The following is a 227,498-nucleotide window of genomic DNA, read 5'->3' on the forward strand; positions in this document are numbered from 1 at the left end:
TTGTTTCTAGCAACCTAAATAGTTTACCTGTGGCCAATACACCTCTTTTATCAAAACATAAACTTCCAAAGCCACCTTGGGGACTTGCTCATTCATGGAGAGAGTTAATTATGGCAGCCATGAGTAATGTATGGCGATTCTGATGGGTTACAAAAAACAATCCTGCCCATGTATCCACCATTAAGCTAATGTTCCCAAGTTTAGTTCTCTGGGCAGCATTGTTTCAACTGATCATAAGAAATTCAGTAGTAGATGCTAACCAGATACTGACTTTAGTCTGCAGTAAGATTTATTGACCTGAATAAATACTAACCAAATCAATACCAAAGTCTGTATGTAATACATTTTTAAGGTCAGAAGGGACCATGATGATCTAGTCTTTACCCAGCGATTCCTGCATCAAGCCCATAACTTCTGGTTGAACTAGAGCAGATTTTTTAGAAAAAACAACCAGTCTTGAATTTAAAAGATTTCAAGTGACAGAATATACAACCTCCTGAGGTAAATTACTCCAATGTTTAATTACATTCAGTGTTAAAAACATATGCTTTATTTGTAGTCTGAATTTGTCCAATTTCAGTTTCCAGCCATTGGATATTTACCTTCAGGTATAAAGAATCTTAATATTAATGAGTGGGAAGTATGCAATATAGCAGTACACTATTATAAGAAAGTTTAGTAAGGTAACACAGCAAGTAAACTTATTTTAAAAGAATGGGAACACAGAAATTGCCACACCAGATGAGACCAGTCATCTTTCTAGTTCAGTATCCTGTCTAACAGTGGCTGGTATCACATACTTCAAACAAAGGTGGCTGGATTCCTGTAGTGGACAACTATGGAACAATTTACTCATAATAGAAGAAAAGGAGTACTTGTGGCACCTTAGAGACTAATCAATTTATTTGAGCATAAGCTTTCGTGCGCTACAGCTCACTTCATCGGATGCATACTGTGGAAAATACAGAAGATGTTTTTATACACACAGACCATGAAAAAATGGGTGTTTATCACTACAAAAGGTTTTCTCTCCCCCCACCCCACTCTCCTGCTGGTAATAGCTTATCTAAAGTGACCACTCTCCTTACAATGTGTATGATAATCAAGGTGGGCCATTTCCAGCACAAATGGGGGGGGGGGGGAGAAAACCTGGATTTGTGATAAACACCCATTTTTTCATGGTTTGTGTGTATAAAAACATCTTCTGTATTTTCCACAGTATGCATCCGATGAAGTGAGCTGTAGCTCACGAAAGCTTATGCTCAAATAAATTGGTTAGTCTCTAAGGTGCCACAAATACTCCTTTTTCTTTTTGCAAATACAGACTAACACGGCTGTTACTCTGAAACCCATAATAGAAGTTTCTTCCTAATTGTGGAGAGACAAGGCAGGGGAGGTAATATATTTTATTGGAGCCACAGCTACCTGGTGAAAGAGATGAGCTTTCGAGCTCCAGAGTGTTCATCTTCCCTCAGTCCTGGTCCTGCAAGGAAACCTGCACAACACCTTTAAAAGATGAGCCTGGGAGCTTAAGTATAACTCGGCTAGACACCAGAAATCACGGACCCTGGTTTTAGGTCTCTCATTACAACAATCTGTAACCCTCTAACTCTCCTTTGTCCCATGACTGCAGAGGTGTCAATAGCCCACTTCATTTTCTTGCAACATGTGTTAACTCCTTATGCTTAACAATCTCTTCCACCTTGTTTTTAGCTGTCATGCTCTGAGTACCTTTCCCAGACCTAAAGAAGAGCCCTGTGGACTTTGAAAGTCTCTCACTAACAGAATTTGGTCCAATAAAAGATATTAACTCACCTACCTCATAACTCTCACCTCCTGAGACCAACAGGGGTACAACAACATTCCTAATTCCACGCAATTAGTGGCTGGTTTATGACCTGAAACGTTAGTTTATAACTTGGGTGGTTGTGCTGCTGAGTTTATGCGGGCATTGAGAGGGGGAAATAATCTCTAATATACATCCACAGAAATGCTGAAGTCATTGGGACGCTTGGTGTAAGCATTATGCTCTATTCGTAAACATTTGCAGCATTTGACTTTGGCTGTAAGGTTTTCGGGACAGAGACCTCTTGTTCAGGTCTACACAAATAATAAATACTCAGAAGAGATGCTATTTAGTACCAGATTCTTAGTCTGAACACAAAGGCCCGTTCCACTGTGCTGCCACTGAGGTAGATTTCAACAGGCAATATTCTGAGGTTTTTCTTCAACCAGTGGAAGGAAGTTTATTGAGACTCGCATTTAACAGTCTTGCCAATGTGCAATAAAATTGCAGGTGTTTGATCAGAAGCACATAGAAGATCAGGGTTGGAAGGGACCTCAGGAGGTCATCTAGTCCAACCCCGTGCTCAAAGCTGGACCAATCCCCAATTTTTGTCCCAGATCCCTAAATGGCCCCCTCAAGGATTGAACTCACAACACTGGGTTTAGCAGGCCAATGCTCAAACCACTGAGCTATCCTTCCACCCCCCCAATCATGAAGGGGGTTCACAAAAATCTCTATTATAAACAGGAAAGGACTGTAGAGAAGAAACTTTCCAAGTTTCTCAGTAGTGCTTCCCTACCCCAAAACACAAAAGACAGGCGAGGTACAAATGAGCATATCCACCTGAAAAAAGTCACAGGCGGCCATTAATCACACAGTTATTTGAAGCGTGGATGGAAAGGGTCAGACACCCTGGGGCCGTGGCACCTGAGCCACTGAAACCGAGATAGCAGGTCTGGATAAAAGCTGGGTTCTCCCAAGCTCTCCAATCTTGCGGCCTACAGGGAGATCAAGTTAAACTACTCCAACTCAGTGCTTCTATATCCTGGGAAATTTCCCCAAATCTGGGAATTTTTAACGGCATGTGCCCTGCAGTTTCCCAATTTGCCCTGCAATTTCCCAATCATGATATAGAAGCACTGCTCCAACTTCACCTAAAAAGCCCAGGTCCCAAGGCATCCTAGTACAACGGTGCTGCAAAAACCTTGTTTGATCCCCTGCCTCTGAGAGGTTGCTTGTACCATGATTCATAGGGATTTGGATTATCCTGTTGTGGAGGAGGAAAATAATTTGTGTGTGTGTGTGTGTGTGGGGGGGGGGGGTGTTGCATTCAGAAATTAGCTGGATCCAGCAGGGTACAGATACCAAATCAGAGATCTTGCAGTTTCCTTGGATCGAGGTGTGCTTAGGGGTCCTGACCGCTCTGGAGGAATATTAGAAGCAACACTTTTCTGTACTCTGAGGGCACAAGCTGGGTTTGCAGCTAAAACTTGGCAGGATCCAGGTTCAGAATCAGAGAGATTTGTTAGTTTTTGCTGTGCTGGGAAAATTTAGAGTCCAGATTATTAAAGTACAGGACTGGCTACCTTATTCTTCGCTCAAACAGAAGTTTGGACTAAGGATTGTGACCACACATTGTTGGAATCAAGGTGCCAGATCCAGAATTTTGTGCTTTAGGGTGTGTGCGTGCCCCTACACTTGTTCTCTATTTAAGCATCAGAATTTGGGTAGTTGGGGCCACAAATGAGCCGGATCTGGGTATTTTTGTGATACTGTTGCCAGGGGGGTGGGGTGGGGGAAGTTTTTTTGGGGGGACGAACAGGGATAGCTAGGCTTGTTCTCCGTTGAGGCAGTGCAAATGTGAGGGGTTGGCTGGGTCCAAAAATAATCCGGCTGTGGCCGGGTCCAGGTGGATCCGTCTGTTCTCCCTTTCCCTTGCAAGGCTCAGTTCCGCAGGGATCCGCAGCACGTGGGCGCGCGTTCAGCCCGGCAGCCGCCTCTGGCAGGGGACGCGCCGGAGCCGCGGGGGTCCCTGGCCACGTCCTCCAAGGGTTAATGGCGAAACCCCACGCCCCCTTTGACGGAACTGCACCAACCTCACCAAATTTGAAAAGGCTGCCGCCAGGGCTTAGCTCGCAGAGAGGACTTGACTTCCCTTTAAAAGCCAGGCGCAGCAGCTCGCCGGCGGTGCCCTGCGGCGAGCTCCTGCCCCTAGAACCCCAAATTCTCAGGCGCCCCCCCCCCACCCCGGCTAGTCGCATGTCACTGTGACCCCCCCAGTCCGCCTCTCGGTTGTCTCTGTAGCCGCAGAGATGAACCTGGCTCTCTTCCTGCCCTGGTGGGGCTGTTTCCTTGGATGTACCCTAGGGACCGGTTTCCTCTATCCGTTCCCAGCCTCCACGCTGCAGCACAGCTACCCCGAGCCCAGCGCAGGATCCGCGGGCAGCGGCTTCGCCAGCCGCCGGTGAGTAAAATGCGCCCGGCCGCCTGCAGCGGCGGGCCCGGGGGCGTTCGCCTCGTCCCGCACTGAGCCGCGGGGCTGGAGCAATGGCCACGGCCACCGGGGTCGCCGTAAGGCGGCCCCCTTATCTCTCTCCGTGAAACCTGAGTCCCCGTTGAATGGAAACTTTCCCCGGTGCCGGTACCCGCCCCCGTGGGGAAGCACCGACTTCTGTAACGCTCAAGTGTCCCCTTGACCTCTGCGGCTGGGGGTTATCTCCCGCTGGGCATCTAAAAAACGCGGCTTTTGGTGTCTCCCCAGCAAGCTGATGCATTGGAAGTAGAGAGTAGAAACTCCTGTGTTAACGAGCCTTTCTGTCCCGGCCCCCCCCCCCAGCCCCCCCGGACTCGCCAGTAGGAGGCAGCCCATCCCAGAGGGAGCCCACGAGGTGGTTCTCCTACTCGCCGGAGACCCGAGAAGCCGAGCATTTAGTTGATCTGATCAACATCATTCAACATGTACCAGAAAAGCCAAGTTCTTGTTAAAATCAGCCCTGCTCAACCGCCCCAAGAGACCAGGTTTAAATGGCCAAGGAAAACAGGAGATTCTTTAGGGCGACTAAGTGAGCTGTAGCTCAGGAAAGCTTATGCTCAAATAAATTAGTTGGTCTCTAAGGTGCCACAAGTCCTCCCTTTCTTTTGACTCATCCTGTCCTGCAAAAGCGCATGGTGCATTTTTATGCACCCTAAGAAACGTCATACCTGTTAGAATCAATTAGTCTTTGTTTAGGAAGCCCTAATTAAACTGAGGACTTGGGCACCGTAAATAAGACCCTCAAACCAGGCGTTGAGGAATTCTGAATGAAAACATAACCCCAAAAGGGTTTGGAACCACAGTCTTCTGATATCCCCAGACTGTGTCCACTAGGCTACACGGAACAGTAGCTTTAAAAATGACTGAAATGTAACATGTTATGCCAGTAGAGGGAACCATTATAGTCCTGGGTTGTTCAGCTCAACAAAGAAAAACCCTAATTACAGATTTTATACAAGGGCTATAGCGTTCAAAGGGGATCCAGTCTCCAGGTAAAGCAAAACAAACCCTGAAACAGTTTCACATGAATTTAATGTAAATCACCGTTAATTTATTACGTCTTGCTGCTTTAACAGAGAAAACAGTTTAGATTTGTGTCCCCCTCCCCCTTTCTCCCTAAGCTTCTCTAGAAGTAAAACAGCTGTTCAAATGAATGAGTAGCTCTGTACAGTAACACAAAGTGGCTCAGGAGGCTTTCAAAAGTATCTTGATTTAAATCACTTTTTAAAATTCAGTATTGTATCTGTTAACCCCTTAAAAGCAGAGCATGAGTGGTAAACATTCAGCATTTGTAAACCCTGCTTTTCTCTTTGCTGTGCCAGTGCAAATCCCGAGTGCGGATGAGTTAACACTAGTGTAAACAGGAGCTCATACCCATGTCGTTTATCCTGGCTTTAAAGCAGGGTAGGCTGCAGCAGTGTGTCTATATTATAGGCTTGGATCAGTGCCCCCACCCCCAAAAGCATTGACACGCATGACTGTAAGCATGGCAGGGCAGGGAACATGTCTTACTCTGTGTTTGTAAATGTAAAATTACAGGACAAACATAATATAAAATTATGGAACTAATGTAAGAGACGTGTTTCTCCATGACATGACTCTCTTCTAGCCTAGGACCAACACAACTGCAACCACACTGAATAGAACTAATATAACATTATTAAGAAACGTTTATGTGGAACTGTTCCAGAAATGGCATATTCATCCAATGGGAAATTTTGACCCTTCAAAACTAGTTCCTGTTGGAAAGTGGGACAGCGAGTCACAATATCGAACCGTTTCATGCATTAAAAAGTTTCAAATCTGAAACGGTTAATTCATTTTGATTACAAAAAAAAGGTGTGGGTGTTTTACATTTTTGAAATTAGACTTCTCATTTAGCATCTCCCTTTGGAAAATAACTCTCTCGTTGAAATCGACATTGTACTATGGAAAGCATCTGCTCTGACAAAACTACTTTTTCCATTGGGAAAAATTTCGATGATCTCTAATGTTGGGATTGTTTTGGGAGACTTGTTTCTTAATGTGAAATTTAGGTTGGGATAGCTGTGGTCTAATGGATCAACATGTTGTGGGGACTTGCGATGTAGGTTCCGTTCCTGACTTGTCAACCCATCTATCTGGGTTTTTATAGTGTCTCCACTGCTGTGGTGTCTGAGACCCTTGAGTCATTCAGCAGTTGGGGTCTCTACTAAGACTGCTACATTTGTGGTGATATGTTTGTAGTCTGAATGCATGGCTGCTCAGGGACTGGAGTATAGCCCCCAAGAGCCCGGTGCTGAGCTACTGCAGATCCCAGGGACTGCATCTCTCCGGAGATGGCAAATGTCCATCATGTGGCAAGAGCTGTTGGTCACAAACTACTTGGTTTATACTCAAACAGGAAACCAAGCAGTAAAAGGGATCTTTAGCTTATTGCCAAGCCATTGAGCCCTCCTGCACTAGTTTCCTGTATCAGTACAACATGGCAACTTTAGCCTTCCTCTGACTTTTGTATTCCGTGCTGGGGCTTTATGTGGAAGATGACTAAAATGGTCTAACAAATTTAACTGCAAGAGCATGAAGATATAGGAATGGCATTGGAATTCCAGACAATGTTTTTTCCTTTTGTTGTTCCACTAAATCATGTTCATTTAGGAAAACTCCTACTGTCTTGGCCTTCTAATTGTTTGATGAATAACTTCCTTCCATGTACATTTCATTCTCCTGCACTAAGGAAAAGGCGTTGGAGCAGCAGAAACACGTATGGGTGGGGGAAGGAGATGGGGCACTCCTGCTTTTCTTAACTAAAATAGGCCTGTCTTGCCTTTTCAATCACTTTATTTGTTTGTTTTTCTGAAAACCTGCATTTGTTGATATTTGTAGGCTTCAAATGTAACAAATGGCATTAGAGATTTAAAAACAGCAATGATAAGAGTAGTGCTAAGCCACTAGAACATAGCCTAAAATAAAGAACAGTACAATATTAAATAATGTGACTGATGCATTGCTCCAGGATTATATGTGTGCAAACTTGCATGGGAGAAAAGAGATTTAGGTTCCAATTCGACAGCCATTCAAACATTTGTCCAAGTCTATCCATCTTCAGTAAAGCACTCAGGCATGTACTTAATATTCTGTTCATTTGCCTTGCTAGGGCAAAGGAAAAGATAAAAGATGTCTCTTTGGGTCAAACTAGCCTCTCAGAATAGGCAAAGGAAGGGCATCTTAACTGAGTATGGTTTATTAGTTGGTTGTGGGTTTTAGTGGTTAGAGTAGAACACTGGGTTCTGGGATTCCTGAGTTCTAGTCCTAGCTCTAGACCTATTGTCTGTCTTGGTAAAGACACTTCACTCTTTTTGTTCCTCAGTTTTCCCCATCTGTCAAATAGCCCTTACCTCATGCAAAGGGTGTTGTGTGAATTCAGGGACTTCCTCTTGAGAGGTGATGAAATCCCCCAACTCTCATTTTTACGTGAGTGGATGGCACTTAGAGAGCCTTGTACGCTCAGGCTTGATGTTTGGGTTGAGCTTCTGGGATAAAGGTGCTAGGCCGTGTGTATCTGGATTGTATGAAGCGTCTAACAATCAATACAGCACTAAATTTTACAATACCTAAAGCTAGCAACCTAGGCCTAGTTATCTCTAAAATCTCAGTTCCTGCTTATTAGATCAGATTTATCTTTTACTACAAATTTACACAATGCCTTGCACAGTGGAGCCATCATCTGATGTAGGGCCTTTAGGTGCAACTATAAAATGAAGATGATGGTTGTGGGTGGGTGTATTACCATAACACCTAAGAGCAGCAGTAAAAACACTTCCCCCAGGGCCAGATATAGGGGGCAGGCGACCTCCTGGGGTGCCGGACTTGCAGATCCTAGCATGCAAATTTATCCTCTTATATGGCAGACAAATCATGCATGCAAATTGTGCATTGAAATCATGAAGAGGGCTCCAAATGCAATAAAAATAAGGTATTCAAAAGTTTAACACATAGAAGGAGGGAGGGCCTTGCCTGGGGCACCATTTGGTCTAGCTCTCCAGGTCACAACTTATGAAATTGAATAATGTACTTGAGAAGTTCTGGTTTGATTGGTATTACATTTTTTTTCTACTATTAAAATGAATATACACATAGAAGCAAAGGAATAGAACTAGATGAAGGTGTAACTTGTGCAGTGATTTAGGGCTGAATATCTGAAAGCGGCCACTGATATTTAGGTGCCTAATGTGAAACACTTTTTGAGCCTACTTTTCAGAGGTGTCGAGCTTCCTCCAGCTTTAGAAACAAAGGAAAATAATTGTTTCCCTTCAAGAAGGACTTTTCTGCAGAGGCCCACAGGAGGGATGGTGTTGAGGCATCTATCGAAGGCAGCTGTGTGATGTTCGAGATAGGAGGATCTCTTTTCCATGTCCCCAGGGTCAGCATTAGACTTGCTGGGGCATAGGGCAGAAACTAAGGAACCGGAGCCCAATCATATAACGGCTTTGCAGGCCTCCTGTGACATGGGGCCTCAGGCGATTGCCCTGCTTCCTATCCGCTAATGCCAGCCCTGCACGTCCCATAAACTGTTCAATGAAACCATGGGGCATTAATTGAAAAGGTTTGGGAAGCTCAGTTTGAATATCCTAACAGCCAGCTTTCAAAACTCCTAGTGTTCCACCATCACAGCAAACTCTTTGAGGGAGAGATGAGCACTCTATAGGCTGAGCACTACTCTTACCATCTATAGACTGCAGCCGGTATGTGCATTCTGAGAGAGCTCTGGGCATGACTCTGTTTTGCTGGGGGCAAAGGAATAGAGCTGAATAACTACACCCTTTTTTAATATTAGTTTAAAGTACCCTGGGGCTGCTCCATGCTATCATATGGAAATGTATACATTCAGTTCTAATCTTGGCTATGCACAGTCAGGGCTCCAGTGTGTGTCTAACCCATGCATAGCTTCTCCTGCCTCTGTGAAAGTGGGTTGAGACGTTATTTCTTTGCTTCTCTACAGAGCTAGCCTTTCGTCAGGCTGTCCAAGCACATCACATACATTAATAGACTGACTCTTGCCTCATGGCTGTGAAGTAGGTGAGTAGTACTGGGCACGCATAGAGATTGCATAACCTTCCTTGTAACACGATCCGCTGGTGAGTCTGTGGCAGGGCCAGGATCTTCTGAGTCCCATTCTTGTACGCTTCAGCCCTTGAGCTGTTCTTTCACGTGCAGGTATGGAAAGAGGAACCTTGGGCTTCGTGTCTCTTTCTGAATGGGGTATGTCACAATAAGGATACTATAGAAATGATGAGCCAATAATAAGAGGGAAACACAAATAACCAAGTGACAGGAGCAGCAGAATTAATAACTTTAGTGTAGGACATGATGTTTCAATAACCCTAAAATAGCTAATAAACACACATCTGTACAAAATAACATGTCTCTGTTGCTGGTATGATATTTTCACCTGCTGTGTGGACATCTTTTGGGGACTGAATAGATAATATTGAAGTTCACTTCGTCCTGGGGTGTCTGTGATCGTTCATCCCTGGTCCAACTCCATGGCAGTCCATGTCATTACACCAGGAAGGAACTTGATTAATTGTTTCTTCTCTTGTGAAGAAATTGTGGGCTGGATTCTGTGAATGGGGAGGGGGAAGTATAGGAACAGGGCATACAGGATGTCTACAGGGCTGCTCCACACCAGGGGGGTGGTAGGTGATTGTCCACTCCAAGCATCTGGTTATCTGTGGGGTAGCACACTGGCTTTACTTCAGCTCGGGCAGTAGGAACTGACTCCCTTCTACTCACTTCACAAAATGGCTCCATGGAGTCTTATGTAAGCGGGGGAATAGTCCTTCTATTGTGGGGAACTTTCCTGGCTTCTGCACTACCCTGGTGAAGTGGGCTAGCGAAAGGATCTGAGTCCTCGCTCCCACTTCTTTTACCCAGTGGCCTCCCTGCCCTTGAGGACTCCCCTTCCACTCTCCTGTCTGGCAGAGTCCTCATAACCCCAACAAGGCTGGGCCCAGGATTCCTGGGGGGCTCAACCCCCAACCTTGCTGTGGTCACCTAGGACAGGTGCTAGGGTGTCTCCACTCCAGGGTATTCTCTCTGCACTGGGCACTTCTCTGACCATTACATACAAGTTAAAGCAAATGCAAGTTATTTAATCAACAATTAATTTTGAAAAGAATAAGGAATAATGGGAAAGGTTAAAGGAAACACATCAACCCGCTCTGTGGCAGGGAACATCACAAACAGCATCTCTGGAACGTCAGGGCAGTTCACAGTCTGTTCCTTGCAAGTCCCAGGCCTCCTGCTCCGGCCCTGGCTGTGCTGTAGGGATGCTGTGGGTTGAACACTTGATCTGGTGGTGGCCTCACGCTCTCCGGCTTTAAGTGGTAGGACCTTCTTCCCAGTGTTGTCCCCACCCTGTCGGGGTTATGATCCAAGCCTGGCCTGCAGAGTCTCATGGCTGAGGCGTCTCCCTGTGCTGGGCCTGCGCCCAGGGTCCCCCTTGCTCTCCCCAGCTGCTCACCGCACCCAGCTCCGGACTGCTCCAGTCCCAGCTCCGTCACTTGGTCTCTGTGCTGCTGCTGCTCTGCCTCCAGCTCCCTGGGCTGCTTCTCTGGCCCTTCTGGCTCTGGTTGCTGCAGCTCTGCTCCCAGGACAGGCCTGCTCTGCAGGCTGCTTCTGTGACTCTGCTCCCAGCACGGACCTGCTTCCTGGGCTGCTTTTCTGGCCCCTCTGCCTCTGGTCACTGCAGCTCTGCTCCCAGGGCAAGTCTGCTCTTTCTGGGCTGTGCCTCTGGCTTTGGGGCTGCAGCTCTGCTCCCAGGACAGGGTCTGCTCTCTCTGGGCTGCTTTTCTGGTCCTTCTGGATCTGGCCCAGCTCTGCTCCCCAGCTCAGCTTGGGCCCCTGCTCTCTCCTTAGCTCGGCCCCCACTCTGTCTGACGTCCCTGGCCTCCTGACTCCCTGATTAGCCTGCCCGCCCTGTCATTCAGGCTGACCTGGAGCATTGGCCTCTCCCCATTGTTCCTGGGGACTATCAGTCTCAGGGTCCTGGTTTCTCATAGACCCTTCCCCTTTTAGTACTGGGAGCTAGCCAACCAAAACACCCCCACTGAATGTTAGTAAGGGGGCAACAGTCCCCTTACACTTATTTAGATTCTGAGACTGGATGCTGAGCACTGCGGTGGCTGCTCTGTCTATTCTTTACCTCCAGTCCTGCGTCTTGCATCGCTCTTGTGAGGTGCAGGGATGGAGTCATTAGGTCAGAGTGTGGCACAGGAACTTATGTGCTGTCTTCAGCTCGTAGTACCAGCTGTTGCTGAGTACCTGCTCTGCTCCTCTCTGCCTCCTCCCAGTGAGTGCTGAGCACTCTTCAAGATCGTGCTCATATGTCTGTCCAAGGAGCTGGTGTTGAGGTTCTTCAGCTTGGTTGAATTGCTTTTCTTAATCATGAAAAAGGCTAATGATCAAGGCAGCTGCTTGTGGAAGCAGCTAACAATGTCATTTGCCCAAGGAGTCTGTTCTGGTGACATAATGTCTCTAAGTTGGGTTTTCCATTGGTCTGGTGTCACATCGCTTGGTAGCCTGGTGAGATGTGGTGACCCTGAAAGGAAGGGTAGAAGTTTGTCTTCGTTGCGTGCTATTCAGTCCTTATTAAACTCGGAGGTTTCTAACTCTTTCCTCTCATTGTTGTTCTAAATGCAGCAGGGTCGTGACCCTGACCCAGGTCAGTTTAGCTCTTCTGTGTGAAAATCCAAACTCCTTTTTGAAGGTTTAGTTGGTGACAATGCTACTGGGTTCTACTTCTTGGGAGCAGATGTGTGATGGACTCCCAGCATGAGTAATGTTCTATTGCCTGTGTGTCTCTTTGGGGAAGGTGATTCCTTTCCTGTTTGGCATGGGTGGTCTTGACTTTTTTCAGTGCATTTCAGCTGCTGGGACTCTTGTTCAGTTTCCTCTGGAATCACTGTCCACTTCCCTGCTCTCCAAGAGTTGTTCTGCTCTAGGTTTTTCTTACGGCCAGTTGTCTTGGTTGCTTATGCTTGGCTTGGCTTCATTCAAGGTATAGTTTGAGTCTTGGTCAGTTATTTTAATTCCCATAGTCAGCTTAGATAGAGGAAAGCTAAAAATATGGTCTCCATATTGAGGTGGCTATGCAGGTGGCATGGTCTGGAGGAAGGAGCTTGTGTTTGGACATTGGGCGCTCTTGAGTTCCAGCCACACCTCAGTCACTAATTTGCTGTGGGGGTTTTGGGAAAGTCACGTATAGATTATTTTCAAAAGTCCTGCACACCCACAGCTCCATTTCCAATGGGAGTGGCAGCAGCTCAGCTCCTCTGAACATGAGGCTGCTACCTTTTTGTTGTCTCTCCCCCCCCTTCCCCCCCCCCCCCCCCCACGAAGGTCCTTGGGCAATGATCAGGTGATCTGTTCATGTGGCACATAAGACCTGATTCTGATCTCATTTACACTATTGTAAATTGAGGTAAACCAGTGTGAGATCAGAACTGGCATCTGAGGCTGGAATTTTCAAAAGGGCTCTACACCCACAACTGGGGCCAGATTTTTTAAAACAACTTGGCACAGTAGTTCTGATCTCTTGAAAATCTTCCCCTTTAAAGAATGTTTGGCACGCAACAACATTGGCGAGCTCTTGTCACTCAGTACTGCATATCTCTGGGCAAACGTTACTTAGTTGGCGGTCACTGCGGCTTCCTTGAGGGAATTTTTACACTGTTGTTGTTTTTAACGAATTTAAGGCTGACACTGCAGGGACTCTGTGAACTGAGCTGTCAGCTTGTCTGACACTGACAATATAGGGGGAAAACTTGATATGCTTCACAGTTTCAACATGGAAAACCCCACTAAACTAAAAAAATAAAAAGATCTTCTACACTTTCCACAGTATGCATCCGATGAAGTGAGCTGTAGTTCATGAAAGCTTATGCTCAAATAAATTGGTTAGTCTCTAGGGTGCCACAAGTACTCCTTTTCTTCCCACTAAACTAGACACTAATGAGGAGGGAGTTAAATTCCTTGGTTAACCTAATCTCGGTATTTTGTTTTAACATGCAGTACTTCTAAAGTCTAAGAACAGAGCTGAGCCCTGGCACCTCTAGGCTTGGCAGTTCTTCGCCCCGGACCTCTGGGCTGGCTGCATCCATTATGAAAGTGAAAAAATAGCTTGAGCTCTGGCCCCAGCACCTTTTTCATTACAAATGAAGCGCTGTCTAAGAGGCATTGTGACAATGCCTAGTTGGCCAAATTACCTTAGCTTTTGAGAATGGCAGAGGAGTTTGGATCTTCACACAGAAGAGCTAAACTGACCTGGGTCTTTTTGCCATTTATCCAGTCAACAAGGTGGCCAATGAGACTTATTTTTTTCCGCCCACCTAGAGGATAATGGGCTCCCATAAATATCTAACACAGTGGCTGTCACAGAAGTCTGGGAATCAGGATTTCCCCTCTGTTTTGGTTACCCCATATGTACAATTGGAATCCTTCACTCTAGGCATGGCTGTGAGAGAATTCATTCAGGTGTGGTAAGATTGTTGGCTGGAAGCCACTAGGCCCTAAAAGGGTAAGTGTGTGTGTGTGTGTATACACACACACACACACACCCTCCCACACCCTCCCACACACCCTTTATAAATATAAAATTCTGTGCTAAATTAATATATTAAATTATTTCTAGTATAGATGTCAACATACTCCTTGTTTCCTTTCCTGCAACTGTGCCTGGCAAACTGGAGGACTTGTGGGGGAACCCTCTTTTTCTTTCCCCCCAGTCTCTTGATGTGGCTTATATTGTGGGAGTTACTTTCTAGCTGACCTATGCACAGAAGGCTTCAGTTAGTAGGTCAAGCAGAGAGATCCAGCAGAGAAAGAGGAGAAGAATCAGGAAGTGCTGACTGGGAAGGACTCTGGCTGGAGTGATCCAGGGAAGAGGATGGCACAGTGGAATTTCTCCCAACTGTGGAAGCGGTACAGAAGCATGTGAACCAGTGTGAGTTGTGGCAATCCTTCTGAAGTCTATCATGCACCTGGGAAGCCTCTGTGTGTTACATGCTGATGGAAGCTGACTCTTGGAAGGAGAATGCTGAGTGAAAGCGTATCACCTTTGCATTAAAATGTGCCACAAAATGATAGGCAGTCCTGCATTGGCTGCCTTTGTTGAATCTGGAATAGATGAGAATTAGTTTTGGTATGTGGAGCCATGTGAAGTCAAACATATTTTTGCAAAGTTCCCGTGTGTTGTAGCATGTTGGGGGGAAAATGAGCACACATGGGGCAATTTAGTCTGGCAGGATCTTACAGTACTTGGCCCAGTGCTGCTGTAAATTAACATAACCTGCAACAAAATATATTCTCACTGTAGCATATTGCAGTATGCGGCATGGCATTGGAGCCAATCAGGTTAATCTGAATTGTCACACTGTCTTGTGGGCTCATGTTACTGTAAACCACTATATATATCACAAAGAGTACTTTTCTATAACTAAGTGCAAATCCCTTAGACTTGTAACCCTACAGATATATTTTTGAATGACTATACAGCACATGCTGAAATAATAGAACTCTGCTTTGCCAATCAGCAAAAATATTTTGGTTCTGTTAGTGTAATTAAAAATCCTGCTAAAATCTCTTCTGAAGATCTGCAGGGGGCAGGCCTGTTGGAAGCTGTCACAAAAACTACAGCAACGTATCTATTTGCTTGGGTAAAGCCCTCTGCAACAATCGAAGACTCTATAATTACATCTGTGAGCTCATTCCAGGTGGTTACTGGCATCTGTGAGGCTTTCAAAGCAGCTCCTAGATCAGCCAACTTATATGGTCAGAAGTTTGATTTCCAGCTTAAAGGGAGACAGACCAGTCCTCGCTTACAGACAGCCCCCCAACCTGAAGCAAATACTCTCCAGCAACCACACACCACAACAACAAAAACACTAACCCAGGAACCTATCCTTGCAACAAAGCCCGATGCCAACACTGTCCACATACTTATTCAAGTGATACCGTCATAGGTCCTCATCACATTAGTAACGCCATCAGGGGCTCGTTCACCTGCACATCTACCAATGTGATATATGCCATCATGTGCCAGCAATGCCCCTCTGCCATGTACGTTGGCCAAACCGGACAGTCTCTATGCAAAAGAATAAATAGACACAAATCTGACATCAGTAATCATAACATTCAAAAACCGGTAGGAGAACACTTCAACCTCTCTGGCTGCTCAGTAAAAGACTTAAGGGTGGCAATTCTGCAACAGAAAAGCTTCAAAAACAGACTCCAGCGAGAAACTGCTGAGCTTGAATTAATATGCAAACTAGATACCATTAACTTGGGCTTGAATAGAGACTGGGAGTGGCTGGGTCATTACACATACTGAATCTATTTCCCCATGTTAAGTATCCTCACACCTTCTTGTCAACTGTCTAAATGGGCCATCTTGATTATCACTACAAAAGTTTTTTTTTCTCTCCTGCTGATAATAGCTCATCTTAATTAGCTTCCTACAGTTTATATGGCAACTTCCACCTTCTCTGTATATGTATATGTATAATCTTCTTACTACATGTTCCATTCTAGGTATCCGATGAAGTGGGCTGTAACCCACAAAAGCTTATGCTCAAATAAATGTTAGTCTCTAAGGTGCCACAAGTCCTCCTGTTCTTTTTGCGGATACAGACTAACATGGCTGCTACTCTGAAACCTGTGGAAGAGCTGACTTTCATAATGGGAAGGTGGAAATGCTGTAGTAAAAGAACTTGGATACTTCCTAACTTCTGTCTAAATGCTAGTTCATGAGCTGAAAGCAACCAGAAGGCAAGCTGCTTGGTACCAAACGCTTCTGCTAACTTGTGGATTAGGCCAGCCTGAGAATTTGATGTCTTTAATTTAGTGCACTTTGGTTTATGTCTTTGCTCTGCATCTGAGTTTTCATCCTGTGGGCTCAGGAGCCAAAATTCACTTTGTGGGGGCATTTACATCAGCTGTGCTGTACCTGATGTTGGAAATTAAACACTAGCATTTGGTTTGAATTCCATGTTCCCCCACATTGTTTGAGGCTAGTACTAACAGAGAGCCACAGGAACTGATTACGTTAAAAGAAAGAGAAAGCTCTTTCAGCCTGCACCTGTTCTCAGATTTTGTTTGGCAAAGCTTTATTCTATTATGCTTCTACGTATGGGGTCTGCACTATATGATGGGGGGTGGGGAAGAGAAATATCCTATTTAAATTCATCCCATTTGTTACAGCATAGGCTGTGTTACAGCCTATCGCAACCACTAATTTATGTTCAGTGCTAATATTACTGAGTGACAAATACTAACTCGGGTGTTCTGCAATTTCAGTTGCGTATAGCAGGCTTACTCTTTTCCTTTCCTAAACTGCTTGTCGTATTGCTTTGAGCTGTTAAACGGCTGCTCTGTTTGCCATAAAGGTGGCTACATTTTGCTTCACTCACTACTGATAGATATATTCCATGCAAAAAACAACCCCCAAAAACCTACATGAAAAGACTATTAAGGTTTTAAAGTGAAGTATTCAAAAATCAGCAAACAGAACAGCTAAGCTTTCATGTTCAACCTTATCTCTGGCCTTGTGCAGCAGTCTTTAACATGATAGCATATTATTTCAGAAGGGCCCTGGCTCATTCAGCATGTTGAGTGGATCATGCACAGTAAATGAGGCAAGGGTGTGACATTTTAAAAACCTATGGCAAGGCGAAGTGAGGAAGGGTGCACAAAGAAAAATGACTACTTGGCAATCAACGTTAAAATCAAAACTAATTTATTAAATATATTTTTAAAATCCTGTTCTCGCTGTTAAATGAGTGCCCTCATCTTCTTCACTGTACACGGTCAAGGCTATTCACTGAAGACCAAATTCTGGTTTCAGATTCATCAGTGTGAACTTGGAATAAATCCACGGACTTGAATGGATTTATTCTAGATTTACAACAGGTGCAGTTGCAAATAGTATTTGGCCCAGAATGAGACATGGATCTCTCCCTACCTCTTTCAGTGTACGTTGTGTCCAGCCAGCCCACAGACTGAGGTGGCCTTCTGTGGCAATAATGGTATATGGTCATACAGCTGCACTGAGAGGCAGAGTTGAGCGTTGTCTCTGCAGCCTTTACTTTGACACTTCCTGCAATTTGAATGCTTCACTTAGCAACCTTAATCTTCTTTTAACTTAGTTGTTTTGTGTGGAATTGCCTGCTTTTTAAAAAAAACAAACAAACAAGCAAGCAAACTTGAATTCATTATCTGCTAACACAAAAAAGCAGCCTAAAACAATCAAAAAATGCAAAGGGGTTTGTTCCACCTTACAATAGCCCACTGCGTGAGGCAGGGATTCTCTGCTCCACTACCCTACCTCAACCACTGGTGCCACCTGTTTTGGCTCCTTGTTTTTTCCCCTCCCCATCCAGTTTATCACATGAATAATCGGGAAATGTTTCAACCCCCCCCCTCCCCCCCCCGCGCTTACTCTCTCCTTTCTCAAATGGCTGAACTGGGTTTGCTGCTTTTGTTTGTTTTGTTTTTTGTTTTTAAAATCACCATTGGCCAGAAACCAGGGCTGGAAAATTTCATCCCAAAAGATTGAAAGTTTGGAAGCCTCTAATCTGAAAAGGCCTTTAATTGCAGCTCTTAGTGTGCCTTAACTGTAACTATCACAACACCCTCCAGCTATAGGGGCTGGATTTTATTTTATTCCCGTTTACACCAGGGTAAGGGAGTCCGCAGATGTCAAGCGTGATGTTGGTGTAAGTGAAAGGAGACTCGAGCCCCTAATATACAGTATAACTCTGAATCTGATCGCGTGGTAGAAGGGTTTTACTGGCATGAATTTGGGACTGCTGTAGGCCCCTCTGAATGCAATTTTTTGTGGCACTATAACCAACGTAGTATCCCAAGGATAAGAGCAGGACTACGCTGTACACAGAAAGGTGAGAAGTGGGCTGCTGGTGGGGTACAATCACATATGCATCTAATTACTGACAAGTACAAAGGAAGTTGTCATGATTGCATTACAGTTAAATGGCGTTTTGATTATTGAGGTTTTTTCTCAGTGTGGATAAAAGCACCTTGAAAGGGCTAAATCTTTATTAAAATCACATTCGTAACTCAGTGGCTACTAGACCTCACTCCTTTACTTCATTCCAGGACCCCATTTTAATATTTGTGTGAGAAAGAGGTGCTACAAAAGAGATGGAGTCTCCTAGCCTTCCTCATTGGAGCAGACGCATGGCTGCAGAGGGTATTGCTGGGATCAGTGCAGTAAAGCTGCTGCTGTTTCAAAGCATCCGTTCTTGCCACTAGAAATGGATTAACCGCAGTTACAGAAACAGCCGTCCCGTTCTTTACAGTAGCTCCCCTACTCTGAGTTCCACTGTAGAATGTGGCCCTTGGCTTGGTTCCAAACAATGACCGTTTTGTCAGAGGGCAAAACCCTGCTCTGTGATCCTACAACAGATTGCAACCCTGATACTCCTGTTTCCCTACACATGAAACTCCATAACAACACTTTGCTTTTTCCAAATTATTACTGTAGCACCTACAATCCCCACTCCTATACTAGGACCCCACTGTGCTGGACGCTGCACAAGCACAGAATAAAAAGATGGTCCCTGCCTGCAATGATTATTAAGCTAAGTAGTAAATTGATACATAGATCTAGCTTCTCAAGGGTGGCTAGTGATTTTGGGTGCCCAATTTAAGAGCTTACAGGGACCTGATTGTTCAGAGGGGGTGTTAAGCTCTTTCTAACATTGGACCCTGTAAATTATCTGAAGTTGGGCACTGACGACACTAGTCACTTCTGGAAAAGTGACTAAAGCGGGAGACTGGGTGTCAGAACTGAGTTCCATTCCTGGCTCTGCAGCAGATTTACTGTGCTCTTTGGGCAAGTAAATTCTCTGCCTCAGTTTTCCCCGTCTGGAGAAAAGTGTTTCTGGTGACTTTTGCAGGGCTTAATTTATTAACGTATGCAACCCACATCCACTCAGAGATGGTTTAGTCCACATATAGAGAGAGACTCAGCTTGCTACAGTCTTGGCGAGGAGAGCAGGCTTTTTTAGCTTGGCAGTAGAGGCTCATACTTTTAGATTCAAAAGTCAGGCAGGTTCAGTCCTTTCTGCTGATGGTCGACTCAGGTGTGCTGTATTTGTCTCCATGGTTTATTAATCTTATAGCAATGCAAAGTGCTATAGTCATCACAGCAACTGGCAGGTCACGGAAGTGTCCCTTGCACTAGTTTGGGATCTGGCTATGTTTTGGGCTGTCTGCACTTTGTAAGCAGGGGGCATTATGACAAAGGTTCTTAATATTCATTTGAATTTACAATACATCCTTGCTGGAGATTCATAATTTTTCCCTCTTCGCTTGACTCATTGCAAGGATTGCACTCTAGGTCATGTCTTGTTTATGAACATGTGCTCAGCCTCCTCCTCTAATCAAGACCTTATGATACGTTGTAACTAGAGCCGGGTGAACTATGTGTAGCAAACAAAGTATTTGTCGAATGCAGCATTTTTCTGGTTGTGAATTGTCCAGGAGCAGATCTCTGTGTCAATAGACTTGTTTACGGTTCGCTGTTGAACTGTTTTGACGTGACTCTTTGACATGGGCTTTTAATATTCACAAACTAAAATTCCAGCTGGTCTGATTAGACACATTGGTCACATGGTATATTTGTCAACCCTGACGGGACCAGTGAGGGATCTGGCTAGCCCATGCAATGGGTGTCTGCTCCCTGGGCACTTCAGAAACCAGGGATGTGGGGTGGAGAAGGTGGATCTGGTACTCTGTGGCTTGACTGGCCATTCACCCTATGTGGGGGCATGGGTGGACACAGGTGCTGTAGATGCTGCTTGAGGCTTGGGAGGCACCATGGAACAACACTACTATACTCTACAACCTGGAAGGAGAATTCCTCCCTCCCTTGGTCCCTGAGGAATTCCACAATCTGCAGCTTGCGGTAGCATTTGGGCTTAATGGCAAATGTAACGTGTGTGTGTGTGTCCATCCTTCAGTGCCTGACCCACAGAGGGTTATGGGTCTCTGTTACAGCTTTTACCTACCAAGCCTGGATCCCTAACTCAAGCTATGGAGACTCCATGGTTTTAGCTCTGGAGGTCCCTGGTTCAATCCCTGGAATTGGCCAAAATAGTGGCTATCCTACAACCATTGCATGTTGATGTGGTTTTAAAGTAGATTGAAACAGTCAGGAAGCTCTCCCTGGCCTAAGCGAGGAAGAGGAGCTGTAGGGGAGCGCTGCCTACTCAAGCCAGGAAGAGGAGTTACTCTCTTTGCTTTTAGCAGAAGAAAGAGCTGGAGGTCTACCTCCCCTTTCTGGCTATATGTAAAAGTGAGTGTGAATTCTACACAGATCAACACTCACGTTGCTCAATTTCTCTTTGGTAAGATGTGGCCCCACCTCTATCTTCGACTGTTGTGCCATCTGATACAAACCAAACACTGTACTGAGTGCTCAACTAGGGTGGCAATGTTTTAAAAGAGGCCGATCATCCAGAATGGTAGAATAAATGGGATTTAAAGCCATTTGTCTTCCTTAATTCCACGCTGTTTAGGAGAACTGGATTGTACACATGGACTCACTTTTTGACATGGAAGCTAACCAGTAACTGGTTTCACCAAACTTCTGAAAATACATTCAGGATTTGGCAAATCAATCTGGTGTTAAACTTAATTTTGCGTTCGTCTCTATTGCAACAGCTTAATTTAATGTCATGGTCAAAATGAAATAGACGATGGATCTTGCCTAAGGTCTTGCTGCCTTTTATTTTGAACCTGATACGCATGCCCTTAAAACTAACAAACACTTGGCTCCTATATGTACCTGAGTGATCCATTTTCCCTTCATTTTGCATCTAGCCTTATTTATTGAGTAACAAGATTAGGTGATGCTTATAAGCTCTCTAAAACTACACACGGAACAGATGCTGCATTTCTTTCAGCAGCAGCCATCTTTAGCCAGGGCTTGTATGGACCTCAGACTGAGGGCTAATTGGACTCTAATTGCTATGCTAAATGCTGCTGGGTAAGTCACTACATAAAAAGGTGAAAGATCACTTGTTCGTTAATCAGCACATGATAAAGTGGATGGAATCCGTCTGGAGAATGGAGATGGACTTTGTTTTCAGTGTTTAATTTTCTGGCTCTGGTGCAACAGCCCAGAGCTTTCAGTAGACAATGCCACTAAATGTCTGCCATCTGGTGGGATAATTAGCTCCTTGAAGAGTGAGAGAGAGAGTGTGTGTGTGTGTGTGTGTGTGTGTGTGCGTGCGTGTGTGTGTGAATGCACAGTGGATGAGATATATGATTTGGCTGGTGCTATGAAAAACACCAGTGTATTAAGTGCTGGTTAGAAGGCAGCAGGGTTCTCTGTACCACTTGTATTTGATCAAAGGGCAACAATTACAATGCTTCCTTACATATTTCAGTGGTACTTTGGAACACTTAAAGATCCTGGTGACATACAAGGTATTACCAGACTATTCTGCCAAAGCCTAGAAAAGGCACTGAATTACTGTGTGGTTAACGTTGTTTCTGATGGTGTTAGTGGTGGGAACATTGTCCTATTTGGAAATCAGGCTTTCCAAATGATCGGGTCATCTCAAGTAGGTCACTGAATGCGGAGCATCAAGATTCTTCACCCCAAGCCCTGACTACTCAATGGGGAGGAGGAAACCTCACGAACGAAGTCTTGCAATGGGTTTTGCGTAGCAAAATGCCCTTTAATGATGTTGCATGGGGACTAGAGGTTACTATTTTGGCCAGCGTTGTCTTTGTCCACAGTATGAACCTGTAAAAGGCTGCTCAGTATTTTACATTAACTCTGAGACCAACCCTTGTGTAATCTTTAAAGTAGATGTGATATTCTCTCCTTGGGATTTCTATTCTTGGAGTTAGAGCTTTCAAAGCTGAAATATATATATATAAATGGCTCTAACTAGTAGAAACTAGTGAGGTGCTGCTACTTATAAGGACCAAACAAATGGGGAGCCCCAATGCAAATGACTGAATTTTGTTCATTGTGTCAGTTTGTTTACTTACCCATGAGCTTGGGGGAAACAACGATTTTACTTTTGTTTCTTTCACTATTGGAGTGTAGTTTCTGTTATTCAGAGGTACTTCATGACTAGGTTTGTGTATGCTGTAGTGTATCTTGTAAATGGAATGACGTCAACCTCACAACAGAGCTCTGCAGTTTTAAATCTCTGCTAAGAAATGGGGGAGAGTCCAGTAGTTTTGTGACTTGCTGATAAGAAAAGCTCTGTGGCAGGACTCTCCAGTGTAACCTTTTCAAGAGGGTTGTGCTAAATGCAATAGCAAAGATTTTAAAATGGGGGCCTAAAGTTTGGTTCCTAGGTCCATATTTAGGCACTTAAATATGTGACCTGATTTTAGTGGGTTGTTTTATTTTAAAAAAATATATTTCATAAAACAATGCAGTCCCCTTCCAGGCAAAATTCCACCATTGAACATGATCTCCTCCATTGGCATCAACAGGAGCCATAAGCCTTGCATCAGAAGGCAGAACCTGAGTCAGTGCTACACATTAGCCCGTGGGGCTACTTGTGTGAGGAAAGAGGCTGCAGGAATAGACCCTGTATCCTTAATGACTATCTATTAAGGCCTACAAATGCAAACCATGTGTTGTAGAGTACCAGGTGCCAGATCCTGATCTGAGGGAGGATATCTTACCAGAAACTAATTAAATTCCATTTGAGGATGTTTATATTCGGAGGATTGTGTGCATAGGTAACCGATTAGCAATTCCTATTTTCAGAGGTTCAGGAGATTGCTTTGCTTAGTCTTATTAGTGCTTTATTGGAGGAGGTGTATTTATAGGTTGGAGAGCAAGTTATTTCTATTTATAATATCAAATACTGCACAGTACCCTTTAAATCTATATAGCCTGATTCTGATCTCAGTTGCGCTTGTGTTAAGTCAGGAGTAACTCCACTGAAATCAATAGCTACCCTGGTATAAAACTGGTGTGAGATAGAATTGGGCTCCTTGCATTTAGTTCCAACAGTTCTAGATCATGGATTTATAAAGCAGGAACAAACAGCCAAGTTCAGAGGCAAAAGTTGATTGTGTTCTTTAGAAACAAAAGTATATTTTAAACAAATACTTAAATGGTGTTTTGCCCTCCAGTTCTCGCCCTGCAGCTTTTATCAGTGTCTCTCTAGAAAATCTGACCTTGAAATGAAAAGGGAAAATTTATATAAAGGAACAAACCAGTCCTGTGAATGTCCTGGAAATATGAAGACGGGAGACTAGTCTGCAAGTGAGTATCCAACTGTGCAAAAATGTTTAGGCTCAGGTTTTTCTTTTTTTAAATGGAGAGCTATCAGGTTTGCAAAAATGACATACTTGGTTGTAATTGTGCACGATTTCCATACTGCATGGATATCCAATGCCAAATTCCAGTCAGTCAACTTCAGCAAAGTTGAATTCCATGGATATTTTTGTGCTTTCTCCCCTTCCCCCTGCCCCCAAAGTGAATGCCGGAAACCACTGTCCCCTCATTGATTACAGCTCTCCCACATTACTGCAAAGTACTGGAATGCTTATAACAATAAGCCTTCAGGAAGAGGACTCTCGAAGTGAAAGCCACTGTCCGCTTTTGAGAACTTAAAGCCATGGAATAGCCCCCATCACTTTCATGATGATGGACCTGGCTCCGGCAGACAATTGATAGGCTTTGATTCAGTCATAACATGTCACTGGCAAGATGAGGGGAATCAGAAATCCTACAGATAAATAACAAGACCCTTCTGCCAGACAAAACCATCCGCCCTCATGTCCTATATCTAATACTCCCCCCCCCCCCTCAAAAAAAAAACTACCTTAAAAAGAATGTTAAGGTTGCAAAATCAAGCACTGAAAATGTAGGAAATGCCAGATTAAGGTTGCCTGTGCAACCTTAATTCTGCCTTTTGTGTATGCATTATGATACAGTCTTTTTAATTACATGATCACATACTATTTTTTTCTGCACGCAGAATCCCTGCCTCATTCACTGCACAGAAGGGACAGCGCTTTGACAACCTCACTTCTGGCATTTCTTAACTTTTGAGTGCTTGACTTTTGCAACCTTAAGGTTCTTTAACATATTTATGTGTGTAATTTTCTAGGGCTTTTAAAAAAGCAAATTGAAAATAGAAATGCCAACAAGTGGCATCATATTGACACCTACATGGCTTATTAGCAGGGTCTAACCCTTCAGATGCACCACACAGACCTCTGGCACTTGAGCTAACGCTGCACATGATAGCAGTAGTAGGTTGGCATCCTCTGTGTGGACCAGCACTGAAAGGGGATGAGACGCTTTGCCAGTGGGTTTCACAGATACTTGCTGACATCAGAGGAATGGTGAGACTTGGGAATCTTGGGTTCCATTCCAGGCTCTGGATGGGAGTGTGCTTCAGTGGGCAAAGTTCCAATCCTGTCTCTTTCTCACCCCTTGCTCTTTATCCCAGTCCCATTCGTTTCACTTAGCCCATCTAGTCTCTGCTCCCAGGCTTCTCATCCCAGTCCCAGTGTCCTTGCCTAGCCAATCCCAGTTTCTCCCATCCCCACAACCCAGCTCCTCATCAGATCTATCTGCCCTCCATCTCATTTCCCCAGCTCCACTAGGTTCCAGTCCCAGGCTTTCCTCTGGTTTGTCGTCAAATCTGTCTCCCCCACCTTTGTTTTCCATCCTGGCTCCCAGTCTCCTCCCCTAGGTCTGGCTCTCGTCTCTTGGGCGGTCTGTTCAAGCAGTGTTGTCCTCCATGATGCTTTGACCCAATAGACTGGGCATTGAGAGCACAGGAGAGGCAAGCTCCCTGCTCTAAGTTCTGGTGCCCAGACCTGGATGCAGTATGGCCTGGTGCAGCTGGGAGATTGAAATTGCAGGGAAATGTCCTGCTCATCCCCTTGCAGCCCTGAGCTCAAACATGCTATGTGCAGGTGGAATCTTCAGAAAACCGCTGCAAAGCTAAGCATGTCTGTGCTGAGCATGTGCAAACTTCTTGGGAAAAGCTGCTTTGACCAAATTTGGACAGACTTTCACAGGGAAGGCTCAAGCTATAGCTCTGAAACTAAAGCCACCCACCTGCCGAAGTTCAGGTCCCAACCTCAATGCATGGGGTGCTAGAGCTTCTCAATGAAAAGGTTGCCAGAATCTGTTAACATGGGCAATACAATGTGTTTGTCCTTGGCCTTGTTTCTGTAACCGTTCCCTGAACTGTTTTGGCTGAAATTGTCCAAAAAGAGTTCAGCCTGAGGGAGAGAGACATCCAGCATGGGAAAATTTCAGCCCAAAGGGTTAGCTTGGCAATGGTACAAGCAGGGAGGTGTAAGGCAACCATAATAATAAATGTGACCAGCTCTGCCTATAGATTGAGGCTTCCTGTGTCTACGTCTGAGCTACTTATGTGCTACTCTTGCTTATTATAACATCCAGAGCCTATTGAACCAAGGATAAGCTGTCTTCTGCCTTTACAGTAGAGCAGTTCTATTTTATCTATAGAATGGACTCCTACTTACACTCCCTCTGCCTCTCTGATTTGTTTTCAAAGCGTTCATTCTGTGTTCCTTCGTGTCTAGCACAAGCCTCATGTGCCAGACACGATGGAGATCATTCTATATGAGGTCACATGGAGCAGGAGCAGCTGCAGAATAAAGCTATTGTGGACACTGTTACCAGATCCTGGCCCACTTTTCGTTTAACTAGTTAAGCTGCAGAAGGAATTTAGAACCTGATTGGTCAAAACCTGTATCAAATACTCAATTCACACCATTTTTAAACAAAATCATAAATTTCTCTCTTCTGTGTAGAAACACAGCAGTAACTTCTGTCCTCCAAGCGATACCTTCTGGTGGGATGAAGGAAGTCTGTACAGCTGTAAAAAGAAAAGGAGGACTTGTGGCACCTTAGAGACTAACAAATTTATTTGAGCATAAGCTTTTGTGAGCTACAGCTCACTTTGAGTTTTTTTCCTCAACTGGGTAATTTCAGTTATTTCAGGGGAGTAAGGTGCAACTTTGTGTCGTTTCTTAGGAATGTTAATGAGGCCAACCCTGGGAGTAACGGCATAGGAAAGTCAGCTGCCACATTACAAACCCAGCAAATCACCGTTCAGTACACTTGGCCTCAGTAGCAGCTGGAGAGTACAGTCAGTGTGGAGACGAGTTAATTTTCATGGCTAAAGTAGAGGATTCCTCCTGGAGCAATGGCAGTTCTGACAACACACCAGGTGTGCTGTCAGGCCGGGGTGGGGCGGGGCGCGGAGAAGACAAAGAGAGAGAGAGAATATATATATCTCCTCACTCCTTTCCTCTCCAGATGGCTCCGTTCCTTTACCTGGATAAATAATGCTGCACCTCTTCCAAAGGTTTCCTACAGCTCTCGAGGTGCCTGGGCAGCGACTGGCTGCTCTGAAGATCTTCTGCCACTTTTCCTTCCTCCAGGGCTAATATCCATGATGGTTAACAGCCTTTTTCTAGGCATAACCTCTTTTCTTCTGGGCATAAATAATAGCTATTCTCTCCCTTGATCAGTTTTGACCTCCCTTGCCCACCGCAAATGCTAATGCCTAAAGATTAGTTTTTCCACCTTTACCTTCTGTAAAACAGTTTCATGGTTCTGGTACCCCCAAGGACGGAACTGGTTATTTTGCCTTTCTGGATTTCCAGTGCACCCATCACAGTAGTTTCTAGGCATAGAGTTATGCGAGCTTGGTATGTCATTACGAACAGGACAGCATGTTGCAAGTCTTTACGAAGGTTAGGAAGTATAAACTAGCGGGTCGGCCACTGGGACTGGGGTGATCTGGGTTCAGTGCCTTGGCTCAGCCATGTACTTCCTGTGTGACTTTGGGCAAATCCCCTAATTTACTCAGTGCCTCGTCTCCTTCCTCGCAGGAGTGAAGATACAATCCATAATGAGGTGAGGTGCTGGGATGTTGTGGTTGTGACGCTGGCAGACCAAGGTCCCAGGCTCACTCAATGCGTAGCTGGAAACCAGTCTTGCTTACCTGTGTCTTAACATTATCAGAATATTAGACATTAAGTTGATAAGAATGTGTTTAGTGTTTCATAAAGTGTGTGTGGGAAGCTGCATGTATAGTTCTCACTCAGCTATACCCAACGTTCTAAAGCGAGAGCAAGCATTTGCATTGTAACCCTCTGTGACTATGTAACTCATGAAACAGGGAAAAAGCCTTGTGGAATGCAAATGATGGTCTCTAACAGGATTTAACATCTTTATTAAATGCAAATGAGCCATTGTGCGAGATCAAGGATCAAAGCCTTTAAATGGATTCCTCCCCTGACTCCATGAAGGAGGGACCTGCGTGGAAACTTGCTATCAGCTTGCTTTCTGAGGGAAGAAGATATAAAAATGCCTCACAAGGAAAAACGATCATCTCTTTGCTGTTTGAACTCTGAGCCAGAGCTCTAAACTAAAGCGAGACATCCCCTAGGGATATCCCTGGGTTTGCCCTCAAAGACATTTTGGATTGACAGGTCTTTACAACTCTGTCGCTCTTAGGATTTAGATTTGGAAGCTCATTTGTGTTATATCCTTGCTTGCTTTAACCTGTAAAAAGCTGACTGCTTTTTCTTAGTTAATAAGCCTTTTAATTAGTTTATTGCAGAATTGGCTACAGGTATTGTCTTTGACATCTAAGATAAAAATTGATCTGGGGTAAGTGAGTGGTCTCTTTGGACTGGGAACAACCTGAATATTTTGTCAGGTTTCGGAGTAGCAGCTGTGTTAGTCTGTATCCGCAAAAAGAAAAGGAGTACTTGTGGCACCTTAGAAACTAACAAATTTATTTGATCACATGCATCCGATGAAGTGAGCTATAGCTCACGAAAGCTTATGCTCAAATCTGAATATTTTGTGTGTATGAGTGCCCATTTATTGCTAAGTCCAGCTTGCCTGGGTATCAGGATAGACTGGAGCCTGAGGGGACTGACTCCATGGCAAGATTGTTACAGTGCTTCAGAAGTTCACATTTGTTACTGGGTTGGTGAAGTCTAATTATAGAACACACCACCAATTTGGGGTGTCTGCCCTGTTTTTTGACGGTCTGCCTTGAGGCAGGCATTCACAGTCGCAAGCCACCCCAGATAGCATGACAGTGGTGATAAGGGCCAGGTACGTATCTACATGCTAGAGATGGACCTAAACAACCCCCCAGATCTGAGAATCCCTGAGCTTTGGACAAATTGGCACCCAGTTCTGAACTTTCCTTGAAATTGCTGAACTGTAACCCTGGATCTAGACACCTCTCAACTTTTGAGGGGGAAAGTTCTGCTCTGTCTTGGAAAACGTTTTAAAGAGGGAATCAAGCTCATCTGTATCCAGCTTGGAACCGTTCTTGCCAGTGGAGCACGTTGGACTCTGTTCAGTCAGGTGACAGCATTAAAGACTGCAATTCAGTCATAGCCACCTCAGGTAACTAGTTAATGATGGAGGGTCGGATGAACGGGTATGTCTGTGAATAAGAGGGGAATAGAGTGTGGCTATGTAGGATCAGGCTATGTGTGAAGAGAAATCCTAGGTGCCTGGCAGCCTTCAGATCTGAGATTTCTTGGCATGCACAGGAGCAGTTTCTGCTGCTAGTCTCGGGGATATATAAATAACTGACTCCTTCCAATGTTAGGCTTCGCAGTGCAATGTATGGATTGCTGTTCTGGCAAGGCAAGTAGGACGCTGTGCTATTTACAAAGAGAATAGGACATGGTTTACTTTCATTGAGTCAATCAGCATCTTTTTCCCACTAAAAGTCAGCGACCTTTGATTTTTATTGAAATTCCTTTCCAGTATTGCAGGGAAATTGATAGCGTCAGTGAAAAATGTTATGAGGAAACTCAGGAAAATCTCTCTACTTCTCAAAACACTCCTACTGTTTTCTGCACCCTAAATGTTGATCTATGCTAAGTATAACATACAATCTGTTATCCTTATGAAAACAAAAAGATAATTCAGTGCAGTTGTTTACACAGCTTAAAAGCTATAGGGCAAACTACAAGCAATGAAATGCCAACTTTGTAGCAGAGTCTCCGTAGGGTGCAATCCACTTTTGTCCAAACTCGTGAGACAGGTGTTGGTAAAAACCATCCTTCTAGAACAGATACAATTCCAAGATCGTCTGCTGCTTTTCTCTGTCTCAGCCCAGTTCAGTCTAGCTGACTGATCACTAGTGCCCGGCTTCTTGTACTGTATGTGCTGCTTGTGGGTGGGTGGCACAGAAGTCATGTCCTCATCTCCTTTCAGTTGGCTCTGCACCAAGATAAATGGCCTAGCTTCAAGAACTGTTTGAAAGTGTGGTGCATTGGACCAGTGTGAACTTGTTACGCTGTTTAAGGGTATTATCCAGTTGTCACTGGGGCTTGTGTCTACATTATCCAGTTTGCTGAGTACATGAGACAAGGTCCTGAGAACTGCATACTGTAGACTTTTTTTTTAAAGGGACATGGTACTATTTCAGTTTTCAGTTATGACATTGAACCATGGTCCCCCAGCGAAAAGGGGGACAAAGTAAGAATGTAACTGCTTTCATTTCCAAGCTGTAGCCTTTTGACTAAAACCGGAGGCTGGATTAAGCTCAGAGGCTGTTGAGCTCATATTGTTTCATAGACTAAACCAATCTAGATTTGCTGCTGTGAACAGGACTTCTTGTTTGCTTTAGCCATACGGCCTTTAGTTGTGCTTTAAAATGGAAAAAGTTAAGTATTTGCAAATATTTATTCTAGGGCAGTGGGTTTAGAAAACTGTATATTTGCAAACCTCTGTGCTCTTTTTTGTATTGTTCATTTGTCTCTCTCCTATCTGTCTTCACTTCCTTCCCCCCAGTGAAATAGCTTTTTGGTTACTCCAAGCCAACACAATTAAACTAGCCGTTAATTTGCTGTTGAGAGCTGGGTATATGGCCTCTTTTGGAGGTTAGAATGTTTTAGACAGCTGCACTTGTGTTACCTCTGATTTCCCCTCCCTCTCTTGTCCCTTCTGTTCTCTCTTATTGCAGGATTGCCAGCTGTGCAGAAATTTTAGGAAGAAATATGACCCTAGAGACTCTTGCCTGAGGTTTTTCATCCAAATGGGGGTTCTAAAGAGATGGCTTTCCCAACTTGCTCAATGCCAAGGTCAAAAGCTTGCCCCCTTCCTGGTGTCTGGCTTTATTAATACAGAAATTGACAATAATGAAATGCAGCTCAAGTCTTCTGTCCAGGGTTGGCTGCTCTTTGAGTTCCTCCCTCAGGACTGCTCAGCCCACACCCTTGATAGTCAGTCAGCCTCTCTGTCATCTCCCTTATGTCCAGGTGGGGTAATGAGTCATCTGACTCAGAGAGACAGCAGAATCCATTTAACCCTTTCTGAGCATCTGCTAACAGGGTGGGTTAGGCAAAAGCCTCCAGCCTGTTAACACTGTCATAGTAGCAGTTGCTGAGACCCTCCTAACAGGTCTCTGCCCAAACAGGCTTGAACAGAGTTGAGTTTGCTACCCCTTGACATCCTGGAATGTTCGTAGCCCTCCCCCATCTTCCCACTCTACACCGTAAATCTCCTAAGTATCAGAGGGGTAGCCGTGATAGTCTGTATCCACAAAAACAATGAGGAGTCTGGTGGTACTTTAAAGATTGACAGATTTATTTGGGCATAAGCTTTTGTGGGTAAAAAAAACCTCCACTTCTTCAGATGCATGGAGTGAAAATTACAGATACAGGCATAGATATACTGACACACTCACAGGAGAGTAGGAGAACACTTCAATTTCCCTGGACATTCAGTAACAGATTTAAAAGTAGCCATCCTTCAACAAAAACCCCTTCAAAAAGAAACTGTAGAGCTACAATTCATTTGCAAACTTGACAGCATTAATTTGGGCTTGAATAGGGACTAGGAGTGGCTGGCTCACTACAAAAGCAATTTTCCCTCTCTTGGTAATGACACCCCCTCATCAATTATTGGGAGTGGACCACATCCACCCTGACTGAATTGGCCTTGTCAACACTGGTTCTCCACTTCTCTTCATGTGCCAATATATTTATACCTGCATCTGTAATTTTCACTTCATGCATCTGAAGAAGTGGGTTTTTTACCACAAAAGTTTATGCTGAAATAAATCTGTTAGTCTTTAAGGTGCTCCTGGTTGTTTTTGTAAATCTCCCAGGATGTCTAATGGTGTCTACATGTTGTTTCTCAATCCTAGCTGACAATGTTACTCTACTCTATAGCCCCAAGCTTGAGTTTTCTAAATCAGTGGCTCACAAACTACGGTCTGCAGTTCCCCAATGGTCCACGGAAGCCTTCCTGGTGGTCTGCAGAATAGAACATTTTTCAAGAATTAAATTGCGGTGGCTGGAGAGTGTTTCTCATGAAGTGGCCTGCAGAATGGAAAAGCTGGAGAGCCACTTCTCTAAACTATTCAGTGGAGTGTAAATTCTGTAAGGCATTTGCTAAACATATCAACGATGGACACATTTAAGATCTAGCAGCTCCAACCTTAAAGGAGCTGTAATTTGAGTCATTACATTTACTTGGCTTGAGTCTCCTCCTTGCATAAGCAATAATACGTTCTGTGTCATCCTGGACCTGTGCCTGTAATACTCCTAAACCTTTCTTTCTAGCATCTGTCCATAATGCAAAGGGTCATTTATAGTCTGTGTAAGCAAAGATGGGGTCTTTCATCAGTTTTAGTCTGAGGCACTGCAGTGCCTGCTCGCACTCTGGGGACTCTTCCTGCTGAGATTTTATGGCTTTGAAAGGAGAAATCTCTCTGTGTCCGTGTCCCCTTTAGGTCTTAAAGTCGTTGCACTCTTATAGCACATGGCCCCTAAATTCTAGCTGTTATAATTCTGGTAGGCCCGACAGTGATCTAGATAGGTTCTTGTTTTATTGTGACCCTCTTCTAGCCCACGGTAGAATACCCAGGGATAAATATTTTCTCTCTCTTTAACTGATACGTGTGAGCCCACATAGATCAACTTGCTTAATGGGAAAATAATTCTTAATAGAAAAGCTTTTCCAGGCCACAATCCATTGTGTAGTAAGTCATGGCAATTGGAATAGGATCACTTGCATTAAAAGCACAGACCTTTACCACTGGAGCTCAAGGACTCAGCCGATCAGCTGTAAGCAGTGTCAGGCTACTCTCCCTTTATGTGGTGTGGTCACAAAAGGGGAACAAACACCCTTGCCCACATTTTCATGGGCACCAGTGACAATCCAAAGCCAAATTCCCATTGACCTGGGTAGATGCCAAGCCAGAAAATCTCCCCCGAAAGCGCGTGCACACACAATTTTCTCTCGTGTGTGTGGGGGGGAACACTCTCATTGCAGCTGGTTTTGACTAATGCCCTGAATACAGACTAGGGCTCCGCACTGTATTCTTAAAGACACAGTGCATAGAAAACAGCTTTACTTCACAATATGCATCTACCTTGCATAATGACAGGTTTCAGAGTAACAGCCGTGTTAGTCTGTATTCGCAAAAAGAAAAGGAGTACTTGTGGCACCTTAGAGACTAACCAATTTATTTGAGCATAAGCTTTCGTGAGCTACAGCTCACTTCATCGGATGCATGCATATATATATATATATACAAACACATACAGAGAAGGTGGAAGTTGCCATACAAACTGTAAGAAGCTAATTTAATTAAGATGAGCTGTTATCAGCAAGAGAAAAAACACTTTTGTAGTAAGAAGAAAAGGAGTACTTGTGGCACCTTAGAGACTAACCAATTTATTTGAGCATGAGCTTTCGTGAGCTACAGCTCACTTCATCGGATGCATACTGTGGAAATTGCAGAAGACATTATATACACAGACACCATGAAACAATACCTCCTCCCACCCCACTCTCCTGCTGGTAATAGCTTATCTAAAGTGATCATCAAGTTGGGCCACTTCCAGCACAAATCGATACTTTTGTAGTGATAATCAAGATGGCCCATTTAGACAGTTGACAAGAAGGTGTGAGGATACTTAACATGGGGAAATAGACTCAATATGTGTAATGACTTAGCCACTCCCAGTCTCTATTCAAGCCTAAGTTAATGGTATCTAGTTTGCATATTAATTCAAGCTCAGCAGTTTCTCCTTTGGAGTCTGTTTTTGAAGCTTTTCTGTTGCAGAATTGCCACCCTAAAGTCTTTTACTGAGTGGCCAGAGAGGTTGAAGTGTTCTCCTACCGGTTTTTGAATGTTATGATTCCTGATGTCAGATTTGTGTCCATTTAGTCTCTGTGAAGTCCATGAGCTTGTCTGGTGTGCTACAGAGAGACACTTTGTCTAGGCAAGTGAAAAAGAGACACAAAGGGAGCTGGATTTGTTTCTCCCAGAGTGAAACAGGAGTAAGTCCGCTGAAGTCAGAGTTATAGTAGCCTAAAAGCAGTGGGGAGAATCAAACTCACTGTATTTTCCATTAAACACCTCTGCAGCATAACAGAAGCATTTTTCCCTTCCAGTCTGTTATCCCATGCCCGTTGAAATCAATAGAAGAAAGTTCAGAGGGAGCAGGCTGGGGGGCACATGGCTGCAGTTTATAACTATAGGGATATTGCCTATAATGGGGAGTAGTCAATTCAATGAACCTTTATTGGAAGGGCAAACTAGAAAAGTGTTCTCAAAGTGTAAAGAGAAGCCCTGAGCTATGGGAGGTATGTGATCTGCCCAGGATAAGGCTTCATAGTGTGTGTTGGTTTGTTCCCTTGTGTCCGTTTGTCAGCAGTGTCCATTCTTGATCTGTTGCACGTTGCTGCGTAGTGCAATGTCTCCTTTCTCCCAGAGCTAGGAGTGCCCTAGAACAGAGCCCACTCCTGCAGTCCTTAAGCAAATCCTCCCATTAAGGCTGAGAGCTGAAATGGCACTAACCACAGTATAATGTGTATTTTCTAGTCCAATCTGAAACCAACTCCTTTCTCCAGTCCTCTCCCCTCCCCATCTTTGTTACATTCTCCCTCTCTTTCTCCTTAATCTTAACTCATGGAAGCTGTTTACAGCCCATTAAAGGATCAAATATCTTCAGAGGATGATTTGAGCTTTCATTAACATTTTTCCATCTTGCAGCTCAATTCCCTATATAGGAAACCCTGACTTAAAGCATGATTCAGAGGGTAGCAATGACATTTGGATATTACGGAGTTTGGATCCAGAGCCCAGATACTAGTATTATGTATTTGTAGAAAGCAGGATGTCTATTATCCCCAGACGTTCACTGGAATTCATTTGGAACATCATCTTTGCAAGCTACATGCTTTGTATCTTTAAACATTACAGCCCAATGTGGTCAAAGCTGAGTTGCTCCTATAAATGAGATATGGCATATGAATAAATGACACAGCACTGATAATCTTGCTTGTTTTATGACCATGAAAATCTTCATCCTGTGATGTGGGATTGTACTGAATATGGCAATGCAAACCAGTATTAGCTCTTCATTTAAATCTTTAACATAGTTTCCTACTTAGCTTCTCCTGATTTCTTTTTCCAAGGTTGCCTGGCAAGAATCCCCCAAAGTGACAGCTGGAGCGGTGAAACCATTCAAGGCCTTTCCCACAGTGGAGTCCTGCAGTGTCAACTGTTTTCCAATGTCTAGAGAGAGGGCCCGGTGGCACGAGGTCACATTAATACCCATCTGAGTCAAACCATAAAAATAGGCCTGAAAAATACTGCAGAATACTAATAAACCTCTGAGAGAAACGGCTCTCCAATTCCCCTGCATCACTTACAAGCCTGGAAAATACTTGGGCTGTGACCATAACATGTTGTTGTAATGGGTTGGACCCCTTAAGCTGCCACCTGATGTGTTGGGATATCACTGAGCCCACCTGTTCTGCCAGCCAGGGCACCCTTTTTACCTGTCTTGCTGAGCCAGGCTATTAAGGCTCCTCCAGCACACACAGGCAAGGCCACTCCCAACTACAGAAGGACGCAGATACTGAGATCAGCTCTGGGAAGCCTCTGCTTAAGAGACTTGCCCCAGAACTCAGCTGTCCACCTCCCTTAGAGTGCAGACCCAAAGGTATGTTTTGAAATCTGCCTCCTCCCTCAATCTGGAGGGAAGGTATGCACGGCCTCTTACAACCCCCCAGTTATGCAAACAGAACAAAGCAGATTACTAAGCAAATAAAACAAAACACACATACTAAGCTTCAGAGTGGTAGCTGTGTTAGTCTGTGTCAGCAAAAAGAACGAGGAGTACTTGTGGCACATTAGAGACTAACAAATTTATTTGAGCATAAGCTTTCATGGGCTAAAACTCACTTCATCGGATGCGTGCAGTGGAAAATACAGTAGGAAGATAGATATAGATATATATACACACAGACAACATGAAAAAATGGGGTTGCCATACACACTATAATGAGAGTGATCAGTTAAGGTGAGCTATTATCACCAGGAGAAAAAAACACTTTTGTAGTGATGATCAGGATGGCCCATTTCCAGCCGTTGACAAGAAGGTGAGAGTAACGGGGGCGGGGGGGGGGGCGGAGGAATATTACTTTGTGTAATGACCCATCCATTTCAGTCTTTATTCAAGCCTAATTTAATGGTGTCCAGTTTGCAAATTAAGCTTGTTTTACCAAAGAAATTGGTTACAAATAGTAATTTCTCATGCTAAATATTGTCACAGGTAGATTACAGAAAATCTTGAAAGGCAGCTGCATTGGCCTGCAGCTGGAGATTTCAGGTATTTCCACTCACAGACTGGACGCCTTCCCAGCCTGGGTTCAACCCTTCTCGCCTCAGTTCAGTTCTTGCTTCCAGATGTTTTTCAGTGTCTCTTTGGGTGGGGAGGCAGAGGAAAACCACGATTATGTCATTCCCCTGCCTTCTTGTGTATGTGGGGAACCCTTTGTCTCCCAGTGGAAGAACACTGGCATTCCAGGGGGTGGGTCCAGTACCACGTGACTCAGACCCATGTCTCTGCAGGGCTATGGGAGCCATTGCTCGTAGGCTGTCTGGAGCATCCACAGGAAGACTCTTCCACAGTCCATTGTTTTTGCTAATGGGCCATTAGCCATGTCTGGCTTTTCCATTGTTGTACCTGAAGGGCTGGTTGGGGGTGACACCCAAAGTAACACATTTGAAATACAAATACATAGTCAATATTCCTAACTTAAGATACAGAAATGATACAGACATACAAACTGGATAATCGCATTCAGTAAATCCTAATCTTTCCAATGATCTCTCACATCTTGCATAAAGTATATCTGTTATGTCATATTCATATCCTAAGCATATTTTCATAAAGAATATGGAGTGAAATGTTACAGTGGGCTTCCTTGAGGTGTGGGGAGGGTGACCAGATAGCAAGTGTGAAAAATTGGGACAGGGATGAGGGTGGGGGGGAATAGGTGCCTAGATAAGACACAGCCCCGAATATCAGGACTGTCCCTATAAAATCGGGATATCTGGTCACCCTAAGACAGGGTGGCATGCTAGTCCAGAGTCAATGGGAGCAATGTTGGCAAGAAGAGCTATGTGGGTTTTGGGTCGCTGCTGTTAATGAGCTCCCATGGCTGCAGGTGAAGCAATGATAGCTGTTTGAAAGCCACTCCCTTCCTTCCCTGTTCCCGCAGCAGCTGCCAGCCCTGTTTGTAGCTGTGGGGTCAGTTGACTGATCCTCTGCTCTGATCCCGCAGCACTTCACATAGCTGTTTGGATGCATTCATCCCAACTCTGTGGAGCTACAGGTGTGAGTCTCCCCCTCCCTTTGAAGATCATGGAGCCTCCTGGGGAGATGGGAGGAGGATCAACAAAAGGAAATAAATTAGAAAGCAGAGAAGGGGCAAAGAACAGAAGCTGAAAAGGACAAAGGAAAGGCAGGCGAGAGAGAGTGGACAGAGAATGGGAACAGGGAAGACTAGGTTGGGGAAGGGGTGCACCTACCTGCACACGGGTAGGGCAATTCAAGCAAAAGGGTTGGGCACCCTTGTCGTACCTATGGAATGAAGAATTGGCTACGCTGCGATGTCTTCACTTTGGTGTAGCTGTACAGGTGCGGATCCTGCAGTAGGGCTTGAAACCTGGATAAGCCATACTGGAAGAAGTCTTGCTTGACATCAGTGGAGCACATCTACTTTAAGTGTTTGCATCAGTACAACTATGTTGGTGTAGTGACCACACTGCAACCCCCGCAGGGTAAAACATCTGAAGGCACCATCATTCTTGTTCCTCAAAAGCTGATTGCCATGAACCAGAGGTTTTTGAAGGGCACCTGCTACCTTAAATACTGAGGCCCAGGATTCTTTTGTGGACATTGTGCCAGCAAAGCTCCCTCCTGTATTTCGAGCATGAAAGTTACCTTTGGGCTCAATTCAGAGGCCTCTCACTGCTCTCCCTGATTTTTGCACCCCAGTCAGGTAGGAATGCCAGGGCTTGTGTGCTGCCTCTGTTCCGATACAAGAGCGAAAATGTGGGCACAAGTTTGGCAAGTGTAGATTGTGCTCGCAAAACAGAGGTGGCCTGGCTGGATCTAAATGCCCCTTAAAGGAGGAGGAGGGAAAAAAAAAATCTCATTGAGTGGGGAACACGTGAATAACAATTATATTCACTAAGATTAAAAGCAATTATCCGGAGGACAGGAAGGATGCTGCTTTTGTCAAACCACTAGACTGGGACTTGGGAGCCCTAGTTTCAATTCCTGGCTATGCCAAAGGCTTCCGGTATGACTTAATCTCTCTGTGCCTCAGTTTCCCATCTTTAAAGTAGTATGCTACCTTTTTGTCTTGCCTCTTTAGGTTGTAAACTCTTTGGGGTCTGCAACAGTGTCTGTACGGCACCTTGCAGAAAGTTATGAATAATAAACCCACAATTATCTGAAAATTGTAAACACCGAAAGTGCAAGGAATTGTTCAGAGTGGAAGGGAGTCAGGGAATAATGCCAGAAGTAATGGGATGAAATTAAGGCAAGTAAAATTTACGCTGAATCTTTGGGAGACTATTGGAAAGACCTTCCTGAGTCTCATCACTTACAATGCCTGAAAGGAGACCAGATAGTGCACTGTAAGAAATTCTGGCCTCTGGAAAATGGACAAGATGTCATATTAGGTTTCTTCTGTCTCTCATTTCTTTGATTAGCGGACACAGAAGATCTCCTCGAGGCAACACTTTGAGGATTGCAAATATTTGGGTAAACCTAGCTGGCAGCAGACTGACGTATGTTGCCCAGCTCGATGCACTACTGGATTTAAAGTGTTTTTTCTTTGCAGGCACTGGTGTCACTACACGGTTACGCGGACGGTTTCCTGCCAAGTGCAGAATGGCTCGGAGACGGTGATCCAGAGGGTTTATCAGAGCTGCCGGTGGCCAGGACCTTGTGCCAACTTAGTGAGGTAAAAGCCCTTAATGTCTCGTGTTGTATATTCAATCTGTAGGCCGGGCCCTGCGCTTCTGATTCAGTTAATGGGTATCTGGGTGAAGCAAAGCACATAGGATTGGGCCATATGGGGCCGGATTCTGATCTTAGTTAACCCAGTATGAATTGGAAGTAACTTACTGAAGTCAAAGGAGTTACTCCTGATTTATACCGGTATAACTGAAATCAGTACCCTACCCGATGTCTGTAGCTTTGCTGCGTGGCATTTAGCTGTGCAAGCTTCCTCATACAGTTTTATTGGGGCACCTGGTGTTACTGACCTGAAATACCACTACTCTGGCTCTCTGAGAACGCCAAGCGCTCTGACCTGTAGCGGGGCTTTTTGATGTGCACCAGAGCCAATGAGGGACTAAGATAAGGCCACCAAACTCCTTGTCACATGAGACCTGTGCCAGGATTGGATTTCATCCTGGTAGGTTCCCAGAGATTGTGGGCTAATGCAGGGGTAATAAAAATACTTGATGCTTGGAGCCGGATCTTGCAAGGTGCTCAGAGCTTTTAATTCCCATTGACTTCAGACCTTACAAACTTGAGCTTTCATAAGGTACTCTTCATCCACCAGTCTCAGTGCCCTTTACAGAGATGTGGTGTGCAATATTCCCACTTCACAAATCAGAAACCTCAGCACAGAGGTCGTGACTTGCCTAAGGCTTCGTGTCTTCCAGGTCTTTGTCCTACCTGCTAGACTCTTCTAGTAATCTTAAGGCTGCAGACAGCCAGGCAGCACAATAATTAGCCAACAAAGTGAATGGAATTATTTATCCCCACTTTATCACCAGTAGCTACAGAACAGGGTTTGAGATAATCTCATGCTTAGTAAAGAAATGTCTTGATGGTAATCTAGGCAGAACATAGTTCCACCCTCTTCGAAAAGCATCCATCAAATAGTGAGCTTCACTTACAATAGTAGTCACTGGGAATTTTTAATTTTTCACGTTGCTGTTAATACTCTTGGTTCTCCGTTTTCATTTGGCCACTGGTCAGTCTTACTCGTTTTTCATTTGTGCTTTGGTGTGTGTTTGGTCTTATTTCAATGACCACTTTACATGGGACATTTTATATTTTACATTCTTGTGACCAGACTTCTGCTGAGGTTTTTAAATTTCCCAGAACTGACTTTTTTTGGCTCTCCATTCCTGTAAAGAGTGCATGTTAACCTTCAAAATACAGTTTTAAAAAAAACTTGCCAAATTCTTGCCCATTCTCCTTTTTAAAAATGTGATTGAAGCTACACTGCTAACAAATCCATCCTGTTATTGGATCAACATCCTATCTACATACTTGTAAAGTTACTCATTAAATAGGCATATTCACTGAAAAGAAAAAGGGTATAAAATTGAAGTTTATCTTTGAAAACTCTAGCAAATATAAACCCTGAGATTTAGAATCTTTTTTTTTTGGTGTTTAATTTTGTGACATTCTAACTTGGCTGGATGGTTTTCTGTCTTAAGTAATTTTTCAAATAGCCTGAAGACTATTAGCCTGAATTGTTCTGGCTGCTTATTTTAGGACCGGGCAGAGTAGCACTGGAATGATTGGCAAGAGAAAAGCTTAAATTAAAAATGCATACATTTAAAACTGAGAGACAAGGTGGGTGAGTTAATACCTTTTACTGGACAAACTTCTGTTGGTGTGAGAGACAAGCTTTTGAGCTCTTCTTCATGTCACTAAACACTGAAGAGACTTGAAGAGCTCTGTGTAAGCTCAAAAGCTTGTCTCTCTCACCAACAGAAATTGGTCCAATATTACCTCACCCACCTTGTGTGTGTCATATCCTGGGACCCACACCATTATAACACTAAATTTAAAAATGTCAGAAGCCTTGGCACTGAAATAGTTTGAGGTTACTGACACTTAAGATCTCAGTTGGGAGCTGCCTCTCTGGGAAGTAACTGCCCAATAGAATTGCCAGGCATCTGGTTTTCGACTGGAACACCCAGTTGAAAGGGATCCTGGCGGCTCTGGTTAGCACCGCTCCATTGGCCACAGTTCCCGGGGAGTTGCAGGGGTGGCGCCTGTGGGCGCGGACAGTGTGCACCGCGCAGAGCTACCTGGTCACCCCTGCGCCTAGGAGCCGGACATGGGAGCTGCATGGAGCCAGGTTAGGCAGGGAGCCTGCCTTATCCCTGCTGCACTGTGGACTGGGAGGCGCCTGAGGTAAGCGCCACCTGGCTGGAGCCCCTAGCCCCACCCCTCTGCCCCAGGTTGGAACCCCCTCCTGGAGCTTCCCCTCCCTGCACCCCAACCCTTTGCCCTGAGCCCACTCTCACACTCTGAACCCCTGTGCTTCAGCCTGGAGCCCCCTCCTGCACCCTAACCCCTCATTTCTGGCCCCACCCTGGAACCCACACCCCCAGCTGGAGCCCTCACCCCATTCTGCATCCCAACCCCCTGCCCTGGACCAGTGAAAGTGAGTGAGGGTGGGGGGGAAGAGAGAGAGAGATGGGGTGGGGTGGGGCCTCGGAGAGAAGGTGGGGGCAAGGGCGGGACCTCAGGGAAGGGGCAGGGCACAGAGGTTCAGTTTTCTGCGATTTAGAAAGTTGGTAACCCTACTGTCCAATTGCTGGCCTGTGCTCCTAGGGCATGGACTAGAACACAAGAAAACTCTGTCCAGACTGGCCTTGAGCCATGCTACCTATTTGTTAATTAAGGCAATTTCATGAAATTGTTACCGGGCAGAAATTTCTTAAGGTAGAAATGGACCCAGAAGAAATATTCAGACATGAACAGTGAAATGCTACCCCCCATCTCCACTGTAATTTGGGGAGAATGTTAGATTCCAAGCTGAGTGGCTGGCATGCTTCCTAGGTCACCACAGTGCCCTCTGCACAAGGTCATACATCATAACCACCCAGTTTCAGTCATACGGGAGGCACAAAAGACACCTAAATGAACCTGAGGATGTCCCTGGCTCTCTGTTTCTTGAGGACCTCCAGAAGGGGGCTGACAGAAGTGATATGAGCTCACCCAGTTACTGACCGTGTTAAAACAGGACTAGCACACACCTGCTCCAGGTGGCACATTGTATCCTCAGTTGAAGTCACTGCAGAGAAGGAACAGTTCTGAGAACAAGTGCCATGTTGTCAAAGCCCCTGAGATTCAGAGATGGTAGCTGATTGAGAGGTATCCATTAGCTCTGTCCTAGGGGCCTCTATTTTTTTTTTTAATTGGTTGTATTATTTTGATTTTTTTTTTTTTTTTTTGTGGTGGAGGGTGGGATGATCTCTTATTTACATTTTGATGTTTCACAAGGAGGTAGAAGTAGCCCCTGGAATCAATAGATGCTGATCATTGCCATGTGACGAGTGCAACCTTTTGTAACCCAGGCCCAAGAAATGAAGATCAGCTCTCCTGGCATCACCTTTGTTACGCTGCCTATCCCTTCAGTTGGGTGGAATTCATGATGTCTATAATAGCACCATCTTGTGACTCCCAATAGCATTACAAGCGTTACTCCAGTTTTAATTCCCAAGGCTGTTCTTTGTGCATCTCTGAAGTGCTGGCTGAATTTGTGACCTTTTTAGTTGCACAGCCCCATCAGGCAAACAGACTGGCCTTTGGCCAGCACGTCTCTCGGATTGGGAGTGCTCAAGTCATATGATTGGTGCATCCATCTCTGGCTATCTTGTATAAACTCAGATTTCCTCTCGAACCAGGCCCTGGTAAACTTTTGTGCATTAGTATTGAGCCTACGGAGTTGGAGGGCACTCATTCGTCTTCTGGTAGCTCTTGTATTGTGGAACATTGTTTAACATGGACAGACCAGGCCCCTGCACGCTCAAGCTGCCCCCAAACCCTTTCTTTGTGGCTTGACAACTTGGCTTGATTTCACAGAGACAGATCTGAATCCCAGAAAAAGCTGCACGTTTGAGTGTGAGCTTTGCTCGATGCTAAAGTGTCCAGTCATCTGTTGGGAGTACAGTGCAGGCCAGTGGTTTCCAGTTATTTTTGAGATCCCATTTGTCCTGGCTGGTGGGCTTTCCAGTAGCGGAATGAGTGAGTGTGTGTGTCTGTCTCCATAAAATATCTGGAACAGTTTGATGCCCAAGGACTTAATCAGTAATGATGGCCTTTGCTTCACTGCAGGTGTCATTTGAACAGCGACTGTTTTTTGAACAGCTTGTGTTGAGTTCCCCATCCCTGTTTGCTTTCTGTTGTTCCTGTATCCCTTTCTCAGCACTGTAATCTGCAGGGTACATTCATCACCCTTCGTGATGCTCCTACTGGAGCAGCACCAGTCCACATTCCTGCCTAATGCATGGGGCTGACCACGCTCTGCAGGCTAGCTGTATGGAATCTTAAACTAGACTGGCCGCGGTGGGGAAGTACTGTGTTGTGTGGGAAGCGTCATTCTTTAGGATGAGACATCAAACAAAGATCTCTTCTGCTGTGCCTGGCAGGTGTCCGGGTGGGGAGGGGTGAGTAATCCTTCTGATTTAACCACTACTGTAGTACTAAGAAGATCCTCCCGAGACACCTTTTCTCAGAAGGAACTTTTATAAATGAATTAATAACGAACTAAAGGGGGGGTAATGTAATTAATGCAAATCATCAGGGCTTTATGGAAAATAGGTCCTGTCAAACTAAGTTGATTTTTTTTATGAGATTACAAGCTTCATCGATAAAGGTAATCGTATTGACATAAATATGTAGACTTCGCCAAGGTGTTTGATTTGGTACTGTGCAACGTTTTAATTAAAAAAACTAGAATGATATAAAATGAACACGGCGCACATGAAGTGGATTAAAAACTGGCTAACTGATAGGTCTCAAAATGTAACTGTAAAATGGGGAATCCTCATCAAGCAGGTCTGTTCCCAGTGGGGTCTCGTAGGGATTGGTTCTTGGCCCTATGCTACTTAATATATTTATCAATGACATGGACGAAAACATAGTCATCACTGATAACGTTTGCATATGACACCCAAATTGTGGGAGTGGTAAATAATGAAAAAAGGCCATGGATTCAGAGCAATCTGGGTTGCTTGATAAACAGGGTGCAAGCAAACGATATGTGTGTTGTTATGGCTAAATGTGAATGTATAAATCTAGGTACAAGGAACGTAGGTCATACTTATGCGATGAGAGACTCTGACCTGGGAAGGGGTGACTCGGAAAAAGATTTGGGGGTTGTAGTGGCTAATAAGCTTAAAATGAGCTTCCAGTGTGATGCTGTGGCCAAGACCACTAATGTGATCCTGGGATGCATAAACAGGGATTTCAAGTAGGAATTAGGAGGGTTATTTTACTTCTGTATTTGGCACTGGTGCAACCGCTGCTGGAATCCTGTCCAGTTCTGGTGCCCACAATTCAAAAAGGATGTTGTTAAATTGGAGAGGGGGTCAGGGAAGAGCCATGAGAATGATTAAAGGATTAGAAAACATGCCTTATATAAATAGTCTCAAAAGCTCAATTTATTTAGCTTAAAGAGAAGGTTAAGGGTGACTTAATTACAGCTTATATGTACCTATATAGGAAATACATATTTAATAATGGGCTTTTCAGTGTAGCAGAGAAAGGTATAAGACAATGCAATGGCTAGAAGTTGAAGTTAGACAAATTCAGACTAGAAATAAGGCATACATTTTTAACAGTGAGAATAATTAACCATTGGAACAGCTTACCAAGGGTCATGGTGGATTCCTCCTCACTGACCATTTTAAATCAGGACTGGATGTTTTTCTAACCTCTGCTCTTGGAGTTATTGTGGGGAAGGTCAATGGCCAGTGTCATAAAGGACATCAGACTAGATGATCAGAATGGCCCCTTTTGGCCTGAAAAACTGTGACTCTGACAATACTGGACTCTCGCTCACACCCCTGCTGACTGAAATCTCCTCCTTGGTTTTTGGCTTCTTCCCAGTGATCCCTGACTTCAGCCTTGTGTAGTACACCTTAATGGCACAGACACCTCTGTCCATGCCCTGTCTGAGACCGTGAGGATGGAATGAGGCTCCAGAAACTCTGTATCCTTTAGTACCACTCTCCGGAGGTTGAGGGATTCTTGTCTCTCTTGGGATGCTCTGTACAAAGTTATCCAATACAGCAGGAGTCGTCTTAAACAGAGAAAACGGTAAAGAAACTGTCTGTATATCACACGCCTGTGAATACTAGGCAAAGCCCAATGAGGTAGGCTCCCCTTATTTCTAGATTGTCTTTTTGTTTTTCCTCTGTAACTGAACTAAGTCCCCTTTCTGTTTCCTGGTCAGTCTGACCGCCTCTCCCTGCTGTGTAGAGAAGTCTCTCTATTCCTCCTCTGACCTGCTTATCCAATCCTAGTTGTCAGAGCTCATTACCCTATCAGTGAAAAGTTACATAATTTCCATGGGAGTGTTTGATCAAGAATACCATCTGGGGCAAACCGCATAGTCTTTGTGCCTCATACAAAGACTATATTGTTTCCCTTTACCCCTGTGAGGTTTCCCCACATTCCTGTCTCAGGTATCTAGCATTTCAGAAGCCATTTTTGCCTCCACCTCCCTAGACACGTGTTGCCAGTCAAGGCGATTTGACTCCTGATTTGAATGTACATTGTTTTTGGCGATAGGAGTTAGATGGTGCCCTCGTGCTGAATTGTATCCAGTTTTTGTCTCAGTGGCCACAGAGGTAGCATGGATTTATCCATTTTCCCTTGTCATGAATTATACATTACTTGGACTGCTGTTACATCGGTGGTGGGGACCCATCTCTAGTTATAAGGAGGAAGCCTGGGTAGATTTGATTGGAGTGATGATAGGGGAATAGAGAAAACCATTAGGCAGATAGCAGCGCAGCTCTGGCTTGGTTCTATTTCTCACAGCTGTATCTTGATACAACTGTTTCATCTTCTTGTTGGCAAGTAATGAGCCAAATCTGGTCAAGCTTTCATTCCCTCCATGTCCACAATGGGGAGGCTCACTAGCAAAAGCCACTCCTGCCAAAGAAGAAGGCATCTTTCAATTCTTCAGTGACAGCTGAGGAGGGTATTTCGTTAGCGATCCTGCTTCCAAACAGATGTCAGTCTGGCCAGACGCTGTTTAATCAGTTTCCTGTCACCAGTTCAGATGCTACATTTCTCTTCCTTATTGCACAAATTTTGGGTCAGCGCCCAGCATTTGACAGGGAAGTATCTGTATGATCCCCAGTATAGCAGCTCGGGGTGTGTTGCTCCTTGCTATTTACTCGCTCGCTCCTGGGAAGCTGGCAGCTGTTTCTTTTGCGTGAGCGTTGTCATCTTGGCTCTGATGGGATGAGCTATGCTGTTCCCACCCTAGACTCTCTATTTAGCTTGGAGGCCTGCGTTGCTTTGGTGCGGTCTTTGCTGTTGGCTTTTGTCTCGGCAGAGCTCTCTGCTATGACCTTTCTCCGTCTGAGCCACGCCATTCGCATCTTCTGCGTGTCACTGCAGGGCCTAGCTGTTGTGACACTGAAGGGCAGATGGGCCTGGCGAGCACGCCTGATGTGCGTATCCATTAATATCCCATGCATCTCTCTCTTGAGAAGTGAATAAAGTTGCTTGTTTGGGTTGTGTCCGTCAACGATTCCCTGGGGTCCAGCCATCCCATCTATGGGAGCACAACTCCCATAGAAGCCGGTGGCACTTGACGTTTGGCCTTCCCCCTACATGACGCATGTGTTAGCTGTCCAAAGGCTGCACTAGGTTGATCGCTTTAGAGCAGTCAGTGCCCTAACTAGGACACGCTCTCTGCAAAGGCTGATAGAGAAGGACGGTCTTGTGGTTAAGGCACTGGATGGAGACTTGGCAGATCCTGGCTCTGGCACGGACTTCCTGTGTGACCTCGGGCAAATCGCTTTAACCTCAGTTACTCCATTTTACCATGGAGTAATACTTCCTGGGTCTTATTTATCTTGTAAGTAAGAGACCCTCCCAAACAACTGTGTGCAGGTACAGAGCCTAGTGCAGCGGGGTCCTGATCTCGGTTGGGACCTCCATGGAGCTATCTATACTGCACTGTAAGCCCTGGTGCTAACTCAGGTTTTAACCCAAGCCCCTTCCATCCACACAGAAAACAGTCTGACTTGGGCCAAGAACCCGCTGGATTTGGGCCTGCTATGGGGGGAGAGTCGGAACCAGAGTCCCACTGTGACGTGGGTCAGAACCCAAGCATTTTGCAGCATGGATACAGCTCAGCTCTGGGTCCCCAGACTCAGGTCTGGAGAATCCGCCTGTGCTATCCCACAATCCCTTGGGGCTGTTTTCCCAACCTTTCACTTCCAGAACTTGCCACTCACTTCCCAGGAACTGGAAGCAACCAGTGGTGCTAGAACAATTTTTATGGAGGGGAAGAGCGCTGAAGGCGGAAATCATGAACTCGGGTGGTTGGTACTACTTCAAGCTGAGGGGTGCAGCAGCCCCCCTCATTCCAGCACCTATGGAAGCAATCTCCTGGTTCAAATGCAGCTGCTCGTCGTTTAGCCCTTCGTTTCCAAGAGGATTACTCAACTGGAAACACTGATGCCAGAGTACGGCCACTGCTAAAGCCAAGCGCTTGCAGGGCGGCGAGCGGTACAGAGCAAGTCAAAGGGCCTCAGAGGCTTGGGCGAATACTGGTGAGGCTGGCGTTTGCTATTGCTCGTTCAGCAAGGGGTACATCGGACATTCTAGATCTCCAACAGTGAGTGTATCATTGTCAAGTGCACAGCCAATACTGGGGGTATCGTGCATCTGGGAAGCCAAGAGGTTTTAGACAGTGGCCAGGACAGTCTGCCTTTCCTACAGCTACTTCACTGTCCCAGCAAACGTTTCCAACATGTACAGTTTAGTCCTGCTATTCCGCCGCCCCCCCCCCCCCCCGCCATGATTGAGCAGCATCGTCTCTCTGGGGTCCTGCTTCTGGGAAATGCAGGCGCAGCAGCATTGCATGACAGCAGACAGCATAGCTCAGGCTGAGAAGATGGGCACTTTGACGCTGCAGGGAGTGTTTAAGTGCCAGAATGAAAGTACCTGATTTTTAGAATTCAGCAAGGACAGTGGGGCCCAAGCCTGTGTGAAACGTGCTGTTAACCCATTGACAAGAGCTTTACTTCTACTTCAGACCCTGCACCCCACCCAGCCTTGGGGGCAGGGAAGCACCGCTTCCAACACAGTGTTTGGTGATGCCATACTGGGACATTATTTCAGACTGACATCTATTGATGCACTTCAGGGGTTTTGTGGGATGTCTAGAACAAATCATGTTAGACCAACCGAATATCCTTTTTTGACAGGGTAACAAGCCTTGTGGATGGGGGGGGAGTGATAGATGTGATGTACCTTGACTTTAATAAGGCTTTTGATACTATCTCATGTGGCCTTCCCATAAACAAACTAGAAAAATACAGCCTAGATGAACCTACTATAAGGTGGGCGGACCACTGGTTGGAAAATCCTACTCAGAGAGTAGTTATCAATGGTTCACAATCAAGCTGGAAGGGCATATTGAGCAAGGTCCTGCATGGAGCTTGTCCTGGGTCCGATTCTATTCAATACCTTCATAAATTATTTGGATAATGGCAGACAGAGTACGCTTATAAAGTTTGCAGATGATTCCAAGCTGGGAGGGCTTGCTAATACTTGGCAGGGCAGGATTAGAATTCAAAATGTTCTTGACCAACTGGAGATATGCCCTGAAATAAATAGGATGAAATTCAATAAGGACAAATGCAAAATACTGTACTTAGGAAGGAATAATCAATGGCACAAATGCAAACTGGGAAATGACTGCCTACGAAGGAGTACTGCAGAAAAGGATGTGGGGTTTATAGTGGATCACAAACTTAATATGAATCAACAGTGTAACACTGTTGCGAAAAAAGTGAACGTCATTCGTGGATGTATTAGCACGAGTATTGTAAGCAAGACACGAGAAGTAATTCTTCCACTCTACTCGACACTGATAAGGCCTCAACTGAAGTACAGTGTCCAGTTCTGGGTGCCACGCTTCCAGAAAGATGTGGACAAATTGGAAAAAGTCCAGAGGAGAGCGAAGGTCCAGAAAACATGACCTATGAAGAAAGATTGAAAAAATTGGGTTTGCTTAGTCTGGAGAAGAGAAGACTGAGGGGAGACCGATTGACAGCCTCAAGTGTATAAAAGGTTGTTACAAAGAGGAGGGTGATAAATTTCTCCTTAACCGCTATGGACAGGACAAGAAGTAATAGGCTTAAATAGCAGATAGGGAGATTTTGGTTCAACATTACGAAAAACTTCCTAACTGTCAAGGTAGTTAAGCAATGGAACAATTACCTTTTTGGAGGTTGTGGAATCTTCATCGTTGTTTTTTTTTCTTTCTTTTTTTTTAAAGAACAGGTTAGATAAATGCTTGTCAGGGCGGGTCTAAGAAATACTTAGTCCTGCCTCAGTGCAGGGGACTGGACGAGCTGACGTATCCAGGGTACTTCCAGTCCTACCATTCTATAATTCTATGTCTTCCATTCCGATACAGACCAGGTCTGACTCTGCTTGTCCCATTGTACATGACATGACCACAAACCTAAGTGGTATCTTCAATATCTTACTTTAAATGTAACTTCCAGGGCTTGCTGATCAGTGCAGATCCTTCTTGCTGTAGCAACTCCTTCCCCCGCCCCCCCAACAAAAAAATGGGGGACATCATCTTGGTGAATAACAAGGCTATCTATTTTAGATATGTGGGGGTGTGGAGCACGTGCCTCAGTTTCTCCATCTGTAAAATGGAGATAATGACACTGACCTCCCTTTTGTAAAGTGCTTTCAGCTCTATTGATGAAGCACGATAGAACAGCGAGGTATCTATCATTATTGTCTGTATCAAGAATCTGTTGCTATGTGATCGATAGAGTTGTGTGTGGGGTGTACATCACCAAAGAATTTGGCCCATGCTTTAGTGCTTATGCTCCGTCAACAATATTTTCTAGCTGGCATTGCCTCTTCTGAAACTGGGAATCCCTCCGTCTCCTTTCTTTGACCATTCAACTGGATAACTCCTATGGATTGATTCAGTGCTTAGAATTGCTATTTGAAGTCCCTTTAGACAGGAAACGCTGATTATGTGTTAGTCCCATTATTTCTCTGGAGGCGGTTAGGTCACATACTTGGAAATAGACCCCACCCCCCCCTTCCCCGCCACATACGTGTTACAGCAGGATGAGCGTTCCCCGGAGAGCATGATCAAGGCTTTGAGTGTCTAAGTGATTAGAGCCCAGACGTGAAGGCGTATCCCTGGGTTTGTGAAGGGGGCAGGCTGTCGTGTGTTCAGAGGCGAATTGGTCTCTGTGTGTATTACCACATGCAGTGCTGGCCAGCTGTTTTCAGAGTGAAAGGGCCAGCTGTTACACCTGTGCAAAGCACATAACTATTTAGACCAGTAATTAGGTGAATTATCTTGGGGTCTGCACACTGACTGAGCTGGAGTCTGGCTGGGCTAGATCTTTTGGCCAGCAGCAACTGGGAAGAGCAAAGCTGATATACTCTTGCCGCTGGTTTAATTCTAGTCTGAATCTTGCTACAGAGCAGAGAGGAGCTGTGGGAAAGACCAGATTTTGGGAGCTAGCTGGCTGACTTCTCTCTGGGTCTCTGAATGCTTGGGTCCCTTTTTCCTGGGGCTATAGACATCAAATGGGTCCCCTATGGAGACTCAGCAACATAGAGATCCCCACTCCGTGGTCTCAGGCCTTCGCTGTGTGGTGCAAGTCAGACAACCTCAGCAGGTTAAATCCAGCCCTCCATAGATTCCTTTGGGGAAGGCCGAGCACGTGCCCGTCTTTCAGGAGAGCCTCTCGCAGCTCCAGCTTTGTTTTGTCCAACGCCGGAAGAAGCAGACTTAAAGCTTTTCATGACTGGGAATTGTTTGGCCTTTGTGCCAGGTCAGCTGGAGTAAGCAGGGGGATAGTGAGGCTTGAATGCTGAGTGGCGGGGTGGTTTGTTTTACAGAAGAGATGATGAAAACAAAAATGTCCAGCTAGCCCCTGACACGTTCATTAGTGAAAACCACCATCGTAGACTCTCCTTGACTGGTGTCTACAGTGTGGCACTGGGGAGGGGGCAGCTTGCTGATGATCCTTCAGACATCCTTTGTACAGGGCAGGTGGCAATTCTGGCTGTCTGGGTAGGGGGGTTCTAACTAAGGAAGCCAATCATCTCCCAAGTATATCTGGTCCATCCCATTTAGTTGCATCAGTTGCATCTCAGAAATATGAATGATTGGCAGTCATCTGATTTGAGTGTTTTTGTTTCCTAGAGCTTTGCTATGCTCCCAGGAGAAGCAGGGCACTAGGAAAACACAAACACAACAGCTCCCACAGAGCACATCTGCTTGCTGCGCGTGGTAGGTCTTAAAGCTACTGACTCTTACATAAAACACCTGTTTCTGAGCTTGTGGGTTCATCACTGAATTGCTGACTTACTTTTTTCCTTCTTGAATTGGGAGGCTGTAGGGAAGCGGTCTTAAAGAAGCAAATGCAAAGGAAGCTTCCTTTGCAAACTACAGTAGAACCTCAGAGTTACGAACACCAGCGTTACGAACTGACCAGTCAACCACGCACCTCATTGGGAACTGGAAGTAGGCAATCAGGCAGCAGCAGCGACCAAAAAAAAGCAAATACAGTACAGTACTGTTCCACATAAACTACTAAAAATAAATAAAGGGACAGCAGGATTTTTCTTCTGCATAATGAAGTTTCAAAGCTGTATTAAGTCAATGTTCAGTTGTAAACCTTTGAAAGAACAATCATGTTTTGTTCAGAGCTATGAACATTACAGAGTTGCAAACAATCTCCATTCCCGAGGTGTTTGTAACTCTGAGGTTCTATTGTATTGCTCAATGATGGTCTGATTCTGCCAGGAGCTGAGCCCTATCCACTTTGGGCTTTGGGAGTTTGACATTCAACTCCATGGAGAATCGGGCCCTATACCTGGTTACTGGAACTTGCAGCTAATCTATGGGATCACAGGTCAATCTTTTGACATTTACATTAGATCCCTTATTTTTCATTCTCTCAGTTCTCCTTCCTGATCTACCAATTTCCCTGTCTGTCTTTAGTGCTGCTGACTGGTGCATTTGACCATGATCCCTGTTGATCCTTCTCTGTTGATAAAGATTTGGCTCCTCCTTGTAGCTTTTGCCCTAAATTTTCAAAAGTGCCTAGTGAATTTTGCAAAAAGAAAAGGAGTACTTGAGCACCCACCTCTGAAAATCAGGCCCCTTCCATCACTAGTCTCTTCGGAAAATGTAGGCCTCTGCTCTTAAACCATGCTGAGAAGCAGCCTGCTGGAAGGGTTCGTTGAAGTCGGGGAATAATTCTACCTAGTGCTTGTCAGGGTAATCTAGCGAGAAGGGGCAATTACCATGTGGCCATGTTGCCATTGAGTGGTGCACATGTGCTAGCCAAGAGCATGTGCTGCTCTTTATTGCACCAGTGTGTAGTCCCCTGAGCATTCCTCTCCTCTCGGTTCAATCCTGCCCGGGATCCAAGGCGCCCAGGACATAGCAGGCACCGTCTGAAGATATAAATGTCCTCTCCTGCTAATGGAGTGACTTTCTCCTGCTGCTAATCATCCCCTAGGGTCCTGGGAGAGGCAAAGAGCAAAATTTTGCTATGGTGTGCTCCATGAATTACAATGCTATGTGGATCTAATTTACCTGTTAGCAGTTGAATACGACAGTAACTCCAATAGAATAATGCTAGGCAGATCCCTGCTTCATCTCCTAGCACTTGCTCATCCCTTCTGTGTGCAATGCCTCCTACACCTTCATAATGCTGGCAGTCTGGGAAACGTCAGTGTTTAAAAGGGTTATGCTTGCCTGTCACTGACTCTTTCTAAAGCCATCCCCATCGGTCTACTCCATCATAACTGTCTTGGCATCTCTGTCCCATACACCAACTGCTTTGCCAGCCTTAAGTTGTCAATTTACTTCACGGGCTTCTAGCTTCTTCATAGTTCTTGCTTGAAATTCTGTTGTAGGCCAGATTCTGACACCAGTTAAACTGGTGTAAAACCAAGGAAAACCTGCACTGACTTCATTGGCGTTACCCGGATTTTCACCAGTGGGACTAAGTAATTTGGGGTAGCGACTGTCCATTACCATGTGTCTGCATGGGGCTTAGCACAATGGGGCTCTGACCTGGTTGAAACCTATTGGCCCTACCGCAATGTAGACGTAATGCTAAAGAGAACGGAGTCCTGTGTTTCTTAGTTTTTCAGACATTTTGCTAGTTTGAGAAGCTAAGTTAATTCCACATCATCCACAGTATTTGTCCAGTAAGTGACATTGAAGCCTTTCTAATTTGGGACTTGAAGATGAATGAATTAGTCCTTGAAGGATTTCTGAGCTCTCCTTTGGCACGACTCAGAATGGCTGAGAGTAATGCTAACACAGACTGCTTATCTTGCGATGTGGAAGCAAGTTTGACAACCCCCACCCCTCCCCGTGGTTAGGCCAGTTAGGTACAAACAGTTTTGTTTATATGTGTAAAAAATAAATGAATCCAAACAAACGGGAAAGGTATTTCCTGTGTGTAAAAGGCTGTTCTGTTTATGCCACAGCAGAGACAGTCACTCCTCTTTGACCCGATTGCTGAGGATCAGATTCAGGCGAGTTGCACGTTCTCCCTTTCTTGTGTCATGACTGGCTGTTGTACTCAGCAATGCTTCTTTATGAGCAAGAGGAATGTGCGTGTACTGGGACTTGAGATCCGCAGTGTGAATACACCACTCATATCCTCTCAACAGCTTGATCTCCAGTATTAAGAGCTTGGCTAGCCACAGTCAATTGATTGATCTGCCTGTATCCCCAATCAAAATGTTCTGTACAGTCTTTTCAGAGTCTCTTACTCATGTATCCAGATCCACTGGTTCCTAAACCACGATCACACACTGAGAAGCACTGTGGTCTAGTTAGTTAGGGGTTGATACTGGCCACTCTTGGAGACGGGACAGTGGGCTAGATAGACCACAGGTTTGATCTAGTATGGCAATTGCTAGGATTGTTAGTCAAGACCTTTTGGGTTCTCTTCCAAATCCTGCCACTAACGTGCTGTGTTATGGACAAGTTGCTAAACTTTGCCCGGTTTCCCCTTCTATAAGTTACTTGCATCCCTTGCAGGTGAGCTGTGAGGGTTGGCAGCTGATTATCTGTAAAGTGCTCTGAGAGCCTTCACTTAAAGGAGCTGTGCAAGTGCCATGTTACCATTTTGACATTCGCTTGCGGTGGCAGTGCCAGTGAATGCGGATGGTGGCACGTGCATTATTGACACGAGGGCAAAGCTTTTACTGTGCTTTTCTTGAAGCATTCAAGGGGCATGTGGCTGGATTGATGTAGGGGAAAACCACCGTAAATAGCTTACAGCATGGTCTAAGGAATCGTGCATAGGACTGGAACTTGAGACTTGGGTTCCAATCCACTCTGCCACTGACCTGCTGTGTGACCTTGGGCAAGTTCCCCTTCTGTACCTCCTACCCTTTTTGTCTTGTCTATTTCAACATATGCTCTTCAAGTTTAAGGCCGTCTCTTGTAATGGATACATGTATTTCTTAGCATGATGGGGGGTCTCTTTTTCTTGATTGGTTACCTCTTGTCACTACTGTAATACAAATAACTAGTGCCTAGACTGGGTCCTGACTTGCTTACTGTGATGAGGATAGGATTTGACCTAATGTATTATGTTCTAAACTTAAAATAAAGCAGCACTATCTGAGGTTTGCCAGTGTGGAGCACACAAGACTTGAGTTGGCATCGAACCAGTGAGCTAGAGGAAAAAGGCTCCCTAGACAATTATCAGTCCCTATAGCCGTCTATTGCACTCTCCACCCCGCCCGCCCCCCAATCTCTCGAACTGATGTTTCTCTACCATTTTTCTCCTCCTTCAACTGGTAAGTAGGCTCCAAGAGCAAAAACAACTCTTCTGTGTCAATTGGCCAGTGAGTGGTTGTAAAATACTCTGACAGTGGATCCACACCCCTCTCATTCTAGTCTTCACCATCTTGTGATGTGCTGATATAACATCACATTGTGTGGGACATCAGGCTCTGATGCAGTGTCACGTGATGAAGTTGTAATGTTGTCCTGTGACATTGTGCAGACCTCAGTTCGGTCTGATGTTTCAATCTGTCCAAGGCTTGCCAGTAAGAAACTGGACGGCACCATGAACATCCGATTCCTTCCAGGAAATTCAGGATGCATGGTAATCCTAACTGAACCCCAAATCTGTCATGTCCCAAGAAGTGCCTGACTCCTCTTGGTTTGAGGAGTCAACCTACAGCTAATTCCTGAGTACTGTGTTGACTGCTGAGATTCTAGCCTGGCTCAAGCCACTCTCTGCACCTCATAATGAAGTTTGAGAGCGTTTTAACATCTTGGCAAGAACCACGATTTGAAATTGCGGTGTACTTGGAGACGAGCTGGCACTGGTAATGGGACAGAGGCTTTCATTTCCAGGTCAAACACAGCTGGGTTGTTACTGACAAAGTCGTGATCTTCTGACTGCTGGTTCAGGGCTTAAGCCAGGCAAGATGGGCTTTGGGCTGCCGCTACAGGACTCTGAATCAGGAGGCCTCAGTTCTGTTCCTGACTCTGCAAAAGATGTTCTATGAGACCCTCAACAAGGTGTTTAATGCTGCTGTTCCTTAATTTTGCCGTCCGTTTTAAGACTGTGGGCCTGTCTACAGGTTAGGCTTGGTGAGAGGCTTATCTCCTTATCAAAGAACCTGGAGGTCAATACCTGTGGCTGGAAAGTGCTGTAGTGAAGAACTAGGTGAAGTTACTTGGCTCAGTTTGGCCCCGATTAGACAAACATCTTGCTCCCAACTGGGATGCTTCCTGGCAATTCAGCAGCAAGGCCAATGACTGAATGGTCCAGGGAGACTAAATTATTCTCCCAGGTCAGGGTTGTGGCATGCTGCTGAGGGAGCTTGTGCCACTGCAGCTCATGCAGTGCCTGTCCTGTGGATAACGGAGAAAACTTGTCCGTCTCCAGAGTGAGCAATCGGCATAAATATCATTTACGTGCTTATAGTAGCAGAGGCCCCCACTTATGTTCAGTACACGAAGGGACACCCCTTGCTGATCTGCTTGCATTACTGCTGCTGCTAACAAATTAACCTTACCACTTGTAGTGCAAGACCTTTCCTGATAGGATCCCACACTGCGACCTGTAGGAATCAAGGTTGGTTCTCATTATTTAGTGCTCCATTTGGTGAGACAAGCTCTTCTTGGTTCACCTTTCTTCCATGCTCAAGCATATAGTTCATCCTCCGATCATGATCATACCAAAAGTGCAAGGGACTTGCTTCCAGTGCCGGACTGCCTGTTAATTCCAGCTCTTGTTATAAGGTAGAGATCCCCCTCATCCCAGCAGAGGGCAGCCCATGCCAATAGAGGGAGTCTGCACATTCCTTCTGAGAATTATTTTCTCTGTAACTGGCCCTGGGTATTGCAGTACACTAGAGTAATACTGGGCTTGGTGACAGAGCTCCACCTACTGGCGTTTCTAGATATTGCAAGTCACAGGCGGTTCCTGGTAGAATGCAGTACATTTTAAGTCTGTCACATGGTGTAAGTTTCCCTAAAAGAATTATAAAGCCACAATGCAGAGTTCCTTAGTCTCTCCCCCTCCCCGCCTTCATTCTCTCCTCCTCCTGGCCACACCCCAGTTCATTGTATCAGAGTATAAATATGAGAGCAAGTTTATAGAATATAACTTTTTTTACACGTTAAAACCTTCCATGTTCTCCTGAAGCTTCTTAAAGAGTGACAACAATTATTCCAGCTAATGCGGGGAAACCTAATTTGCTGAATATATAATTTTTTTTTGGTAGGGCCAAATTTTCAAAAAAGAAGCTCAGGATTTGCATGTAGTTTAATATATAAATGTGCCTGTGGAAATAACATGATTGCACACGTGTGTCAGGTGATGGTGTGTGCAAATCGCTAGTTGTGCATACGAATGGCTATCGAGACTATCACTAAATGTGTGCACTATGATTTGTATTGTAATAGTGCCTAGATGTCCCTACTGAGATCAAGGCCCTGTTATGTTAGGTGCTGTAAGGGAGAACCTGCCCCAAAGAGCTGCTTATAGATAAGACAAAGAAAGGAGGAATTATCCTCATTTAATGGATGAGAAACTGAGGCATGGATTAAATGAGGTCACAAAAGGAGTCAATGGCAGAGCCAGGAATTGATCCCAAATCTCCTGGATCGTATTCGTGTTCTAACCACAAGATGATTCTTGCTCATTTTCGTGTGCACAGTCATGCTCTTTGTATGTCCCAGTGTCGATAAACAATTTGTGTGTTCTGTCTTTGGCCTTCCTTCTTGCAAACTGATCCTCTGATATTATGGTATGGAGAAACGTAATGTATATGTGGGACTGTGTTTAGTGAATATCTACCAAAAAAAAAAGAGTTCTGGGAACTACTGGGTTTGGTGCCTGGGGAGTTAAATACACATGCGCTTCTCTTGATCCCGCACCCATTCACGAGCAGAGCCATTCAGTTCAGCAGCGAGTAAGCACAGCAGGATCAAACCCACAAAGTGCCGATTCCCTCACCCAAACCCACCTGGCAACTTTGTATGTTGCCAGTTACAGCAGTTGGGCAGTTGGATGCTGGGATAGTCCCATGCGTGGGACAAAATGGCCCCTCTGTAGAAAATGGCAGTGATAGTCTGCAGGATGGGGAGGTGCAGTTTGTTGACTTCTCGTTTGTGTTAGTTACAGGACTCTTATCAGGCCCACGTACAAAATGTCTTACCGAACTGTGACCACCCTGGAGTGGAGGTGCTGTCCTGGGTTCACAGGGAGTAACTGCGAAGAGGGTAAGTCAACTGGACATCTGTATCTCTTCCCACAGAGTCTTGGTGGGACAGGAGGAATTGGGTTTGGGTGAGTTTATTTTGGCTGAGTTGCTTTTCATTTCCTCAGTTCACCATATGTGGGTTTCTCTCTCTTTTCTTTTCTTCTCCTCCAAAAAACTCCATTAATTTTCATATGAAACACACATTTTTGTATTGCAAGCCAAGTTCTAAAAGGAGAGCATGGCAGGTGAGTCTGGAAGCCATGTGTGTGCCAGCTGTGATTTCAGAAACCTGCCGTGGGTAGCCGAGCACCCAGCCGTTACTTGGGCATGGGAGTTTGCCGTTGGTGGATGACTGATGCATTTTTGGTTTGATACTCCCATTGTGCTCTCCTTCAGAAACCATGAATCCTGCATGCAAGCTTGTCTCCTCAGGGGAAATGTCATTCACGTTAAATGCAGGAACCCTCCTCCCCCCCATCCCACATGAAATGGAGATACATCTCAAAATACATTACCATCAATTACTGAGGTCAATGAAATTGAATCATGAACCACCACTTATAGCCTCTTAAGTTTATGCTAAAGAAATTGAATCGTTCATCTTCTAGACTGAGCTGCTTTATTACTTTGTGTCCCAAATTTAAGCCTGGGCAGGTTAAGAGGTAGGCCTATGTCTATCCAAAACACAGCTGTGTCCCTAGAGATCTATTAACTGAAATTACTCACCGTCCTCACTACATGTAGATAATTTTTAGCCTCTACCATACACAGCACAATTCAGTGTGTCTGCATTTGACATCAGATCTGTCACATTGGGGGGGAAAAAAAAGAACTCATTTTTTCTTGAAAGGAAGAAAGGAAAAGGTTTTCCTTTCTTTTCTCACCTCAACTGAAGATGAGTGAGTGATTTTTTTTTTTAAATTTTTTGTATTTTCCTCCTTCACTTTCTTTAGCTTATCTGCAGTCTCCAGGGTTTATGAATGTGCAGAGCTTACGCATGTCTATCTCTGATACGGGAGTATCAAAACTTGGGTCTTGCTATGAATGCTGTGTGGCTACAAGTGGGAAGGCAGGCTGGGTAACCTGGGCCCTGGGTTGACATCTAATTAAGGTTGGGATCGGAGTGAGGGCCAGTGGCTGTCAAATGAGGACTTATCAGGAGCTTTCAGCTTCTCTCCTACAAGGCATTCTGTGACCATGTCCCGCCACGGGCAGTCCTGGTTTGTTTGTGCCCTTGGGTCATGGCATTAAGCACGCCGCAGACAACTCAGGTGACTCTGCAAACTCTAAATCGTCCTGTGACAGTTGCAGAAAATGGAGAATGTGGTCCTAAGCTGGTCACTTCGTTGTTGTGGAAATAATAGCCTCCCAAACCTCGTGGAAATCTAAACCTAGTAAAGCTACCACAAAGCAGCCCTGCAGCTCAGGTTCTCATTTCAGCAAGGTACGAAAGAGAATGAGTCAGAAAGAGAGAAGGCCTGGAATGCAGTGAAATAATGGCCAAAGGCCAGCTTGGTTTCTTAGCTATCACAGCACTGAATGGTGGCATGGACGTTTGATAGACATGGCAAAGGACCAGTTATTGGCAACACACCCAGCAATGAAGATTCAGCCTGGTACAGAGTTCAAATTGAGCTGTGCAGCCCCATTAGCCCTCAGTAGCTCAGCACAGATATAAGCGATTACAGCTTTGTAAGCAATTCCATAGATGGAAAAAAAAAAAATCCTTCTCCATCCCTCTCTGTTGTATCCATCTCTGGAGTGTTAATGGGAGTAGAAAGCCATAGACGCTTGTTTGAGAGAGTCAGCAAAGAAGACGGAATACTCATGGGAGCAGGTCTGTTGGACGAGGTGACCATTTTATGTAGCTACTTCTCAGTGGAGAATATTCCTTTCAGGCTTGCATACGGTGTTCCGGAGCGTTGACAAGGTAAAAGTGAGAAGCAGCCCCCTTTTCTCCCATGTTCACACTCTCTTTCAAAACATCTGGAGCAATTGCTAATCCCAGCTCCTGAAAACCGAACCCCGATCAGTAGAACTGCGAGTTGCCGCTCCCTTTCTGGCAATAGCGTTGACCTTAGTGGCTTGTACTGAAAAACAGAGTGAAAATCATCAGCTAAATAACAGGGACATCAATTTAAATTCATCTCTCTTTATCTGCTATTGTTCCAGTAATGTTAGGTGTTAGTCTCGCTAAACTCTTTCAGCTGCAATTTTCTCTGTATTTTCAGTTTTTGCTTAGTATGTTTGACAGCACTTGGTAGAGGATCGGTTTCCGTTTCCCGTATATAGTTAGTTTTTCCTATGGGGCGGGTATGTGTGTGGGGAACAGCAGTGCAGGATAGAGAACCAAAAAAACGTGATTAGGAAACTGCATGCGTAAAAAAACAACTTGGAAAAAGTAGTAATTTGTTCTTCCACTTCTCCTGATTCCCTTTTGCTTTTATTTTTTTAAACTGTCTCTTTAAATCTGTGAATGCTTTTTGTGCTTAGAAGTCAGTGTGGCTGCATGAGTGTAATTGGGGACAGAATTTGCTTCTTTAAAGGTACATTCTGACCACAATATGAAAGTCCTGTTCCTCAGATAATCTCACTGTACTGCTCCATCTGGTTTTATTTAACGTGAACAACAGTGTTCACAACTGATGGTCCCAGCCTTCCACTTGCTTAAGAGGAGCCTTGTTTTCCTTCTGTGTCTGGAGGCTGTGGTCTCCTTTCCAAGTGGCACTGCCTTTTCACGCCCAGAGCTGATTACGACGATAGAAAATTAGGGTCAAGCAAAATAATTGTGAGGCAGTTTGGGGACCGTATTGTGGGTGGGCGGCTCCGAGAATGAGAGATGGTGAAGCGGCAAGTTTTAGGGACCCCTCTTTAGGCCCGTGGGACCACTTTTTGGAGTGTAAGGCTCAGAAAGCCCCGGCAATTTGCTCCTGCCTTGATCCACAGCAAACCGCTACAATGCCAATCCCGCTTTTTATGATTCCTGAGCGGAGACTCTGAAGAAGCCAATGTGGCCTCTCCAGTGAATGGATTTTTATTAGCTTCCATTGGAAAAGGATTTTGTCTTTATTTCTTTAACATTTAAAGGGTGGAAAGACACAATTTCAGTAATTCGGAGTCTGCAGCGCAGCCACCCCCCACAAAGTGCTGCTTTCAACTACCGGAAGGGGGCTCCAAAGAGGATGGAGCTAGGCTGTTCTCAGTGGTGGCCAATGACAGAACAAGGAGCGATGGTCTCAAGTTGCAGTGGGGGAGATTTAGGTTGGATATTAGGAAAAACTTTTTCACTCGGAGGGTGGTGAAGCACTGGAATGCGTTACCTAGGGAGGTGGTGGAATCTCCTTCCTTAGAAGTTTTTAAGGTCAGGCTTGACAAAGCCCTGGCTGGGATGATTTAGTTGGTGATGGTCCTGCTTTGAGCAGGGGGTTGGACTAGATGACCCCCTGAGGTCCCTTCCAACCCTGATAGTTTATGAAACCCAGGACATGCAGGGGAGCAGTGATGGTCTGTCCTTGTTCTCCCTGGGTTTCTCTTGCGATGGGGTAGTGTGGGATGGAAGGCTGGTTCGGTGGCACTCTGAATGTCTTGAGGTGCTCTGGTTGTCACAGCCTTCTCTTGTTGGAAGTCTGTCCTCCCCCAGGGTGCTCCCTCTCCCCTTCAGTAATATACTGCACATTGAGGGAATGAACAATTGTTAAACTCAGTGGAGTATTACCAAGTGTCTTGACCTTTAGCTAATAGGTTCAGTTTGAGAAAGTAACCACTTAACTATCACCAGCTGGCGGGCACCAACTTAATGCTGATGGCTGCAGATTGTTTGGATTAAAATTTATCTCTGGAATTTAACTCTTGCATTGCAGCTGACAAAGAAAAATCTTAGTTTTAGGGAGCCTGGTGTGTGTATGTGTGTGTGTGGGGGGGTTGCTTTACTCAATCTGCTGAATGGGGGACAGCTGCTTTAATTATCCCCTTTAAATCACTCTGCCCTTAGAGGGAAGCTGCCCTACGCACACCCCACCTCTCTCTCCTCCGGGCATGTCAGCATTTGAAAAGGCCCAGCTAATTCCTGCACTATTTTTGCAGATCTCTGAAGAGCTAATTCATTAGGTAGTTTGCTAGATTCCCCAGATTGCACCAGACCTTAAACTGCTTCTTGCAACAAACCCCTTGCTCGGCATTGGACAAAGAGGGAGACTTAACAGAAATGAGTCTGGTGAGCTTAACTGTCGGTGGATAATTTTTATTTTTCCATTTTATTTTATTTTATTTTTTTTAAAACTGGAGCCCTTGCTAGGACAGGAAATGAATCCACTGAGCCACCCAGCCTGCTGAATGCTGATATAAAGAACATATGGAAGAGGGCAGTGCAAAGGTGAAGTGGTTTAGCGATTGCAATCATGCATCAAGCTGATTGATTTGAATCCAAGATGATGCTGACATTTCAACCCAAGCTTGTTTTCTATTTTCCCCCCTCCCTTGATGGCTGAAAGTTCAAAGCCAAGAAGAATCTCCTGGGAGAGGAAAAGGGTCCCCAGTCTATTCAGGGGCTCAGCACTGCATTACCATTAGCTAGCTAGTGAAGACCTTGTTTTACTTTACAAATCTGACTTTTTTTTTCTAACTCAGATTTAGGATAGTAGCCAATAAGCTGTTTACCCTTCAAACAAAGTGTTGACAGAGTATTTGGGACTGCTCCCTGCCTAGACTATCCCTCCACTGTTAAAGTGACACTGTGTCTTTAAAGGTATGTTTTAAAAAAAATAATGTTTTTTTAAAAAAAATATGATTAGGAAGTCGGTGATCCTGGTTCTGAATGATGATTAACTCTTTCTGGTCCTTTGTGTTCTTTTAAATGCTCTTGAGATGAGCATATAACAATTTAATAGTAAAGTGACTCTGTGTGTGTGTGTGTGTGTGTGTGTGTGACCCTTCATCCTCAAGGTTTCAAAACATTTATTAGTATTTGTGTTTCTAGTACCCAGGAGCAAACAGCCAACCAACACGGATTAGAGAAAGTCAGAGAACATGGTAGAGGGGTGTGTGAAAGTGAGTGACAGAGCTGGGTGTGTCTGGGATTTCTAAAGGAGCCTAAGGAATTTAGGCACCCCACTCCCTGAATGTATCTGAGAAAAGGAAAACTCCCCTACCCTTGAAACAAAGGCACTGCTGGGCTGGAATGGGAGAACCAATCTGCTTCAGCAAGGCCACACAGTGGTTCTCACTGCGGGAAGGGAAGACCAATTTAAAATTAAACTGGAGGGTGAATTTTAAGCAGGCAGCATATAGTTACATAGGCAGAATTTTGGTTAGGACATTAGGATTATTACTCCTTCCCTCCAAGAAAGCTTTCTTGAGATGGTAAGGAGTCAACATTTCAGTTTTGCATCTCTTCTGTAAAAACAGATGCATTTTTTTAAATGCTGTGTCTGGGGGTTTTCTCTAATTTCTTCAATTTAGATCTTGGTTTATATGAACCCAGGGCAATCCCTTAACCTGTGCCTCAGTTCCCCATCTGTGAAATGGGGGTAAGAGCAAGAAACATGCTATATAAGAGGTAGGGCCAGAGTTCTATACCAACATGTGCTGTATTTTACTTAATAATGGTGTATGTAGGTCACAAATTGCTTTAACATATGTGGGTGAGCATCACTGGCCACTGAATCACATTGCCTCCTTCCTATGTGCTTTCCTGTGAAAATATTTCTGATGCTCTGATTAATTTGTTTCTCCACACCATTAGCACACATTGCTTTGGAAATAGGTAAGTTAACACGGTGTAGCTGATTATTCTTGTGGGCAAGGGTTTTTGCCAGTGGTGTATAATTGCTGCTATTTCTCATTTTTCTTTCTTCACGCTCTTGAAAGATTCACAGTAGTACCCAAAATGTCTGAGAAGAACAGTGTGGGTAGGTAAAGGCATGGCCCTGCTTATTCTGTCACTGTTCACTTCTAATACTCTGTTTCTCAGTTGGATTAAAAAGAATCCAACTGCTGTGTGGATCAAGCAAGCCTTCCTTTAGGACAGGGAAATCCTCTCACAGATGTAGATATCTGAACACTGATTCTGGATCAGGGAAGTTTCACACTACAATTTCTGGGCCTGATGCTGATTTTGAATTCACTGGTCTAAATTGGGAGAAATTCAGTTCAACAGATGTAAAACTAATGTGTGCGTGAGATCAGAATTGTCTGTCTTCCACAACAGAATGATCACCACAACCTGTAGGAGCTGGAGGGTGTAGGCTAAGGAGGTTAGAGGAAGACTGTTAACGCTCAGTGTACTGATTTGTTCACAAGAGAACACCTTGGCTTCTATTCCCACCTCTGCTGCTTTCTCACCATGTGACTTCAGGCGAGTCAGTGAATATCATTGCCTTGGTGTATTGTAAATGGTGTATCTGCCAATTGTGCAACAGTGTTATGGGACTTCCTTAATGTGTTTGCATCGTACCATGGGGTCCTGGTTCGTGACTGGGGCTTCTAGATGCTACTGCAGTACAAATCATTTTGAGAATCCTGTGTGGAAGGGGCCATTAGAGGTAAAATGAAAGACATGTGCTTTAAGTTCTAAAGCATCTCAACCAAAGTTTTATAAGGAATATTTAACATCTCCTTCAAATATACAGAGTGAGCAGCAGACCCCATTACAGTGAGAACTCAAGATCCTCTTCTCAAAATTATCCATACTTCACATGTAGCTGAGTAACAAGAGGGAAATGGAGGAGATGCCAGGACTAAGTGACCAATAAAATGTTTATTTTTGTCAGTTACAGTATGTTTAGTTGTAAATTACTCTAAATATTTCACTTAGCTGGTGAGAATCGGTCTTGTCCGTTTTCCTAAGTGACGCATTGTCTGAGTAACACCCTACAAAACTGAAATTCATTATATTTCCAATTGTGTCCCAATAAAAGGAACATTGAAATTTGATCTTGTGTTCCTCAGTCTAATTTTGTCTTTTTGATGATTCATAGATTTTTAAGGTGAGCAGGGACTTTTAAGGTGATTTTAGTCTCACTTTCTGCATAGCACAGGCCATAGAAGCTTACCCAGTAATTCCTGCATCAAGCCCATAACTTCTAGTTGAGCAACATCCTATCTTTCTGAAGTGATGGAGAACCCATCACATCATTTGATAAGGGTTCTAATAGTTAATTGCCCTCACTATTAAAAATGTTCACCTTATTTCTAGGCTGGATTTATCTTGCTTCATTTTCCAGCTGTTGGATCTCATTCTGTCTTTGCTTCTATTTATGAGACCTCTTTTCTAGACAATCATGAAGTTGCCTCTTAACCTTCTCTTTGGTAAGCTAAGTTGAAAAGATTCCTTAGGATGGTTAAAAACTTTTTATAACAGGAGTGTTTGTGTTTTCAGGTACTATCAGATTCTCAATGGGAGAGACTTCTAATGTTAGAGCAATGGACTTGGAGTCCTACTTCTAGGCCTTGACTCTGAAATATGCAGATCTGAGTCCTACTGAAGTCAGTGGAAGTTCTGGATGCTCAGCCCACTTGAAAATGAGACTCTGGAGTCTCTCCATGGCTCTGCCACTCATTTTTCTGGGCAAGCAGATTAACCTCCAAGCCTTAGGAAAATGGGGCTATCTCTCTACCTTGCATGAATGTTGGGGCTTAACATTTGCAAAGCACTTGGTCCTACTCATGCCCTGCAAAGTATTATCAACAAACACAAATTGGGAGGATGGGTATAAATCATTTGCTCATCCCATAGATAAAGAAAGCATTTCTAGGTTTGCATTGCTAATAGGATGAAGTGCCAGAGAATGAGTATAAATTGGACCTTGGTTTTTAGAAGGGGATCAAGGCCTTTTAAAATCTGGTGAGACAAGTTTGTCAATGGTATATAGAGGAAACTCTACAGCCTAACTCCTAGTAATAACGCTGTGTTTGCTGGGGGGGAAAACGATGAAGCTGGAATAGCAGCAGTCCTCAAAGTTTCTTGAACTAATGGGTGGCGGCAGGGAGTGTTCTGTGATTATAATAGGGAGTTGGAATCAGGACACATGGGTTCTGTTTGACTGTTATGGGCTCACTGAGAGACCTTGAGCAAATCACTTCTGTACCTCCATTACAAAGCTAGTGAAACTGAGAGAATACTTCAAAAACATTGACTCTCAATTCCGAATGTGTAAGCATTGTGAGTTCTTAAGATGAAAGAAAATATGGATTCTTGTTGCCATTGTACTCTTTCTAAAAACTTCCATAGGATTTAGGTGACAACCTGAACAAATAGGGAATAAATGATTTCAACAGTTCTTAAATGACCTCTTGCTATGAAAAGCATTCCTCCAAACTATCTGAATGCTTACTACCTCTGTTTTTAAAAAAAAAAACAAAAACAAAAAAACCCCTAGATACTTTTTTGAAAAGTGGCTATTTTGGTGGTGGTGGTGGGCTGATAGCTTAGTAACCCCTACTTTAAATTTACCCCAAATTTTGGACACTATTCCTACCCTGCACCCTCCTGATGCCCACCATATTTCAAAGGACTCTGACATATGTTAATTTTAGAGTACTTAGGAAGGTTGACCTTTAAACAGAATTTTTGACACAGCCTTAAGTATAGTGACGCTGCTGCACCACCTAGAACATACAAATATTCAGATCTAGTACATACACTGCTCCTCTCTTAGGTTCTGGGGGCTTCAGGAATGGACATTCCAGATCTCCCAAGCTATTTAAAGGGATACTACTCAGTTCCTATACCCAGGTCTCAACTCTGACTGGCCATGCTGACCACTTGGCAAACTCTGGCTTCAGGCAGCGTGTTGGTGTTCCCCCAGTCGGCTCTTCAGTGGAGTTCCTGGAGCGTGTGGTAACTGTTGGAAAGGGGCGCAGCCTGATAGAACTTTCTGGCATCTGTGCCTCAGGACTACTTAGCCAGGCTCAAAAACGTTACTCTCCTAGCTAGGGAATGTGTCAAAATCCCCCTGTCAGGTTTCCAAAGATGTTGACACTGTATTCCATCCAGCATGTGAGTTTTCATTTTTATTGGACACTTTTTTAATCTGGTCAGAGGGTAACTTGATTCAGCACCTAATGTCAAAATAGTTGGAATGCTAAATATCTACAGATGTTATCTTAGAGTAATGATGATTAAAAAGCTGCCTATGTTCTATGGCCTTGTCCGCATTTTTTAAGCGGCATTCAAATTGAACCAGTATTTACAGAATCTTTATTTTTGGTAGGTTGTTTGCTTCCTCTTGTGAAATGTTTGAGAGCCTCATGTTTCCCCTGTACTGTTTTCAAAACTCTTAAATGACCAAACCTCCCACCTGCAATGGATGGGTTTCCTATGTATTGCCTTATTCTTTGTACTGCATTGTGCTAAACGCTGTTGAAACAGAGTCGGACATGGCCTCAAAGGGCGTACAGTCTAGGAGATGAGACAGCGAAAGGGTGGGCAGGGGAAACTGGCTGGGAGAGGAAGTGAGTTGCCCGTGGTTGCACAACAGATCAGGGAAAGAGCTGGGTCCAGTGCCTAGCTGAGTCTGTTTGACGGGAACACACTGTCTCCCTGTAGGTACAGACATCACAGCAGAGCTCTGCCGTGAACTTCTGACATTTTCTTTTGTCTTTGCAATGTATTTGGCTCCTTTCTCATTAGGATTTGCTCTGCCTCTAGTCCTGTAGTTACTGTCTGAGAGGTGCTGAACATCTTGCCCTCACAGAGTTCTATCGGTCCAGGGACATTTTTATGGCTTCTCTCACTGTGATATGGGAACCCTGGGAAAGGATTTAAAATAAGATTAACCGGGGGCAGTTGGCACTCTGCAGGAACAGTCCTTGAGGAAGCAAGCTGGGTCCCAGGAGCAGAGCACAGAAGAGGTGCCAGGGCTCAAATGGCACCATAGTCTTGCAGTCCAGCAGACATGCCTCCCTTTGGCTGTCTTGTCGCTTTCTCTGATGTATGAATGGTAGGAGAGCAGTAGTCGTGATCATGTAACCCTCATGGCTGAAGAATGGCAGAGGACTCAAAGGCAAAGCCTAGAAAATAAAGATGAATTGCTGCGATAGGTCTTGGTAAAATGCATTAGGAGAGGCTAATGCCAAGCATCTGCTTGGTCAACGTCTGGAGCTAATATTAGCAATAGTGGTTTCTCTGAGGCTTGTCCTAATTGCATATTTTCTTTGTAGAGAACTTTTCAAGAGTTGAACTCCTAAGATCGCTTTGCAAAGCAGATAAAGACCAGTCAGAGAAGCCTTTTAGAACAGAGAGAACTGGGTGCAAAGGTTTATTCTGCAAGAGGGTTCCTACACGGATTACAGACAAGCAGGCACATCTTAATTTGTGAAATCACAGAGTGAAATTCTCTCGCCTATGCTATGCAGGAGATCAGGCCAGATTATGGTGGTCCTTTTTGGCCTTAAATTGTATGAATCTTTAAGGCGTCCATTCAGGTCAGAGCAGACACTCGGCTTTGATGATGAAAGCTAGCTCTTTGGTCAGCAGCAAATGCTGTCATTGTGGCTCTGATATAGCCCTTATGTGTTTCTACTCGTGCTTTTTACGGCTAACCTGCCTTAGGGGAGAATATTGACTATGAGAATGGGGCTGAGTAGAGGGAGAAATAGAGAATGGAATATTTGATGTTAAATTTCTTTTATTTTGACCTAGAACATTTCCATTACATTCATTAAAGGTCAGTTTGAGTCACTTAAAAAAAGTAAAAGCATGAATGTAGGTTGTGGTGCTAATATTGGCTATTGGGTGTGTTTAAAAAGCTAGGAGCATGTAAATGTCTTGGGCAACTTCCTATGTCCAATGACAAACTTTTTACACAGATGTTTACACCATCTAGGAGTCAAAAGAAAACTAATAATTGGAAAATTTAAGAGGAGAATCTTGAGCTAAGTTTATAGCCTAAAAACTCCTCTCGGGAGTGTTTTTTCCTTGCTTACCTTCATAGCAGTTGTCTTACTAGATCCTTATACGCTGAATAGGATACTATTTACTCATTACATTCCCTTCAGATCTTCTGCAACCCCCTGTTAAATTCCCAAGTTTCTCAATGATTTCCTCCCAGCCAGCTTAAAAACTGTTGGCTGACGGTCTTTCCTGACCATCTGTGGTTTTGTCCCCTTCTGATGGCTAGTTTTTGGTTCAAATATTGCTTCCTTGCTCTATTTCTGATACAGCTTGAGGTAAGAACGTGCTTCTCGTTGTGTGAGCTTTCAGAGTATTGCACTGAGCAGCATCGGCTGGATTTTATTGGCAAGGCTTTCACTTTGTGTCGGTGGCGGCGGAACCTCTATGTGAAGAGGTCTAAAGAAATAACAGTAAATGAAAGTGTTCAAGCCAGGAGGCGACTTCACTGCCTGGTTTTCAAAGATGTCAGCTGGAGAAGACTTGCTAGATAATCCAGTCTGTCCATCACATTTCAACCTGGTCTGTTTACTAGTACAAAAGGTATGAGGTTCTGCAAGATAAGGGAATAACCAGATTGAGGCAGTACAGAGAGGCCTGTGTGCTCTGCAGTAAGCTGGACCTAAGGTTCATGGCAAGATTTCTATATTCTATGCTGAGGCTGATGGAAATCTTGTTCCATCTTCATTGGAAAATCCATAAAATGTAGGTTTTTAATTAAATAGTATACCAAATGCATTATTCTAGCATCTGTGTCTTTATAAGAGCAAATACAAATTATTGTATGCTTGTGATGGCACGTATGGTCTTGCAAAAAGAATATGGGGAGCAGGGGTAGGCAGGGATCTGATGATGATAATCTTCAAATATGTTAAGGGCTATTATAAAAAGGATGGTGATGAATTGTTCTCTATATCCACTGAAGGTAGGACAAGAAGTAATGGTCTTAATCTGCCACGAGGGAGATTTAGGTTAGCTATTAGGGAAAACTTTAACTAGAATGATAGTTAAGTTCTGGAATAAGCTTCCAAGGGAGGTTGTGGAATCCCTGTCACTACTGGAGGCTTTTAAGAACAAGTTGGAGTGACGCCTCTCAGGGCCAGCTTCTAGGTTTACAGGGTCCTGCCTCCGTGCCGGGGGCTGAAGTTGATGACTTCTTGAGATCCATTCCAGCCCTATGTTTCTATAATCCTCTGAATTCTGAGCTATTATTACAGGCTTAGGGAGAGGGCACTGCGTCATTTTATATTTCAAAAGGGTTTTTTGTTTTGTTTTTGCAATGGTAAGAGCTACGAACATAATTTTAGAAACGAGTTCAGATTCTGAAACACAGTCCCGTGACAAGGAGTGCAAGCCACAGTGAATTCCTTAACTGCAGAATGCACAAGAGAGCTTACGGGGTGCAGCAAGTATGCATGCTAGTATAAAAGTAATACATCAAAGATTTTTGTGATCAGTTGATTTTTACCTAGTTCCTTGCCTCAAATAGTTCAGCTGTTTGAGCACGACTGAGGCAAGCAGTAAGTTTTCCTCCGAGCTGACATCTTTATTGGCCTGGAGAACATTGTCGTTTCAGAAGATGACACTCCCGTCAATTTGTTTTTACTTGAGATAGACAGTTCCTCTTTAGGTATTTGTTCATCCTGCCAAGAACCAGTGAGTTGTGCCTTTCAGCTAAGCACAGCATTAAATGTAAGAAAACAGATCCCTCTCAGATGTAACGGGAAACTCCTGAACAAACCTTGGAAGTCTTACAAATAAAGCCAGCCTTTCTCAAAGGGAATCATGGTGCGAACCATTTCCACGTCCTCTGTGAAAATAAATCTGGTGTTACTGTACAAAACCCCCAAATGTTCTGAACTTAAGGGTTAGTATTTTTGCTTACAGCTGTGGCGGGTTTCTAAAAAAGCAGCGAGATAGCAGTGCGGTTGCACCAGATGCTTTTAAAGGCCTGGAAATAGAATCCATTTTAGAATGGAGGGGAAAAATAGCATGATGAGGTAGGGTAAGGGGAGTTGTATGGTAGTTGGGGAGAATGGCTTAATGGGCTAATCACAGAGTTTGAAGTATCTAGTGTAGACTCATGACTTCAAATCCCAGTAGAGTCTGCACAGTCCTTCATCATTCCAAGGTACTGAATATTGTGTAGTTTACCAGGTATGGTTCTTGCAGATAAGACTTTAATATCAATGTATTGTATTAAATTGATATTAAAGATCCAGTGACCCTTTTCATAGGGGTTGGACCCAGTGATCTGACTCTAGTTTTCCCTTTCCCCATTGCTATGTTGTGTACCTGTTTGCTGCTGCTCACTATCCCAGAGGTGGCTGCCTTTCAGTGGTGGTGTACATACATAGTTTAGGAAATGCTTTGAAAACAGTCTTTTTGTTCTGTTTGTACAGCGTCTAACACCATGGGGTCCTTGCCCTTGGTTAGGGCTACTAAGTGCTACGGTATTAGAAATAATAAATATTTATTATAAACATAAGGGCTACATAGTATGTTGCACCTTAAAACATTAATTAATTCTCCAAATACCCCCACAAGTTAGATATGCTCTCCATTTTAAAGTTGGGGGGAAAACAAGATAGAGAGGGTAAATTAATACGTTCATTCAAATTTTTAAAATTTATGGCACCAATTCCATAAATTAAACTCATCCTGTAAACAAAAGGACTGCCCCTAAATATATCCATCTTGAACAAAAGGGAAAAAGATTAACAAATCTGGCGCAAGGAGTGGGTAGCAAGTTCTAAAATTAAGGATCCCTCGCAGTGAACACTCTCTGCCAGCATCTCCGTCTTGTTTTATATAGAGGGATTTCCAACTTAAATGTCTGCTCATCTCCACTGTCATGGTCTATCGGGGGTGGGGGTGGGGAAGAGACGCGCTCTTCCAGGTAACCCGATCTCGAACCATTCAGGGCTTTGTAAATGACTCCCCTGAGGTTAGAAGAAAAGTCAGTAGCGAAGCTAGCAATCGCATTCAGGAGTTACTGACTGGCTTTTGCCCCATCCTCTAGATCCAAAGCCACTATTTATAAATAGGGGAAAAAATGTGACCCAAGAAATCATAGATTATGAAGTTTAACGTCCGTTCAATACCAGGCAAATTGCGGAGAGCTATTATTCAATAGTTTTATTGAACACACTGATTTAGCATCTTCTCTTTAACTAGTTTAGTGGATCATGGAAATACAGCAAACCTAGTGTATTCCAACTTCAGGAAAGCAATTGTTATGGTTTCACAGGGTTTTCTCATGTGGAAAGTGAGAGGAATGTGTATTAGATGGACCGACTTCAAAATACACATACAGTTTGCCGAAAAGAAACCCTGCAGTGTAATTAGTAAGGGTTCAGTTTGTCAGTTTGGGTGGAGGTGTCGGGCAGAGTTCCACAGGGGATTGTTCTGGGTCCACTGCTGTTTGATATTTTCATTTACAAGCTGGTGGAAGGGATGGAGAGCATGCTAATCAGAGTGGTGCATGATACATTGCTGAGCAGTGCTGGGAATACTGGGTAGGCTAGGATTAAAATGCAGTCAGATGTTGGTTAAATTGGAGAATTGGGCGGAAATCCATAAAATTAAGATTCAATCAAGGACACATGTCCAGTAGTTCACAGAGGAAGGAATAATCAAACGCACAAGTCTAGAACGGAGGGTAACTAGCAAGGCAGCAGAACCTCAGGGAAGAGATGGGCTTCAGGGAGGACGATTGAGTAAATGAAGCTGCTGTAAATGGAAGGGAGGAGGGGAATGATGCTGGAGTCTGATCCAGCAAACACTTACTGCCAGGTATAGTGCTCACCACTGATTGGCCAATGGGGGTGCTCAGGGTAGTTAACATTTTAAGGCCTGATTTTCAGAGCAACAGTTCCCACAGACTTCAGCTGGAGTTGTTAGCTCTCAACACCTCTGAAAATCAGGCCTGATTAGTGTTTGCAGAACGGGGTCCTAGGATTTTAAATAGTATAGGAGGGGTGGGTGTATGAGATGAATTATTTTTAATGAAAATGCTGGTGGTGTATGTCTCTTAGTAACGAAGTGTCTGCACCTACAGGATGTGGGCGATGCATTTTATAACTGTGCTCAAAAGGAGCAATAGCACAAACTGGCTTTCTTAAAAATTATTTCATACTTGGTAGTCATGAATGGTTAACTGTTGGTCTGCAAGAGGCCGGTAAGAAACGGGCACAGGCTCACTGTAATTGTTCTGCCTAATATGATTTAGGGACCATACCAGAGTAATACACACCGTTAATTAACTCCAAGAGAAGTAGAAATATTACAGGACAGCTTTGCTTATAGGTATGTCAAAAAGGGTATTAGTTGGACTAGTTTAGTAGCGTCCTTTAAGTTTTTTTAAAAACCCCGAACGATATCTGGAAAAACTTGATTGGTGAACTTTTCCTGGACATCAGGTGCACTAGTGAGGTTTGGTTGCAAATAATATATTCAAAGGACTTCAAAAATGTGGAGGAGAACAAAAGGGGAAGGGCAGGGATAAGAATATTATTGTTCTGAAGTGTCTTGTTAGGTTCCCCAGCTGTGTGAGCAAGAAATAGCTTAAAGAAGGGCTCTGAAATCTCCTGGGATGAAGTACTTCAATGTCCAGTTGTATGGTAAATTTGTTCTGGCTCTCCTAGAGTTTGTGTCTAGTCTGATCTCCTGACTTGTCTCTCTCTTGGATAAAACATCCGACTGCTCCAAATATTCAGGTTTGCTTTTTCATTTTGAGCTCAGCAGGCATACAGCAATGAGTTTACAGGGCTTTCCAAGTGAGCCTGAAGGGACTTGTTGGCTAGAATTTGGACTCCTGGCAAGCAACTTGCCCCAGCTCTTTTCAGTTATAAACTCCGGCTTCAATCCCTGGCCTCTTATAGATACTGAGCACTGCTGCGTGTCTTTGGCTGATCTGCTGCTGGAAAAGCACAGATGTTTCACAATGCGTAACAATGGGCGCAGCATATCAGAAAGGCAGGATCAAGGTCAGGCTACAGATGCAGCAGCTGCTACATATGCAGTTCTGTCTTGATCGGCAAATGCTAAACATTTTTTCATTGGTGACAAATGTCCCCAGGTGAGGAATGCTAGAGCCACTAATGCCAGTGAAAATAACGGTCTTTTTTTGCCGATTTCCTAAAGCTTTCAAATGCTACCCATGGGTAATGCCTTTCCTGCGACCAAATCCAATGACAGAGCATTACAGTAGGTTTTGTCCTCACTGAGTACTTGTGCGGTAGGATGGAGTGGCTAGAAAACCGTAGCCTCTATGGAGATTGGAACAGCTGTGGATCTGAGACATTCAGTACAAGCTTCCTCTATTGGGGACTGTGCAACACATTGGCTAAATGTGTTGTGCTCTTGTCTAGTGGCTGAGTCATGTGGAGAAGAAGAGCCGAGGATTGCTATCCGCTAATGTGCTCCTCCTCTACTTTGAGTGTTAGAAGTTTTGTGCTTTGGTAATAAAGGCCCTGGGTTTTCTTCTCACTGACCACTCATAGAGGGGGTTGTTTCATATGACTCATGGTACCGATGGACATAGCTCCAAATCCTAAAGAGCGCTGTGTGGCTGCAGGGCTTCCAGCTGTTGCTATAAAATACTGTAGTTCTTTAAATAAGGGGATTTGCTAAACCTTGCTTTCAACATTCTCCCTCCATCTTGAAAAATACAAGCGGAAACTTAAATAAGTCCTTTCTAAGGCTCCTCACCTGTCAGGATGGGATGGAGAGGATTGATGTTGGTTTATAAATATACATGTGTGCGTCTCACTTGTGTTGTAAAATTAGGAATCAAATAGGAGGAGAGCAGTTTTTTATTAGCCACAAAGGAAAATAAGCTTCACTCAGTATCATGCGAGTAGCTCAAATTCTTTTCCAGCACAATGTAGATGTACAAAGGTGGCTTTCTTGCTGTGTTTATCTTTAGAAAAGCGGGTCTTCCTAATTGATAGTGATACCAACCACGTATTTAGCATTGTAAATCACTGAGTTCTATGGATAAAAAAGGTACGTATGTATCATTATCCATTTTATACTTATGGGGAAACTGAGTCAATTTAAATGGCTTGTTTTAAAATCACATGGTGAGCCAGTGGTAGAATCTGGATTAGAGCCTATGTCTCCCATCACCTACTTCCATGATCTACCCACTGGACAACAGTGAAAGCTTTGCAATGTGAAATAGTTACAGAAAACTTAGTAGTTTCTTGGAGTTGTAGCAGTGCAATTATTTAAAAAACAAAACTCAAGTTTTAGGATATTAATCTGATTGCTATAGATACAACAGACCAAAAGTCTGCTGCCCTCTTCATATGTGTGACTCTCTGGTGAGAGATGGAAAGATGCATTTCTAAAGTATGACAAAAACCTGGTATTACATCCCCTGCCTTCTAACTGCACACTGTGATGGCTACGTTGGAATAAATAACTGGTGTTTTCTGTCCTTTTTTTTTTTGGATTGAATGGGGGGGGGAAATTAAACCAAAACAGAATTTTTGTCGGTTTTTCTTGCGAAAATGAAAAACCTAAAAAAAATATTGGGGGGTTGAATTAAACATTGAACCCAGCTTTTGAAATTAAATGTTCCACTTAGGTTTTTCCATAAAAATTCCTAATTTTTATTTGGCTGAAAGGATTTGCTGAATTCGACCCTAACCTGCATTTTTTGATGAATTTACTATTTGGCTGAAAAATTTCTCCCAGCTCGAGTGATGGCTGTATTTTTCAGGAATTAACTTGTAGGTTTTTGGGGGTGTTTGGGGGCTTTGTTTTGTGTTTTGTGTTTTTTGGTTGACATGGTTTTGCACCTCCTGACTTTCACTTTAAATGTTGGGTTTAAGTAAACTTCAAAACTCAGCAGAAACTTTCTGGTTTCACCTGCCTTTACAAATGAAACTCTGTGAAACTGCAAAATTGAATTTGAGCTGACAGTCCACCCTAATTCTGCCTCAGGTCACTGGAAGCTGGGATGGTTTGTAAATCTTGGTGACCCTTTGGACAAACCCAGGCTGAGTCTGGAGTTGTATCAAAACCTTATGTCAGTAAAGCTTCATCAGGCTTCAGTTTTTATTGGCACCATTATACTGAGCTTTAACTAAAGCAAAGTTGGGATGGCAGTGTGGAATGATTGTTGTGCCATTCAGTTAATCGCTTGTTCGCTCACTTGGGGCCTGATCGGTGCATCCTGCTGACTTAAATAAGTGCTGAAGACAGTCAGCACCTTGCAGGATTGGGGCCTTATAGCATCCCTTTCTGCACTACCACTCATGGGTATCCCATAGACAGGGAAATGAAACGGAGCACATCTAGCTAGGCATTTATGCAGAGCTCATTCCTATGGTATCTGAGGACCAAGTTTGTTGAACTTGCTCCTCTGAGACCACTGATTCCCCGTTCTTGATTCCCTTTCCTCGCCCACTTGTATCACATGTGATGTGCTATTCAGCATGAGGGAGCCAGCAGGAGAGTTCAGAGGCTCTTCTGGGCTCAAGGATCTAACCATGTGGACCTGATTGGAAGGATTGGGTCCAAAGACTACAGAAGACTTAAAGGAAGGGAAGGCTCAGTGGTTAGAATTCAGGAGACTTGGCTTCAGTTCCTTGCTCTGCCACAGACTTTCCAGTGTGATCTTGGGCAAGTCACTTAGCCGCTCTGTGCCTCAGTCCCCCCTGTGTGAAATGGGGATATAGCACAGGGGTGTTATGAGGATAAATACATTGGAGTATGAGCTTCTGTTACTGTAGGATAGTAGGTAGTCCATGCACCAAGCAGCTGACAGTCTTCCATTTGCTCTTTGTACAGTAGCCAGCACAATGGGCCCCTACTCCTGACTGGGGCCTCTGAATGCTACTATAATATAAATAATCCCAGCGCTTCTCCTGACGTATACAGAAGGGAGATAAGAATTAGGCTCTGTGTGTGTGTGTGTGTACACGTGCTTTAGAAATAATATACACTGAGAGCCAAACTCCAATTCAGATGTCACATTAGTGAATCCTCAGTTCTCTCTAGGAACCTCTCAAACTGATGATCCAATCCTCCTTTGAGCTTTGATTCCAGCTGAAGCATTGTGGCTGGCTGTCAGTGATGCTGTGTCCTTGCCTAGAATGCCTAGTTTAAAAAAAAAAAAAAAGTTTTAACGCACAGGTTGAGCTCTTTTCCCCATTTTTATGTATAAATTCCACTTCATCAACGCAATAAGACTCTCCAGACCATGCACTCCAGGGCAATTATCCTAACCCTTCATGTGCTTAAACTCACTTGGCCATCAGCCCTTATCACCGTGGGGTTCATTTCTCTTGTAATAGTGGTGGGTGCATGTCTAAATACATTTTATGGATCCAGAATTCATGGTACAGAACTTACATCTCAATAGCTAGAAGACTCTGTAATATTAATTGATGTCCCACCTGAGACCCAGGCCCTTATTACGCTGTGTTTTGGGATAACTGGTTTATCATACAGACATGCTTCAGGGTCCCCGTGTCTCTAGCTGTCCGTCTCCATGCTTGCGCACGCACACCCCCAGTAGATATTTGCATTGCCCCTTGCATATCTGGCAGTCCTTCACCGTTTAATATGAACCATACCAAATAAAGCTGCCTGAGAATTGAAGATTATCTATGGTATTCATCACTTTTAGTAAGGGGTGTTGGTTTAACATTGGTTTTTAGCATTTGTTAGGCCTTGTCTCCTTGACAGAGAACAACAGACTAAAATGATTACCCAGAACAGCTGCTTAAAAGGGGCTGAGGATATTCCCTTCCCCCCCTCTTTTTGCTGACCTGAACCATGGTAACTATAAGTTCTGGTTTTTGTAAACTTACCACAAAACACAAGGCATACCTTAAAATGATGTCATGTCTAGACACTTGATTCAGGTATAAATTATAGAGACAAAGTAGCTTGTTCAGTGGTTAAACTGTAAAAAAAAATAAAAAAAAATTAACCAGATATTTCTGTGTCTCTCTAGCATTCCCTCTTGAGTATGCATTTCTCTGTCTCTTACCAGGAGAGTTCTGAAACTGCCTCTTAATTTTTGGGATGGTGGATGGAATTTCCTCACCCATTTTTCATTTCCTATTTCTGACTTGCTGTATCTCTAGGGAAGGAGCATCGTCTCCTGGTTAGAGGAGGGGGCTGCAGGGAGGACTTCCATTCTGGACTTAGCCAGCATCACACAGTGGGTGACATATAGCCATGTTTTCAAACGTTGGCCTGTAATTTTGGATGACTGTTTTTGGGCGACTCATCTTGAGATGTCGATGGGGCTTATTTTCAGAGGTGCTGAGGACCACCAGCTCCCAGAGACCTCACTAGGAGTTTGCATCTTAGGGATAAGGGTGAGTCAGTCCTTGCTTACTACAAGGGTCAATAGTCAGATTCCTTATGAGATTCTACAAAGCTGCCCTGTGCAGGAATAATCAGGTATAGCCCACACACCACTGACTGGGTTGTGCCTGGTGCCCATGGTCTTGCAAGCTGAAAGGATGCGGGTGTTGCCAAGAATAGAAGCTGCAGCTCCTTACTTCTGTTCTTTGTTACTTAGGCATAACTCATGTAGGAAATACACCCCTGCATATTCCGGTGGAATTGGGCTCTTAGTTTACACTTATACATATGCTTCCACAGCACTTGCTGGTTGATTAAATTAAACCCAAAGTACATGAAAGTCACAGGTTTACCTACACAATGTAATCTCTGTATAAAGGTTCCGTGCCATGAAACACAGACATCAGAGATGGAAAAGGCCTGTTGAATTGGGTACCAATGCAGGACTGTTCTCTACAGCAGATCTGCTGGTGTTTTGGTCAGTCTCAGAAGGAAGTCTCAAGACCAGGATTCTGGGAGACTCTTTTACCACTTCTCCTGCTATTCAGCCTTATTGTTGCCTTTAATAACTTTATCCCACCACTCCCACTTGTATCTTTGTACCACCCTGGAGAATTCCTTCCTTCTCAGTGCTCGTAGACCATTGTCATTACTTTCATTCCCCAGGGCCCAATTCTGGCACCTTTGCTCACACGGAGTAGTACTTTATAAATAGTCCAACCGAAATCGAGTGGTAAGGCACTAGTCAGTGCAAGTGTATCCAAGTCTGGCCCTTAGCCAAGCTCTGCAACTCTTTTAATCTTTCCTCCTATTTTAGTCTCTCGAGCGTGGTTTCATTTTACTCTGGATTACTCCCACTTGTATGGTCTGGTAACAAGGTTCCCAGATCTGATTTCCTGTCCTCCAAGTGAGGTAACCCCAGAGCCATGCAGACAGACTGTGACTATGATGCTTTTCCATAGGTATCCCAAACTTAGGCTGGCACTCCTGGCTGTCCCATTTTGCAAGCTCCCGTGCGAATGTGCTATCTAGTATTGCCCCCAGGTCTCTCTCGGCACTAACCGTTATGGGTGGCTTTGGATGGTTTTCCCTCAGCTGCATCAGCGTCAGTCATTTTTTCCTGGCCTCTCTACCTCTTCCCCTCCCCCATCACCACATAGGGCAGAATTTAACCCAGATTCTATGAGTTATACCTGCAACCCCATTGGACTCCTGTGCTTGCAGTTTGTAATCTACTGTGTAGACTGCCATCAGCAGGAAGCCTGCTGATACTAACAAATGACCTGCAGAGTGTCGTGTATAACCTCTTCGTTCATTAACCCCTGAAATGAGATTGTGTACAGCAATGCTATGAGGTGGGCACTTCTCATCCAAATAGACTTTATTGTAATAAAACCACCTCAGCAACTGAAACCTCTAGGCTGAACCCCCCACCCCCAACCCACCGTGAGTGCTGAGGTGGCCTTAAGGGCCCTCTTCCGTTTTTATGGCACGATTGTATTTCGTATGGTCGCTTTTGTTAAGTATAGAAGTGCTGCGTTAATGCAGCTCCAAAATGCTCTTTGTAGCCAGCGTTTTTGTCCTAGGTCCCATAGCTCAGCTGTCCACTGTCCACAAATGTCTAATCTTTCCCCCCTCTCCCCTTTGCACAGTGCGTGGATCCGCTTTGTCCTCCGGGAGAATCCGTGCCGGCTGAGGACTGACTGGGGGATGGATTGGCCAGTGTGGGAGGGGGCATGGAGTGGCCCCACAGGATCTGAAGTGGGTCGGGGAGTTCCATCTTACGGGTGGCTGCACAGGCATTGGGTTGTAGTCAGGAATGATGGGGCTCGGAACAGATTTTGTAAACTCCTCCCCCAAGTCCCCATTTCTCTTCTATTGCACCCCCCATAACCAGCCGGGTTGTGTCTCCTTGCAGGAGAACAGGGCAGTGCCACAGCTAGATGGCCCCCTCACCTCTGTGGCATGTGGGCTGGTCCTCTCTTGGCCCAGGCAAGGGGAAGGAGATTGCAATCTCAACTCTTCTCTCGGGTTGCCTGCCACCAGCCCTTCCGTGTGCTGTCCGGCCAGGGAGGAGAGGTAACTGTCTGCAGGGGTTAGAGGTAGTGTGTGCAGGGGTTGCAGGCAGCTTTAAACAAGCTACCCCACTGGCTGGTGGGGAATGGATCCTGGGGGTCCTGCTGAAGTGGGGCCAGGAACACCATTCACAGCCCCCTATCTCGAGTTGCTGGCCCTGAGGGGGAATGTACTCGACCTCCTACTTCAGATGCCGCCAAGACACGAGTCGAGTGTAGTATTTGCAGAAGATGGCTCTCCACTATAAACCTGCCACGGCTTTTATTCATCCCCAGGACCGCCGGTGGGAATGCAGTCTTAATGCTGCCCAGTTAATTGGCATGAATCCTGCACCGGAGGGCCCATTTTCCAGACCTATTCTTTGATCTCTGTGCCTTTCCCACCCTCTGCCTCTTAAGGAAGGCTACCAACAAAGGCCAGCTGTAGTCCTGGTTCGTGTGATGTGACCTGTCCCCTAGTTCGAACTGTATCGAGACTGCTAGTACAACAGGCCACCGAACAGCCATCCGGTAACTTTCTGGCACTGCCCGTGGGAGCCTCACTCAAACCCGTGATCTAAATTTCAGCATCTTTGTATCCCATTACCAATCGCAGGTCAAAATCAACCGGCCCCGAAGTACGGCAGTGATGCAGAAAGCTGCTTCTGACCCTAAGCTGTTGCATGGTATTTTTCTCTGTGTACAGTAGAGCTCATCTGCTTCCAATCCTTACCGAGTAACTTACTTTGTCAGCACCCTAAGGCATTCGTGTACATCGAGGGAATGGAAACTAGTAGAAGTACAAAAAAATGAAAATCCAAACCAGAGACCATGCAGTGACTATGTCCCAAACACCAGATTCTGTTCTGCCCCAGATTCTGCAGCATGTAACATTTCAACAGCGGGGAGTGGGATGGAAAAGGCATCACCATCCCCGTGGAAAATATGCAGACCAGACCCTTTGAGTCAGAAGGCAAATGGTGGAGATGGTCCAGAAAGCCTATTAAAATAGAATATTAGATGTTCTATTTGTAAAGCTCACTCCACCAGGCTCCCTGGACATCAGTTATTACTCGGTGTCTGCATTTATTAATGGGAACAGGGCCCTATAGGAAGAAAAGTTTGGGATGCCGTGAGGTTAGCTGTTTGTTGCTTTTATTGTAGTCAGGCATAGAGACCTCAGCCAGCTCCAGTCTCTGGTTGGGCTAGAGACATTATGAACTTAATATGTGCTAGGCAGTATGTAGACTTAGTAAATAATAGCACCTGCTCTAAAATCTTCAGTGGTGCTGCTCCTAGATAGTCTATTGGGTCACTTAAAAAGAAAAAAACATCCTGATACTCGGTGGCTGAATGTACTGCAGGCAAGTGGGGGTTTGTGTAGGTAGCGGTGTGACTTTGGTCATAAATTTGGAAGCAAATCTAATTTATTTAATCCGCGGTCGTCGTCGTCTTTCTAAAGCACAAGCAAATATACCTTAGGGAACAATCTTGCATTAGGCCAGGAGGTTGGCTCAAATGTAACCTAATCTTCTCATCTGGCCACCTTCCCTCTCTTTCGCCACCTTCCTGTTTTGCTTCTTTTTTTCTGTTTTCCTGGATCCATTTTTCTTTCGCGACACTTAAGGGCTGTTGCCACCCGACTCTCCTGAGTCTGTTTTGATGTTTTCAGAAAGCTCTGAATGAACTCTAATGAATGACATTTCTTAAGCTGTCCCTTCATCTTTTAGCGAGTAGCCTTTGATAGCTATCAAATTGCAAAGTCAACAACGGAATGGTGTCCACAGTTGTTCAGTGGCTCTACCTATAATCCCTCTCCAGTTGTTCCTTGTGGGAAGGAACTGGTAGGTAAATCTCTGGCTTTCTCCTCTCCCCTTCCTCAGCCCCATCTTTAGTGCTTTCTGCAGCTGCCTTGCCTGGAGGACTTTATGTAAATACAAGGAACAGCACTGCAGGATGCACCAATGGCTCCCGAGAAGGAATCTGATACCTTTGTAGCTACTAGGCTACAGGGACTAACGCTTCAGCTCCTAGAGTCCAAAAGCACTGTCTGTCTTTCCTGCCGCGTACCTTACAACTGGTTGCCCAGCTGCAGCCAAGAGGTTAATGGGCAGAACTCACTCGGTCCACTACAGAGAGGAGTTTGGCAGCACACAGAGCTGCTCCACGTTTTTGCGGGTTTCTAGTAAATCCCGGTTGTGTGAGTGCTAAGGGACCATGCTGCCAGGCTTGTAGTGATCCAAAAGGCAAGAACATGGACCAAAGTCCTAAAAGGGTGAACTCTTTGTTGTCGTAAGTCACTCTGGTTCTCCTCTGAGAATCCTTTTCCTAAGCTTGGCAGCCTCGTTGGTCTGGATTGGGGGTTGCAGTGACAGAATTACCGTCTGCAACAGCATGGCAGTTGTTTTAGATTACTGTACAAATGGACATTGGTGTAATACATCTGTTGTTAATCCACATCTTGGTGCAAGAGAAATGGCAACACATCATTTATTAACCACGTCAATCCTATAACGTCCTTTCTTTCGCTTCTCTTCTCCTCTCTATCTGAGGGTGTAATGGATTCCAGCCTGTCTTTTATTTCACTGTAGACCACATTTCCTCTTGTCTAACATAGCCGGACATAATGGGTTCCAGGATGTAATTTATGCCTTTTTGGAATCGGACACTGGACTATTAATTCTAAACCTTTCTGACAGTTCAGTGAGCCTGTTGTCTTGCTCTGCTCTGTGGTTACTCTTCTCTGATCTGACTGATACAGGTATTCAGTGACATCAGGGAGACCTAGTGGCTCATTGGTTCTTCTCATCACTAGTGAGACAGGCTGCACCAATTACCCACTTAGTCTATCTGGGAAAGGTGAGTCTTAGCCTGGCCCGAGGGCCCCTCCTTGCCCGCCAGAGGATCCACTGCATGGGAAAGGGATCATAACACCATCCTTGCTGTGTGCGCAGTGGAGATCACACTGAAAATGGGAGAACCAAGGAAGTAGTTGGGGGTGAGCGGAACAGGGCATCTGTCATCGGAGAAAAAACAACCTCTCCCCCAAACTTTAACTCAAGATGATCCACCTTACCTTCAGTCATTACCTTGCTAGGCAGAACTATATGGTTAACAGGTGCTTGGTTGGGATGGTGAGGAGGGCCACATGAGCACAGAGTGAGAGCAGCAGCAAATGCATTCCTCCTAAAAGTGGTGTATTGAAAACTGTTAAAATTGCAAGCTACCAATTTAAATTTTCAGGGGGTTCCTAATCCTGCATGCAGGCAAGGGAGCTCTGTTGGGAAGCACACAGTCTGCAAAGTGCCAGCCTGTAGCAAGGTGGAGTAAGTTGCCCCTCGCTGCCTTAGGGAGCAGCCTGCTTTGTGTGTCTCTCTGTTTTTGGTTCTTGTGTGTTAGGGTTCTGAACTGTAAGAAACAAAACAGTGTTACATTGCAATCTTCCAGGAAGACAAATATAAAATACTCTAATTTCTCTCAAGTATGCTGGGAACATAACACCAAATATACTGAGTTTATTGCAGAAGCTGACGGACAGCAGCCATTGTATGCATCTCCCTGAGTAATCATTTCAAAAACGTTACATCTCCACTCCCACTGCTGGGGAAACCACTGATTTCATTTTTCTGTTACTCAATTCATCATGTTCACCCTTTGGATGCTCTGGCATGAATTCATACTTAGACTTTGAAGTGCTCCAATGAAACATCACATTCTGACACATCTATTTTTTCTTTTTTATTTAATTTAAATTCTTTCATTCATCCCAAGATCTCCAAGGGAGACAGGAAGGTGAATTTACCCCACACTGTCCCCCAATGCCTCTCCCTGCTGCTCCAGACATGTTGTCTGGGTTCTGATGCTTTGAGAGATCCAGGATGAGGTGGCAGGGTGGGGAGGGTCGGCAATACGGGATGCTAAGAATATCTATTCAGTTCCTTGGTCTATCAGAACTTTTACATACTCCTTTTAAAAGTTTAATTTTAAGCAGACAAAAAATCTTTCTGTGGAGTTTGTGAAGTGGTTGCTAACAGTAACAAAGATCTTAGACTGAAGGGAATAGTGTTGATAAAATTGTGACTCAGGGCAGCCTGCTAACTCAGACTGGTGAGTTATTAGGTTTGACATCATGTATTCCCCACTCCCTCCCTCCCGCGGTGTTCAGCTGTCTCCTGCTTGTAGGCTGTGGTCCTGTGAAAGAGAGTTTAGTTAAATTCAATACCATGTCATGCCATTAGCACACTGGTCTCCTGCGCCAGGGACCTGTGTTCACAGGCCTCCAAAGAACTGAATATGAAAACCTATAAAGGCAAGCTGTTTTAGTAATGAAAAGCATGTAGAAAGGAATAATACTATTTGGTGATGGGTAACAGGAGAGCCGATAGAAGTGTATATAAAACTGCACATATAGAGGATGTCAGTCAAGCACACCTAATTACCCTGTCTCCCCATGCTGGCAGGGTTTGATGATTATTGTTTGTATTTCAGTAGCACAGAGCAGCCTTAGTCATGCACTAGGGCCCCATCGCGTTAGGTGCTGCACAAACACGGACTAAAAAGATGGTCCATGCCCCAAAGAGCGTACAATCTGCTGACTGAAATTAAAAGTTCACTGATGTAAAACTGCTATAAAGAAATACTTTTGTATCTAAATAATTAACCTGTGGGACTTCCTGTCTCAAGATGCTGTTGAGGCCAAAAGCTTTGTGGGATTCAAGAGGACTAATCATTTATATGGCGCACCTTAGTCCTCCTATTCTGTCTGTGGCACGTAATAGTCGAGTCTCCTATGGACTGTAATATTTTTGGTCTAATTTCTGTTGCTGGGTGTACTGTGCAGGTGACTGGGGTGGGGTGGTGGTGGTGGCTTGTGATAAACAGGAGGTCAGACTAGATGATCTGGTGGTGTCCTCTGCCCTTAAACTCTATGGATGAGAACACTTGAAGTTACATTAGAGGACAAGCCCTCCTGCTTTGGGGCACAAGCCAGCCACTAATTTAATGGGTTAGGAAGAAACTTTTGCAATGGGAGGTTATTCTAAAACTGTCCGTAATGGGAGGGCTTATTCGTAGAAAAAGAATTCTGGCCTAGACGGGCCATCGATCTGATCCAGTTGCCCTGGGTGCCAGAGTCCTGATGAAGGTAATTTGATATTGTAGGACCAGATAGTGGTACTATGCTTGTAACTGCACTTTCCATCACAGGAGCTCAGAATTCTTTGCAAACTTTACTTAGCCCTGTGGGGGTGGGTTAGCATTCTGAACACTTTGCAAATAGAGACACTGAGGCATAGACGTTAAGTGACTTGTCTAAGGTCCTTCAGCAAGTATGTGTCAGGGCTTTATTCCCAGCTCTGTCTCCTACTTTAACCAGCAGGCTGTGCTGCCTTTCCCTCAAACAATCTTTAAAAACGCTCTCGGGTTTGGTAACTTGTAGGGATAACTGATGTGGCCCCTTCCCTTTCCAGCACCACCCACTTTATGGGCTGCACTGCCTCCTACAGGACCCTTTTGGACAGAAGGTTGTAGTGGTTTCTGCTGCTGCTTGCCTCTTCCCCCAAAGATTTCCTGCTCTCAGGGCTCTTCACACTCACTCATGAAAGTGGTAGTTAATCTAAATTATTCCGTTATTGATCAATGAATCTCTGGAGGGTTTGGTGGTTTGGTTTGAATAAGCAATAGTTGCAGTCTTTCATAAGTTAAAGTAGCCCTGGACAAAAATGCCATAATGTCACCTCTGCCGTTGCTCCTGAGGGCTGGTGCAGGTCTGCAAGACCCAAAGATCTGCCCCAACAACTTAAAATGGGAGGGCATAGACCGTGACTTAGTTTCTGCTGTAAATACAATGGTTCAAATTCTACCCTGCTATGAATGTACAACTCCCATGGAAATTTCTGGGCTAAATTCAGCTGTGCCGTAACCATGGCATAAATTCCATGCCTGTTGTAAATTGGTTAGGGAATGAGTATAAACTGGTGCAGTATGCACTGGCTTGGTATTAGAAAGCAGGAGGAGTGCAATTTAATGCAAAGGAGCAGGGCAATGTGTTTTGCAGGGGTGGGGTGGCACAGGAAAAGTAACTAATAGGAAGGAAAGAGAGAGTGTGTGGGGTTGCAGTTTTATCTCTGTCCATGGATTTTTTCCTGCTATAACCCCTCAGCATGTAAATTGTACCTTTTCGGTGCCAAATTGAAGCAAGTTACCCTCCTTTTCCACTTGCACCGCCCTTGACACCCATGCTGATTTTGGTCCAGTGTCAAGTTTAGCTCTCCACTGCATGTGTACATCCCTGTTGCAGTCCAGGAAGTAGACCAGAATGGTGCATCGAATCGGGAGGAACTCCATTAAAGTCTATGGGGTTACTCCAGTTTTACACCAGTGCAACTGACATCAGAATCTGACTTGACATGACACTGGCATGCTGTGCATTCAGTCCTAATTTCTGGGGGTGACCGGCATAACTGCAAATCTGTATGCTTCTGCCATTCTACATGCCATTCTAGAGGTGGTCATTTAATAGGATTATAAATAAGTGGCGTGATGCACAATTTGGGCACTGTTCAGTGAATTTGCTTAATAATTCAAAGATTTAATCTGAGATAATTAAATTGAAGATGTCATTTCAAAAGCTAACGCTGTCTGTATGAGCTTTGTTAGGCTTGGTAAGAGCTGTGTCTTGTTTGGTACAAATGGAGGGATTTTCTTGCATGGGGGCAGGCGGAGGGTCAGCAGACAAGCCTAATCTGATCATATTTACTTCCACCATTTCTTGTTACAAAATACATTGATGTAATGCAGAGCAAAAAAAAACCAAAAACCAAAAAACCAAAACGCAATGACCTCCTGTGGATGAGAGCAAAATATTCTTCTGGAGTTGAATGTCTGACAGGAAACCTCTTACATCAAATTCCAACCCTCTGCCCGCTCATCTCACCTTCTGAAGGGGACAAATTGTGCTATTAAAAAAGAACCTTTGGGCTTCTCCACACTTGAAAGCCTTTTCTGATTAAGGGAAGGTGTGAATTTATAGTGTAATAGCTATTCTGGAATAATGGCCACACCTGGAATTCCTCTTTTGAAATAAGTGTTAGCTCCATGCATGAGCAAGGAACAGCTCCATGTGTTAGACACCTCTTGAGTAAGCAGTGTTGAGGAAATACATAATTCTGGGGGAATTCTGCCAGGGATTTTGCCCGGGAGACCCAAATAATCCCAGTCCGCTGGGGGACTGTGACTGTTGCACATTCTGTTACCAGAGCACAGTGAGTTCTCCTCTCTGTGGCTGCCCTCCTAAACAGCCCCCCTTGGGTTGGTTTGCGCCCCACCGGCTGGCACAGTATCTGTCTGGTCTTCTCCCTGCCCTTTCAGTAAAGAAGTGGAGGAGCACATTCATGCATCGTTATCAGCTGTTCCCAACTCTGAAGGGGAAAATTCTCCATCCAGCCATCAGGCTTCCTAGTCAGAGTTTTCTCTGCTAGATAGCATTAATCATGCACCCTGCAACGGTCTGTTCCAAAACAACATGTGACACAGTGGAGTTAATTGGCTTAATTTGAGCATTTACCCTTCTGGTATGTAACCTATAGGTGGCTGAAACGCGTGTGCCAAAAAACAGGTGCTGGCTTGAAACACACTATTTCCATTTGACTACAGTGCAGTGAACTAGGAACCGCATAAGCTGCAGCTGCTTGTTTGTGTAATAAAATGTAGACATGGGTAACCCTTTCCATGGCCCTCCCCCGACATCACCACCTTCACCTTTTTTCCATGGATGACCGCATGATGGACATGCATGCAAAAGGAGACACGCGGGATGAAATGCAGCGAACTTGTGTCTTGGAGCTGTATTAGGTTAGATTATGCTCTTCCTCTTGCTGCGTTTACCCGCTCTCTCTCATGGCTGTACCCAGTGCCCATAGAAGTCAATGCTAAGACTCCAGCCCTGATCCTCCGCTATCCCTGAGCCCCGCCTGAATATTGTGGAGAAGGATGCCTTTGTTCCCTTGTGCCTCCCTCTTTCAGCGGTGGCAAAATGAGAACAATTCAGCAATTACAGTTTGGGAGAGGAAGAGGGCTGAGGGGAAATGACTTTTTCAGGCCCTGTCCACACAGAGATTTGAAACCATGTTAGCACCTTTCTGGATCAGTTTTGTTTTATAAACACTGTTCTCACCAGAAAGGTGTTAATATGGTTTCAAATCCCCATGTAGACCGAGCCTGCAGATTTCTGCTCCATTCTTGAATTTAACCCCTGGATGAGATTTTAAGATTTCTAGAAGTTTTTTGGGTCACTGGTACTTTAGTCCATCAAGGAGAATTATTGAGCCGATGGATTTATTGGAATCAGCAAGCCTACAATTTTTTTCCTCCTTGTCATTTCTAGGAACAACTGGTGAGTTTAATTAAACTTCTGAAACCTTCCATTTCAGTAGTTCCTGCCTAAACCAGAAGCGTTTTATTTAGATCGACTAAAATCCGGTAAATCAGAAGTGCTGTTTACTGAACAGCTGATATGGAGCATTGTATAAAATATGGAGGAATATATCCATTCCTGTCCCCCAGATGATACAGTGAGAATTGTATACGTCCTGATTTTGACCTTTCCTTGCTGTAAATCAGAAGTAGGCACTGGGGGTACATCAGTGCAAAACTGGGGCAAGCGAAAATAGCATGGAAACCCAGGGTGCGCCTGTAAACTCCTACCTCCAGGCCTTCCTGAGAAAGAGTTAAAAAGCTCACTCCCCTCCCTTCCCATTCCCTCCCTACTACAGTGAGGTAAAGTAAACAAACACAGTAACTTTCCATTCAGTGATGACAGACGCAGAGTCCCTCTCTTCCTGGAGATTCTATCAATTTCCACTTCCTTGTCAGCAGGTTGTAAATAAAATTGTGGCTAGATTTATTTTTTTGCAAGCTCAGGAATTGAGCCTGCTGCAGAGTGAATGTGTAGGTTTGATTACATGTGTGGGGTGTGCTTCCAATGTGCCAGGCCCAGAAGGGAACAGCCCAGTATTCTTAAAATTAAAGTTTTTAGTTGAGAACCCCAACGTGCACTGTTGCAACACTCTCACTTAAGACTTTTGAATTTGCAATAGTTTTATACAACACAGTTCGCAAAGTTACAAACACTCGCATCCAGCTAGGTACAGGGAGGTACTACAGAATGTGTGTCTGACCATCCATATACTCACGTCATCCCTGGCAAAAGGACCTAAAGTGCTAGCATCCTCACCATTTTCACCACCAGTGGTTGTCTTACTGACATCTGCCAAGAGTTACATCTCCCAAGGCGCACAGGCCAGGATATAACTTTTATAATGTATTCTGCTGATGCCACTATGCCTAATGCATGTTTGGTAGGAGTCTCTCCCTTTTCCAGATGTAAGCAGTGTCAGGATGAGCTCCACCCTGACATCTGGTGGTGAGGTGTGGCAAGTTGTGGAAAAGAACTTCAGGGGCTGATCTCATTTGCATAGGCACACCCACCCCGCCTAGAATGAGGCCATAGCTGCCCAAATGGTCACTTTGGCTGCTGTGGGATCCCCAGTGTCTCTGTTATTGGGGCAGGAAGAATAAATTGTTATTACCCTGATTATGGGAACTGTGCTTGGAACTGTACTTGGCCTTTTGTTATGATGGAGGGACTCACCATCAACTAAGTAGCACTCGCTAGGCAAGGGTCATGGGTTCCAAAACTCTGTGAATTGAGAGAGGCTGGGGACAAGTATTAATACTTGGTGGCATGGGCCCCTGGGTGAGGGCCTTACATGCTAATTGCACTTCCTCCTTTCTCCACTGTGGAATATCAGAGCTAATTTTGATTCCATTAGGAGTCTAGTTACAGGCTGCTGAGCTCACTTTGGGCTAATGGTGCACCAGCACTGAGGCTCCCCTGCTACAAGCTGAATTCACCAAAGAGCTGAACTGACTAAGAGCTGAAATCACTGAGTGTTGTGTTAAGTAGTGGGGGAGCCTGAAGACATATTGTGAAGCAATTTGTGGGACGGCTGGAGTGCCTTGTGGATAGGCTGGTGGAGCAGTTCATTGGACGGTGGGAGCTGCTTGTGGAGCAGAGCGGAGTGAAGCAGTTCGTGGGGCGGCTGGCGGAGCAAAGGCCTATGGAGCTGTGGGGCGGTCAGCTTCAGATCATGTAAGGTGCCCCTTACCTCTCTCCCCGGCCACCCATCTCCACCCAGGTTGGGAGGTAGACCTCTGCAGATAAACTTTTGAACTCTGGGGCTGCCCTGACCAGGGACAGAGACTTTTGGGTCATTGGACTTTTGGGACTTTGGATGATTTGGGGTTGCTGGACTCAAGAACCAAAGGGAAAGGACACGCCCTAATTTGCTTGGGGTGGTTTTTTTGCTCATGGGTTGTGTTACGAATCCTGTTGGTGGTGTTTCCCCAACATAATGCCACATTGTTTCTCTCTGTTATTAAAAGGCTTTTTGCTACACTCAGACTATGTGCTTGCGAGAGGGGAAGTATTTCCCCTTGGAGGCGCCAAGCAAGGGTGGTACATATTTGTCCCAGGTCACTGGGGGGGCCTCGAGCCGGTTTGCATTGTGTTATTGGAATGAATCCCCTAGATGTTGAACCCGGCCCTTGTTGCTGCCAACTCTGACGGGCAGAAGGGTTACACATATTTGTGTTTCCTTGCCCTACTAATGTTGGGGTGTCCTTCTCCCATAGGCCACTAGCCCATTTACCTCAAGCTTATTAGCATATACTTAAATTAGTGATCATGGCACTCTTGTAGTCCGACATCTGCTGATGTTCCTAACTGAAAATATCCCAAACTGGTATTAAACTAGCATTTTGTGGTTACCTGTCAGCAGTTTAGTCGATACGGGATTCTCTCTTGTGATATCTTATGATCTAGGGTTATTCCTGGTTAGCTGCTTATGCTAAGGCTTTTGGGCCTTGTGCCTTGTTTAGCTAAGCTATTGTCTTCAGGCCTTGTAGGCTCATTATGTTACTGCCTTAATTTATACCCATGCCTTACCTAGCAAATGCCTATACCTATAGGCTACAGGGGTGCTGTAAGATGCTTGTAAAAGGAGTCTTTGTATATCTGGTTTCCAAGACTGTGGCTATTGTCCTCTCTGTCGAGAGGACAAAAGTGTCCTGTGACTAGCTGATCTAGGCCTACTTAAAACGTGACTTGTCAGCTGGTCATATAAGAGAGAGACTCCAAAGAGCTAAACTGAAGTTACCTTTTGGTTCTGAATGCATCTAGGGTGGTGACTTCTGACAGTAATTTCCTCAGTGTGGCTCTGACTCTTGTGAGTTCTGTTCCCTATGGATATGGGAAGCCCTGTTGATTGACAGTTATATTCTAGTGGAGTGAAGCTACATGCGAGGTCCTCATTGCAGAAGGTGCTGATTTCTCAGGGGAGTTAAGGTGAGTACTAAGCAGAGCTTTGAATATCAATGCAATGACCTTGAACTGGACTGTGTTCACTGGTGAATTGGGATAATGTGTTCCCAGGAACCTGTGGTGTTCATTGGGATGAAATGGCAACCTGAAGTTACCCCCAAAAAAAGACATCTAGGACAGATTTGTTTTTTCCAGACACTTCAGGGATTTTGATACCCAGTTCGTATTAATTTTTAATGGGGGTTGTGCATCCAAGTCCTAGGCAACTTTGAACACCTCAGCCTAGATTTAGAGAATGCAAATAAAAATGCAAATCATATGAATTTGTGATAAATCTCAGGGTAGTCTTGTCTCCTCTTGCCCAGAGGACTATTGATTTGGCTCTGTAACTTTAGTTGTTTGGTGTCTGGTCAATTACACAACACTTCAAGAGAAGGAAGCCCAGAGATAACCTTTCCAGGTCCATCTGTAATTGATCTGTGTGAATCTTAACTGGCACTTTTGAGGGGAGCTTTATGATTTCCCCCTGAAAGTTTGGTGCATGTTTTTGTTTTCTTTGGAGCCTGTGTTGACTTCTCCTGCCTTTCGTTTGGAGGCTCCAATGATCAATGCCTTTAGTTGTGGGAATTCTTGCAGAAAGGAGAGTTCTGTCATCATTTATGGGGCACAGCAAAAACAGATGAAGTAGAGAGAAAATGTATTATATGCCAAACCGCGTCCTCAGAGCTCTTCTTATCTGATATCTACAGCTGTACTTGCTTAGTGTTAATATTATTTTGCTTAGCTTGACCTTTTGATATAGAAAAACAAAATGTATGGGGTCCTTTGAATGAAATTAGACATCTTTGTTTGGCAACCAGAATGATCTCTAATGGTATTTATAATGGCTCTGCCCAAGAATATGCTTGATTCATTTTTATTGTATCAGGACCAAGTCTATAATACTAATCAACTGGATTTTCCAAAACCACCTCCTGGTGAAAGCCATCTGAAGGAGTTTTTGTGGCTTTGGAAACTAATTGGACTGTCTTTATTGGTTGCCTCCATAAAAGGTATCAAATGTTCTTTAAGCCAGCATTACTCTATCGGTTTAGAATGTAAGCCCATCAGGGGAATGCACCCTTGAAAAGGAGAATAATAATAAAACATAGAGGATAACACAGAATATTAAGGCAGGAGGTAGATCCTCAGCTGGTATAGATTGTCAAAGCCCCACTGACTTCAAGATCTACCCCAAATATTAGCTGGATAATTCCTTCGGGGCTAGGTGTCCATCCAGTGAAGACCGATGATCACTTTTGGATCAGTCTCTTAATAGAGCTCAATATCATACAGTGGGTTCAGTATAAATCCCAAGAGAGAGAAATGTGTGACACTAGGACTGTCTACTGTTGGAGTAACCTATTCCACATAGAGCATTAAAGGGGTATGCGCACTCACACACACGCAGCTCTCGAAGGAAATTGGCTATTCTTCTGGAAGCACAGACTGACACTTCAGCCTGACCCCCTAGTGCTGTGCTGCAATGGAACAGCACAAGACCTCAGGCTTTCACAGCGGGCAGTGGAGTCTCTTAAACACACAGGACCGAGATGCAAATAGTGCTTATTTTATTTAAAAAAAAAAAAAAAAAAGAAAGGAAAAAAAGGCTGGGGTGGGGGAGAAAGTGAAAAGCTTGAATAATTTCCCCAGAAAGCCAGTTTGTAACTTAAGCCTTCCTAGGGAGTGATCCAATGTGCAGTCTAATCGTTTTATGTGACTGTTTAATCTACTGTTTCACAAACAAAAATACTTCCAGTACCATAGCAACTACTGCACGGTTCGGTGCCTGTGGGGGACACAGCCGTTTCTTGATCCAAAGCAAACCTGCCTGCTTCATGCATTAACGTACGTCTTAAGGTAGCCTTGCAAAATTTTCAGTCCAGGCACAAAAATAGACTCGCCTGCCCTTTAATGTGATGACTGAGGCGAATGGGAGAATTAGAAGATGTTTTACTCAGCAGTCCAAAAACATTCCTGGCTCTGGGCAAGTGGGTGAGTTGTATTTTGTAAGTCTTCATGGATACAAAGGTGTCTTTTCAGTACACAGCTGAATTAGAGGCAGAAGTTGCCATCATATGTGTGAAGCCTATGCATGTCAGGAGGAGAAATGGCCCATAGGGAGTCTGGACCGTCTTGACATTTTGTACTGCCCCACTCATCACTGTTGTAGCTGAGAATTCCATGTAAAAATATACTGACAACAGTGAACTCCCTGATCACTTCTCCTGTTTCAAGATGTAAAAACCTCTTTGGAGGAGACTGTTTTCAGGAGAAGACAAGGGTTGATGTGTCTCTCATTCTGGTTATGGTGGAAAAGCTTTATAAAAGAGGAAGGTTTTCCTGTGTTTCCTAAAGCTCTGTATTTTGGCTCCTAGAGCTCCTGACTCTGGATTGATCTCCTCTCCTCTTGAAGTTTGTTCCACAGCTGGATTTCCTCAGCTGAGAATGCTTTGTCCCTAGCGCTCTCAGGCTTCGTTCTGGGCTTTGTGATCGGTGTTGCTCTGGAGGAGTTTAGCTTTATTGACTGCAGTACCACTTTGAAAGTGCAGTCCTGGGGTGGTTAACGTCTGCTGCCAATTACTCATGCCACCCCATTGGCCTCTTCTTGATTTCAGCAGATTTGCACAATGGGCAGAATTGGCCATTTTTCAGTGTAGCATAGGACTTTTCTTGTTCCAGTATTTGTGAACAGTTCCTAATTTCGATCACCGCCTTTGTCAGTAGAGCTGGTTGAAAATTTTCTGATGGAACAGTTTCCTGTTGGAAATGCTGACTTGATAGCATGGAAACATTTTGTTGAGAACATGCTGATTCGTCGAAACTTTCTATGGAAATCAAACAAGCAGGCTAGCTGGCTTGTCTTCTGCCTGGCCTGTGGTTGGGCTTCCCAGCTTCCTAGCCCGCTCATCTGTGGGTGTTGAAGCAGCTTGTTCTGTTGTGCTGGAAATTCCACCATTTCCACATTTCTTTCCAATGTGGAACAAAACAAAATGTCGGCAACCCAGAATTTCCCACAAATTGGAAATTCTCTTCTCTGGACAGCTCTCTTCTTAATCTGTAAGCATTTGAGTAGCAGTTCATCTGACTAAACTGCCAAACTGTGGGCTATTCACAACTGTTCATTGTGTCTATTTGCCACTTGCTATATGTGATTGATTGCTCACATGGTATGTTTTCTGCTCTCTGATTGGGTGACTGAAATATTTTAAATAGAAGAACAACTTCTATCTAGGAAAAACTGAAATGTTTGTGATTCACTAGTGTTTTTATGAATGGTAGTGGCCATAGGAGTATTTGTGAATAACAAACCATTTGATCCTCCAGGTATAGTAGTGTACTGAATGAGTCATTTATTCACAAAGATAGTTTTAAAAAAAAAAAACAGATTTGACACTATTAGTCAGTCAACTCTTGTTCCTGCTTTACCCATCTTCTGAGGTTCTTCCCCCCCCGAAAGAAAGCTGTTGAATGTTGCCCTAAGAGAGGTGCATGTATAAAGTTTGGGAACCTTTTTTGGTTTGAGAACATCAGTAAAATGTTAAGTAACTGCAATCCTAAAACAATATCCTGTACTTCATCTCAAAAGAATCTGTTCCACATTGCAAGATCCCTGGGCACTCCATGTAAAATGATACCCCACAAAGAAATATCGCTTATTAATGAAAGTTTTGACAGAGAAGATTTCATTTTGAAAATAACGTTCCCCATAGCTTTTATAATAATTAGGGTTGAAACCAGGCCATGCAGACACAATAATTTCCAGATTGGGCAATCAGATGTTCTCTCCCCCCTCCCATCCTCCAGCCTTTTTTTCTTTTTCCAGTGGAGTACTGGACCCACAGGGCACTTTGTACTGGAAGCAGCTGAAGTTGGCTTACACAGTCAAATGGGAAGAAAAGAAAAAATGTCCCTACTGCTTCCCCTCCCTGCCGCTAAATGATTCTAGGGCCAAATTCTGCTCTCATTGGTGCCTTTGAAACCCCGGTAAACTTTGTTCAGGGCCCTTCACTCACTGATTCCCTCCATTGTATCTGTGGTCTTATACAGCGCTCATCACTGTAGCATCTGAGTGCTGTCCATCTCCTCGATCTTTCCCATCTCACAGTGTACCCCACAATTGCTAAAAATAGTGGTAGTTACTAATGTGTGTGTGGGTGTATAGATATTTAATAAATCCACAGGAATCCCAAAGGACTTGAAGCAGGTACAGCCAGAAAAAGCAACCACATGCTGCATAGGTCCTGCTAATCAGCATCAGACCTGTCGTTCATCTGGTTTAACATCCTGTCTCCAACAGTGGCTGATACCAGCAACTTTAGAGGAAGCTGCAAGAAACCCTGCACCAAGCAGTTATTGAATAATCTTCCCATAGTACTGTTTTTCCTTACCTTCCGTAGCTAGAGGTTGATTTATGCTCTGAAGCATGGAAGCTTATGGATCTTTCAAAATCCTTTTAAAAAATAACCTGAGTTACAACAGTAGGGAATCTGTTCTGTACAGCTCCAAAGAAAGGTCAAAATCCTTGCTGCAGGGGTTTGAGCTTCCTTCTCATTCTGGATCACTAGCATATACCCTGTGAACCAGTGATGGTGCGCTATCCCATGCTGCAGTTGCACCTTTGTTTGCGGTGTAGACTTACCCAGTGTATTTGTAGTGTTCTACAAGGTTTCATGCATTTGACTCCCATTGTTTTAAAGGCTGTCGTGCGTCACATCCAGCTCTCCTTCTTGGCTTTGGAATGGTGGGTAGGGGATGTAAGTACTTGTTTTAGAGAAGGCAAGATGCCCCACCATCTAGCCAACCAAAAGTTTGTACATTGTAGAACCATTTGGATAGGGTCTTGTCCTGTCTGGAGGCAAAAAAGCCAAAACAAGGCCTCAAAGTCCGTTCCCTTGTTACTTGCATTCATGACCCGGAAGAAGGGGTGCCAGAAATCTTATGCCAAAGCATTTATCACAATTTTTGTGTGCCTTGACACATTGGGCTTGCAGTGACTGGAGGGTATTGACCTGGGAAGAAACAATTGGTAACCCAAGGTCAATGGAAAATCTGTTTGTTTTTACTCCTCTACCTGTGCGTTGTCGCTGTCTGCATTAAGGAAATTTGCACTGGTGCATCAAACTAGCCGGCTCCTCATTCAGACCCGCTGCAAAGTGGAGCTAGCATCAGTGCTGCTTGACCCAGTAATGTACAAAGATACGCCAACGGGAAGCCTGCTTTGCGCCAGTGCAACACATCAACGTGGGAGACTGTCACTGGTGGTGTGACACGGATGAAAATATCCTTAATGTAGGCAGGTCTGTTATCTAATAATTTTCTAGGGACAGAGGTAACGTCCGTCCGCAGGGGATTCTGCCATAGATATGCTCCGTAGGGGCTATGTAGCTAGAGCCACCTTTGTTTAAAAAAGAAGGGGCAGCTGGCATGCTGCTCTCTACGAAGGGCCCTCAACTTCGGAATTAATCCTTAACTTGCTCTAAAATAGCATGAATTTGTTGCTCTTACACAGAGCATGGTCAAATATTCCAGCAAGAATGTTCGATTTAGACAGTGTCCAACTTTTTTGATGGCACCACGGTGCCATTTTTTTTTTTTTAACTACTTCACTTTGTTTTTTCTCGGGTACAATAATTCAGTTAAGTATCTTTTTTTGGAATTGGGTATAAATATCTATCTAAGGCGAAGCCTATACGGTCTTACTCTCTCTTGTTGTTCTAATAAATTAGTGGTTTAAAATATTTGACCATTTTTGATATTGTCTGACAAAACTTGACTCGTCAGTTGACCAGTTATTTTTGGACTCGTCAAATGCCTAACCCCAATTTTCAGTTGTTTGGCTGGTTGATTTAATTGTGCTCTGAGTTTGATTTGACGTGAGTGATTTGGTTTTTATTTCATAGTTTGTCTCTCAAAATTTTTCAGAGTGCCTGGGTCCTGGGATAAGTTCCTTCTTTATGTACCTATATCAAAATAAATTGAGAACACCCCTTATATTTAAGGATCCCAAAGTTCTTTACAAACATTAACTTCCTAAGATGGAGGAGAGGCAGGTGTGTAGCAATAGGAGTAGTAGTAATTGAAAAGAGGGGTAAATTGAGGACACACAAGTGACTTCTTCAAGATCCCACAGACTTATCGGTGGCAGAGTCAGGAATACAAGTCTAGTTCTGGCTCTCGGACCACTGCTCTCCTCACAGACCACCCTTCCCTGCTATGCACGTGCGTTTCAGAACTCGTCTGTTTGCACGCACTCACAATTAGTAATTTGTAGTGTTCCCATTATCAACAACATCTCTCTTTAATTTATTATTGTGCAGAAGATCTAAGCTTTTACAAAGCTGTGCTCTGGCTGTGTTCCTTCGTGCATTATTTACGGTAGTATTTCTGGTCCTCAGTCATCCAGTTCTGGCGAAAACTGTTTTCTCCAGTTTCCTGCCATTTATCCTTCAAGCCCTAAGCCAAATGCCTAGATGTTCCAATTACCACACCTCGGGCACTGTCATTAACCTCTGCCTTGGAACTAGGAACATTTGTCAAATATATTTTCTCAGCATAGTTTAGGGTGAGGGTAACGGATCCCCCCGCCCCTTTTTTTAAAGGAATAGTGTCAGATTAAAAATGTGTATTTTAAAAAAAAATTCCTTCCTTGTAATACAAATGTCCCTTTGACTTATAAAGTTGAAAGAAATTTTGAACAGGTGAAATTTTTCTGTATTAATTTTGTTGCTGTTTTTGCGCTTCTCTCAGTTTGGACAAGGAAAATATTCTAGTCCATTGTAGCCAAATCTAGTAGTTCAAACACAGCCCTTCCTCAAGCAAAATTTTAATTTTTAATCCTGAGTACGGGCTGCAAAGGATCGGATCCTTTCTTTATGCTCCATTTCACTTTCAAGTTCTTGTGCTGATGTTTGAGTTGAATAATGAACATTTGTTGGGGAGCATTTTATTTGTTTTTTAATAAAGCTCCATAAAAATCTTTCAGATAGAATTTGAAAAGCCCCACATTTCTATTGGTTTTAAGTTTTGAGAAAACTTGTTTGTAGAAAAGCTAAATTTTGGGGGCAAAATTGACTCATGTCCCTTTAATTACGGTGATGACAAAGAGCAGCTGGGCTCAGCGGAAGACAGAGGGAGAACAGTCTTCTACAGTTGTAGTTTAAATAATTTTTGACCTGCTGCTTGATATGGTGATGGATGCTTTTGAAGGTAAGAGAGACAAACCACCTACTCTAATGTGCAGACTTACTGTGGATGCATGGCTCTAGATTCAGAGGAGATGTGTAAGGTACATGTCACTAGGTGGGAATGGTGAACTGAGTGCAGGAGAATCTGAATCTCATTTACACTTTAAGGGCCAGGAAGAGAAGGTGGGGTGGGTGTGTGTATGTGCGTGTGTGCGCACACTACCTTACTTACACTGTCTTGTTTGCTGAAGCACAAAAGACAAGTTGCATCAGCTTAGATTCCCTTGTATCTATTTAATGTAAGTAGAACTATTACTTCACGCATCACCTCTGCATTTGTCTCAGGGGCGGCAGCGTCATTACAAATGATGGATTGTGGTGCATGTTCTCTATCATCTTAAGAGCCAAAGAATGGCAATCTTTCTTAAGAATGTTTCCTGCAATATAGTGTTGTTTCTCTCTCTTCCTCCTCCTCCTCCTGCAATTGCTAAGGATGAGAAAGTTTGTTTGACAACAGGATCTTTGTTTCTTCGGAGTTTATCTGCTCCTGCTGTCTGTTCCCCACCTGGAGCCATAATATTTGACCTGTGATGACATGCTAGGGTGACCAGATGGCCCGATTTTTATAGGGACAGTCCAGATTTTGGGGTCTTTTTCTTATATAGGCTCCTGTTACCCCCCCTCACCCCCATCCTGATTTTTCACATTTGCTGTCTGGTCACCCTACATCATACAGTTGCATCCATGGTAACCATCTGGGATGTCATATCCTGTGGATTAGAACTTGAGGTTTGGGGGAGTACGCAGCAGAAGAGGAATCTTTTGGGAAACTAGAAAATCCCATCTTCCTGTAAACATCCTTGCTAATGAAGAGCCAGGGAACAGAACTCAAATATGAGAGATGGCCTCTGAGCCATAAGCAGATTCCCAATGTTCTGTAAATAGGGCTAAGAATGTGTTTTCGAAATTAAATGTGTGTCTACGTTTTCCATGAGGCACTCTATGCTCTTTACATGACCAGGTGAAAATGAGCTTTTTAGTGAGAAATCTAGCTGCTCAGTTATGTCCTTGCTGTTTATGTCCTCTTCCTGGGTTTAATGTCTTATGTTTCCCACCGTAATCTCTCATCTTGGTGAGCTGAATATTCCAGCCCCTAACTGAGCAAAACTCCCATTGACTTCAAAGTGAGTCTTACTCAACTAATGGCCAAAGAATCTGGCTCATTTTCTTCAGTTCTAGCCTCAGCTCGCTTTGTAGTTTCGTTTTGTCCTCCTGCATGTTTTGCTGCCCTCTGTGTCCCTGGCAAATTTGATCATCGTTTACACCAAATAAACACCCAACAAAGAAAGACACTTGTTAATGGACTTTATGAGCAGCAAGCCAAACGGGAAGACATACATGTATATGTGAGGAGGGGTGGGTTTGCTACTCTGAAGCTGAGGGTCGAGGCATGTACTATTGTAACTTTAAGGAGGAAGACGAAGAAGAAACTCTTGTCTTAATTGTGCGTGCTTTATTGCTTTGGTAGAAACAGCTCTATAGACCTCTAGTGGTCCATAGATCACAGCCTGTGAACCACTGGCACTGCACAGTACATGGCTATAATGGATCGCGGAAGTTATTAGGCAGTGTTGTAAATGTGAACATTTTATATAAGTAATCTTACTGATGGAATGTTCTGTTCTGCTTTATGAGGTTTGTATTTAAAATGTCTAAAGCTGAGCTAATTTTAAAAAGCCAACCAAAAAAATTACCCAGCCAAAAGAGGTGGAGTGGGGGAAATTCCAAAAAAGAAATACAGACCTAGAGGAACATTGTCAGGTCAAATATCACCCCATATTTAGTTTTAAAAAAAAAAAAAAAAAAAAAAAAAATTGTGAAGCATTTCTCTCAGTCTTACGTTTGGTAAAAGCTTCCTTTTTCTTTTTTTAAATACTAAAGAATGTTTGTACGTATATGGTGTGTGTAAGTAATATAAAACCTTGCATCCTTTACAACCTAAACACTACAGCATTGTGCTACTACATTAGCAACTGGTCAGTGAAACTGGCTAGAAGCCGGCAGCTGAAATTAACAACTCCTTTTAAACTGTCCTAACAGAGAAGCAAAACCGAAAACAAACGGCATAATAAATGGCGAAGAGTGAATTATTTAAAAAAGTTTTCCGCTTTATTAGTCTCAGGTGATCTAAAATAGTTGTTTGCAATATTATTTTAAATGATAACGTCTCTGTACAATTCGTGGTGCTGGGGAGAAATATGCAGTCTGTGTACCAGCTAGTCTGTACCTGGGTTCTTGTTCTTGCTTAGAGACAGAGAAAATATTAGGAGACCTTTAGGGAGCAGAGCCACCTGTATTTTACAGTGCACCATCCCAAATAGTTGTTAAAACAAAACTATTTCAAAAAATGGCAAGTCAGGCTTGACAAAAGGTCCTTGTGTAGCAAATTACCTCTTATCTATGTGTGTGGTGTTTAAGACAATAGTGTGTGTTTAGTAATAAAAACCAAAGTTACTGCAGAACACCACAAAGCATTCAGACAAATGGAAAGAGATTTGTGTGTGTGTGGTGGGGGGGGATTAGCATGTACTGTCATGTGCCAAAGCCAGGAAGGGGGGAAATTCAGTTAATTCTGCACTGAAACACCTGCTACAGATAAAGGAAATACAGCAAGGACGTCTGCCAGCAACACCATTATTGAAGTCTGGGCCTAGATCACGTTGTGGCAACTTTGGGAAGGTGCAAAGGCAGCAATCAATCAGAACTATGCAGTACAAACTTTCAAATTAACATCAAGTTGACTGAGCCCCTGTTAAAAAGAAATACGGTGTAGTTGGATTCTTTTTATTTACCTTCTTATCTTTAATGCTTTAGGGATCACGTGGGGAGGGGTGACGCACACACCCCTTACCTTCCCCCTCCACACACACAGGGAGAGGTGACACACATGCGCGCACACACACACACATCTCTCTGTCACATGGGGGAGTGTCCCACTGACCCGACCCTCCCTGCCGCGCACTCTCCACCTTCCATGCCTGACTGGGCCCCCGGGCCCGACCTGTCTCTCCTGGTACCTGGCACCACGTCTTTCCGAGGCAAGATGTGGGGTGTCACTCAGTCACATGCTCTCCCCCCCCCCCCCCCCCCCCCCCCCCCCGCAACGAAGACTTCTGCCAGGGTTCACGCCATAAGGCCAGCAGCAGCCTTTTGGCACTGTGTGGGAGGGAAGGGGTGGGAGCTGCTTCCAGCCACGGGATGGGGAGGGGTGATCCTTCCTGTGTCTTTACAGAGCTCATTCTCCGCACACACACCCCTCCCCCTGGGTGTGCCTTGTCCCTTCCTGCCTGCACAGTGTCAAAAGGCAGCTAACACCTCCAAGCTGCTGCTGGCCACCAACATAACCTCTTCCTGCCCATGTCTTAGCTGGAGGCGGCTGGGTGGTTAAGCCCTAAGGATTCATTGTGCACCAAGGCCAGGGAACCGGACTGCAGGGGCTTTAGCGAGCCCGGCCAGAGAGGTGGCTCAGCAGGGGAGGGTGCCTAGGGGACGGAGCAGCCCCGCATTCCCTGGTTGCAGGACCTGGGGATGGGTGAGTGTGAGAGAGAGAGAGTGCTGAGTCCCTGTCCTGAGGGCTGGTGTGGAGCATGCAGGTTCGGGGCAGGAACAGGCTGGAAATAGCTTTCCTCTTCCCACCACCACTCCAGAGCTTAGCTGAGGGGTAGAGAGGCTTCCCCGTGCCAGTGCTGTGCAGAGCGTAGCTCCTCTTGGCCAGTGCCCTGGGCCAGAGGGTTTGGGGCTTTCCCGGGGCGCCGGCCCAGCCAGAGGCAGTGGGGGAAGGAAGGATCCTGCCAGCCAGGCTGTTGGTGAGCTGAGCACTCCCACCAGGCGCTGGTTCTCTGGATAGCGCTGGGAGTGGGACGTGCCCCACTGGAGGGGAGGGGGGATATGGAGGAGCAGTGGGGCTGGGTAGGGGTGGAGGGGCAAAGCAGGGAGAGGACACTGAGAGGGGGAGCACGTAAAGGGCCTATGAGTGGGTAGCAGAGGCAACACATAACAGGCCACCGCCTGGCTCCTGCCCGCACTCACCAGCCACTGCAACTGGCAGCCAGTGCGGTCGGAAACAGGATGGGGGGTGGGGTCCTACGGGCCGAGAGCCGGCACACAGCGGGGGCTGCGCTGACAGACCAGCATGGGGAGCAGCTGGCACCGCCCGCTGCATCTTTGCCCTGTCACCAGCCTTGCACACTCAGCCCCATCGTTGGCCACTGGACCCCACTGGTGGGCGGGCGGCTAGCGAGCCGGGATCCGGCCAGCAGCAGGAGCCACAAGTACTGATGGGTAGGGAGACAGAAAATACAGGACAATTTGCCCGTTTTTAAGCCCTCCTGCAGGTGTCCTGACTTTCTTAAAAACGGGGCTGTCCCTTTAAAAACAGGAAGTCTGGTCACCCTAACAATGAGGTACAAAAGGATCATTGTGTGGTTAACACACTAGTCTGGGACTTAAGACCTGGGTTCACTTCCAGTGTGACCGTGGGCATGTCACTTGTGCTGACTGACTTTCAATCACCACCTGTTTCACAGTCTCGTGACCTCCACACCTGTCCCCCTCACCCTCTTCTCCCCCGCCCCCCCTCCTTTCCTTCCCTTCTATCTCCTAAATAAATCCCCCCTGATACGTGAATAATTTAAACAATGGTGGAAGTAACATGCCATTTGCTACTATCACATGGTTCACCCTGCTTGTGTGTCTGTCAGGGCCTGTAATGTGGGCTGTGTGACCTAGTGGTTGGAGACAGGAGTAGCCGTATGGTCAAGCCAAGGGTTAAACCACAGTCAGAATCTGAAGCCAAACCAAGGGTCAAAGCCAGAATCAGCAGCTGGGGTCAGGGTGAGGAAGCAGGCAGGGACTTGGTCTCAGACTTCTGTTGGTATCCAGTCAGCAGTCTGCTGCTAATCCTCTGACTCCAGTGAGATAGTGGATGCAGCTTTGGCGGGGCGGGATATTAGTAGCGCTTCCCTTATCAGCCTTTGGAGCTCAGTGGAACAGAGGGTAAGGCTCCTGCTCACCAGCCGTGCAGGCCTAGATTTGAGATCCGTGGTGCCTGACAGTACCATGCTCCTTTCCTCATCTTATATCTGCCTTGTTTATTTAGATAGTAAACTCTTCAGGGCAGGGACTGTCTACTGTTCTGTGTTTGTTCGATGGCTGGCACACTAGAGCCCCATTCTTGGCTGGTCCTTTGGCACTATCATAATAAATATGATTATTAATAAACATATTGCTCTGTGCCTTAATTCTCCATCTATAAAATGGGAAGAATAATAAATCTTTGCTTTAGAGTCCACGGATTGATTACATCAGTATTGACTGAGCTTATAAATTTGGAAACAAACTTCTTGGCAAAATAACCTCTTGAAAATGAGTAGATACAGAGAGGTATTTTCTGGCTGCAGGAGGAGGGGGAGTTTACAGAGGTTAGTGGGAAATTGGTTGCACAAAGTCTGAAAACAAACACATTTTACAACTTAGTGAACATTTTCAAAGATGTGGAGATTTTGCTTTTTGCTTTTGCTTTGGAGTTTTGCGTCATTTACCAAACTGGCTTTATTTTATTTTGTTTTACTACCTTGAAAGTGGTGAAATCTATCTGAGACAAAACTGGAGAACTAACCAGCATTCAGTCTATAGGAGCTGCTATTTTTGCAGTTCATATTCTCACATTGTTCCTTGGGCCCAAACTCGAGACAGTGGGGGAACAGACTCAAAACTGTGTGACAACAGCAGAAGAAATAATCGGGCTGGGAACCTTAAACAGTACCATTACTTCAACAAGTTGCTGTAATCTTTTTGTATATAGAAGGGCCAACTGCAGAAGTAATATATACAGATCTAAATGTTTGCAAAATTATGGTTTGGCTAGTGAGTAGATCCTTTGTAGTGGTCTGGCTTAGTGTGTGCAGTCATGTCCCCCTCTAATTCTTGTCCCAGTGACTAAGACAGTCTGCTAGAAGAGTTCACCTTTAGCTTAAATGGTAAAGGCTTGTTCCTTCCATGCTGACGGACCTGGGCTCAAGCTTCACTGAAGACCACGGTTTCCATGCGTAGCTACTGTTAGTTACATTTTGGACCCAGGATTTTGGCCTGTGGCCCAGTGGCAGGGCGCTACTAGGAAAGCCCTTAATCAGCTCCTGCCACCCCAGCCCCAATCAGGGGGAATGGATTGGGGCTGGGTAAACAGCCAGTGCTTGCCTGGGAACTGCCCACACTGGCTAGCCTCATTAGCAGGAGCTAAAAGGCAGGGAGGAAGTGGAAGGGGGGAGGGGAGGAAGGAGACTAGGAGGGGAAGATCTGTCTCAGAGGGAGGAAGGAGCCTACGAGTCTGTTGCTGGTTAGGCTGGTGTGAGAACAAGCCGTGTAAATAGCGGTAAACTGGTGGTGGGAAACGGACACAAAATAAAGTTCATGGGTGTTGCACCAGCTTGGAGTGTCCCTGAGTCTTAAAGGAGTGGGGCCAAGGGGCCAAATCCAACGGGGCACAGCGTGTACCCCATTACAGGCCTATCTCTAGTTTTGTGGCTTAATGTTTCTCAGGTAAGTGGTTTGCCATTAAGTGAGAGGTTGGTGTGGGATAGACAGGATGAGCTGAGTGGTAAGGTGCCACTCTGTATTTTTAAAAAAAGAAAGATAATTCCCAAGTTAGATTTTTTTTTTTTTTAAATCTATTTCCGATAGGAGAGTGGGCCTTTGCCTGTGGGACAGGTTTATGGGCATGAAGCCCATCGTGCACGTTTTGAGCAGCCATCTTAGCAAATGAGCTCATTTCTTCTGAAATACGAATACTCTGGGAATATTATTGCTAAGGACTACTGCGATTCATTTTCCCCTTTTTCTGACTGATTCATGGGGTGTTTTCTTGCCATTTGCAAAAGCACCTCGTGAATCACTTAAGCAGAAATTATAAAATTAAACGTGCGTGTATCCTTTTATGACTCTAGCCCTTGGAGCCAGACGATCTGGGGGAGGTGTCAGAAAAGGGCGTGCGAATGTGTGCATGATAGAACGTACACTTCCGTAGTTGTGTAGTCAGCAGTTCTTTCCCCGACTGCTTAGTCCAGGACTTAGGGGACACTGTGTGGCGAAATCAAGCCATGAAGGCTGTGCTTAGTTAAATTCATGCATGTTGGAGAAGGCTGAATTTTGCCCTAAAACACTGAAAGTCTGTAGCCTATACAAGATGGTATCCATCTTGTATCATCTTCTCTACTGTTTGTGGTTGATTACTATGCCATGTGTCACATGGTTGGAACTGTAAGTTTCCTACCAACTTTTGAACCAAACAAAAGACTGATTTCCAGAATTATTAAATAAAGCCAAATTTCCAGAATTATTCACTCCTTTTGTGTGCTGTGGTGTGTGTGTGTGTGGTGCCCAGCTTGGGCTAGATATTTCAGAAGTGCCAAACACCCACAGCTCCTGCTGAAGCCAGTGGGAGCTGGGGCTACTCCGTACCATGGAAGGGGTGCTCAATACCATGCTCTAACATTCCATCTGGATTATATCAGGGGCTATCTTGGATCCAGAGACACCATCTATGCACAGTCCAACTCCCTCCCACCTTCACGTGTGTCTTAAGAATTCCTTATTGGCTGCCTTCAAGGTATCATGCAAAGTCAGTTTATTTTTTACCATTGTTTTCCTTCCTCTGGGCTTGATCCTCCACCACTGGAGTCAACCGAGAGTTTTACTTTACCATTGACTTCAGTGGCAACAGGAGCAGACCCATTGCCACTTGCTCATATGTATCGTAAGTTACTTTTTCTTTGCTCTGCTTGTCCCTGGCTCTTTCTGTCTGGGCCATTGATCTCAGTTTAAATTTAGTATATTGTTTCTAACTTTTGTCCAGCTCTGAAATGATTTTGCGATGGGTGGTACGGATTGGGTCCCTGTGCTTCCCAGCTGGCATCAGAGGCGTGAATAGGAAAAATAATTAGAAAATGTTTAATACATAAGTTTTTTATTTAGAGTTTGTGAACAGGCAGCTGTGAAATCACAGCCCATGTGCAATGTAAAGTCCAAACTTACCGCTTCCCTGAGTCGGGATTTGGCTTGATTAACCCCCAAACAGCAGTAAGATGACATGCATCAGCTCACACTTTCTCCTCACACATTGCTGTTCCAAGGGTTCCTCCCTCAGGACGGCTCAGCCTCACCCTGGATCCTCTCACCCTAGTGGACCACTTCCATCTTCATGATATCCAAGTAGGGTAAAGAGAGACATACCTCAGTGAGTCGGCAAAACACTTAACGCTTTCACAGCAGGATTGACACCTGCTAACAGGGTGTTTGTTTCTGGTAGAGCTGGAGAGGTATAGGTTTTCTGGCATGCAAAGATTTTTAAGATTTCAAAAATTTGACCGTTACACATCAGGGTGAAACCGAGACCTTTCAATGTTTTTTGGGGGAGAGGGTGGGAGACCCTACCACAATAGCCTAGTGGTAAAGGCACCTCTCTGGGGTGTGGAAGACCCAGATTGAAGTCCTTGCTCTGCTTGATTCAGAGAGATTTGAACCTGGAATTTACCACTCTGAGGGCACAACAATCCAAGAAACCCAAGTGGGAGTCAGTAGCCCTTCAGGATTTGCCAGAGCTCATTACTGTGTGGCACGATTGTTCAGTGCTCTGCCTGATTCGGAGGACTTGAACTTAAGTCACCCACATCCCAGGTGAGTGCCCTCACCACAGGCCTATTGTGGGGATCTCTTACACCCCCCTCTCCAAAATTCCATCCCGGTGCTAAGAAATCTTTCCCGTTGAAATCAGCGCATTCCTGGGTAAAGTTTTGGTTTTGACAAGTCATAGAATATCAGGGTTGGAAGGGACCTCAGGAGATCATCTAGTTCAACCCCCTGCTCAAAGCAGGACCAATCCCCAATTAAATCATCCAGCTGATTTTTGTCTCATATCCCTAAATAGCCCCCTCAAGGACTGAACTCACTACCCTGCATTTAGCAGGCCAATGCTCAAACCACTGAGCTATCTCTCCCCACCCCCTCAATCTTTTGTCAATCTCAAAAGTCAATCTTTTTGGGTGAAGAAACCGTTTTTGTCAGTAACTTTCTGACAAGCTGTAGTTTAAAAACAAATTTTCAACCTGTTAGCGTTGCAGTGATTCCACTGTTCTAACCTAAGACTGTGTGTAATGCCAAGAAATGCAGTAGTTAGGTGAATTTGGTCAATGAATATCTCTACCTGAGAGGACAACATAGCTGCTGTAGAGAGCTCAGGAGAGATGGGGAACATCAATGATACTCTAGATAGGTTCTTCCTTTTTCTTTCAAGGGCACACTGTATCTTTTAAAGTTCAGAATATTAAACATATTGCAGGCATACGCTTTCCATGCAGAAAACCACATAACAATAAACCTAATGCTGAAAACCACATTAAAATGAGGAAAAATCACTTTGCTAATGTTTTATTTTATTCAATTTCTTTTAGACTTGGAACAGAGTAGTCTGCTTTTTGGCTGCTTACCAGAGAGCTGGCATGCTCTGCATGGGCTGAAATGTAAACTTCGGGGGGCCATTGCTTTTTCTTTCAATGCCCTCTTCAGACAGTGGTTTTTTGGGTTAAGAAATGTTAGTCAATTGCAGCCTTATGGGGAAGCCAGTATGATTGGTATCTGAGTAGCTGACTGTTCTATCCTGTTGGGAATAATGTCATTGACCTGGAGTCATTTAGATCTTGTTAGCCCAATGATTAGGGCTGTTGAGTTTTCAGCATGTCATCATTTTTGTAACCTTTTAAGGAAATAAACAGTATTTACAAAGGGAAATAAATGAGCGTGGATTCCGCATTTAATTGCAGTCACGTCTCCCTAAATCAAGATGCTTTATTTGGGTTTGCAGGAGAGCTGCAGTGCTTGTCAAAGGCTGATTGATTTGGAATATTTTCTGTGCCCTCATCTGGGTCGTATTCCCTATCAGATTGACTAACAGCAGAAGCAGCTGTTAAAAGGGTGGTGGTTTTTTTTGTTTTGTTTGAATGGAGTCCATCATATCTTTATTTGTAAATTATAGCCTGAGTTTGGAGAGGGGAAGGTGATTTAGAAAAAGGTACTTGGACCAATAAACTCCATGCTTCTTAATTTTAGCTGAACCTCACTTGATTACTTTAATGTGACTGACATTATATATTATCTCTCACTATTCATAAACATGTCTACCAGCCTCTCGAGCTCAATTGCATTGCTTGCTTTCATCACCATATTTAATAGTTTATCTGTCTTACTGGGTTTCAATAAAATGCAGTGATGGGTAAAGGTCCGATCCCACTCCCACGCTGTTTATACGCTTGTGTAAGTCCGGAGACTGCAGTGGAGATAAGTGTGAATCGTGGGAGTGAGAGTCCAGAAAAGGTTCCCAAGCGAGTTTATGGCACAGGTAATTTCAGAAGATGAGACCATGAAGTTTGTCACGTCTGATCAGACCAATGGCCATGTAGCCTGGTATCCCCTGGCCTCTTGTATCTGCCAATGGCTCATACCCGATGCTTGAAAGGAAGGCAAAATCCCAGGTCATACGCTTAGCCAATGCTACGCACAAGGGACAACTTGCCTGCGGTGGTGGAAAGCTTACTCACTGATGCTGAAATTCACCCCAGGATAGAGGATCTGCACAAGACCATTTTACAGTTTGTAAGTTAAAGGCTTAAATGGGGCTTGTGAGCCTAATGCCGATTTGATTTGTTGTCGTTAATGTAATTTAATGCAGGTATGTTAAACGTGGTTTTATCAGTCCAGTCACTTCAGAACAAGGCTCAATTCTGACCAATGCTACGAAGCATCGCGCACCTTCACCTTGCACTGATATCAGCGAACTGTGAGGCCATTTCACACACTGCCCACCAGCATACATTCCCTAGCCCTGGTATTGCATCTGCCGGCTTTATGTGTCTCCAGTGTTCTCTCCATGCATTCTCTTGTTTCCTTGGTAGTTCTTCTCTGTGGCGAAATCTGGTCACTCCCTTAGGTAATACCCCCTTTTGGGTACCAGCAAAAACAAAATAAATGAGCATACACCTCTTCCATTTCCTTGTGTTCAGTTCTGTCTCCTGTGTTACCAAATACAATGCTTTCTCCCTTCCATCTCGCCTGCTGCAACAACATTTGAAGAGCACTGTGCTTAAGATCAGTTATATAATGAATGCTGAATAACTTTCATCTCCTGGTATTATTCTTTACAAATTCTCCTGCTTATTTTATAGATCTCCCAATCCTCCCCACTCTCAGATTATACCTATATATCTGTAATAATATACATGTATTTTTTTTTTAAAAAATCTTTTTGGTTTCTTATGGAGCTCTTTCTTCCTGTTTTGACTTTAAACCTGGCTAGGTTTCATTTTCAGGTACTCCTGCTGTTCCTTAAATATCTCCCACTTCTCTGTTGCTGATTTCCTACACCCACTATGGAATTCCAGTCAGAATTGAGGGTGTGTTGCACCTCGATCTCCATAAGGAAATAATGTGTGTGCTCCTTTCTGTAGCACATACCCTTAGAGCTGAAGAGCACTTGAGAGTACTGTAAGGGCACAAGCCCTTCAGTGCTCCGAAACATTTGATGTACAGAATCGTGTAGCACAGGGTTTAAGGTGGGGCGCACCCCATTGCGTTTGTTCATGCTCGCTATTCAGCAAGCCACATGAGGGAGGTCCTCCTCTCCTAGACACACGTTCACCCGCCTGCCTCACTTTGTGTAAATATTATATCAACCACTAGCTGAGTCAGTTGGAATTCCTGATTGATCTGATTCCTGGATTTTTGCCTCTATTTTCTCTGGAGATCTGCAGTGACATCCAGAATCCTTTCCCTAACTTACTGAATCTCTGCCCCAACAAATGTCCAAATCTTTACGTAATTTTCTTCTTTTTGAAAATTCTATTATCATCTCCACCCCCACCACCCCCAGTGATTGGTAGCAAATTCCCTCTGTTCTTAGGTACCCACCCATCAATATGGGAAAAGTCCAGTCAGTGTTGGGATGTTACTGCTGCCTTTCAGTGCATGCATTCAGCTGGTATACAGCAGTATGGCATGCTGGCACCTCTCTGAAACTGCTGTCTTGCTCTGCAAAATCTCAGTTGTCATTAAAAACAACAACAAACATCTGTAGCTTTTTTGATTGTGAAGAAACCCTCAAAGAGTGAACCATGTGTAACTACCACCAAGATGTCCCTGGGCCTCTGCAGAGAACCTGGAACAACGGTTCAGGGAGGTTTTTTTTTATAGCCTCTTTCATCGTAGTGAGGTGTTAACTCAGATGCCCAATGATTTAAATGTGAAAGGTGTTAATTGTTTAATTCTCTGTGCAATACAGGAGAGGGAGGATCACAGAACTGCACAGGTTATTGCGAGTGACCTCTCATTTTGGTGCCACAGTTTGGCAGTCGCCATCATTTATTTCCCCATAAAGTAGGGGGAAAAGTAAAGTATTTCCCCATAAAGTAGGACCCAAACCCAAGCAGGCTAGCAGTGGCCCTGGGCATATTAAAGCCCCACTGAGGGGGAGCCAAGCTCAAGGAGCGGAGTGGAGCTCGGTGTGCATACACTGTCCTATTTTGAATGTCTGCACAATCTGCTGTGAACAGGGTCTCATTTTTTACTCACATGGGCGGAGCTTATTTTGTGGGTGGTGCTTGGAAAAGTACCTGGTCCCAGGTAATCCAAGCAACAAGCATAAAGCATTAGGGACACCCACATCACTGCAAGAACAAAACCAAACCTCTCCAAAGGGCTGTCTCCAACAAACAGAGTACTTGGTAAGAACACCAGCACTTCACAGGCGACCCACAAAGTGACCTCGCCTCGAGGAGAGGTACATTAGGACAGCCATAATGCTGCAGGAACAGCTACAGAATAGCCATGGGGCTGATCAGAGGTTACAGACAGCGGCCAAAGGAAACGGCAAGAGTTTAAATGATTAACAGCGATGAATCCTGGCACGGTGATCAGAGAAGAAAAGATGCATTTTCACTGGCACGTGGAGGTGGGAGAACAAGGACGCTCAACAGAACAGAGTAACACAAAAGGCCTGAATGAAATTCAATCCAGAAATCAGTCAAAACATCTGCAGCCTGGAAAGAGAGACCAGGGCGCAGTCCAGAAACTAACTGCAGTGGTGAAAGAACTGCCGGGAATGGAACACCCTTAATTCATTTATTGTGGCACTTAGACAAGAACTATTTGACTGTGGCCATTGATCTATTTCAGCTAGATAATAATGACAGCATGGGAATGCTTATCGCCTCTCTCTGGAGCTCACTGCTTATGCAGTCAGTGATATCTCATCCTTATGCCCTTTCGTTTTCAGTTTAAACCGATTTTTACTGAAAAAATCCCGGGTTTTACAAAAAATATTATTCATTTCCCCCCCTGATTTTCACCCTAGTTTTTATCGTTCAAATAAATAAAAAAACTTGTTTTATAAGGAAAATACAGTACATTCCATGAGATATACATAATATGATAATACATTAGTCTGTGTGTACATTCAAAGCTGCCTGATGAAGGAAGGTTATGTATTAGTCTAGAAGATACAGTCAATAAACAGGCATGCACGCAAGCTCTGAAGTGTGTGCGCATCTGAACATACAGATGAATCTCACACCCACCACGTACACATTTCAAGCTGTTAGCAGATTACGGTTTAAAGATTTGACACACTAAAATGGGAAAACAAAAGTCTGTTTCAGAATACGGTTCAGAACACAAGGAAGTATTCAAAAGTTTTTAAAAACAAAAACAGGAGAAAAGGATGAAGCTGAGTGTACACACTGCAAATGATGTGGCCCAATTATTAACTGTAAATATTTATAGGTGAATAGTTCTAAGTCTACAACAGTAAACTATTTATTCAAATGAAAAGTTTTATTTGGGGATTAGGGATATGTTGTTTTCTTAAACTCAGAGGTGGCATTGTGTTTTCAGTTCTGTTTTAGTTCTGCAGCAAACCACATTGAAGTTCATTTGTCAAAGCATTAATCTACTAAATACTATTTTCCCTGTCCTTCCATCCACCAAAATAAACCCCAATATTTACCCAGAAAAATTAATAATTTTTTCCGCCAATTTTCACCCATTTTTGTTGTAGTAATAAACACCGATAAGTGCCTGGGAAAAATTAAATAAAATAAAAACCAAAAACGAAGGGCCCTACCCATCCTGCAGCCAGCCAATTAGAAGGCAAATCATTATCTATACACACACAAATTTCCTTCACCAAGAAATTACTGTAATTTATGGTAAAATTAATCTGACCAAATTTTTTTTTTTTTTTGAAAGAAAAAGAAAAAAAGAGTCCTGTGGTATGGATTCACATAAGATTCTGCCACCCTTATTCACTATTGAAATCAATGGAGCTACTTTAATGAGAGCATAAATATTAGAATTCAGATCTAATCATATCCCTTGTGTGTTGTAAGAGGAAAGTGTCACTCACAGACAAGACTAACAGGGAATGTTAGGGAGTATAATTTTCCCCATTGCTGTTTCTAATTTATGCAGATATAACTTCAACATACAAACAACCCTTTAAGAAAGGAGACAAACCTGAAGGAGACATAAAAGGAATAAGCAAAATAACTACAGAGATTAGGATTCTCTGTACAAAGTTATTCAGATGTGTTACAAAAGGCATGATGTACTGTATCTAGATCGTCCAATAAAGTGGCTTCAAACATACCTACAATCAAGTGCCTGGATAATACAGACTAATTGAGGTGAATGAAACGGCATATACTTAGCATTATCTGTGTAGCAACTGGGCAAATTGGTGAATATGCTTCTGTTTACACATCTCAACAGACAGGCCCACAGGATCCTTGCTTAGTACAATTTAACAGATCTGAAATGGAGGGAATGCTAACAAACATTTCCAACTCCAACCACTAAATAAGGAAACATACGCGGAAATTACAGATTAAAAAAAATCTAAAGAGACTTTAGGGAATTTTCTCCTTTTTGTCCAAAAAGCAATAAATATGACACAAGTAACAAATCATACAAAACAAAGTAGCTTACCATGCATATTGTCAAGGCAAAGATGCTGAGGTCACTTAAACAATTTTTGTTGTTTTGGGAATGAGGGGCTTAAAAAACAACCAACCCTCAAGAAGTGCAAGTGGATAAATTGCCCTTTCTTCTTTGCTAACAATGGGCATGACTCTCAGCCAGGGTAAATCTGCATAGCTCCACTGAAACCTATCCCTTATTTAATGTTTTGCTTTGTTTCATTTTGAGTTACTTTCCCAACATAGTTAAGGTCTGGCATTCCTCATGCTTAAGCCTTCCCGTGCAATCTACTAAACTAGCCAAATGAGGTTAGTCTGGCATGGCATGGCTTGGCTTACAGAGGTTCAAAGTATCTGTGTCTCTCACTGAATTCAGTGGAAGTTATGGGTGCTCAACAATCTCTGAAAATAGAGGTCACCAAATCCATACTTCAACAAGCTCTCCAGGTGCCCAGCACTTCTCAGATATTTAGGAGCCTAATTATGATTTTAGATTCCTAAACTTTAGGTACTCACCATAGAAAATTTTGGCTTGACTGTTTTTAATAATTCAGATGAGGAAAAATTAGCAAAGAAATGTCACATCTTGAAATGTCTGATGGACAAGGTATTGTACATCAATCAGCAACTCAAACAGACTGTCTGACAGGATATGAGGGACTGCTATTGTTCTGTACAGTACAGTGACAAGATATAAAGAGTACCCTTACAGCTGCTTCCAATGTCTGACAGCAGGCTATCACAGGCTGTCATTTACTCCCTTGTTTCCCACTCATCTGTCCAGGAACAGTGGGGGAGCTGGAAAAGAGGCAGGACACCATACTGTATCCTGCACGTGTGGACACTATCCACAGCTGGGATGGTAATTCAAATGCTTCCTATAAAGTATTGTGATGGGAAGCTAATTGTTTTTCCTTCTAAGCCAGCTGAAGGTCTAGGCCTCATCTGAAACATGCTGAGTCAATGCAGAATATGACAATGGGGCAATATACTGTCCAGGCTTCTACAAGGGATTTCCTTGTACTTGGGAGGGGAATTAGCAGAATGCAGGCCTGCTGTCCCATTTGTGCAAAGTCTGTTCATTTCAGACATCTGGATTCTGGGTTATACAATTGGATACACCTCTGGAGAGAGAGGCGCTCTAACAAGCAGGAGAGAGTGGAATTAAAGAAGGGCCTGACCCAAACCAGCAACAATGGGAAAATTCACTGTATGGAAAATATCCAAATCTTTCTACATGCCTGGTGCACAAGTTACACCTAAAGACAAGCCCAAGTTCCACCATTTGGATCAGGATCTGAACTCCCATAAAGTTCAAGGGGTTTAGGTCAGCAAGCTTGGTTCAAGTCAATCTCATGTCATAGCCAACATACCCTAACAGCGTGACATTAATGTGTCCATAAGGATGGACTGTTAAACAATTTCTCCTATATATATGACACTTTCCTTTAATCATTTTGATTTGGCACCTAAGTCATCCCCTTATGAACAAATACATTGTGATCAACACAAATATAGTCCCATATTTCATTTATACTTGTTGCCTGGTGTCCCTCATATTACCTCTGGGCAATATTCGAGAAAACAGTGTTGTAAGAAGTACGGTCTAGTGTGAAGGAGTGTGGTCCATTGCTTGCAGAAGGGGGCCCAGGCATCAAGACTCATGGGTTCTGTGTTTTGCTCCGTTATTGACTCGGCATATCTCCCTTGACAAGTCACTGAGCTTCTCTTTATTTCAGTGTACCCAATAACAAAATGAGGATAATGCTATTTCCTTACCTCGCAGGAGAGTTTTGAGGCTCATGGTAATTTTGTTACTGAGATCCTGGCAAGAAAGATGCTGTGATGCCTGATAGGGCCAGAATTTTCATTAAGGCTCATCACTTGCAGTTAGGGCAAAATTTTCGCAAGAGCTCAGCTCCCGTTCAGGCATCCCAGTGGTCAGATCTGCAAAAGAGCTTAGTACCCTGGGTGGTGAGATGTCTTGAAAACCTGGCCCCAGCTGTAGGTGCTGAGTGACTGAAAACTTGGTCACCTCTTCAGTGATGTTAATTGTTTACTTATTGCTAGTAAAGTAGTCGGACACCTTTTCCCAAGGAACATCAACTTATTGTGCCTCTGGCTGCCACTGTCCTATTTAGGATCTTCAAATTAAAAGTGAACTAAAATTCAAATGGATAAAACACTTGAGGAAAATATGGTACTGGCAGAAGGATTCAGCTAGGTCTGTTTCATCTCTAATTTTTTTTTTGTTTTCTGTGATCTCTTGAACATGCCTTTCCTTGACTGTATTCCCAATATGTTAAATTTTGCTCTTTGCTGCACTATACGGTGAAACGGTAACTCTGGCTAACTTGGTTTTGGGGATGTCTCTTCCCCAATCTTTCCTGCATGCCTCACATATGGAATATGAATAAGACTGGGTAGGCAATGAGACAAAGTGTATCAGACACTGGAGGTTTGGCCGGCTCTGGAAGCCAGGGTCCAAGATATGAACATCTGCTTTAAAAAAAAATGGTTCTGTTGAGGAGGAAAGAAGAGGGGTTTAAAACATTACTTCCATTTATGGCCCAACACTATATTTCAGTTGGAAACATGATAACTAGATAAACATTCTTTCCTTCCTCTGCCTCTAGGCTGGATGTTCTGCTTTGCATGTAACAATGGTAATAAGAATAACAAAGCTTCAAGCAGACATCAGTAAAAAGCTGTTGCAAAGTTCTTTGCTTGGTTAATTTCATTGCATGTTTGTGTGTGTGCTCCATTATATGAATTTGTCTCTTGGTCTGTGAACAGCATGAGGGGGGACTTTGGCTGGAGCATGCCCATCGTGTCTGGTATTTTTCTTAACCACCAGTGGCTTTGTACATTCTGCAGCCTTTGACGATGGCATCATGAAGTGAGTGGTCTGTTTCATCAGCACCATTAAGTGGCTGAATGATATGGGGAAATGCAAAGCCACTGAGGTTAAGAATCCCGCAATATATAAATAGTTTTGGATGAGGGTAGGCATTAAAGTGAATGCAGATGGGTCTGTGGACTATTGCAAATTGCTCGCTTAAGAATGTCTGTACTGTACATCAACCATTCATTCATCTTGGTTACAGCTTCAGTTGATTTTTAGCAGGGCTGGATTAAGGCAATCTGGGGTCCTTGGAACACCTCAAAACAGAGCCCTCCCCCCACACTCCATTGTCCACTTCCCAGTAGCAGTGATGGTGGAAAGGGCTCCCTCTCCCCCCAGACATACACGGGCTGTCCTAAGGAATGACAGCAAGAGCTCACCTCCTCTCAGGAGTGGCAACAGGAGGGTCCTCTCCACTTCCACTCCCAAATCTGAGAGTCAGGGGTGGCAGCAGGGGCACTCCCCAATACCTAGAGATGCATGGGAAAGTTCACACTTCTCAGAGGTTTCAGGATCTCAGTATAAAATATCTATCATGCAAGTTGCTTGAGTTTAACATTCCCCTGTGGTTAGCAGCAAAGTTTATTGAAAAAAGTTAAGGGCTTTTTTTTTTTTTTTAAATATACCTTTGGTCTTGTGGCTTGCTTTAAAGTCTTAGATACCAATTTTCATTCTCGGTATATTTCCATATGGTGTAATTTTTATGGCTAAACTAGAATTACTTGTGTTTGTACTTACTAAGTTATTTAAATATCCTGGTGACTCAGCCCAAAACACATAATCTCTCTCTCTCTCTCTCTGTGCCCACTACTCACGCAGAGTTTACTCGTGGTACATACTGCAAAGCGGTTTTAAAGTAGACAAGCTGAGAATAGAGGCTTAGACTGAGTGACTAATATAAATTACAAAAGTTATGTTATTTCTCAGCCTACATACAGGAAACTCTGAAGTCAGTGAACCCTAGGAAAGAACAACAAATGCAATATGCTCTTTCTAATTTGCTTTGTGCATTTTTTCCTCAGTATTTTGTTTTCCTATTTGTTCTTTTTAGTGGGGTGAGGGGAGTTTTTCTTTCTCCCCTTTTTTAGCTGTGTCTCTTCAACCTTCAGAGCCAGAGGCAACAGCCAAGCAAGCACGATTGTGAGGTCATATCTGCAGATATAAGATTGGGGTGAGAGACCGTGCTGAATTTTCATTGACACTGTTCTTTCTAGTCCTCTTTATTTTATGTCTGCAGACACTAGTTCTATTAAGTAGGCGCACATGAACAATCTCTCCTAAAAACAGAAACCAAAGTAATCTTTTGATTTAACAGAGGAGTGTTGATTTATGCATCACAGGGTGGCTGGCCCTTTAAGGAGAGAGGGGCTCAGCCTTGCTTGTGACTGACCAGCTAGCAGCTGAAACTGGTTAAGTGATTAAAAAGCCAGCCCCTGACTCAGTTGAAAAGGGGAGCTGTGGGAACTAGACGGGCTTCTGTCCCGGGCCCTAGAGGGAAGGGAGAGAGATACAAGGGGAAAGGCCGCTGGGTCTGTGCTGCCCACTTTGTTCAGGGAAATAGCTTTATTTTGGTTTTGCTTTGAGTTTTATATGTGAAGAATAAAACCGTGCCCTGGAGGAAGGGCCTGAACAGACTTTGGACCTGGCTTTGTCCTTCCTGGGCTGAGGGAGTCAGGCTGGCATCCCACGCAGGGGTTATGAACCTCACTCAAGAAAAAAGGGAGTGTTAGCGATTCTCAGCAGTGCCAATGTTTTTAATTAGAGATGCAAGAGTCCTGTGTCCACTTGAGTGCTTCGAACTCCTGCATGGCAGCACACAGATTCATTACTAGATGGAAATGGTTGAATGATCCACAATGATGCAGAAAAGGCAGAAGTGTTCAATAAATATTTGTTCTGTATTTGGGGGAAAAACGATATCTCATCATATGGTGGTAATCTATAGTACTTGGTGGGTCCCTTATTTATTTTGAATGTTTTTTGTGTTACAAGCTCAGACTTGCAGTAGCATTTGTGTTGACAAATGAAACTTAAATATGTGCAACTAACAGAGCTAGGTGAGAAATCTGTCCCCTTCTTTCATCAACAAACTTATAAATTCAAAAAAATGTCAGCCAGCTGTTATAAAGATATATTGTAATAAGTGACCTCATAATGGCACTGGGAAACCTTGCTTTCGTTTGATACAAGATATCGCGTCTGTTAAGAGAGGGACGTGGTTAATACCTGTGACCTTTTTGCGGGAGAAGCCAGGGGAATTTCATGCTACAGCTGGGATTTTCAAAGAAGCCTAAGGAACTTTGAACCCTGGACTCTCGGTTTAAAAGTGCTCACCAGCTGAGCCAGTCCACAGGGATATTTTCCCATGGTGCAGTAGTTTGTGTCAATATTGCATTAGATTTCACCGTCCAAACCCACTGGGATGAAGCTGCTCTCCAGTACTGAACTTTTTCCAGGGTGCATCTTCACTACATACAGCTCCCTGTCGTTTTTGATAGCTGCTTATCTGGAAACCACAGACTGTGGGTGAGAGAGCATTAAAAAATAAATCCGTATCTTCTCTTCGAGTCAGAGGAATCCCTGACTAATCTATTAAGCCATTCGGCCCTTAGAACTTGACCTCTCGCCTGGAAGCTTGTTAAACAGAATTCTTTCCCAGTGAAATGTTGATAGGAGAGTAAATTTACAACTTGCTCAGGAACAAGGAGACTTTACAAGTTATGTTTGGTGTCATCTTTCAGAATAAGAAGCCTCTTCATGCCTGACCGTGCTGGACCATCTCATTACATTTATGATTTTTTGTTTTGGATGAGGGGAAGGGATAACATATATCTCCAAACAATAATTTAAACTGAACAGCATGAAACTAAAAACCCAGCCGAAGAAAAACGGCTGAAGTTACTGAACCTTTAAAGACAAAACATATGTAGGGCTAATCTCCCTAGTATTCTCCGTCATCCTAACTGCAACTGAAACAGTATCCCTGCTTTCTGTTACAAGAAAATTCTCTGGAATTCCCAAATGGCCTTCCTGGAAGACTGGTAATCCCTTAACTGGAGCAAATTGTAACATGTTTTCCCTTGACCAAACATCCGCACCTTCTCTGTTGCGTTGTGGTTCTCTCTCTTTCTGCTTAGGAAATGGGGTGTGTTAGGTCATGAAGTCATCCAAAAACCATTAAAATTCCTGATGTCTTTGAAAGGCTTGTCCATAATAACCACATTTCATGCACACCTGAATGTATAGCACATTTGATTGTGGCATTACTACAAATAACTTTAGTAATGCAAACAATCAATGTATAATATAGACTCATACGGTGTCTTTCATCTGGAAAGTTCCCTATGTGCTTTGCAAATTCATGTTTAGAACCGCAGTTTTACAAAGTGATAATGTGAGGTGCACCTGTAATTGTGAACCTCCGTTATGGCATCTAATGATCATGGATTGCATATGCAGTTGTGGTAACTGCACTGGCAAATCTAGGCACGCATGTACTACGTTTGTTTTGTATGTCGAACCCTAGCCTCCCTATTCCTAAGTCTGATCCCCAGAAGGGATCAATCGCTATTGAAAAACAGTGACCTCAAGTGGAACATGGCAGCCATACTGTTAGCAACACTCAAAAAATGGTTTTTAAGAATGGTAGAAACTACAAGGTGAAGGTTTTCTGTAAATCAGCATAACATTAATTATTACAGTTGGAATTTGGGTAGGACATGGTCATGATGAAGAGGGTGGCCTTGTGGCTAAAGTATAGGCATGGGAGTTGGGAGATCTGAGTCGTACACACACTTAATTCTGCCACAGTCTGTCTGTCTGTGACCTTTGAGCAAGTCACTCGGTGCTTTGGTTTCCCATTTCTGAAACTGGAATGAAAATACTGAACTACTTTGCAGGAGAGTTGTGGATTAATTCAGTGATGTTTGTCCAATGCTTAGGTGGAAGGCAATCTAGAAATGCAAAGTATTATTGTTTGTTGTTGCTACTTCTGCAAATATCACTATGGGATCTTTACTGACCATAAATGGTGAAGGCCTTAAAACTATTGCTTACCAGAAATATGGAACCACTACCCTTGCAAAAACCCTGGACCGCATATTGAGCATTTGTTCACTACTGACTTGGAGGGAAGAGTGAGATGTTAAACAAAACCAGAATGATCTTTGGCCTACAAAAGACAAGTTGGTTCAAGGAGAGAATAGACCAGGGAAAAGGCATCCACTTTTCTGACACGCCGAGGAAGTTTTATACCCTTACAACATGTTTTCCTTAATGGATTGCCTCAATTTCTCTATCATGGTGATTTTTCTTCTCCTCCTTCATGTATTTTAGCCTGGTCATGAGCAAACTACTAATACCCACTTCATGAATGACTCGTCCAAGTGGTAACTCTCACCTTGGTGAGGAGAATCCGTGAGTTGCCATCCCAAGGGCATGATGTTGCAATCTCTGTGCACTCCCACTGACTTTGGCGTTAGTTCATTTCTATCTGCGCTCTCTAACAAAAGTATTTTCAGATTTGCTCATCAACCAGATTGATTCCTCAGCCATGTACCAGGCTCTTTATGGAGACTATGTCCTGACTGCTTCAAAACACAACTACCACCTCCCCTCCATTTGAATCTTCATATGATGCCCAAATATATTTTGTGACAAAGTTCCTGCTCTACCTTGGTGGGTTTTGCGCTTATTGGCGGATTTGCTCGCCTTGGAGCTTCACAGCAGCCCTCAGCTTGGTCGTTTTTCTGAACCCACAGTCCAGGTCGACTCCTCCTGTGTCTGACCAGGAGTTGGGAGGATTTGGGGGAACCCGGGCCCGCCCTCTATTCCGGGTTCCAGCCCAGGGCCCTGTGGAATGCAGCTGTCTAGAGTGCCTCCTGGAACAGCTGTGTGACAGCTACAACTCCCTGGGCTACTTCCCCATGGCCTCCTCCCAACGCCTTCTTTATCCTCACCATAGGACCTGCCTCCTGGTGTCTGATAATGCTTGTACACCTTAGTCCTCCAACAGTCCGCGTTCTCACTATCAGCTCCTAGTTCCTCTTGCTCCCAGCTCCTCACATGCGCACCACAAACTGAAGTGAGCTCCTTTTTAGAACCCAGGTGCCCTGATTAGTCTGCCTTAATTGATTCTAGCAGCTTCTTGATTGCTGCAGGTGTTCTAATTAGCCTGTCTTAATTGTCTCCGGAAGGTTCCTGATTGTTCTGGAACCTTCCCTGTTACCTTACCCAGGGAAAAGCGACCTACTTCGCCTGGGGCTAATATATCTGCCTTCTGTCACTCTCCTATAGCCATCTGGCCCAACCCTGTCACAATCTGTAAACCTGATAATTATCTGTATGGCCTAAGAAGTGAGTTCCAGGGGTCATCTGCTGTCTAGGAAGCATTTGTCTAACTGGATCAGGAGATATATTGCAATGTTCAGAGTTGGCTATGGTCCCAGTCCCTTATGGTCTTTAAGCCCATCTGACCAGAATAGCTGCACTTGCAGCTTCCACAAGGTGTCTAGATTGGAAATTTGTCATGTTGCCACTTGGCAATTAGGCCATATCTTTCGCAAATGTTATAGCCTAGATAAAACAGCCAAGGCAGACTCCTGCTATTACAGACAGACTTTCCAGGTTCTCTTTACTTTATTCCTCAGTCTGTCTTCCCTACCCCATGGAATAGGGAAACTATGATAAAAGTCTAATGGGAAAACATTAGCTTGTTTACTGTAGCTGCATGTGGATTCCTTGCAACCATTTCCTCAAAAGATACACACTCAGCAGCACTCCTGACAGTTTTAGAGGTCAAGGCTGAGGTGCAGTGGCCATGCAGGGGACTCATGCATAACCACTCTCCATGCTGTGTCGGCTGGTTGGGCACATGAGGACTCCCATCTCCGAAGCTGTCAGCCTGGCTCTTTTCACAAGCACTGAATTCTTTTCTTTTTTTAAGTGGGCTAAACAACATACACGCATCAGAAAGAAGGGTCTTGTGGTTAAAGCACCGGAGTAGGCGTCAGCAGATCTGGGTGGACTTGAGCCTTGGCTCTGCTATAGGCTCTGTGTGACCTTGGTCAAGTCAGTTAAGTTAATTCTGCCTTGAATCTTCCTATTCATAAAATGGGGATAATATACTGCTCCTTCACAGGGGCATTGTGAGGGATTATGTTTGTGAGATGCTCAGAATACTATAGGGATGGTTTCCATAGAAATGCTTATCATAAATTCAAGCCAACGCTGGTTAAAGAGCAATATTGAAATGCGGTTTGATTCCTACACTGGTTCCGCTCTGTCCCCAGTAGACAAAGCCTTGGAAACATTTGGTGCCTTTGCATTTTAGCTTCCCTCTTCTCACACAGAAGACTAGAAAGTAAAGGTGAAAAAGACCTCTGTGTCTTGCTTATCTCACCAGTCGTCCATGCAGAATGTACTCTCTACAGTGTATTCTCCAGTATTTTGTACGATCTAGTTCTTAAATGTAAACCATTGTTGTACCTTTCTGAGGCATCAATGTGAATTCCAGCTATGGGAAAGGGAACAGAGAGCCTGACAACCACTGAGTAGCCCTTCAGACAATGCCATCATTTTCAAGTGACATGAGTTTTTAATAGGAAGTATATTAGTCAAAGAGCATCCGCTCTCCTTAATGAAAGAAATCATCCAGCTGAGAATTCCCACAGTTCAAGAAGAATTTCCAGACACACACTCCACAGAGAGAGAGAGCCTGTCAATTTCAGACAGAAGATTCCATTATAATAAGGCTAAATAAAAAAAAAAATACTAGTGTAATACTGTTTGGAAGTGGTGCAAGTAAAACTGTCTACACTAGATTCAGCCTGCAATGTTTGCTTCAAGCACAGAGTGGGAGGGGAGGTGCAGGAGAAGGAAAGCTGCTCTGTGCTGCAATTGTGCTGCATAATGCCAAACCCTGCAGCAGTGTCTGTGGCAGAACTGAGAAGACTGCTTATACGCCCGTTACGCACGAATATGTAGCGTCTTGGACGAGTAGATTGAGCTGTGGTGTGCTGCCTAGCCTGGCTCACGTGGTCAGCAGCCATAGGCATTGTACTGTCTCTCTTGTGTTTCCCTTATTATTTTTATCTGCCCATAGTGCTATGGTAGGCTGCAGATTTTGGAATAATTGCTGTAGAACCATGATGCTGTGGTTGATGGAACAGTTGAGGTGATCATAGAATCATGGAGTATCAGGGTTGGAAGGGACCTTAGGAGGTCATCTAGTCCAACCCCTTGCTTAAAGCAGGACCAACCCCCAGCTAAATCATCCTGTAATCCTGGAAGCTGTTTTTGTCCGTGGTGAAGTGGCACTCAGTCTTTAAAGGGCAGCATTTCTTTCTAATTGTATCCCAATCTACTGGATGAAAAGTGGGTGACTATTACTTCCAACTCTTCTTAGATCCTCTTTAGACAGAAGGGTTTGGCAATTGGTCCTAAAAATGGCACGAATTACCTGCATTTATCTCAATGTACTGCTGTTAATTCTGAGCGTAATCACAATATTTGAAGTAAAAATGATTAACTAACTGTTTAATTGTTGGTCATTTTTAGCAGAAGCATCCTGCTCCTCTAGGATTGTGGGTGGAACTTGAGTAGCGTTTCCCCCCGCCCCCTTCCCAACCTGCCCCATGGGACAAAACTGAAATTGTAGCTGTCTCTGGAAGGTAGGGAAGTGTTAGGGGAGAAAGACTCTTGTATGCCTTGATTGAGTCCTAATAAGGTTCAGAATTGGGTCTGGCTAAGCAGAATGGTTTGGTTGGTTTGCAATCTCCCCCCATTACCAGTTAGATCTTGCTTGCCAATTTCTAAATAAAGTCGAGTGTATTATCATTATCCTCATTCACAAAACCCAAATCCTAAAGTTATTAATTCCCTCTTCCCACTCCCTTTAAAGCTCAGGCTTGGAATCTTTATTCTTGTCTCCCGCCCTCTCTTTTTCTGTTTTACTCTTTTAAATTAAACACATTCCAGAGAGGGGCCAGTGGTTGACAGGAAGCTCCGGACTGATGGTGTTTCCTTGGGACTAGTGCAGACTGGACACCCATCCTCCCTCCCCGTCAGCCTCCAAAGACCTGCAGAGAAGCATAAGGTGAGATTTTGCAATGTAGGCTCTACCTGAGAGCTGTGTCTTGTGCATTATTAAGAACAGGTCAGTAGGCTAACTAGAAGGCAGTAAGTAACTGAATGTCACTTGCTCAGACAGGGGTTTTTGCTTGTCCCCATATGCTAGCCAGAAGGAATTTAGATTAGCCTGCTCAGCACATTCAGGCCTGTCTCTCTGCTCTGGCTCTGCACTCAGGATCTTTAATTGGCTTTAGTGAGTAGCTAAATTGCATTCATGCTGTAGTTGGAGAAGGGTTTCTGTTGTTGGTGAGAGCCGTTTCTGGGGTGGGGAGATAGAGGCCTGATCTGATGATGTAAATGCTGGCTGGACAATGGTTGTAAGGGAGGCCGCAGCTGTTCTAAACCCATTCCCCTTAGAGGGATATGGAAAACCTTACACTGGAGTAGCAAAGAGCCTGGAAAATATTTAGTCACCAGGAGGCCCATTATAAATATATTGACCTATGATCTGAAGACTTCTCTTATAAACCAGTACGCTTATATTGTCTTGTATATGTCCAGACATGCCCTGAGCTTGTCACGTGATTGTAAACCAAAAAAGCGAGGTAGTGATGTGTGTGCAGAGGTGGGGAGGGTTCCTATTTCAACAAACACTCTGTGAAAAATGAAACTTGGATCAGCCAAGTGGTTGAGGGTCGGAGCTGTGAACGGTTACATTTGGAGATCCATTTGCTACAATGGCCTTGGAGACCTTTCCCTACATCAGTGGTGCTCAGGTGAAAGGTGTATGATGCAGTGTCTCCCTGCATCGTAGATCAATGGTTATTCTCTTGTATCTCTATCTGTCCAGACACACAAGAGTATAATACCCCGAAACACTGCATTATCATGGAGGAGGCATGGCCTGTACTGTAGATAGGGCAGAAGGCTGAGGGTTAAGAGACCTGGGTTCTATTCCTTGCTCTGTCACTGACCTGCTGTGTGATTCTTCGTAAGCAGCCTGCTTTGTCCAGGGTGGCTGAGCAGCCACAGTTCCCATGAACTTCCCTCGGAGTTGTGGGTGCTTAGCAATGCTGAAAACCAGACTTTCAACTTCCTTCTGCCTCCGTTTCTTCCTCTGTAAAATGCTGATGTCAATGATGCTTGTTCACTCTGGTAAGGTGTAAATCTATGGATGAAAACTGTGAAATGTTGTAGCTTGCAGTGCTTCGGAACCATGGGCAGCGGGTTTCGTAGGCTGGGGGAGGCTGAGCCTCCCCAAACAGCCCGGCGTGGCCCCGCCCATGCACTGCCCGCCCCGCACTCTGGGGCTGGGTGCTGAGGCCGGGGGGCCAGCGGCTGCTGTGGGGGTGCTCTGGGCTCCATTGGGGGAGGCAGGGCACAAGGGAAGGTGGAGGATCTGTACCTCCCCCAAGGGTCTGTACCTCCCCCAAGGGTCAGTTCACCCGCTGCCCATGTTTAGAACGTAACTGTAGAACGAGGTAGCACTCTTTATTTTAAAGACTAGAATGAGTCATGTATCCTCTCAGCCAGAGGTAAGGATAATTTGGCATACATGAGTGATCGTTAGAGGTTTTCCTGTGATAAATATGCCCATTGGATGATATGTTCTGACTTCAATGGAAACCTTTATCTCTCATTAGCAGAGACCCCTGCCTGCCTAGTCCGGAAGGGGTTGAGAAATTTGGTCTCAATCAATAGGTTGCAGTTCTTTTGAGGCATCTGTCTTACAGTGGCCAGCACCAAATGCTGCAGAGAAAAGTGCAAGAAAAGCCATAGTAAACACCTATGGAAAAAACTGTCCAGGGGGTAGTTTCTTCCTAACCTCAGGCGATTAGTGTTTTGCTTGAAGCATGAGGGTCTCTTCTCATTATTAAAAAAAAAAAAAAAGACTTTGGTAAGTCTCTGTACCATTTTCTTTACTCCACTATGACTTCTAACTTGACGGTGCTCTTCAGTTACTGTGTCATGTTTGAATGTGATGCTCTGTGGTAAGATGGTAACAAATATGCAAATAGGAAACATTTAAATTTAAATTTTATATCTCTTGGCATCACCCTGGCAACATCCCAGTCTCTCAGCGAAAGGGTGGAGACCAACTTTTCATTCCTTGCGAATCAAGAATGAAGGAGCCTGGGAATGGGGAAGGAGATTCTCAAGGGCAATGACTGAAGTCAGGCCAAGCATGGCAAAGGAGAGATCATGGGTTATATCCACTGGGGGCCCTGCTCAGCAGTAACACTGCGAATCAGCGGATATCCTCCTTATTAATTTTGTTCTTTAATGTTTGGGTTTAGTGGATTCTTTTTACTGCATCGCTTTAGAACAATAGTTGATGCAGAACGTATTAACTTTCTCAAACTGATCCAAATACTTTTACCAGATGACTTGATCTCTCATGCCAAAGTGCACTACACTTGCAACTCTTTGCTGTAGGCAATTTCCCTTTGAAAAAATGCCCAGTCCTTCATGATAGTGGCTGAAGATGCAAAATAATTTGATAAAAATTCCCAGACATCTTGAGGGATCTGAGATTGTCCCACCAAGAAAGAAAAGAGACGACTGTTGCCCCCCCAACCAAACAACTAATTTTCCCCATTCAGAAACTGTGCGTTCCTTTCAAACTCCTTTCTGTCCCAGCCAAATCTGAAACCCAAGCCAACAGCTGAAAGTTGTACCATCGATTTCCATGTAAACGTTCTTCAGATAATTACCTGAGGGAGTGTGTTCCAAACCACAATGCCTGGCATGCTGCCAGAATGATAAAGATCTGGAATCATCTGGGAAGAAGGGTCAGTGCAAATCAAACACAAGCCCCATTTCCAAATGAAAAGGAAATAAAACCTCCACATGCAGGCATGTATGTAGGCCACTCATTAAACATAACCAAGCAGGAAAAATAATTCTGGCAAGAAAAGGCAAGTGTGTTTATTAGCCATTCAGGTCACAGACTCTCCAGTACTGCATTTTTTTAGTGCTGCACTGGAAGAATTCGGATTGCTCATTCATTTTTAAATCTGGAAATATTGTTACATGGTTGGTGGCCTGGCTAGAAAGCTAGTGGCATGGAGCATAATAGAATAAGGGTCCTGCAGATCATACTACCTAAGGCTGTGATCTCTTCATGTCCCAGATTAAGCACAGTCAAGAGCAGATGGCACAACTCGGAATGGCCTTAAAGGGGATTGTGCTACTGGAAGTGTCCTCTTTTGTCCGAGATGTAAAACCCAGGTCCTGACTACTTGTGGTAATTAAAAACCCTGTGTTTTATTTCTGCCAGGATAAAGGTGTAAACCCAATTTTCTTGCATCAGTTCTGATGTTGATGTGGACATCCTGCTTTGGTAGTGTCCCCTGTAGTTTCAGTTCATGTCCTGCCCTAAATTCTTCTGTAGTGTGGCTGTGCTCTGCTAAGAGCTGCCCTATTCTGCCAAGAAGAGGTCACATGTCAGTGGATGTGGAGTAGTTCTTCAGTATAACTGAAGCCTGCGGGTCTGGTTGTAGGAATGAGAATGTGTTCAAAGAGTGCAGGAGAGATGGAGCTTGAGAAAGAGGCTGCTTCCTATGGCATGTAACTTGCTAACTGTTCATGTATGGTACATGCAGATTTCCTGGAAGCAGAGTTATGGATTCTAACTAACTTAGTAGAGGATCCATAAGACTGAGGTGAGAATTCATCTCAGGAGAGGGGATAGGGAATGGAAAAATGCTTCTCGCGGATAAAAATCCCGGACTATTTAATCTAAATCAATCCAATTAGATCTCACTGAATGACCCAGGTGAACAAAAGGAGTGTGGGGAAGTAGCACAATATTTATCCTACTTGGGAACAGAATAACTGTTATCACCAATATCTTGACCTACTTCCTGTGCTGGTCCTTTTCCCCCTTGGAGAATCAGTGATCAGATGGATTTACTGTCTAAGTTAAATTTCTTAGATGGAGATTAAAACGATCCGGAAAAGATTCCGTTTCATGAAAAATTTTGAGGTTTTTGACAATTTTTTTTTTTGTTTCAATGCGGAATGAAAATTTGAAAAAACTTTGGCTGAAAAAATAGATTTAGTAGTATTAGTATTTTATTAGACTAGGTTTTTTATTTATCGATCTATCTTAGTGGCCTAAAGGTCACACTGAAATAATGATCTTGGTTCCAAAATTCCATGGCGGGCAAAAAAGCTCTTTCCTTTGGAGCGATTTGTATTCTTACTCATAAATGCAGGTTGTCTGACCTTTTAGTTCAGTGTTATCTGTTTAATCCCTTTGGGGAACGATTAAATCAGTTGAATGTTCAGTGAATTTAGTAACTGCCAATTGTATCTGACATGCGCTCACCACTCCCTCTATTTCATGTATTGCTGAAGTTCTATGCACCCTAATCTAGCCTCACTCAAAAACTTTAGGCCATTTTTGTTCTGCATTATGTCCTATAGGGGGACAGCATCACAAAAGTCAAATTGCCAGCTATTTTTAGGAGTCCTAGAATCTCAGGTTTTATTGGGTTACTTCTATTGTGCTCTGCTGCTTTTGTGAATGTGTACAATGGGGACAGGTGTTTTCCAGCGCTGGGAAGGGAATCCACACTCCTGGGTTTTCTTTCAGCCTTTGCTACTTTCTTGTGTAGACTTTGACGAGTCACATAGGCCAAAATTCTCTGACCTGTTTTTGAGATACCAAGACAGATTTTTTTCAGAGGTGCTGAACACTCACAACTACAAATTGAAGATAGCGGGCGCCACAGCTGCTCCGCACCTTGGAAAATCAGGCCTCTCGATCAGTGGACACTGCTGAAAATGTGGGTCTTGGCTTCCCTGTGCCTAAATTTTCCATTCAGTAAAATAATAATACTTGCCTCTCTCATAAAAGCTCTGTGGGACTGAGTATTTGGTGCTTTGAGAGCCTTGGATGGCAGGCCTAGCTGAATGGAAAATTATTACGTTGCTTGTTGAATACTTGTTTTCATTCAGTAGCCCATCTATCAGACTCTTTGCTCAGAGCCTTTGTTGTTGTTCCGTAAACGCTTAACGCGTCAAGTCATGAGAGGTTTCCTAGCACTGGCAGATGAGCTGAGGTTGCCCATTCTAAGATGAAATTCAGATTGTGAGGTCCAGTGGATAGGGCATGGAAGTGGGACTGGGAGTCCAGGGTTCTGTTCCTGATTTCTGCCGCTGCCCTGCTGGGTCACTTCCACTTTCTGCCTCCATTTCTTGCCCACCTTCTGTTTTTTCCTATCTATTTAGATAGTAAACTTTTCAGAGCAGGAACTCTGTGTTTTACAGTGCCCTGATCTTATCTGGGGCCTACTAGGCATTATTGTATTATTTACTTTTCAGTCGATTTTTTTTTTCTCTTTTGCGGATACCAGTGATAAGTCTCAGCTGTAAAAGCCTGTGGAATTTTACGCTGCATCTTAGTAGCACAGCCAAGTTACTATTATCCTTAATGGGCAGAGACTCCCATGATCTGCAGAGCCTTTTTTGGTCACTAATAAATCACAGCTCTTGTAATAACAGATGGAAGGTTTTTAATTTTGTATTTAAAAATTTTCATTCTTTCTCTGCTGACTGCAGAAAATGTGATTAATTTCAGGTGCAGATTTTTTGGAAATATTTCCCCCCCCCCACCCCCATGTGTTTCATGAAAAATTCACATACAGAGTGAGATGCTCATAAGCTCTTCCGAGATAAGAACTTAATTTATTTACACTTCATCATTCCTGAGATGGCCTAGAGACTGGCTGGGAATTTGCTGTTCCAGCTTTAACAGGTCACAGCCTGGAGGGAAGCAGCTGGATTTTCCTCAAGAGCAGCCGTCAGCTGTTGGAAATCTCTTGATACTTCCCTGGCTTCTCCAGATTCGGCATTAACTTTTCTTTTCTGTAACAGGAATTATGTTACATGCCGGACACTCTTTTTAACGAAAAGGAGTAAAGTGTAGATTGCTGTTTTCCAGTGTTTATGGAGCTTATAGAGAACAAGTAATTGATTAGATCGTACCTTACTTTCACAAAGACAGTGTGAAGGAAAAGGACCATTTCCTACTCCAGCACAACTTAAAGAAAAAGCATCTTGATACTTTGTGTAAAGGATCTCTTGGCTTCTGATGCTCAGGCAGATAATAGAAGCAGTGAATTCGAAGTCACGACTCTTTTTTCCCCCATCGTGTCTCTCTTCCTTCCCCTATCTCCTTTCTTTAAGAAAATTTTTTATATTGGATGAATGTAGATGCTTTAACGTTATATCGTTAAAATACGAGGTCAGCCAGCGTGGCTCTCATTTTATACTGATTTTACACGTGTGTATCTCCATTGACTTTAGTGGAGTTACTCTTGATTTACACTGATATCACAGAGCCATGTTAAATATGTACTATAAAATATTCAGGCTCAGCAATATCGCAAAGTAGCATTGCAGTAAAAAAGTTTAACACCTGCATTTCCTGACCCGCTTTAATATACAACTCTGCAAACCTGGCATTGTATTAATTGTTGTTTACTTAATACTAATAGGTATCTAAATAAGGAACTTGGGTCCCTTAGCTCTTTGGTCAAGCAGTCCTGCTTAGGTCTAATCCAGATTTCAGTGACTTGCCCCTTTACTGGCAGATGTTGAGTTTATTTCTCCTGTATTTCCAATGGGTACAATAGTGATCACTGAAATTTCCCCCTCTGAATGGGGGTGGTGGGGGGGAATGTAATACAGATTACCTGCAGTATCTTTTAAGTCCTTCTGATTTAGGGCACTCATCTTAGTGCTGTCCACTGTAAACTCCACATTACATGATGTTGCCCATGAGCTTTGTGGGTAAGACCACAATACTTTAACCATAAAATGCCAGAATGTCCCCAGGCCATACCACTGTAGAACATCATTAATTTATAATGGGTGGATTGCACTGTAGCTTCAACCCTGGGAATTTTGGATATAAGCTTAATTAATTTTTTTCCATCGGAACAACTCAAACTCTCTGGGAGAAGGAGAGGAAAGTGGGAGGGAGAAATAGAAAGGAAAAATAAAAAGAACAATGCTGTTTAGTGATATTTAAAATGTATTGTCTGTGAAAAGTATAGAGAAATAATTGAGTTAGGAGGGAAGAGTTACTAGCCAGGACATAATTAACCTAATTAATATAAGGCTTCATGTTATACCTTCACAATGGGAGGACTGTCCCTTTAATCATGGCAGGAAGGGGCAGCTCTTCAGCTGGTGTTAATCGCCACAGCTCAAGTCAATGGATCTGCTCTGGAATACTTGTTTCCCCTTGGAGGTATTGATATATTTTCATGTATGTGGGTGTGTCACGGTTAGGTAAGCCATGGTTGAGTGCTGACCCTGTCCAGTCCTCAAGGTTGAGATGCGAGAGCCACACCACATAAAATTTGTTGCAAGCAATCTCAACAAGCTTAAGAGAGTTTTCGGTGATCTCTAGATGCATCATTGACCGTGTCATTGAGCAATCCAAGGATTACTTAATTCCTCAGGCTATTCAGCCCCCCTTGCCTTAATGCACACTTAAGCAGTGCATTAAAAAAATCAATTTCTTCTAGTTATGAGCTTTGTACACAATACAAGTACACAACAGCATCAAAACTTAAGTGATGCATTTTCCTAAATTGCTTGTTAGGGGATCTTTGCTCGCACATGTAGCTTCCGTTATCAATGGGATTATCTGGGGGGAAAGATTCTTGTGCATCTGTGGAAGTAGAACTGTGGTTCTTCTGCCTATGGTATTAGGCTCCACTTCCTTCACAAAAGAAAACAGCTGAACTGAAATGCTAGGGGACCAGGTTTTCTATAATGGGAGTATTAAACCTTTCTAGCAAACTGCTGACATCTTGGGCAGCACTTCATGGTTTGTCTTTTGAGTCTGAGGTATTGTTGGTCCCCGTTTGTCATGAAAGATGTTTTGAATAAGATTGCCTTTAAGATTTATGTCACCAGCAGCTGTGTGACCTGTGATGCCGTGGTATGAGTTCCCTGTCTGAGTATTACGCAGAATGCTGAGATGGTCCCATTTTGCCGGTCAATGCTAAATGTAATAACTCATTAATTGAAAAATTCTGAGGGAAATCAGTAGTTTCTCCACAGAATTAAATAATCCACGTACATCTGGAGTCAGATTCCAAGGGGTGGGGAATGGGAGAGCAATGTTCCATGTTCTCAAGGGACTGTAATGCTGTAAGCATTATTTCTTACGCTGAGAAACTGGCAAATGGAAGGGTGCTTGGACTTCTCTCTCTAAATGTACAGACAGTACTAATGCTACATGAGTATTTGAATGGATTCCTGTGCCTACCCTGAGAGCAAATGAGATTGAAGCCAAATTATCTTGCTCAAAGGAAATTATAAACAGTGAAATGTCTCCTGTCCAAATTTAACAGGAGATGCCTGGACAGATGTCTTTCAGCCACTGACTAAATGCAACATCAGCAGAGCTTTGGAGATTAGAAAAATGTAATTTTACCTTCTATTAAGCAGAATGAGAAATCCATATGCTTTCCCATCCTATGATTTTGCATTAATCTTCCACAAGGCTTGTCATTTCTGGTGAGCTATAGATTGAATCCAGGCATGTTCGCTCTCTGAGCCTAATTTACGAGTCATTATTAAAAAAAAAAAAAAAATTCCTTCAATACCAAAGGACACACAAGTATTCTGAGCTTTCTTTTTTTTTTTTTTCTTTCTTTTAAAAGATGATAAAAATAAAGGAATAAACAACCTAGACTGTGTTTTAGCTGCCAAAAGTTGAGAATCCGGAACGATGAAAGATGAAACTGCCCCAACCTACTTGGCAAATGTGATAAACAAATATTCCAAAGGTCACTTGTCTCACGTCAATTTGAAATTTGCTTCCTTGGGGATTCTGCTGGGGTGAAGTTTGCCTTCTAGATGTTATCAGGGGAACTGTGGAATTTCTTAGTAATTGAAATTAAAGAATTTTAGGTTGTGGGATCTGGATAGGAAAGCTGAGTTCCTTCTCCCCCGTCTCCTGCTGTTCTCATCAGCTTCATTAGTAGTACTGGTGTTTACTGTTAAAATTGAGAAACATTAGAATTAAAAGTTATGTGAAACACTGCAAGTTCAAAACAATTAAATTACCCCCATTCTCTGATGATGATATTATAGACCGAATAGTGCCCGTCTGTATTTGGTTCACTCATCACCGCTTTACCACACTTGTAAAATAAAACATCTGCTTTTCCTGTGCAATAACTGATTTTACAAGATGTCTGGTGATCTGTTTGTTGTTATTTAATAGCTATATTTCAATAGTGCCTCAAGGCCAATCAGATTGAGCCTCCATTGTACAAGGAGATGAACAAATGTTTTGTTACGGTAGGAATCAACAGATGGCACTGTTACAGTCTTACAAGTTTTTTCTTCGTGTATAAGCAGTGGACAGTCCTGGATGAAATGCTGTATTGTTAGTTTCATGATGTAGTTTTTTATGGGTGGAACTGTTGCAAATAGCAGAAGTTTGCTCACTACCTTTCTTAGTCTTTCTAACTAGAGGTCGTTTTTGGGGCAGAGTTGCTCCTTGGTAACTGGGCATTGGTGTTTTGGAGAGGTTCCTTAAAGAAGGCATTGCCTATGTACTCTTTGACCACCAGTGCTCAAAGACTGGTGTATATATTGTTAATAAAGCTAGTTACACTAAGAAAAGAGACAGACTCTGTTACTGCTTTCTCCTTTAAAGGGAAACAGTCTTGCCAGGCCCCAAAATCTGCTTCCACTCATCAAAGGGGCGACGGTATAGAAAATAGCCTCTGCCCCAAGAGCGTACTGTCCATCTTTAGGGTAAGATGAGGCTCTATTAATGGTATTCTAATTTAATATTGAATAACCTGTTAACAGAGCAAACCTGTTGCCACTTTTTGGTATAACCAAGGGGCAGTTCAGTGGTTCCAACCATATTCACTGGATCTAACATAGGATTTGAAACACTGGTTAGTAGGAGTTCTATTTAGACTTGATAACATAGCTTTGTGCAGCTACCTTGAACTCCTCCACCTTTGTGGGAGGCAGTTTCACGAGACGTTTTCTTGGTTAGTGCGCAACACTACTGCAGTTCCCTCTCTCCCCCCGGGGGGGGGGGGGGGGGGGAGACGACATTGTGTTTTTCTGTGGGAAAATAAGTTTTCCACAAAAACGAAGTCTTCACGACACAGGCTTCCCTGGCAAAGAGAGGGCCTCTGTGAGAGTTTTATCCCAAACGGTGGTCATTTGCAGCAGTCAATGAATGAGACTACTGCACAGTGGCTGTTTGTAATAGCTGTTTAACAGATAATAACTTATACATTAGGATGGAGAGCATATGTTCCTCTGGCCACATGAAAGTAACTGTAACCACATTGACAGCCAACTTCACACGAGAGCTGAATGCATCTTTTCTTAGTCCCTCTAGAACTCTGGGTCACCATGTTCTCATCTAATCATGGCACAGATAGGGGAGCCCAGTGTAGTAAACGGCAAGCAAGTTTCCATTGTGACTTTGATACAAAGAATTTTAGGGCACTGACCTCCATTTTTTATGTCTGCAGTTTCTGGAGGCAAACAATTGTGGGTAGACTTTAGGACAACAAACTGATTTGCAGGCACAAATCAGGTAGTTAGACCTTCAGATAGCTTAAATGCCCCTCTCCTTAATAACAACTGCATCAGTAGGAGCTTGGCTGAAAATGGGGCCCATGATGTTTAAAGGTTAAGTGTTGATTGCTTAAATATTTAGTCATTTTTGATCCAGTTTAAAATCGGTTTCTAGTCTCTCCAAACTGCAGTCTTGCTTTTCAGCAAGGTGACAATCACAAGTCAGGTAGAAGTCTCCTGGCTTGGGACTTTTAAACTAGGTTGGAAAGAGTATTAGAACATGTACAGGGACTTGATGATCTAATACATCTTTTCCATCTATGATTTTTTATATGAATCAGAGTGAAAAGAGGTTCTAGGGTCTGGATGAATGGTCATTTGTTGAGTGGTCCTATTAAAGAGCCAGAGAGAGGAGGAAAATAATAGTTTAGTGGGATGTTATAGACATTTTGCCTTGCCCTGTAGTTTCTTTCTTGTTTAAGAAAGGGGCACTTGGGGAGGGAGCGTTCACCTTACCCAGAAACTGTCAGACTCACTAAGAATATATTTGGCTAGTATTTAAAAGAAAACAACAATTTTGCAATAATATTCTAGCGTGGTTTGGTGATGGTTACTGCCAGGTGCACCATTCTTGTCACAGACAGTCTGACTCCTTTGTACTTAAGTGTGTATGGCAAATCTCTGAAGTCCACAAGCCGATTGGTACTTGCAGTGCATTCCTCTCAAGAGTTAAACATGGGTTCAGGAAGCAACGTGAGACTTTGCTTCCCTAACAGCTGGAAGCTAATGAAAACTGTAGAAGAAGCTGCAGATTTTAATCTGGAAAACCAAGTCAGTGATAGCCTAAGCACAGCCTCTCTACTCCATTTAGTTGATTTAGGACTTGGCGTCAGTGAAAACCAAAAGGAATTAGATGGAAACAGAACAGCCGGAAAGAATGGAGCATGGGAAAGGTGGAGGTTTAAAGGTGACTCCATCATCTGATAAACTATTGCTGATTCATCCTTGGAATATTCCACAGTACAGGGTTGTAATTTAAGAGAAAAATCGAAAGTGAAGCCTGGGCCAGAGACACTTCTGAGAGGCTTTTGTAAACTAAGTTTGAAGAGAAAAATATTTATGCAGGAAGGTCGTTTTTCTCTGTGTGCGCGTGAGTGTGCACACCATGCACATGTGTGGGAGCACTTAGTCCTGATTTCAGTCTGAACTACCCTCGCAAATCAGCTTGACGGGACAGTGACAGCACATCAGCCTTTGAAACAGATGCGTTCTGCCGCAGGAGACAGACAAAAACAGTGTTTGGGATATGCCACATTGCCATGACAAAAACTTTTATTTTTCGCACAAAGGTAACTTCCCTTCCCCACTTTTTTTTTTTTTTTTATTCATGTCACATTTTACACACTTGCAGTTTCCTGCTTGTGTGTTTTGGCTTTTTACCAGCACTCAAGCCTGTGTGTGATCATATGGTTTTGATAAAACATTGACTTTAGACAATACATCTTCTTGGACATGTCTTCCTGTTAGATTCAAGTATGATACAAAGCAATCTGTGTTTGATCGGTAGCAGATTCTATTTGTATCAAGTGCTATTAGATATTCATTAGCCATGTAGACATAATATGCTACAATACAGGCCACCACAGGTAAAGTGGTGTTTTCTTTTCCGGTCTCCCCTTGTTGCTACTTTACCAAGGAAAGGATCACTGTACTGTTTGACAGCTCAGCTGGATATTCTTTGATGACCTCATGTAAATATTAGTGCAGAGCTAAAGCTAGTGCACCTAAGCTATGCGGCTGGACTTTATCTAGCTTCTTTTATAGGCTCATTAGTCTGGTAACAGAGAGAAAATGATAGTGAGACATTGAATAGTGGGAGTATGAATGGGAATAGGAAATCCATTTATAATCTACTAATGCTGACATTTTAGATTTCCATTTTTAAAAAAATGAGTTGTACAGCTAGTGCAAAAAGTATGTTGTCTGGGTAAACAGCTGGATAAAATTTGCATTTCCCATAATCTGAGGGACTTGCATGGCCCCCAATGCTGTAGTATCTGACTGCATCCAACTCTTTGAATCTATTCTCCCAACATCCCTGTGAGGCAGGGAAATGCTTTTATCCTCATTATGCAGCTGGAGAACTAAGACACAGACTCAGGCCTTGTCTGCACTACCGGGGGGAGATCGATCTACGTTCCACAACTTCAGCTACGTGAATAACGTAGCTGAAGTCGACGTACTTAAATATACTTGCCACGGGGTCCACACTATGCAATGTCAATGGGAGACACTCTCCTGTCGACTCCCCTTGCACTTCTTGTTCAGGCGGAGTATAGGAGTCGACAGGAGAGCGATCCGCAGTTATTTAGCGGGTTTTCACTAGACCTGCTAAATCGACTGCCAATGCATCGATCGCCACATGTCGATCCCCCGGTAAGTGTAGACAAGCCCTTAGTGACTTGCCCAAGGTCACAAAGGAAGGTCTGCGGTAGAGCAGGGAACTGAACTTGGGTCTCTAACCACTGGACAGTCCTTTCTCTTAATGTGCCATGTATTTGTATATTGTCAGATACGTTATCCATGTAAGCCTTCAATGGTGCAACCCTCACTCAAACTGGTAACCATTTACTCACAGTTCATCCTGTTGACTTCAAAGGAATGATTTGTGTTAGTATGCATCAATGGGTGAAATAAACTACTTTGTATGATTAAGAACACTTAAATCATACTTTAAGGGCCGAAGTGGTGCATTTCATCCCAACATGCAGAAAGGTTACACCACGGGGCCAGCATTATATTAAAATATACAGCAGTGCAACAATATATACAGCCTACTGAAACATTACATGACTGTCCAGATTACAAACAATGGCCTGACACTAGCGTTAATTTAAATGCATTTAACTATAATTTTTCTTTTAAACTTCATTAACTAGCTGTAAGGTTTTCCAAGGGGGCTGCATAATAATGTATAACATTTACAGACACTTTTTATACAGCCCCAGGAACATGGAATAAAAATGGAATGTACAGAAACTACACTGGACTTGTTCAGTTAGGCATTTTCTTCTACTATTGGACAGCTGAGTTGTGGAGAAAGATAAAACATTAGAATTTACAGAGCTCCATTGCTGGAGGTTCTAGCCTGACTTCCGTTTTTAGGATCTGACAGGCATGCATGCAGGCCCCTTTCTTTTTAGCTTTTATCTCGTTATGCTTAGTCCCTCTTCCTTGATCGGGAGGACTGAGGTGAAAGTTGCCTGCATCCCTGTCTTTTGTTCCTGATCATTCCAGTTAAAATACATTGTTGTTAAAGCTTATGTGAGTGTTGAGCCAGTAAATCAACACTTGCTTGGGGAGTTTGCATCATAGGGTCTTTCTCTGTGCTGGTTCTGTGATGACAAATGACTGATGTTGAGGTTAAAAGGTCAACTTTTAAAGTCCAATAGAATTTAATAGACGATAACCTTTCTATAGATTTTTTTTTTTAAACATTATATGGAATTTATTCTCTAGACCGGCTTAAAAGCATATAGAGTAAGTTAATGTTGTCTACTGTAAGGATTTTCAGAGTAATATGTACAGAATTCCAGTATGTTTTTATTGGTTGCATCCCTATAAAATTGTCTAGCACCTAGCTTATTTGCACAGTTGACAAATCAAAAGGTGACTGTTCTATCTTGCCTGCTGGCCTAACTCAACCTTGGTTCTGAAAACACAAAATCGTGTTGTGCATTTTCTCCCTCTTACAACATTACCAGTAATACAGCTTCTGTGACTGGAAGGCAGTTGACAATTTTGTTAATGATGCATGGGGTAGAACAGAATCCTGCAACATTGACAGTAGTTTTTGAGGGTAAAATAAGTACATGTGGCTTGATAAAACACAGAGCGGATCTACTGAGTGAGTTGGTGCCATTTTTACAAAGTCACTCTCTTAACTACACCTGCAACTTAAAAACTGAAGTCGTGCTTACAGGAACTATATGAAAAAGCTTTTGTGAAATACTGCAGTGTCCTGATAACATCTTAGAAATCTTATTGGTATCTTGAAGCCTAAAGTTAGGAAAGAGCTTTGAAATCTACCTTCAGTTTTAGGGCAATAAGCAAAACATGTGGCTCTGTTTAGGAGCTATTTTTGTTAAAACTTGACAATGAAGGATGATAAGATGCAGCTGCATTGTTTAAACTTTGTTTAATTTCTGGTTTGGAGCCAGCCTGTTCATTAATATGGCACCATTTGTTTCAAAACAACATCTTTGCAGAGTCCCCCTTACTTATGTTATTGATCGAAAGCGCCAACATGCTAAAATATAATCTCATCAGTTTTCTGGCCTGTTTGTATAATTTTGATATATATGTTTTTTATAGTTGTTTCAAATTTACAGTCTGGGTAACTTTCCACAACAATTTGCCAAAGTTTTGGTTGTCATGCCATTCAAACTAACTAGTGCTTGAGTTTTCAGGACACAATAGATGTGCAAAGAAAACACATACAATACCTTCTACATTTCCCTTGCACCAAAACACACACATCACTTCGAGCTATGCAGCAGCTACTTTGGGGTGCGGCATTGCTGCTAAGCTCTCTGCTGTTAATTCAACAAATAGCATTGTTAATTGCACTCTCTGGCTGCAGATGCGTTTAGGAGCCACTTATGAAACATTAACAAACAGCATAAGAAAAATGAATCCTTGAATAATTCACCAGAGGTCTGTTTAATTAGAACCCTTAATGAGAAGACTGTAAAATTACTAACTTTTTCCCTTCACTGGTGTTATGAAACCTTTAAAATGGGCCGAGTCATTTTTAAATGTCTACATAACCTGACTAGAGGTATAACATCTCTTATCATTCTAATAATCTAGACCCTGATTCAACAAAGCCCTTAAGAACATGCTTAGGTCCCTTTTTTGGTCTTTCGTGGTTTTTAAAGTTAAGTACTTATTTAAGATCCTTGCTGAGTCAAGGCACTCTTCTCTTCTTAGACAATACCCTGAAAACCAACGTATAACTGGGGAAAGTTACAGCTCCTTTGAAAAAACTGATAGGACCTTTTAGATTTGATGTGTTCAAATCACTAAGGGCATGATCCTTAGCTCACTGAAATCAATGAGAGAGGTTTTTTTTTTCTATTTACTTCAGTAAGCTTTATATCAGACCCTAACTAAAGTGGTTACTTCTAAAATTATCCATGGGTTTCAGAGGTACTGCATACATCTTAGGTTCAGTCTGTGATTCCAGAGCCTGCCACTTCATATGGAACATATACGTAGTGTGTCTGTCTGTCCCACACATTTTCATGTGTCCATATTGACACATGCACGCGTTCCAGAACACAGATATGAAATAAGGCTTTATTGATACTGAATCCAAGTGCTCCAAAGCCCCAGTCTTGCAGAAAAATTTCCCTTGGGAAAAACTTCATAACTGATTCTGTTTCAATTAAATCAACTTTTAAATTAATTGTCAGCTAATAAAAGAATGCTGCCCAGCTCATAAAATATAAATCAAGATTACAAACTTAGTTGCCATGAACAGGTGGTAACTCTGTTTCCAAGTCAGACCACATTTCTTCTTTGGCATGGATTCCCCAAGTATACCTCATATTCCAGTTAAAAAATATTTATGAAACTTATAAAATGTAGGGCTTGTTTTACAACCCATTTTCTATCTCACCTGCCAAGTGCAGTGGGAGTTGAGCCAGAGCATAGTGGATGCAGGGGGTAAGGAAGCTTTCCAGAAATGGGTTCTCTGTGCGGGTCTGTGGAATACATTTCTTCCTTTGATCCAGCTCTCTCTTGCAATTAGAGTGCTTTTCTGTTCCATAAAAGACATTATAAACATTTTTGTTTGTGATCTTTTAGCTGGGCTGGCTCTGGTCTTGCCACGGAGATTAACCATGTATTCAGACTCGGGGCAGGTCTCTAGTTAATCGCTGGGTCTCTTTGGATTCAGCCATTGGTATTGCTGATGCTGCGGATCTCAAATCCTTTTTCCTTCTCGGGGCAGGGAGTGGGGAGATGGCCTAAGCTGGAATTTTTATTGACTCCCAGCATGGGATGTAGAATTAAGGCTTGAGTGAGGGGCTTTCTGGCTGCTGCGAAAGCTGGAATAATCAAAGCTAATTCATTAGATCGTGGCGGTATTTTATTATTCAGTTGATGTTACAGAATGTACTTATGGGCCATCGAATTCTGAGACTGTTCCACCAAATTGTAACTCTCAAAAATTCTGTATTAGCCTATTTTGCACCGATAAAACGTTGGCTGTGTTAGAAAGGCCTTGTGCAGAGAATGGAGTTATTGCATTGGCTGTGAGTTCATGTTAGGCCCATTCATTCCCACAGACCGTGGATCGATTCCTTTGGCCTCCTGCTACGTTGTCCCTCCCTGCACTGCACACAGGAATAATTCCCTTAAACTTGAGCTGTGTTAATTTTTTTTAAATGAAGCCCTCTCTGTAACGAGGGGCCTGTCTGTATGGGGAAGTCCTGGGGGCAAAACTCACTCATGAGCCCAGCACCTTCCTTAGGAGCGTGTGGGGTCCGGGACAAATCAGCCTGTATGGGCCCCTCTTAACATTTATTTATGCAGGTGAAATCTGGTTACAGTGAACTTCACGGGCAGCTGCAGGCTGCAGGTTAAATATTGATAGCGCCCAGCTGTAGAATTATAATGTAGTTCTATTATAGTGTAGTTCTTATGTATAATTATAATGAAGTTAATATAATTTAAAAAAAACTCGCCGTGAGGCAGCCCCACCCCAGGACTGAGCTGTGCATGGACCCTCTAGCTGGGGGCCAGTGTCTGAGCCGTTCTGCACCCCCGCGGGGAGCTCATGGGCCAGGGCCCGGCGGGCCGGACCAGCCCCCTGCCCCGCACAGAAATAACCAGCCGCGAAGGGACCTCTCACAGGCTCCCGAAGCTGGGGCCTTCCCGCGACCCTGCTGCTGGTGGGCTGCACTGACCCCCGCGAGATGGGGCTGGGAGGTCCTGGCCCATGGGACGCCCCTGCCTGGCTGCGCTCCCCCATCCCGCAGCCCTGCACTCACCCCTCCTTGCGCCACCTCCTGCCTCTGATCCCACCGCAGCCCCCCCCATCTCCGGGGCAATCAGCTACAGAGCCCGAGCAGGGACAATCACCAGTGCCTCCAGCGCTGTGGGGCGCACCTGAGAACAGCTGACATGGGTCATCTGACTCCGACTTGCGGGGCTTGGGCTATGGGGCTAAAAATTGCTGTGTAGATGATTTCTGAGCAGGTCTGACCACGGTACAGCATCCCAGGGCTATCACAGTGTACACCAGTTACCAACCAGCCTTCACAGAGCAAACTGCATTTGTTCTTAGGGCAAAAACACTGCAGAGAAAACAAATCAATAAAGGAACCTACACACATGCTGAAAGTTTAGCAGAGCTCACCCCGACTACAGCATAGGGCTCTGGTAGGTGTCAGTTTTTCAGCGGGGTTTGTTCCTTTAGTCCCAAGTTTACATCAGTTTTTCGTTGTTATCGAGTAATTCTTTATAACTGATGATTAACTGAGTGACCGAGCCCAGGAGTCAGGGTTGGAGGCTCACTCATTTGTGATTCCCAGTGTATTATGGGTGTTTTCCCCTTACTCTCCTCTGAAATATCCATTACAGACTACTGTTGGAGGCTCTAAGCACTTGACAGATAGTCTGCCTGGTCCAGTATGGAAAATGCAAAGTTCCTCTAAGAACGTATGAAGCTTTGTCTGCGGCAGCGTTTTCCATTGTCAGTTTAAATGCAGCTTGTTGGCTGACGTTTGCTTTAATGACAAAGGGAGAAGTCGGAGCTGCTATAAAAAGAGAGCTAAATATAAACAAAACAACCCCCCCACCACCAACAAAAAAAAATTGTTTCTACATAGTCTGGCCTAGAAATAATAATATCCAGAACAGGGTGTTGACAATACAGTGCCAGATGCACTGAAAGTCGCATCCAAGTTATTCTTGTTGCAAAGAGCCTTTAGGGCACATTCTGCCTTTGTTCCATATATACTCCCACTGAGGTGATTAGGAGGGAAAAGGGCCAAATTAGGAGAAGAATATGGGTTTCTGTTTTAGCGGTACTTCTAAAGCAGGTAAGGGGACTTAGCCTTATATGGTGGGTAGTCACTGTGGCCACTCTGGGAACCCATTTCCTTGCTATTTGAATGCATCTAGTTTGGAGAGGGAACTTCTCTGCTGAAGGGAATCATTGTTTGCTTATTAAAGCCAGTCAGGTGTGTATATTGCAGCAGAGGAAGGCACTGAAGGTGGATTCCTTTGACCTCTTCCTAAAGCGACTGTCACTCTGCGTTGTCTCTGTGCTAGAGGTCAGGCCGGCAAACGATTAAAGCACAATATTCTCCAAGTGAGAAACCCAATCCTGATGTTGACTCCGAGCCCTGAGGTGGTTTTTCAGTGTTCCAAACCATGTGTCTGGTTTGGCGTTGGATCCTGCTTTGCTTTGGGAAACTGGGCAGCGTCCACAACTGCTAAAACAAGGACAGAAGCAAATGGCCCGAGACGTGGCTTGACCCTGCTAAGGTGTCCCGTCCAACGCTGTAGTCGTGTCAGTATTTCTCATGCCGGCACTGCAGAATTTTCAGGGGTGGGGAAGAGGCTCCGATAGCTCTGAAGGCAGCAGCAGCAATGGGTTTAGAGAATTCGATCTGCTTTTTTTTTATACAGCCCATTTCATGATTTGTATTGTATTTATTTTTGAGTCTGACTCATGATTTTTGAATGGTTTGGGGGGGGGGGTGCTAATATTGAAACTGGGCCTTTGGGCTAGATGTATAAGAACGGGCTTTCTTATGAGATCTCGCTGGTTGTTGGTTGGAGATGCTGTCAGAACAGCCATTGTGGTGGCAGTTTGGTGCTTTCCCCTTCCAAAACCTGGCCAGAACTTGGAAGCGACGAGGCTATTGAAACTATTAAGCGGGTCTTTCGCCAGTCTGTTCCCAAACTCCTGTCTGCAGTGTCCTATGCAAAACCCAGCTCTGCTATAGCTTAGGAGGTTCCCCCTATGCACCAGCTCTGCAGTCATCTTCCCCTTTACAGTGGAATCTTCTTGCTTCTTGGACCTGCACAAATCATACTGCGTGTGCAACAGAAAGTGAATCCAGCAAGATCGTGTCATTCCTGCTAGTTTGGACAGGGGCATATTCCCCAGAAACTGTTTCTTTTTTCAAAGAAACCAGACAAAGTTGTTGTTTACAGCCCACAGTGCTCTTCGGCTTCTTTGCCTCTCCAGTCGTTGTCCCAACAATATCTGAACACCACGACAACACTCGGGTTTTATATTTAGCGCCACTGAAGGGTATACGTAGAAGGAATGGAAGAATGCAAAATATGGGACCAGTTCTGACCCCTTATCAGTGGTTTTTTGGTGTTGAAACTACAAGATGACTCAAAAATGTAGCAATGTACAACTGTGTCATCCACCCTGATTACTCAGTGTAGTTTGTGTTTAGCATACAATGGGCTTGTTTTCTGATCTTGCTTGCATAGGACTCTGTTGACTTCCCCAGTTACTTACAGTGGTGTAAATCAAGAGCACTAGGAGAATTCACACCCACTGCTTAGTAACTCTGTGTGTGTGTAAACATCTAGGGTCCTAAACTAACAGAAACCATATTCAAAGTGGTTATAGAACCTGTTTGGTTTTTTTTTTTTTTTTAATGTTTCTAGACAAGGGTAAAACAAACACAGGGTAAAATCTTAATCTTGTTTGGACTGAGTGATCTGGAAGTTACTATTATGTACACTGGTCAGGTTTACTCTGTCTTAAATCTGGTCCTCATCTCTTCGTATTGGGAAGTTTCTGGTCCCAAGATAGTGGGGTCCTCAGACTGTTTGGCTATGTTTTTAACCTTATGTGAGAGAGAATGATGATAACGAATGATTTGTGTGTCCATTGTGCCTTCCAACTAAAACTGTCTAAGGAATGTACAATTATTAATGAATTAATAATACTACCTATGACTTATCTAGTGCTTATCAGCAGATCTCGAGAGCTTTACAAAGGAGGTCAGTATTATTATTCCCATTGTACAGATGGGGAAAGTGAGGCACAGAGAGGGGAAGTGACTTGTCCGTGGTTACCTAGCAGGTCAATGGCTGAGCCAGCAATAGATCCCAGGTTGCCAAGTCCCAGCCCAGGGCTCTACCTACTAGGCCAGGCTGCCTCTCATTCGCACACCACTCTCTTTGTGACAGGACAATATTAACCTTTCTGTATTTCAGTTTTGGGGATTTAGGTGGAGCATCGGCCTTGTATCGCTGTAACCCACTGGTGAATGTGTGGTACAGGTCCTCCCAGGTGCTCGATCACAGAGGAGAGGAGTCTGTTACACTCCAAGCTAAGGAGCCTTCACTCCAGCTCAAGCTATAGCAGCTCATGCTTTTAGTTCTGGAGGTCCCCGTTTAACCCCTGTGTACTAAGGTGCCACAAGTACTCCTTTTCTTCAAGCCAAGAGGGTGCCCATCGTGCTGGAGTGCTGCACGTCCCCCCAGCGCGTCACCAATCTAGAATTCACTCCATGGTGATAATTCCCCATAGAACATCCATTGCATTGGACCAAAATAGAATTGCCCAACCTGGTCTGTTCAGTACATTTTTCTCTGGTCGTATGGGGCAGATATGGCATTTTGAATGGACGCACTTAGGCTTTGACAGGCATTATTAGCATTTTGAAAGTACGTTGGGGCGGTGTATCTCAGGGGGGAATTGGCGCGTGTACAACAGAAATGAGAGGGGAGACTGACAGTGCTTTAATTTTGTACTAAATATCGTGCCGCAAGCTGAGTGAACTTTCCGTTGAACAAGTTCTGTGAGAGGCAAAGATTTTTACATTTCCAACTATCATCTTAAGTGGGCAACGACGTAAAATAAAAAACTCCAATAAATGCATCTCTTATCCTCAGGCTGCAGAAAAAAGTTGAGCTGAACTTGAGAGAACAAATTCAGACAGGAGTTTATAAATTTGCAGGGAGGAGGAGAAATGTATAGCTCAAGCTGTATAACTGGTACTAGTGTCTTCATTAAAGGCAAGGGTCTAATTCTCCTCTTGGACAGGTGTAAATCCGAAGTAATTCCACTGGAGCTAGTGGGCCCCATTGTCGATTTAAGCCAAGCTCTGAAATGGAAATGGGACGTACCTTTAGGATTATAGTCGAGGAAGAGAGAGATCTTTGGCACTGGCAACCTGCTGGGTCTAGCTTTAGCTGGGCATGCACAAAACAAAACAGGTGAAGCCCTCAGGCATACTTCTGCAACTTGTTGGCAGCTGGGGATTGGGCACTTGCCATCACTGTGAGGGGGGTTTGTCAGGAGAGCTTTAGTAGCCTAGAGGGGATGGTCATCCAGGGGGCAGGGGAAGGGGCTGGGGTTGTAGGTGCAGCCCGGGAGGGTCTCCCAAAACCATGCAGGGCCTTTGGTTGCTAAATACCTGACACATGCGCAAGACCAGGTGATTCTTGATGTTGGGCACATGCTATGTTTGAAATCCTGCTCCAGGAATGGCTAAACTTTTTCTCGCTCAGTTTGAAGGAAGTGAGGGTAGCGCCGTACATTGTGTACCCTGCAGCTCTTGCTCTTTCTAGTGGAGACAACCTCTCTTGTCTGCCTAGGCTTACAAACTGGGAAGACAGCAGTGCAGTGAAACGGAAAGGGTCTGACTGGTTCTTCCAGTGTCTTTTCTTGGGATCAGATTTCCTTTAATGGACTTTTAGATGGCCACTAGGTGGCGCAATTTCTCTTTCAGCAACACCAGGTCTGGCATCGGACAACTTTACTTCTGTTCTAATGGGGAAAAAGTTCATAAAACTACCTGACCCCAAACATGGGGGTGAGGGTGTGCAGGGCAAGCAAAAATGTTTTGGTTAGTGAGGGGATGGGGGCAATGACATCCCCCCACTTTCCCTACCCCCATTTTAAACGCTTCTGGAAAATGATTTATATGGGTCTGGGGGGAGATTTGAAAAGTTATTAGAGCATTTGGGGGGACGAGTCAGAGAAAGGAGAGGCATGAGGAAAGAGGTCTTTTCCAAAGCCCAGCTGGCTTGTTTCTGTATTAGGAAGGGGAAAAACTAGGCAGAGACAAGGTCCAATTTTGCAGCCCTCCCTTAGCCTCATGTCCATTGGAGCCAATGGCACATTCAGGCTGACAGAGGGCTTATAACAGTGGTGGGTGAACTGACTTGGACTTTGGGTTTGGCTAAACACCCAAAAGTTCTCTGCTGCAAGCCCTGGCTTCCAGGGGCTGCTCAGGTTGAGTGCTTGGTGTGTTATCCAGAGGATGTACAAAAACACAGCCCAGTAAATACAGCAGGCCAAGCTCAAAGCTGGGTACTGATGGGCCCAGACACAACCCCCAATGTAAAACACCCCACTCTTTGGAGTCATTTGGATCCAGAACAGAATGGAATAGCTGGGAGTTGATCTTGAGTGGTCTTGTCCGAACCCCCAGATCCCATCACCTGGGAGGCTAAATCTGAACTTTTGCAACTCAGGCTAGAGTGACCAGAGAGCAAGTGTGAAAAATCAGATGGGGGGCAATACGGGCATATATACAATAGAGCCCCATATGTTGGACTGTCCCTATCAAATCGAGACATCTGGTCACTGAGCTCAGACCCCACTTTAATTTGTGGCAGGGAGAGGGTCAACGTGTAGGACTCAATTAAGAACCATCTGATGGTTCACCCTGCAGTCAAACCATACTTTGTGAGGGTTTGAGTCACTTTATTAGGACAGTATTTGTTTCCCATCCGAGCAGCACTCTGCGCTTCTGGCTGCGAATGCAAGCAGAACACCGCAATGGCAAGTTTGCCTGAACCAACATGTCACCCAACACTGGTTGGGACCTGTGTATGTCATGGTCCAGCTGTACATAAAAGCCAGTTTGGAATCCAGAGACTTGTGGTCTGTATCCGGTTCTGACGTCTTATGTGACCGTGGGCAAGTCACTTTCCCTCTCTGTGCCTCAGTTTCCCCATTGGCACAATGTGGATAATGATACTTGATCACTTGTGAAGCACTTTGAGATCTACTCCTAAGAAATGCTATCGTTTTGTCACTAGAACCATTTCCCAGAAAATGGTGCTTACCTCCTTTGTAAAGTGCTTTGAGATCTGCTGATGAAGTGCACTAGGCAAGAGCTATATATTGTTATAAATAGCAAACATTATGAGTTGAATGAGCTGGGTTCCGGTGTAGAAAATACGTATGATCTTGTTTGTAATTGAAGATTGCATCAGAATGCGCAAGGGGGCGGAATTAAGATTGCACGGACAACCTGAATTCTAGCAGTCCCTCATATTTGAGTGCTTGTCTTCGCAACCTCAATGTTGCTTTAACTCTGTGTGTGTGTGTGTGTGTGTGTGTGTGTGTGTGTGTAATATAGCGTGTGTTAAAGTAGCTTAGTATCTGTGTAATTGTTGATTTTTTTTTTTTTTTTTTTTTACGGGGGAAGCAGCACAATTTGTTTCCCTAGCCTGGGCAGGAGCGGTGCTGTTTCCAAGCTGGTGTTTAACACACCTTGAAAGCACTTTGGTGCATGTACAAAGGCCCAGCTTAGGTTTTAGAGTAAATCATACGTCTCCACCGATGGCTAATTAGTAAGCACCAGGGATTTACAGTAGTGGTAAGGGTTGCTTAGGAAGAGCCTTTGTACCTGATAGCCATCTGCAGATTTGCTGTAAATGAAAACCTCGGTACTCTGGAAGCAACACATCTGCTGAGCAGATGAGCTATCCAAACACAGAGTGGATTTGGGAAAGCAGTGGCAGAACAGGCAGGGCTCTGCCGGGCTTGGATTGGGACGCCTGTTTGCCATCCTTACAGAAAGCAAACTCCGCAGAAAAATAACACCAAGTCCCTGGAGCCCAAAGGCCTCTGATGAAGTGTTGAATCAGGAGGTGCCTCTGTTTATCTGCCTCTCTCTCATTTCTATAGGACAGAAGCATTTTCCTTTTGTTGTAGCTCATGGTTTTCTTGAGGGAGGCTTTGCTTCCTCTGCTCATGTGAGTTACAGAATGCATCTCTGGGGTGTAACTTACACAGAATCTTAGTCATGGTTACCCAGTTCACAATGGGAGATTTGTCTCATGCACAGCTGGAAAGGGTGCTAGCCAAATGGGAGTCAGGGGGAATGTGGGGAAGAGTACAGATGACAGCACAGAGAGGAATAGCTCCAGATTGTGACGCCGATCCCCATCACGCAGCAGGTCCTGTTCCCGGCACCAGTCTTCCCGGCACCAGTCAGCGACCCCGCACAGATCCCGATCTTGGTACCGCTCCCCAGGCTCACGGTGCTGCTACCCGTCTTCGGACTTGGAGACGGGGTCTAGATACTCAGAGCAGGGCTGGCACCGGTTGGGCTGTGGAAGGCCTGAGGTGGGGGCAGGGCCACAGCGGCAGGGACCAGCAAAATGGCCATTTTGGACCCCAGGCCTAGGGCACCCAATCCAAAGGTTCCCATTCGGCAACCTCTGACCTGTGGGTGCCGGAGGTATCAGTCAGTCGCCCCACCCCTAGGGGTGCCAAGGAAGTACCGGTTGCTTGACCTCCCCTGGAACCACCCCCCAGTTCCTGAGCCTGATCCAGGCGTGGTTGGCCCCGACAGAGAGGCAGGACAGGAGGACCCTGTTCCCCCTTTAGCCTCCTTGTCATCGTCCCCGGACGAGGCGGTTGCAGGCAGCTCTGTCCCTGGACCACCCCCAATAGACAGTTGTGCCCGCCAGGACCTCCTTCTCAGGGAAGCGCAAAATATGGGCTTGCAAGCCGAGGAGGTGATGGAGTTGTAGGACCCGATGGTCAACTTCCTGGCCCCGGAAGGCCTGTCGAGGGTGGCTCTACCCATCATAGATTCATAGATATTTAGGTCAGAAGGGACCATTATGATCATCTAGTCTGACCTCCTGCACAACGCAGGCCACAGAATTTCACCCACCACTCCTGCAAAAAACCTCACACCTATATCTGTGCTATTGAAGTCTTCAAATCGTAGTTTAAAGACTTCAAGGAGCAGAGAATCCTCCAGCAAGTGACCCGTGCCCCACGCTACAGAGGAAGGCGAAAAACCTCCAGGGCCTCTTCCAGTCTGCCCTGGTGGAAAATTCCTTCCCGACCCCAAATATGGCGATCAGCTAAACCCTGAGCATATGGGCAAGATTCATCAGCCAGATACTACAGAAAATTCTTTCCTGGGTAACTCATATCCCATCGCAGGCCATTGGGCCTATTTACCATGAATATTTAATTACCAAAACCATGTTATCCCATCATACCATCTCCTCCATAAACTTATCGAGTTTAATCTTAAAGCCAGATAGATCTTTTGCCCCCACTGCTTCCCTTGGAAGGCTATTCCAAAACTTCACTCCTCTGATGGTTAGAAACCTTCGTCTAATTTCTAGTCTAAATTTCCTGGTGGCCAGTTTATATCCATTTGTTCTTGTGTCCACATTGGTACTGAGCTTAAATAATTCCTCTCCCTCTCTGGTATTTATCCCTCTGATATATTTATAGAGGGCAATCATATCTCCCCTCAACCTTCTTTTAGTTAGGCTAAACAAGCCAAGCTCCTTGAGACTCCTTTCATAAGACAAGTTTTCCATTCCTCGGATCATCCTAGTAACCCTTCTCTGTACCTCTTCCAGTTTGAATCATCAAGACTATATAGGCCAATACTAAGACCATTTGGCAGACCCAGGCCTCCATCCCTCCCACCGCGAAGGGTGTGGAGAGGAAGTATTTTGTCCCATCTAAGGGGTATGAATACCTCTTCACACACTTGCAGCCTTGCTCGTTGGTAGTGGCTGCAGTAAACGAGAAGGAGAGGCAGGGACAACAAGCCCCAGCACCTAAGCCCAAGGATGCCAAGCGCCTAGATTTATTTGGGCGCAAAGTGTATTCTACGGGTTGGGGTGGGGTTTGCAACTCACGATCGCCAATCAGCAGGCAATTTTCTGAGTACCTACAGCTTCAACTCCTGGAACTCGATGCTCAAGTTTTAAGGAGCTGGTACCAACTGAGTCCAGGGAGGAGTTTGGAGCAATAATGGAGGAGGGGAAGGCAGTGGCACGGACCTCTTTACAGGCCTCACTTCACAGGCCGCTCTGAGCTGTAGCTCCTGGCTCCCACCCGTGGTTCAACAGACCATGCAGGACCTGCCTTTTGATGGAGCAGGTCTGTTTGTGGAGCAGACTGACTCTAGGCTGCATAGCCTAAAGGACTCAAGGGCTACCATGAAATCCTTGGGTATGCACAGCCCAGCAACCCAACGCAAATATTTCAAGCCTCAGCAGGAGCAGCAGCACCCCTATCCTCCTTGGCCGAGGCAGGATTTTTACAGGCGAAGGGGCAGGAATGGCAGACGCCGGGAGCAGAGGCTTCACTACCTGGATGTTTGGCGAGCACCAGCTTTCTACATCAAGTGTACTAAGCCGTTCAGGAAATCGAACCAGTTGTTCATAGCGGTGGCAGACCAGATGAAAGGACTCCGTGTCTTATCTCAAAGAATATCTTCCTGGATCATGTCCTGCATCCGCACATGCTACAAGCTGGCCAAAATCCCAGCTCCGGCTCTTACGGCACACTCCACAAGGGCTCAGGCCTCATCATCCTGGCCCAGGTCCCAGTACAAGAAATCTGCAAGGCAGCGACTTGGTCCTCGGTGCATACATTCATCTCTCACTACGCCATCGTCCAGCACGCCAGAGATGATGCAGCTTTCGGCAGAGCGGTGCTCCAATCAGCGATTCCATAATTCCGACCCAACTGCTGAGGTAAGGCTTGGGAGTCACCTAATTGGAATCGATATGAGCAATCACCTGAAAAAGAAAGAACAGTTACTCACCTTCTCGTAACTGTTGTTCTTCGAGATGCGTTGCTCATATCCATTCCAAACCCTCCCTTCTGTTGGAATAGCCGGCAAGAAGGAACTGAGGAGGCTCTGGGTCGGCTGGGTCATATATAGAGCGCCATGAAGGCACCATTCTAGGGGACTCCATAGCCAACCCGACGGGTGCTGCTAGGGGAAAACTTTCTGCTGACTGAGCACGCGGTGTGCACACGCCTAATTGGAATGAAGTTTTTTCCTCAGGGAGGCTGAGAGCTTTACTTCACCGATGCTTGAGATCCTAAGATGAATGGCAAAGGCAATTCATTAATGAAGATGATGGCTGCTTTGGAGCTCCCCACGAGTATCGCCCCTTGCCTATGCTCCCCTTCACAGACCACTGCCACCAAAATTGTCTGCAAGTTGGTACAGACGCTTCTATTGAGTCCCACTACGCTTAAAAGGGTAATATTTTATTTCTGAAAATGGATCTTTAGAACCGTCTAAAGGATTATTTTCCCCAAAGTAGGAGCCAAGTGCTTCAGTGACTTACACCAAATGAGGTGTAAAGTAGGAGCTTCCCTACTCTTTATTTCAATTTCTACTTCCCTTGTCTTGTGGGTGAGGCACTGGACTGGGAATCGGAGATTTGTTCCGGTGCCAGTTCTGCCACTAACTGGCTCTATGGCCTTGGCCAAGTCACTTTTCCACTCTGTAGCTCAGTCTCCCCACATTAAAATGAGAGGATACTTCCCCCACCTTTGTAATGTGCTTTGAGATCCAGGGAGGTAATGTGCTATATGAACGCTGAGTATTGCTGGGTTTTGTTGCTCACATGCTGATTTCTGGTTTTCGTCATCCGAAGGACATTTGCGTTCTTTTGACACTCAGTGTACTTCCATGCAGCTTCTCTTGCTTCTCTCCTTCTTCCAGGTTCCCTCTCTCATAATGTGTGCTGCAGTAATCAGGTTGGTGTCATACCTAACAAGTGGAGCCACATCTGTCTCTCAGAGTTGTGAGCTTTATTTGCTAGGCCTTCTCATTGGCGAATGATTGACTGTAATTGCAATAAACTTCCGAAAGTCAGGTTAGTCCCTGCGTCTAGCCATCTTTTTTTTTTTTATATATTAAGAGTCAGCATTGCCTAACCCAAAAGCATTTTCTATAAGTATGATCCTCTAGATGTAATTACCCTGAATTATACTGTAATTGGCAAGATCTGATGCATTCAGATAGTTTGTGTAGATAAGTGTTTTTCCTTCACACTGGAAATCAAAGCTGAGAATAATTTGGTTAATGTGAGTCCAGCAGCCCCTGTAATTGCCTCTGTGCGTGGTTTTAGCATGGCCGTTCCCCAGTCAATGGGCAACTCATGCTGAGATATTATAGGGAGTATGTCTCCTCGCATACTGCACAGCTGACGATGATGGAATGGACCTTGCTGCAGCCCATCCACCAGGACATGAGTCACACTTCTGTTCCCAGGACATGCTTTCACCCGGATCCTTCCTCTCTTTGCACCATGACTGCTGTGCTTGTCATCTGCCTCCTAGTCCCCACCCTCCTCTGCACTTGCTTCTCCCCTCCTCTCTGTTAGTACAGAGGGAAAGATTTGCTCCCGTCCTCCCCCCACTACAGAAAGGATACGGACAAATTAGAGAGAGTCCAGCAAAGGGCAACAAAAATGATCAGGGGGCTGGGGCACATGACTTACGAGGAGAAGCTGAGGGAACTGGGCTTGCTTAGTCTGCAGAAGAGAAGAGTGAGGTGGGATTTGATAGCAGCCTTCGACTACCTGAAGTGGGGTTCAAAAGAGGATGGAGCTCAGCTGTTCTCTGTGGGGGCAGATGACAAAACAAGGAGCAATGGTCTCAAGTTGCATTGTGGGAGGTCTAGGTTGGATATTAGGAAACACTTTTTCACTAGGAGGGTGGTGAAGCACTGGAATGGGTTACCTAGGGAGGTGGTAGAATCTCCATCCTTAGAGGTTTTTAAGGCCTGGCTTGACAAAGCCTTGGCTCAGATGATTTAGTTGGTGTTGGTCCTGCTTTGAGCAGAGGGTTGGACTAGATGACCTCCTGAGGTCTCTTCCAACCCTAAACTTCTATGATTCTATGTGAGCTTTCCAGAACAGAGCTCCTTCTTTCCCCTCCTTAGTCCCTCCCCATCTTGATCACTATTGAGGAAGGAACTATCCGCTCCTTCCTCCCATCTCCATTTTGCACCTGTCTCTGAACATCTTGGACAGGCTGCTGGACCGCATTGGTCTGATTCCTATGGTAATTCCTATCAAAGGATGTGTGTGGTTTCCTACGTTGCTGATTTTCCTCGGGCAACCCAAGTCCAGCAATAAAGGCAAAGGAATAGATTGCTGCTTTCAATTTAACTTATTGAATGAGCACATTCTTCCAGTTCAGAATAACTTGTCACACCTGCAGGTCCTTTTCTGTTCCCAGGGCTGTCAAGCGTGTGTTCTTCCCCTTTGGTCCCCACTTAGTAATGGTTAATGTTGTCATTTCTGCCAGCTGCTGGTCAGACACTAGGAGTTTAACTATTGGAGTCTCCCATCCTGGACCTGCTGTGGCCAAGCCTCAGACAAGGACTGCTGTGGTCCATAGGCAAAAGGGAAGTCTCTGGCTTACCTGTGGAATACAGTCTAGGTCTTCTGAACCCCTGTCCTTGAAGTCAATGAAGCTCTGACAACTTACAACAGCAAAGACACTGGCCCTTCCTCTTGAAGTGTCATTCATTAAGGAGCCTTCCTTCTTGAGGACACTATGGGAGTTTTCATAATAGCAGGGTGTTAATCTTTGTCTTCCTTGCCAATTTGGGTAACTACCACCTCCCTTTAAATTCACCCTGCAGTTTCTACAGGATGCAGAGTTGGCTGGCTTTGGTTTTTCACTTCTTGTTCTAATCTAGTGTGTGCTGTCACTCCGCCCTGTTGAATAGCTATCACATTCCAGCCCCACTCCATTTTCATTTAGGAGCAGAAGCGGTTCCTCCTCTTTCTCGTTTTGGGATCCTTGGGGAAGATGGCTATTAAATGAATGTAAAGTAGGTCGGGCTCCATTCACTCACTTACATCCTTTGGACATCAATGGGGTTGTACAGTGCAACCAAGGACAGAATGCGTCTCAGAGGATATTAGTTCATCAGGGTGTTTTTTGGTCTGAGAAAGGCATCCACCTTATCGAGGATTCATTCTAGGATTTGGTATCTCTCCAGCTATCTGAGGTTTAAAGACATTTCCTTCTATGGTTGCACTGAGCCTCTAATTGACACATTGTTTTCTAGGCTGTAGACTAAACTCTCTGGAAATATAGACAGCTAGCAAGGCACAGATGTGGTGCTGCTGTTCTGCAGATTGGGGTCTTATCTCAGATATGTGTGAAGAGAGATTTAATGGGAACAGGAGACGGAGATTAAATCCTTAAATGAGTATTGAAATGTGCTGGAGCAATGCCATGGCTTCTCCTGGGACTTAGGTAAACAGATTTGCGCAGTGTAGGATGTATACTTGGCCCTGCACTCTCAAGAGTTTATTTTTTTCCTTTTTTCAAAGGAAAGGCGCCAGATGCAGTAGAGAACAGGTACAATAGGGGCAGCAGCACTGCCAATTTAACTCCCCATCAATTCTGACGTGGTAAATACTAAAGTGGGGAAGTGAGATCTGTCTTACACAGGAACGTATGTCTGGCTACTAATCCTCTGCTCCCATGTCAAGCTGAAGATGTTAGAGTTCTAGAGTGGAAGTGTTTGAATTGCTTGAGTTTTGTAACTCACATTTCTCATTGATTATTTGTATCTGAAGCCTTGAAAGTAGCGTGCTTGGCTGCTGATGATCTAGTTGGGCAAGACGTTAAGGTAACGTCATGGGTATAAGTTGCTCGCGCCTCGTAAGTGTGGATTGCTGCTGGAATAGACTGGCCACTCTCCATGATACTGTGATGTTCAGTACAGAATTCTAAGCATTGTAATGTATGGAAATCAACAGACACTTTGTGTCACTTTGAATGTTTTATTAAAATGACTGAAGCTTTGAAAAAGATTTCAGCTTTAGGGATGTCGTGAGTATTGCTGGGGGGAGATGGTTTTTCCATTGCATGAAAATTTTCAAGATTTCAAATATTTTCCCATTCCACACTTTGAGGGGCAGGGAACCTGAGACTTTTTTTTTGAAAACTTTCATGAGAAAAATGGAGAGAGAAAGAGACCCACCCCAGAATAACCAGGGCATTCACCTGGTATATGGGAGACCCAGAAAGAGCAAAGACTTAATCTAGGTCTTCCATATACCAGGTGAGTGCCCGAACCCCTGGGCTATAGGATATTCTGGGATGGCTTTCAATATAGGCATTTTCCAACGAAAAAACATTTCATCAGAAAATTCCTCAATCGCTGTGGTCATGAGGGCCAGCAGAGAAGGGACTTCCCTGTGGGACCTAGGTGGGGCTAGTGAGTTATATAAACAATGTGGAACTAAAAGACTTGGGTAACAGGTTCTATTCAGAAAGCTGTTTGGAAAGGGTCTCGTCCAAACAAACAGGGAGACATGGAGTGCTACTGGAAAACAAATAATAATCCTTCCGCTACAGCTGATCCGTGGTCTAACCTTAAGAAAATTACTTAATCTCTCCAGGCCTCACTTTCCACATCTGTAAAATCTGGCTAATGGCACCCACTGTTTGTAAACTTCTGAGAGAGGTGCAGAGGAAGTGTGCTATAGGTACTAAGTATTATTGTTAATTATTCCGTAGCATACTATGTTGTGCATTCATTTTATATTACACTAGAGAAGAGCAGATAACCTGGTTATCGTGCAGATACAACTGTCTTCACCTGCAAAAGTCTGCAAAGCCCGAACTGGATAGTCTGGAGCAGCACTGTTTGTGCTAACATAAGGTATTGTTGGACTGATAAGTTGTCACTATTAAAGTCCTCATTCACCAGTCGTTATCCTATAGTGGTATCTGAGATATCGCCATTCTTGCTTATTGAAAATATAGGGGGAGATTGTATTGTCTTATATCATTAATGTGGCATTTTATAGCCAAAGTTGATATTTTTATGGCGCTTTCTGAACTCACGCTTGTGGGAAGGGAATGTTCTGTTGTTCCTTTGTTCGTTTAAATGTGCATTTTGTTTATACCTTGATAACATTTAACTTTTTTGTGCTTGGAATTTTTTGAGTATGTTCTCCTCTCAGTGCGGAGTACCTCCCATGACCATTAGTGGGTGTTACATACACAGAAATCCCCATTCGTTGATGAGAGAACCATTGCCATTACCATAAGTAAAGTAGTATTTGACATCTCAATATTTCTAAGTGGATTTTCTAATTTTAAAGGGTTTGGGTTGGGTGATTTACTTGTTTGACGTGAGTGGGAACGCCTTTCAGAATATATTTTATAGGAACGGTGAATCTAAAAAAACCTCAGTGGTTAGGTGTGCTTTGGGGTACTTACTTTTCACCCTGCCACTTTAACACTCGTAGTTTTCTGGCTGGGTCAGATACTTCACCTGGTATAAATCAACAAAGCTCCATTGACTTGGGTGGAGTTATGATAATTGATACCAGCTGAAATCTGGACCGGGAAGTGTGTGAAAGTGAAAGGTGCCATGTTGACAGATTTTGGCAATGTGCATGCCACTAATGTGCTTGCTTCTGACCTAGAGAGACCGTTTCTGGTTAGTTCAGTCTTTTCACCCATTCTGTAGCCACATGGTTTTAAAGCCCTGGGCTGGGCTTATTTCATTTCCACCAACCTTTTGCTCGTTATTGTCCAGAAATACCCAGTGTGGATGTGGAGTGGGATTCCTACCTCCAAATTCTGCGCGGGTTATGGCAGATAAGCGGCACTGCTGTGCTGTATTTCATTTTGGACCCATAAGCCTCTGGCTACTCTCCCCACTCCTCATCAACGCACAGAGCTCAGAGGAAGGGTAAAAATTCATTGGCAAACCCTCCACAGCTGTAAAAGTAACATAATATCAGAGCTGAGCACATCAGGCAACTGCCCGAGGGGTTGGGTTGGCTGAGGTGCAGCCTTACCCTATTCTTGCCCCATTCCAAGAGAAATTCCTGGAGCTGCAATAAATTTTGCATAAGCCCTGTTTAAGGAGGATGCTAAGTGGTTTTTTTTAGATATGAGGATTTCAGTAATGAAGCAGCTGTAACCTTGGAACAAATCCCTCATATGACCACTAATGCAGTGTCCATTGGGATGCTGTTCCTAGACAGTGCTCTGTCATGGATTATGTACCATAAATCAGAGGAAGTATTTGCTTTGAATAAATGCTGACGTTTAAACTAGTGAGTAAGGGCCAGATCCTCAGCTAATGTAAATGGGCAAAACTGCAGTGCACTGTATTATTTGTATGGTAGCACCCAGAAGCCACAGTGGTGGATGAGGGCCCAGCTGTGCTTGGCAAACACGGAACAAAAAGAGAGTCTCTGCCCCAAAGAACTTAGTGTAAGTAACCAAGGGAACTATGCCCATTTACACCAGTTGGCCCTATATCTATACAATTGAGTTAAAGAAAGCAAGATGGGTTGCATTTTAAGACAGGTTTATTATAATCTATGATTGACTGTGTTCCCTTGTTCTTCATGACTCAGATGAAATCATAGTAATCAGAACCTCAGGAGTACCTTGAACACAGATCAGAGATAATGCTGGGAATTATGAACCCAGGATTTGTATAAACAGCCTGGAATAGGGACTGCAGAATAGCTGTTCCACGCTAGCTCCCTGTGTTCACACGCTTATTCTGCACTGTCCACCCGGAGCTAGAGCACTTTAAATTCACACCCTCACTTAGTTTGCAATAGCTTCTGCATCTCGACAAGCCTGAATAGGCCTGATTCATTACTGCTGTTCCTCTGTTGCCTCGTGTCTTAGTTTACTGGGGAGTCCATTGGAAGACTTTGTGCAGAAGGGCCCCGGGCATGATGCAGAGTCTGAATTGAGACCACTGTCTCCTGTGTACATTTTAGTTTCTTGTCTGAGGGTGCACGGACACAACTGAATACTTCTCGTAAGTGGGAGCATTTTGCAGAGTGAACAGGACAGAGCATCATCCTGGCTTTTACAATGGGGTTGAGGAAACGGACAAAGCTGTTCATAGATGTTTGGGGAGCCGGTACTTTATGGCAGCGCCGAGTGCTGTCGCATTAAAATCTGAAGGTGAGATTGTCACAGGCAGCTAGGTGCCTCACTCCCAGCGAAAATCAGTGGAGGAGAAGCCTCCTTCTTTCATCTGCGTCTCACCCTGAATCTCAAGAGACTTACACCTCCGAGCATCCAGTCCCACTGGGTGCTCCTCAGGGCAGGCAGGGGTCCTTGTTTTGAACTGGCGACATTACATTATGCCTTTTTAGCTGATGCTGAAACCTGGCCCTGAGCACGCACCGGTGCCTGCCCGCCTTTCAGATGTCACCCACCAGCCTCCCCGGACGTTTAGTTTGCAATAAGCCATATCTGCAGTGCCCTGGGGAAATCTCCTCCAGCACTTCGGAACAGCCAAGGCTCCCCCGCAGAAATTTCATTCCCTGGTTTGACTCTGGGTGCTGAGTGCATTGCTGGGACAGCACTTCGGGAGATGAGGGAGGGAGTTCTGTGCGCCTAGTGACGCAGTGCAGGCATGTCCAATAAAGTTTATAGCTCTGTCCCCTTCCTCTTAAGTCTCAGCACTTTGATTTGAGGGGCTTTCCAGGAACCTGGTACAGAACAGAAACCAACGTCATAACCAACAGCAGTGGAGCCAAGAGACAATCGACAACTTGGATAGCTGGAACTCACACCATATAGGAATGCTGCAGTATTAATGGCCACTGTGATGATAAGGAGTTGGGATAGAGGTCAGCTAAGGGCAAATAGATTTGAAGAATTATGAGGACAAGTGAATATGTGGCCTATTCTGCAATGCCTGTTGCCTCGGAGCAGTTGAGTCAGGTAGTCTCAGGAGCTGTGAATTACAATAATCCCTCTTGTGTGATGCCACGCTTTGCATTGTATGGGCAAGGGTCGTGGTATCTGGTACCGAAAGACAGGGCTGAATCTGTACCAGAAGTCTGAAGATGGCAGAAGAAAAACCTCAGTGATGTTTTGAATGTGAAGCTCAAATGGCCAGCTTGGAAATAAACAGAGCATCAAAGCTGGTGTTGGCGCAGACTTTGGTTACAGTTAAATCATCAGAAATCTCAACCACTGCGGTAGACAACAATATTCTATAGTTCGGCTCTGTGACCGTTACAGATGGGTGGATCTTGTTGGAACCTTGCAACAAACCTTGCAAACTACATTTGCGTGTGTGCGCGTGCGTGTGTGTGTGTGTGTGTGTGTGTGTGTGTGTGTGTGTGAGAAAATTCTTTTGAATTCTCAGACTTCCTCCTTCCCACCAGTAACTTAACCCATTATTTTCCCCGCGAGTCATTTCACTAATTTTCCCCCCAGCTACAGGGAAGCCTGTTCTATGTATTATTGAGGAAGAATCCTCAAAGCTAGACTGTGTTCACCTTACGTAGAAAGATAAGGTGGGTGAGGTAATATCTTTTATTGGACCAACTTCTGTTGCGGAGAGAGACACGCTTTCGAGCCACACAGAGCTCTTCTTCAGGCCTGGGAAAGGAACTCTGAGCATCACAGCTAAATACGAGGTGGAACAGATTGTTTAGCAGAAGTAGTTAGCTTGTCTCTCTCACCAACCTCATGTTGATTCTTAAATAACTAGGGAAGCTCTAGAGAACGGGAAAAAAACTAATGTTGTTCTGAAATCCTTGGCTGGACCGTGCAGTAGAAGGGAAAAGCATGCTAGGCACATGATAAATTAGAACAACAATACTTTGTCCCAAGGAAAGAGGTAAGCTAACAGCTTCTAGATTCAACATTTGAAATGTGCTACCATACAAGGGACCCTCAAGTGATACACAGCCAGCAACTTCCTGTTTGGAAGGCTGTGTGTGTCACCTCTGCATGGCATCTTCACGTTCAGTGGTCCAGGGAACATGACTCCAAAATTATCCAAGACTTGTTTTTCTCAGCCCAGCAGCCCAAAGCAGTAAGGCCCAGATTTAAAAATATATATATTCAGGTGCCTAATAGGATTTTCAAAAGCACGTAGGCACCTAGTTCCCATTTGGTATTAGGCATCTAGGTGCTTTTGGAAATCCTATTAGGTGTCTAAATACCTTTAAACATCTGGGCCTAAGTCATAAAAACAAATGAAAAAACCCGCCCAGAAGAACAAAAACCCCACACCCCTGCAGCTACTCAGATGCATTTGGAAAGAGGTGAAGCAGTATCCTGCTCTGTTTCAGCCCACCACAGCCCCTGGTGCAAATCAAGAATATTCTTTTGTGCACTTTTTTCCCCTCTTGGAAAAATCTTGCTCTGTTAACAAATCTGTACTTTCCTGTTTAAAAACTGCATCTATTCCTGTGCAATTATTTTGGCTAGTCTCCACTGACATCACTGTTCCCTCTAAGCTGTGTGCGTGTGTGCGCGCACACAGATCCTAACCCCCCCCCTCCCCATGGCGAAACACCGCGCGCACAAACATTTGCACAGAAGAAATTTGTTGCGCACTCGGCCTGTCACAAATTAGAGGGAACATTGATTGACATTTCTGTTTATCAAACACAGGATTTCTGTAAACTGTTTGCATTTTTTAAAAAGTAATTCAATAAAAGAAGAATCTGCTTAGAACAGGCTTTTGGAGGTTTTTTTTGTCCTTATAATTATACTGTCGGGTCTCTGTCTTCAAACCACCATGCAGCCAAGAGCTCTAGACTCTGTAGTTCCTTATTCTGACCTTTGTCATGGACTCCTTGTGTGATGGGCAAATCAGCAAAGGCAAAATGCTGATGTCCTCACACAGGTTTTATTCCATCCTGCTATGGGAGTTTGCCTGAGTAAAGAGGAGTAACAATTTAAGTAAGGACTTCAGGAATTGTCCCTTAATTTCTCTGAGCCTCCATTTTTTTAATCTGCAAAACAGCTTAGTTATCATAATACTTAAGCGGGGAGGGGAGTTGTGAGGCATCAGTAATATGTGTAATTAGCTTCTATTGATTTTCAGTGCGATTTCGGTACCTCTGAAAATCTAGCCTACTTTGACTTTATTTTATAACTCTTTGGTCATCTTGGTCCCTTTAGTGTGTGGCTTTATTAAAGGCTGAAAATCTATGACACAAAATAGTAAACCTAGCCCACCAACAGGTAGGTAACAGCACATCTTTAAATAAAGAGCTCTTAGCAGCGCAGGCCTGATCATCTCAAACTAAAAGGAAATTGCATTCAACAATATAAATGTTCAAGATCCTTAGTGAGGAACGCTACTCACTGAAGTCTACCAGGTTCTTGTCTTACTTTTGGAGTGTCTTATGTTTGTTAGAGTGGGCTCCCTTCTGCCTGTTCCTTCCCCCATTCCTCTGACCTCTTAGCTGATTATTTTTGATCTGAGACAACCAGACAAGGCCAGCTCTGTAGCACTCCTATCCACTGACGCTGTCAGCTCTTCACCTTTCACATGCTCAGGCTCCATTACAGAGCTAGAGACATGACTGATATTAAATAACAAGCATAATTAATAAAGTCGATCTAGCCAACATCTGACTCTCATTAAGGGGAAAGTGTTGAAAAAACACATCCCAGGTTGGTCATGATTTATAGCCTGGGTCTGCTATTCTTCATGAGCACTGGGGAAAGCTTTTGAGAAGGACCAGACCATGAACTACTTAAGGAAACTGTGTATGGACACACACAGGCTGAAAGGGTCAAATCAGATAAATTAAAAAGAGGAGGGGAAGGGCCCTTTATTCATCTACTCCCTGTTGTAGGCCACCTAGGCAGGCATGGTGGGGATGCATGTTTATATTCCCATTTAAACTGTTGACTGTGTCTGAAAAAGCATGACTGGGAATGCTATTGGCTAGACAGTGGGGAAAACATATTATATTAAGGAAGTTTATGTCCCAGTAGTTTGTCTTAAGGGAGATCTGTCATTTTAGATCTAGCAGGTTTTAGGCTGGAGGTGATAATAGAAGGCAATAACTCAACAAAGAGCTATGGTTTAGCAGGGAGATTACAAAGGTACCATTGTTACTTCAAGGAATAACCATCTAGCGGTTTGCCACTGGACTGTAGCAGACGTGGGGATGTCTCTTTCAGTTCTCATTCCCCATCCACTCACCAGGGAGGGAGGGCAACGTGTATATATGTCCATTCTAATGGAGTAAGTTCTGCTCTCGCATCATTTTGCTGCTGCAAATTTGAATAATGGGACTTTCAGGCTTACACATATTAAAAGGGTTGCTTCTGCTTCCAGAAGAGTAGAGTTCCAGTTCCAGTTTCCAATCTCTTTTACACCAGTGTAAACACTTGAGTGACTTGACTGGAGTCCCTCCAGATGTGTACCAGTGAAATTCTGCGTAGGAACTGTTCCGTATTCTTATTGGAGATCTGAAGAAAGGAGTTTGTCCTGTTGACTAACAGGAGCATTATTTCTTCCACTTCATTTGGAAATGGAAATTCTCTTAAACCTCTTAATAATGGGCATCTTATCGTTTACTACCATCTTTATAAATCCCAATGCCCCAAATAAGAACAGCTTTATTTGTTGAAAGTGTACGATTATTAAGGCTGATCACACACCAACTGTGGTCTGAATCAAAGCACTTAATAATCATTTCATACTGTAGCAAAAGCCAGTGGAGTCTTGGTTCTATTCCCACACCTGTTCACACTGACACTCTGGGGCCTGCCAGTGGCTCAGGCTTGCCATCTCTAAATTGGGGATAATTATTTTTTCCATCCTTTGGAGAGCACTGAGAGATCTATGAAAAGCGCAATGTACATGATGAGTATAATTATCTAGAGACAAATCCTTACACATGGAAGTAGTACAACTGAAGCCAAGAGACTAATTATGTGAACAGGAATACTTTGCACTTGCAGAGCACTTTCCAGCCACAGGTTTTAAAGCACTTTAGAAAGGGAGGTCAGTATCATTACCCTGATTTTACAGATGGTGAAATGGGGGCACAGAGATGGGAAGTGACTTCGCCAGGGCTCTACAAAAGACTGGAGACAGGCTGGGAACTGCCTAAGTCTCCCAGCACCTCTCTCCCCCGCCCTCCCTCCGCCCCGACTAGTGTGCAGTGCACTGGACCATACTGAAATTTTGGAAACCAAAGTCTGCAACTTTGGAGCTGCTGCTTGTTGAGAGACAGAATCCTCTTATTTCCTGTTCTCTCAAGACTATTTGTTTTCAATGAAGAGTCCATGACTCTGGAATTTTCTCACACTCCATTTACTGTACCCCAAATATCTGCTTTGGAGTAATCCTTCAGGGCAGAAACCCGGGGCCTTGATCCACTGACTTTAATGGACTTAAGCCGATTTGCACTTGGCCTTTAGTGTCTGTGTCTATGGGCATGCTGTAGGGACCAAAAACTGAGGCAGAGACACTGGGAAGTTTTCTTTTTGCACAATTGTGGTCCCTTTTGTAATCACTGGCCTGACTGTCCTCTCACTTCCACTGGTGTAAAGCATGGGTTTAAACTGGTCATAACTGAGAGGAGTCCATTGTGTTTGCTTTTAGTGAGGTGAGGAGCTCTCCAATTTGCAAGGCTGGAAGCACTGAACAGTTAAAATGTGTATATTTTTAAATAATCATTATAAAATTATGCTGATGCTTATGCTGTCTGAGGTGTGTAAAGAGGGAATAACAAACGTCACACGGCATAGCTCCATTGAAATTGAGAGAGAGACACCAATCTACACTAACTGAAGGTCTGGCCCACACCCTTTTATCTAGGATCAAGAGTAGCAATCTTTTTAGATCAAAACCAGCAGGTTTATATCTTGCCCCAGGGGTACGGAGTCTGTGATCTGTTACATTTCCGTTTCCTGAGAAATGCTGATCCTATCCTGCATCGGATATGTTATGTCATTTCTTTCCATCATGTAGCATTATTTTGCACGCGCGTACATACGGCGAGGGGGGGAGCGAATGGTGCATAAGGAGTGGGGTATTGGGCTAAGAATGTTAAGACATTATGGAGACAGACTAGGTGTCATGGGATACTCTGCTACAGTATAATGTTCGTTATCTCAATCATTTATCCTCCCTCCTGGAATATTTCTAAAACAAATCCAACCATGTGTTTTGAAGTTGGGCTTCGTACAGTGAAATCACAACTCCTTACTCAAGATTTAGCTGAAAACCCCCCACACCTAATACACCAACTAGGAATACGAGGGAAATAAACGATGGTACCATGCTGCAACAGATGATGAATTTATGCAGACCTGGAAGGAGTCTCTTCAGGAATTCCAGTTCAGAGAGCATGTAAGATTTGCCTCAACACTGAATTCATTGTATGTGAAATGATGATGTGAAATCCTCCTAGCTGGTTTTAATAATGCAAAAGGCGTTCTCTCTGATCAGAAAACTTGACCTTACGGGCTCCATTTTTGGATTCAATGAGTTTTTTGGATCAGACTCTCTAAATACTTAATTTCATAGTAAGTGGTTACAGAAAATATGTATTCGCTTGATTCCTCCCGTTCCGCCTCCCCCACCCCATCCTAAGGACCGGATATAGCCCCCCGCTAGTAAACCTATTCAATATTAGACTAGAGTACTAGAAGCTGTCTTGCTGTTTTGTTTCATCTAAGTATGTTTTGAGTGTATGTGTAGTAATAATAATCCTTAGCATTTATCTAGCAGTTCATTTTTTGAAAGCATGGTCTGTTTGTTGATGAACTAAACATCACTGCTTAGTTATAACACAAGGGTTTGCCATTTTGCATTTGTAGAACAATTTGCCTTTGCAGCATACGTTGCTGCTTTGTGCATCCTGAGAAGTGGGTTGGAGATAAAGTTTGCACACAGATCTGAACTTTCGTACAGTTCAGGGGGTTCAGACCCATGTCGAGCTCCCTCTCAGCAACTTATGACATAAGAGCTGCTGACCTTCCCTTGCTCCTTTGTAGGAACAGCTCAAGATCCTCTGCGCCAAAGTAAAGTAACTATTAAGTTTAACAAATAACACTGTATTCTTTGAGAACTACGTATTGTATTGTAAATCTTTCTTGATTTGTCCTGGTTTTCATTAATTAACATTACATTTCTTTGGTGGGTGCGTCGGTGGACGCAAACCATAACCAAATGCCTGCATGATCTTATTACTGTAACTCTTCTGCTTCCTCATCCCCGTCCCACCATGTCGTTAATTATAATCGCTCCTTGTGTCAGTTCGAAAATGAACCTCATGCCCAGCAAATAGACATGCTAATGTGGAGTCAGAGAGGTTCCATGAGCTCTGCACAAATATATTTAATTGCAGAATCAGGACTATAGTTTGTAAACTCCTCTGGCACAGATTATAGACCTGATTCTCCCCCATCAATTTGATGAAATTGAACCATGCACAGAGGGCCAGTACGAGCCCCATGAACCAGATGAATTCTCAGGTGGTACATCCATCTCCTCCTCCGCACAGGAGTGAATTTCATACAGTACAAGTCAGTCCCACAGAAATCAATGGGCGTTAATAGTATCTTTGGGCAGGGAAAGGGGAGAATAGGGCTCCTTATTTTATTTGTTCTGTAATGCATCTGGTAACCTTTTTGGCTCTGTGAAATGATGGGTTTGTTCAATCGTTTCTTCCTGTGTGGATGAGCAAGATAAAAAGCATGTAGCCAATCTACACACAGATCATTCCTGCTTTACACACCACAAACAGTTCCGAACCAAACAAGCCTTGCCCGTTCTGTTCCATTTTGTGATAACACACTGAAGGCATTCACATATGCATGAGCCAGTTTGTGCCAGGAAAAAAAAAGTTGCCCAAGATTTATTGCTGAGAAGAAAAAATTAAAAAGGTATTTCCTGTTGACAAACCTACCCCCCGCCCCCCCCCCCCCCCCCCAAAAGTCCCTTTCAATACTGACTTGTAATGAAATCAAATCTGCCTGAGAATTCAGATGTTCAGTTTGCAGGTGGCTGTTAGAAATTAAGGGGCCAATGGGAGTTTAAGCAGCTTTAAAAATCCCACTGCAGAATTTCAGTGGCACTAATAGACCAAAGAGGAAGAACTTCTTAGGAAGTGCGTTTGGAGATTCATTGCTCTTAGGACCTGCTGCATCTGCTTAGATTGTAAGCTCTTTGGAGCAGGGACCAGTTTTTGTTCTGTGTTGTATACAGCGCCTACCACAGGGGGGTTCTGCTCCATAACTGAGGTTTCTCCATGCTACCATACAAGTAATTAATAATAATAATCCAGGTTTCAGAGTAGCAGCCGTGTTAGTCTGTATCCGCAAAAAGAAAAGGAGTACTTGTGGCATCTTGGAGACTAACAAATTTATGGACGTCAATGGATCAGGCCCTCAGTGAGCCGAAAACGGCAGATTTATTTCTGTATTTGTTTTGGAATGAGGGATGTGAGAGTAGCAACTGATTCATAACGAGGTACAGTAACCAGTTGATTATCTATAATATTCCACATTGCTCGGCTCACTTTTTCCTTTTAAAACTGCTGCATTGTAGAAGCTGAGACATGTGAATGAGCTAATCTGTTCTCCAGAGGGATTGGGAGACTTTCTAGTAGCCTGTAATGTAAAACACAGAGTTGCTGCCAACTTGTGGGAAAGTGGGTGATGGAGGTTAAAACCCTGACCAAAGACACTCTCAGCTGAAGAAGACCCCATGGATAAAGCCTGAAACAATAGCTCTGAGAGGTGTGAACTGCTTTGTTCATCTCGGTGGGTTGTTCTCATTTGCCCCATTTAGTACGCCTGCTCACACAGGGTCTGGGAGAGGACCTCCCCCATTCCCTACCCTATAGGGGCAGAGTCTCCCCAGATCCCAGTTCACCCGGGGCGGGAGGGAGAGCCTTTATAGCACTTAAAATAGTCACCGTTTCAACAGAAAGCATTGTTCAGCAAAACACAACCAAAAATTCTAAGAAATTGTTGAAATGATAACCAGGGGTAAATGTAGTCATGTAGTTTAGATACGTGATGTTCTTTAGATCAGGCAATCATTTTAAATCACACTCGCAGCCCCTTATGTTTCTGTTTGTTCTTTAGAATGCACGCAGTAGAAAAGCTGGTGGTTGTCATCAAGTGTCTAGTGGCTCCTATATAGTAAAGTGAGATATGAATTGCTTTGTGAGTGCTACCTAGGGCTGCTTCAGATCTGGTGCCTGACCCAGCACCTGCTAAAGGCAATGAGAGTATTTCCATTGGCTTCATGGACTTCGAACTAGGCCCCTTGTAGGCACAGATGAGTGTGTGTGTACATACAGTGGTCACACTTTTTCATAGATGCCAAAAGTTAATCTGGTGTGTCTCCCCCATGCTGAGGCTGGATTTCTTCCAGGTGGAAGGGGATTCCCTATACTTAAAATGGGGGAATGCCCCTAAAATCATCCATCTCTCTCAAAACAGAAGAAGCTTTTGAAGTGTGAGCAGTGCACGCTTGCAACGCTGTAGATATTTGATAGCTGCAGGGGGTGTATGTATTCTATGTGCTGGTGCCAGCCATGTGATACATTGTGAAGCCATGTGACTATTTATCATGCATCATTGACCTCCTCATCTACAGTCTGCCTATTTCTACATCTCAGGAACTCATTCGAACATTCCAAACCTCTTAGCAGCTTCAGAACTTACGTAGATTTCATTTACATTTTGCATGGCTGTGGCCCCTAACTTGTGCCCTGGTGTTTAATATTTAATTTTTTTTTTTTTTTTGGTCTATAATTGCCCCATAAGCATTATTTCTTAGTCTTGTGAAATCCACACGTTTGCATGGATACAGCGTGAGGGGACACTGCAGATTTAGAGCTGTTCAAATAAATTAATAAAACACTTGTTGTACCCCTTCTCTTTTCTAGAATGCATGAACTGCACAAGACTAACTGATATGACTGAGAGGCTAAACACTCTGGAAGCCAAGGTAAGCACATGGAACATGTTTGAAAGGAAAAAATAGTGACTTTAGTGCTGGGGAGAGGTGCTGAAAGGACAATCCACCAAACAGGTGCAGCATGACCAAAAACAACACATACATTACTTCACCCACTCATATCGCGCAGCCCTGTTCGGTAATGGCCACCTCTTAGAGTATGTCTGCACTGCGATTTGGACAGGATGTGTAGGCATACCCAAGCTAGCTCACTAAAAATACGGGTAGCTGCAGCACTGTTGCTTGCAGCAAGAAGCTTGATCAAAGCTAGTTTGGGCATGCCTACCCATGCTGCAGTTGCACTTCCCTATTGCTAGGCAGACATACCTTCAGATGGGAGGTTCGTTCAGTTTCCATTGTTTAGTGTCTCAGCTGAGGCTGATAACAAGAGGACCAATTAGTGCCCCATGTGCGGGTGGTGCTGGGTTTATATATATATTTTTTGCCATGTAGACACTTGCCACTAGAACAGAACCAAAGATCAGCTGATGTAATCAGTCTGGTATGTGATACCATTAAGGACAAAAAGCCTAAAGCAAACTTCCACATTCAACCCACAGTTGGACTGTGGCTGTATTTGTAAACGATGGTTAATGTTAGCAGCTCATTACTCTTGATAGCAGCTCATTACTCTTGATCAGAAAGTGTCCATCTGAACCCCTAGGGTTTTATTCTTTGCATTCAAGAAGTATGAGGGCAAATTTATACTGGATTCAGCTCTGTAACAATGGGATGTAAATCAGCAGTGAATTTAACCTCTGAAGGCAAATAGGTTCTGAGTGTGAGTTCCAATATTAAAACACACAGAAGAAACTCCATCCATACAGTCAGTATACAAGATGGAGGAACAGCTTGTGTATTTCCTGTGTTACAAAATCTAAATCAGAAGCAATCCAACTCAATGAAAAAGGGCAGAGATCTGAGATTTGAGGCTGTCCTTTTGTAATTGTCTACCATAATTCTTCTCTTTAGTCTTTCAATTCTTTTTACTACTTCTCTGCTGCTCCCATCTCTCCAAATCCCTCTTTCACTTCACTGCTTCAACAATAGCAAATAGAAAAGTGTATGGGCTATTCCAGTTCGAACGTACACATCTCTTACTCAGATATGGAGGCCCTTCCTAAGGTCTAGGCACCATATTGGTCTGTCTTCACTTTTTAAAATAAGCCGTAAGTGAGTCTTAACGTGGTGCATGTGTGCTGGCCCGCTGGACAGGAGTGAATTTTGCTCAGGATGAGTGGCGGCTTCTGTTTGCAGATTTGTCTATTAGGGATTGTCGACACTTGAAGGTAATTCAGATTAAGGTAGTGTGTGAATTTGAAGTGCGCTAGCTATTCCAGAATAACTCCATGTATTAGCACGCTAATGTATTAGCGCTAAGTCTCACATTATATTTGCTGATGTAACTGGATGAGAACTCCGTATATCAGTGTTAGGCTCTCCACCTACTTTGCATTGATCTGGCGTTCCATATTTTTTATCCACTGTGCTAATGCACAATGGTTCACGCGTGTGTTGTTCAAATCTGTATTCCTCCTTTTTTCCTTTTCCAAAATATTAGGAGGATTTGATGCACCACACAGTGTTGAAAACCTTTCACAGGTGGAATTCAGTATTGTGGTTTTTGTTAAATTGTTTTAACGTGTATCATAGAATATCAGGGTTGGAAGGGACCTCAGGAGGTCATCTAGTCCAACTCCCTGCTCAAAGCAGGACCAATCCCCAACTAAATCATCCCAGCCAGGGCTTTGTCAAGCCTAACTTTAAAAATATCTAAGGAAGGAGATTCCACCACCTCCCTAGGTAACGCATTCCAGTGTTTCACCACCCTCCTAGTGAAAAAGTTTTTCCTAATATCCAACCTAAACCTCCCCCACTGCAACTTGAGACCATTACTCCTTGTTCTGTAATCAGCTACCACTGAGAACAGTCTAGATCCATCCTCTTTGGAACCCCCTTTCAGGAAGTTGAGAGCAGCTATCAAATCCTCCCTCATTCTTCTCTTCTGAAGACTAAACATCCCCAGTTCCCTCAGCCTCTCCTCATAAGTCATGTGTTCCAGTCCCCTAATCATTTTTGTTGCCCTCCGCTGGACTCTTTCCAATTTTTCCACACCCTTCTTGTAGTGTGGGGCTCAAAACTGGACACAGTACTCCAGATGAGGCCTCACCAATGTCGAATAGAGGGGAACGATCACGTCCCTCGATCTGCTGGCAATGCCCCTACATATACATCCCAAAATGCCATTGCCCTTCTTGGCAACAAGGGCACACTGTTGAAACATATCCAGCTTCTCGTCCACTGTAACCCCTAGGTCCTTTTCTGCAGAACTGCTGCCGAGCCATTTGGTCCCTAGTCTGTAGCGGTGCATGGGATTCTTCCGTCCTAAGTGCAGGACTCTGCACTTGTCCTTGTTGAACCTCATCAGGTTTCTTTTGGCCCAATCCTCTAATTTGTCTAGGGCCCTCTGTATCCTATCCCTACCCTCCAGCGTATCTACCTCTCCTCCCTTTAGTGTCATCTGCAAACTTGCTGAGGGTGCAGTCCACGCCATCCTCCAGATCATTTATGAAGATACCCACCAAGCATCATAAAAATAGCTCCCATAAGCAGAGTCAGTTAATTCCCTTTGATCTTTGGTTCCTTCTGTGACAGCCCATTCCTATTTGTTAGATATAGTGCTTGATCTCCCTAATGCTTGTGTAGCTAATGGTTATTAGTGATCTGTCATAGGAATTCAGGGAATCTCCCGGGTGGCGGGGGAGGAGGATGGGATGGTTTTGCGGACAACACATGATTTGCTGATAATTGGGGAATTGTGTCTGAGGTGAAGTGAAATGAGCGATGCTTTCTGGAACTCCCTCAGAGATATGTGGGGTTGTATTTCACCATGAGGAAAATAAGAAAAACATTCCAGGGAGTTGAATTCCTCAAGTGAAAACAATGGTCATGGTGTAAGGGAAGATTCTGTTTTCGATTCAAAGACGAGCTGAATAATTGTTTTTGAAGCGGTAATTCCAGGCAGGCTGTGCGTTCCCTGGCAGTGAAGAGCAGGAGGTGTTATAAGAGGAAAGATGACTCTCCTCTTTTAACTACCCACAATGGGTATGATTTAAAGCTCAGGGAAACCCAAGTGACAGACGCCCATTGACTTTGTCTGGCTGTTGCAACCAGCACTGTCAGGAGTTCGTATACCTCACTCACCAGAAAATGAAAATCTAGGACTCACTTAAGGCACTTACAGCGAAAGCACCATTAGATTAGTAAGGAAGGTGCCGTGCCTGAGGAGAGGTGGTTTGTGCAATTATGCTTGCATAGTCTAATGGACTGAATGAGCCTGGTGCTGGGCTCAGTTAAACTACTGTAAATCAAAGGAGGAGTTGGGTGCCTATGTCCCTTAGGATCCTTTAGAAGTCCCAAGCCAAGAGTGCAACTGCATTGGAGTCAATGTTGGTAGGCAGATGTGAAACTGGATTAAGACAGAGGAGTGCCCTTCGTGGACAATGGGGGCAGTGAGTTCACATGTAGCAGCACTAACAGCTCCGTGTACAGATGTTTCGTAAGTGCTGGCAGCAGCATTGTATTTGCCTCCTGCATGAGAGCACGAATGAGAGAAGGAGCTGCCAGGGTCCCTTTCCACCCCTTGTAAGCTTGGCTGTAATTTGTCTATAGATGGACAAAACTGCCATGTTGTCCCATTAAAGAACTCTTGGATTTGCCGCCTTCAGGCTGTGACCTGAACTGAAGTTAAGAGGGATGAGTTGAGATTTCAGCCAGAGAACATAGCATGCTAGTGGCTAGCCCTGTGGATCGTCTGACATTGTTAGCATGGAGGTGGATGCATGAGAAGTCCAGAGCCAAGATGTAGCCTGCGTCCCATTTAGAAGGTAATCAAAGGATTTTGGTAATATCTGAATCCCAACCAAAACCATCAGAAGAACACCCCTCTTCCCTTTCCCTCTTGAGTGCTGAGTTTTGGATAGCTCAGAGTCATAGATAATTAAACAGCCTCCTGCCAAAAGAACTGCATTCTTGCTTTGGAATCTTGAGGAAAGCTGTGACCTTCCAAGTCTCCAAGTAGCTGGACAGTCTGTTGAATAAACAGAAAGAACAAAAGACTTGACTAGCTGGGGGAGTCGGTGACATTTCAGCAGTGTTGATTCGTCTCAGCTCAGTTGATCCTGGGCATCACACATGGCATCTTTGTGTATTGTGCTACAGTGTTTTGCAGTCCCTGGCACCTTGTAATGCTGAGCAAACGCTGTCTCTCAAGGCTCCTCTAGCCTGGAAGAGGAGCGCGGTCATTCTCTATTTTAGCCGCATGATTTTAAAGTGAGCATTCACTTGTGACATCTCTTCACATTGGTTGGAAGACTTGAGTTTTCAACACAGCTCTCCTGTAACTAGATCTTAACGCAGTTATATTTTACTGGATTGTGAAAGCAAAGGAAACCTGGGTACTTTGGACAGTTTGGAGAGACTATTTATTTTATGTGAATGGTTTCTTTCACATTTTTCACCATTTCACCACAATGACAGCTTGAAGCAACGTTGCCATGTATTGATGTAACACAATGGCCTTGTGTTAAAATATTACATTCCATCATGACACAACAGGAAAATGGCTGAAGGAAACCCCATCCCAATTGCAAAGGGAGACAGAGAAATTGGGAATAAACCTGGATTGTGGTTAATCTCTGTGAATGTTATTCCTTTGCTCTTTGCATCTGTTCACTCTCCAGGAGTGGTGACTTGGCACCTAATCCACCTACCATGGGCCCAATTCTGCTTTTACTTATGCTGATTTTATACCAGTTTAACTTCATCGATTTCAGTGGCATTATTCCAGATTTACACTGCTAGGAGAGCAGAATCACGTTGTGTATGGGGGGCCTGATCCAAAGCCTCTTGAAGTCAGTGGATGGGTCCCCATCGGGTCCAGCACTAGATGAAGGAAGAAGTTGATAAGAAACTACTCTGGAGAGAGCCAAGAGATGCTGTGTGTCAACATAGACAGCACTGCAAAAGGTCACTTGACCAGCACTGCAAAAAATAGAAGTCTTTTGGCAGCAGGCTTTTAATAGTGGAATGATGCAGAAGTCTGAGCTAGTCTGAGTTTTGCTATGTACTCCTGAAAAGGGTTTGCAAAAGATGAGGCTAAAATTGTGACTTTTTATACTCCTATGAATAGGGCTCGGCCAGTTATCTTCCTTGACTTGGCCCCGCTCTTCCTTTTAGAGATGGCAGAACTGAATCAGAAGAAGTAAAAACCTCTCCGAATCTCCATTCCCTGCTGCATTTGAAATGAACTTCGGTTGTGATTCAGAAAAATTGGGTTTAACTGTTTTATTTTTGTGTCCCTCTGAACTTGGTTTTGGCTGGAAACAGAAGCACCCAAGTACTACAAAAGAGGCTGCAGTCACTGTATTTTTGGCTAGTGCAGAGGCAGAGGTAACAGGACATCTCTCAAAAGGCTGTTCTGAGATTTTTAGCTTGATTTGAGTGATCTTTTGGGCTTGGGTGGCTTGGCATGACAGCCAGACTTCTGTTTTAGCCTCAGGCTTAAGGGAGATTAGCTTAGTGCTCGGGGAGGAGGGAACTGTCCAGGACTAGGCTGAGATCTGGAATTTATCTGCTGCTTTGCTTTTCCTCCTATATTCAGCCCAGATCTTCTCTTCCTCACCCCTGACTTGGCTTGCAGTGTAGGAGAGCTGCTTATTGCCGGTATGCCCATCTCACCCATGATTAGTGCTTTCTTGTGTGTGTGAAACAGAGAGCTCCCCTGGCCAGCATTTGGCTCCCTTCTCTAGCCATGCGTCCCTGGCAGAGAAGAGCAATGAGGATCCGAGTGACTCCTAGAGAGGAGTGGGCTGGTGATGTGGACACACCCACACCACTGACAGGACCTGGATAAGCTGTGGGCAGCAATTCCTCTGTCAGTCACACCTCCTTCTCTTTCCTCCACTTCCCACCATGCTTCACTCTTCTCTTCCCATGCCCGCCTCTCGTTTCATCTTCCTCTTTCCCCACTCCCCTGGGGTCCCCAGAAATCTCCTTTCACTGGCACTGGCTTTGGGGAGCTCCCTCTGACGCTCCGATTCCTTCTCTTCCCTCGCTTTTCCACGGCCTGCATAGCACATGAAACATATGAGTGGAAGCACAACTGGGTGCCAGGCAAAGCAGAAGTCACCAGCAACCGAACTATGCAAGAAAATATCATGAGTTGGAAAGCAGAGGGAGTTGCCAGAGCCAGTGTGGGAGAGGAGACACACACTGGGCAGCAAAAAGGTCCCTGTGACCTGACTCCTCTCTTTCAGACTTCTCTGGAACAAATGGGGAATGTCCTAACTCTTTGGAGGTCACTTATCGCTAACTGCAGCATTTGCAAGGTGGGCGACATCTCCTCAGGAGGAGGAATCCCCTTCCACAGCCTTAACTCTGACACGGAAGATGGCTAGATCTCCAAGCAGCTTTAGAAGTTACTCCATTGCTGTGTATATGCTATAGCTGAAGGACTTGTGTGTGTGTGTGTGTGTGTGTGTGTGTGCGCGCTGAAAACTTGGGGATAATTAATTAGGTTATTTGTGACAAACCAAAATCAACACACATGTGGGCGTTGCATTGGCGCAAGGGAGGCACTTGCAATGAAACAATGACTGTAAATCAAGTAAAGGTCACTCATGAATAACTGCCGATTTTGGTTCCCGGTAGAGTTCCAGCACAGCATGGCTGCGGTGAGCTCATGGAATAGGAATGGATAAGATCAGCGGTCTCAAATTGGCTGGTGCTTCGGAGACCAAAGGGGTGAGGCCTCTGACCTCTCCTGTCTCTAATTTGCGTACATGGCCAAGATGTGCAGAGCCAAGGTCAAGGGAAATGGCTAATGTGCTGCAAGCTGGCTTTGAATGCTTTGTGTACTTGGGTGGATGCTGATTGGACGGGCTGTGATGGTCACCACTAATGTGCTAGTCCCATGAGCAAGAAAACACTTTCTTTAGCATGTCCGGGTACTGGGGAGACGCCACAGAAAAGCCCAGCAGGGCATGATGGGTATGGAAAGCTGGTTTATTCCCCACTCCCTCCATTTATCAGACAGTAAGTGAAGGGACTTGTGGTCAGCAGTACAGCAAAGTTCTGTGGGTCTGCAGAACCTATAAAAGGGGGATGTAACTAAAGTTTATGCCGTCTTTCACTTTGTAAGAGAGGCGTTCAATTCACCCAGCATGTTGGATTGACATTAGAGGTTGCAAAAATATCCCACTGAATCTGAAATGAGGGATGTGTGGATTGGCATCAGGTGTAAATAACCAAGAAATAAACACAGGAGTCATTAAGGCAAAATGGTTAGATGCTATCTGAGGGTGAGAGAGAGCATGAGGGAGACTTCACTCGTTTTCTCAAAATGCCTTGTGCTCTCAGTGGCCTGGTCCAGAATTGTCACGTTTAGCACTGTGACCACGCAGAGGAAGAGTTGGGTAATATGATGGAAAGTCGGGTTCCTCTCCTAGCTCTCCTGCTTCAGCTCTGATTTATGCTGTGTGCGGACTAGAGATGGGTGACCTCACTTTGCTTAATGCTTAGCCCACTCAAATGGAAGGCTGTTTGGCAGAGAGTATTAGAACGCTGGATTGGAACTCAGCACACCTGGGTTCTATTTCTTGTCTCTGCCACTGGCCTATTGGATGACCTTGGGCAAGTCATTTCCTCATCTGTAAAAAGGGAATAATGAGTCTTACCTTCCTTTGCAAAGCACTTCGTGTTCTACTGATGAAAAACATTCTATAAGAGGTAGGTGGTATTCGTTTTTTTAATTATGTGTTGTAGGTTTGAAAGTTTGACTCGTGCTCAGGTATCGTGTTCCCGATCTGTTTAGTGCCGATTAAAGAAAGGATCCTAGGAAGAGGAGAAAAAACAGGCGGAAGGAGAATCAGAAAGGGGGCCAGGTGAATAATTTCAGAACGGGTGATGAAAGGGAGCGGAGAGGGGAGAAAATTCTAAAAATAACAGATGCACTAGGCCTGGCTTAATTCACACTTTATCTGGTTTTACACCATTGTGGGACCATTTGACCTCAGCGGAGGTACTCCTACTTCACATCGGTATGAGACCAGATTCCAGTTGTGCCAGACCAGCATTTTGGGAGTGGGATTTCTTTTACCCCTAACGCATAGTACAGGCTTTCCACTAGCTAGCAAAACACAGAGCCGGAATTCTGCTGTCAACTGTACCAATGTAAATCTTGATTAAATCTCTTAAGTCTAAAGGGTGTAAAACTGGAGTGAGTGAGAGCAGAATCCAGCTCTATGCAGTCTTATTGCCTCCTTTGAATACATTATTCTCTTTTTGTAAGGCATGCAGACAACTTACATCTGTATTATCACATAAAAAGGTCCCATTTGTTTTATTCTGCTATACACCCATATCTTTTCACAAATTCTATCCAAGGGTTACAGATAGTGTGATATTAATCTCATCTTTTGGTGATTGTTCAAATGCAATATTTGATCCGAGTCGATATAACCCATTCTTATCTCCTGACGCTACTTTTAAGAAGTCTGTGGCATTTCACGGTGATTTAAATGCAAAGAGATACATTACAAATCCTGTGTCTGACTGATTCATTGTGTGATTGATAAATGATCTGCATATTTTCTGCATGAAAACAGTCCTTGTAAGGCGATACCCTGCCCAGAAGTCTGCGAAAGGTTAAAGGAAATTTTTTAAACATGTATAGACTTTAGACCAATACACTGTTGTTTTTTTCTGCTACATGAAATCCACCCTATTTATTTAGAATATAATATCACACTCCACTTTTATAATCCTGTCTTTTTTTAATTACTAGTTACAATTATGTGGAGCCATAGTAACAAAAAAACAATGACAATTACAATACAGATGTTAAAGTGCTCTTGACCTGTTCCGAGGGGGGGATAGATTTAAGAAATGCATACGACAATTATGTTTTATGGGGTTCACCTCTTCTCTTGAAGGATATAAAATGAAACTAGCTCCCACTGTAACACAGCGGTAGTCATAAATACTAGAGATTGAATATCCCCATATAGTACTATAACCGTGCTCACAAGTTCTCTAGAATGGAAAATCCTGTTCCTCTGTTGTATGGCAAGGATGCTTACAGGTACTGTAGATTGGGTGCTATTGTTATTAAGTGCTGATGTTTCATGGATATTTCAGGTCTTGTATGTCACACACACTGGTGGTGAACATTTCATCATGTACCTGGTATGCCACCCCCCAAAGAGGTGGTAAAGTAAATCCCTGAGATTCCTGTTGCCCGGGTCCAGATATATTGCCCACATTTCTATTTCTAACAATGCCGTGACTTTTAAGAATGTTTTAGGCAACTTGCCAGTCAGCAGTTCATTTAATATCTTGCCTATTGCTCCTAACAAGAATGAAAATCAGGATGGGGTTTAAAACCACCTTTGTACAAGTCTTAAAATGGGAGCTTCTGAGGTTTCTGTAGCTCAATTAATGTAAAACAAATGACCAGGAGGGTAAAGAACAATTTCATGACTAATTTTAACTAGGGAGGGCCTGAACCAAAACCCACTTCTGAACAACTCAAACTTTGGATCAAGAGCCATGTGTGAATGACACAACTGGCTCCTGTGGTCTTGCTAATGAGCAGAATTTATCCTCCAGATCGGGACACCTTGGGGAAGTTCAGATCTGGCCTATCTCTTATTCTCACGTACTACTATAATTAAGAATGACAATTCAAAACCTCTCATCCTAAAGCCTAATAATTCCCAGCCCTCACTTCTTATAAATTTCAGGCTTGATGAGAAATCCTTTCCCTGAGCCTGTGACCCTCCGACTGTCCCATGTGGCTGGCAAATGTTGTGATTCACTTTCTGTAACCAGTCTTGCACTGTAAAATATCCCCCCCACCCCAATATGTGTATTAAAATTTCTCTAAAATAACCTTAAACATTTCTATTCACCCACAACATGCAACTTACTTTTGCCAAGGAAATGTGTGCCTAGGACGGTAGGTGCTTTTGCAGGGCTGTTATATGGGAAATGAAAAACACCCAGGAATTTTTTTAAGGCAGAGGAATATTTTCACAGACAAATTCCAGCTTGATTTAGATATAAGGTGCCCTGGGAGGGATTTTCAAAGGCTGCTAGAGGAGTTAGGCACCTAAATCCTTTGACTATCCCAGCCCATGTGTGCAAATATTCACTCTAATGCCTGGGGTGAAATTCCAATGGAATTTCTCCTGATTTACATTGGCGTAAGAGGAAAATCAGGCCCATTGACTTCAATGGAGTTACTCATGAGCTACATCATGCTAAGTAAGAGATGAATCAAGTTCTTATTGTGGCTCCTCTGTTGTGTCGCTTTCCTTTTAGTGGCAAACTGAGGCTAAAGGTCACAAGGCAGTATGACCATTGAGAGTGCTGACACAACCCTCCCAGCCTCACTTACTGGTATCAAATGTCATAGTGCAGACCTGATCACAAGCAGATATCTAAGGTCAGAGCCATTGCTGAGATCAGATGTTGCTTTCACAAGTCTGACATCTCACGGTGGCAGAGCTTGGGCACTGTGTTACTTCCTCGACGGGTGACGCTAAATTGGGCAAAGAAGAACGCTGTGACTGGGGAGGTGGAAGTGAGATTATAGCTCTGGTATATTTTTATGGGGTGTTTTAAAATTATTGAGGCAAATCTGATTTCACTCTGAGCTCTGCAGTGAACTCTCAGCGTGGCATTTGAAGGATTACTGGATCCTTTAGACATGCAGTAGTTTAATGGACTCCAGTACCAGGCTTGAAGTGGTTTCCATCATATACAGGATTTACAGTTTGGTTCATTGGCTTTCAGCACCCTCACTATACAAATTGTTCCAACGTCCCTGTACAGAGTTATGTGAGATGTGGTGCTTTAGATTCATAGGGGTTAAGTGTCTCAGTCTAAACTTGGCTAGTTTCAAACCCCACCAAGCTTTGTCCGGTTTTGCACCCAAACCAGCTCATTAGCCCAAGTTTTATTCTGTTCTGACTTCCCCTCATGAAATACCATTGACTTTGTAGTAAATGGTATCCGTTCTGCCGGTCTTTTTTGAACCAGCGTATAGAATTTAATAGAGAATTATACCCCTGCTATAGAAGCTATAAAGTTAACCATGTGCTTCAGTGCTTTGCTGAACAGGGATAGACTTTACCTCATGGTTTGCTCATCGTTTGCCTGCGACCTGAGTTCAGGGTTCTGTCTCCCAAGAACAGCTAACGAGATTGCAAATAATTGATGGGCAAGAAACCTTTTTCTTCAGAGCTGCCTTGGGTCAAAAGTTGCCATCAACTATTGTTCACGAAGTAATTTATCTTTTAAACCTGTAATGAAATCTGTGAAATTGTTTGTGATCATACTAATTATGTTGTCCCCTCAAGGGAAAGTCCTCTGGAACTTAATAGGCATGAAACCAGTAGGGTCCTATAGAAATCACTCTGGGCATCTACAGAATTTAATAGAAACTCATTGATTTTCTTTAGAATTTTGAAACTGAGCTATGGAACTGAACAGAGAACTGTATCCTTGCTATAGAATTCCACGGGTTGGTTTCAAAATTCTATAGCAAGGACGCTATTCTCCATCAAATTCTGTACGACTTCCAGCTCAGCCCTATAGCTGGGTGAAAGATTTTTATATAGCTTACTACACCAGATATTTTGCTCAGAGAACATGACACAATCTGTCCAAGTTATTCAATGAGTACTACTCAACCGGCTCAAGTCTTTGCCATCTTACATTACAACTTCTTGGGACTTCTAAGCTGTTGAGTCCTCTGAGCCCAAACCAGTTTTGGAAAACGTACTTAGAACTACAGTGCCCGTCTTAGTGACTGTTAAAAGTGTAGGCAGTCAATGTGGAACAGTGTGTTCAGAATTATTGAGCTACGCACCTTAAATCCTTTACAGCATTTATCAGCAGAGCACTCATTTAAAACATGTTGTTTTAATGCAAAAGACTCCATTGCCACTGTTCTGTGTTGATTATGTGGTAACACGTTTTTATTATCACCCACAAAAATGACTCAAAACTGTTCCCATTCCAGACGTGAACTTTGGTAGAACTCAGTCAGCTCCGCTAATAATGCAATGGTACAGGGCCCTAGATGCCCCCATTTCGCTGTGTTCTGCATACCCACCTAAAACTGTTGTTGTTATTGATTTAAATGTGTTCCTTTAACATAGCACCTCTAACAAGCGTCAGAGCACTTAGTTCGTGTAGAGATCGCATCATTTCCCCCAGTGCTGAAGTGCAGCCTCCTTTGTGTTGAGAGGTGGAAACAGATATAATACAACGTTATCCAACAGTTTTGGAAAGGGAAGTACTAGGATAAATGCTGATTCAGGAAAGCACTTAAGCATGTACAATGTGCAATGGGACTTGTGTGTGCTTAAATTATAGCACGTGCTTAAGTGTTTTTTTTTTTCTAAATTGAGACCATAGTTCCTTCAAAACTGGAACAAGAAAAGAATTGGATGGAAGAAAAAGAGTGCAACAGGCCCACTGAACTAAATTCACCCCAGGGCTAACATAACCACAGGCATTGGAGTTAAATTAGGGGTCAGTGTGGCCTCGTTTCTTGATGGTGGTTTCCTGCCTCCCTCTTCATCAACCTAATGTTCAGAAACCAAGACACCAGTCCCTGTGAATAATGACCTTGAAGTCAAGGAGGGCGTTCTGCTAGTTCGTGCCAGCAGAGGTTCAGTTCTTTGCACTTAACCTAGCTCCCAGTTTAATTAGTCTCTGCTGTGCCCTTGTCAGGCTAATGTGTTCTGCAGAATGTTCGTCATTTCTGGCTTTGTCGCGTTATTGGCTCCCGCCATGCATTGTACTCAATAAATTATACACTCCATAATTTTTGGAAGTTTAAAAAAAAAAAAATCATTCGTGTTTATAAATTACACCATGACTTTATTATGTAAAAATCAACGCAGCACATAAAGGCTCAAAAATTCCTGATGATTTCGAGGCTAGCTTTGAGTCAAGTACTCCTTTTATTTTCTTGAGCTCTAAATCAGTGTGGGCATGTCTGCACAACCCCGGTCGGCAAACCTGGGGTGGCATAGCTCGTACTGGTGCTCTAAAAATCGCTGTGTAGACAGCGCTTTGAAAAGCTGTGGCTTGGGCTGGAGCTCACGCTCTGAAGCCTCGGGACACGGGGATGGGCGAGCCCAGCTAGCCCAAGTCTGGGAGGCTTGCTGTCATGGGCTGTGTAGACGTACCTTATGTGGTTAGGAGACGTACATGGGGAAAATGTGGTGCTATAGGGAAGGGCCCTTACGTTGTTTTGAGGGACTTTTCCCAGGTCAGCACTGAGCCATTGCCTCAACATGGTATTTCAAGAGAAAATTCTGCTGGAGGTATAATCTTGTGGATTGACCCCACCCACCCCTGTTTTTATGGGAAATTAGGTCCTGATTCTGCCAGATGCTAAATGTGCTGAATTCCCACTGACTTTGTGGCCCTCCTCTTGGCCTCTGTTTATAGTGCTGTAGAGGAATACTAGTAATATTGTATTTACAGTGATGTTAGTGTACTTGGCACTGTATAATGCACAGAGGGAGATATGGCACTGGTCCCCTTTCCCAAGGAGTCTACATTCTAAATAGCCCAAACGGGTCAAACCCAGAAAACATCAGATTGTTAATTATTTGGAAGTGGCGTCCATTAACTCAGAGTTACAGCTGGCATTTTGCGTACTATGGCTTACTATTGAGCTGAGTTGTGTGAAGAAAAGAGGAAAAATTGCCACCGTTTTAAAAATTGTGTTCTCCCCAGCTCCCCCTGCGCACACACCCCCTTTTTTTAAATTCCAAAATTGAGCTGTGTCTGAAAATCAGGGAAAATGTTGTCCAGATTCCCCTCTTCAACTCTCAAAATGTTGTCAGAATCTTGAAAATTGCAAGCGGTGCCAGTTCTCAGGCCCCAAAATTCATTTCACACAGGCTGCCAAGCCTCCCTTCAGCACGGTCTTACTGACCTGAGCTGCATTTATACAAGTGACGTAGAGCGGTGAAAGGCTCCGTCCCCTAATAGTAATGCCGTTCACTGACAACATGTTGCTTTTCTCATTAAGGGCCCAATCCTGCATGATGCTCAGCACCTCCCTGCAAACACCTCAATACACTGTGCAGCCCACTGGGGTTCAGGGCACACAGTAGAGTCCCTGGGGTGCAGTAATTGGAACTCTAGTCACTTATAGACTTGACCCTGAGATTGCCCAGCACCTCCCATTGACCTCAGTGCTGAGTGCCTCTCGGAATCCAGCGTTATGGAGTATGGAGCCATCTTGCCCAATTACGTTTTTCTTCCTGTGACTTGTGTTTAGATTCTTCTGCTCGAGTCTGCAGAGCGCACCCTCCCTTCAGAGAATGACCTGCCAATCACGAGGACGACAGCCACGTGGTATGATGAATTGCTCCCAGATGCTATTCCCCTGGTAAATCCTGGGACTGTGTTGAGGAAGCCGGTGGGACCAGCTGGTAAGCATATAGCCAGGCATTAACTCTGACTGCCTTCTGTAGTGTCAGATTCCCAGTACAAATCCAAATGTGAGTTCTGCGTGATAACTAATGAATAAGTTGCTTCAGTGCAACTTGGTCTTAGAAACTGCCTTGGGGTTGAGCACATCCATGACTCAGAGTGAAATATTTCCTGTTCTTTCTAGTTATCGGGTCAGAGAGTGGGAATTGTAGGAAAAGGTTTTCAAATGGGCAGATGTAAGTTGCACCCATGGCATTTGTGCCCATGTTTTTGAGCCTACAGGGAACTGCAAGTACCAGTCCCAGCACTTGTGCCTCCCACTACCTTAGGGCAGTTGCAAACTGGGGGGTTCTTGGCCCAGGTCCTCAGAGTTGCATCTGCAGTTATCTTTGCATCTGCAGCAAAGCAGTGGGAGCTTCAGCCTGGCTGAAAATATACATTACAAAGAGAAAACAAACCCCACAGAGATGTGTTTTCAGAAGTCTCAGCCTAACTTGGAGGGATGGAATAGAACCAGTGATGGTGAGATCTGGAGCCACACTTCCCCAGTGCTGGAGGCTATTCAAATCTGGGAGTTCGATTTGATCTGCCATAGCTGCAAGGACCATTTGTGAATCTTATCTGCCCCAGAGCTCAGGGTGAGTGAGGGGTTTGCTTTAAGTCTCTCTCTGCTAAATTGTGAGCACAGATCTTGTGTTCACACACCCAAAATGGTATACTCGGATACAGCTACCTGTCACTCTGGTAGAACGTGGGATTTGCGTGCACAGTTTAGGCAGTTTGTCTGTGCAGCTCAGCTCTGTGGACTGCATTCTTCCTTCTCTCTGAAAGAAGAGATCTATGAGTTACAGAGGAACTGCATAATGTAAAAATGAAACTAAATCCTGTACTGTTTTCTGGAACATTGCAGGATCTCCTCCTATTTCTCCTCTTTAATCTCCCCCCCAAGCCATCCTTCCAGCCAAGGGGAGCTGGATATGACTTCCTCAAAACCCATTATTGCTGTTCTTGCATTGGTGAGGATGCTGTTATATAAAGTGAGGAGCTTTTTGCTTCTTTTCATGCGCCTCAGCCTCTGCAGGGTAGAGCAGTTGCATCCCAGGAAAAAAGTGGCCAACCTCGGGGGGGGAACATTCCAGCCCCCTTTTGCCAGCCTTAATGGTCTGTTCTTAAACTGTGTGTTTGTGTTGGCCCAAGAAATCACTAAGAGCTGACTCCTGGTTCCATTGACGCTAAGCTTGCATTAGGAGCAGTAGCTATTTCTGTGTCTTGTAAGGAAAATGTTTACACACAATGGATGGGGATTTTCACTGTGAAACATTCCTGAAAAATCTAGAGACCCTGGGGGTACCCTAGAAAGGACATGTAATGCTCATTGATTGTATTCAGAATGTAGCACTTCTCTGGCAGTGAGCCCTGGATTGGGAGGCCATTGATGTATTAGAGGAAAGATGATAAATCTGTGGCACAATGCAATATATTTTTTTAAATTGAGCATAAACAGATTTGGGCTGTTTTATGATCCCTCCTGTGGTGTGCAAAAAAAAAAAAAAGTTACAACAAATCTTCAGCTCAGCTGTCTTGGCTAGACAGGTCTCCTAGCATTGTATTTCTTTGACCTTGGCACGCTCACTTCAAGATCCTCACTTTCTACTTCCAAGGCCCTGTCTGACAGTTGCTTTCCCGGCTCCCAGCATTCTTCCTTATCTTCCACAGGGCCTAGTGTTCGTTTATGTTTTCCTTTATTTGTCAGAGCCGTTTATTATGGCAGCCCTTCATGACTGCAGCAGACTCGGAGCACGGATGCAGCCAACGCAGACCAGATGTAATCCTTGTTTATAACTGGACAGGATGCCACAACAGGGAAGGGAGGCTTTCTAACGATATGTTTTGCAAAGTATTTTTAGCACGACAACTACAGTTGCCAATAACTGAATTAAAGCAGCGTTTCCCCAAGCGTCCATTAGATGCTCATTCCTTCTTCCCCATTTCATTTATTTTTGCTCTTGGGGTCTCTCTGCACCTGCACTTCATTTTATCAGTGTCTGTCCAGGAACAAGATTGAAGACTCCACCCACCTGACTTAAATTCCCTTACTCCACTTTAGGGGTCCATGGGCATGATATTTTTCCTTGTGCTCTTACAGTGTTGGGAAGTTACCTCCTGCCTAGGCCACTGCCATTGTTTTTTCCAAGGGTGGTTCCCATTAGAAGTGGGTTTGGGTTCGATGCTTTGAACGGTGGGAATGGTTCAGAATGACCTTGTAGCGTTGACTGACTGAGACCTTTCCAGGCTAAGATCCAGAAAAACTTGCTACTGTTTACTACGGTTGATATTTCTTCCCTGACTGACAGGAGTTAAACTAGACAGTCCTTTAAAAGCAATTAGAGCTGTTGAGACAGCTGCATCACTGGCCTTTCTGATCAGCTCGTTAATCAACAGGCCTGTATTTAACTGAGGATTAAAAAAAAAGACTCAGATTTTAACTAGTGGGTAATGGGAGACCTATTTTTCATCTGCATTTCCTCTCCACCCTCCTGCTCTTTTAATTAGAGTCTGAGCAGCTTGTGCCACAGAGAAAGTGATTGGTGTATCTATTTCTCCCCTTTCAAAGCACAAAATGTTGTTCATTTCTGTATATATGGTGCCTCCAGGAATGCAGTACAGGCAAGATCATGAGCTTCAGATGAAAGAGTCCTCCTATAACTTGGGGTGGGGGAGGCACCAGAGAGGGATGTGTGTGATGTGGTGCCCTGTAGATGCAGAGAGGTTGGGTTTCTTCTTTGGGTTTTACCTCTCTCTTGCTGGCATGGCATTAACTCCCCAGGGCAGACGTTCATCTGTCCTCAGATGTTGGGGAATTTAGAATACCAGCTGCACAAGGAGGGATAAAATTGCTGCTCCAGGTGGATAGTTGGAGGCAAAAGGAGCTAGCAAGTATGTTACTGATTGAAAAAAGAAACCCACATCTGATGATGGTGATTTACCTGTATTACAAATAACTAGATACCTAGAAACACTGACTGAGATCAGGGCATCGTTGTTCTAGGCACTGTACAAACAAACACCCCGTGTGAGACAGTCCCTGCCCCAAAGAGTTTCCAATCAAAACAGACAAGCCAGATAAAGGATGGGAAAAGAAAGAGGCACAGAGAGTTGGCCAAGGTCACATGGCAGAACCAGGAGTAGAACCCAGATCTTCTCAGTCCTACTCTGGTGCCCTAGCCAATATGCCTCCACGGCCCTCTTCCTCTCCTTTCCTTTCTCTGGCTCTCATCATTTTCAAGGTTTGAGCTAGATTCTCAGCTGGTGTAAATCAATACCGAAAGATTTCATTGGAGCTACGCTGACTTATACTAGCTACAGACCTGACCCACCGGTTTTGTTTTCTCTTTTCTTGTATCTTTTTTTTTTTTTAACATTTGTCTCTTTTGAGCCAGTAACACCATTTGTCACCGGGCTGAGCGTTTGTCTGATATATTACTCAGTGCTGCAGCTCCTGGTCCTTCCATTAGCACTTTCTACCTGCAGGGAAATAAGTGCCATCTCCTTTAAATCTCTTCTGTAACAGCACGACTGAGGCTGTTGGCAGCAAATGATTGCTCTTGGTCTGCAGAAGTTAACAGGGTTGAATTATAATGGTTGAACTTGATGATTGAGGCCATTTTATATGATCAAGGGCATATTTTGACCCAAGCTCATTGCGTTGTGCCTGAAAACAGTCAATACTTTTTATTCCTCCCTCTGTGCAGGAAGGAATTCTCAGTGACAACAATTCAGAATTGTGTGTGTGTGTGTGTGTGTTAGCTTCAGTACATGGTCTAATGGCTGCTTACAGTGCCCTGCATGGATGGCCTTCTTTTCTTAAAGGGGCCAATGCACACCTACCTGAGCTTGCCAGATATATCCTCTTGTCCAGGGGCGGCAGGTTGTATAATTTTTGGTGGTGCTCAGAACCCACCCCTGCCCAAACTCTGCCCCCCACCTGCCCAAGAATCTGGGAGGGAGTTTGGGTGAGGGAGGAGGTCTGGGGTGCAGGCCCTAGGCTGGGGCAGGGGATTGGGGTGCAGGCTCTGGGAGGGAGTTTGGGGGTGGGAGGGCGTGTGGAGGGAGGGGGTGCAGGTTTTGGGAGGGAGTTTGGGGGTGGGAGGGGGTGCGGAGGGGGGGTGAGGGCTGTGATGTGTGGGGTGAGGGCTGTGGGGTGTAGCTGCAGATGAGGGGTTTGGGGTGTGGGAGGGGCTCACGGCGAGTGTAGGGAGTGAGAGCTCTGGGGCTGGGAATGAGGGGTTTGGGGTATGGGAGGGGCTCAGGGTGAGAGTAGGGGTGTGGGGGTGAGGGCTCTGTCTGGGGCTGGGGGGGTTGGGGTGTTAGAGAGTCTCAGGGCTCGGGCAGAGGGTTAGGGTGCGGGGGCATGAGGGCTCTGGCTGGGGCTGGAGATGAGGGGTTTGTGGTGTTAGAGAGGCTCAGGGCTAGGGTAGAGGGTTGAGGGTGCGGTGTGGGGGATGAAAGCTCTGGCTGGGGGGGTGGGGGCTGGGGATGAGTTTGGGGTGCAGGCAGGCTGCTCCGGGACTCCCCCAGCCCTTTCCCTGCCAAGAGCTCTGGGGGAGGAGCCCCCCTTTCCCGCCCCCCCCCCCCCAGCAGCACACTCACTCCCACCATTGTCACTGCATGTGCTCCTAGGGCCCCTCTCAGGCCCAGGAATCTCCCTCGCCTCCCCCGTGGTGGGTGCTGGGGGGTGCTGCGTGCGCCTCCTCCCCTGCTGTTGCCCCCGACTGTAGCCTCACTGGGGGTGAGGGATGGGGCTGCCTCCTTGCCCAGCATGGGGCAGGACAGGTGACTGTGGGCGGGGGCCCCCCCTGTGCTGGTGGAGGGTCCTGCCGGAAAAGGGAAGGGTCTGAGGTGGAAGGGCAGGCTCAGTCAGTCTGCCCTGGCAATTTAGATGGGGGGCACTAGGATGCTGCGGCAGCAGTTGCTGCAGGGAGGCAGCATGGAGCTGCAGAGGTGGGGAGGCGCAGTGGGGGCTGGGGGACACTCGGGGGAGGCGCGGGAGGACGGACATCCAGCCCCAAATATTGGTGGAGCTGGGCCCCTGGGCTCTGAATATTGCTGATGCCAAGGCACCACGTGGAGATATAATTTGCGGCCTATGCTCTTGTCATGTTAGATGACTCCCGTACCAGATCCATGAGGCTGGCCCTGTCAGACATTGAAAAGCCTTTGTGTTCTATGGATGAACAATCTTGTTTAGGAAAAATGAAAAACCTTCCACGAATCTTTGCTCTGCATTCAAATCGAATCAGAACTCTGTTTGATGGCATAAAATAGTCTTAATTTTTTAGGGTGTTAGCGGTGTTAGTCTGTATCAGTAAAAAGAACGAGGAGTACGTGTGGCACCTTAAGAACCCTTAAGATCCGATCCGATCCGATCTGATCCTTTCTTTCCCAGAGTCAGCTGCTTAAGAAGTGGAAGTTCCAAAATACTTGTGTCAATATTTACAAACCAGATAAAAGAAAGGACTGGGGATCTTTATGAAAGCCTGTTCTCTTGTGGTTAACATCTCCAAGATATGCAGATAGTTTGGATGAGCATACCCAGAATAGGAATCAGATCCACACCTGCCAAAAAGGTAACCCAGGCTTGGTCTATGCTTCAACGTTAGGTCAACATAGCTATGTTGGTCAGGAGTGTGAAAAAACCACATCCCCAGCCGACCCAACCACCAATGTAGACGCAGCTATGTCAACCGAAGAATGCTTCCCTTGACATCACTGGGGGAGGTGGTGTATCTTCCCCGACAGGAAAACCCCTTTTGTCCGCACACGGCTGCGTCTACATTACGGGGTTGTGTCAGTATAGCTACGGCAACTTAGCTATGGTGATATCGTCTCCGTAGTGTAAACATACCCTAAGGATTTGGTCTCCAGTGCTTATCTCAAGCTCTTGGAGCTGCAGATCTCATGTGTTCATCATTTATTGCAAGATCTTCAATCCTTTGTGCACAGGCCATGACGCTGATACCTGGCCAGCCAATGTTGCCCAGCCCTCCAGAGGCAGCTGGGAGTGATGTCAGAGGGGCTGGTGCCTCTCCTGATATCAAGCTGTGGTGGAGGGGAGAGAAAGGGTGGGATTTCCCTATGTGACAGTTTAAAAGTGTATGAAAATGAAACCTGCCCTCTGTGTGTTTGAGAGTTTTATATTTTCCATTCACTACATTTACAAGTAAAGTTGGGCCTGAGCCAGTACCCCAAATCTGAACATTCCCCAAAGTTGTGGCTTGCATTTCTCTCTCTTTCTGAGTATTCTAAAGCCCCTGGTAGCACAGATCTAGGAGCCAGGAATTCCTGAGTTCTTCTAACTCTGTCTTTGACACTGACTTGCTCAGTGCCCTTAGGCAAGTCACTTAACTTCACTGCGGCCAAAAACATTTACCTAACTTTCAGGGGAGTTGCAAGGATTAAGCAGTGTTTGGTCAGTGCTTTTAAAATATATATATATATAGCCAAAGCACCTATTACCTTGGTGTGCAAGAACAGACATAGTGTTTAATATAAAGCACTAGGCTATATAAGTGATAAACATTATTATTATTTTGTCAGCCCAAAGGAAACAGCAGAGACGTTTAAACCATTCAACCTTTCCACAACTTAGAGCCTAGAGGAAGAACTGCCTTCCTGCTTGCGTACAATGTACACCCTGCTCTCTGTGCCTTCTGTCTGCTTACCCAGGGTTTCAGAGGAATATGCTATGTAGCTCACTTACCTGGGGTCACTGTGTTACAAGTATCTCCATGTATTTTTGTTCAGCACTCTCCTCAATGACACGAATGGGTAACATCTAGCTGCCACGCTGGGTCTGGTTCAATCACGCGTGTTTCTTGACGTGGACAGTGTTTGTATTAACTGGGACATATATTAGATGTAATGAAATATTAAATGAATGGAGGAGACATACCACTCCTTTGATGTGTAATAGACAATCTCTTTGTGGTAGTGGAAGTCAGTCTAGTACCTGCTTTCACATAGGTATCAACTGGATCATGTCATATTAAACTTGTATGGGACGAAAAGCTGGGTCTGGGTTAAGGAGGTGAAGGAGGGAGTAGGGACTTCTGTAAACCCCTGCCTTGTGCCATGTAGGTGTACTGGTTTGGGAGGGGGGCCACTGCAAGTTTAGATTAACAAAGGATGGAGGCACTGGCTAGCATGCTGGCCTGTGCATCAACACTCCAATAGGCATGATCTGTTGACTAGCATAGATGCTGCTGTCTGCAGCATGTGATCTGTGAGTGAAGCTCTCCTGTCCAGTGTGCTGGTAAGCTGGCACGCATGGGGTCAACACCACTCTCCCCTGCTGCAACCAAACAGAGCAGGCACTCCCCCTGAGTCAGCTGTACCTTTCAAAATCTCTTTGGGTTGCTTTCTGATGTGTAAGCACATATAACAACTCCAGTGTCCTAAGCTCCAACTAGTTTCCTATTTGAATGTCTGCAGGGCTACCCGGGCAGAATGGGTCCCCAGGCCCAATTGGACCAGTTGGACTTCCAGGACCACCAGGACCAAAAGGAGACAGGGGACAAACTGGCGAGAGAGGACCAGCAGGGCCACCAGGTGAGTCTCCGAGGGGAACTCATGCTAGGAAGCTCATCTTACTCTAGACAAACTCCTCTGCACATAAAGGGCCTGATCACATGATGGGCTGAGCATCTTTAGGTCCCATTGAATCAACTCCCTCTGATCAGTGAGTGTTGAGGGCACTCAGCCCCTCCCAGGACTGGGCCCAAAGTTTTAAATTAACATAGACACCCCCTTAGCCCATCCATGTAGCTGAAGAGTGATTATTCTGGGATGCCAGCAGTACCTAATAGGAGATGTAAAACCAGTCTCTGTCCAGCTAGTAAGCAGAGAAGAGCTTTTTTCCTGTTTAGCCCTTTCACTGCTCCATCCTGCTTTTGGGGAGCATGCCTAGCTCATGGGGAGGAATTTTGCTTCTCTCGTCAGGTACATCAAGCAATCAGATGGTTAACATTTGAACAATAATGCTGTCTACATTAAAAAAAAAAAAAAAAGGGTTCTAGATAGGGCCCTCCCTTCTGAGTGCAACCTATTCCTGAGCTAGGAGACTTCACTCATCCCCAGAATGTTACTAAATCTTGTGATGGAGACAATGCTATGCCAAGCTGCCAGACAAGCGGCATACATACTGATTAGCAGTGCTTCATAAATCTCCAAGCCAGGGAAACAGTTGAAACCCGGAGTGTGCCTTAAATGTCAGAGGTTTCAGAGTAGCAGCCGTGTTAGTCTGTATCCGCAAACAGAAAAGAAGTACTTGTGGCACCTTAGAGACTAACAAATTTATTTGAGCATAAGCTTTCATGAGCTACAGCTCACTTCACTTCACTGAATGCATCCGATGAAGTGAACTGTAGCTCATGAAAGCTCATGCTCAAATAAATTTGTTAGTCTCTAAGGTGCCACAAGTCCTCCTTTTCTTTAAATATGAGAACGGCCCCAGAGACGTCTTGGCATTTGCTGCGGTCCTGAAAATGGCTGAGGTCTGGTCTGGGATGTCTTGACTCTGGTTTCTCAGAAACAAGATAGCCCTCCAACCCCAAAGAGAGCAGCATTAATCTGCCCATTGCACAATTTGGTTCCCGACCTGCTTGGGAGGGTCGCTCAGAATAATACTTTGCATTTCTTCGCTGCCTTCCATTTGCGTAACTCAAAGCCCTTCACGAACATTAGGGCGATGTTCCCCCTCCCCTCTCCCATGCAGAATTGCAGCGTGAGGCCTATGTAGAACTCCAGCCCTTGTGTGGATCCTCTGCACAGGGGTGAGTTTCATCCTTAAGTTAAACCTCACAATGCCCTTGAGCCAGTCAGGCCTTATGATCTTTGTTTTGCAGATGGGGAAACCGAAGCAAAATAGGCTCAGCCCCAAATTACCCATATTTAGGACAGCTAAATAAGAGTGAGCTGAATTTCAGAGGTGCTGAATGCCCACACCTCTAACCAAAATTAAAAATCCTCTGCATTTTGCTAATAGGGACAGGGTGGGACTGTATTGGTGTCATTGTCAGGTGCCTGATATTTCAAGCCAACTGAAAGGGCTTTTATTTCACTTAACAGATGTGGTTCTGAGACAAAACTACTGCTTTTTCATTCTCTCTCTCTCTTTCTCTCTCTCCCGCCCCTCCCATTTCCCACCAGTTCTGTCGATAATGAATGTTTTTTCATGTAGAAATCTTCGAACTCTTCCCCAGAGAAGTTGTTCTGTCCCGCGCATCCGCTGCGGTCTCCTGTGGAGTTCACTGAAAAGAATCACTCGTTTAAAACTAATAAACAAGGGTTTTTCAGTGGAAAATTGGGAGGGGGGGGTTGTCCAATTTTTCTTGCCACAAGTTTCTGCTTTCCCAAGAAAATTTGATTTTCACCAAATACCCAAAAACTTGAATATTTTCACCGAAAACCAAAATTTTTAGTATTCAAATTTCTGTTAAAAAGTGAAAAATTTCCATAAATTTTTTTTTTTGGAGCAGCTCTATTAATAACTGCCTGTTTTCCCCTTTGACCTGGCAGGAATCAATTTGTGATGGGCTCAGCAAAAGGCTGGGAGCCAGGCAGTGCTATTGGTTTGCTTTGTGGCTTTGGGAAAATCATTTAATCCTTCTGTGCCTCAGTTTTTCCATCTATAAAGGGAGGAGGGGAATAATGATGCGGACTTAGCTGTCTCCCTCGGATGTCATTGAAGTTTCCTGAAGGCTTGCGTGGTGCTCTGAAAATGGAAGCTGCAAAGTATTACTATTAACATTAACCCTTTTTCTGTGTAGCTTCCGCGGCTCCATTCCACACTGAATAGCAGCAGCTTCTAGAATCATTTTAAATGGTGCACTTCATCCCTCACCAGCAGCAGGAGGCCAGAACATTTCATCCTCCAAAAGCAGAGATTTTTCCTTTTACTGGGATTTTTGCCAATGTAAGGGTTGTGACGGGCCACAGACTTCACCGGCACGGCCCGAGCCCTGCACCTGGATCCAAGGGTGGAGAGATGCTCATCTCAGCCCTTCTGACAGCTCCTGTTACTGACCAATGCCGTTTCTAGACCTAGATTAAATTCTTTCCAGCAGCTTGGTGGGCTTTGTACTAACCCTTTGCCCCAGTGCACCTGCTGATGTGTCTCCAACTTCACAGAAATCTCCTCTTCTGTTTCTTTGCAGGGCTTCTGGGACCTCCAGGACCAAGAGGACTTCCAGGAGAAACTGGGATCCCAGGACCCCCAGGACCTCCGGGGTCACCTGCCACCCCAGGCCTTCCCCTCACTGTCCAGCAAGGGGTTCTCTACTCGCTGCAGCCCACCGCTGAAAAAGAAAGTAGGTTTCCTTAAGTGTCCACATCTTTCCGGGTGCATCTGTGAGTGACAGGCTGGTAACCTGTGCAGAGGAAATCAGATGTTTTTCTTCCCCTCCCTGCCCAGTGCTACCATGTCCCAGCTTTCACTGGAAGAGACCAGATGACCTGCGTCTCTTGTGGATCTTGCTGGGTATTTAGGCAGAGGAAAAAGTTTTGGGGGAGGAAAGAAGTCAAATTGTCCCATCTATCCCTGCTGATGAACCTCAACTCTTCATTCAGGTGGTTACTTGAGCCTGGATTAAGAAGCATAGCTGGGTAGTTTATGGGACTGGGGGTTATGGGGGAGGGTTTACGGTTGCCACATGTCCTAGTTTTTCTGGAATTGTCCTAATTTTGAAGAGGCAACTGTACCTCATGCAAGCCTACTTTGCTGGACGTTCATCGGGTTCCAAATCAAGCCGAGGCTGCATCATGATGATACAACCCGTGTGACGTTAGGTGATAACATGATAATGGGCACTATAACGTGCCGAGTGTGTGACATCACAGAGCAACTGTCACAATGTCAGGACGCTCGTGTGTGACCCGCCAAACTACCTCTCAAAAGTGGCAGCCCTAGAATATTCTAGTTGTAAGGGTGGAAAATTGCAATGAGAACCTCAGCGGTTTAGTACAAGTTGGAATAACAAAGGAGCATGCTTCTTGAGTGGCTTCCTTGTATCCTTCAGAACCCGACAGTATCATCTGCTTGTTTTTTTCATTGTCACAACTGTCAGTGCTCCTGTCCTGTTTTGTACTCTTTATTTATCCTGCAAATAGCTCCCCCTGCTGACTCTGCTTTGCTAGTCTTGCATTAGGATTGCCTTCTACATCAGGGGAAGGGGGCAGGAGACTATACTAGGGGAGGCTGTGTGGCCTAGTGGATAGAGCACTGGACTGGGACTCAGGACACCTGGGTTCTCTTCCCAGCTCAGCCAGGGGCCTACTGGGTGACCCTTGTGCAAGTCACTTCACCTCTCTGTGCCTCAGAGCCCCATCAGTACATCTACTTTGTGATCTACTGATGAAAAGCACTAGATAAGAGCGTGGTGGTGGTGGTATTGTGGTGTCAGAACTGACCTTTCTTTTCTCCCTTCCTCCAATCTTCTGAATCAGGGAAAGGGAAAATCTTCCTGTTTGAACCATAATGCTCTGAGCCAAATTCTGCTCTAAAATATGCTTTGGGATTTCAGTGGGGCACCTGGGATAACTGAAAGCAAGAGTCAGGACACTGCGGTACAATCAGAACTAATGCAACTAGGCTTAAAACAAAGGCACACAATAACTACAGATCCAGTTTACCGCTGCCCCTCCCTCCCCGCGACTGTCTGTCTAGCAGTTGCTTTTATATACCACCAATTACCATGGATGCTTTTATATACTCTAGTTCAAACAGGAATTAATTCAGGGAAGTCTTATGGCTTGTGTTACACAGGTCAGAGTAGATGATCCCAAGTCCCTTCTGGCTTTATAAACTGTGAATCTATAAACCCAGCATCTACGTACTGCACAGAATTAAAAAGCCTGACAGCCCAGGACAAGGAAGTGTTTTGCTCCTTCCCTTCCTGTAGGCAGAGGGGCACGGATTTTGGTGCACTGGCTGGCTTTTTAAAATATTGTACTTGTTTATTTAGTTATATTTTTAAGAGCACGGAAAGGCGTTCTAGAAAAGGTACATTTTATACATCAATCTGCGCACTGTCAGGTTTGGGCTTGTTCTGGTCGCTTCTGGCAGGGAGTTCTACTGCAAAGTAGTGATACTTTGAAACTCAGTAATATCGTCCCTTTGGCTAGTAAAGTGCTGGAAAACGAATGCACTACCCACCCTACCCCTAAACAGTGCCAGCTGTGCTACTCACCTCTGGCTTCAGAGTCAAAATATTGTAATTACAGCCACAGGATTAGTAAGTATCTTTGTGTCTGATAATTATCTATGGATTTCCTTCCCCTCCACCTACCTCCCACTTCACACTCCTTGTCCTGGAGGAGAGTAGATGTATTTTTAATTTGTTAAAGTTTTTAGCAGCGTTGCTCTGTCTTAAGTTATTTAGTATGTTATGGGCAGGATTAAATTAATTGTGGTTCAGTATCCAGGCTTTTAGCAAAATGTAGAATGAACTACTGTAGTCACTGTCACTAGGAGATTTTGCGTTAAATTCACACCGGGTTCTTAGAGGATCATACCAATTACTGTGTGTGGATACAATAGTAACATTGTATATTTCCATAGAGCCTTTCATCCCAATGGATCCCAAAGCACTTTGAAAATGACATAGATACAGAACCACTGAAACACTGCCTGTTCTTGGAGGGCAGCAATCAGCCAGCATGAAAGAGTGGTAGGGAAAGAATTAACTTTGACAAACCTATATACTTGTGAAAAGTGCCATGTTCTCCTTGATAGCCCTGAAAACAGCCAGGACCCTAGTCTCATGAAAGAGACATACTGCATGGGACCCAATTTCTCTGCCTTGGAAGAATGATTTTACCCAGTCATTCCTTCCAGGAATGTTTCAAAACTGAGGCCTAATCCTGTGCTCGGTGATGCCACTGGGAGCATTGCTACTGACTTCAAATTGGCTTAGAAACTGGCCTGGATGCTTGGCCCACTGGGCAATCTCCCCTTGAATTATAGACTCTACCCTTTTCTGTTAAAAAAGCTATAAAATCCCTGGCATTTGCTACTAATGAGAGTACTTTGATCAGACAGAACAATGGCAATTTTTAAATCAAGATTGGATGTTTTTCTAAAAAAATCTGCTCTGGTTCAACCATGAATTTTCTCTGGCTTCTGTTATACAGGAGGTCAGACTAGAGGATCACAGTGGCCCCTTCTGGCTTTGAATCTATGAATGTGTTACTTAAGATTGATTCAAGATGATAGTCTGTAGGCCCAAACTAAATGTGTGGGGACCCGAGCAGAAGAGTGCTTGTGGAAACCCCAGCGTAGTCGTGGTATGAGAACCTGAACAGAATAGATAGCATAGAATGTTTCACCTAGTGCAAACGCAGTAAGTTCTGAAGACCATTTACTGCTTTATCTTGTCTCCTTGTCTTGATCTCACAATATCAGAATTTCCCCTCTCCATCCCCGTAATCCTCAAAAGGAAAGTTGTTACTCACTGCCCTTTTAGATAGGTGACTACATTGTATGAGAAATTTTGTGTCCTCTACTTCTTCAGTCAGATGAAATCTTTGAGGTTGGAAATTGGCAAGAATCATGGCGTTCGGCTGATTCCTATTAGATACACATTCAGGATACACGTTGGTCTCGTTTCCACAAATGGTCAGTAGCAATGAAATTCAATCCAGTGTGTGGCCTTGTAAGATTTTTACCCACTGTTGAAATCCTGGCTCTACTGATGTTAATAGGGATAGAATCTCACCTAGGTGCAGAGAGTGATGCTAAGCATTTTAGAGTTTTGGTCTATATCTGATCTAGACCCTATCTGTCTAATATAGATTTTCATAGAGCCTCCATCATTGTTGTAGGAAACTGTTAAACTCTAAACAATCCCTACTTATTTTTTCTTCTTGTGATTAATACAAGGCTTACTAATAGGATAGGTCACTAATGTGGCATGATGAGCTTACTGCAGTCATTCTATAAAATTTGCCCTTTCACTCTTGTTAACTGATTTGTGTGGGTTGGTGGAAAGCTAATTCTCAACAGCCAGTAGAAGCCAGCTCTATAAATCCCAGACAAGATTTTTTTATTTTGTTTTTAAATGGAGCACATCTGAAAACCATAACCATAAGATCCCATCTGCTGACAGCAGAGGGAAGCATACCCCAGCTAATGAGCATGTGCACCCACATTATGGGAGAAAGCTGTATCCGATTATTATTAACCAGTGTTCGGGTTCTGCCTGATCATGGTTAATGTCAGTGTTTTATTAATCACAACAAGTTCCTTGTTGGCAACGTTCATCAGCCGGCAAAAGCAAAAAAGGGGGGAGACAAGCATTTTCTTACAGTTTCACTACACTGCGGTAGAGAAATTGGTCCCAGTTGTGTCTCTCCAGATCAGGTAGCGGGCAGAAATTAAGACAGGATTACTTCATTTCCATCCTGTCTCAACAAATCAAGCCTTTAAGGGGGAGAATTTATCCTTAACACAGAATCGTTTGAGATGGGCCAGATTCTAAACAATACCTGCTATTGCCACTGTGTCTGTAGGTAAATGGGCAACTTACGTGCTCTGGCACTTAGAGATAGGAGGGCAGGCTTTGGGTACATTATCTTAGAGCCCCCATCAAAAGGGCTGTGAAATGAAAGGACTCTTTTTCTGGGGAAAGGGAAGGGGAAATAATACCTTGCTCTGATCAGAGGGTGTTACGCTCTTATATCTTTTGTGAGTTGCTTTAAGATAGAAACGGCATCGTGGTACAGAGCAAGGACGGGACATGCCCGAGGTCAACGAGCAGTTCAGTGGCAGGATAGGGAACAGAACCCAGATCTCCTGGCTCCCCATCCAGTGTTTGATCCACTGGCCTTTCTGAAAAGAGTGGGAGGGAACAGAGCAGAGGGAGTGAGAGAGAGAGATGGGACAGGGAGGGGAAAGCGAGGAGAGAGATTGAGGCTGGCATTGAGAAAACTGTTCCAGTAGCTGTAAAAGTTGTGCACATCCAGGTACCTGGGATGCCCGCGGCTGCTACACAGGTGAACAAGCTTCACTGCCTCTCAGGATAGATTTCAGCCTCTTTTTAAGTTTCCCCCTTTCCATGTGCTCAAATCCCTAGCCCTGCCCATATCGAACAGGTTGACTTGTTAGACACTTTGGGGCCAGCTGGGCGTTTGAAAAGGTCTGGAGCAACTTCTACATCAGGGTGGTTTAAATGGGAAGGATACTCCTCTGCATTCAAGCCAGGGTAGCTGGAATTGCTGCAGGCAGCTCAGGGAGAGCCACATTGGAGGGGGAGAGGATCCTCCATCTCTTTGCTGCTGAATGACACAGAAGCTACTCTGTGGTTGCTACTGTAGCCCTGAGCTGCATAAGTCCCAGGGTCTCCTGTGACCCCAATGTGTATGGAGAGGGAAAGACCGGAGGATCCAGGTAGCCACTGGCTCTCCCAGCTTGACCTGCTGCTTTGTGGGGATACAGAGGGAGTGCAGGGGGGTTTGGACTCCCCAAATCCCACCCTCACGTATGGTGGATGCGCACTAGGTGTGTTGTAATTCGAGCCCTATCTGACAAGGTAGGCGAGGGGCAGGATTCTCCCCATAGAAGGAATTCAGGAAACGTTGTGCTGGTCCTCTTGAGACAGCCAGTACTTTGGCGAGTTTTCCATGGCTGTGCTACCAAGGAAGGAGCGACAACAGAGTCTCACCCCAGCATGCGGCACAGCCCAAATGCTGAGCTGTTGAGCTCCCCCCCCCACACCGCCCCCCGTAGTGTGTCACAATTAGAGAAGCACCTTTCATAAATAACTCGAATTGATCTAATGTCAGGATGGGTGGATTTGTGAGGAGTAACTCTGTTTGTCATCATCATCATATTCTCTTTGCCTGGAACTTTCTGCAACACACATTCACTCCCCTCAGCAATAATTAAATCCCATTAGTTTGCAACCGCACTACCCCATCCCACCTCCCTAAGGATGCTTAATTTTGTTGACTGCTTGTTCTTTTTTTTTTTTTTTTTAAATCCCCTGAAATTGTTAATGCATTCTCTGCTGTTCAATGCTCGTTTTCCGATTCCGTCTCACTCACAAACCCTGATGGATTTTGACATGGTCAAATAAAACTCAGATTAATTGGATTACACACTTCACTTGGGTACCTTTCCCTTTGAACATGAAAGCATTCTCAGACGTTTTGTTTCTGGGCCGCAAAGAAGGAAAGATGGCTACGGTCAAAAACGACAGTCAAGGAAATACCTGTTTGAGTTTGGCCCTTTTGTGTTTGGCTCTTCCCCAGGAGAGACCTAGGTTCAGAGTCCCAGGCATGCTGGTTCCCTTCCTGGACTCCAGTGCAGAGATGCCCTGTCCCTGAGGGCATCTGGAGTACGGCTGTTTCCCAGCGTTCCATAGCATATGTCACGCTGGATCAGATCACTGATCCATCACCACTGTTCCTATTGTACCTCTATCCATGACCAACATCCATTGCTTCACCAAAGGTGAAAATCCTCTAAAATGTCTATACAGGACTTATCTTCTTTTTTGGGGTATTCTTTGGGTCAAATTCTGCTCTCATTTATGCCAGTGCAGAGTACGCAACACCACCATTGATCTTGGAGGGGTTGCTCTATATTTACATCAATGTACCACGGTAGAATTTGCCCCTCTATGCATGGAAAGAATCCCATCTAATGGTAGTTCAGTGAGCTAAAAATCACTGAAATGCGGGGTGGGAAATGGATGTGTGGAGGTTTGAGATCACAGGCATGAGGAAATGGAAGTTTCTAGATCATGGGGGGCAGGAGCTGGGGAAAACCTGGCTTTTCAGAAGGCCTTCTGTCAGGGGTAACTGTGCTATGCAGTATCCATTGACCGGACCCTGGCAGAGCCCCATAGTTGGGGAGTCTGCAGCAAAGATGCAGTTATTTTTAAGTGATAGATTATCTCTCATATATAAATTGTTTCTTCAAGCAATAGTTAGCACTTCCATCCCATTTCCCCCGAAAGGAACTGCTGAAGTAGCATGGCTTGTATTATTGTAGTGTTTAATTGTATGTATTCTTTTCAAGTTTTGAAGATGCCTGTGAGTCTCTTCTCACCTTGTCCTTCACTGCCCCTGCTTATGAATCCAAAGGAAGGTCAGGAGAATAGAGAAATGTTGATTACAGTTAAGGCCAACAGCAACAAAGTCAGCAGAGGAATAAATTCCTGAGCCTATGGAATTGGTTAGGATCAAGTGGCTGGAGCAGTGGACTGTGAATCCTCACTTAAGTCAGGATACCTGGATTCTATTCCTAGCTATGTGGCATTGGGCAAGTTACTTAACTTCTGTGCCTTAGTCTCCCCATCTGTAAAATTACATATTGTCTACAGCACTTTTGTATCTTCAAATGAAAGGTGCTACCCTAATGGACTGCAAAATATTTATATAATAGCATAGGGGTCCGTAGATAGTGTGTTGGGCTGATATGCAGACACTTGATGACCTGGTGGCTGCATATTGGCTACCATGTCGGTTTGGTGGCAGTGCTTTGGGCTGCTATAATGGTGCAGTAGCTCAGCACCATTGACACCAATGTATTGGGCAGCCACAGGGAGACTCAGAGTTCATACATGACTTCTTGGATCATTGGAAACCAGTTGTCTTAGAGGTGACAGCTGTAGGCTTTCAAAAACACTATTGCTATACAATGCAGTAGCAGCCTTTTGCCACCCAGCCCCCTGAAGGGGGCGCGATCCAGTCTGCTTTGGCGACTGGCGGCAGGATTCAGTAATTAAGCAAGAACACTGATTTGGAACGAGGGGAAAATTCTTTGGGGCAATTGGAAGAAACAGGGTGCAGGGATGAACAAGAGGCGTGTGAAAGAGACTAAATGTAAACGCACTTGATCCGGAGCCAGTCTGTGCACATAATGGCCTAATGTATAGAGCCTGAAGAATGAGATGATTGCTTTGGCACCTCTGGTAGAAAATCACAGTTTTATTTTTCAATGAGCTTCTGGATGAGTTCCCCTCAGAACGGTCAGGGAAATTGTTCTAATGGTCAGAATTCCACCTAATTAAACACTCACTCTCTCCTTGGCCAACAGCTAGCTCGAGCTTTCAAACAGCCCAGTGTGAAATCCTGACTGACTGGACGCTGCAGTTGATAATTTTCTCAATCATTAATTCCTCTGCTCTTTACCACAGATGGAGAACCCCAGCTGGCTTCCACCATCATAGACACGATCATGGCTGGCTTGCCAGGCCCACGTGGCGCACCAGGGCCTGTTGGGCCACCAGGTAACAGACTCAATCGAACTGGACAGCTTTAATGAGGAGAAACCAAACCAAAGATTCTTCTCAGGTTGTGTATGTGAAAGATCCAGTGGCATAGTTTATTCCGACAGGATGCCTGCCAGGAAAAGCAAGTGGGTCTGGCTGCAAGAGTTTGGGCTCAAAGGCCTTGCACTAGTCAGGGCCGGTGCAACCACTAGGCGAACTAGGCGGTCGCCTAGGGCGCCAAGTGGTTGCGGGTGGCGGTGGAGCGGAGGTGAGCTGGGGCAGGGGGGGCGCGGGGAGGGCCGCCTGCAGCAAGTAACAGGGGTGGGGGGGCAGCGCACAGGGGAACCGCTCCCCGCCCCAGCTCACCTCTGCTCCGCCCCCTCCCCTGAGCACCGCCCTGCTCTGCTTCTCTCCCTCCCAGGCTTGCGCGCTAAACAGCTGATTGGCGCCGCAAGCCTGGGAGGCGGGAGAAGCGGCGGTGCGCTCGGGGAGGAGACGGAGCAGAGGTGAGCTGGGGCGGGGAGCTGCTGCACGAGGCTCCCGGGGCTGAGGGAGGGAGGGGGCGGTGGGGAGCTGCCGCGGGGTGGGTGGGGGGGCTCCCCGGGCCGAGGGGAGGGGGTGGCGCAAGGTGGAAGTTTCGCCAAGGGCGCGAAACCTCCTTGCACCAGCCCTGGGACTAGTGGAGGCAAAGCTTTGTTAAAGGGACGTCTTCGGAGCGAGGGAGAAGCCAGTTTGTAACTGTTTGCCTCAGCAGGAGCAGAGTTGACACCAGCTGTGAAGAGGCATTTTATATAGTCATGTCCACCCCTCCATTTTAGCTGTGGCTAAATACAAACCCCTTTCTGCAGTCATGGCTAAGCAGCAGTTCTGCAGAAAAGGACCTGGGGATTACATTGGACGAGAAGCTGGATAGGAGTCAGCAGTGTGCCCTTGTTGCCAAGAAGGCTAACGGCATATTGGGCTGCATTAGTAGGAGCATTGCCAACAGATCAAGGGAAGTGATTATTCCCCTCTATTTGGCACTGGTGAGGCCACATCTGGAGTATTGCGTCCAGTTTTGGGCCCCCCCTACAGAAAGGATGTGGACAAATTGGAGCGAGTCCAGCGGATGACAACGAAAATGATCAGGGGTCTGGGGCACATGACTTACGAGGAGAGGCTGAGGGAACTGGGCTTGCTTAGTCTGCAGAAGAGAAGAGTGAGGTGGGATCTGATAGCAGCCTTCAACTACCTGAAGGGGGGTTCCAAAGAGGATGGAGCTAGGCTGTTCTCAGTGGTGGCAGATGACAGAACAAGGAGCAATGGTCTCAAGTTGTTTATTAGGACACGCTATTTCACTAGGAGGGTGGTGAAGCACTGGAATGGGTTACCTAGGGAGGTGGTGGAATCTCCATCCTTAGAGGTTTTTAAGGTCAGGCTTGACAAAGCCCTGGCTGGGATGATTTAGTTGGGGTTGGTCCTGCCTTGAGCAGGGGGTTGGATTAGATGACCTCCTGAGGTCCCTTCCACCCCTAATCTTCTATGATTCTATGAATCCTCAGAGTACTGTGGGTCCGGTGGCACACGAGGCCCAGTGATCTCTTCACTCAGTATTGCACTCATTCTCTTTCAGAAATCCCAGGTACAATACCTCACTTGGGTACAACTGCTTTGTGGATTCTGATCTAAGATTTCTCTTGGGACCAAGGAAGAATAGTCATTTAAAAGGAGACTGAAATTTTGCTGCATTTCTTACTTCTTACATTATTACAATTTTGTATATGGCTCTAAAGTAATTCCAGTATGGAAGGATGTTTTACATCAGAATGTGCATCTATCTTCTGTTTGATATCAGTGCTTAAGCCATGTCCTGATGTTCAAGCGAGATTTGTGTAGAGAGAGTGAGAAACACACTAATCAGGAGTAATGAAAGAAAGAGTGTGACTGAAATTGAGGTTCCTTCTTTCTAAATGTCTCTAAAACTGTCTCAGATTATGATTTTATCGCCAGGACCCCCAGGCAATTCAGGACCCAAAGGGCCCCCAGGACCTATTGGAGTTCCTGGATCACAAGTAAGTAATTTTATCCCATCCCATGCCTTGGAGGGGGCGGAGTTGGGGGAAGGAGGGGAGCGGAGCATGGAGTTAAATGCAAAGCAACTGATCACTGTAGATGAAATGTTTAATTAGTAGAGCTGAGTGGAAATCGGAATTTGCATCCAGCAAGAAATTCCAATATTTCAATACTTTATTTTTATCTCAAATCAGGACAAAAAGCTGAAATACTGAAATTTTTCTCAAAACAAAATGTTCTGAAAAATTTTGATTTGTAAATGGCAAAATGCTCCATTTTGGTGTTCTTAAGCTAAAGAAAACATTTTGATATTCCCAGGCAAAATGTTAAGTTTCAGTTTATTGAACTGAGACAAAACACTTCATTTTGAGCCAGTTCAATATTAAACTGTATCTCCCTATGAGGTCGCATTGCCTCCTGGGAGTTTTAGTTTGGGTGCCTGATGCCCCCTTTCTCTCGGGCTCCCTGGGCCAGGCTGGCTTGCTGGACTAAATCTCCCATGATGCACCATGCGGCTCAGTCAGAGGAGAGAGTGTTGTATCATGGTATACATAGTCTGGCTAGGGATGCTGGCCCCTATGAGAAAATGGGCCCATGAGATATCTGAACTATTGCTCCCATGAGGCAATGCAGGGCTGTAGGGAAATGCAGTTCAACAAACCAAAATATTTTGATGTGGGTTGATCCAAGCTGCAACAAAATATTTCATTGCCTTTTTCAGAATGGAAAATCAAAAAAGCTTTGGAAAAAATCAAAATTTCCCCCAAACTGCATTTTCAGTCAAAAACCATTTAGATGAAAACATTCCTGACCGGCTCTATTAATTATGTGTGGATACAAAAAGATTATTGTGATTGGGTAGATCATACGTTTTTGACAAGGTCCCTCATAAAAGGTTATTGTGGAAAACTACAGAAAGAGGGGCTAAATCTGTTCACAGATTGAAAATTGGCTAAAGAAAAAGAAATGAAGTGATGATGAATAGTTGACTAGTGGTAATTATTTTATAGTGGGGAACCCCAGGAGACCTATGTTTGGGACAGTGTTCCAGAATGTGTAGTCCAGCTGCCAATCCAAACTATTTCAAGGACATAAAACATGGATAAAATGATGATAGGGAATTAGGAAAATTGGGGGAGATATAGGGGGTAAGTGATTTATGTCGAGGGACATAACCTTGATTCGGATAAGGAGGAGGTTGAGGTTGGAGGGAATTGCAGAAATGGGATTTTACTGTGTATTTATTAATCACTTGGAAGAAGAAATGGACAGCAAGTTGGTGAACTTTGCCAATGATGCAGAATTGTTTCAATTATCAAATGCTATGGAGAACTGTGGGAAATTTCAGATGAATATAAACACACTGGGAGATTTGGCTGCAAAATGACGGCTGCAATTTCACATGATTAAATGTAAAGTAATGCACAAGGGCAAAACAAACAGAAGCTTCTCTTAGACTCCGGCCTCTGAACTTGCAGGATGTACACATGGGGTGGGGGGAGAGGGGGAAGAGCCTTAGTCATGGTAGGTAGCTTGTAAAGATGGACTGAAACTTCAGCTGGTGGAAACTTGTCTAATTCTATTGTTTTCAAGGGAGCTATGCGGATTTCCCTCAGCGGAAGGTCTGCCCAATCTTTACTGACTACAGAAGTGCAGCCTGTACTTTTCTTTTTATAAAGTGCTAATGTAATGTTCCAAATTTTACCGCTCAAAGTCAAACATGCAAAAATTAAGGATGCCTGTCTGCTCTTATGAATTATGAGTCTTAAAATTTCATGATTTCTTGCTTCCCCCTCTCCTCATGTGGAGCTTTTGAGCTGTACACAAGAGAGTCTTCCAACAACTATGGAGCAATTTAACTGCACACGTGTGAGACTCTGTCCTACGGCAGAGCTTAGACACAGAAGCATCAAGGTTTCAATGCAGAGAAGGAGCATTGCACTCTACGTTGAGAAGATAGAGTCCTCTGCCAGCTAGGCTACATGAAAAAATTAACACATTAGCACAAAACTTTAACAAACATTGTCCGAGGAACCCTGCTCATCTTTCCATATGCCTCAGATACTGCACATCCCCCTCCTTTTTTTTTTAAAGCTGCTACCTCTTCTCCCGCGTCTTTCCCCCACAAGGTCGCCAAACTTTGTAAGGGAACGGGAGAACTGGATTATTGATAGGCATCATAGATATCAAAAGACTAGACTATTTAGTTTCCTATTAAGTACCAAATGAGTATTTCACCCTGTTTGTTATGAACATCCTTAGCCAGATGACTAATGAGGGCCTAGTCATGCACTATGATTAAGATTTTCAGAAGTGATGGGAGTGTGCCTCACTTTTGGAGTGCAATTTGAGACTCCCTAAAAGGCCTGATTTTCAGAAAGTGCTGAACACTTCCAGCTGCTGATAACTGGGTCCTGCCTTTTGAGGCCTCTCAATTTGTGCCTCCAAAATCAATCATCACTTCTGACAGTCGTATCTGTTTAGACTGGATAGCTTCAAACTACCATCTTCCTTTAGATCCTGGAGGCTACTATAAAAACGTTTGCTGAAGCTTTGCAGCACCCCATAAAAGTTTGGCAAAGGCCATCCCTTTTGAAAGCATGAAAGCATCCCAGCAGGATGGCCAGAGTGAGCAGACAGACCTAAGATTAATTGGATTGTACATTTGAAACCATTTTGATGAGATTCACTCACCCAAATAAACAATTTTCAAATTAAGCCCAATGTGTGCTAATAATTCTGCTCCCTGGGTTGAATAAATCTATAAAACAGGCACCAATGGAGAAGAATGGCTTCGTCTCAAGACTTCTGGTAATTAAACTCCTTTGCGGATATTGATCTTAACTCTTTAACCACCAAACAAAGCCATGATAGGGTTGCAAACAAGATAGGAAGAGAAGAATGTTTGTTTATACTGGGAGTTCTATCCTCCAACTCTCCGTAACTATTTGTGAGGTGTTAGTACCCACCCTAAGGACAACTGCACGTGTCTTCAGGATTGCTGCAAACAAGGCCTAAAGACATCTTGGTCTGTTATTCCTTTGCATAGTTAACTGTGCAGGATAACATAAGAACTGTGAAAGTATCTCACGCCTACCCTGCCAGGACTATTTCTAGGATCTTTAAGTCCCCATTCCCATTCAGTCCTTGGCCTTCTGCAGAGGCTGACAACAAGGCAGCCAGTAATGGCTGCAGTATGAACCACTGTCCATCATGACCTGGGCTGGGTCCACTATCTATTTCAAAGAACCCATGCCGAACAGTTGTCCGCACTAAGTGTACTGCCAACCTGGGCCAGACGCGAACCAGTAACCTAGAGGTTAACCCTGTTTTTCAATATCCCATTACCAGTGCCCTCGAGACAATTCCCCCCCGCTCCAGTCTGTGCAGCCCTGAATACCTTGTCATCAGCTTTTAGCAACAAATACCAGTTGTTATAGTTCAGCCTGTTTATAAACGAAAAACATAGGCGCTTCGAAAAGAGCCTAGCACGAGGGGTCCTGGCCCACGACTGGGGCGTGTAGATATTATGGTAATACAAACAATAAAGAATAATAATATATGTGCATATGCACTGGGAGCCAGCTGAGAGGTCTGTAAGTGCACAAAACTGCTGAAGGCCCTTTTTATGATGCATCTTTTCCTTGATTCCCTGTAACACTGCATAGACTTCATAAATCATCCTCTGTGGGCCTGATTATGCAGATGCACCATTTCCCTGAAAGGGCCATGTGACAGGTTACTCCTCATGTTCAACTATCCTGAATGTGCAAAATGTAATTGTAGAGATCCCCGGACCATTGGAAGGTGGGTGTGTTGTATCTGTGTGGTCAGCGATGGCTGACTGTCCCTGCCTTGAACCTTGTGAAGTCATTTACACCTGTGCAAAGAGTGTGCAAAATGCTATCATCTGATGCTTCCTATGTGACCTTGGGCAAGTCACTTATATTCTCTGTGCCTTAGTTTCCCATCCTTACAATAGGAATAATAGCACTGCCCTGCCTCACAGGGGTGTTATGAGGATAAGTGCATTAAAGTTGCTATGATGATAGGGGCCACAGAAGTACCTTATAAGATAGATAGACAAAGTCACATTTTATACTCACGTCACCAGGATAAGCGACTACACAGGCTCTCAGGCCGCAGAGAATCTAGCCCAGCATCTTTAACAATAACAGGTGGTTACGCAAGATGTTCACTGGAGACTTTGTTTAGTTTCCATTATGTATTTTTTGAATGGAACAGTAATTTCCTCTTATTCTGCATCTGCCCTCTAGGGTGTACCGGGCTCTCCAGGGCAGCCTGGGCCTAAAGGTTCCAAAGGAGATCGAGGAGAAAGAGTAAGTTAAAACTTTATCACATGTAAAGATTCACAACCAGTTCTGGGCCAGCTCCTCAGATGGGGGAAATCAACATAGGTCCATTGAAGTCAGTGGACCATCTCTGATTAGGTGAACATAAGTTTGGAATATTATGCAAGAATCTCTAAGGGAGATCATTGCACAGGCACAGGGGACATTTTGTTTTCACAGGGAATAAGTTACCTCTGAAAGTTTCAGAGTAGTGAACACTAGATCCATAATGCCTATGGGAACAGATTTTACTATAAGCACTTTAGTACCTAGCGTTTCAGAGGGTTTAGCTCAGTTATGTTGCGACTGGAAAAGAAGGGCAAAGCATGTTAGAGAGAATAAGAACTATTCTGAAACAGCCATTTTTCAGGGTCAAATAATGTTCTTAAAATGTTTGCTTTTACTTCAACTTTTGTCATGTTATCGCTATCCTTGCTTATTTTGTCAAGGACTTAGACGTGTTAGTGCCCAAAATACAGCAAGAGGAGCTTGCTGAGTGTTGTTTCCAAGCTGGCCAAGATTAGGAAATACCCAAAAAAAAAAACCCCCAAAAACCTCATGCGAGGGCCTCTTCTCACCAGGTTACCAGCCCAGTGTCCAGGCAGATTAAAGAGGTTCAGAGCAATATTTGAACTTTTGGTTGCTTCCACTATCCCAGTCCTCCAAAACTCTTCAGGACTGCCCGTCACTTACCGTGCCAGACTATGGCCTGTGGACTATTGGTGGCTTGTGGAGACCCTTCTAAGAGGGTCTGTAGAATGAAATCTTTTAAGAACTTAGCATTGGGGGAATTGGATTGATGAGAGAGACACAAAGTGGAGCAACAGAATGAAAAAGTTACCATTGATGGCGTTTGCAGCATGTTTTGGAAAGGAAAGACGGCTGCATAAAAGTTTTAGTGCTAAGTTTCCAGTAGGTGCACAGAGCAGGAGTCAGGTGGCTGCATCCCAAATGTATTTCCTTTCTTTAAAGAGGAATTACCTGCATATAGATTTAGGTGGAGGTGGAGCTCACTACCTGCAAATCAGGTGAACAAATCATCTGCATTTGCCAGTTTCTCTGCCATCTTCCCCCTTCTGTTTGCTTTTTCAGTCTGAAGGGCAGAACAATGTCTGTGGGGGCTTAGAAAGGCAAATGCCAAATGCAGTTTGATTAGTTTCAGATGAGCTTGGAGACTCTCCAAGCCCATGAGCATAACTAGTGACAGGCTTAACCTGCATCGCTCCAGATTTTACATTAGGGCAACAACAACAATTCAAACTAGATTGTACAATACACACACTGAAAGCAAATAAGACACAGAGGTTGCTGATAAATTTAGTGGTCTTTTGTACCTTTCTACCAAATACTGCTTATCTCTATTAGATGTTTATTTCAGTTTTCAGTGAAGGCCACTGTTATTTGTAGTTACATACAGAGCTCTCTTCGTACATTTGGTTAAAGCCCCTTTTTTTTAATAGGTGGCTTAATTCCGTAGTTTACACCATTACTAAATATTACAGATTAGAGCTGGCTGAAATTTTTTCAGTGGAACGGCTGAGTTGAAACTGAAATATTTGACATGAAGATGTCTATTTTGATTAAGTTTGATGGGAAAACATCTAAAAGATTCTTTTATACTCATTTTATTTTGAAAATATCAAATGTCTGTTTCATTTCATTTTGACTATTTATATATAATAAATATAACAACATTTCAACATTAGGAAAAAAACTGTTTAGTTTTGATAAATAGAAATTGTTTAATTTTCATTCTATAATTAGTTTGAAATGTCTACTTTTTGTTTTGTTTTGGAATTTCCTGTGGAATGGGAACTCTATTTTCCAGCCAGCTCTGTTATAGATGAATGGCAAAGCAATAATTAAAGTTTTCATTGGCAGAAGAAAATAACATTTCTGTATAGAATGGTGTGTATGACATGGTATTGAGAAAGTAAATAGGAAAGTGTTTATCCTTTCACACAGCACAAGAGCTAGGGATTACCCGATGAAATTAATAGGTAGCAGGTTTAAAACAAACAAAAGAAACTATTCCTTCACACAATGCACAGTCAATCTGTGCAACTTGGTGCCATGGAATGTAGTGAAGGCTAGAAGTACAATTGAGTTCAAAACAGAATTAGATAACTTCATGGAGAATAGGGCTATCAATAGCTATTAGCCAAGATGGTCAGGGATGCAATCCTATGCTCCAGGTGTTCCTAAACCTCCAACTACTAGAAGCTGAGCCTGTACGACTGGGGCTGGATCACTCAAAATCACCCTGTTCTGTTCATTCCCTCTGAAGCATCTGGCACTGGCCAGTCAGAAGACAGGACACTGGGCTAGATGGACCATTGGTCTGAACCAGTATGGCCATTCTTATATTCTTACCTTTTTGTTCACCCATATAAATGCTCTTTCCAAGTCAATGAAAAATCATTCTAGACATTGTGCAGGCTTTTTTATACAGATAATATCTGCTGGCTTATGGTCATGAAATCCCTGGCCACCCACGCTGCTTTTATCATCAGTCTGTAGGGGGAAGTGCATGCTGCACCTTTGACTTAGTGTTGGCATCACAAGGACAAAGTGCAGAGACTATGTAAACTGATGAAGGCCAGAGCAGAACAACAGGGAGGGGCTATCTTACTATCCATATTTGAGGATAAACAAGAGTCTTGATTCATAGATTCCAAGGCCAGGAGGGACCATTGTGATCATCTAGTCCGACCTCCTCTATAACACAGGCCGTACAACTTCCCCAACATAATGACTAGAGCAGAACTGTTAGAAGCAGCATCCAATTTCAATTTAAAAATGGTCAACGATGGAAAATCCACAGTGACCTTTGGTAAATTGTTCCAACGATGTACCTCCTGCCACTTTAGTTTAGTGAATTGCTGCTTGCTTATACTTTTGCATGGGCCTGATTCACCCAATGCAGGATCTAAGCAATTCATATTCTTTTGGTGGGGAGAGTTGGGCCTTATTATATTTTCTCCTTCTCATCAGTATATAGTTCTGCCAGCAGTGGTCACCAAGCATTGCACAGGTCTCTCTAATGCAGTGTTTTTGATATAGTATCTTGTTCCAAATTGGTTCTTCATATAAAACCAGTGAAGAAAAGGTTGGAAAAAATTATATATATATATATATATATGATAAGGTAGCTTTACTTTTCTGGCAAATGCAAAATCCTACATCCAGCTGGAAGGTTCGAAGCAGCAAAAAAGAAAAAGGGGTGTGTGTGTGGAAGGGGTGGATATAGCAGGTCAGAAAATGGAAATTATATTCTGCAGAATATTTAGAATGAAATGAGTTTTTCAGTTCGTTTGAAATGTTTCCGATTTTCTTGAAAACATAATTTTGAGCCAACTTGAAATCAATCTAAATTTTACAAAAATTCACGTTAGGGGTACACCCCTCTTTTCCAGGGGGGGAAAAGAGGGCAAAGGGAGGAAAAGGCAGTAGAGAAAAGGAAACAAAACAAAACAAAAAATGGCCATTTTGATTCTATTTGATTTGAATCAAAGCAAATATTTTTCAAATAGGTTTGAAACTGTTGTTTTGAATCGTTTCACCCAAAACCGCCCCAGAAAATTTAGAATATGAAAACTATGAAAAAAAAATTGTATAATTCTAAAAGCCATTTTTCATCAAAAAAAATCTATGTAGAGAAATTTAGTCATTCTAGTTGTGGATAAGAGGGTGAGCATGTGTGCAGAAGGAGACTAGATGGGTATGTGATGAAGTTTTAAGGGAAAATCATAATTAGATATTGCAGAGTCTTTTGTTCAATGGCGAAGGCTGAGCAGTCTTAGCCTATCCGTTATACTAGATGGAAGAATGTTGTATTTGGGGGAAAAAACTCAAGGGCCAGATTTCTCCCCGCTTTAATGTAGTTGACTTCTCTAAAGTTCAAGAGGATGCAAATCCATTTTACAAAGCTCGTCCTGAGATCCTGAACCAAACTTCCCCAAATGTTGCGAGGATTCAGAACTAGTGTTTGAGAGCTATTGCCCAATTTGCTGCCTGCTTGAATGCTGAAAGCTAGAACATTAAGGGAAAAGAACTTCCACGCTGTCTCATGCCTTTATTTGTTAAGCCATTTTAATTCCATTGGTAAAATTACATTTTGTTCTCATCAAATGGAAAAAAAATGACACTTGCTTTATTTCCAACAGGGGCAAGCAGGTCTGTCTGGAGAGAAGGGCAATAAGGGACTGCCTGTAAGTGTTGTACGTGTGTGTGTGTGTGTGTGTGCGCGCGAGAGAGAGAGAGAGAGAGACACACACACACACACAGATGGGGTGTGTATGTCATGTCCAGCACCTTAAATACCACCTGGCTGGACTATGATTGGTACTACCAGTTCTTTCTGGATGCTAATACAACACCCAGGTCAGGAGACAGCATCTCAGAGATCTGTGCAAATGAAACACTGCATTTCAGTGCTACACTTTATATTCAAGTGCACAAAGCAGTAGAAAATACCTGGTACCTGCCCTGGGGTTGAGGAGCGGGACTGCATGATCTCATAGGTCTTCTCCATCTCTTTGACGGATCTAGGAGTGGGCCTAGTAGTCTAGCAAAGAGAGCCTGTTAAGAAGAGGAGTGCTCCAACCAACCCTAGTTCTACCCTCAGGAGTGAGAAATTAGTAGCAAAAGATTTGTGCAGAAGATAGATCTGACATACCACCTCTGCTTTACCCCAGTGAGGCCAGATTTTCTCTAGCGTCTGTATTTATCTGTATTGTGGTAGTGCCTAGTGGACCCAGTCACGGATCACAACTCTGTTGTGTTAAGTGCTGTACAAACAGTCTCTCTGTTCTGTCTCTGCTGCAAAGTGCTTACAGTCTTACCAGGCTGGCTTCTGCTAACATTCTGCTGGCACGAAGAGGGTTGAGAGGAGCTGTGGCAAGGTGGATGAAACCTTCCTATTGCCAGGGGAGGGGGCACAAGTGGGCAGCAATGATCCTGAAGGAGTTGTTGCCAGTGAAGCAGGAAGGACATGCTAATTCAGCACAGCCCCACAGGAGCTGCCTCCTACCAGGCCTCCTGTTGATAGAACTATAAAGCTGCCTCCTACGTTGGAACCCTGGACAGACCATCTGCCCTGTGGCTAAGCCATCGAAATTCCACCAGCAAGCCTGAACTCTCCAAGCCTCCTTTCTCTGTGAGGCTGGGCTGGAAATCTCTTGAGAACAGGCTTTCTCCCACTAGATCTGGGACTACCAGCTTCTGGCCAGGTTGGGAATCCGCTGGAACGTCGTCTCTCAAGCCTAGACGGCATTTACACGTGCAGTTCTGATGAAAATGAAAAATATTAGGGAGAAGTGAGTGAATCCAACAAAAAGTTGAATTCCGTTTGAGTGGAAATGTTGGGGGGGGGGGGGGAAGGGGAGGAAGGTAAGAGGGCTCTTGTTTTGCCTGACATGGGCCTCTCCCAACTCTATCATCTTGCTCCGCTTGAAATGTCTCTGCAATGCCCAGTGTTGCTGAGGAGCCAAGTTCTCATCCCAGCCACCTTACTCAGCAGTTTGTGGACCTTTCCATTGCTCTTTATTTAGCTTGTGGTTTACTCTGTGTATGCCATCTGCTGCTTGGGAAATGCAGACACTTCCTGATTAGATGAGTGGGCAGCAGGGGGAAGGAATGTCAGACAAACTGTCACAATACATTTTTACTGAAGACAGATCCCTAGTTAACGAGCTCTTGTAGAGAGGTTGTGGGTGATGTGGCTAATTAATGGGACCTCTTGTGTAGTGGATATGAATTTTTCTGGAAAAATAAACATAGAGGCACAGTGTGCATGTTTGGGGGTGGTTACAGTTAACTCCAAACCGGTTTTAACGTAAAGCGTTGCTTACGGGGAAAGCCTCACAGTACACACGTGGTTTTGGTCAAGGTCCCTGGCTGCAGCAATCGGACAATGGTTCATTGCGATGCAAACATCATATAGCTCAGGTCACTGTGGGCCAAGTTCAGCTGTGGTGTAAATAGGTAGACACTTCTGCTGGCTTTGCCGGGGGCTGGGGAGGAGCTGTTACAACTGTGGTCAGAGCTGAATTTGGCCCCGTCTAAAAGAACAGATGACATGCATTGTGATTTCAATTTGCTTTCTGCTGATGGGGCTGTATTGAGGGAGGGGATTTGAATGATTTTGGATGGCAAATCTCCTAATTTACATGGAAACGTGTTTGTCTCATCTTAGGGTGAACCAGGCAAGAAGGGTGAAGAAGGAGATAAAGGGGCTGATGTAAGAAAACACTTTTACTGCTACCTGGATTTTCTATTGGTGAAAAGATGGTATGGTCCCAAGGGGAGAAAACACTGTCCTCGTTCTGTGTGCAGGACTCCCAGTAATGTAAATGGAGGAGTGCGGGGATTGCAAAGATAAAAGAGCAGATGATGGAGGTGGCATTAACCTCGGATTCAAATGTCCATGGGCACTGGCATGTTCAAAATCTGGATCCAAATGTTTTTGGCTTGATCAGTATCTGAGTGCCATACAATTATCAATGGATATATATCCTTACAGCACCCCTGTGAGATTGGGCAGCGCTATTATCCCCATTTTACAGATGGGGAACTGTGGCCCAGGGCAGATTAAGAGACTTGCCCAAGGTGACAAGGAAGGCAGTGGCTGAGCTGGGAATCTTTTGTCATTGTCCAGTGCCTTATCAACTAGACCATCCTTCCTACCTATCTGATCCCACATCTAGTAGAATATGGCCCCCTGACGAGATCTGATTTTGTTTTTTCAACAGCATGCTCCTTCTTGCCTGCTGATCCCTTACTTTATCATTAAATAATCCAGAGTAAGATATTTGGGACCCAACCAAGAAAGAGACAACTCTCTTCCCCAAACCCACGCTGCTACTCAGATAATTTCACAAAATGGCAAGGAAAGGGGTTCTTGCAACATTTTTCAGTTTGGTGGTAAAATGTCAGGGCAGGGAAAGCCAGGCCAGAACAAATGTCAGATCTGCTTAGCAAGGAATATTTGAATTGTAAAGTAAATAGTGCAGTGGACTGTGGAAATGGGCACAAGCCACATTGTCAAACTGTGAGGCTTGGATTCAAACTATGTTCAGATTTGCATGGCTATTGGTTTGGCCTATTATCGAAATAGGAGCCAGCTGAAAATTTTGGATCTGGCTCTAAACCTCTTCAATGTTTTAGAGACGCCAGAATTTGGTTTTATAATTGAGGCTTTTTGCCTCATTGCTTTCCTTTGGCTGTTTTTGAGACATCTCCCTGTTCTCCACAGATTTGCAACCTGGTTTTGTTTTGTGAAATCATTAGCAGTTTCAGGGGCTACATTAGCACTGTAGTCTTGGAGGATTGCATTATAAACTTGAAACCTCTGTATATGTCTGCAGCATAGGTACATTATTTATTTTGTTTTTTCCTTCTTGCAGGGAGAAGGAGTTCAACAACTTCGAGAAGCCCTGAAGATTTTAGCTGAGAGGGTGTTAATTCTAGAGCATATGATAGGAATTCATGGTGAGTGTGTCTCAGCCTGTGACTAAACTTTGTTTTTCTGGAGAAATTAGATGTCACTCTGTTCCAACACTATTTAACAGCTCTAGAATTGGCTAGTTCTAGACTCCTAGAATATGACTTTTGTTTTCACCTGCTCTCTCAATGAGTGGCTGGCTTCTAGGGCTCAGCACTAGTTCAGCTCAGTAGCTGGTTAGCTCAGGATATTAAAAGTAGGTGCCTAAAGTTAGGCTCCTAAATCCATAATGAGGTGATCAAAGTGGCTGAGTTTTACACTTTGAGCACCTGCAGCTATGGGCTTCAATGGAGTTACTCGGTCTTCACCCTAGTGCACAATACGCCCCACCGACACATTGGTATTATAATCCATAGTACAGAGCCAGCTCAGCAGCAGACCAAGCCATGTTGTGTTCTGCGTCACGTAACCGCTACAAAAATGTTCTCATTGCAGAGTCTTTGATCCAGATACTCAGCTGCTATCAATCGCCACAGTCCCTTGACTTCAGTGGAGCTATGTTCACTTACATCAGCTGAGGATCTGGCCTTTTTAGTATTCATCATGTCTGACGGACCCTAGAACGGGCCAGGCCTCATTCTGAAAGGGAGTGCAAGCCAGCTAGCCTGCAAATCCATAATCCAGGCAGCTCCCCTGATTAAAATTCAGAGAACACTGATTTTTGGAAACATGAGACTCTTAGTGAAGGACTCAATATTTTGAGTGATTCAGTTGGAGCCATTTCCCTCCCGACCACTGCCACAGGCCTTTCATCAGAGGGAAGGGGGTTTTCTGCTTCTCACACATCCGAGTTTTCTCTGCTGCTGATGCAACAAAGAGAAATCACGTGGTTTGGGGCAGGAACTCCAATGCATTGACAGATGCATAGCTTGCTCTGCATAATTGTTTTCCTACAGAAATAGTCGGAGCAAGGGGAAAATGTTTTGGATCTGTTCACAATTATGTTCTCTCTGTGCCTTTGAGAGGTTGATTGGGGCTTTTGGCACCAACATGCATGCTTCTTGGCCAAACACCATTTACTGCTGCTGGCACCCTTGTCCTCGCCTCATCCATAAAGCAAGGACTGCTTTGCCCTCTTTCAAATCTCTCTGCAAGATCCACTCCCATGGGGACGTCTTTGTGAAACTGGCAACAGATAACAGCCCGTGGGGCCTTCTGATAGTTATATGGCTTCTGTGAAATTTTCAAACGTACCCAAAGTGACTTAGGTACTTAGAGCATGTGTCTTATTGAAAAATCAATGAAACTCAGGCTGCTAAATCCCTGTCACGTTCAAAAATAGGACTTACGCACTTTTGGCAATTTAACCCGTGAATGTATTAGTTTGCCTTGTCCTCCCCCCCGCCCCATTCCTCCTGACTTGTTACTCACACTTTGTGCATTTTGTCTTAGATTGTAAACTCTCCTGGGCAGGGACTGTTTTTCACCCTGTGTTTGAATAGCACAATCAGGGCCCTGTAATTAGAGCCTCTAGGTGCAACCATAATACAAATAACTAAGAAACGGGGGAGGGGGAACATAGTGTTCAAGCACCAGGGACGAGCAAGAGATTATGCAGGAGGAAATCCACTGTATAGCTGTTCATGCTCTTCCTAGGGCCCCACAAAGTCAAGAAGGTAGCCAGAAAATGTAGGGCTTTATATAGGCCTGTTGTTCTCTCAACATAATAAGATTTAAATTAATTTGATACACAACTGCCTTAAAGTTGACGACATAAAGATGTTCTAAGACAATCTGACAGCAGGAATAGTTACCCGCCCTCCCAGCTGTTCAGCACCCTGGGAAATGAACTTGATAGTTCAGTGAGAGAAGGAATTTGCAAAATATTTACAGCACGGCTAGAACATGAATGCGCACTTGACAACCTCAGCATTACCAGTGATAGCGTCAATTCCTGACTTGCAGAGGCCTGCACTAACAAAATCTAGCATGCTTTGTACGGCCACTTTCCTTTCAAAGAATACTCAGGCAGTCTAAAGCTCCAAGCACTTTGCATTGGGTGTGATTCTCCAGTGCCCTTTACCTTGTGTATCCATTTATACTAGCATAAAGAGGAAAGGCAGGATTTTAACACCCACTTGGCATTGGTGTAAATGACTTGAAGGTGCAGGGCAGTAGAAAACTGGGCACAGTGAGTTGAGTGAACTGATTCACTTTTTGGCTTGGTCTACTACACACAGATTTTATAGCAGTGTCATAGTGTCGGTTAAGGGGTGATTTACCAATATAGGAATTGTATTTATATTTAATTTCCAAACTTTGCCTCAATCTCTGTTTATGTACAATTTAAAAACATAAATACATCACAAAATCGACCCTGCATCATTTAAAGGCTGACATCCCCTGCCTCCCCCAAGACAACTCAATGGGAAAGGCCTCCACAAATAGGCTCTGGCGTACAGGCTGTCCGATCGGAGAGGGGAAAGCAAGGTCTAGAGTTGAGTGCCACTCACAGAGGAGGTCCTGCTCCCAGACATTTAGATTAATTAGCTCGAGCACCTTCATTGATCTCAACTGCTGGGAGACAGTTAAGGTTTGTAGGACCTAGAGCAATGTAAGCTGTAGAGATGAAGACCAATAACGTAAATTGCACCTAAAAATGGACTGGAAGCCAGATCTGGTTATTTGCCATTCATGCTGCAATACAAAGCTTTGTGATACAGTGACAAAGGGAGTTAATTCATCTTAAATTTCCCCAACTAACTAATCTATTTTTATAAATAATTGGTATTACAGACCCTTCTTGTCCACTCTTTAAGGCCAAAGAGACGGTTGAATGCTGGCAGCTGCTTAGGGTCAAAACCAGTGTCTTTCATTAAACTAGTACAGCCACAGAGTGCAGAGAAAGAGCCGTTTGCATGCAGTGGTTCTATTGTAGTGAAACTGATTTTTATTGAGCCGAGACAGCCCCCCAAGCTGTGAGGCCACCCACAATTTTAATCAGCTGGCGCGAAGGAGCCGACCCTGCTCCCGCTGTGGGCACTGAGATTTTTGCCATTGACATCAGTGCAGGAGACCCAAGCCGAAATGCCAATTACATGCTGTCACTGTCAGACAAAGCGCCAGAATCCACGTGGTTTTGGAAACCAGAACCACCACCCAAGCAACAAAGCAAAACATACCAACACAAACTTTCCCCCACGCAACAGGCTGGAAGCTTGAGATAATCAGAGCGTATTAACCAGCCCTACAGAACAGAACAGCAGGACCCAGGAAAAGCCCAGTTTTGGCAATGCTTATTTCCAGCTAGCGCAGCACAAATCCCTATGCACTGGGGTACTCGCTTGAATTAGAAATACTGCCTGATGTGAGCTGGAGGTCTGGCTAGGAAGGCTGGGCTCTTGGCAGGGAAACAAACAAGTGTCCATTACTGAGGGCAAAAGGAAAACAGGGGCATTAACATTGGAGAATCAGCATTATGGGTTTCTGTGTCTAAGCACTTGAAAAGGACTTTGGCCATAGACCAAATGTACAATTAGCGTTATGGGGCAGGATCATTGTAGAAAGGCTCCTCACCATAAGAGGAAGCATGGCCTGATGTCTAAGGTGCTGGGAGACTAGACTGCTGGGATTTATTGCCAGCGGTAGCTAATTAGCTGTGTGAGCTGGGGTAAGTCACATCACTGCTCTGTGCCTTGGTTTCCCCATCTCTAACATGTGTAGAATGATACTTAGTAACTCCTCAGGAGTGTTGAGTCTTCATGTTTGCTCAGTGAGTGTTTAAATGACCCTTGGCACTTCTATAATTGCTGACAACTAAGGACCACAAGGCATTGCTGTTGTGTTAATCGTGTTGATTATGGAGCTGCCGAAGGATCAGCTGAGAACAAACCCCATTGTGCTAGGTGCTGTACAAACAGTAGTAGGCAGTCCCTTCCCCAAAGAGCTTACAATCTACAATGAAACAGGGGACAGGGTATGATACACAAGCAGAGTGAGCAATGGGATAGTGGCAAAGGTCACGTTAGTTCCTTTTTTCGTTTTGGGAAGTGAGGCATTAGGTAGGAGCGCACCAGCTAAATGGAAAGAAAAGCGAAGGGAGAGGGGACATTGAAGGGAAGGAGAGAAGTGTAAGAAGGGCAGGGACTTTGTTTCCTCCATAATAGGAGAATAAACTCTCCCTTGGCTTTATCTCCTTTCAGATTCTTTATCTTCCATGGAGCCGGGCTCAGGGCAGGAAGTGATCCTAGGCTCCTCCCTACGAACGAGCATCAAGATCAAACGCGGTGGTCGTGAGCAGCGGCACCAGCCCTATCAGTTCCTCTCTTCGCTGCTGGAGGACAGTGAAGCCAAAAGGAAAAGCAACTGAATGAAACAGGAGCATTTGTGCATTCTAAAGCCCATTCGCTGATTAAAGATACAGTATCCTAGTGCTTAATCACAGTGTGCAGAAGGAAGTGGTAGGAGGCTGCAGGGTTAGCAGTAGGGTTTCCTTGCCTGGACACTGCTAAACCATTACTGCAGGGAATGTCTTAACTGTAGCTCAGATATTCTTATGAAGAGCAATTCCTCTTCCCCCCCTACTTCAGAATACACCAAATGGCAGGTATTCTTAAAAGCTATCCCTGGAAATGGCCCTCTTCAAGGGGTTTGATCCTCCCCCTCAAAAATTATTTGTTTAAAAGACTGCACAGCTGGCTCAGACATCATTCAGTTCTACCTTAGCTCAAAGCAAAAGCCCTGAGCAACATTATACTATTTTGATGGCATCTGGTTATTTTTAAACATGTTTTTTGTGTTCACACTATAATTTCCAGTTGAAGATACCCCTTTCAGTACTCCACTAAAGCCATGGAAATGTTTCTTTTTAAAGAGTAGATTGAAAAATTAAGAACTAATCACTTATTTGACAAATTTCATCTCTCTCTGTGGAGTATCTTTCAACAGATCATGATTTGTCTCAGAGGTGTTGGCTATTCACAACAAATTTGTATTTGGCAAATTTCATTTACTCTTGGGCTTTCTGATCGAAATTTTAAATCAGGGAGTTGAGCTGTGTTGATTGATGGTGTGAATGGTGTCATTTAGACCTTGTGGTATTCCTTCTGTTCCCTGATTGCATGAACAGCTTACTATCAAGGTTTCTGGTATAAATAATTACAGAATGTAAAGTTTGCTTTTTGTGCATATTCAAGATCAACATTCTTGTTGCAAACATTCATAGGAAGCAAGATAAAATTGTATAAAGTTTGCATAAAATGAACACAAAATAGGTATAAACACAGCCAAGAAAAATTCATTTCTTATTCGGAACAAATCTGCACAGAAAATGTTTTGCAGTATTTACCCAGCTTTAGATCGTAAGCCGGAACTATTGATATATAGTTTTCTTTATATTGTGGGTATTTTTTAAAGTATCCATCATCTCCTACTAGTTTGAATCTGGAGGTGGTGTGTTGGCAAAACACAGTAGAAGGATTAAACTCTTGCCAGTGGTTTGTCTTTGAACATTTTGCTACAAGATCACATCATTTTACTTTTTGCAATAGCTCTTATTATTGGGGAAACAGACTTCCACTGTTAAGAGGCTGAACAGAAATTTCACAATCAAATTGGACAAGTTAATGTTACTCATGTAGACAATTAAATTACTTTTTTTAATAGCAGGAGTGAATGACCAAGGCAACTGATAATAGGTTACAGAATCTTTCACTGTGGGTTCTAGCCCACGAAAGCTTATGCCCAAATAAATTTGTTAGGCTCTAAGGTGCTACAAGGACTCCTCATTGTTTTCACTGTTCAGTCACTGGTTCAAATCCTCTCCAAGGCACTAGTGAACAAATGTTGTTGTGTCTGTTATTTGGTGGCTTAAGTAAATTCATAGCATCACTCAGGCTCATTCCTAGTGCAAAATGTATCTACATCAAAAAGCCACCATTGAAATTCATTAGCACCTTTGTTGGCAACCTCAACAGAGAGACCAAGGACTGAATGGCCCGTGAAGACAGAAGTACCCTCTTACTGCTAAAGGTGGTCCTCCTAGGTCAGCATGGAAGCAGGTGGAATGCTGAAAACTGGAATCTTGCACTGCCAGTGGATGTAGTCTGTGCCTAGAATAAGGGTTTCAGGCTCTGGTGAGAGATATTTATGTATGTACACGTGCGCACACACTCTCTGTCTACAGCGATACTGATAACTATGTCAAAACATCCATATCAGGCCTCTAGACAGCATTGTATCACCAGCCACAAATAGTTTAAAACTCACCCCAAGTGAATGGATTTACATCTTTAAACTACCACCATTTTGCAAAGAATAGGTGACGGGGGAAGCTGATGACATAACGAACAACAAACAAACATAACAAACAAAAAGCAACATCTTGAGCTGATAATGTGGTCTTCCCAGAGAAATCTCCCCGTGCTGTACAGTTAAACAGTATGAACAGCCACTGAAGGACCAAAAGCTGCAGTAAATTTATTTCCTTAACATACTTTTGAATTCTGGTACCGACTAGGAAATTGTGAACAGTTAGGGCTACATTCCATAGTCAAGGGGTATAGTTAGATCCTTGCTTGGATCCATTTAAGGTAGTCATTGGGCAAGTCAAATCAGCCCAAAATGTGGAGGCAAAGCAAAATACGATCAGGTGCTAATCCCCATAAGCCATCAGAGACTTCAAAGAACTTTAAACTCAATGCAACATTTTAGGAGATGCAACCATAAAAAGCAGATGTTTGGCTCCTGTGCAGCTGTGTACATTGCATTCTGAGTTAGTTGTAGCTTTGATGTGATATAGGTAAACAGGGAGCAATAACCCAGCCTGGAGCGCATAAAAGGGTTTGTCAATATCAGTAAGGCATTGATCGAGAGCAATGGTCACACCCTGGTGTGACTTCTAGGACAATAAAATAAGGCCTTCAGAGGAGATGTTAGTTGCAAGCCCAAGGCTACATCTAGTGACTGTGTGTATATACACAATTGTGAATGAGATCAGTATCTTTTAGAAATAGTTGGCAGCCATCTCTCAGTCTAAATACAAACAAATACAAAGAGCACAACTCTACCAAGACATCTGGTAGACAAACATCAAAAGCCCTGTGACCATTTTCTTCCATTCACTAACTGAGGTGGAATGGAGTTGTATAAAAGGAATTTAGACCATGAAGTCTTGTTGAGGGGCAGCTGTTTTATAACACAGCCATGCCATATTTGCACTAGTTTTGTTCTTGGACTGGTCTGTTTCCTTTTAGGAAAAGCTTGTTGACTACAACACGCTTTGATAAGTCAGCCACTGGTTAGAAATTTACAAGAGGTGCCTGGTTACTTCTGTTGATAGATAATCTGGGGTCCTATCCTGTACCTCTTACCAGGCAGAGTGCTAACTAATTACCCTCATGTCTAGTAGTGAGTGTTCAGGAAATTGTTTCCTAAGACATAATGAGAAATCACCATTTGATCAAAAGATTTATGCTGGTGTGAGCTGCATTTCATCTGATCACTAGGAAAGAGTTTTCCCATAGCAGGACCCAGTGGCAAAGCCAAACAACCCTCCTACCTGATATTTAAAAAGGGAAATACCAATATTCCGTTTGATGATCCCATGGATGTAATTTGGGAAGGGGGAGAGAAGTTAGGCAGTGTGGGTCCAATTAGTAGTTCCCTGAGATTTTGGAGTCCCCCAAATGAGTTAAAGGGGACAGTTTTTGTTCCCACAACTTAGTATTAGGGAATTAAAAACAATTGCATTAGCTTGATGAGTAATCTCTTTAGTTGATTCGCATTTGACTAGCGCACTGGGTTTTAATTAAATTATTTAGAACCATGTAGTGGTAAAATGAAAAAGTTAATTGAAATGGTTTGCAATTAATCTTCGCAGATTGATTGTCAGAAGGCAGGTTTAGGTTCAGATTGCAACACCATTTTAATTACCAACTTTCACAGATTTCTATGAAGACCTATCTAATTCTTTGCTCCCAAGACTCCTTGTTTTGCTTAGCTACATCTATCTATTAATGTGGTACTGTATCTTTAATCTGGGTAACGATAGGACCATGTAGTGTGGACATTGTCACTGGACTAGGGTTTAATTCCTCACTAATAAATCAATTAGACCACATTGTGGTGCAGTCTTAGTTAAAAAAAAAAAAAAGTTATAAAGGTGACCGTAACCTCATATGTTGACATGAATGATATTTGTGACTAAAATAAACCACTCCAACCACATTTTCCCTCTTAGGCAGGATACTAAGATTCATTTTAGCCTGGGCATATGCATTTTACCATCTCTGTGTAATTTAGGGGGTGGACATATTTCATTTGCGTGCTAATTTAGAAATATACTTTAATTGAAATGTTAGTGCTTTATCTTACATACATACTGTGCACTACCATAGTGTGTTCTTTTGCCTTTGTTAAGATTTCTTTGGGATTTTTAAAGTACTTCTCTGACCTCCCATACTTTTCAACTTGGATTGGTTCTGGTAGTAGAAAAAAAACGTTCCCTGCCTTGAGCTACCCAGAAGCCATGGCTGCATATTGCACAGTATAATACGTTGTCATTTATGCACCCCAACTTTCACTAGTGCTCTGGTACCCTCCTGGGAAATAGAGAATGCTTCACTCCAGAGTATCCAATACACATTTATTCTAAAGACTTGACAGCAATGCAGGAAAATAGGCATGAGCTAGAGATAAGGGTCATATCCTGCTTCCACTGATGTCCAGAGAGCTCTTGCCATTGACTTTAATGGGAGCAAGAATAGGCCACATGTTCAAATCCAGATCTTCAGTTAGTGTAAATTGGGACAGGCCCAGTGATGTCAGTGAAACTATGACTATTTACACTAGATCCGGCTCACAAACTTTGGCACTGACCCAAAATCCCAGATCCAATCTATAGAATAAACGTTGTTAAAGTAGAAACCCATCAACTACACCTATGACTTCAGGAAGGCAGACAGACAAACTAATTCTGGGATTACATGAAGGTAGGTTCTCAACTGACTAATTGGAAATCCCTTCTAGTCCACAATGATGACCTCTGTATTATTCAAGATTACATTCCATTCTGCTCCAGCACTGGGGGGGGGGAGGGGGCGGGGGGGGAGAGGGAGGGGTTAAACTACTTATTCTGAAATCAAGCGAATCAAAGGTGCTATAAATGTCCATGAAACACATTCCCAATCATAGAAGAAAACGTGAACTTTTTTCACGTTATTTTACACCGTACTTTTTTTATTTATAGCCGTGTGTTGTGTGTGTGCAAGGGGTCCCAGCTTTTCTAATTGTAATAAGTTCTACAATCATTTGATCTTTTATAGTGAAGTCACATACTGTATCTTGTGATTGTGTGTAATTTTTAACAGAACAACAACAAATGAACTCATTTCTGACAGGCTCCAACGTTTGTCATCAGACTTCACTAAAGGACAAAATAGAAAAACCCCAACCTGTTAGCTCCAGATCTTGCATGGTTACTTCTCTGTTTTCATATTGCCATATTATTGTTCACGGTATCTATTTCTCTTTATTGGCGATGGGGTTTGTTACTGTATAGGGAATGTTTTGTATTCAGCATTTTTTTTTGTTTTTGTTTTTTTTAAACAGAGCAGAGTGGGAACAATATTCAAGAACCCACAAATACCGAAGACCTTTCATGTAATGCACTGAGAAATAAACATACTGTAAGTGAACATGGCATGTCGTAGCCTGTATTTCGAGGTCTGTGGCTGATTCAGGCAGATTCTCTTCCCAAAGGTTTAATCTCTCTTTCTTGCCACTTTCACTTTCTTTCACTGCCTTTCGTAGTATCGTACAAGGTTGTAAGAACCTCTGTCTCCTTGTAACAGGGACACGAATGAGGGATTCAGCCCAGTTCTTAGTTTCCTGACTGAGATCAAGATGACAAATTTACAGATTCCACGTGTCACCTTTAGTAGCAGAGTCACAGCGTGGTGTTCATGGAGGCCCTTGGTAACTGAAGGCAGGTTGGAGTGATTTCATTGCCTCGGGTGGAGTTAACCCCCCCTCTGGATGATGCTAAATCATCCTGGTCAGATACAACATCCCTGGGGCTTGTACAAATAAAGTTGGAGAGCAAATGTTCTGTCTCTGGAAGGGAGCAGATTACGCCCACTATCGCAGCTATTGCAAAGAGAAAAATTGTCCTTCCCCGCCCCGCCTCTCTCCATTTGCAGCTCTGCTCTCTCGTGTGCTTCTCCTGCCAAGTCATTCACACAGACAGCACCCAATTCACACATGCGTAAACCTGACTGGCCCAAATCCTGGACTGCCCTAGGGGCACACAGCAGCCCTCACCCCGCACAGCCAGCCGCAAGAGGCACCCTGGTGTAGCGGAATCCTCCAGCTCTTCCTACACCTCTTGCCCTCCCTGCTGCTGAAATACAGGCTGTGGCCAAGGGAGGCCACACAAACCCCACTGCTTCCTGGCTGCTGTATCAGCCTGTTGGAGACCTTGTGCCTGAGTGACACTAGCACCCAGCTGACACCGGGGTTTGGAGAATGTAAAACTCTCCATTGGCTCTCTCCCTCTTGCTCTGCACTCCGTGGTCTTTGGCTAGAGCAAAGGTTCCAGGTCATTGATTGCAGTGTTGTTGTTACTCATTTATGCTGGTGTGAATGGAGCTGGCAGCGTTTACATCTTGTTCTCCAGCCAGGATTGCCAATTTTGGTTGGCCGTATTCCTGGAGGATTCATCACGACAATCTTTAATTCCTGGAGACTCCAGGACAATCCTGGAGGCTTGTCATCCCTCTCTCCAGACCATTCACCCACATTCAAAACAGCAGTTGGCAGGTTTCCCAGACTCATGCTGGCATGGTTACATTGCAGCTATCGAGAGCCCCGTCCTCCAGCTAAGGCTGAGCACATCACGTAAACAAAAGAAAATGTCAATGAACCCAAACTCAAGGCCTCCACCTCATCACATTCTTCCTTGCAACACTGATAAGGACATGATCAAGGCTGCCTGATGTAACAGCCCTTGCCCCTGCAGCACTTGCGTGGCTGTCTTGCTTACCCTGGTGGCACCAGCTACTACAGTATCTCCTCACTGCAATGAAACATTCACAGCTGGCCTGGGTCGGCTGACTTGGGCTTGTGGGACTAGAGTATTGCAGTGTAGACATTTGAGCTTGATCTGGAGTCTGGGCTCTGAGACCCCCCTGCCTCGCTGGGTGTTTTATTGCAGTGTAGACATACGTTTAGACTATTAATCCTTGCGACAGGCCTGTGAGGCAGCCCGGTGCTATTATCCCCACGTTACAGATGGGGAAGGGAAAGACTACGGGTGATATTCACAAGAGGGACTCGGGCATTGCAATGCTCAGAATCTACCATCAGGTAGAGGGGAAATTTGAACCTGGGTCTCCTGCATCCTGGGCGAGCGCTCTAACTGCTGAGTTAAAAGTGATAAAGGGGTCCACTGGCACCACCACCATCACCATTTTGTGCTAGGCCCGATCCAGTAGGTGAACTCTGAGCAGGCCAGATAGGCAAGGGAATGCCTAGCTTAAGGATCCCACAGGGACTTCAGACATGTCCAGTGTGACAGAAATGCAGACACCATGGAGACTTTACCAGCAGAAATGTAGGCACCTACAGGGTTAGGTGGCAGCTGAGGGGCTGGGGGGTTAGGGATCTAAATGTTGGTTTTAGGTGACTAATGTAGCAGTTACATGTTGAATTCCCTTTGTGGATCTAGTCCAGAGTGACTCAGAATCAGGCCCACAGGGCAGATCTGCCTCGAAGGGAAAAGCCTGTGCAAGTGTTTGGAATTTAAGACCTTTCTGCATGCAGAAAACCTGTCTCATTCCAACAGAGAGTGGGGAGACAGCACAGGAGCACATCTTGGGGTATCCCCGTGAGAGGGACAGGCTGGGCCCTGTGGCCCAGTGCTCGACTGGACATAGTATTGCAGCATCTGAGGGGGTTCGGGGACTCTGTGCTGTGGTTCAAATTTTCGTCTACACACAACGTTGAGTTTCATGTTCAGTCCAACT

The 227,498-nt window shown here is 44.2% G+C and overlaps 1 protein-coding gene across 4 annotated transcripts; it reads left to right on the forward strand.

Annotated features, from left to right (window-relative positions):
• Window positions 1-3,865: 3,865 nt before the first annotated feature.
• On the forward strand, window positions 3,866-225,170 carry COL26A1 (collagen type XXVI alpha 1 chain). 4 transcript variants are annotated; one of them, XM_037880523.2, is made up of 14 exons: window positions 3,866-4,250; window positions 38,557-38,679; window positions 57,392-57,495; window positions 168,759-168,820; window positions 183,201-183,354; window positions 190,847-190,963; window positions 193,570-193,722; window positions 201,553-201,645; window positions 203,617-203,678; window positions 207,957-208,019; window positions 212,198-212,242; window positions 214,228-214,272; window positions 215,438-215,522; window positions 219,678-225,170. In XM_037880523.2, exons 1-14 carry the CDS (start codon window positions 4,099-4,101, stop codon window positions 219,842-219,844), a joined length of 1,425 nt encoding a protein of 474 aa, XP_037736451.1. In that variant the 5' UTR covers window positions 3,866-4,098; the 3' UTR covers window positions 219,845-225,170. The 4 variants fall into 4 exon arrangements, with proteins under 4 accessions (XP_037736451.1, XP_043387164.1, XP_037736453.1 ...); XM_037880524.2 differs by having other exon boundaries at window positions 3,904-4,250; window positions 57,398-57,495; XM_043531229.1 differs by lacking the exon at window positions 212,198-212,242 and having other exon boundaries at window positions 3,871-4,250; window positions 57,398-57,495.
• Window positions 225,171-227,498: the final 2,328 nt, after the last annotated feature.

The sequence above is a fragment of the Chelonia mydas genome, chromosome 17 (genome assembly GCF_015237465.2).
Source record: "Chelonia mydas isolate rCheMyd1 chromosome 17, rCheMyd1.pri.v2, whole genome shotgun sequence".
Classification (NCBI taxonomy): Eukaryota; Metazoa; Chordata; order Testudines; family Cheloniidae; genus Chelonia; species Chelonia mydas.

Coding starts and splice junctions, on each gene's coding strand:
- COL26A1 (XM_037880523.2), top strand. CDS start 4,099: ATGAACCTGGCTCTCTTCCTGCCCTGGTGGGGCTGTTTCCTTGGATGT. Junction 38,680..57,391: donor CCTTGTGCCAACTTAGTGAG/GTAAAAGCCCTT, acceptor CGTTTGTGTTAG/TTACAGGACTCTTATCAGGC. Junction 183,355..190,846: donor GAAGCCGGTGGGACCAGCTG/GTAAGCATATAG, acceptor GAATGTCTGCAG/GGCTACCCGGGCAGAATGGG.